This window comes from Loxodonta africana, chromosome 1 (assembly GCF_030014295.1).
Source record: "Loxodonta africana isolate mLoxAfr1 chromosome 1, mLoxAfr1.hap2, whole genome shotgun sequence".
Lineage (NCBI taxonomy): Eukaryota > Metazoa > Chordata > Mammalia > Proboscidea > Elephantidae > Loxodonta > Loxodonta africana.
In genome coordinates, this window is record NC_087342.1 from 29,530,618 (window position 1) to 29,780,451 (window position 249,834).

At 42.4% G+C, this 249,834-nt stretch overlaps 3 protein-coding genes, 1 long non-coding RNA gene and 1 other non-coding gene across 9 annotated transcripts; 3 read left to right on the forward strand and 2 right to left on the reverse strand.

Moving 5' to 3' along the window:
* The first annotated feature begins 3,257 nt into the window (after positions 1 to 3,257).
* Positions 3,258 to 3,360, forward strand: LOC111751463 (U6 spliceosomal RNA). Its single transcript, XR_002786581.1, has one exon. It is a non-coding gene; the product is annotated as a U6 spliceosomal RNA (small nuclear RNA).
* Positions 3,361 to 7,704: 4,344 nt separating this feature from the next.
* On the forward strand, positions 7,705 to 28,576 carry LIPH (lipase H). The gene is made up of 9 exons (XM_010592986.3): positions 7,705 to 8,079; positions 9,247 to 9,355; positions 14,790 to 14,891; positions 17,151 to 17,240; positions 18,588 to 18,755; positions 20,102 to 20,197; positions 21,886 to 21,997; positions 26,577 to 26,750; positions 28,489 to 28,576. The coding sequence occupies exons 1-9, from the start codon at positions 7,792 to 7,794 to the stop codon at positions 28,574 to 28,576; spliced, it is 1,227 nt and encodes a 408-aa protein (XP_010591288.2). The 5' UTR covers positions 7,705 to 7,791.
* Positions 28,577 to 36,011: 7,435 nt separating this feature from the next.
* TMEM41A (transmembrane protein 41A) lies at positions 36,012 to 44,729 on the forward strand. 2 transcript variants are annotated; one of them, XM_064277790.1, is made up of 5 exons: positions 36,012 to 36,225; positions 38,233 to 38,386; positions 41,127 to 41,288; positions 41,691 to 41,829; positions 42,987 to 44,729. In XM_064277790.1, exons 1-5 carry the CDS (start codon positions 36,068 to 36,070, stop codon positions 43,205 to 43,207), a joined length of 834 nt encoding a protein of 277 aa, XP_064133860.1. In that variant the 5' UTR covers positions 36,012 to 36,067; the 3' UTR covers positions 43,208 to 44,729. The 2 variants fall into 2 exon arrangements, with proteins under 2 accessions (XP_064133860.1, XP_064133907.1); XM_064277837.1 differs by having other exon boundaries at positions 36,013 to 36,186.
* Positions 44,730 to 50,048: 5,319 nt separating this feature from the next.
* Positions 50,049 to 157,573, reverse strand: MAP3K13 (mitogen-activated protein kinase kinase kinase 13). 2 transcript variants are annotated; one of them, XM_064277713.1, is made up of 14 exons: positions 157,523 to 157,573; positions 97,825 to 98,447; positions 89,317 to 89,500; positions 82,913 to 83,104; positions 78,908 to 79,066; positions 76,614 to 76,772; positions 75,928 to 76,036; positions 65,810 to 65,919; positions 64,716 to 64,832; positions 63,678 to 63,815; positions 57,630 to 58,401; positions 53,242 to 53,312; positions 51,437 to 51,734; positions 50,049 to 50,545 (listed from the first exon to the last, which is right to left on the reverse strand). In XM_064277713.1, the coding sequence occupies exons 2-14, from the start codon at positions 98,297 to 98,299 to the stop codon at positions 50,444 to 50,446; spliced, it is 2,886 nt and encodes a 961-aa protein (XP_064133783.1). In that variant the 5' UTR covers positions 98,300 to 98,447; positions 157,523 to 157,573; the 3' UTR covers positions 50,049 to 50,443. The 2 variants fall into 2 exon arrangements, with proteins under 2 accessions (XP_064133783.1, XP_023407318.1); XM_023551550.2 differs by having other exon boundaries at positions 50,435 to 51,734.
* Positions 157,574 to 209,851: 52,278 nt separating this feature from the next.
* LOC111751426 (uncharacterized) lies at positions 209,852 to 236,006 on the reverse strand. 3 transcript variants are annotated; one of them, XR_010319719.1, is made up of 4 exons: positions 231,357 to 236,006; positions 226,743 to 226,810; positions 220,274 to 225,431; positions 209,852 to 217,439 (listed from the first exon to the last, which is right to left on the reverse strand). It is a non-coding gene; the product is annotated as an uncharacterized LOC111751426 (long non-coding RNA). The 3 variants fall into 3 exon arrangements; XR_010319722.1 differs by having other exon boundaries at positions 220,205 to 225,431; XR_002786488.2 differs by lacking the exon at positions 209,852 to 217,439 and having other exon boundaries at positions 225,231 to 225,431; positions 231,357 to 231,466; positions 232,173 to 235,996.
* Between the last annotated feature and the right edge of the window lie 13,828 nt (positions 236,007 to 249,834).

Sequence of the window (249,834 nt, forward strand, 5' to 3'; positions counted from 1 at the left end):
ATTACTTTAGAAATACCAACAGAAATGAGAACTTAAAGAACTATATTTATGTGAGTTAAGCCACTTTAAAAAGTTACTATTCACAAATATCTAGTGCTTGCAGGCTCTCCACATTGCCTGAGAATTTGGAGTCCAACAACGATTCAAGTTCCTATTCTGTGTGCTGGACAAAAAAAGCCACAGTACCTGCCCTCGAGGAGCTTTAACTACTTTGTAACATGGTCCAAAATAAGAGAAATATGATGTTTTCCTTTAAAAATTTTATTAATTTGGGGAGGGAGGGAAGGTTAAGAACCTGAGACAATCTTTAACTGAGAACATCAGAATTTGAAGGCATAATCTATTTTTTTTTTCTGTTTATTTGCCCAATCTGTTTTTGTCTGCATATTATTCTCCAGGCCTTATCACCCGCAGACACATTTTCACATTGTTTCAGGCACAGCGCATGTGCCATTTCATATGCCATTTATTTTATCAGCATTCCATCAGACATTCTGTGTAGTGTTCATCTGGATCATTTTGAATGGCTGAATGAATGTGCCAACAGGTTGCTACTTATTTATTCAGGAAATATTTATTGATGCCAACTCCCAGCCGGGCCCTGTTCTTGGCGTCAGGGATACAGCAATAGATAAAGCAGATAAATGGATCGATTATCCCGGAGTTTCTATTCTAGTGGGGAGAAGTTATTTCAGAATAAGGAAAGAAAGCTTGAGTCACATGGTTAAAAAAAAAAAAAAATTAAGTGACATACAAAGAAAAAACAACCAGGCTGAACTCAAAGTTCTTTTGTCTTTCATTTATTGTGCTTTAGGTGAGAGTTCGCAGAGCAAATAAGTTTCTCATTAAACAATTAATATACGAATGGTTTTGTGACATTGGTTGCCAACATCACAATGTGTCAACACTCTCCCCTTCTCAACCTCAGGTTCCCCATTTCCATTTGTCCAGTTTTCCTGTCCCTTCCTGCCCTCTAGTCTTTGCTTTTGGGCTGATGTGCCCATTTAGTCTCATATACACGGTTGAACTACAAACAAAGTTCTTTAGAAAGGAATTCAATTCAAGAAAAAAGTAAAATAACATCTATAAATTCTAAAGGAAAGAATATTGCTTGAAGCCATCTAAGGAGTTTATTTACAGATATGAATTTAGTTCAGAAATATACTGAATATAAATATATTTTTTCTGATAATAGCCATCTCTGTTGTGTGCCATCAAGTCAGTTTTGACTCGTAGCGACTCCATGTGACAGAGCAGAAGTGCCCCATACAGTTTTCTTGGCTTTAATCTTTATGGGAGCAGATCACCAGGCCTTTCTCCTGTGGAGCTGCTGGGTGGGTTAGAACCTTCAACCTTTTGGTTAGCAGCTGAACGCTTAACTGTTGTACCACCAGGGCTTCTTCATGAGCCCCTCTTGAAAAGGTAGCAAGAACCAGTCACCCAGGGGTGAATGCAGAAGCCAGGAAAAGGACTCACAGTGACAAAGAATGTGTACATATAGAACTAAAATCACGCAACCAGAAAAATGTGGCTCTGGAAGATATAACATGTATGCTTTGGCAATGGGGAAGAAAGCGTATCTGTGTGAGCGTGTATATGTTCTGAAGGAGGGGCCAGGGAGGATACGAGAGGCAATACAGGTGCGTTAACTTCCTTATTTTTCTTGGCAGGAAATGGATAGGGCAGATGCAGTAAGTAGATACTTTCTGTGATTCATACATCAATACAAAGCTGCTTAAATATTTGTTTTTAAGCTATAAAGGGAATCGACAGATGAACTGAAAATGAACTTACTTAGTGGGGAGAAGTCTTAAGTGTGCTAATGCCCTCGTCATTTATAACAGGGGTTCCTTAGATGGTCTCAAGTTACTAAAGCAAGGACCCAAGCAGAGTAACCAAAGACAACTGTTCTGACAAAGGTCAGCTATGGGACACGTGGCAGAAGTCAGCAACATGCTCCACGACAGCCTGAAATAATTTCCAGACGCCACAATTCCTCGCCTGGTGTTATACCCTGCCAGATAATTCTGAATAGATACACCTAAGTCTGCAGCAGTTTTTGCTTGTGGGCAGGCTACTTCTGGTCTACAGTCCACACACTTATATTCCATGAAATAGAACTTTAAGCACAAGTATTTCATATAATAGGAGTCCTGGTAACGCAGCGGTTAAGTGCTCAGCTGCTAATCCAAAGGTTAGTGGTTGGAACCCACCAGCTGCTCCCAGGAGAAAGATGTGAAAACCCTATGGGGCAGTTCTGCTCCGTGCTATAGGGTGGTGGTGAGTCAGAATTGACTCGATGGCAGTGGGTTTGGTTTGCTTTTAGGTATTTCATATAAAGTTATAAAGACAAACACCAGAAGAATTCAAAGCAGGCTATAAAATTCTCAATATGAGAAAGAGTATACAAATAGAAGGAAAGAAGGAAGAAAGAAAGGAAGGAAGAAGGAAAGAAAGGAAAGACAGGACAATTTATATAGGAAAAGATAGTAAACCAAGAAAGTGCCAAAACTAGAAAATCTATAGCATTACAGTACTAAGTCCAAGTGTGTCAATTTGAGTCCTCAGAGAAATAGGCACCAAGGTGGGATTGGATGTGCAAGAGATCTATTGGGGAAATGCATGGGAAGGAAAAAGGAGGAGTAGAAGTAGGTGAGAAGAGCCTTTGTACCGTGATGCAGGTCTAACCACCTATAAGAGAGGAAAGGAAAGATTGGGTAGGAAGAGCCTCAGACCTCTCAGCACAATTCTGAGACTATTTCAGCCAGTCTGTCGGAGAGTTCCGAGCAAACTTTGTGCGTTACTGGGACTCCTGCATCCTGGCTCTGGTACTCCTTGTGGGCTCAGTCATTGGTGGGAATGGCCCGCAGAAATCATGCCATCAGCATGAATGCTGTGGGGCAGCTGGAAGCCCTCAGTCAGCTCAGCCCTGCTCCCTGCTGCAGGTTCTCTTGACAGCAGATCTGAGCAGGGCACTTTCATGGCTGTCACACCAACCATATCTGCTATACCAATAAATGTTAATGACATAAACTCATTTATTTAAAAAAAAAAAAAAAAAAAGGACTCAGATTGGGTCATAAGATAAAACCCAGCTTGGTACCAGATCCCTTCCTCTAAAACAAAGGATTCAAAGATTAAAAACAGTATAAAGCCATTTTGGGCAAATGCTAACAAAAAAGAAAGGCAAATTATGGTAATAGTATCACTTGGTAGAGTTCAAGGCAAAAAAGTGCACATTAAAATGAGAAATGGGCTTGCTTTGGCACCACATAGACTAAAATTGGAATGATGCAGGTAAGGTTAGTGTGGCCCCTGTGCAAGGGTGTGGTGCAAACTCATGGAGCATTGGAGATTTTTTTGTTACATATATAATCCACTGCTGGGGAGTTGATTTTGACTCATAGCTACCCTATAGGACAGAGTAGAACTGCCCCATGGGGTTTCCAAGAAGAAGCTGGTAGATTTAAACTGCCAACCTTTAGGTCCGCAGCCAAGCTCTTAACCACTTCACCACCAGGGCTCTGTTACATACATATCTACCACGATAAAAAATAAAAGAAATTGAAAAAGGGTATGACTCCTGAAACATTAAGTGTAGGAAATAAAAGGAAAATTCCATGAAACTAAAGCTCAGTAGTTTGGGGAAGATGAATTTGACTCTCAGTGTGATGTACGTTGCAAAAGGAATCCCCCATTGTTGGCATTTAGATACGCACACTGTTTGCACATGATGTAAGAGAAAAAAGATTCCTTGAACCCCCGTCCAGGCTAATCCCCGTATTGAAGTTCTCGTTTTACACCTTATCTCTTTTACGTGGCACATATTACAAGATCCCTGGGTTCCCCATATGACCTCATTCATAATTAATCTCTGCAGCATTCCTTTCTTGGGCAGGTAAGTGGCAAGTGAACAATGATGTAATCTACCCAGGCCACCAGGTGAGTCAGCAGTCCAACCCTGCTCTACTGATGGCCAAGCCCTACCCCATGATACCTTCTGTTCAATAAAACGATTAATTAAACAGTCAATTACTTGCCCTGGTAGTTGCTCTACAAGCAGCCAGACAAGTTTCATGAGAGACATGAAAGGAACTAACATGTGGAGAAAATGTTTACCTAACACACGGGCCTCACCCCATGGTAAAGAGTAAGAGGAGGCCTGGATGAGTTTGGGGCTTAATAAATAATAACCACCTCTTTTCTAGAGTGAGATCCCTGGTGGCGCAGTGGTTAAAAGCTTCGCGCTAACCAAAAGGTCGGCAATTTGAATCTACCAGCTGCTCCTTGGAAACCCTATAGGAAAGTTCTCCTCTGTCCTATAGGGTCACCATGAGTTGGAATTGACTCGACAGCAATGGGTTTGGCTTTTCTCGAGTGAGAGACTTCAAGGCCTCTTTCAGTTTTGCCCTTCTGTTTGAGTGTCTTCTCCTTCTCCTATTTTGGAACTTCACTCACTCCTGAGTACCAGAACTTTTGCCAGAAGTTTCAGATAAATGCATACATGAATGGATCCAGGTTATTAAGGATGGGCAGGGTCCCCAGGATGAAGGCTACTCTGAGGCCCAGAAAGAAGGAGGATTAATTCCTGGGTTTTTGCATTGAGATCCTCTGAGAATAGGGGCCCAGGGCCAATGGTTCCTAAGTTTCTATTGAAGTCAGAACTGACGTCTCCCAGGGCAGTCTGGGCTTCTCCTGTCTTCTCCTCCCAAAAATTCCCATTGGTAGTGCCTTTCGTTCTCTCCTGGATATCCCAAAGGACCATCTCCAGCTGGGAGCTAGGGATTGTGTTTTGGTCCAGTTGACCTCCTACTGGGCTGTTACTCTCTTGCAGCCAAGCAAGGTGTGTGTGTGGCGGGGGGAGGCGATGGCACTACAGCTTTAAATCATTCCTATAAATCAAAAGTATGCCATCTTCCCAGTGGTTACATTTATTGCTTCTGGATTCCAATGCTGATCAGAGATTTACTTTTAACTTTTATTTGGTCATGGTTCTTGGTCAAGGCTTTATATAACATTGCAAACAATACTGTCTCAAAACCCGAGGACTCGAAAGCCTTTCATTCTCATCCCTCTTTTATCTTGCGACTTGACCTTTAGCTTATTTCCAACTGTCTGTCCCTTTCTAGCAGAAGCCTTGAGCATTGCTACCTACTTTCATTTTCTGATATCAGAACTCACCGCCTCCCTCCCTGTCTATCTATCGCAATAATGGCCCTGCCCCTTTTCTTCTTTTTATTTAAACTTTTTGGGAAATAATTTAAACTTGCAAAAAACCTACAAAAATAAAAATAATACATAGAACATCCACGAACCCTTTACACAGATCCATGAGCTGTTAACAGTCAGCCATGCATGCTTTGTCATTCGCTGCCTTGTCTAGCCATCCATCCATCTACCTGAAGTATTTTTGCCTGAGCCATTTGAGAGTAAGGGCACTCACCACGCCCCTTTACGTATAAATACTTCAGTTGTATTTCCTAAGAATTAGCATTTTCTCTTGCATAACCACGGTACAGTTATCAACCTCAGCTAATTTAACACTGATACAATAAACTTCATCTAATTCAGTGCGCATATCCCAGTTTCGTTAATTGATCTAATAATATGTTTTATAGCTTTTTTTCCCCTCCCATTACCATATCTAGGACCTGTAATGTATTGCATTACATTTATTTGTGTCTCTTTGTTGTTGTTAGTTGCTGTCGAGTCCATTCTCACTCCTAGCCACCCCACAGGACAGAGTAGAACTGCCCCATAGGGTTTCCAAGGAGTGACTGGTGGATTTGAACTGCTGACCTTTTGGTTAGCAGCCCAGCTCTTAACCATTGTATCTCTTTAGTCTTCTTTACTCTAGTACATTTCCACAACATTTGTCTTTTATGACATTGACCTTTTTTTCTTTTTAAGACTACAGGTCCTTTTTTTTCCAATAGAACATTCTTTGTTCTGTGTTTGTCTGACATGTCCTCATAGTCAGCTGCAGGTTCTGCATTCCCCACCAGAATACTACTGAGGGGATGCTGCGTCCTTCTCGGGGCATCACAGCTGGGGGCACTGATGCCTGTTTGCCCCTCAAGGTGCTGCCCATTCTCCGCTGTATGCCTCCCACTTTTCCCTAGTCACTAATAAGCAACCTTTGGGAGACACTTCCAGAGCATACACATGTGATGTGCCTCACCAAAATCCCCTCACCACCTGGATTTAACATACACTGATGATTCTTCTTGCCTAACCAATCTTTATTATGGTTGCAAAATGGTTGCTTCAATACCAGCATTCCCCCCGCTTTCATCAGCTGGCATTATACTGTAAGCAAGACTTCTCTCTTCCCTCTCCATTCATTTATTTGTTGCTTTGTTTGTTTATCTATCTGTTTATTTTGTTATGGAATCATAGATTCCTATTTTTTCCCCAATGGCCTAGAAATCATTCCTGTCCTTAATTACTTTGGCACCCAAATCATCTCAAACTCGGCCAGTGGGAGCTCCTTCAAGCTGTCACCCGTGTCCTTTTGACATCTCTTTAAGCATTTCCTTTACTTTTTGACATCACAAGATGTTTCAGTCTCATCTCATGCTCCACCCCTCCCCCTTTCTTCTAAGGCTGCCCTCGTCGCCTACTCAGCAGGGTGAATGCTTGAAGATGGTGCTTTAAGAGTAAAGAAGGAAAGGGTGCAAGAACGGCCACAGTGGTCAACACTTTCGGCCGGTACAGAAAGGCTCAGGGTAGGGCACATCACATTCTCCATAGCTGTTCCAGGCAGGTGCTCTAGACAGGGAAAGACGCTCTTGAACCATTAGACTCAACCCACTACAGTTATTTATTGTCTTCTAACACGTGCTGGGCACTGTGAGGGATACACAGGATAATAAGACATCATTTCAAGGAGATTATGGGGAAAGCTTGGTGGCTTGAATCCACCCAGTAGCATCACGGAAGAAAAGCTTGACAATCCACTTCTATAAAGATTACAGCCAAGAAAACCCAATCTACTCTGTAACACATGGGGTCTCCATGAGTCAGAATCACTCGACAGCAGTGGGTTTTGTTTTTTTCTTTATGCTCTGGTAGGAGAAACACACATAAACATAATAACCATAATACAACCCGGAAAGCATTTTCAGTGTGTTGTTAATGAGGTACATAAAGGGGCTGTAGGCATTCTGTGGTCAACAGTACTTACAGCTGGGCAGGTTGGAGAAGGCTTCATTGACATAACTTTTGAGTCCGAATTTGTAGGAGGATAGGATAGGATTAGGAAGAACAGTTTCCCTGGTGAGGTAACATGTGTATGAAACCCCAGAGGTCGCACTACTTATGAGCCCTGAATCAGATATGACTTTACAACTTCATGCAAGTGGACAAGTCCCCTGCTTGGTGCTATGTTGTTGTTGTTAGGTGCTGTTGAGTCAGTTCCATGTCATAGCGACCCTATGTACAACAGAACAAAACACTGCCCAGTCCTGCGCCATCCTCACAATTGTTATGCTTGAGCCCATTGTTGCAGCCACCATGTCAATCCATCTCTTTGACGGTTTTCCTCTTTTTCACTGACCCTCTACTTTACCGAGCACAATGTCCTTCTCCAGGGATTGGAGCTAGGTGCTATAAGGAACATCAAAGAAGTTCAGCAAGTGTGGGACAACAATCTTGCCTGATACCCAACTACAGGCAGAACTGTCCTGATGCCATTTGATTTCTATTTCAGACACAGATGAAACATGTCTCGTGTTCACCAAACTGAGCTTTCACAATGCAGTGGTCGGTACAGGACTAAATGTGAAGCTAATGCTCTACACAAGGAGAAATCCAACCTGTGCCCAAGGGGTCAACTCCACAGCACTTGGGAACTTGAACGTGACCAAGAAAACCACCTTCATTATTCATGGATTCAGGCCAACGGGCTCCCCTCCAGTTTGGTTGGAGGACTTAGTAGAAGGTTTGCTCTCTGCAGAAGACATGAACGTGGTTGTTGTTGATTGGAATCGAGGAGCTACCACTGTAATATACTCCCAAGCCTCTGGAAAAACCAGAAACGTAGCAAAAATCTTGAAGGAATTTATTGACCGGATGTTGGTAAGAGAGACATTCACTTAGATGATTCAGGCCAAATTAAAACTGACCCATTACTTGGAGATTTAAAATCAAGAGGCATCTGCAGTGAGCTGAGGGACAATTTTGCAACATTTTCCAACTCTGAATAAGCCCCCAGGGTGGTGGTGGTGGTGGAGGGAAGGACTGGAGGTAAGACCCAGAGGCATGGTTGTACAGTGCACAAGGGAATCCATCTAGGGGAGTGCCATCACCATCATAGGCCTTGTAGATTTGTTCATTTATTATGATAATTTTTCCAGCATACCACAGTACGGTGTCCTGAGGAAGGGGTATCACTTTCTGACTCACATAAAGGTGTCTCATGGTTAGAGAAGGGTTCATATAGGGGTTTCCTGGCTTCCATACCTAGTGCCTCCTCAACTTCTGTTAACTGTTTCTTTTGCTAGAAGTGTCAAAAGTTTCATGACCAGATTGTCCAAAACCAAAATTGTGACATATGGTCTGATGGAAGATCTCTTGTGTGTATAATTTATGCTTTTAGAAGACCTACAAAGACAAACCTTGACTTTTATTTAGTGATGGACCTCATGAATTGTCTAAGAGAGTCCAGAGTGGTGGCCACTGTGGCTATGGGTGGCACGGCTTTTGCATAAGCTTCCCATCTCAGCCAGAGCCCTGGGAAGTTGAATATTAAAATGCCACGTGACAGACTGTCCCAGCAGCCCATGGGCTGTGCGGTCCACCCCAGTCTACCTTCTCACTCTCTCTTCTCTCCCCATGGTGACTTTATTAACTGAGCCAGCATGAGCAAAAGGGAGTTTGTCAAAATGTAGCCCCATCCCCAATTTTGAAGATTTTAAGGATGTTTTGGCTTGGTTTCTAGCAGAAGGATGAATGAAGACATCGTGGCATAAAGGTTGGAGATGGACAGACTGGCTTTGAAGCCTTCTCTGCCCACTCCCCAAGTGCCTGGCCTCGGGCAGATTACTTAAACTCTGAGCCTCAGCGCCTCATTTATGAACCCAGAATATTATTTACTTTGCAGGGGTTTCATGGCATGGAAATAAGAGAATGGATGCAAGGTCCCTAGGAATGTTTCTCCAAAGTCAGCAGCTAGAAAATTTCTCCGAATGTTGTCAATTCCTTGGCCTCTCGCAATCTATAATGACGGATCTCTTGAAATTCCAGGTAGAAGGAGCTTCTCTTGGTGACATTTACATGATTGGAGTAAGTCTAGGAGCCCACATATCTGGATTTGTTGGAGAAATGTTCAATGGGCAGCTGGGGAGAATTACAGGTAAGCCTCCTGTGAATGGACATGAGGTAGCAGCCTGGGCAAGGTGCTCAGCGCTCATTACGCAGGCAATCCAAGTGCTCAGGTCCCAAGCCAGCTCTTCCAGTTTCATAAACTCTCTGAGCGGGTGTCCCCTTAAGCAATGGAAGATCATAATAATATTGACCTTGTATTATTACATAATATGTGCGAAAAAACCCTACAACCAAACCCATTGTTGTGGAGTCAGTTCTGATTCATGGCAATCCCACTGCTCCATAGAGTTTTCTTGGCTGCAGTCTTTCCAGAAGCGGATCGCCAGGTCTTTTCTTCTGTGGTGGTGCTGGGTGAGTTCAAACCACCAACCTTTAGGTTAGTGTCTAGCATAAACCACTTGCACCACCCGGGGACCTGGCACTTTGTAAACTATATTGTTGTTGTTGTGTGCCAATGAGTTGATTCCAGTTCATAGCGACCCTATAGGGCAGCGTAGAACTGCCCCATAGTGTTTCCAAGGAGCGGCTGGTGGATTTGAACTGCAGACATTTTGGTTAGCAGCCTGAGCTCTTAACCACTGTGCCACCAGGGTTTTGTAAATCGTGTTTGTCACAGAAAAGACTGGTGATGACTTTATTTCTCTCATAACCTGGGGAACCAGCTGTTTCCCATGTGGATTTCATCTTCGTGCCCCGGGCAGATACTCTTCATTTCATGCAGGTGAGCTTTAACTACACACCTAGTTCACATCAGTCCCCAGAAGGAGCTGGAGTCTTAGGACGGGAAAGTGAGACAGGGATTTTGATGGCCGGGGCGTACTCTCTGAATATCGTCTTTCAAGCCAGAATGGAATGAAAACACTCAGAAACGCAGCAGGTCAAACTCCAAACAAAGGTTCCCTTGCTGGGTCCCCTTGTCTGGTGTCTTAGTAACTTTCCACAGCTTCCAAAGAAGAATTGAAGGAGCTTTCTCTTTCAGAGACTCGAGGCTTCTCGCATTCATACCTGCTCCATAATCCACCCTCACACCAAGATAGCTACTTCAAATCTTGAAAATCTGGAAGGTAGAAGTGGATGGAAGGAGGGGAGAGGTAAATGATTGAAACCAACTACGTTTGGGAGGTAGACTCCGGAGACGCAAGTCTGAACGTGCTACTTACCTGCACAGGTAGCTCTGGGCAAGCCATTTCTCTCTCTCTCTCATGCATACACACACACACACACCCCATCGACTGGCATCTCCTCTAGCCCTGATTCTCAAGGTCACATTTTTTTTCCTTGATGGTTTTTCTCACTTTTAACCCCAAAGACCAAGGCTGCCCTCATCTTCTTTATCTGCTTTCCTAGGGAAGCAAAGCTCTTTTTAAGTTTAAAATTTCATTATTGTTATTATTATGTTTTAGAAACAAATGCATCCTCACGTTTTTAAAATATTTCCTTTTGGGTACAAAAGGACAAATGGCTCAAATTTGCCTGTGTCCCTTACCTGTTGGGAGTTCACCTTCTGGCAGGTAGGACTTCTCCTAGGGTTATGTTCGAAAGCTGACCAGCTCTCAAGAAAGGAAAAAGCCTTGATTTGGAGCATTTTCCAATTCCCATGGTGTAAATACTCTGGCCACAGCTGATTTCAAGCTGCTAACATGACCTCACTGACCACAAAGTTTGGGAAGAAGCAGGCACAGAGCACACTGGGCTCTAGTGCTGTGCTGGCGGGCTCCAGCCTACCACTGCCTCGTTTTATCTACCCTCTAGCTGCACCCCTAGATGCCCAGCACAACTATGGTCATAACTGCTTTGAATATGAACTGCAGCTTGTCCTGGTTTCTGGCCATGGACATTCCCCAAGCCGGCCTTCCTTCCACTCTGGGTCCACGTAGCTCTGCTCTGTGGCCTGGATTCAGCCGGCGGTGCACGGCCTCAATTTGCTGTCTCCACCGACATCTCTGCGTTCTCATCCTCCCATTCCCAAGGTCAAGCTCAGCTGTCTCCTGGAGCAGCTTCAGGGGATAAAGCCTGTCCCCTCCCCACTCACTTCCTACTTTCTGACCTGGGCCCATTAGAATATGGGGCGGAAATATGGCTAGTTACCCCAGGACACAATTTTCTCCCAACTCCCTAGAACTGAAAGGTTCTGCTAATTAGCTGGTATCATCTGTTAATTAGAGGCCTGGTGGTGGGATGGCTAAGTACTCAGCTGCTAACCAAAAGGTCAGCAGTTCAAATCTACCAGCTGCTCCCTGGAAACCCTGTGTAGGCACTTCTACTGTAGGGTCTCTATGAGTCAGAATCGACTTGGCAGCAGTGGGTTTTTGGTTTTATCTGTTAATTGTCTAGCCCTATTTTTTTTTTTTTTTTAATGGCTGCTTCATCTCTTCCGATTCCCTTTCTTTCTTCTGCCCGTCCTTTTGCTCTTTCTTTTCAGACACCTCTCCTGGTTTTACTTCTTCAACAAAGTATGGCAGAGGGTGAATGGATTTTAAAATATTCCAGTGCTTACATTACTTGATAATATATTATATTTGCTTTTCAAACTTGAGTGTGTGTACAAACCCCCCTGAGGTCCTGGTTACAATGCCAACTTGCTGAATTGGAATCTTTGGGGCTGGGGTCTGGGAATCTATTCATAACCAGAAGATGCAGGTGGTTCGAACACCATACTCTGAGAAATGACCTTAGAGCTATGCTGTCCAATACAGTAGCCACCAGCCACATGTGGCCAGTGCAAATTGAGATGTGTTATAAGTGTGAAGTACATACCAGATTTCAAAGACTAAGTACAAAAAAAAGAGTATACAGTATTTCAATTTTTTTATACTGATTACATGTTGAAAAGATAATATTTGTGATATACTGGGTTAAATAAGCTGCCCCGGTGGCGCAGTAGTTAAGAGCTCAGCTGCTAACCGAAAGATCAGCAGTTTGAATCCACCAGGTGCTCCTTGGAAACCCCACGGGCAGTTCTACACTATTCTGTAGGGGCGCTATGCATTGGAATCGATTTGATGGCAACAGGATTCATTTTGGTTTTTGGGTTAAATAAAATGTATTATTAAAGTGAATTCTTGCTGTTTCTTTATGCTTTCTTTAAGTGGCAGATAGAAAATGTTAAATTACATATGTCACTCACATTATACTTCTGTGGGACAGCACTGCCTTAGAGAATTCACGGTGACCTGGCAATAGGTCAAGAGGACCTGGAAACAGCATGCCAAATGTTGGATGTCTGTCCTGTACAGACGGCCACGGCTTTCACCAAATTCTTAAACTACTTAATGTTGAAAAAACCCAAGGATCACTATCTGGACAGTCTTCCGGTGATCTTAAAGCAAGATTCATTTGTCTACTCTGTTTCTATTCTATAATAATCTTAGAATCTTCTGGATTCGGACTCACAAATTCTGTTATTCTGAAGGTGTTCATTTTACCTCCATTTTACAGAAAAGATTCAGAGAAGTAAAGTAACCTGTCCGGGGTCATAGAGCTGGTTAGTGCTAGATTTGGGGCTCCATGCCACCTGCCATATTTGTCTGATTCCCATGTGCTCTGCCCTTACAGAGTATATAGCTTTTTAGGGCAGCTTAAATCTCATTTTTGGCTGACATCTCAAGCTTATAATTTGCCACGGCTTATCAAATCACTCAGGAGACTGTACGTCCAAATTTGCCTGTGACAGTCCTGATTTGTGCCTTTTGTCCCGGTATGATTATTATAGCACCTTACCATTCTCAAAATTCCCCTGCTCTGGACGTGATATGTAGTGAGCTTGTATATCGTCTACAGACATGGAGGCTGCTGTAAACTGGGGCTCTCAACTTAATTTTCTTAGGCAAGAAGTGGTGCTGTCTTAGGTGAGGAGGGAGGGGCTTACCCAGCAAATTCTTTCCAAGTTTCTCATGTTGTGTTGAGAATATGCCGTGGGCTGGGGTGCCTGCGTGCTGATCTAGCTCCTCCCACATCAGTTTCGGTTGGGAGTAGACAGAAGAGAAAGAAATACTGGGGAATAAAGGAGAAAGGGATAAGGAAAGGAGAGAGATAAACTAATGCCCCAAGGAAGCAAAAGAGTCTTAAACCAACTCATGGCTGGCATTCCCGAAACAGATTGCCAGGTCTTTCTTCTGAGGTGCCTCTGGCTGGACACAAACCTCCAACCTTTCTGTTAGCAGCTGAGCGCATTAACTGTTTGTGCCAGCCAGGAGCTCCTAAGAGAGCTAGAGAGAGGAGACATGGAGAGAATGAGGCCAGGCCCAGGAAAGTTGAGGCAAAAATGCTACATCTTGGATTTTATGCATGACACCAAGGGATGGCAGGTGTCACCTAAAATGATAGCCATAGATTAAAAACGTCAAGCCTCCTTCACTCCAGGTAGGTCTCTACTAATCAGAACATCTTTGAGCCTCTGGCTTTTAATTTTTTATTTTGTGGTTACAACAAAATTTTTATTTTGATCACTTGTTTTTGTAGCTATTTCATAGGGATGGTGAGGAACACCCAGCTAACACCGGCCAAGGGCAAGAAATCAGTTCAGGCATTTATGGGGTGGGATGATTCTGCAGGACTGACATTCACTTTATTTCCCTCCTCAGTACCTGGCCTGGCCAATGAGTCTCTCCCTTTCCAGCCTAGCTTTGCCAAACTCGGTGTGTGAAACCAAGATCTCAACAGCCAGAGCTGGTTGTGTTGTGAGGCTGTGTGACACTGGTCAAGATACTTGATCTCCCTGAACCTCAGCTCATTCCTCTTTCAAATGGGACTAATAATAGCTACCCCGCCTTCCTCACAGGCAATGAGGATCAAATGAGCTAAATGAGTAAAACTGGAAACTTTAAAGCATCGAGTGGACACAAAGGCATTTTATTAATAACAGAAGAAAGGGTTGAGCGAGGTTTCTGGATCATCAAAAACGGGAGAGATAAGTATACCAAACCAAAAACCAAACCCACTGCCATTGAGTTGATTCCGACTCAAAGCGACCCTATAGGACAGAGTAGAACTGCCCCATAGGGTTTCCAAGGAGCGGCTGGTGGATTTGAACTGCCAACCATTCGGTTTGCAGCTGAGCTCCTAACCACTGTGCCACCAGGGCTCCAAAGACAAGTATAGTGTTTGCTTTTTTTCTCTTATGTGCACCATCTAGGCTTTTTCCCCCGAAAAGCCAGTTTATTCTCCCCACCTTCCTGCTCCCCATATTTGTTGGCTCCCTGCTGTTAGCTCTGCACAAGGTCCCAGCCTCCTGATGGGATCTGCATGGAGCTCTCAGGTGCACTGCCAGGGCAACCATCTGCACCGTGGGAAAAGTCTGCAGGGCGGCGGGAAGGTGTCCTGACAAACAGGATGGGAATGTGGGCGCTTGCCCACCGACGGTGCCCTGCAGCCTGTGAGCCACCTCATGGGGAGCGATCAAAAGCCCGGCTGCAGGTGACTCATGGCATGGGGCTGCCAAGCTGACTCTGTTTTCTTTCCAGGTCTTGATCCTGCGGGCCCTTCATTCAACGGGAGACCTCCCCAAGACAGATTAGATCCCAGTGATGCGCAGTTTGTTGATGTCATCCACTCTGACATTGATGGTAACGTTCCTGTCCTGGTGGGTCAGTGAACCCCCAGATTCCCAGACAGTCTCACCCTGGGGCATCGCCACATAGGGGCGGGTCAGGCCTCTCCAGATTCCCTCTCTTCTTGCTGGGCAGGGCTCCAAGCCCACAGAAATGTTGAAGGGACGTTAGTGTAATGCAGGCACCCAGGATCTCTCTCTGGGTCGGAGGTATTTTCCCATCTATTGTCATTTTTAAAGTGATCATCCATCCAATGAAGAGCAGGCCAATGTGGACTCCATGCGCACAGATGTTTTCATATGTGTGATTTCATGTCTGGGGTTGGGTACATGTGGAGTTGGAGTGACATTCAAGGATGGGTCCGAATAACTAGATGTCTGGGAGAAGAGCTGGAGCAGGCCCCGGGGAGGACTGAGGGGACAGAGCAGAGCAGGTATTAAATTGTACATCCTTTTTCTGATACAACCACCTGAAAAATCCTTGACGACCCTACTGTGGGCACTCTGGTGGGTATGCAGCAATAGTTTGTCTTAGAGGAAACTTTTCTTTGTGAAACAGCTGCAGTCTTACAACGGAGATAATAAAGTATTGCATGGCTTAAATGTACCATCACAATCCCATGCTTGATGGGCTGGCCCAGTTCGTTTGTTATTCTTGGTTAGAAAGTGAAATTTGAAAAAAAGAGTATAAACGTTGCAATCAGGCAGTTGTTAGTTGCTGTCGAGCCGGCTCTGGCTCATGGCGACCTGATGTATAACAGAACGAAGCATTGCCTGGTCCTGTGCCACCTCCATGATCTTTGATATGTTTGAGCACATGGTGTTAATCCGTATTTTCAGTGCCTTCCAACCTGAGGGACCAAGCTTCAGCCCTATACTGGACCATGTTCTGTTGTGGTCTGTGAGACGGGGACTCCAGTGCCAGGTCTTGCTCTTTCTAATGGTGTCATGTTAGTTCTTTCACTTGTCTGACCCTCAGTATCTTCATCCATAAGTTACTACACTGAATTTACTAATGGCTACTTTGCAGACGTTGTGAAAATCAGAAGAAAGGTATGTAAAGCAGCTAGGATCATGCCCACAGACGGCTGTAGGTTCTCAATATATAGTAACTATTATTACCATGGAGCCCTGGTGGCACAGTGGTTAAAGAGCTCAGCTGCTAACCAAATTCCAATCCACCAGTGGCTCCTTGGAAACCCTATGGGGCAGTTTTTCTCTGTCCTGTAGGGTTTTATGAGTCAGAATCGACTTGAAGGCGATGGGTTATTATTACCATGATCAATACAGGCACACATACACTTAAATGTGTGTCTATAAATAATTTTTTTTATCAAGCATTTTACTGATTATTTTGGCATTACATCGTCAAAGAAAATAAACCAAAACCAAACCCATTGCCTTGGAGTTGATTCTGATGCAGAGCGACCCCTACAGAACAGAGTAGAACTGCCCCATAGGGTTCCCAAGGAGTGGCTGGTGGATTTGAACTGCAGACCTTTTGGTTAGCAGCCAAACTCTTAACCACTACACCACCAGGGCTCCATTAAAGAAAATAAGGAGTTATTAAATATATCTACACTTTTTTTGAAGGCCCATTTTCTACAAGTGTTTCCAATCATTTCCATCATGGACCCAAATTTTAAAGATTTTGCCTATTAACTAATTTGCATTTAAATAAAAATTCTTTTTTTTCCATGTCTTATTCATGAAAGACTTACACAAATATAATGGGAAGTTTAAGAAGAATTTCAGCCAAATATGAAGAAATATGTCATTTTATCAGCCTTGCAGTGAATGAAAGGCGTCCTGGTGGTGCGGTGGCTAAGTGCTCAGTTGCTAACTGAGAAGGTTGGCAGTTTGAGCCCCCAGCTGCTCCACAGGAGAAAGATGTGGCAGTTTGCTTCCATAAAGATAACAGCCTTAGAAACCCTATGGGACGGTTCTACTCTGTCCTGTAGGGTCGTTACGAGTTGGAACTGACTCGATGGCAATGAGTTTGGTTTGGAGTTTAGCGGTGAATGAGTGACCAAACTTCCTTTTAAGTCTTCGGAAATATTGGAAGTAAATTCCACGATCACCTTCCGGTCTCCTAGTTAGAACTCATTGCTTCATAGCTACTAACTGGCGGTGCAACTTTGGACAAGACATTTAAATAGGTACCATGGGAACAGTAATAATACAATCCCTGTCCGTATCCTGCAGGCAAATGAGTGATGAGTGATGAAAAACACAGAGTGGTGTAGAAGCACGGTGTGTGTTTGTTCTTTTTTAGCACTGGGCTACAGAGAGCCACTAGGGAACATAGACTTCTACCCAAATGGAGGGTTGGATCAGCCTGGTTGCCCCCAAACAATATTTGCAGGTAAGTGCAGATACTTCTTGTAAAATTGTTGTTAGGCGCTATACCATGTTGGTTCTGACTCATAGTGATCCCACCTACAACAGAACGAAACACTGCCTGGTCCTGTGCCATCCTCACAATCGTTGCTACGCTTGAGCGCATGGTTTCAGCCAATGTGTCAATCCATCTTGTTGCCTGTCTTTCACTGTTCTTCTCATCTGGAGTTGTGCCACCTCAGCAAATGAAGGTCCTGAAAACCTGACTCCATCCACGTCATTAAGGTTGACTGTATACTTTGAGGAGGTAGCTCTTCCTCAGTTGTATTCTGAGTGCCTTCCAACCTGAGGAGCTCATCTTCCAGCATTATATCAGACAATTTTTTAGAAGTAGATCACCAGGTCCTTCATCCTAGTCTACCATAGTCTGGAAGTTCTGCCAAAACCTGTCGACCATGGGTGACCTGCTGGTATTCGAAACACCAGTGGCATAGCTTCCAGCATCACAGCAACCTGCAAGCCACCACAGTACGACAAACGGACAGATGAGTGGTCTGTTTTAAAAAAGGGCATATTTAAAAAATCTGATATTATGCTACCTGGTGTAGTCCTTTTTTTTAAATAAAAAACAAAATTTCCTGAGATGATAGAGGTGCTATAATTATAAAATATAAATAAAAATTATAAATCAAGTACATAATTTTTTAAAACCATAACCATATAAACCAAACACTGGATGGTAATAAAAGCTGCCTTGACTGCTAAACCAGCAGACCAGGCCATTATTCAAGCATAGGAATTCCTGCCACAATCTTAATCTGATTTAATCTTTTCTCCTACCACTTGCCAGCATGAATTCTTAAAACCCCGTAAACCAAACCCATTGTCACTGAGTGGATTCTGACTCACAGCGACCCTACAGGACAGAGCAGAACTGCCCCCGTAGGGTTTCTTAGGCTATAATATTTACAGAGAGGAGCCCTGCTTCCGTAAAGATCACAGCCTTGGAAGCCCTATGGGGCAGTGCTACTTTGTCCCATAAGGTCACTACGAGCTGGAATCGACTGGACAGCAATGATTTTTTTAAAAAAAACTTTACATAAGCAGAATGCCACATCCTTCTCCCGTGGAGCAACTGGTGGGTTTGAACTGCCGACCTTTGGGTTAGCTGCCAAGGGCTTAACCACTGCACCACCAGGGCTCCTCATGAATCTTTAGCTATGGAATCAAGAATGCAGAAGCTGTTGGCACTTGAAGCCGCGTCTGACTTCCAGTAAAAAAAAAAAAAGGCATATGATATATTGTGAGTGTGTATAAAACGGGTGACGCAGTGTGGATGCTCTGATGTTCCATCTCTCCTTTTACGTCCCAGGGATACAGTACTTCAAATGTGACCACCAGAGATCCATGTACCTGTACCTTTCTTCTCTGAGCGAAAACTGTACCATCACCACGTACCCCTGTGACTCCTACCGCGATTACAGGGACGGCAAGTGTGCCAGCTGTGGCAGAGCACCAGGGGAGTCCTGTCCCACCGTGGGTAAGCCCAAGCAGCAATGTCTCCTCTCTTCAACCAAGTCCTCATGTGTGATGGGAATGTCAGCACCATTTTACAGTCTAAAAATGGGCCTGGAAATTTTATCTTTTAGGAAATCGATTTATTCAGATTTTTCTGCCCAGTTTGTTCCATAAACTGCTCTGGAGCCTCCCAATAATAAAGTGTTAAAAAGACATCTGTATAGGTGTCCATCCAGAAAGTATGCAGCCTCCATGGACACTCTATGCTAGTACAAAAAGGAAGGCTCCAGAAGTTTCCAAGCTGAGCCAAGGCAGCCTTCTTCCATGGAGGCAGAAACACCCCTCCACGCACACAGCCTCTCTGCTGTGGGTCCAAAGTTAAGCCAGTGACCCTCTTGCCAAATGGGTCTTGCAGAGTGATCCCCTTCAGCAAGGCATGACTACCAACACCCTCCTTCTACGCTCTGGCTCTTGCATGCCTGTATGGGGTGGGAGGTGGGTAACAGATACTGTGGATGCTGCTTGGATGGTGGCTAAGGGTCAGCACGAATATTCTAGATGCTAAAGACTTTGAAAACTAGATGGTCTTGAGAATTTTTCAATTGTTTCCAAAAGGAAAAACTCAAGTTGATATCAGGGCATGCTATGGACAAGTGGTTCTCAACCCTGATTGCACAACAGAACTATCTAGAGAGCTTTAAAAAAATACCAATGCCTGGGCCTCACCCCAGATTATAAAGTCAGAACCTGAAGGTCATTCCCTAGGGGTGGGGACAGAGAAGAGGGAGCAGCCCCACTGGTCTGCATTCAACCTCATTGCCTGCAGGCATGGACCTGAAGGAGGACATTCACCTGTTTGGTGACAGTCACATGGCAAGCCCAGGTTCTGTGTAATTTAGGGACCCACTTGCAGCCTTTCAGGAAAGCATATCACTTTGCAAGAGTGATGCTGTGTTAGGTATAAACCTGATCTGTTCTAATGCACAAGATGAATGTATTGCTGAAAAACATCACTGCTATTTTTAGTCCACACCAATGGGTGCCACTACCCAGTCCCCCACCCCTGCTGCTGAGATCCAGTGCTGGGTAATGTAACGTCAGTAGAAGGGGAAAACGCCATGGCAGGGGCCTTTGGCAAGCATCAGCCCTTAGGGGTAGGGTTAGCCAGCAAGACGTGATGGGTGCTGGGGAGACACCTGCCCTGGTGGCCCTGCAGGTCTCCACCATGGAGGGACAGCAAGGGAGGTCATGGCCAACTGTCTCCTTGGTGGTGGTTGCATTCAAACTCACTGTTCTTGCTACCTCCCCAACTGCGTTTACATTTATAGAACACATGTTAACACTACACTTTCCCAAATTGTTTTATAGGCTATTATGCTGATAATTGGAAAGACTATTTAAGAGAGAAAGACCCTCCGATGACTAAAGCATTCTTTGACACAGCTGAGAAGAAACCATTCTGCAGTGAGTGGTGAACATGGTTGCTTGGATTTGCACAGTGCTTTTACTTTGGAGATGGCTAAGTCTCGGCTTTCTGGCTACTTCTTGGCAAATAAGGGCCATGGTGAAACAGCCAGATGGCCCTTGGTCAAATCCTGATGCTACCACATAATAGCTTGGTCAAGTCATTTGACCTCTCTGAGTCTCAATGTCCTGACTCAAAGTAAGGACAATAATGCTTTATCCTGGATTGTGAGAATTAAAATCTCAATAGATCATACTTGTTAGCTTCCCTGGATGGCCACCATGATCACAAAGTCCTTCCAGCAAATTGCTTGATCCTCAAAAGACCTGAGAGTGGGGCTAGGAAAAACAGATCTATGGGTTGGTTCCAGCTCCAGAGCAACCATGGTGACCTTCTACAGACTTTGAGAGGATGCGTATTCCAAATGGGAGCTAAATGGGGGCAGTAGACAAGTAGGTACCCTGGAAAGCCACAAAGAATTTGCCTGGGCAGATGTACGTGTTGCAATCTGGCCTCTTTTCACTTTTCTTGGGAGCAACCCTTATGGAGGAGGTTGCAGGTTACTGGCTTTCTTTTCTCCTTTGGAGCCATGTGTGACAGCTTAGAATTTTGGCATCTGCCTGGTCTACAAGGGGCAAGCCTCTGAGCAATAATAGACCATGAAATGGCAATGACACCTGGATTGACCTTATTCCTTCATGGGATTGTCATCTCCCTGGGACTCTTTCCCCTTCCCTGAAAGCCTGGCTAGGAGCTAGGGTATATGACTACCATGATGGGATGGCCATCTCCCCCAAACATCCTTGACCTTAGGGAGCAGAGTGGGGAGGAGGAACAGCTCTCTGGATGCATCATGTATTCTCGCTTATTCGACAGGAATTTACTGGGTGCCCCCAAGGTATTAGTGCTGGGATTACAGAGAGGAATTATCACTCCTCCCTCATTATTGTTGTATATTATAGTTTTATCTTTTTTTTTTTTTAACTGCACGAGACATTATTGGCTGTACCCACACATTTACCACTTTTTTTGATGATCATTCTTGCTTTTTGTAAATACAGTAAAGTGTGCTGAGCAGGGATGGGGGAAGTCCAGAGCATGAATGGAACTCCAAGAAGGGAGACCTGACTTAGTGTGAGGGCCGGGGAGCCCTCTTGGCTAAGACCTGAAGGATGAGTTGGCAAAGGGGGCAGAGCAAGAGTGTTCCAGGCAGGGAGAAAGGACCAAGAGCAAGGGAGAGCTTGGCAGTGCAGAAATTCAGATGGCCTAGCATGACTGGGGAGAGATGAGGGAGGACGGGAAGACATTGTAGAGGCTCTTGTTGGCCATGGTGAGCCTCCATGTGGCCACCTAGTTGATTTATTCTAAAATGGGCAGGGATTGAAGTGAACCATCCATATGCAGTAGCAGGCCATGAACCTCAGTTAATAATGTGGAAACACTGATTCGATGATGATTCAGAAACATGGCGACTGGATACCATTGACCTCTGCTGTCGCTCAGGCCACGTTTACCGAAGAGGAGCCAAAGGACTTTGAAAATCCTGCCCTGGATCTCCGAAGAAACTGGAGAGGAATAGAAGAAGCTTGATTGTTAGGGAAGTTGGGTTTTTAGGAATCCTGCTGCCTGCTTCCAGGGAGCAGTTGGGAGTACCTCTCTCTTACCATGTTCTTTCCCTGTTTTGCAGTGTATCATTATTTTGTGGACATTATAACTTGGAACAAAAATGTAAGAAGGGGATCTATCACAATCAAATTAAGAGACAAAGATGGAAAAACGACAGAATCCAGAATCGATCAGTAAGTTGAGCTGGGATAGTCTGCAGCTTGCCATTTCCCTTATGCTCAGCAAAATTAAATCCCAAATATACCAGTTTTTAAACTTATAGATCTGTACTACAAAAGATATGAGTGTATGCATTGCTTAGTTCTTTTCCCTGGCTCTTGATCTCCCAGGCTCTTTAAAAATGGAAGTGGTTCCATGGTTTTCTTTCCTTATCTTCCCCTTCCTCCCTTTCTTCCGTTATTTCAATATTTAATTACAAAAGTTATCCACGCTTGTTGCAAAGAATTTAAACAATAAAGGAGTATGTAACATAAAAGTGCAAGTTCTTTCCTCTCCTCACCAATCCCACCCCCAAGGGCACCCCACCACACACTCATAGGTCAGAGGTTTGAGTCCACCAGAGGCATCGCAGAAGAAAGGTCTGGTGATCTATGTCTGGAAAATCAGCCCCTGAAAACCCCGTGGAGCATAGCGCTGCTCTGACACACGTGGGGTCGCCATGAGTCAGACCCAACTTGACGTCAACTAATAACAACTGTATAAATGACGCAAAATCTTATTTTAGTCAGGTTTGCAAGAGTCACCACCAATGGGAGAAATGAGGAAAAAAGGAAATAGTTGTTCTGTTAAATGATAAAATTATGGGTATTTTTCTCTTTTTTGCAAAGTAAACTTAAAAAGTTAGTATTACCTTTGTAATTTAAGATAAGGGAAATTATATTGGAGCCCGTGGCCTAGTTTATCCAACCTCTCCAGACTATGGGTACAGAAGGGGGTCACATTCAAGGTCATAATCTGCCTGGTGATCCATTTTCCATTTTTTAATTTCATTCTCCCTGTTTCCACGTTTTTTATTAACTATGCTTTTTAAAACCTTTTTTAAAATTGTGATATAACTCACATACTATGAAATTCTACTCTGTCCTACAGGGTTGCTATGAGTTAGAATCAACCTGACAGAAACAGGTTGGTTTTAAACTGTACGATTCAGTGGTTTTTACTATATCCACAAGATTGTACAATCATTATTGTTGCGTGCTGGCAAGTCGATTCCGACTCATAGTGGCCCATAGGACAGAGTAAAACTGCCCCATAGAGTTTCCTAGGCTCTAATCTTTATTGGAGCAGATTGCCAGGCCTTTCTCCCATGGAGCTGCTGGGTGGGTTCGAGCTGCCAACCTTTCGGTTGGCGAGTGCTTAACTACTGCACCACCAGGACTCCTTTTGTGCAATTATTACCACTATCTAATTCCAAAACATTTTTATCACCCCCCAAAAGAAGCCCCACATCCATTAGTAGTAATCTTCCCTCCCTCTACTCCGGGCACTAATTGCTCTCGAGTTGATTCTGACTCATAGTGACCCTACAGGACAGAGTAGAACTGCCCCCATAGGGTTTCCTAGGCTGTAATCTTTAAGAGAGCACACCTCAGGGTCTTTTCTAGTGGGGAGTGGCTGGCGAACTGGAACCCTGGGCCTTTCTGTTAGCTGCCTAGTACTTTAACCATTGCACCACCAGGGCTCCTTATTTCCACTCTAGTCTTTATTATTTCCTTGCTTCTCCTTGCTTTGAGTTTAGCTTATTTTTCTTTTCCTTATTCTTAAGGTAGATGATTAGGTTATTGATTTGAGATCTTTATTTTTTAATATAGGCATTTACAGCTATAGATTTCCCTCTAAGTACTGCTTTATCTGCATCCCATAAATTTTGATATGTTGTTTTTCTCATTTTCATTAATCTCAGAGTATTTTCTAACTTCTTTTGTGAGTTCTTTTTTGACCCATTGATTATTTAGGATTGTGTTGTTTAATTCCCATGTTTGTGAACTTTGCAAACTTACTTCTGTTATTGATTTTTTATTTCATTCCATTGTCATGCATCCTTCAAAAAACACTCTAAGATCTTTTGCTCCTATAGTTTTTATTGCTGTTAAACAGCTGAACAGGAGGCTTCAGGTTGAATGTGTGAACCTCATCACACAGTTCTCTATTTGAAACATCATCAGGGTGATATCCTGTCCTTGTTCTGGAAGATTTTGTAGGAAGTCGAGCTGCTGTGGCCATGTATTAACAATTTTCCCCTTCCTAGAACAGGAGTGGAGCCCTGGTGGTGCAGTGGTTGAGAGCTCGGCTGCTAATCAAAAAGGTCAGCAACAGTTGGAATCCACCAGTTGCTCTTTGGAAACCCTACCGGGAAGTTCTACTCTGTCTTATAGGGTCAAGCGTTTTTGTTTTCTTAATTTTTTAGAACAGGAGTCCTAAGAGGTAGACTTTCTTTTTCCTTTTATGGCTCATTATTGTTTTTGGTAAGGAGCCTTGGTGGCACAGCCGTTAAGCCCTTAGCTGTTAACAGAAAGGTAGGTTGGAACCCACCAGCCCATCCTCGGGAGGAAAATGAGGCAGTCTGCTTCTGTAAAAATTACAGCTTTGGAAACCCTATGGGGCAGTCCTACCTGTCCTATAAGGTTGCTATGAGTCTGGATTCACTCCAAGGATATGGGTTATTGTTTTGGTCTGAGCCTTGATGTTTTCCTAGCCCCATCTCGGCTGTTTGAAATCCCGTAGTGAAACACTTGGGCAAGTGCTTGCCAGGTATGTTGCTCGAGTGCAGTAGTTTGAGATCACATTTCTTACACTTAGGCACATATCTGTACGGTCTTTAACAATTCTAAGAGCCCTGGTGGCGCAGTGGTTAAGAGCTTGGCTGCGAACCTAAAGGTTGGCAGTTGGAATCCACTAGCCACTCCTTGGAAACCCTATGGGGCAGGTCTACTCTGTCCTATAGGGTCTCTACGAGTTGGAATCGACTCCACAGTGACAGGTTTGGGTTTGTTTTATTTTGGTTTGGTTTTAACAATTCTGAGAAGTATTTGGTTTTATAATTTCATTGTTTTACATTTCCATATGTTTTTTCTGGCCATTAGCGATCGGAGCCCCAGCAGGGCACTTCGAAGTGCAGGAAGTGACTGCCTAGCCCCTTGCCTGTAGGGCAGGTGTGCCCTGGGTCTGTGGGCTGCAGCTCCGTGGGGAAGGTCACCAGGAGGCGCTACATCCCCAACTCACTCTTCAGGCCCAAGTCCCCTGCTTGCCAGTCTTGCCATCCGCATGCTGTGCCACCCTGAAACTGGAGGGCCTATGCTGTGGGGACCTGGGAGCCACCTGCAGTCGTGCCCTAGGGTTCCCAGCACATGCCCCTGAAACGTGTAGTTTTTCCTTTTTTTTTTTGATCCTAGGATCAATTTGCACTTTCCCTGCCCCAAGCCCTAGGGATCAGCCGTTCTCCGGGGAGCCATGGTTCCTTTCGAGGAAGGGTATTTAGAAACCAAAACCTGGGTACATTTTAGATTCATTTTCTTGGTTGCATTTCTGCCCTCTCTAGAACTTAGACACGATTCCAGAGGGGCTGGGATGACAGACACCTCCTCATACCTACTCTCACCCCAAACGAAGGATTCATTTCTAGAGCAAGCTGACTGTTCCTGTACCAGGGAGGGTCCTCGGTTTTCCATGGCTTACTCCCCCAAGCAAGCCAAAAAGACACAGACCACCTCACCTTAAGCTCAATTTGGGTTTCCAACTGTAGAAAACTTCTCCACACGCTTGGAAAAAAGTATCAGACCCTGGGATTTAGCTATCTGAAGGTTCAGCATGAGAGGCAGGGTGGAAAAAAACATGTCTAGGCACAACTTCTCCATTCATATCTAGTTTGGCTCAAAAGATAGCAAGTACATTTATCCCTGATCTGCGTTCCGTGTACAGAAAACACACACATGTGTACAGCAACGTGGTTTCATGGAAAGGCCCCAACTTTGAACTTAGATCTGGGTGTGAATTTTTGAGCTTCTATATAAGCTCTGTTACCCAGGTGAGATAATCTCTGTGAGCATTTGTTGCCTTCTCTGTAAAAGAAAAAACCAAACCCATTGCCATCGAGTCGATTCTGACTTATAGCAACCCTATAGGACAGTGCAGAACTGCCCCACAGGATTGCCAAGGAGCAGCTGGTGGATTCGAACTGCCGACGTTTTGGTTAGCAGCCGTAGCTCTTAACTACTGCACCATCAGGGTTCCCTCTCTTTAAAGTGAGGATAACAATACCCACCTGGCAGAATTTTTCAGCAGATTGAAGAGCTGTGTCAAGAGACTGGCATGCAGTGGCAGTCAGTAACGGCATACCTCTCTGAGGCCACAGCATGTCATCATCAGCGAGGAAAGCAGTCCTGTGGAATCCAGAGGTCTTTGCCTATGAAAGTCAGCTGGTGGTGGGTGCGGGTCAAGTGGCTGCCCGATTCCAGTACCAGTTCAGTTGATTCTGACGCATGGAAACCCCATGTGTGTCAGAGTAGAACTGTGCTCCACAGGGTTTTTTCCCCAATGGCCGTTTTTTTTTTAAAGATTGCCAGGCCTTTCTTCCAATATGCCTCTGGGTGAACTCACACCTCCAACCTTTTGGTTAGCAGCCAAGAGCATTAACCCTGTGCGCCACCCAGAGGTTCCCTGGCTACCTGCTTACCGGTGATTTATAGATTGCAAAACTGTTTGCTATCATTATCAGATCTATATCTACTTTAAAATATTGTTTCTTCCTTCCAGTCAACCTGCAACATTTCAGAAATATCACCAAGTGAGTCTGCTTGCAAGATTTAATCAATATCTGGATAAAGTGGCAGCCATTTCCTTGGTGTTTTCTACAGGAAATGTTATAGGCCCGAAGTACAAGCTCAGGATTCTCCGCATGAAGTTAAGGTCTCTCGCCCATCCAGAGCGGTGAGCGGTAGGCAGGGCTTGACAAGCCCTTGTTTTCCAAAGTTGTTGTTGGGTTTTTTCCAATCTGCTTGGTGTGATGTTTTAACAGGACTCCATCAGTCACAAGGAGGGAAGTGAAGGGCTTTCCAAAAATAGGCTTGATAAAAACAAATAGTCCGGTAATCCAAGAAAGTTATACTGGTATATGCTTAGAGGTAAATGGCCTGGAATTCCGAGAAAATAATGTTGTTATATGCTTAGCGTTATACGATTCCTCCCTAACCACTTACGCTGCCGGCAAGTTGAAAATTTCTTGAAAATTTTCCAAGAATAGAAAAGAAAGCCTCAGTTAGTTTGATAAACTGATAAAAGAGAGACTAGTATAAAAACCAAATCAAACCCGTTGCTGTTGAATCAACTCCACCTCATATCGACCCTATAGGACAGAGTAGAACTGCCCAATAGGGTTTCCAAGGAGTGGCTGGTGGATTCGAATTGCTGACCTTTTGATTAGCAGCCAAGGTCTTAACCACTGCACCACCAGGGCTCCTAGTATAAAAAAGGTACAGAAAAATTGGTATGTTTTATTCCATTGATACAGTATAAAAGTACTGTATCAATGTTAAATTTGATAACTGTACTGATAACTTGTTCTTAATAAATACACACTGAAGTATTATGCAGTGAACAACTCCATCCAGTCCTCACTTATCAACATGGTTAGGTTCCAAAGACGAGGTTGTTATTCAAAAATGGGCATTATGCAAAAGTGGAGGTTGACCACATCAGATCACAAAACAGAGGATGACTACATCATTACATAACTGCCAAAATAACTGCCAAACCACTGAGAATCATAGTCCAGCCAAACTGACACATAATCTTAACCATCACAGCTAGCATTGCTCTTGCCTCATACCTTGGTGTTTGTTACTGCCAGACGTACACTGTTAATGCAAAAAGTAGTTGGATAGATTATTTTCTATTGTCATAAATTCGGAATGCCTGATGAGAGACTTGATAAGTAAGGAGCAGGTGTATTCTCAAATGGTTCAAAAAAAATAAACAATATGTGTGTGTGTACAGAAAGAGAGAGATTGAGAAAGAGTGAGGGAGGGAGAAAGGGAGGAAGGAAGAAGAAAGGAAGGAAGGAAGGGAAACAATGATTTTGTTTTTAAAGTACAGAGCTGTGTTCCTATGTATGTTTTGTGACAAATGCCACTCCACCATGCAGTCCTAGCATCCAATCTACAGACAGAGATAGGCAGTGATGTTAGCTGTTAATACTTTACATTTATGAGTTCTTTCTTCTTGGTTCAGGTACCCTAACACATTTGATAATAAGTTTCTTCTAAGAGAATAGTCATTACATCTTAAAAATGTGGGCCTTTCAAAATACTTTTTTCCTGATTATCAAAGGAATACATGTTCATTTTATAAAATCTTGAAAGTACAGAAAGTGTCAAGAAGCAGAAAATGATAACCTATGTTTTTTTTATAGCGTCATTATTCAGAGGTGAACACTTATTTTTGGTTATTTCTTTCTAATTTTCTTTTTTAATTTAGTTGAAGTTGTGTGGTAAATAAAAGTTTCATCTTGCTTTTTTTGTTTTGTTTTGCTTATATCATAAGCATTTTATTGTATTGTTAGAGATATCGCTGAATAATTTCTTTCTTAGGGATACTATAGAAGGTATTTTTCCAGAATGTGGTGTTCTTGTTATTGCGTTGACGAAGATATTTTGTCTTCTTTTCACAGGCCTCAGTTGTGCCGCTACGACCTTGTACTGCTGGAAAACACCGAAACAGTCTTTCAACCTATTCCCTGCCCAAAGCTGCTGATGTAATGTTGCGGGAACACGTGGCACCGGTGACATCAAGAAAGCTACAGCGACAGGCTTTTTAAAAGCTGCATGTCGCCTTTTCCACAGGCACAAAAAATACAGAAAGACCAGGACTTTTTTTCAGCAGTGTCCTATGGATGTCACACTGCAAAACATCAAACACCCTTGTGATTATAAAATCACCCTGGGACGGGAGCACCTAACTAGGGCAGTCAGAAATAGCCAGGCTCCCGATGGCACACTGCTTGGTTTGGCTGTGTCCTGAGGCCTCGTTTGTTCCGACCCGTCGATTCGGCTGCCTGTCACATGGACAGTTATGCCCGATGCTGTGGGTCGGGTGTCTTAAAGGGAAGGACTGGCTGGAGACCGCACTTTGGACTTGACTTCACATTCCTGTGGCATGTTCTTCCAGGTCCCGCGTGTGGAAGGGAATGAAAGTGCTGATCTACCTCACAGGGCTGTCACGTGGGCTTGGGAGGCAAGTCTGCAAAGGGTTCTTTGAAGTCCCCTGGGGGCCACATCTCTGAGATGTTTGATAAATGTGAATATGCTTTTATTTATTTTGACGCAGATTTTCTAATCTGCAGTAAGGGGACTTCTCATCAACACCAGCTTCTCTCTTGGGCTGTTTGCTGGGAGGGCAGGAGGGCCACGTCATTGGCTTCCCTAGAGGAGGTGAGGGTGACGTCAGCAAAAGGGGCAGCTGCTGAGACTGGAGAGTAAGCGGAGGGAGGAAGGAGGGCAGAGAAGCAGGAAAGCAGCCTCAGTTTGGGGACAGGGATGGAGCTGGGGCACCAGAGAGAAGGCAGAGCCTGTTTTTCACTTAGGATGGAGATGGGACCTCTTTACAGGCAATCCTTCTAGGCAATCCTAAAAATACATTTTTTTTTTCCTTATTATCAATGAATCCATGATTATTGAAGGGAATGTGTAATCCGTGATTATGGAAGGAAATTTCGAGAATATATAGATGCAAAATGAAAAAATATCATCTATCATCCGACCTCTTGGAGGTAATTCACATTAACCTTTTGGAAAGATGAGACTAAGCAACTTGTTTTGTTAACATATGAATTCGGAACGGAAACCTTTTTGCTCTTGGTGACTCTGAGGCCTCCATTTCAAGAAATTCTCGGGCTTCCGTCGGAGGAGGTGTGATCTGTGAATCAGGAATGGCAACAGAAGTCAAGCCAAGAAGCCCTGGAGAGCTAAGACCAAGAAGCCAGAACCCAGGGGGGACACCCTGGGGCCAGACGCCCAGTGTGGGCAGAGCCAGAGGGGTGGGCATGACCCAGCCCCAGCTGTGGCCACTGCAGGAAGGGTCCTGGGATTCCTGAGTGCCACAGACCCGGCAACCTCATCCTATCTTCAGGGCCTGCTCTTCACTGCTTTCTGTGAGAACAGCCCTTATTTTAAAGAGATGGACTCTAGCTCACAGGTTGTGTAAGTGTGTAAATACACTCCTGTGTGGCACACCTGCTTACAGACTTACATCTGAAGTCACGGATGTTAGCAGTGAATGGCTAACTCATGAATAAAGCTCAGCGATGCTCCTGCCCACTGGACAGTTTATTATCCTTCCCCTTCTTCCCCGTTTCCTTGGCAACTGGATGGAGAGGGCAGTGTGCTGTATGCCCTGATTTCTTTTTAGAGTTTTTATCGGCCCAGTATTTTGATGAGCATAACAGTTACTTCTTTGCCCTTTTCCCCATGCTTGGTGAGCAGGAGGTTACAACACAATTTAGATTTGGGTCTTTTCAGCGGCTTATGAAAAATGCCAGGAAAAGCATTTTAAACAATTTATAAACTGCTTGGGCCAGGGGGTCTCTCTCTGCCCCTCTTTTAGTGTCTTCTAGCACAGTGCCGGAGTCCCTGGGTGGCACAAACGGATAAGTGCTCAACTACTAGCTGAAAGGTTGGCGGTTTGAACCCACCCAGAGGTGCCTTGGAAGAAAGGACTGGCAATCTGCTTCTGAAAGACCCAGCCTTGAAAAGACCAGTTCTACTCTGCACACACGGGGTCGCCGTGAGTCGGAACTGCCTCAGTGGCAACTAACAACAACACAGTACCTGGCTTACTGTGGGCCTTGGATAAATGTCTGTGGAATGGGTGAATTGACGAGTAAAGGAAGGAAGTCAGTTCACTGGAGTAGAGATGAATCTCGGTGTGTTTCCTGCAGGGCTTCGAACTGGTTCATTTGGCTTGACGCCCTGCCGAGAATTTTCATCTCCACCCCGGATGTCATGAACCAGAATCTACATTTTAACAAGATTCCCAGGTGATTCTTATGTATACACCGATGTTTTAACAAAGGTCCCAGGGTGACTCTTACATATACATCTACGTTTTAACACGATCTCCTGACGGTACACACAGAATCACTCAGGGATCTTGTTAAAAACATAGATTCTGATTCACGATATCTGGGGTGAAAATGAAAATTCTCAGCAGGGTGTCGAGCCAAAGTGAACTGGTTCAGAGCCCTGGTTTCCTGTAACAGTGATGAGGAGTAATGAAGACAGTTACAGGTACAGTCACTCTCTTCTCAAAATCTTTCCCCTAAGGCCCTGGAGTTTTTGACTCTGTCTCTTGTTGTCTTTGTCTCCCCCCCCTTCTCTTCATCAATATGTCAATCTGAATCCCAAGTCCTCTTCACCAGTTATCTCCTGCTCATCCTTTGGATCTCAGCTCAAAATCATCACTTCCTCTGGGAAGCCTTCTTGGATCTCATTTCCCTACACAGTACACCGTACCTTTCCTTCATAGCGCTTGCTAAGTTGTAATTTTTTACATTTATGTGTGTGGTTATTTGATTAATCTGTCTGTCTTCTTCACTAGACTGTCAGCTCTGTGAGGCAGGGGCCATGAGCCTGGCATGGTGTCTGGCATATACTCTGTGCTCCCAAACCCAAACCAAACCCATTGCCATTGAGTTGATCCTGACTCATAGTGACCCTACAGGACAGAGTAGAACTGCCCCATAGAGTTTCCAAGGAGCACCTCGTGGATTTCAACTGCCGACCTTTTGTTAGCAGCTGTAGCTCTTAACCCGTAGGCCACCAGGGTTTCCAGTCTGTGCTCAGGAAATATTTATTAAGTGAGCTCTCCATTATCCTCTGAGCCCTATGGAAGCATGTTCAGTTGTGAGTAACACAGTCCACCCCCGACCCCTGTCACAGCCCATTTCCACGAGGACACCTGCCCTCTCTCTTCCTTGCCTGTCGACTTTTGTTCCTATTGTTCCCGTTAGCTCTGGAGGCCATTTCCCAGGATCCCAGGGAAAAACAGAGGTTGGCTCTTTCTTCACTCCTTAACTGCATCTTCCACATGGTTCCAACACCATTCCTTAGCAAATCCATCTGCCCTGAAGAAGAGGAGATTTTGCCCTCTTACCCATTTCAGCACTACTGCTTAAGCCTCCCGGGACCCTGCCACACTACTGGGTGCCTCTAAGCCATGGTTCAGAGTCCTCCCCTGTCTTCTTTTCCATAACTCCCTTCCACCACTCCCTTTGCCACTGACTGTACCTGCTTCCATTACTGCTTTTATTACACCATATTGTAATAGGTTTGTTTATGTGTCTGTAACGCCCCCAAGACTGTGAGCTCCGGAAGAGCACAAGCTGTTTATTTTTCTGTGCCTCTCAGCACCTAGCATGGTGCTAGGCGCAAAGTAGGTGTTCAATAAATGTCTGGAACAGAATGGAATTAATTCCTCCTTAGGGATTAGGGACTTGAGGGGTTGATTCATCACCACCCTTATTTCCACATCAACACACTTAACGGTGTTGTTTCCAAAATCCTAAAATTAGAACCTCCTACCCTTGGACCCCTGCCCCATGCTCTCATTCCTCCAGAACCTCATCTTCATCAGGGAGGCTGGGTATGCCAGGAATAGAAATCTACTCTACTAACCCAAATTCTATCGGAGAGGTTATTGAGGAGTAGAGTGAGGATTTATGGAAACATGGGAAGAGCTGAATCACCAGCCCTCAGGAAGGGCAGTGACAAGGGCAGCTCTGGAGCCTTCAGCAATAAGAGTTCACGGGCCTTCATTAACCCTAGTGCTCTGCCATGAATCTCTGACTCAGCTCAGCTCCCTCCACGAAACAACACAAAACAAAAAACAACCCAGGTGCCGTTGAGTCGACTCATGGCCGCCCCATGTGGGTCAGAGAAGAACTGCACATTCGGTGTTGCTGGTGGGTTCGAGCCACCAACATTTCAGTTAGCAGCTGAGTGCTTAACTGTTGCGCTACCAGGACTTCTTGTGCTCTATAATTTTCTGCCTTATTTCTTTGCTTGCTTATTATATTTCTTTCCATGCTCTTCCCCCATCAAAGGAAAAGCGAGGTCCTTGAGTCCAGGAGTCTTGCTTTCTTGTCCACTACTCTATTCCATTTGACACAGGCTTGATAACATTACTTTCCCATTCACTTTCTCCTCTCCTACATTCCTTTGCCGGAAACCCTGGTGGCACAGTGGTTAAGAGCTACCGCTGCTAACCAAAAGGTTGGCAGTTCTTATCCAACTGGCGCTCCTTGGAAACCCGATTTGGCAGTTCTGTGTCCTATAGTGTCACTATGAGTTGGAATCGACTTGATGGCAGTAGGTGGTTTCTATTCCTTTGCCATCTCAAAGTTAACATGTACCAAACCAAACAAATCATTTTCTTCACTAAACCTGATCCATTAATTTAACAATTATTAAGTGCCAATTATAAGCCAAGCACAGGGTTTAGGGATGGGCAGACAAAGAGAAAGATGAGACATTGTCTCATTTATGGAAATGTTTGCTGTCTACTGGGGAGATGACTAACGACACTGGGGCACAGCATTTGCAATAAGAGGAATGTGGACATACCTTGGGGAGCACCGGGGTGGAGAAGGCTTCTCAGAAGACGTGATGATTGATCTGGGTGTCGATGGAAGAGTCAGGATTTGGCAGGTACAGAAGATTTGCCAGATGAAGGGGAGAGTTTGTCAGAGGCACAAATTAATATGGTGTCATGGAGGGCTTGAAAGGAGAAATGAGAATGGATGGCTGGGACCATTTCCCCCATTTTTTTAAATGGAAGATTTTTCACATTTATGTGTGTGGTTATTTGATTAATCTGTCTGTCTTCTTCACTAGACTGTCAGCTCTGTGAGGCAGGGGCCGTGAGCCTGGCATGGTGTCTGGCATATACTCTGTGCTCCCAAACCCAAACCAAATTCATTGCCACTGAGTTGATCCTGACTTATAGCGACACTACAGGACAGAGTAGAACTGCCCCGTAGAGTTTCCAAGAAGTGCCTGGTGGATTTGAACTGCCGACCTTTTGTTAGCAGCTGTAGCTCTTAACCCGTAGGCCACCAGGGTTTCCAGTCTGTGCTCAGGAAATGTTTATTAAATGAGCTCTCCATTATCCTCTGAGCCCTATGGAAGCATGTTCAGTTGTGAGTAACACAGTCCACCCCCTACCCCTGTCGCAGCCCATTTCCATGAAGACACCTACCCTCTCTTCCTTGCCTGTGGACTTCTCTCCTAGATACTTTTGTTCCTATGTAGACAAGAAATAGAGAAAACGGTGTAAAATCCACCTCCCCCATACCCATCATCACCCAGCTTCAACAAGTATCAACTCATGGCCAATCTTGTTTTATCTGTACCCCTACTCACTAAACCCCATCCCATTACTAGGAGCAAATCCCAGACATTGAATCATTTCATCCATAAATACTTCAGTATCTTGAAAAGATAAAGTATATCCTTTTTTCTTTACTTCTTTAAAACTGAGTCATCGTATGCTCTAACACTGTCCAGAAACGTGTTCGATTTTTATCTTAGCATCATATCAGGATGTATAGAGTTGACTCTTTCAGGGTACTACCTAATATTCCTCTGGTGAATATACCGTAATTAAACTAGCTAGTTCCTGTTGGCACGTTTAACTGCTCAGCTGCTAAGTGAAAGGTTGGTGGTTCAAATCCACCCAGTGGGTCTGAGGGACAAAGACCTGGCAATCTGCTCCTGCAAAGATTACAGCCTAGGAAACCCTATAGGGCAGTTCTACTCTGTCACATGGGGTCATTATGAGTTGAAATTGACTTGATGGCACCTAACAACAACAGTTCCCCACTGATGGAGATTTAGGTAGTTCCCAGCCTCTTACTATCACAAACAAAGCTGAGAGGATACCCTTGAACATACATCTTTGTCTACCTGTGGGCATATCTGTAGGTTAAATTCTCAGTAACGGCATTGCTGGGACCTTGTACACTTCTAATTCTGACAGGTGTTCCCCATTTGGCCCAATGGTTGCACTGAATGCTATGACAAGAACCCTTCTCTCAAATGTCCAGACTTGCCACACTTTGGAGCCCTCTCTGTCTTTTCCTCCATATAATCAAGCACACGTCCCAACAACTCAGCTCCTCCAACCTGTTGGTGTCCCCTGCCCTTCCTACAGCCTTGGTCCTGACTCAGGTTTGCATTTTCTCTGGCCAGGACAGTTGTAAATAAGCATTCTAATTGCCTGCCAGAGCCAACATCCTAAGAGGGAGCTGAATCATTCTCTTGGTTAAGCACCTCTGCTGATGTCCCACCATCTACAGTATTAAAAATTCCATCTCCTAGCCTTCCTTTCAATGCGTTCCAGCCTGTCCCCAACTTCTCACTATTTCTCATGAGCCTTGGGCTTCACTGAAACTGGACCTGGGCTTACTTGGGCCTCGGGCTCTGGCCTCTTTCCTCTGCTGCGGACATCTCCCTTTCTTTAAGGTCAGCCCAAACCTCACCTCATCTCTGAATCCGCACAGCATCATAAGGGCCTCTAGTTTCGGATCCAGGCTGACTTGGGTTCTAATCCTGGCTCTCCTTTGGGGGATGTCACTTAATCTCTGACAAGCAGATTTTTCATCTGATAAATAAAGACAAAAACACCTACCTTCCAGGATTTATTGGTGTAGGATGAGGGATAACTGGCTTGTATGGCCGCTCAGGGAAAGGTAGTTCTGATTATTCCCTCCTCACTGTGACCGAGCCGGCCCTTGATTGGAACTCTGCTTCTACACTATCTGGACTTGCTTGTCTTCCAGTTGGTCGTGGACAGGGTGTCCGGACAAGGGGACTGCAAGCTCGTTGTGGGGAGGGTTTTCATTCACCCCTGGAGCTCCCCGCGCTGGCGTAGAGTCTGGCCCTAGGGGTGCTCAATGCCTCGTGAATAAATGAAGAGAGAGAAATAAATGTAAAAAAGACACAGGCAGAATAAGACAGACGTGCTGGGAAGACAGGTTTTCGCCTGAGTCCGGACCTGGAGACAGGGAGGGCGGAGCCTGGGGCGGAGGGGCGGAGCCCGGCCCGGGGCGGGGCCTGGGCCCGGAGGCGGGGCTTGGTGCGGGCCCCGCCCCGGTCCGTCGGCGATCTTGCTCCGCCGGCTTAGTCCGCGCTCAGCGTGGGCCGGGCGCCGGCGCAGGCTCCTCGGGTCGCGCGGGCCGCGGTGCAGCAGTGGCGATGCGGCCCCTGCTTGGCCTCCTCCTGGTCTTCGCCGGCTGCACCTCCGCCCTGTACTTGTTGTCGACGCGACTGCCCCGCGGGCCGAGAGTGGGCACGGCGGACGAGACAGGCGGCAGGTTCGTGGCCGGGCGGCGAGGTCTCAGGAAGGGAGCCAGGTCCGGGATGGGCCTGGGGACTGGAGACTCGGGTTCGGGCCGGGATATGGGGTTCGGTTCCGGGACTGGAGGGCCGGGTCTGGTGTCCGGGCCCGTGTCTACCCGGTCTGGGGCGGGTCGGGTGGGTGGGCACCTTAACCGAGCCGGGTTCCCTGTCTTCCCAGCCCTGCCCTGCCCCCCATTTCCAGCCCTGCCCCCAGTCCCAGCTCTGCCTCCCATTTCCACCCCTGCCCCCCATTTCCAGCCCCGACCCCCAGTCCCAGCCCTGCCCCCTATTTCCAACCCCGCCCCCCAGTCCCAGCCCCGACCCCCATTTCCAGCCCTGCCTCCCATTTCCAGCTCTGCCCCCCATTTCCAGCTCTGCCCCCCATTTCCAGCCCTGCCCCCTATTTCCAACCCCGACCCCCATGTCCGGCCGACACTCACCCCGCGTGTACCAGCGCCCGCAGCCCTCCCTCCCACCTCAGTCAGGTCTGCCCTTGGGACTTGAAGGCATTCGTCTTCAGGAGACGTGTTGCCTGGATGACCTTGAATTATTAACGAATTCATGATCAGATCTTTCCTCCTCCTGGCTGTCTTAGCTTCTCGCTTGCCGAGAACCACTGGATGAGGCAGGAGGCAGACGCCTGCGGGGCTGGTTTGTCTGAGTGTTGCAGACAGAGTGCCTGGAAGTGAGCCTGGCACCCAGCATTGTGCCCTTGGGGATGTTACTGAAGTTTGAACATCAGGACAGTGGTTTTTCCTGACTGTATTCTTTTGCCCTAGTCCAGCAGGCTTTGCTCTCGGAGTCAGACGTACTGAGAGAAGAATTCTGATAAGAAGTAGGAGCGTTTAGCTCATAATTGATCACTGATAGATTCAGGCGCTGTTCAGATCGCAGAGGCAAGGTAGCCTTTACACTGTCACCTTTGAACAGGATTTGGAGTGCCCCAAGACCAGAATAAGAATACGATGAAACAACAGGCTGTTTGAAAGGGCTGGTTTAAACCCAGACCTATTACGAAGAAAGTTATGTTTATGGTGTGGGACAGATACGCTCTCCTGGAGAGGCTTTTGTGACTGATAAAACAGTTGTTTTACCTAGTAACTCAGAAGCAGAGTGAAGTCTGAATTGCTCTTGAGCTAAAGCTTTTTTTTTTTTTTTTTTTTTGCAGGGGTCGGGGGGTGGTACCCTAGAAGAAAGGAAATGTAAGACTTTTAGTACTTGCCTGGAAATGAATCCATTTGCTTCTTCAAGATAGATCATAAAGTGTGAGAGCTAAAAGGGAGCCTAGTGATTGTCCAGCACCAGTCCTTCGTTTTGTAGATAAGGAAACCAAGTCCCAGGGTGTCATACCAGGGTTCAAGCTTGCCAACAAACGGGTAAACCCTTTACTCACAGGAGACAGAGTGAGATCAACTTCAGGTGTGGGCACTGGTCTCCCGTGGCCAGTGAGTCTCCCTTGTGGCCTGGGCAGCGCAGGTGTTCCACGCCTGCCCCTCTTACGCCACAGTCGAGAGAGACCCTATTTCTTCCCAGCTGAGAACATATATGGAGGCATGGTTGCCCAAGTGCCTTGTGGTACCTGCAGGTGTGCAGGAGACAGAAAGTTAACTGTGTGCCTAGAACAGGAGAAAGACTTTTTCAGTAAGGAGAAGGGACTGTAAGAGAGGGAGACCCAGTTCCCAGCCTCCTTATCAGAGGATATTCTGGGCCCAAGGCTTCTGATTCAGCAGCCCAGACAGAAAACATGGAGGCAGACTGTCCTCCCAACATACAGACCAGCCCAAGGTCACACAGCTGGATAGTAGCAGAGTTGGGATGCTCGGCCAGGTCTCTTTTTTCCAAACCAGGGCCCTTCTCTCTGCCTCTGTCACCCATCATCTTGGCCTCATATGTGTGTCCCAGCAGATCAGAGGATGGGCAGGTGGCTAAATCTACTTTGGAGAAAAAACAACAGCGAGTGACTTTCTTAGTCACTAGGCTGACACGAACTCCTGTTTCTTTCTGCTTCTCCAAATCCCCAGGTCGCTGTGGTTCCCCTCAGACCTGGCGGAGCTGCGGGAGCTCTCCGAGACCCTTCGAGAGTACCGGAAGGAGCACCAGGCCTACGTGTTTCTGCTCTTCGGCAGCGCCTACCTCTACAAGCAGGCCTTTGCCATCCCTGGCTCCAGCTTCCTGGTCAGTGCCCTGAGCTCCATCTGTGCCTGCTGGGGAACCGCCTTCTGTCCTGTGATCATGCAGACCCGAGGACAGATGACTCTAGTTCCCACTTGTTGACAGTGTCCCCTGGGTCAGGCACTGTCCTTTTTGCTTTCCCTGTGTGGCCTCATTTAATCCTCACAACAGGCTTCTGCTGTGGGCACCATGATCCTCGTGTCAAAGGCAAGGAAACAAGTGGTAAGAGGTTAAGTGACAGTCTAAAGCGACATGGGAAACCCTGGTGGCGCAGTGGTTAAGCTCTCGGCTGCTAACCGAAAGGTCAGCAGTTCAAATCCACCAGGCGCACCCTTTGGGGCAGTTCTGCTCTGACCTGTAGGGTTGCTATGAGGCAGGATCAACTCGACAGCAATGAGTTTTTTGGTTTTAAAGCAACAGGGTGAGAAGGGACTGGCTGGGGTCTGCCTTTCTTCTCCATGTGCTGCTTTTGTCCCTAAGGAGCGATAGCTCTGGAAAACCGTCTCTGACACACACATCTGCACTGGGTTGGGTGAACGCATCCTCCTCAGAGTTCTTATAATGTTCTGCATTTTGGCGTGATTTTTTTTTTTTTAATTGTGGTAAAAATATATATAACAAATATTTGCCAATTCAGTAGTTTTTACACATACAGTTGAGTGACACTGACCACATTGATTACGTTCTGCATCCCTGACCACAGATGGTCCCACCACTGCTAACGGGACTCAGAGCCCCTGAGCGACATCTACCCCATTCCCTCCGTCTCTCTCCTGGTGGCCACTGATAAGCTGTGGTCTCTGTACGTTTGCCTGTTTCACATAAGTGGGGTCATACAGTATTTGGCTTGTTTCACTCAGATGTTTTCAAGGTTCATTCACACTGTAGCACGTATCAGGACTTCATTTTTCCTTATGTTTGAGTCGCATTCCATTGTATGGATATACCACATTTTGTTTACCTGTTCGTCTGTCGATGGATGCTTAGGTTGTTTTTGGCACTGTTTTTAATTGTTCTTTTTTTTTTTTAATCTATTTTCTCCACTAGTCTGTGAGTTCCTTGAGGGCAGGGCCTGTTCCTTAGGCTCAGCCTTTGGATTCTTTTGCCTGGCCCAGGGAAGTGCCGTGGTTAATGTGTGGTTATGAACAAAAGTGGTTCATGGCGACGTTGGGCTGATGAGGCTCAGAAGTCTCTCAGGTACAGAGAGGACAAGAGATTCTGATGTCCCAGGCGACACACACTGGCTCTGGGGGCTGTGGTGTTGGCCCTGGGTGTGCGCTCCGGTGGCCACATACCTCTCATCAGTTGCTGTCTCAGGTTACGTGAAAGATGTGTGCCCGCCTCCCAGCAGCACTCTGAGCTGTTTCATATGTGGCTGGTGGGGGTGAATCCCAGCTGTGTGACCACTGTCAATCCTCGTAACTTCTCCAGCTGTTTCCTCATCTGAAAAATGGAGATGCTGCTGCTTCACTCCCTAGGATTGTGCATGGGAAGGTTAACTGAAAAGGTGGGTGCAGAGGACCGGCACAGGGATAGTGCCCGGCACATGGTGTTGAATGCGTGAACGACCAAGCAGGAAGCCCTTAGCGCTTCCTTCTGTCCTGCTTCTTTCCCTTGCCCTGGCTTCTTGTCTCTACCCTGGGATTAGGCTGGATCCGCTGGTGCATATTCTTTGTTGAAACTGGAAGAAAAACCCAAATGTCCATGCCGAGAGACAGGGAAGCTCGGCGGGGCTGGAGGCTGAGGGCTGACTGCTCGGGGTCGCCCCTGTACCCTGTCTTCCCTCATGAGATGATCCTGCTCCAGGGCAAAGAGCCACTGCTGCACCTGGGGGCTTCACACCCAGACCTTCGGGTGAATTGGGCTCTGCCTTGTGCTGCCTCTCACCTATAAAACGGGGCTGTAGTAGTACCATGCCACAGGGTTGTAGTGAGGACAAAATGAAACAGATAGGCAAGCACTTAGCACATAGTAGGTAGGTGGGCGGTTCGAACCCCCCCTCCCCCCCCCCCCCCCACCCAGAGGCACCTCAGAAGCCAGGACCGGCAGTCTGCTTCTGAAAGGTCACAGCCTGAAAACACTATGGAACAGTTCTACTCCGCACACATGGGGTTGCCATGTGCTGGAATTGACTTGATGGCAACTAACAACAACAATAGATACTCAGCAGATTCCCCTTTTAATTTCTCTCTTGGGTGCCATGTTTGGCAGGATGACATCTACCAGACATACTGCCTTTAGGAAGTATTCATTCACTTTCCCATTTTGTCAATCTAAGAATTGTTTAAGTGTCAGCTAGAGCTCTGGTCAACGTGGAGCTTACCACACAGACGGAATTCCAGCAGAAAGCAAAGGAACAGGACATTTCGTGTTACTTTACGGAGGGAAAGCTCCTGGTTTGTGCTCATCATTTGAAATAGTAAAAATAACTTGTGAGTTTCATTTCTACCTCCCTGGGGCCCCAGTGATTGTTGGACCTACTGTAACCCACGTGGCGGGCTGGGTGCTCTTCACATATTATCCTGTTCGGTTTTCTCCTGCGCGCTGAGGTTTTAATCTTTATCTCTACTTTAAAGGTGAAAGCATCTGAGGCCAGGATGGTAGTTCTCAGCCTTTTCATCACTTGTCATTCACCACTTTACAAAGGAATTGGGTTTTGGCTGGGAAGACCATTCTGGCTTCAGGACTTGGTGGCCGGCGACTGCCAGATGTTCCCATAGCTCACAGTGTGTTCTCTTTGTAGAATGTTTTAGCTGGTGCCTTGTTTGGGCCGTGGCTGGGCCTTCTGCTGTGCTGTGTGTTGACCTCGGTGGGCGCCACGTGTTGTTACCTGCTCTCCGGCATTTTTGGCAAACAGCTGGTGGTCTCCTACTTCCCTGAGAAAGTGGCCCTGCTGCAGAGGAAGGTAAGGGAGGGGGCATGTGCCATGCTGGGCCCCATCGAGCCCCTGGTGGGCCCAAGGGGAGTGAGGAGCAGGACTTCTACAGTGCTCCCCTGTCCTGCCTCCGGAAGTGTCTCTCAGACCAAGAACCTAAGACCCAGGGGTTCTTTAGATGTCTCCAGGAGAGATAGATCCAGGATCAAATCCCCACTCTACCATTACTAGCTCTGTGACTTTGAGCAAGTTCTTGACTTCTCTGAGCCTCGGGTACCCCAGTTTAAAATGGGGAGCCATCTCTACTGTGGAGGGTTGTTGGAAGAGTGCGGACAGACTCTGCAGAATGTCTAGAGTGGCACCTGGCACTGGCAGGTTTTATACCTGGGCCCTCTTTCTGCTTCTTAATGGCCTTGTCCTCTTTGGCTGCAGGTGGAGGAGAACAGAAACAGTTTGTTTTTCTTCTTACTGTTTTTGAGACTTTTCCCCATGACACCGAACTGGTTCTTGAATCTGTCGGCCCCGATTCTGAACATCCCCATTGTACAGTTCTTCTTCTCTGTTCTTCTCGGTAAGCTGCTGCTTGGTGGGTGTGGGTCCTCAGAGTTGTTGTGTGGAGAGACGCTGAGATCCTAAACCTAAGCGAGATCACCCACAGATGACTCTGGTCATACGTATGTTCAGACAGAATGTCTCAGCACCTTAGCTAATGGAGATTGTCAGCTGGTGGCTGACCCAGGTGGCAGTAGGTTTGGGAGGACTCTGGAGACCAGTCTGTCCCAACTCTCCATCTGACAAGCCATGTGACCTTGAATGCTCTGTGATCTTGAGGTTTCATCTGCTGTAGAAATGGATTGGGTTATCAGTAGTCCCAAACCAGTGAGAATCTCTGGGGTGGGGTCTTTTAAAGTATAGGTTCATGGGCTCTCACCCAGACCCAATTCACCAGAATCTCTGGGGCAGAGTCCGAGAACCCGTTTCGAATAATGGGGTTGTCTTGCCCCCAGCCTGCCCAGCCACCAGTTAGACTCGGGATCCAGTGGGTCCGATGACCTCTTAGAGAAGGGAAGGGACAGCAAAGATCGCGAAAAGCAGCCCTGTTAAAAAACGTGTTGCCGTTGAGTCGATTCCGACTCATAGCGACCCTGAAGGACATAGTAGAACTGCCTCACAGGGTTTCCAAGGAGCAGCTGGTGGATTCGAACTGCCGACCTTTTGGTCAGCAGCTGAGCTCTTAGCCACTGCACCACCAGGGCTCCGAGAAAAGCAGCACTTCTTCTAAAAACCTGGTTTGTTTTTATTCCACGCACACTGTAAATTGCATGATGGTGGGGTTTCCCTCTTTACCGTGGCTGCTGGACTCTCAGAACCAAATTTGGGGCCCACCTCTAGCAAATGGTGAACCTTATACATTTTTGCACTAAATGTACTGCACGACTTATTCTTCTGTGCTCATTTTGCCTTTTAAAATTATTTTAAGATTTTTATCTTACTATTTAAAAAGGCTCTCCATTTTTGTAAACCACTTCAAGTCCCTTTTTGTTTTTTGAATAAGTCAGGTTATACAGGAAAGGAGGAAAGGAGGGGAAGGGGTGGAAAGGAAAAGGAAAGGTTTAGAGTCAGGAGTCAGACAAAACCCTGGAGCCCTGTTCTGAACTCCTGGTGACCTTTTTGAAAGGTGATTTTCCCAGTCCCAGTAACAGGCTCTTATCCTTTTTCTCCTTCTAGGGTTGATCCCCTACAACTTCATCTGTGTGCAGACAGGCTCCATCCTGTCAACGCTTACCTCACTGGATGCCCTGTTCTCCTGGGAAACTGTCCTTAAGCTGCTGGCCATTGCCCTGGTGGCCTTAGTTCCTGGGACCCTTATTAAAACATTTAGCCAGAAACACCTGCATTTGAATGAAGCAAGCACTGCTGATTATCTGAATTGTAAAAAAGACACGTGATGTGGATTTTCTGGCCGTCACATCTGTGGACTCTGTTGCTTATTTATGAACTGGGTGTGGTCCTCTAAAGCCCCTCATTGTTTTTTAATTACCCTAAACCCATGATTTGGAAACTGCTCATCAGTGGGCACTGTCTTGTCATAAAAGACACTTATGTTCTAGGAGGTGAATTATATCAGGTTCATTCTCAAACTCACCCTGGTTTAGCAGGGCATTCTGGGAAACCCTGTCTGTATCTTACTGACTTACAGGGGAACTCAGGACAGTCTGTTGTCTTTGCCCCTTTCCAGCCCTGAGCTGATTGTCCCTCTGGAGGGCACCTCTCGAAGCGATAGGCTGTTGGGACAAGGGTTTCCTGGTAAGTCCCTCGTTGATGTCATTAGGGTAGATGACGCGTGAAGCCACGTCACTCCTCTTAGCCTACTGGAGAGTGTTTCTTCTCTCACTTTCTGTTGGTGGCCTACCTCTTCCGTGAGCCAAGGGAACAAGCTGACGAACTGCACCAGACTTCCCAGATGGTTCCAACAATGCGTAATGGTTTCTGTGATGCCGTTTGTCTTCAGACACACTGACCTGACTGTGTGTAGCAAACCTCGTCATGGTTGCATGTCCTGACAATTAAGCTGACTGCAAGCAAGACTACTCAGTATGAAGGGAGCAAACTCTATGTTATGGAGAAACTCTTACCCATCGGATGGGGCAGGGCCCTTTACTAAGCTGAATCCAGTGACCATCAGTACATTTTCTCATCTTTCCTTCCTGTGTGGGCGTCTCTTCAACATTCTCCTGCTAGGATGGATTCAGCACACTAGGATATCAGTCACTGTACCATCTGAATGTTTTTCATTTTGTCATTTGCCGAGAGAACTGAAGCATAATCTTATCTCTTAATTCAGAAAGAAACACTTGGTTTCTGATTTTTGCTTGCGTTGTATCTCAGTTATCTGTAGCCCTCATTGCTTCTGCAGCTGTAGTACTGAGTTGGCACAGATCTGGGTTAATGATTCCAAAGACAGAAGGACCTTAGTGCCAGCCCTGGTGAACTCTGTGATCCTCTAGCCCACAGGAGTAACTCATCATCACCAGACTCTGGCCCGTGGGTATCCTTTGCTGGGTGTTTCCTTGGCTTGGCCGAGACTCTTGCCAAGAGCTTTAATCTAGGCCTCTGGTTCTACACGGATTCTTGGGAATACTCATGTTCGTTAGGAAGAATGGATTCCCAAGCTGTGTTTTTGGGATGTGGTATAATCCTTTCACACCAAGAAGTTCATTTAAAAAATGTTTCTTTAAAAGAAGTCTTGATAGCAAGAGTCGGGTAGGGAGGGGGCAGATTGGACTTGGGACTCGTGGCTCTGTGTTCTGTGGAGGGGAAGGGAAGGAGGAATGGGCTTTTTGTAAGTGCGTGCCCTTTGCCCTCGGTCAGGATCCTGAGATTTTCCTCCGTCCCCCAGTTTTGCAACAATGTGCCTTATCAGTTACGAGTTTATAGGCAATCAGTTTCCCAAATAAATGGATGTAAGTGTTCTGTGTCGTACTTGCTTGCACACATTGCAAATTTTCACCTACCCTCGCCAACAGGAATCAGGATTGGTTGAAAATCAGTGTTGTCTTAGCTTTCCACTCTCAGTCGGCTTCTTACCAGGGTTACTCATTGGAAACCAGGTTTCCATTTTTGTGTTTTTCCTCTATGCTGATGTATAGTAGAGTCACTAATGAGGGAGGGACAGCTACAAGCTAGGCAGCAGGAAAGCCACAGGGAAGAATAGAAGGTCTGTGGAGGTTATGACAGTTACCAAGAAGAGACTGTAATAAAAGCCGGTGATTGTCTCTTCCTTCTGTGGTTGGGTCTGAAGCGAAAGAACCACAGAAACCATCACCTGTCTTTCCTGGCTGCAAGAAACCCAGTTAGGTAAAGTCTTCCTTCCCCTAAAGCTCTGACAAATTCTGAGAGTCCATTACTTGTCACCGCAGCTCCCAGGACACAAACAGTACCTTCAGGAAAAGACACGACCAGGAAAGAATGAAGTAACACCTTTTGTTTAATTCCATGCATTTGTTTGATAGTCGTTCTTGTTCCATTGCCGTACAATTGTGTTCAATACAAAGAGGGAGCCAGCATCTGAAAGCAATGGGGCAGGAGACCACGGGGGACACAGACGGGGGGGTTCATGTTCAGACTTAACCACGGAGAAGAAATGTATTTGCCCCACGTTTGTGGGAAGTCAAGCTTTGCTGTAAAGAGTCAAAGTGGGTCTTTCCACTTGCAGAGCCTGGGAAGCAGTCACTCTGGAGGTGGAGAGCCACCCAGGCAATGTGGTCGATAAGGGATATCTTTCTAATAGCTCTCACATTCTGGCTGGGGTTCCCTCTGGCCTGAATCATTGGGGGACCCTATCTACCTGGTCACGGGACAGCAGCCTGGGGCCAGGAGCCAGCGTTCCGGAGTGCTCCGAAGTGGCTTTAAAGATCAGGCCTGGTATTCTGCCAGAAGCTTCTTTACTGTCTGTTTAGGGCTTGGCTAAAATCAGGCCTCACACCCTGGACACGGAACAACTAACAGTAAGCCTTAACCCAACTCCTCTGGGGTAACCCTGTTTGTAGAGCAGTGATCAGAGCTTCCCTTTTCTGCCACCTGTCCCTGAGAAGGGTCTGGGGTCCCACAGGGGTCCTCCCCTTGGCAGCCTTGTTCATTCCAGCTTGAACAGACCTTTGCAGTATCAGTTGGTAACATGCAAACTAGCGGACTAATGTGATTTTGACATGCCAGGCTACAAGGTTGTTATCACTGGTGATGTGAGTATAACTCAGGCTCTGTTCTATAAAATCAGCCAAGAAGAAAAATCTTGCTGCTCGGAAAGGTATTAAACCACTGGTAGTATTTGGGTTTAGTAGAAAAAGCCAAACAAATATAGCACACCGTACGGAGTAGGGAAGGAATTTCTCAGATTCTAAATATTATGTCCTATTCTGGAGAATTCAGTTCTAGGAAGTTCGAGAGGAATGTTTTAAGAAAAGGGACGAGAATTGAGATGAAAGCGTGGAAAAAGGTGAGAACATCATTTAATCAACACAGAGGCGCCAGGATGGCGGTGCTCCCAGGGGGAGCATATGTGTAAATTAGTCTGGTTGGTACCAGGAAAACCAGAAATCCCCCAGTCTATTTAGGGTAGAGGGGGGAAATTTGGATCTCTGGTGGCGTAGTGGTTAAGAGCCACAGCTGTTAACCAAAAGGTCAGCAGTTCGAGTCCACCAACTGCTCCTTGGAAACCCTATGGGGCAGTTCTACTCTGTCCTTTAGGGTCGCTATGAGTCGGAATCGACTCGATGGCAATGAGTTTAGGGGATGTTTAGTGCCATGAGGTTCTGAAGTGAATGTCCAGTACTTAAATCCTACTAAAAATGTCCTTAATTATAGAAGGATGGCCGTGACACTGAAATTTTTAAAATATCTGACCTTCAAATAGGCCACCCTGAATCGTCTTACAACAGAGCTCGTATCTTCACCTTTCTGAGTAGGCCAAAGCTTGAGTGCCCCATGATCTTGCAATGGGAGTAAATGTTAATGTCCATTATAATTGCAGAGTGGGTGCGGGCTTCTCCATCTCTCTGCTAAGCACTTCTAAGAGGAATTGTCATTCAGTGAGCGTGGTCTAGAAACAGATGACATCAGAACTAAATGCTCCCCTGTGACACAAGCTAAAACTCATTATCTTTGACTACAAGTCAAAGATGCTAATGAGTGTGGACATTTATCAGCGAGGAAGCCTGGAATCCCAGTTCCATGAGGCTCCTTGAAGCACGGCTGTACAAGGGTCAGAACTGAAGAATTAGCTGTTAATTCCCTGAGCTCTTTGTTCAACACTTTTCAGATGACCGTGGAGTTGTTCTCAAAGAAATACACATCGATTCATGATTTCCCTGGTTATCGCAAGGCGGGCAGTGAAGGTTGGGATAGAGGAGATATTTCCCTTTTTAAATGTCACCCCCAAAAGTAAAAACGCCCAATATGGGACTTTATTCAACTCTTGACTCTATAGCGAGTGAAGACTCAACATTATCTACCACCCTAACATGCTCAGAACAGTTAATCCAGGTAAGGTGTATGACACTATCACGACAGAGAGCCAAGGTGGGAGCTGAAAAATCTGATCAGAATTATCAGGTGATCAGGTGAAAGGTGTAATAAATACCCTCATGTGTCTGTCAACACTGAAGATCTGTTGTCAAGGTCTTATGTTGGCCAGAAGGAGGATATAAGTTGTAGCATCTTCATCTCTAGGAGCAGAGGCAGATTAGCCAGTAAGCAAGGTACGCACAGCCTTATGGTAAGCGAGGTATATATGGGTTTAATTGTGTTTACTTATTAATCGGTAGTGCACAATTTCACATGGGCTCCACCACATCAAAGATGTGAAATTGAGCACTATGGAAAGCACAAGGAAGCCCATGCATACCTTGCGTTATTAGGTAATCATCCCTTGTCTAGGAGTAATGAACCAGAGATTCACAGTACAATGTGGTCTGAAGACAGAGGATGGAAAACATGGTCTTTCTGGGTCTTTTCCAGCCTGATGATCCTCCAGGGGACTGGTCTCATTCTAAAATTTCCTCTAGTCTTGTCATGGGATGGCATCACAGCTAGGCATTTTATGTGATACCCTCTTCATCTAGTCTCCTTTCTATGCTTAACTGGGAGGGGGAAAAGGAAAAAAAAAAAATGCCAGTTTTGTGGGACCTGGGAGGAAAGAGATGACAAGCTATGCTGCTAGTGCTTGAAACTAGCTAACCCAGGCAACCCATGCAGAAACTCTGCAGATCGAATGCTTTCAGGGCATTAAATAATTCTCTTTTTGCTTCTAATGTAGTCCCATGATTTTATTTCATAGGAAATGTGAGAAGGTTTACAGCTTTTGGACTATTTGTCCATTCACTCAGTCACCTCCCTCCCAGGCGCTTTCACGATCAAGTCAAAGCCCCAACGTATGCGCTGGGCCCCAGGGCCGAGCCCATACCCTCTGATGACTGTGGTTTGTGCACAGAAAAGTAGGGAATACAACTCAAACAAATACCAGGGAGCTTCCCAATGGCAGTTCCATTTTCCATTCCTTCATATAAAATCAGGTCATTCATGGTTAGCCATAAACACAATCACTGTGCCATGCCCTAAACCACACCTTCTGATCGACAGAAAATGAGAATGGTCATAATTATTATAAAATAAAATAACAATGGTAATAATGCCATAACTTAAGATCTTCCATGTAGTCCAGCTACAGAATTTATATAAAATGGAATAATTTAATGCAAACAATACTGCTCTCTGTATAAGTTAAACATTTTCCTTCATCCTAGCTAAGAGCTATAAATTATAGACACCAAAATACAAAATCAATGTCTCAACATAAAGTGTAAACAAATGGAGGGCTCAAAGAAGCAAAAGAAGACACTTTAAACTCCCTCCTGCCTTTTTCCTTTCTGGCGGATGCAATCCATGAAGCCCAGAGGAGGGACAACATTTTCATCTGCATTGGAAATAGTTCAATACCGGTATGCTCGTCTTTCCTAATGTGAAATGCAATGTGCTGTGTAAGAGCCTAGCCATCTATCTCAGGTCCTGAGCCTAGACACATTGTTTGACATTAACCTACCTGGGAGAGACAAAGGCTGGAGCTGGGCCAACACCTGTTTGTATATAAAATTCTAGATAAAAATTTCCTTTAAAAGCCAAGGCGCCGTGAAGTACCTTGGGATGCTTTTCAGAGCTAATGATTCTGGAGACAGGCAGGACCACGTGCCTTGACAATGTAAAATCTTCCTAATTTCTGCTCCACATCGATGGTTCTTTCCACTAACTTCCAAATCCAATTACTCACAATGGCACTACTGCGCTCTGTAGATTCTAGTGAGCCAAAACGAAGTAAAATACCTTTTAAAAAGAGCATTTGCCAGAATGATGTTGTGGTGGGAGAGAGGTTGCCTTAGGCAAGTTGCTTATTTTGCCTCTATTCTGACCATGGCAGCCAGACTTTACACCTTTCAGGATAGAATGAGTTAACACATAACACCAAGGGGGCTGATCTGCGATTGGACATTGACAGGCTGGCACATGTCCTAGCTGCCCTCAATGTCTGTCCTCCTGTTGGAATCAATGACTGTGGGAGGGAGGCAGCAGCCTGGATCCAGAGAGGGGTGATCCCATCTCCACGCGGCTCAGCGGACACATTCTCAGAACGTACTTTTACACATTATGCGTTTGCTCTTCTAACACTGCTGTAGATTTTCTCTTTTCTCATATCCTCTCTTTTGTCCTAAAGGAAGTGGTCAGCAGGTGGAAAGGAAGTAAGCTACGAGAAAATGGCACTGGAATCTGAAAAGTCATCACACTGGTCAAGGTCATACATCTGTCAAGGTCATGACAATGACAGCATTAAAAAGGGATGTGTTTGCCAAGGGCAAGGTTTACCGCTAACTCTAAGTCTCGCTACCAAATGCTGCTTAAAACTTAAAAAAATGGCAGCTTCCATGTGTATGGTTTCATTTTTCCTCCTAGAGGCCGTGACCTTAAGGACCTTGGGTTCTCAAGAACCTGGTCACCAAACTTTCTAGGTCATTTCCATCATCCATCTGGACAAGCTGGTTGAACTTAATGTGATTTGTTCCCAAGTTACCTGGAATTGCTTTTCTTTTGCAGTTCCCTGTTTTCTAAAATGCTCAATCTGTCTTGCCCTGGCTCTTCCTTGGTCACTCACGGCCGAAAGACCTGGTCCCTGTTCAAGCAGCAATAATACTTCTTGGCCCACAAATTCCCAAGGACGTTGCTCCTAAATTCCATCCATCTTTCTTTTCTTCTTCTTCTTTTTTTTTTTTTTTTTTGCAACAAATTATGGTGTCTCTCTCTATATATCATATATAGTTCACTCTTTACAGTACAAAGTGTTAAAATGTCAAACAAAAATAAATACCCATGTTACAGTAGCTAGAATATTCAACAAAATAGATCCCTGCCGTTCTTGATTGAAATGTTCAGTGAGACTTAATTTCATTTGGATTTTTTTTTTTTCCAGAGATTTGTGAAGTCTCATGTCCCTGTTATTGCAGCTCATTTCTAGGGGTAGGAAAGATGGGGCGACGGTCTCTCCTCCCAACAAAAAAAGCTGGGAGAGAGTGGAAGAGTCTGGGGACGGGTGGACTTGAAAGGCGGTACAGTCTGTGCTCTCCAGCATGGGGGCTCTTTCATTACCACGTAGCAGAGCTGTAGTGTTTGTTGGTCCTGACTGTGGCATCAGAACACTCGCCATCAGAAGAGTCACAGTCCGATTCTTCAAACTGCATAGGATTCTGCAAAGTCAAGGCAAAATCAAACCTGAGTTCCCCTTCAGCCAAAGATGAGACAGGCCCATAAAACAAACAATAACACACTTAGCTCAACTGTGTATACCAGACTAAATGGGCACGCCAGCCCACGAGGAAGGACGAGAATGCAGGAGGGGACAGGAAACCTGGTAATGGGGAACCCAAGGTCAAGAAGGGGAGAGTGTTGACACAGGCTGGCAACCAGTGTCACAAAACAGTATGTGTATTAATTGTTCAATGAGAAACTGATTTGCTTTCTAAACCTTCACCTAAAACACAATTAAAAAAAAAATCAAACCGTATTTCATTTCTACCACCACTCAGTAAACATGTATTAGACACCACTCACAGGACAGGCACTGTGCTGGGTAAGGAGGTACAAAGAAAATGAGACCGGATCCTGTCCTTGTGGGGCTTATGGAGAAAGAAGACCTAAAAGATGATGATGATGGTGACGATGGTGACAATACTGCCCCACCCCCACTCCTTGTACGGTGCTGACTATGTGCCAGGCACTGTTTTGAGTGTTTTGTATCTTCTAACCCATTTAATCTTCACAGGAACCATCTGAGGGGGATGCTGTTATCATACTCATTTTATAGATAAGGAAACTGACCTACAGAGCGGGTATGTGGCTGCCCATGGTCACACACCAAGTGGAAAGGCTGGGATTGTAATCTAGGCAGTCCGATTCCAGGGTATACACTTTCACCCACTCTGCTATTCTACCTCTCAAAAGGTGGTATTGTAGTTGGTTGCCATCAAGTTGGCCCCTGACTCATGGTGACCCCCATGCACAACGGGATTGGACTGTTGTGATCCACAAGGTTGTATTTTGTTTTTGGAAGGGAACAGCCCTGAGAGAAGAAGGCCCACCTCATAGCCACGATCCTCTGCACACAGCTTCCCCAGAGACATCTGTGTCTTCACGTGGCGCACAGCACACTCCTTGTCAGAGAGCCCATCTGAATGCGACGAAATCTCGATGGGGATCTCTGGCGTCTGGGACAGCAGGTCCTCCAGCTTCTCCGCGAGGCGGTCTTCAGGTTTCCCAGCAAGCTCATCAGGGCTATTTGAGTGGTCACTGGTATTTCCCTCCTCTCCGTCAGACACAGAGAAATTCTCAGAGCTGAAAGTTGAATAGGACTGGCAGCTGCTGATACAGCGATGGGGCCTAAAACCACAAAGAACCAGGGGATCTTAATCACAAGAAGGACTCCTTTGCTTATCTGTCAGTTAGAGCCACAGTGGGAAGTCATCTAGTTTTCTCTATTTGTTTTTCCTTCCCCTGAGGGAGAAACGAATCCAGGTAGGAAGAAGCCATCAATTTCAAATCAACAGGGTGGGAAATTTGAAGCCCCCTTTTTATTTGGTTTGTATGTTTATGTGGCTAAACACTCTACTCCAAAGCTGATGGAGCGGTCTACCACTGGTCTTTGAAAAAAAGCAGCAGGTCTAATCACACCGTGTACACGTATGTATGCTGTGGAAATATTCAACTTGACAGTGCACTTCTTATTGAGTCATGGATTCTACAGGTGAAGTGTTTTTGCTGGCGTATGATCTGAGCCTGGCTGATGACTGGACCAGGGAAGATGAAGAGGAGAGGAAGGAGGAGGAGGAGAAGGGAAAGGAGGAGGAGGAGAAGGGAAAGGAAGAGGAAGAGAAGGAGGGAAAAAAAGGACAGGTGACAAGAGGCAATCAGGAGGCCAGATGGAGGAAGCCCAGGTGGGGAAGGGAAATGAAAGCAAGACTCACACAACTTCCTAAGCCTGGTAGTCCAGAGGGAGACACGGAGGACATATTATAATATAGAAAGCAAAACCATGAGGTGAAAATGTAAACTAACTTGCATCACAGCAAAAAAGAAAGGTGGGAAGCCCTAAGGTGAACTGAACTCATGGTGTGTTATAGGAACAGAAGCCAGAAGCAACACAATGCCAGTAGAATGCCTTCAGAAAGCAAAAAGACATGTTTCACTCAAGCTCGATCTCACTGCAGAGGAGAGAACTGTGTTCGAGGAGACAGCAATAGCAATGTGGCACGAATAGATCAGGGAATGAGAGGAGGTTTCAACTCTGAGCACAGCATGGGGACCCAGAATACCATTTACTGAAAAGGCCAGGGATCCTTGGTTGGAGGGAATTCCTGAGGATTCCTAGAGCCACACTCTCCAAGAGCCTATTAACTGAAAAGGCCTCATGGGAGGAAAACTTCTTTGCCACTTCCACACAGGGACAGCTCTTGCTGCAGCAGGGGGCAGAGGTGGGCCTTTAATCCTAGGCAACATTATCGTCCCTGGCTAAGCAGGAAGCTGATGCTAAGGCTGGGCGAAATGAGAACTCATCTAGCCACACGTCACATGATGTATGAAACCAATAAAATGACCCATAAAACAGGATGACCATCTCTCACAGACTGCTGGCTGTATTCTCAGTTGTAACCTCGAATCTGGATTTACACTCTTCATCTTGAAGTTCCTGTGAAATGAATTATGATGAACTAGGATCTGCTATTCCATAAACCAGCTGCCAAAATGTGGCAACGGGGAAACACCAACATGGTGAGTTCAAATTTCCCCGTGAGGTGTCTGTCAGGTGACCTGTGGTGGAACAGGAGGTGTGGCAAACCAGGATTTTCTGACTGCCCTGAAAGCAATGATGTGTGTTTGCTGGTTTTACCTCTGTCTTCTTGGAAACTCAACTTCACTATCTACTTCCCCTTCTTCCTCTTCTGAGGAGTCATCTCCACTCTGAGGAGAACAAGGAGAAAAGAGCTTTATTGTAGCATCTCTCTCTCTCTCACACACACACACACTGTGCAAAAGATTTAATTATCATTAAAATCATGTAGCAGTAGTTTGCTGAATGTCATCTTCAGACATGTATATCCCCACTCATTCATTTAGCAGCTCTTCCTGGGTGCCCATGATGACAGGCCCTGAATTAGAAGCTAGAAGACATACAGAGCTGAGCAAGACTTTATCTTTGCCTTGGGGAGGGGAAGACTCCGTGAATGTGTCCAGAGGTGAGTGATGGAGACAGGAAACAGAGGAGGAGGTCTGGGAGTTTGGGGAGGACTTTTGCAACCACTGTCACTAGGGGTCCCAGGCTCTCTGTCTTTGAGACTCCACCAAGAAGTGATCTTTTAGTTCTTCAAAGCCCAACAATTATTTTATTTCTCCCCCTTTTATGCACCATCATTTTTTCACTAATAATTATAGTTATTAGGAACCCTAGAGGCATAGTGTTAAGAGCTCAGCTGCTAACCAAAAGGTCGCCAGTTCAAATCCACCAGACACTCCTTGGAAACCCTACAGGGCAGTTCTACTCTGTCCTATAGGGTTGCTATCAGTCCAAATGGACTCAACGGCAACAGGTTTGGTTTTACATTATAGTTATTATGCCTGTGTCCTCTCCGCTATTAAAACATACACTAGGTAAGGATCAGAGCATATTTTATTTATATCGTATCCCACGCTCCACCATCAATACAATGTGGCGCAGAGGATAAGCACTCAGCTGCTAACTGAGAGGTCGGCAGCTGGAGCCCACCAGCTGCTCCGAGGGAGAAAGATGTGGCAGTCTGCTTCCGTAAAGATTTACAGCCTTGGAAACCCTATGGGACAGTTCTACTCTGTTCTGTACGGTTGCTGTGAGTTGGAATCAACTCGACAGCAGTGGATTTGGTTTTGGTTAGTCAGTGCTAAGCATATCATTTCTTCATCAGCTGAATGGTAGAGATTTTGTTTGTCTAAGGCTAGTACAGGGGAGCCCTGGTGGTGCAATGGTTGTTTGGCTGCTGTCCGAAAGGTTGCTGTTCAAATCCACCAGCTGCTCTGCAGGAGAAAGATGTGCCAGTCTGCTTCTGTAAAGATTACAGCCTTAGAAACCCTATGGGGCAATTCTACTCTGTTCTATAGGGTTGCTATGAGTTGGAATGGACTCGACAGCAGTGGGTTTGGTTTGGTGACACAGTGGTTAAGTACTCAACTGATAACTGAAAGGTCAGTGGTTTGAACCCACCAGCTGCTATGTGGGAGAAAGATGTGGCAGTCTGCTTCCATAAAGACCACAGCCTATGGGGCCGTTCTACTCTGTCCTCTAGCGTTGCTGTGAATAGGAATTGATTGGGCAACAATGGGTAATGGGTTGGCCTTAAAACTAGGTGCTTAATAAGATTTTATTGAGTTAGATTACTGGCAGGGAAGAGGAAGCTCTGCCTGCAATCTCTGTGGCCCTGTGATTGCTGGGTTCTGTGGTTTATCTTGAACCCTGGGCAAGCGTCCCTTCTGAAAAGATGATCTTCCCTTACAGAGAAGACCCCGCCTCGCATCAAGGGCATAAGAACAGCCACACTTAAGGTCAACTGTCCTCAACCAAAGTGTCATGATGGTTTCTTGTGAGGTGGGTTTGGGCTAATCTGTTCTCTATACTCCCAGTCCTATGAGATGGGCAATCGGTTATGAGCAATTTTACCAAATTACTTGTGAGGTGGGTAATTGGTTATGAGTAATTTCACCAAAGATTGAGGCTAACTTAACTCTTCAAAAATCTATTCTAAACATCATCTCTCCCACCTGTCTGTATTCTGATATGCTTTCTTGAACGGGAAAGACAGGAAGGGAGTCATACTGACTGCTGAGATGGGCACTTTACCACAGGAACACCTGTGGAAGCATCTCAGCGTAGAGAGGATAATCTGCTCTAAGGAAGCGGTTCTAATAAGGCCAAGTGTACAAGCTGTGTATGGACACAGACCCATAGATGGCATCCCAACCGTGGATGCTGTGTTCAAAACTATGTTACTTGGGGGGTGACTGCTAAGGGGTATGGGTTTTCTTTTGGGGGTGATGAAAATGTTCTAACATTGATTGTGGTGATGATTGTACAATTCTGAATACTGTATATTTAAAAAAAAGACACTGAATTGTACACTATAAATGTGTGAATTCCATGGTTTGTAAATTATATCTCGATAAAGCTGTTACAAAAAAGGAAAAAAAATACATGCTACTGTTCATAGGGGTGGGAGAGTAAAGAATGTATTAGCCCAAATCCGTTGTGCCCACCAAAACACAATCTAATCTCTAGGAAGGCTTTGGCAGTAGCAGCACCACCTGGAGGAAGAAATACCGTTCTGAGATACAGGCAGCCTTGGGATATGAACATCCACTTATGGAGAACTGGAACTTGCCCTTTAATGTTATGTGAATTAGCCCTCACTTTGAAACAACCGAACCAACCCCTGCTCACAACAAATTCATCACAATCACTTTCACCTGCTGCAGCCTTTTCTTGCAGTAAACCAAAACGTCTAAACCCATTACCTTCAAATCGGTTCCCATTCATAGCGACCGTACAGTACTGGGAAGAACTGCCCCATAGGGTTTCCGAGGAGCAGCTGGTGGATTCAAACTGCCAACCTTTTGGTTAGCTGCTGAGCTCTTAACCACTAAGCCACCAGGGCTCCTCTTACACTAAGGTAAGGCTAACTAAGAACCGTATGCACCTGTTCCTACGTACCTACAAATCCAACTTAAAGACACAGGAACAGATCTCGTTGGTAACCTGGGGACTGCCTGCATAGCCCTCAGCTTCGACTTCTTTCCTACTAAACATGTAGTTGACCAAAACATATTTACTGGAATTTTAGTCCCTTTTATTCCTTCAGCTAAACTCCTGATGGATGATGATTGGTGGAAAACCACTGAGTGGGTGTTTACCGTGTGCTAAATACTTTTCATTCATAAACTTATTTTTAACTCAGCAATAAGAGAAGGTAGTATTTTTTGGGAGATCGCTATGGGCCAGGCCTTGTTCTAAGTGCTATATATATATATTTATATATATATTTATATATATACATATAGTCTCATTTAATCCTCACAATAGCCAATGAGTCCATTCCAAGAGGCTAAGCAATTTGCCCAAGGTCATACAGGTAGTAAGTGGAAGAGCCTGGCTTTGCTCTCAGGTATGTCTGACTCCCAAGCTTGCACTCTTAACCACTACGGTAGACTGTCGCCCAGCTAACGAATAGCAGAAGACGAGGAAAGAAACAGGTTTCAATGACTGAGAACTGGCTGAGTCTTGATTGTTATTGATGAAGGCACTTTTTTCCAAAGAGTATTCTGAAGAATGTGTCTCACATACTGTGGACATGTCAGGGGGGATCAGTCCCTGGACATCATGCTTGGAAGAGAGTCAGCGAAAGAGAGGAAGACCCTCAACAAGATGGAATGGCACAGTGGCTGCAACCATGGGCTCGAGCATAACAACAATTGTGAGGATGATGCAGGACTAGGCAGTGTTTCGTTCTGTGGTACACAGGATCGCTATAAGTAAGAACCACCTTGATGGTACCTAATAACAACAACATTCTGAAGAAAGCTAGTTCCATGGGGGGATTAATAGATGTTATTTTTAAAAGGTGCTATGGTCAAATAGGAAACGCTGGTGGTGCAGTGGTTAAGAGTTCGACGGCTAACCAAGAGGCCTACAGTTCGAATCCACCAGGCACTCCTTGGAAACCCTATGGGGCAGTTCTACTCTGTTCTATAGCGTCCCTATGAGTTGGAATCGACTTGACAGCAATGGGTTTGGTTTTTGGTTATAATGAGGAAAATGCTGGATTAAAGAAGTTTGCTGCATGGTGTAACATGCCCTACGAATCTCCAAGAAGGGACAGAGAATGCTATGTTCCCCAAACTTGTTTTTACAATAGGACCCTTCTTTCTTGTAACATCCCTCAGGACTAGAATTCTTGGGTAGTGGTTTCCAAACTCTGTTGATTATATATCCCCAGTGTATGGGTTTTTTAATCTATTTATAAATTCTGTACATTTGGTTCAGTCCCCTTGGTTCAATATTTCCCAAAGGAAATGCCCTAGTTTGTTACTTAAGTAGTATGGAAAGAAAGCAATCAAACTTTGACTTGTGTGTGTGTGTTATCGCACCCATTTACACAATGCCTACTTGTCATCTGTGTTTTACCATGCACATGATATGATAGACTCTGACAGTCCTCGAGGGCAGTGACACAGGCTTCTGCTGTCATTGCACTTTACCTTCTGAAGGGGCCTTATTTTTCGAGGTAGCACTGGTGGGCTGATGTGCTGGGGGTTGCCGAGGGACGTCGCAGACCTACAGCCGTTGAATTCCTTTTCTTCCATTTTCTCAGAACCCTGGGTGTTTCCCGAGAAGGGATTGTGTGCTGGTGACTTGGAAAGGTCGGGGCTCCTCCCCGCTGGCTCAGCAGAGGCTGTCTCTAAGTACCCATGTTGCTCCGGCCTGCACTGGAGGCAGGGGTCGTAAGGGTCAGCCTGACAGCAGCCCCAGGGGCCAGCCTGGCCCTCGTCTGGCTCAGGACTTCTCCAGCAATCTGCTGCCATGGCTGTGGAGATGAGGTCCGGGCTGGAGCCCGGCATCTGTCTTTGAGCGTGGCTGCTCAGTGGGCTCCGCAGGGCTGCTGCTGGGCCAAAGTACCTCAGGTTATTGGCGCAGGTGGCAATGTCCTGTCCATGCATGTTGAGTCTGGGCTGGTGGCCCTGAGACATGGTGGGAGAGGGCTGCTGGTCTTGGGGCTGCAGAGGATGATGGTGATGGGACTGAGCTTGGTGTATGTAAGTGGGATGGGGTGAATTTTCCTGGGCTGGCTGGGTTTTCAAGATTGCAGCAAAGTCACTATGGCTGCCTCTGCTGTTCCCCCGGCGGTGGCGTGGTTTGCTTCGATACCGGCTCTTGCTGCTTGAGGTGGACATTTTGGGACTTCCGGACAAAGGGGATGCACTGGGAGCCACCTCCGTACTGGGGATGCCTTCAGATCGCAACAGGTCTGGCCTGGGAGAAGAGAATAGGGCTGGTTTTAAACAGATGAAATCATTCATATTTGGGCACATGGGTCCCAAGCTGTAAAATACACACAGCCTTTGAGTCGGCAGCCACACCAGCAGAGGTTTATCCAATGGAGATAACGGATGTGCACGAAGGTTTACAGGTGGCATGTTACAGTATTGTTAAAATAGCGAAAAGCTGGAAACAGCCTAAATGTCCACTTTTAGAGGGTGCCATGTATTCCTTCTGGAGTTTGTTCTGTGCCTCCCTAGCCTTGGTACTCAATGCCCTTTAAATCCTAAGCCTACCCTATAGGTTTCTCGATCTCTTCCTTATAATCCCAGTTATCAGCTTGGTGCCAATATCCCAAGGAATGGGCAAGGATGTTTGCTGTGATCAGAAGTCTGTCTCAAGTTGGATCTGGACAGATCCCACAAGGGACCATGAAGGAAAGCGGTCTGGTACCCGGGAAGGAAAGCGGTCTGGTACCCGGGAAGGAAATCTTAGCTTAATTAGGCAAGAGGCTAAATCCAGGGAACTTGGTCTAGACGTGGTCTCCTTGAGGGCTGGGACAATGTTGTGTAAATTTTTGTATATGAAGGACATTAGCAAGGAGTCTTGCTCACAGTAGATGCTCAATGGACGTTTAGGAGGAAAAGGGAGGGACAGAGTAGGGGGAGGGACCAGAGAGCCCTGGAGGCTGAACAGAGCCACGGAGAGAAGAGCTAGTGAGGAGCAGAGCTGCCATTATGTTTTGATCCCAATGGGAGGAGGTCCTCTCAGGACCCTGCTTTCAAACGTCCTCAGGGCTGGTCCTGCGGGTCACATGCAGGAGGAAGCCAGAGGCCTGGGGGTTACCTGGCCCACCAAACTGCTGGGCACTGAGGAAAACAGTAAACGGTTTCTCAGCTGATAACACACTCAGGGCAGAGGTACTATGATCACCGGGAGGTACCACCACCTCCTCCCTACCAGGAAGCAGTCTCACTCTTCTCTAGCATCAAAAGAAAAAAAAAAAACCAAACCTGATGTCGTCTAGCCGATTCCGACTCAAAGCAGCCCTACAGGACAGAGCAGAACTGCCCCATATAGGGTTGCCAAGGAGCTGTTGGTGGATTCAAACAGCTGACCTTAACCACTGCCCCACAGGCTGAAGGTGGAGCAGAGCACAGTCTGAAGGTGCAGAGAGATCACTCGGGAGCTTGTTGAAATGAAGATTCTGATTCAGTAGGTCTGGGTGGGGTCTACGACTCTGGATGTCTAACAAGTTCCCAAAACATGCTGAACTGAGGTCCATACTTTGAACAGTCAGGATTTAGAGGAAATTAAAGGAGCCCTGGTGGCGCAGTGGTTAACGTGCTTGGCTGCTAACTGAAAGGTTGGAGGTTCAAACCCACTAGCTACTCCGTGGGAGAAAGATGTGGCAGTCTGCTTCCATAAAGATGTACAGCCTTGGAAACCCTATGGCGCAGTTCTACTCTGTCCTATAGAGTTACTATGAGGTAGAATGGACTCAACAGTAGTGGTTTGATTTGGTGACGCAGTGGTTAAGTGCTTGACTGCTAACCGAAAGATCAGAGGTTCAAACCCACCAGCCACTTCGCAGGAGAAAGATGTGGCAGTCTGCTTCCGTAAAGATTATAGCCTCGGAAATCCTACAGGGCAGTTCTGCTCTGTCCTATGGGGCTGCCATGAGTCGGGAACAGCTCAACGGCAGTGAGCTTAGATGAAATTGAGTAGCATCAGGCAGCAGGAGATGGTCTATATTCTCTTCCAGGGGCAGTACAGCTAAAGGCTTGTCTGACCACGGAAGCCCCGGGTGTTACTGGTTGGTGAGGAGATGGGTAGAGCACTGTGCTGCTTCAGCAGCCCTCTGTCCCAGATGTCAAAGTTGCAGGGCCAGCAGGCCACCTTGTGTGCCAGGAGGGATCTGGGCTGAGGAGAGCCTAGAGCTCTGACTGAGGCACGAGAGCCTCCCAGGCCGGTGAGAGACGTCCACTTACACAGCAGCTAGGTGTGTGGTGGGGCCTAGACTAGGGCTGAGGTGAGGGAGTCCCACGTCAGGTGAAGGCTGCTTTTATTAAGCCTGGCAGTGCAAAAATCACAGAATGATGCTGGTATAGCGCTTTATAGTTACAAAGCACTCAATGGCATGTAAACGCCTTGACGGTATATAAAGACCTTGGCTGCCATGATCACAATACCCATGTTACTGATACCGGCACCGAGGGTCTGACAGGCTGCATGGCTTATGTTTATCACAGGGCTATTGAACAACAGAACTTATCATTTGAACTCAAAGCATAGGGCTCCTTTGACTCCAAAGTATAAGTCCTTTCCCTATTCTAAGCTTCTCCTTTTTGTGAAGTATTTAGATGATCTTAATGGACTCTGGAAACCCTGGTAGCATAGTGGTTAAGAGCTACGGCTGCTAACCAAAAGGTCGGCAGTTTGGATCCTCCAGACGCTCCTTGGAAACCCTATGGGGCAGTTCTACTCTGTCCTGTAGGGTCTCTTTGAGTCGGAATCGACTCCACAGCGATGGGTTTTTTTGTTTGTTTGTTTTAATGGACTCCACTCACTGGTAGCAGGGTTGGTGGGCTTGTAATTGAACTATGGCCCACTCCTTGCCCCTGTCGTGTTCAGCTAGCTTATTAACTAAGCACCCACTGGAAGTGTCAAACTCTTCAGGCCAAAGTAAGTCATATTTTGAACAGATAAATAGGGCTCTTTTCCTTCTCACTGCTCTTAGTTTTACCTGTTGGCAGACTACAAAGAGGACCCAACTCTGTCCTTAATTAGTACACCAAAAGAAAAGAGGTGTTGAGATTTCCCCAAAGGTTTTGCTAGCAGCGATTTGAAAACCATTCTCCAGAACTTGACCAGGAGATGGTCAGGGGTGGTAAATAAAAGCAAAATTGGAATTAATCCGGGTAGTTCTTCATTTGCATGGTAAAACCTGCCAAAGCCAGGACCTGTGTAAGGTGGAAGCCTGTCAGAGAAGGAAAATGCACACATTTTCCACTAATAGAAAGCGATAGAAAAATGGTAATACCGCACCCCGTCAAAGGCGGAAAACTTGTGAGACCTGGAAAAACGAGGCAGTCCAGTCGGGTTCTGGCCCTCACAGGTTTCACTGTAGTTTAGGTTTGTATTATTCGTGCTGTGGTGGAATGACCACCATTCTGACAGCTTTAAAATGCAGTCTTGGTTTGTGTTTTCTCATTAGCTTTATTTTTACTGCATTTAGCTGGGGTCTCACCCAGGTTTAGGGACATTTCTTTCCTTTCTGCTAACTTAGCTAGAAAAGAGTCAATTTTCCATTAGCTGGGAGGAATGAGGCTCTAGGACATAAAAATCGATGGGAAGGGTATTCTAAGATTAAACTAATATAAGGAAAATGTGTTGTAACTAGAAGAAAGGCAGTCTTTTTTTAAATATAAAAAACTCATTTTTTGAGCACCTATGATTTGCCAGGAGACCTGGTGGTATAGCGATTAAGAGTTCAGTTGCTAATCAAAAGGCTGGCAGTTTGAATCTACCAGCTGCTCCTTGGAACCCTATGGGCAGTTCTACTTTGTCCTGTAGGGTCACTATGAGTCGGAACCAACTCAATGGCAACAGTTTTTTTTAATGATTTGCTAGGTGCTTTCATATATGTTACCCACTGCCGTCGAGTCGATTCCAACTCATAGCGACCCTATAGGACAGAGGAGAACTGCCCCATAGAGTTTCCAAGGAGCGCCTGGCGGATTTGAACTGCTGACCGTTTGGTTAGCAGCCGTAGCACTTAGCCACTACGCCATCAGGGTTTCCTTCATATATGTTATCTTATTTAAATTTCATGGAAATCCCATCCAGGGGTGGAATGAGGTGAAATACCTGGCTAGGTATAGATAATTATCTAAGTCCCTGCTTTTTAATTTTTTTAATTATTATTATTTATTTTGGTGAAAATAAACAGTCATACATCATTTCAACAATTTATACATGTACAACTCAGTGACATTGATTACATTCAAGTTGTACAAACGTCCTTGCCGTCTTTCTCAAAATTATTCCACCATCGTTGAGTTAGACTAATTGCTTCCTAAGTTTCTCATCTAACCTTTCGAGTTGCTGTTGTCAACCTGATCTCACATAGATAATTCTTTAAAAGAGCACAATACTTAAGGCGGACATTCTTCTCTAAAGATAAACTATTTTTTGGCTTAAGGAAGACTTCAGGAGAGAGTTTTGGTTCAAAGCCCTTGCTTTTGATTTTGGTGGTGGGTTTGCAGGCATTTATTATGTCATTAAAAATAACTAACTCAAGAAATAAAAGTGGGCGATGTATAGACCAATGTGTCATAAATCAAGAATGATGATTACTCCAATTCTGGGCACTAAAGGTCATAAAAAGAAAAAGAATCACACCATTTTACCCTGGAGGATACTAGGGTTGAAAGAGGTTAAGCGATGTGCCCCAAATGACACAGCTTATAATAGGCAGAGACAGGATTTGAATTCAGGTCTGTCCATCCTGCTGTTTATTTCTCTTCACACTATTTCATATTAAGACAATGAATATTTATGGCTTAGGTAGTAGTAAGGAGCCCTGGTGGTGCAGTGATTAAGAGCTCAGCTGCTAAGCAAAAGGTCAGCAGTTTGAATCCACCAGCCTCTCTCACCTTGAAAACCCTATGGGGCAGTTTTACCCTGTCCTATAAGGTTGCTATGAGTTGGAATTGACTTGATGGCAACAGGTTTGTTTGTTTTTTGGTTAGGTAGTAAAAACTGATTCCTAGAATCCACAACCCTGGTGGCATAGTGATTAAGAGATATGGCTGCTAACCAAAAGGTCGGCAGTTCGAATCCACCAGGAGATCCTTGGAAACCCTATGGAGCAGTTCTTCTCTGTCCTGTGGGGTCGATATGAGTTGGAATCGACTCGATGGCAAGAAGTTAAGAGTCCATGGAGTGGAGCCCTAGTGGGGCAATGGTTAAGTATTTGGCAGCAGTTCAAACCCACCAGCTGCTCTGCAATTCTACCCTGTCCTGTAGGGGTTGCTATGAGTCTGAATTGACTCAAAGGGTTTGTTTTCCGGGTTTGGCTTTGAGTCCATGACACACTCCCTCCCACCTTTGTGGTCTGTTTTATCCAGAGGCAAGCGTGCCAGTGACCAGCTACAGGAGAGCCAGCCTACCCTTGTGTGATAATGCATCATCCCAAGGAGGGTATATCCCCGTCCCTTGGACCTCTACTGCTCCCATCTGAACACTGGTCGGTTCAGGCCTCTCACCGTCTGGTCTGCACCCCTGGCTTGTGAGGCGGGCCTTTCCTTTTCATGAGTCTCTCCATGGCATTGGGGTGGATTATTGGGCGGACAGGGTGCCGTTTGTAGGTCCCAGGATACTTCTTTTCCACTGCTTGCTCACGCCTGCAGAATGAAAGGAACAGTGACCTCAGTCACCGAAGATGGAAAGGACAGCAGGATGTTTTCACAGGTAATTCCACCTGCAGGTTCTGTGTACACGTGAACAGATTCAGGCAATCTGAATACGAGGCTGCCTAATCAGGTTTAAAATTGGGGGGAGAGGTGGGGAGGACACTAAATTCAAACTAACTTGACCTCATTCTGCTCTTCAGCTCACACATGGACTCAGAGGCTGACCTTCCCTTCCTCAACACACCTCACGGGGGTCATGGCACAATGGCAGATGTCCTTCTTATTTTCAGCTGCCTTTTTGGTTGGGACCCCAGGGTTTTCCTACCACCATCAAGAATACCTTCACCCACTTTCAGCAGCCAGCTTACTTCCCCTGGGGGCAACTGGTGCAGTTGGTTCAGTGCTTGACTGCTCACCCAAAGGTTGGTGGTTCAAACCCATCCTGAGATGCCTTGGAAGAAAGACCTGGTGATCTGCTTCCAAAAGGCCACAGCCTTGAAAATCCTGTGGAGTGCAGTTCTACTCTGAACACACCTGGGGTCAACATGACTTGGAATTGAATGGCAACTGGTTTGGTTTTTGTTTTTTTAATCCAAACCAAGCTCTTCTTGAAATGGGGACACCTTCTCTGAACTACCCAGCCAAGTGAAGCTGCAAATACCTGTCAAATGCACGTTTCCCTGTAACCAGCAGCAGCTCTAGGGGCAACTCTGCTCACTGTCAGCCTCATCAGGGACAGGGGCCTGTGAGCAGCCCATCCCTTAAGGAATGTTGGGCGAACGAATAAGATATCTGCCAGTTCTGGGCAGCAGCAGCACCATGGAAGGGTAATTCATTTCTGCTGAATGATGGGCCCAGGTCAATAAGGCAGATGCTGGCCTGGATACATACTTAATAAGCTCCTTCTCCCGCATCTCCAGCTGCAGCATAATGGCACTCAGCTCCATGTATAAATTATTAGCGCGCTCAAGTTTTCGCTCATAGTGCTCACGGATATCCAAAGCATGCCTGTCAAAGAAAATGCAAGATTAGCGCGGTGCGGTAGCAGACCGCCTCGGAGGAGAACCGAGGTCAGCTTTAGTGAAATCAGGAACAACTGGTCTGCCCCCAAAGCATCTGCCTGAGGGTCCTCTAAATCTGGGCTCCTTCATCCTATGCAACATCTTAGACAAAATGGAGCAGGTGATGGTGAAGCCAAGCTCTCCGCTTAGTTTATCCTTAAGGGCCGCATCCAGCCATGCAAAACAGCCAGAAGATCCCCAGAGAAAACCTGAATGTGATTTCTGTGGTCTTTGTCTGTGTCGTGTTGGCAGGAACCGCACTCATCTTTTTAGCCTTGTTGACTAACCTACAAATCACTTTTGGTATCAATATCTTAATAAAAACACAGTACAATAGACTCGTATTTTAATGGGAACATGCAGTTCAAGTGGACACCATGGTCAGTCATTTACACTTACCCACGGCACACACCTTGTCTAACACTGTGGTTATCTGTGCCCATGTTTTATTTGTATCCCTTGATAGATTATAAACATCTGAGGTCATGGACTAAATATTCACATTTCTGGGCTTCCATTGCATCTAGCACAGTAGCTGAATGAACAAACAGAATTTTTCCAGGAGTTTTTCTTAGAGAAATAGAATACAGAAGGATAACAGAGTTGTGGGAGATAGAAAGAAGGGCCAGCTTTAAGGGTGAATTTGGTGGTGCAGTGGTTAAGAGCTATGGCTGCTAACCAAAAGGTCAGCAGTTCAAATCCACTAGCGGCAGCTTGGAAACCCTTTGGGGAAGTTCCACTCTGTCCTATAGGGTTGTTATGAGTCGGAATCGACTCGACAGCAATGGGTTTGGTTTTGGGTTTTAACAATAAAAAATGGAGGAGAAAGGTGTGTAGAAAGTCAAGTGGTGATTCTCATGAAGGTTCCTGATACTCTCTGAAGACCCCGGGGTGAGAAGAGGTGGAGGCGGGAGGTCAACCGACCTGAGCTCTTCTCTGCGCCTTCGGATCAACTCTTCATCTAAGCGGTGTATACAGGTACCTTCACTCTTGATCTTCTCAAAGTGTTTTTTCACTTCTTCTCTCCATTCAGCCTGGGTGAGGACAAATTAGATTTTTTTAATATTCTAGGAATTTCAATCCCTGATATAACTAGAGGATCATCTACAAGATTTTTTCCCCCATATGCTTCTACTGAAGGGCCTTATTCAGAGTAGATTTTCAATAAATATTTGTTGCTTGATCTCTAAGTGTCTCAGGCCAGTGTATCTGCAAACCCTACACCATTTTCTGCATTTCTAGTCCAATATACAACACTGTCTCTTTTCCAATTTCCCTGCAGTGGTGGCCACCAGAAATATCACAGCTGACACACTGGCCACCACCTCCAGAAAACGGAGCTCAAGATGGTGAGTGAGATAGCCTGCTCAGAAAGAGCAGCTCTGGAAACCCCATGGGCAGGTGTTTGTGTCCGTGAGAATGTGATCATCTTTACAACTGGCACCAGAATTCCTCTGAGGCTTTGTTTAGGAAAATACCTTGAGAAAATATTTGGAGTAGAAGACTCCACAGGTATGAACAGCAGGAGATGAACGTAAAAATAATGGGAAATGATACAGGAATTTGGGGGTGAGGGAACCAACAGCAAAAAAAGAAGAAGAAGGAGAGAGCTAGAATATGGTAGAGTATGGGCAATCAATTTGGTAGGTCAACCCAAATTTTAGGACAGGGATCTAAGTTGTCCAGAATTTAAACCTCTTCCAACTTCCTAAACCTTCAGTAAAGTCTCTGACATTCGCCTTGGTGGAAAGGTGCTGAATCTCACATTTGGGTCAATGACAGAACAAAGATAAAGCACAACCACAAGGTGGGGGGAGAAGGGGTAGATTGGAGATGGGAGGCCTTGGGGGAGGGGAGAGATGGGAAGAGACAAAAAATTTTAGGTAGGTAGAGCCAGACCGGCCATGAAATTATAAATTTCCCAGGAATTCCAAAAGTGTTAGGGAGGACACTGGATTTTCCACGAGGGCAAGGAACTTGAAGTTAATTTAATCTAACTTTTAGAGGGCAGGAAACCGCTGCTGGAATATAATTGATAGTAGTTTCTAGAAAAAAATAGCTAAAAGAAGTTTCTTCCTATGGATAGACGACATCTCAAAAACATAATGAGATTAAGATAATATCCAGTGAAGGCTAGATGTGTAACTAAATATTTCTAATTGTATAATCATCCCCAAAACTATGCCATTATGTCTAATCCCCCCAAAAATCAAACCCATTGCCATAAATTGCTCCTGACTCATAGTGACCCTGTAAGACAGGGTAGAACTGCCCCATAGCGTTTCCAAGGAGCAGTGGTGGATTTGAACTCTTGACCTTTTGGTTAGCAGCTGAGCTGTTAACCACTGTGCCACCAGGGCTCCCTATTTAGACTCATGTTGAAGTATATATCTGCATCATGGAAGAAATTATTCTCAAGTAATTGTGACACTATAGAAGGTTTTCGCCAAGTCAGCTACTTTTTTTTTTTATGGTAGCTTCTTCCCCAAATTTCTCCTATTTGGGACTTTCCTTTTGCATTCTAGATTACCTAGGCTCTTTCCCTGAACCCCCTGATCAGAACAAAACAGTAGATTTTCTGATACACTTTTTTTTTTTAATTGTTGTACTTTAGATGAAGGTTGACAGAATAAACTAGCTTCTCATTAAACAATTAGTGCACATATTGTTTTCTGACATTGGTCACCAATCCCATGACATCTTTTCATCTATTTTTATAGAGGGAATTATATCACAATTATTTACAGAATGCTTATCCTGCTCATCTGTTTATAATATGTTAGATCTTCATGTGTATGTTGATCATCAGAGAGAAGGTTCTCTCAGTTGGTTGACTTTCAGGCACCAAGCTTACCCAACAACATCATGAGAAAGATGTACTACGCCCATAGCTTGGTAACAGCCTTTGATAGCCTGGAATCAGTAAATGCACTTTTGGTTGGGCTCCATGTAATGCTGGTTTCTCTATCCTCAGAACAAAATTACAAAGTAGGAAGAGCATTTTAGCTTTAAGAGGCCAAATAATGACAAGCAAGAGTTGTTAGACCAAAAAAGGATAAGGGAGAGGGTCAGGTTGGGGCCTTAAGCTCCTCAAAATATGTCAGTGGATCCTAGTGCAATACTCAGGTTAGCAGAGCAACTTAAGAAAAAATAAAAGGAACACCTCTCTATGGCGGCAAGGAATCGATATCACAGATAAGATATATTTTTATTCTAGAGGAAATAAGCTCCTGAAATCTAGCTAATGGCTAAGGGGAACTATGAGGATCTTCTGAAGATTGAAATCTATAAGAAAGCTGTTGTTGTTAGTTGCCATCAAGGCAGCTTCTACTCATGGTGACCCCATGTACAACAGAACAAAACGTTGCCTGATCCTGAGTCATCTTCACAATCGTTGGTACGCTTGAGTCCAATATTGAGGACACTGTATATTCTATGTGCCTTCCAACCTTGGGGGCTCATCTTCCATCACTATAGAGGATAATATTCTTTTGTGATCCATAAGGTTTCATTGGCTAATTTTCAGAAGTAGATTGTCAAGCTTTTCTCCCTAGTGTCTTAGTCTGGAAGCTCTGCTGAAACCTGTCTATGGTGGGTGACACTGCTGGTATTTGAAATACCGGTGGTACAGTAATCAAAATAGCCTGGGACGGTATTACAATGGACACATAGACCAATGGAATGGAACTGAGAGTCCAGAAATAAACCCAAACATCTCTGGTCAGCTGATTTTTGACAAGGGTGCTAAGTCCATCTGATGGGGAAAGAAGAGTCTCTTCAATAACTTGTGCTCGGAAAACTGGATTTCCATACGCAGAAAAATGAAACAGGATCCATGCCTCACACCATACACAAAAACAAATTCAAATTGGATTAAGGACCTAAATGTGCAAACTAGAGCCATAAAATTCTTACAGGAAAATGCAGGGGCAATGCTGTTGGGTCTAGCCTTTAACAATGGATTATCTAATATAACAAAAGCACAAACAGCAAAAGACAAAATAAACAAATGGAACCTCATAAAAACTAAAAGCTTTTTTTCATCAAAAGACTTTACCAAAAAAGTGAAAAGACAAGCTACTGACTGGGAGAATATCTTTGGAAACCATATATCCAACCAGAATCTAATAACAAAAATATATACAGAAAGACAACAGAATCATAAAATGGGCAAAGTACTTGAATAGACATTTCACCAAAGAGGACATTCAAATGGCCACCAAACACATGAAAAGACACTGACTGGCTATCATAGATGCCTCAAAACCACAGTGAGGTACCAGCTCACTCCCACAAGGATGGCTAAGATAAAAAAACAAAACAGAAAATAACAAATGTTGGCTAGGATGAGGGGAAATTGGAACCTTTATCCATTGCTGGTGGGAATGCAAAATGGTACCACCTTTGTGGAAAACAGAGTAGTGGTTCCTCCAAAAAACTAAAAATAAAACTACTGTATGACCAGCAATTCCACTCCTAGATATATACACAAAAGAATTGAAAGCAGATACTCAGAGACTTGTACACCAATGTTCACCGCAGCACTATTTGCAATAGCCAAAAGGTGGAAACAACCTAAATGCCCATCAATGGATGAATGGATAAACAAAATGGACTACTACTCAGCCAGTAGGAGAAATGAAGTCTTGATACGTGCTACAATAGGGATGGAGCCAGACATTATGCTGAGTGAAATAAGTCAGTCACAAAAGGACAAATATTGTATGACTTCACTTAAATAAAAAGACGAGAAAAGGCAAATGTATAGGGACTGAAGTTTATTAGTGGTCACCAGGAGTTGGAGGGAAGGGAAAGGGGGATTAATGGTGATGGAAAAATCGCACTGATTAAGGGTAGAGTCGCACAGTAAATTGCAATTGCTGTCAATAAGTTGTACAGCTGTAAAAAGTTGAATTGGCAAAAGTTGTGTGATAGATATACTTAGAACAGTAACAGAAAAAAAAAAAAAAAGGAGCTGCTGAGGCTGCTTATGTACCTGAGGTCTTAAAAACTTGCAAGCGGCCATCCAAAGCACAACAATTAGTCTCTATTCACCTGAAGCCACAGGGGAAGGAGGAGAGTCAGGAATAGGAGAAGGAAATGGAATATGTGACTAACTGTCTCAGTGAAAAACTGTCTGCTTTGCCACGAGACCAGAACAACTGTTGTCTTGCCGCCATTGCTGAGCATTTCGATCAAAAGATCCTGTAGAAGAATCCTGATCAAAATAGGAAAAATGCTGAACAAAATTTCAAAATCTCATGGACTCCAGGCTTTCTGGAGCCATAGAGGCTGGATGATCGCCTGAAACTTTAAACCTTAAACATGCCCCAAAGCTTTCTTAAAACCAAACGCTAGTTTAGTTTTCCCTAGTCAAGAATATCTGCCTGGAGCATTATGCCCTTTTAAGAACTATCTATATGGGATCAGAGTAACAACAGCAACTTGAAAGATTAGATAGGAACCTCAGGGGGCAGTGAGTTTATGTTAATGGGAGAGGAACAATTCAGAAAAGGAGGGTGAGGATGGTCGCACAACTCCAAGAATGTAATCAGTGTCACTGAATTGTACATGTAGAAACGGTTGAACTGGTGTATACCAGTGGCATGGCTTCTAGCATCATAGCAACATACAAGCCACAACAGTATGACAAACTAACAGATGGGTGCGGGATAAGAAGGTAAATTCCCCAAAAGACGTTTCCTTCTGTAAAGAGGGAACAAGATGTGCAGGGAAAACACCAAGTGCTGATTCAAACAAAAAAAACCAAACCCGTTGCCGTCGAGTCGATTCCGACTCACAGTGACTCTATAGGGCACGGTAGAACTGCCCCATAGAGTTTCCAAGGAGCACCTGGTAGATTTGAACTGCTCATCTCTTGGTTAGCAGCTGTAGCACTTAACCACTACGCCACCAGGGTTTCCAGATTAGCACTGTGTTTTCCCTAAAGATACTGCGTTCCTCGTAGATGTTAATGGTTGCTATGAGTCTGAATTGACTCGACGGCAATGGGTTTGGGTTTCTTTGGTTTATCACATATACTGAAGCCCTGGTGATGCAGTGGTTAAGCACTCAGGTGCTAATCAAAAGTTCAGCAGTTGGAATCCACCAGCTGCTCCTTGGAAGCCCTATGGGACAGCTCTACTCTAACCTGTAGGGTCGCTATGAGTCGGAATTGACTCGATGGCAATGGGTTTAATGGGTATCACAAATACTTAGAATTTTTACATCATAAGAGTTCCAGTTTGAGCCTAAGCTGCAACTCAGATATGTCTGGATGTATCTGAACAACTGGAGGGTGGACAGGCCTGAAGCCAGTTTGCACAGAGCTGAGGGGCCTCCCGAGAGAACACACAGTGAGGGGAGGAGGAACCTTGTACCAGTCTGACCTACAACAAAGCCTCAGTCATTGGAATGGAGGGGCATTTTGCCTTATTTCACTAAAAACCAACCAAACCAAACCCATTGCTGTCAAGTCGATTCTGACTTGTAGCGACCCTGTAGGACAGAGTAGAGCTGCCCCACAGAGTTTCCAAGGAGGGGCTGGTGGATTCCAACTGCCAATGTATGACTGCTCAGCCTCTGCCTAAGTGCCTACTCACTGATGTGGAGATTGCTCTTAAGGCAGGACAATCTATCCCTATAACAAGCTGATGTGTCTTGGTACCTCCCAACCCCTGAATTTCTGGGTGGTCACAGTGGCACTGTCAAGAACACAAGAAGAAACAAGAATAGCACAAAAAGCAGAGGGAAGTGGAGGAGCTTAGAAGCAGGGTACGTGACCCACCTGGCAGCTGGCATCTCAGATGGGGCTAAAATATTTTCCAAAGACTCATATCAAGTGTAATTGAATACCAGGAGCAATAATTGCCTAGTGGGAGAAATGGGTTATAGTCTAGGAGTGAAGCAAGATGTTTGGAAGAATCTAATCTTGTACTGAAATTGGTTGCTTTGTTCATCTGTTCTACACATGCTGAATCTTTATACATGTGTTGTTGACGGGAAACAGATGAAGCATTTTCTTTCAGAAGAAGTCAGCTGGGTTCTTGGCAGCACCCTTTTTTTAAATTTTTTTTGTTGTACTTTAGTGAAGGTTTACAGAACAAGCTAGTTTCTCATTAAACAGTACACACATTGTTCTATCACATTGATTAACAACCCCACAACATGTCAACACTCTCCCTTCTCAACCTTGGGTTCCCTATTACCAGCTTTCCAGTCCCCTCCTGCCTTTCAGTCCTTGCCTCTGGGCTGGTGTGCCCCTTTAGTTCCGTTTTGTTTTATGGGTCTGTCTATTCTCCGGGTGAAGGGTGAACCTCAGGAGTTACCTCATTACTGAGCTGAAAGGGTGTCTAGGGGCCATACTCTCAGGGTTGCTCCAGTCTCTGTCAGGCCAGCAAGTCTGGTCTTTCTTTTTGAGTTAGAATTTTGTTCTACATTTTTCTCTAGCTCTGTCCGGGACCCTCTATTGTGATCCCTATCAGAGCAGTCAGTGGTGGTAGCCGGGCACCATCTAGTTGTACTGGACACAGTCTGGTGGAGGCCATGGTAGATGAGGCCCATTAGTCCTTTGGATTAATCTTTCCCTTGTGTCTTTAGTTTTCTTCATTCTTCCTTGCTCCCGAAGGGGTGAGACCCGTGGAGTATTCTAGATGGCTGCTCACAGGCTGTTAACACCCCAGACACTACTCACCAAAGCAGAATGTAGAACATATACTTTATAAACTATGTTATGCCAATTGAGCTAGATGTTCCCCAAGACCATGGTCCCCAGACCAGCAATTCAGTCCCTCAGGGAGTTTGGATGTGTCTATGGAGCATCCATGACCTTTTGGCAGCACATTTAACTGACAGTGTTGGGGGAAGGTGGAGACCAGGCTAACAACCATTGATTGACAACTGACTCTGAGAGGATCTTGTCAGCAGGCAGGGGGAGGGAGGCCTCAGGTACTAGACTGCTGCAGACAAAACAACCAGTTCTCCTTCCCTGAGGGAGGACATGGCTGAAAGACAATTAGCAGGAGCTCCCCAGCTGCCATCTTACCCATCTCAGCAGTTTACCGCAAAAGGGCACTGAAGAGGTAACAATCCAAAAGACCCTAACATTTGTAGAAGGTGAATAATAATGTCTTAAAATCGACTGGTTCTTTATAGTTTACAATGCCCTTTCATTTTTACTGTCTCATTTGATCCTCACAGAAACTCTGAGGGGAAGGGAAAATATGATTGCTTTCATTGTTTGGATGAGTAAGCTAAAGTTTAGAAAATGTAGTGAATTACCCAAGCTCACACAGCATTAAGTGACAGAATAACACTTTAGACTCAAGGTCTGTGCTTTTTCTGGTACCTCAGTATCTAGTGCATAAATCCTTTATTCTTACTGGCCAGAGAGAGTTTCGATTTCAGAACCAGAGACAAATCAGCTTGGAAATACCTGAAAAATTCTAGGGACTAGCAAAGACAGCAGATTTAGGACCATTTAAGGAGAAGTGAAAATTTATGTTGGGAGAGAAATGTAGAAGTATTAATGAAGATCAAAAGATCAAAAGGAGCTCTGGTGGCGTAATGATTAATCGCTCAGCTGCTAACCAAAAAGTTGGTGGTTCAAACCCACCCAGGGGCTCTCTGTGGAAGAAAGACCTGGTGATCTGCTCTCGTAAATATTACAGCCAAGAAAACCCTTTGGGGAAGTTCTACTCTGTCACATGGGGTTGCTATGAGCCGGAAATTGACTCTACAGCACCCAACAACGACAAGATGCCAAATGTACAAAGTTTTTATTTCTTTTTGTTTCATTTCTTTCCTATTCTCGCTGCATAAGAACACTTCCTGAGTTCAAATTTAACTCTGCATGTTACAAGTATCTTGATAATAAAAGTGAGTTTATATAAGTGAGGATGCTGGCTGTGGGTGCTTAGTTGCCTTAACACTGCCTTGCACATGGTAAAACCAAAAAAAAAAAAACAAAAAAACCAAACCCATGATACTAGAAGTCAAGGGGAGAGGTGGAATTCACTATACAGAAACTCATTTTAGAAACACAGTAACACAAGCGAGACAAAACTAGATGAGAAATAAAAATTTAGGGAATACTGTAGTTAAAGTCAGAGCCCTGGTGGTGCAGTGGTTAAGAGCTACAGCTGCTAAACAAAAAGCTGGAGTTTGAATCCACCAGCTGCTCCTTGGAAACCCTATGGGGCAGTTCTACTCTGTCCTATAGGGTCGCTATGAGTAAGAATCAACTCAATGGCAACAGGTTTTTTTAATTTTTATTTTTTATAGTTAAATCCTGCAAACATAAAGCTATAATTCAGGATCATCACATTCATTTAAAAAGCCACAGTTTCATCCCATTGTATTCCTTTGGTGTCACCTGCGTCTGGCAAACTAAGGACCTCATGTATACTCAGGTCCCACCACTCCCCAACCTTACTATAGTGATCAGATCACCAGCCCCTGTGATACCTGCAGCACATTTAATAACCATGCATTCTTCCTCTCTCTGGATCCGTGTCCTTACAAAGTGATGCTGCAGAGCCTCCTGTCAAGGGGTGACATCTATTTCTCATCCCTGGAATCTGGGTGGGCCCGTGACTTCTTTTGGCCAATGGGACATTAGCGGGCACGAGGCAAACACAGGCTTGAGAACCACTTGTGCACAGGGGCTTGCTCTCTTGCTGCCTTTATTCCCCCGGGAACACCAGGTGGACAAGCCCAAGCCAGCTGCTGAAGGATGAAAGGCCACACGGAGGAGAACCGAGGTACTCCAGCTAACAGCCAGCTGGCTGCTGGGCTTGTGAATGAGGACACCTGGGACAAGCCAGCCTCCCAGCCAACTTGCAGTGCTGCACACACATGAGTGAGCCTGGTCAAAGCCAGCAAAAGAACCACCTAGCCCAAACTGCCAACCTGCAGAATCATGAGCGATACAAATGCTTATTGTTTTCAGCCGTTACGTTTTGGGATGGTTTGTAAAACCCTGGTGGCATAGTGGTTAAGAGCTATGGCTGCTAATCAAAAGGCTGGCAGTTCGAATCCACCAGGTGTTCCTTGGAAACTCTATGGGGCAGTTCTACCCCATCCTGTAGGGTCGCTATGAGTTGGAATCAACTCGAAGGCAACGGGTTTGGATTTTTTTTTGTTGTTTAATACACCAAAAGCTAACAGATACACGGAATTATATATATATTTTCTTAATAACTGTGTAATTGGTCTTAACCAAATTAAAATACTTGTTTCATTTTTTTACAAATGGACATCCAGTTTTGCCAGCATAATTGGAATTATATTTTATTTTAAGCTACCAGGTGACACACGTAAAGTCAGAGAAAAGGTTCTCTCTGGGTCTAATTCTGTCACAGGCTCTCTCTGCTACTTCACTTCCCTCCTCTGTACTCCAGCTTTTCTAGTTCAAGGAAAGCAATAATTTCTCAGCTAAGCAGAAATTCTAATTCAAATGTCCGTACATTACAGTTTTCACAATTCTTTTCCTCTCTCTCCTCAGTAACTTCATCACTATGAGGATAACGTTCTGATGTGAGTTCTTTCCACACGGGATAATAATGTATGTTAAGTGCTTAATAAACTCCAAAATGTCATATATATCATAATTACTGTTTGACAATGAATACCCATTGCCTTTGAGGCAATTCTGACTCATAGTGACCCTGTAGGTCAGAATAGAACTGCCCCAAAGGGTTTCCAAGGCTGTGATCTTTACGGAAGCAGACTTTCTCCCACAGAGCAGCTGGTGTGTTCCAACTGCCGACCTTTTGGTTAGCAGCTGAGTGCTTAACCACTGCACCATTAGGGCTCCTTCTGACAATGAATAAACCAAAACCAAAGCAAACCCACTGCCGTTAAGTTGATTCCAACTCATAGCAACCCTATAGGACGCTGAGCCACCAGGGCTCCTGACAATGAACAGGGTTATATAATTGTCCTAAAAAACAGAATGGGCCACTTCTAAGAGCTGCTGTTTCTCATTGAGAGTCCCCGGCCTGTCCTTTCAGCACCACCTGGCAGCATGGTTCCCGACCTACCTGAGACTTGAAGTATGTTTCTTGAGGGGTGGCGAGTACGTCGGCAGATGCGATGTCTAAATGCATGAGCGTCTGCCGGAAAGAAGGCCGGTTGCGAGGTTTGCTCTGCCTAAAAGTAAGAGGATTGCATCTCAGAAGTTGCGTCTAGAAGGATGAAGATTTTATACTACCTTATGAAAAACATTTTTGACCCTATTGCTCTCCATACACGGCTACATTTTAGACAGTTTTTGTGTGTGGAAGAGCAGAAGGAAAACGCAACTATGCGATACTTCTAGTGGTGGAACAGAAATCCCTGGGTTCAGCCACACCTTCCATGACAGTCCCTCAGGACTGGTAAGGTAATAATAACTGCCATTTGTTAAGGCTTCATATTCTGAGCTATCATGCCAAAGGCTTTCCTTAAAAATTTTAATCACCACGACATAGCTCGATGAGTAGGTGTCACCCACATTTTATGGATGAGAAAACTAATAACTGGATGACATGCCCAAAACCACACAGAGAGAAAAGGACAGAGCTGGGATTTAAATCCAACTTTCTCCAACTCCAGAGCTCCTAGTGTTTCCATGACCAGGTGACTCACTCCAAACACATGCTGAGATCTTCCTTGCTGTCTTAGAGAAACTTTATATGGTTTTGAGGAAGAAGGAAAAAGGGCACATTGGGGGAAATACATTATTTACCATGTCTGTTTCATAAGAATTTTGAATCCGTCGGGGCAAGTGGAAGGAACTGGAAGGTGTAGGCTGTTGCTTCCAACCCCCCAAATAATGGCTGACGAGTCCACATCTTTGTAGGGGATCTCTCCGGTCAGCAGCTCCCAAAGCACCACTCCAAAAGACCTACACAGCCCCAGGAACACACAGAGAAGATATTTCAGAAAGACTAATTTGTGGACTTATTTGCGCTTTAGTTCTTTTACAATATTTAATCAACTTAATAGAGATACCCAACTAAAAAATGTCTAATACTGCTATAAGACAAACAGAAACAGGCAGGAAAACTCTGAAAAAGAAAATCAGTGATGGGTAACCAGCACTACCAGATATTAACGCATATTCAGGCCTCAGTAATTAACTCTGGTGTAGGAATAGACAGCCAGACTAAGGGAATGGGATAGAAACAGACCAAATAGATACAGGAACTGAATATATGATAGAAGTGACATCTCAAACCAGTGGAAAAAATTGATTATTCAATTAACGCTGTTGAGACGACTGGGTAGTTAACTGGGGAAAAAGAAATTGAATATATATCTCATCTTACATTAAGATAAATTCCAAATGAATCAAAGATTAAACATAAAAAAATAAACCATAAAAATCCTAGAATAAAAAAAGGGAAGTTTTTTTTTCATATACTCTTGGATGGGTAAGGCCTTTCTGACTCCGAAATCTAGAAGTCACAAGGAAAGACCGATATGTTAAACTGCATGAAAAAACAAAACAAAACTTTGGCTGGGAAAAAACCCACCATAAACAAAATAACCGAATGTGAAAAATATTTGTAATTCATATATACAAAAGGCTAATCTCTCTAATATATAAAATATTCTTACAAATAGATAAGACTCAAGGTCAGAAAAATGAGCAGGGATCTGAACGGGGCACAGATAAGAAATTACAAATGGCTCTTAAACATATGAAAAGATGCTCAACATCACTTATAATAAGAGCAGTGCACCCAAGACGCCATTTTTCATCTATCTGATTAGCAAAAATCCAAAAGTTTGTTACCATATTTGTCAGTGAGACTGCGAAAACATTCTTATACATTTCTGGTGGGAACATAAATTGGCATAAGCCCTAAGGAGGACACTTTACCCAGATTAGAAATGCTAATTACAAATGATTCCACCTTTCTGTTTTATCCTATTTACTCTGATGTTAAATACAATTCTGACATATACTATTATTTTGCATGGCAGTCCTTGGATGGTGCAAACAGTTAACATGCTCGGTTGCTAACCAAAAGGTTGGAGGTTTGAGTTTACCAAAGGTCCTTGGAAGAAAGGCCTGGCGATCAACTTCCCAAAGGTCAGCCACTGAAAACCCACGGAGCACAGTTCTACTCTGACGCACACGGGGTTGCCAGGAGTCAGGGCTGACTCAACGTATTACTTTGGTTTTAAGCCTAAAAGTTATTGGTAGCCAATTTTACGGGTTGAAGAAAAACGACTACAAGCAAATACACTGTTAACACTGAGCAAAGCCTTGTAACTTCAGAGCAAAAGCTGATACAGATTTTTTTTAAAAAGTGCCCCCCCAATAAAAAGCTTAAAAATGTGAAAAACATAGCCCATAACCCAAAAAACCAAACCCGTTGCCGTCGAGTTGATTCTGACTCATAGCGACCCTAAAGGACAGAGTAGAACTACCCCCCAGAGTTTCCAAGGAGCACCTGGTGGATTTGAACTGCCGCCCTTTCAGTTAGCAGCCATAGTTCTTAACCACTATGCCACCAGCGTTTCCACACAGCCCACAGAGGCTCTTAAATAAAAGGGCAAACAGCCACATGCCCTTTAAATAGACCTAGAGTACATAACTGTATCACAGCAAAGTGTGTTAACCCAGTGCCGTCAAGTCTATAATGATGGTCTAAGCCATTGAGAATGGGTAAACTAAGTTTAACGCATTTCACTTAAGAGAATGAGAATTACGTAATAAATTTCAAAAATACTTCTATACTGCATGATTATTTGAAGAAAACTTTCAGTTTTAGAGAAAGTTCAGCATATTCTCCGAGGATCCCACAAATGGATGATTTACCGAGTAGATATCCACCCTAACTCCCCTCCCAATCCTTCTTACGATATATCTTCAGACTGGGCAGTACGTCAGATAACACGAGCCTGAAACCAACTGGAAGTGAGCAACACTAAGGAATATTCTGGGGAGTAGAAGTGTTGAAGGAGGAACGTGCCGATAGGGTGGAAACAAGAAAAGGCTTGCGAGTTGGCACAGGTGATGCCACTCACCATATGTCTACTTTTTCAGAGACTGGTTCATTCCTTATGACCTCCGGTGCCATCCATGCCACTGTGCCAGCAAAGGACATCTTGGTACTTTTATCACTGAGTTCCTTAGACGTACCAAAATCTGAAATTTTTACCGCGTCCGTGTGAGTCACTAAAACACTGTAAAAAGAAATGAAGAAGAAAACATCTGGATCATTAGTACTAACGAAAGCCATGCCCCTAAATGGCAACTGAAGATTTTGTTTGCTGCCTCCTATCTTTCAGAGCTCAGCTTGCAGTTCCCAATGCTATACACGAGCTATACACCAGTATATAGAGTGTATACACCAGAACCTGGGGTCTGGCGCGCGCAGGGGTTAAGAGCTTGGCTGCGAACTGAAAGGTCAGTGGTACCAACCCACCAGCTGCTCTGCGGAAGAAAGATGTGGTAGTCTCCTCCCATAAAGATTCCAGCCTTGGAAAACCTATGGGGCAGTTCTACTCTGTCCTATAGGGTTGCTATGAGTTGGAATCAAATCCAGGGTAGTGGAGTTTTTTTGGAGCCCTAGTGGTGCAGTGGTTAAGAGCTCGGCTGTTAACCAAAAGGTCGGCAGTTCAAATCCACCAGCCATTCCTTGGAAACCCTATGGGGCAGTTCTACTCTGTCCTATAGGGTTGCTATGAGTCGGAATTGACTCGACGGCAATGGGTTTTTTTTTTATACTCTAGAAACAGCATCATTGGAGCTTGTGGAGCAGCATAGCGTAGTGTGTTTTCACACCTGCATTTATTCTGCCTCCACCACTGGCTAACTGTGTGACCTTGGCCAGATGACTTAACCCTTCTAAGCCAGCCTTCTCATCTGCAAAATGGAGATAGCACAGGTCACAGAATCTTATCCATAATTTAGAAATGCAAAACAGCTCTGAAAATGGTTTATAAATATGTTTCCATATGTATAAGGCAAACTCACTTTAACCCACTTCCTGTGACTATCAGAGGGTTTGCTACAGGTCTATTCAAGTGGTTCATTACAGGGTGCCAGGCAATGCACGGCACTTGTTACTATATTATCTTTCTGAAATTCTCTGGCTCCCAGAGTTTTGGATAAGGGATTATGGACCTGTAACAACCACCTCATAGAATTTTAACTTGAATTCAGTGAGGTAAAATACATAAGGCACCCATGCTCAATAAATACTGGTCTCCATCCTTGCTGCTCTCAGCACACCCGGTGCCTTCTCACCCTCCCCATTCCGCTAAGAAAACCACTTCTTTTAAAACACTGTTTAATGATGGCCACCTAAAGCCATATCAGGGGCATGACACTAGGGATTTGTTACGTTAAAAAGCTTACAAGTAGACCGGGATTCCACTGATGTTGCTAGGAAAAAGCAGAAATAAATCTAAGCTTAGGTAGGTTCCACACAAGTAACGTTTTATTTTTGCAGTTGTTATCTGAAATGTGCTCTGGCCCACGCTGCTTTTGCTGGCCTTCGAGATGAGTATAATCTGGTGCCAGTCAAATCCAAAGCATAAAGGTCCCCACCCACCAGACCGAATTCACTTGGAATAACCTCTTCGCAGCTTTAGAATGTTAATGAGCTACAGTTCCAGAGATTTAACGATATAGGGACCTATTTTTACCATCATAAGAAAGCCTAATATTCAAACAGTGTCAGAATCGAGGAGGCTAGAAAACAGGATTGGTGCAGGCCCAGGCAGCATTTTGTTGTTTTCTGTGGTACCCAGGGTCGCTGTGACTCGGAACAGACTTGATGGCACCTAGCAGCAACAAAAGAAAACTTCTGAATCTATACCCGCCCTCCTCTTTTTGAACCAGGGGGCTCATATTTACTCCCCAATATCCAGTGGCTCCCCTTTTACTGACCAGCTCAGTGTTTACAATTGCTTTAGAATACCTTCATCCACGGAGCCCTGGTGGTGCAGTGGTTAAGCGCTCGGCTGCTAACCAAGAAATCGGCAGTTCAAATCCACCAGCCACTCCTTGGAAACCCTGTGGGGCAGTTCTAATCTGTCCTATAGGGTCACTGAGTCAGAATCAATTTGACAGCCACAGGTGCCTGCATGCATATCCTGGCCCTGGTTTTGCACCTGATATGTAAAATCTACCTGATTCAGGAGTTGTGATTTAATGGTGTTAGTCTTGGTGAATATGAATAAAGGCTTAAAATATGATGAGGTATCTGAAATACTTGATGGTATCATATAGCAAAAAAGTCAGAAAAGGTGATAGGCCCCTAGAAAAAAAAAACTCTAGAAACTTTCTCTTCCGCCTCTCTTGTGCTACCCTTTATGGACATGTTGGCACAGCAACAGGGAATGACTTGGGAAGAGAGTAGAGAAGATATAATGTTGGAACTCTTGTGAAATCTTCTCTGAGACAAAGTTGGTGTCACATAGCCTGAAGGCAGGTAACAAAATCTCTCATTGTAGCAAGCCAGACTGATCTTTGTCTTCTCAAAGTTACCTTGAAACCCAAGGAAGCCAAGGCTGCTCCTGATCACAGGTGGAAAGGCTTACTGGGTAATCAACATACTACTCTACTCTCTAAATGACGTGTTGTTTTCTATATGCCAAGATTTCCTGGCTCCTTCCTTCTAAAATTAATTCTCCAGGAGAACAAGTTAGTTAGAAAGGAGGCCCACTCAGAGAGGCCTTTGGAAATACTTTATGGAATATGTAACATACATAGTTTACATGTGTGTTGTGGATGGCAACAGCAGCAGGCTGTTTTAAGGATGTGAATAGGAGGGATGAACACTATATAATAAAGTTAATTTGCAAGTCAAGCAGGGAGGAGGCCGTTCAGTAGCTAACCACTGTAATGTACACTATTGAGAAGTACGGGGAGAAACGAGAGAGGCTTTGCGGCTTGTAATTAAGGACTGAGTTCTATTTTCCACGAAGAGTCAGGAGTCAGTGTGAACCCCTTACCTTCACAGGATTAGGCAGGATGCAATGGTCTTTGGCCCAAAAATTCTGGGTTCAAGTCCTAGCTCCATGCCTTTGGGTTCTGAGCCCTAGTTTCTCTTGTGTAAAATAAGAATAACAGTGCTTATCCCACCTATCCCTCAGAGCTTTTGTCAGGCTCCAAGGAGATGTGATAATGGATATAAAAAAATGCCATAAGCTATGAATGCACTAGGCAAATATGGCTCTGAAAAGTGATTAATCCTTCTCGGTTTCTCTAAACAAAATGTAATGAGAAATAACAAAAATAATGTTTTAAAATAGGGGCTACGCTGAAATATACCATTTAATCAATTCCTTTCTTTCCTTTATGCAGTTGGGGAGCTGAATCAATACTCTCCTGAAGTGGCTACTGGCAGCCAAAATATCGTTTTGAAAGTAGAGATTACTGAAAAGAGCTCTGCGTCTCTTAAATGACCAGTTCGTATTTTTCTCCAGGACATGGTGAGCCGTGTCACTGGGTATTTCTTCCTTTGCTTAGACTCTGGAAAGGTCAAGGCCAAATCTGTAGTCCACCTCTCACAACTATGCAGAATTTATGGGGTAATTTTGTGAGTAAGCTGGAGTTCTAATGTCTTCTTTTCCCTTTGCTTCTGTTTCTCACCTATCCATTTTCATTCTATTGTATTGTGTACATTTCTGAAACTCAGTTTTAAAAAAAAAAAGAAACAAATATTTTTTGGAACTAGGTAGGATAATAGCAAATCAAGCCTTCAGGGTGGGGAAGTTCAGCACTAATTAGCCAAGATGATGGAACGTGGATACTTCAGATAATAACGAATTTTGTTTCACAGTTGTACAATTTAAAAGCAACAAAGGACAAGACTAGTGTCAGGTGCCTGGACTGACCTGCCACATGGGTAAGGAAGCTGGTCAACAATAATCCAAAAGACACGCAAGTAGAATTTACCCACTGTGCTGACTGAAACTGAACTGACAGTATGACCACTGAAAATGTCAGTGATGGCTGATAAAATCTGTTATTTCAAAACAAGAAAACCAAATAGCTGAGCTATTAGCCCTGGAACTCACTTCGGTGATTTGAGATCGCGATGGATGATTTTATGGAGGTGCAGATAATTCATTCCACTTGCAATTCCCGTGGACCAGTCAACCAGCAGCCGAGGCGTGATCTTCCTGCCGGCTCGCAAAACCTCGTAGAGCTGTCCGTGGGCACAGTATTCCATAATGATGCAATAGCATGGGGCCTGGGTACAAACACCCCTTCCAAGAAAACACAGACATGTAGGGAAATACATCCATACCTACAGACGTGCCAACATACATGCTTCATTTTAAGGATATTGATTAAATGAATAAAAACCAACTCCCTATCCAAATTAGTTTTTAAATGCACAGAGATCAACTTTCGTAAGTCTTAAATGAGCATTAAAACCCCTCTCACCTATGAATCGGAATCAACTTAATGGCAACGGGTTTGGCTTTTTTTTTAACCGAAAGGTAGGAAGGCCTGGTGGCACAGTAGTTAAAGCGTTCGGCTGCTAACCCAGAGGCTGACAGAATCGACCAGCTGCTCCAGGGGAGAAAGATGTGGCAGTCTGCTTCAATAAAGATTTATAGCATTGGAGACCCATGGGGCAGTTTTACTCTGTCCTGTAGGTGGCTCTGAGTCGGAATCGACTCAACAGTGTGAGTTTGGAGTGGGGAACCTACAGGTTTCTCTATTATGCATATAGGAAACTAGTTTGTTGCTCATTCCAGATACCTCTATGCTGTGCTGTATCTGGTGTGTTTTCTGTGGGACCATCCCATTCAGAGACAAAGAGCACCTCACCGAGGTTTGTGCAAAGCTAAATGTTGTGTTGTTTTAAATCCTTAAGCATAATTTAAAATCTCTTCCTTTTAAACTTGAGTAAAGGGCTTTATATAGGGTGTACAGAAAGAAAGAGAATTCAAATAAAATACTGCTATTTTTATTATTATTTGCAGAATTTTAAATTGCTCATAATAAAAATAACTAACTAGACTTAGGACCAAAAGAGAGCCCATTTTCTATATGATACTGTCTTTGAAAAACATTTCCGTTTAGAATAAAAATAATGTGACACAATGTATTATGCATTTATGCTGCCTGTAGTCCCATAAATCTCTACATCTTCCCTGAAGCCTTTCCTGATTAATCCAGTCCCCAAAATCTCTCTTCTCTAAATTCCCATGATACATAGCAGCCATTAGTTGTATATATGCAATTTTTCTCTCCCCATGTATACTACGTGTTCTCAAAGGGAGACGTCTTCAGGTTTTTTTCTCTCTGCCGCAAGGTCTAGACGTTCACAGGGGGTCCTTGACAAGTAGTTCTTCACTTCACCTTAACTTTCTTGGCTGAAAAAAGCCTCCATTCAAACATGGACAGACCTAAGGGCCAGGAGGAAAGCCACTAACACGAAAGAATATCTTCCATTTGTCATGTATGTTTCTATGCTTATTTAATTGTCTTGTAGGAGCCCTGGTGATGCAGTGGTTAACCGAAAGGTCAGTGGTTCGAACCCACCAGCCCATTCGCGGTAGAAAGATGTGGCAGTCCGTTTCTGTAAAGATTTACAGCCTTGAAAACCCTCTGGGGCAATTCTGCTCTGTCCTATAGGGTCGATAATGAGTTGGAATTGACTCAACAGCAGCGGGTTTGTTTGTTTTGGTTAACTGTCTTATTTAACCCACCCCCAAATACTGTAAGATATATACTACCTTTTCTGTTTTTACAAGTTAATCTCAAAGAAGGGACGTGGCTTGTCCTAAGTCATACAACAGATAGGTGGCAGAGCTGGGATCCAACCTCAGTCTCTAACTTCAAAGCCCTTCTGACTCGCTACTCTAGCTGCCTACCTTCTAGCTTTTTAACTTCTTTATGGATAAGCATATTGGGGACTCTTACATTAATACTGTTACCTTGTAAAAGTGGGAATAACTATATTAATTCTACTTCACAGCTTTGTTCTGAGGATGAGAGAAAAGAAGAATTACCACATGTAATTTGCTGTATCCCATCTCTCCAGGGTTTGTATGCCTCTTTGAAACTTTTCAAATAGGTTGAGAGAGGTCTCTATCTCTTAGGTTGCCGTAAGGGATGAAAGAAATTAGAGGCCACAGCTTGAGGCACTGATCGTGTGAAGATTTTATAACCGTAGCAGGTTATGAAGAAGTATGATTAGTCTTCATTTTCTCTGCCTTGACGTGTCTGTCAAATGTCACAAAGCTATTTCTATGATTTTCCGATCATTTTCTATGCTACCCAGAATTCTCATCTTGATTTTTAATGAAAAAAAATTTTTTTCTCAAGTTTCTGTTATCTGACTTTGAGGAAAGCTCAGTGGAGCACAAGTGTACAGCAAACACAGATAATTTAATTCTCATTACAGAGGAATAGTGAATAAGGCAGGACTAACGTGCTTATGGAAACCCTGGTGGCACAGTGGTTAAGATCTCGGCTGCTAACCAATAGGTCGGCAGTTCGAATCCACCAGCTGCTCCTTGGAAACCCTATCGGGCAGTGCTACTCTGTCCTATAGGGTCACTATGAGTCAGAATCGACTCGAAGGCAATGGGGTAATGTGCTTAAGAAGGAGCTCTGGTGGCACAGTGGTTAAGCGCTCAGCTGCCAACCAAAAGGTCAGCGGTTCAAACCCACCAGCTGTTCCTCAGGAGAAAGATGTGGCAGTCAGCTCCCATAAAGAGACAGAGTCGGAAACCCTATGGGGCAGTTCTACTCTGTCCTGTAGGGTTGCTGAGTCAGAATCGACTGGACAGCAACAGGTTTCGTTTGGTAATATGCGTCAAAAAAAAAAAAAAAAACCAAACCTGTTGCCATCGAGTTGATCCCGACTCACAGCAACCCTGTAGGACAGAGTGGAATTGCCCCATAGGGTTTCCAAGAAGCGGCGGGTGGATTCGAACTGCTGACCTTTTTGGTTAGCAGCTGTCGCCCTTAACCACTGCACCACCAGGGCTCTGGTAATATGCTTAAGAATATAAAAATAAATATTTATTTGAAGGTGCTCAGCATCCTACTTAACTATGCTTTAACTCACCAACAAACAGACTAAAAGGGTCTAACAGCGGTACGTTAATGCACTTTTCATCTCTCTTGACTGACGAAAGAGAAGCAATCATCCCATCAGCCCTGTACTATGACAAGGCTTCTTAGTAGCTATAAATAGCAGCTCTGTAATGACTTCTAATTGCTACCTTTTCTTCCCCTTGACACTGAATTCCATTAGGAACAGTGAGTTTTGCTTTGCTTCAAAGAGTATTAAAAAATTATATATATATATATAGTATTCTTATCCCATGCGTCCCCTTCTGTATATGGTTCTTACAAACTTCAAAAGAAGCTTTAAGCACAGAAATCAGTATTTAGAGAGAAGTATTAAAATCCAGGCATGTCCTTATATCTTCCAGACGGTCCCGAATGTGTTCACTGGCCAAGCAACACACGCACAGATGGCTGAAACACAACACTGTACAAAGCCCCGAGAGCATGGTGTAATGAGCCGGGGACACAGTCTCACTATTGTTTTCCATGTAGGGGTAAAGACTATTCAAGCATCTTCAGTCTAAGGGATGGGGGCCGGGGTGGCAATACTGGGGCCCTGGTGGTGCAGTGCTCTTAAACTCAGGCTGCTAATCAAAAGGTCAGCAGTTCAAATCTACCGGGCGCTCCTTGGAAACCCTATGGGGCAGTTCTACTCTGTCCTATAGGGTCATTATGAGTTGGAATTGACTCTAAGGCAGTGGGTTTGGTGATATTTGTTCAAAATGCTGAAAATTGCACACACAGCTAGGAGGATCATAAGAGTGATGTGGAAAAAGGAAAAAGCAAAAGAGAGGAAGGAAAAATAAAGCTTCTCACAGCCCTACCCTCTCAGGACACATATCCACCTTCAATACTCAGGGCATGCTGCCGGAAAGCCCACAACCTAGTTCACATCAGGAGGCCAGTGAGCTATGTCGGCCTGTAGAATATTTTGTGTCTCAAACCCAGCTTCCCGTTGATCTAAATTTAAAAGCTCTTGGCCCTTCTGGCCAGTTTGGAGGGTATTACAGCTGTCTGAAAGTGATGATCCTCTCAGTCACGAAGAAAGGAAGTGGGTCTTTATTATTCTGTCTGCTTGAAAACAATCCTTCTATTGTCTTTTGTGGGAGGCCCTGGGTGGTGCAACAGTTAAGCGCTCAGCTACTAACTGAAAGGTTGGTGGTTTGCATCCACCCAGATGTACTTCAGGAGAAGGACTTGGCCATCTCCTTCTGAAAGATCACAGCCATTGGAAATCCCATGGAACATAGTTCTACTCTGAAGTACATGGGGTTGCCATGAATTGGAATCAACGTGTTGGTAAATGGTGGTGGTGGTGGTATTGTCCTTTGAAACTTCATCTTTGGGAAGATTATAATCGGTCTGTATAGCATTTCATTTTGGTCTCATATCCTCCTGGCCCTACTAGGGCAACTAGTGATAGGATCACTACAGCAACTGAAGGTCTCATTAATGTCTCTGCACGGATGTCCCTTCCACAAGGAAATGAACCCAGGTTCTTCGGTTAGTCTGAGTATACGAGCTGATGTTAGTCTGTTAGCATACCAGCTGATGTTGGTCTGTTAGCATACCAGCTGATGTTGGTCTGTTAGCATACCAGCTGATGTTGGTCTGTTAGCATACCAGCTGATGTTGGTCTGTTAGCATACCAGCTGATGTTGGTCTGTTAGCATACCAGCTGATGTTGGTCTGTTAGCATACCAGCTGATGTTGGTCTGTTAGCATACCAGCTGATGTTGGTCTGTTAGCATACCAGCTGATGTTGGTCTGTTAGCATACCAGCTGATGTTGGTCTGTTAGCATACCAGCTGATGTTGGTCTGTTAGCATACCAGCTGATGTTGGTCTGTTAGCATACCAGCTGATGTTGGTCTGTTAGCATACCAGCTGATGTTGGTCTGTTAGCATACCAGCTGATGTTGGTCTGTTAGCATACCAGCTGATGTTGGTCTGTTAGCATACCAGCTGATGTTGGTCTGTTAGCATACCAGCTGATGTTGGTCTGTTAGCATACCAGCTGATGTTGGTCTGTTAGCATACCAGCTGATGTTGGTCTGTTAGCATACCAGCTGATGTTGGTCTGTTAGCATACCAGCTGATGTTGGTCTGTTAGTATACCAGTTGAATGCTTCTCTTCTATTCAGACCTCTTTCCCTTTTTGTAAGACGTCTTGTTTGAGAGCCAAAACTCAATCTCAGTACTCATTTAAACTCATCCTACAAAGCTCATACCCAAGATTTCTATTCCCTACTTTGGGGACATGGTTCCTATTAAGAATTATCACATGAATGTTTAGCTTTATAATGAGAGCTTGTTCATTTGTTTGTTTTTAAATGAAGGAAAGACCCCTCTTGTGGGCTGGGATTCCCCAGCTTGAGGAAGGGGATTTGTAAGTTATTCCACTTATCTATAGCCTCATTGGTCATACTATTCTCCAAGAATGAAAAATATATATCTAGTGTGCCAAGAAGCTCCAGTTTCTAAACTTTCACCCCACCTAATGGCTACCTCTCCTGTTCACTTTATCCCGTGTAACCCTCCTCTAAAGCCACACAGTTGCATTAATTTAAGCCTGGGGCAAAATTTAAAGGTTAGCAAGGGAGGGAATGCAGGGAAATTTACAGGAAGAAATTACACATATTCAGAGCTCTGTACTTCTAAGCTTGTGGCTTCCACAAATACACCTATGACTCTTCCCCCTCCTCCTGGGGATTTCAGTCAACAATATGAAAATAATAGCCTAGACTAGAGAGGTATGTTTATACTCTTGAAGACAATCACTTCATGAAGTGAATATAACATATAACTTACTATCATCAATAACTCTACTATCATTAGATTAAGAAAGCTGGGTGGCATCACTTGAAAAGGGATTTAGCAAAACCTGAGGCAGGGAGAAACACCCTGAAGGTACCTGTCATTGTAAGTTAATATTTAATAAGAAATGCTAATAGAAAGTAATAATAAAAAAAAAAAACACCCAACTATTACACAGGGATTAGTTGTCCTCTGATCACTGCAGATATGTTAGCTTTGTTTTCTTAACTGGATTGTAGGGTGTTCAGGTTATCTGGAAGTGACCTCTGTCATCCCACTGATAAATGAGGTAGAATTGGCCGATCTGACTGGTTTGTAGGAAACTGCTTCCTCCCTCCCTCTCCCCATGAGCATCCCTTCCAAGCTCTGGCAAAAAGAACTACTAGATTGTAAGCTCCCTAAGGATGTGAGTCAAATTGAATAGTTTTGTATTCCCTCCCAAAGCACCTAGCGCAGTGCTAAGTCTATAGAGCATTCTTGACATGTGTTTGAAAGCAGGAACTTACATGTGTTTGCTGGGAGTTAGAAAATCTATTTCTAAGGAAAAAAAAAAAAAAGCCTTGACCTACTTGAAGGCGATGATGTTAGGGTGCTTCAATTTCCTCAAATGCTTGATATCCGTCTCATTCTGTTCTCTCACTTTCTTGATGGCCACCTCCTCCGCTCGGAACTTGCCCAAGAAGACAGCTCCTTGGGCTCCACTACCCAGCCACTGCAGCTCAGAGATCTCCTCAAATGGCACTTCCCAAGTATCTAGGCACACAAGCGAGAAAAAAGCTTGAAGACATCTTGGAATCTGCTCAGGACCATTCTACAAGGCTACTTCAAAGGTACCAGCTTTACCATCACCCAGAACGATCACTGCCTTCTGTCTCCCACTTGGTAGCTCACTAGAGGATATAGCATTCCTGTGGGCCTTGGTACTACATTTCTATCAGTTTTCAACAATTGAAATCCAAGCAGATCACAGGTCTTCAATATACTCTCCTCCAAACAAAGCATATCCTGACACACCTCAGCCCTACCTCCTCAGCTCAAGATTGCAATTCACCTCTCTGTTCCTATACAATTACTCCTCTCCATCACCCAGTACAGGTGTTGTTTTATTTCTCTTTGAATTTCTAGTACAGATGTTCAATGAATCCTTACTGAACGAATCTTCAATGACATTCTCCTCAGAACTTAATTATGTGTAATACCTATGTTAGTATTTACCTCTAGTATTTAATATAGTATTACCATAGTAGCATAATGCTTTACATATGTTATGTGTTTAATCCTTACCACAATTCTACAAGTCTGGCCTTATCAAGGTTATTTAAAGATGGGAAAATGAAGGTTATAGGGTGGTTAGCAACATATTTAAGGCCAAATTTTTTTTTGTTTTGTTTTATAGCTGGTAAGTGGCAGAAGTGGGCCCAGAACCCCAGATGTGGCTAACTCTAAGGACAGTACTTTCTCCACTCAACCACACTGACGCTATGAAGTAACTGGGAGGGCCATTACTCATGATAGGTCTTTCCATATAGCTGCAGTCTTTCCAAGTTAAAACATTGTTTCTCTCTCTCTAAGAGTTTGATTTTTTGGTACCAAAAAGTCAACAGGGGCTATTTCTAAGGGTGGTATTATTGGTGATTCATATTATGTTCTTTATCCCTTTCTGTATTAATTTTTTTTTTACCATAAGCCTATATATTACTTTTATAATGGAAAAAATGCATTTGAAATAAAGCATTTCAAAATTTCAATCAATACGTGCTTTAATCTCATGAAACCTACAAAGAAGAATGTAATCCGTTGATCCTTCCTACCAGTGCAATATCACACGTAGAAATGCACATCAAAGAGCTAGAAGCCCCATGGAGTGAGGAGAAGGAGGGTGACAATGTTAAAGGTTACGAGAGATTCTTGTCAGACGACTGATCACTAAAAGGCCACTCTTTGTGCAACACTGAACAAGGTGGTATTGAGTTAGCTTTGAATATATTCTGGTCTTGAAAGCAAATCAGTTCTACTATCTGCTATGTCCACAAAACAGTGTCTAGAAGAAAGCTACATTTCTCTACCTTAAAAGAAAAAGGAATTCTATAGATTCTTTACAAAATGTGGTTTCCCATTCCAATGGTTAAAACATGGACTTTCAAAACATAACTACAGAGAGAAGGAAAAAATTATAGTGAGGGTGATTTATATACAGCACGGACAATTTTCCCATTCTCCTGACATGAGAGCAATGTTAAAGGCTTCTGCTCTGGTGAAATTGAATGGATGCTATTTTAAAGCACATCTCTCTAAAATACAAATAGCTCAGACCTACTAAGTCACCAAAGGAAAAATTGATACCAGGTAACATTTGGGACGAAACCAAATTACAGGCTTGACTACTTTCAGTATCTTTACGGCTTCTATGACTGACAAGTATTAGTGGTTCATGTAGTCTCACGTTCAGCCTCACAGACTTGTTCAGCAAAAAAGAGGAAGACCCTCGACGAGATGGATTGGCACGGTGGCTGTAACACGGGCTCAAGCATAGCAACGACTGTGAGCATGGTGCACTATTGGGCAGTATTTCGTTCCGTTGTGCCTGGGGTGGCTATGAGTTGGAACCGATTCCACAGCACCTAACAACAGACTTACTCATGCAGTAGACACAGTACACAGATATTGATGGTACACTGTAAGAGGATTGGACTCATTAGGGGTCTAGTGAAGAATCTACGTCACTAAAGACAGTGGCATTTTGACCATTCTGGAGACTGAATAAAGTACTATTACTGGAATCTGGGGCAAGAACATAACTGAACAATATTTCTTTAAATAGCTTTAAAAAAGCTCAACTTAATAATTTTTAATATAATAACTACTAAAATTATACCAGTATTTGGGTGTCTTTTTTTTTTTTTTGCTATTTACGCAATCTTTATTTGCTGTTAAATATTATATACATTAGAAAACATTAGAAAAACACATATTTTATTTGTAACCTCACCCCATATTCACTTTTCATCTTGTCCTTGTTCATATGCTTACAGTTATGTAAAAATTGTGATTAGAAGATTTTCTCAACTCTTTTCCCGTATTATATATTCTCCATATGTTTGCAGCTTTCATTACAAATTTGAACAGCTGTCTACCCTCTTACCTTTATTGGACACTTTAAAGTGCTTCTGTCTTTTTGTTTTGCTAATTTAAATTTGACACTTTTTTCTTTACATTATTTCTTCAGGCTCGATCACTAGATTAAAGAGTCTAGTTTCCTGGCTCTTGGTAGACATTCCAAACTGCTGTCTGAGGGATTTTGCTAGTTTTTGCTGACAATAGCAATGTATGAACGTGTCAGTTTCACCACAACATTGCTAGCACTGGGTATTACCAATTATTTTTTGGTTCTAATTTAATTAGGTATAAAATAGTGTTTTACTGGTTTATAAGTTTACCCTACTCTAATTGCCAGTGATATAGACTATTTTCTCCACATTTGTTTAATACATCTGCTTTGAGTGAATTGTTGAGACCCTGTGTCCATTAATCTATCAGGATCTTGTAGTTCTCTTAAATCTGAAGGAGCCCTCTCTATATATTTCTTTGGTACATATGAAGAAAATATTTAAAAAAAAACTTTTTTCTTTTAATTTTATGATTTTTTGAGCAAAAGTATTTTTATATAGTTGCCTGTCATTTCCTTTCTAATTTCTCCCACTGCCTAGTTTATCTTCTAGGAGTTCTCTATAGTTGATCTTTTAAAAGTTCAATCTTTATATCCATCTGAAGTTTATTTTGGTGTATGCTATGAGGATGGATATAATTTTTTTTCCATGCTATTTAGTGATTCTGTAGCAATTTGTTTAACAACCCATTCTTTTCATACAGTTTTATGATGCTTACATTGGGATTTACTATATTTTTAAGTAAATAACGCCTACTATTTAATATTTTTATGAGAAATAAATGAAATATTAAAATAAAAATGATAAGTACATTTAGCACTCAATTACCATGGGTTAAGGATATTATAATAAATAGTGATATTCTAAACCAAATGCTTTGAAGAGTAGCAGAGTAGCAGGGGTGGGGGTTTGGGGACCATGGTTTCAGGGGACATCTAAGTCAATTGGAATAATAAAATCTATTAAGAAAACATTCTCCATCCCACTGTGGAGAGTGGCATCTGGGGTCTTAAATGCTAGCAAGCAGCCATCTAAGATGCACCGATTGGTCTCAACCCACCTGGAGCAAAGGAAAATGAAGCCCAATTATGAGCCTAAGAGACAGAAAGGACCACATAAATCAGAGACTACATCAGCCTGAGACCAGAAGAACTAGATGGCGCCCGGCTACAGCCGATGACTGTCCTGACAGGGAACACAACAGAGAACCCCTGAGGGAGCAGGAGAGCAGTGGGATGCAGACCTCAAATTCTCGTAAAAAGACCAGACTTAATGGTCTGACCAAGACTAGAAGGACCCTGGAGGTCATGGTTCCCAGACCTTCTGTTAGCCCAAGACTGGAACCATTCCCAAAGCCAACTCTTCAGACAGGGATTGGACTGGACTATGGGATAGAAAATGATACTGGTGAGGAGTGAGCTTCTTGGCTCAAGTAAACACATGAGACTATGTGGGCAGTTCCTGTCTGGAGGGGAGATAAGAAGGCAGAGGGGAACTGAGGCTGGCTGAATGGACATGGGGAATACGGGGTAGAAAGAAGGAATGTGCTGTCTCATTGCGGGGAGAGCAACTAGGAGTATATAGCAAGGCGTGCATAAATTTTTGTATGAGAAACTGACCTGATTTGTAAACTTTCACTTAAATCACAATAAAAAATAAATAAATAGTGATAATCTCCTATACCAGCTACTGAGCATGCCTGTGCTATTCAGCTATCAACAGCTAGGTCCTAATTATGCATGGAAAAGTAAAGGAGATAGCACTGGTAATTCAAGATCACAGAGCGTAAAATAAAGTAATACCTCAACCATTTTTCCTTCAATCTTTTATTAGAACGGATTACTGGAAGTAAAATTGATTTATGTGAATTAGTCCTCTTTGAAGGAGAGATTTTGTTTGTCTCCAAACAGAGAAGCCCTGGTGGCGCAGTGGTTAAGTGCTTGGCTGCTAACTGAAAGGTCGGTAGTTTAAATCCACCAGCTCCTCCATGAGAGAAAGATGTGGCATTCTGCTTCCAGCCTTGGAAACCCTATGGCACAGTTCTACTCTGTCCTATAGGGTCTCTGTGAGTCGGAATCAAATCGACAGCAATGGGTTTTTGGTTTGGTCCCCTTTGTCTTCCCAATGCCCCTATCAGTATCTAGTAGGGAGCCAAGGAGCAGGAAGAGGGCAGAGAAGAGAAAGGTAACAATAAGAATGTGCAAAATGGGGGCCTAGATAACTGACAAGCAAGATAGCTAACCTCATAATCTAGGGAACTGGTTGTGCTCTCTCCAGGGTCAGTCCCAGACTTTCACTGCTTTTACATCTGTTCCATTTGTTCTCCTCTCCAGCTTTTATCTTTCCTCTGATTCATCACCATGACTACTATCTTAATTCCAACGTCCACCATGATCCCTAGGACAGAGAAAAAGCCACACGCCCACCGACTTTAAGGCAGCAGTTCTTTGTTTATTCAGACACGACTATGACAATACTTGCTTTAAGACTGGAAGTCATTTGGCAAAAAATGATTTCAACAACACGTACTACCTTACTCGGGGTTCCTTACCTAGCATACTACAGGGAAGATGAGGGCATCACTACATTTTCTAAAAATCTGGTTAATTTCCTCCTAAGTGCCAAATGTAGGCACCCAGCTGCTCTATGTGCTGTCCCTTGGTTGACTGCAACCCAGGGTTAAAGGTTGGCTCCCTGATCCCAGAGCCTACAAGGCAAATACGACACTTAGTTTTTGGCCCAAAGCAGGATATCCTGTCATCTGCTGAAGAGTCAGGCAGCTGCTGAACCCTTGTAAGAATCTGATGCTGCCCAGGTCTGTTTCTTATTTATTCCTGAAATAAGCCCTTCTGGAAGTCACATAATCAGTTGGATGGCAAATGAAATACAAGTTTGTAAAACAATAAGAAAATACAAAAGGCTCCTTTTAACAGACACACGGGATGTTTATCTGTTGTGCCTCTGTATGGGTTTGACCCTGAATTTGGATCCTGAGACCTACAAATTACCTCTCAAATAACTAAAGGGTGAGAGATTTCATCTTACAAGTGAAGATCCTAAAAGCCAAAGGTAGTTTATTATATACGCAGATATTAATAGGTTTTGTGTCTAAGCAGAGAAAAGGGATTTAAAATAAATAAATAAATTGAGCAGTTATCTCCCTCTTGGAAACCTTGGTGGTGTAGTGGTTAAGAGCTACGGCTGCTAACCAAAAGGCTGGCAGTTTGAATCCACCAAGCGCTCCTTAAAAACCCTATGGGGCAGTTCTACTCTGTCCTGTAGAGCTGCTGTGAGTCAGAATTGACTCGATGGCAATGGGTTTGGGTTTTTTTTTTTTTTGCATTTCTGTATTTCTCCTACTCATCTGTCAGTCTGCTGTACTGTAGTGGCTTGCGTGTTGCTGTGATGCTGGAAGCTATGCCACCGGTATTTCAAATACCAGCAGGGTCACCCATGGTAGACAGGTTTCAGTGGAACTTCCAGACTAAGACAGACTAGGAAGAAGGACCTGGTGATCTACTTCTAAAAAAAAAATGGTAAGTGAAAACCTTATAAACAGCAGTGAAACATCATCTGGTACAATGCTGGAAGATGAGCCCCTTGGGTTGGAAGGTGCTCAGAATACGCTATCTCTGTATTGTGAGATGACACGTGATTTTTATTTTCCTCTTTGTGCTTATCTTTATTTCCAATTTTTTTTAATAATAATATTTGTTTAACACAGGAATCACTGCCCTTTATGTAATAAGGTGTAACTCTTTAATTTCCTCAAAACCTTGAGGTCACAGAGGGGAAAAAGGGGGTGAAATAGGCAAAGCATGGGTGTACGTGTGAAGGAGAGCAAGGTGGACAGATACACACACTCTAGGGACATAGGAAGAATTCCTGTAGGGGGCAGGGGTGGATGTTATGATTGACAAGTCCTGAAAAGTATACTTGCAATTGATAGATCTACCAATAGACCCGATATACTTATGAGGAAGGGGGAATCGCAGGGAGAGGACGGTATGTTAGTTCACAGGAAAATATTTCAGAAATAGATAAATTGATTGCATGAGAAAAATGGTCAAAGGTTACTGACATCACCTGATGATTGTGCAAAAGCTGTCAATAGTCTTGACTAAACAGGATGAACAGACTTCTAAGGGAGGGTCACAGAGTCCAAAATTCACTTATATACAAAAGAGAATCTCACTTCTGGTCCATATTTTTTTTTTCCAGGATTTCTTGCTGAGTACACTTAAAAATGAAATCATTTACATAAAGACTACAAAAATATGTATTAAAAACAATGAACACTTTGAACTCAACCATTCCACTTCTAGGAATCTATCCCAAGGAGTAATCAGAGATGTATGTAGAAGTAAATTAACAGACAGGTGTTCACTGCAGTGTGGTTTATAATCACGAAAAACTGCAAACAAATTAGGGGGACTGCTTAAATAAATAATGGCATGCTCACACAATTAAACATTACACAGCCATTAAAGAGGACCCTGAAGAAGTAAATTTAATCACACGGGAAATGTTCACAATATGGAGTGAAAAAATGTTGCAAAACAGTACGATTCCATTTTTTAAAAAAGCGTACACACAACACAGAAATACTATATAGCAGAACATTGCTGGTGGTTATCCTCAAGAGACTGGGGTTATAATTATTTTAAAATTTTTTAACTTACCTGCATTTTCCAAATTTTCTACATATATTACATTTGTTATAGGAAAAAAGAAAAATCCTTTTAAAGAAACGAAGTTAAATTATAAAGAACTCTAAGGTCATACGTTCTCTTTATGTCAAAAGTGTAACACTTGAATTAGAATAAATGAATATACATGTTATACAGTGATGGGAATTAAAAACTTACTTTCTAAAAAGCTGTAGGATTAATAAAATAAAATAAAAAGCTGTGGGATCTAGAAATAATAACCTAATAAAGCACTTCTCAAGTTTGGTTAGGTAGTTTGTTCCTTCCTCAAAATGAGAGCTTTTCATGTCTTGACTGTGAGAAAATAATTCCTTTTCCTTTTGACCTAAGGCCTGTGAGCTTCAGAGGCAGTGCCACGTGGCTTCTGTCTGGCTTTGAATTAGTCTGGTGATCATAAGACTTTCTCATTACATAACTTATCAGTAAAAAAAAAAAAATTGAACATGTACCCATGTCCTAATTTATTTATAAATTATATATATCTGTACAACTATTTTAAAATATCAAGTATACCTGAAAATAGATATTTAAAATGTGAGATGAAATAAACAGGAGCTCTAATATTTTCTTCCTGTATCCCGGTGGATCGTCTTGTGTGTGTCCTACTTTGGGTACCGCTGAATTGGACAACTGCAAAAGGTGGGCTTCAACCAAAAAAGATCCACCTGATGTGACTCTGTTTCATTTCAGAAGGTCTCTGCTCTGCTCTGGTCTGCTCTGCTCTGCTCTGGTCTGCTCTGCTCTGCTCTGCTCTGTGCTCTGCTCTGCTCTGCTCTGCTCTGCTCTGCTCTGCTCTGCTCTGCTCTGCTCTGCTCTGCTCTGCTCTGCTCTGCTCTGCTCTATAGGGTCGCTATGAGTTGGAATCGACTTGATGGCAACGGGTTACAGGAAACTGAGATGGGGTATTTATCTGGCACTAGTTCTTTATGGAGCCCTGGTGGTGCAGTAGTTAAGACCTCGGCTGCTAACCAAAATGTTGGCAGTTTGAATCCACCAGCTGCTCCTTGGAAACCCTATGGGGCAGTTCTACTCTGTCCTATAGGGTCACTATGAGTGGGAATCGACTCGATGGCAAGGGGTTTGGTTTTGTTTTTGGTAGTCCTTTAGTTTACCCATGGGTCAAAGTTACCCAGTTTATGGTGGTGGTGGTGGTGGTAAGGTATCCCCAGGAAACATCTTCCAGGTCCACACTCTAGCTTACCTTGCTGCTGCAGTTTGTAGTCAGTGGAATATGCCTTCCCAATGATATTCCACACAGGCCTTAAGCATCCAAATAGTCCTTCAAGAAACCCGCCACTACTGCTGCCCGACCTGCTGAACTGAATTTTGATGTCTTCAGTCCCACTCGTGTTCTCCCCATCCATGGCGTTGCTGTTCCCCTGAGATACGGCCATCTCCGACTCATCTTGCTCCCTTAGCTGAAGGACGCTGTTCTCAAACTGGTCCCTGGAATCCTCACTGACGCTGGTCAACACCGTTGTGGCAATGGGGCTGCTCACATTCTCAATCAGCTCTGTTCGAGCCACCCCCTTTTCCTGCAGGTCCTGCAGGCGGTTGGGTGAAGGGTGGTTCCCCACAGGGGTGAGTTCATCTTGTAGTCCACTGAAGGTTTTGTTTTCACTCAAGGCTAAGTGTGGAGGGGAAGAGCAGCTCAGGTGCTCCTGAGGGTTGGCCATCGTGCCATGAGTGTGCCCAATGTCCTGAGGTGACACTCAGAGGATTATCAGAACAGAATTCAGGTGCGAGAGAGGGCTCCCAAACCTGGGGAGAACAGGAGAACATGAGGTGATCTTTCTTCAGTCATCCACACCACTGCACTGCTGTCTATAATGATAAAAACATGGAAACCATGGAAGATTGGTTAAATTGTGGTATATTGCCACATGAAAAAATACTGTGCAAAAATGAAAAATCATGTTGTAGAAGAGAATTTACTAACATGAGAAAACATTCATGACATATTAGTATAAAAACACAGTCTAGAACAATATATACAATAAAACCAAAACCAAACCCACTACCGCCAAGTCAATTTCAACTAATAGCGACCCTATAGGACAGAGTAGAACTGCACCATAGGGTTTCCAAGAAGTGGCTGGTGGGTTGGAACTACTGACCTTTTGGTTAGCCACCGAGCTCTTAACCATTGCACCTCCAGGGCTCCATATATACAATATAAACTTAAATTAATTAAAAAAGTATATGCAAAAACATATACAAGAAAAAAGACTGGAAGGATACATCCAAAGAACAAACTATAGTTAATTCTAGGTGGTTAGGTTTGAGGTGGTTAGATCTGGGAGGGGTTCAGAGCCTCAGAAACCCTATGGGGCAGGTCTACTTTGTCCTATAGGATTGCTGTGAGTCGGAATCAACTCGATGGCAATGGGTTTTGGTATACTGTACATTTTCAAGGTATTCTAAGCAGTTTGCATTAATATGTATTATTTTATAATCAGTAAAACATTGTTTTCTTTCCCACAAGGAAAATTAAATTGTTGTGATACACATGTTTTCATTAGAAACCACATCCTGTGTTGTTCTAAGTTGCTGCTTGTCTTTTCACTTTGCTTTAGTGTCTTCTTCACTGGAGCTTTGCTTCCCTTTCTAAGGTATTTGTTCAGTTATGTAGATACATGTCTTGTGTGTGTGGCAAGGCAATTTCCTGAGATGTAACATTCGCACTGACTGTATTGCACCAAATGAATGGCAACACACCTAAGCCCAAGCTCTTTAAACTTGTCTTCTGCTTCTGATCTGTCCATTAAAGCCAATTTCTCAGGACCACCTAACCTCTGCAAATAAAGACATGAGAGTGTTCTAGGTTGGCTAGATCATGTAAAATCAATCATAAATGTATTCAAGGTGTGTTTCTTCTCAGAAATTCGTTTTCTTTGCAAATGCTGCTACAAGAGTTCTTCTTTCCTTCCCTCTGTATTAAGCACCAGAAACCCTGGTGGCGCAGTGGTTAAGAGTTCGGCTGCTAACCAAAAGGTCAGCAGTTCAAATCCACCAGGTGCTTCTTGGAAACTCTACGGGGCAGTTCTACTCCATCCTATAGGGTTGCTATGAGTCAGAACTGAGTTGACGGCAACAGGTTTGTTTTTTTGTTTTGGTATTAGGCATCTAGAATGTGCTAGAAACCAGGGTATAAAGATGACCTCACTCCGCAGAGAGAGCAAAAGACATCCCAATAAAGGTCGAGAGTACAGTGCTTATAATGAGTCAAGCAGGTGCTCCTGGAGCACAGAAGAGGGAGGGACAGTTTCAGGGACAGCCTCCTGAACGGGGTATCTTTTAATCATTTGAAGGAAGTATAGGAGTCCATCAGGCAGATAGGAAGGCGGCGAGTGAAAGAAGGGGGGAGAGGGTATTACAAGCATGGGGGAAATCACGAACAAAGGCCTGGAGGGATGAAAGACTACGGAATCGATGAGAACTGGGACGTGGTCAGAATGTAGGATATGTGTGTATACACAGAAAAAGACAAGGATAGAGACACAGGCAGCAGCGACATTGTAAGGAGCTTTGTGTGCTCTGCAAAGAGGCCTGGATTTTATCCTGATGGTGATGAGGAGCCATAGTACCGTACATCAGGGGTCATAGATTTAAAAAAAAAAAGAAGACAGTCCCTGTTTTATTAGTTTCCTATCTTCATTACTGAGACCCAAGTTTTAAGCCTATTATTTTTTCATTGTTATAGCCTGTGAATAGCTTGTGTGTACGAACCAATGAAAACACCCCATCTTGAGAACTTCCGTTCATTCAGACATTTATTGAGCTCTTACTACATGCTATGCAATGTGCTCAGCATTACTGAATGATACAGAGTTCCTATCCTTTAGGAACTTACAGTCTAGAGAGAAAAATAGATACTAACAGCTACATGGTTAAAGTTATAACACAGGTACATACAAGGTGTTAATGGGAGCTGAGGAAAATAAGCAAAACCGTCGAATATGGCCAGAGATGTCATAGAGGAAGTTTCGTTAGAGTTGAGTTAGGGGTCACTAGGAAAGAGAGACTAGGGTTTCCAGACGGTATTGGGGAGATGCAGGAGATAACTCTAAGAAAAGGGGGGCAAAAGTCAGGTCAAATTAGGGTGAACCTGCACGGCAAGCTAAAGCTTTTGGATTTTAGCCTCAAGATGATAGAGGGCCACTGAGCAATTTTAAGCAAGGGAGTGATTTGGCCAGGTTTGTAATTTAAAAATCACGTTGTGTGCAGAAGCAGACGTTGGATTGAAGGTGGAAAGATACAGTTGGGAGGGAGAGTTCAAGTAAGAAATTGTGGGGGCCTGAACCGAGACAGTTGTTGTTGTTACTTGCCGTGGAGTCAATTTTCACTCATGGCGACCTCATGTGTGCAGAGTAGAACTGCTCCATAGGGTTTTCAAAGCTGTGGCCTTTTGGAAGCAGATTGTCAGGACTGTCTTCTGAGGCACCTCTGGGTGGATTCGAACCACCAACCTTTTGGCTAATGGGCAAGCACTTATCTGTTTGCACCACCCAGATATGGACTCCCAACCAAGGCAGTAACAGTGGCAATAGAGAAGGGATGAATTGAAGAGACATTATTGGTAAGATCTAGTGATTGATTAGACATGGGGATGGGTGAGGAAAAGGGAGAGGAGAGGAAGACTTCCAGAAAACTTACCTGGGACGATGGATAGATGGGCTATATCATTAACTGAGATACTGGATGGAAAGAGGAAAATTAGCTCAGTTACTGGCACGGAACATCAGGCCTACTGTGTGTATCATCGGAAACCCTGGTGGCATAGTGGTTAAGTGCTACAGCTGCTAACCAAAAGGGTGGCAGTTCAAATCCACCAGGCACTCCTTAGAAACTCTATGGGGCAGTTCTACTCTGCCCTATAGGATTGTTATGAGTTGGGATCAGCTCAACGGAAATGGGCTTGGGATTTTTTGGTGTGTGTCATGCTCTGAGCCAGGCTTTATTAATGTTATCTGATTTTAAAAAGACACTTTGTAGAGAGGGATTTGATGAGAGGTAAAGATGGGGGCTCATTCAGTTTAGAGGCAGAAGTCTCAAAACAACACAAAGGTAGACCCAGGTTAAATTTTAAAATATTAATTAAATATATGCTAGGAGCTATGCCAGGTGCCAGGCTAGGTTTTGTGGATAAATACCACTGGTGTTACCATTACTACTTTTAATGATAAGTAAGATAAAGTGCTTTACAACTTACGAAGCTCTGTTTACATATACAGTGATGTGCTGGTAAACCAGCTCTCCAGGGGGACAAAAGAAAAAAAAAAAGACAATTCAATTTGTAGTGTTTGCCAATTTCCCTGGTGTAAATACTCCTACTCTGACAGATTTCAAGCTAATAACAATTTAACAACCTGCTTGCAAAATTTCTAAATATTTGACATTGGCTCTGGCAAGTTGGGATAAACAAGCTCCAGCATACCACGACATATCTCATTTAACGCTTACTATAATCCTTGTAATAGTGTTGCTCCCATTTTACAGAGAAGTAAAAAAACAAAAAAATGAAGGTCATATTTGAGTAGAGCAGGAATCTAGCTCAAAATTCAGATTCCTAAACTCTCCTGCTTTTTAACAACACAATGGTAAACTTACCATAACTCCTCACTTCCTTAGAGTATTTTACAGGCTAAAAAGTGCTTTTATCTATAATCATTTGATCTAAACATTTGAGCCCCTAAGAAGCCAGACAGGGACAGATTACCCAATAAGCAAGGTAGGCGTGTGCTTAGGGCATCAACAAAACAGGGGCACCAGCTGTCCGAAGCAAAGACCCATATAGATGCCAAGCAGACAGGGCACAAGGAAAAGAGAGCATCACAGTGGAAGGGAACTGGCAGGGCAGTAAATGAAACTGATACCAGCTCAGTGCGTGTGAATGTGATGGCTGGAAATAAAGTTCACACGGAGTCATGAAGACGCCCATGCTCAAGGTTGTTTAAACTAGGAGGCCCTACCACTTCGACACCTTTGTTGACATATGACTCCTATGGGCCCCTCCCATATAATTGAAACTCCTTATCTTGGCAGGTCTTTTGAGAGGATACCATTTCTTTCTAACAAATAAGAGGTGGGGGTGGGCTGTTGAGTCTAACTCTTGCTATATTCACCTGCTAAAAATTTTATGATCCAGTTCATCTCACTCCACTAAAATGGTACACACCACTTGCATTTGAGCGCTGATATTATTTAAAAAAAAAAAAAAAGATATTATAGTTGCATTTAAAAAGAAGCTATACCATGGATAGCTAAGACACACACATGCGCGTGCACACACACACGTGTATATATATAACTCACATATCCTGTCTTAATGCATGTTGGTAAGCAGAGGAGGGGGCACCACAGATGACCAGTGTTTAGGGCCCTCATTTGCCTTAATCCGGCCCTGAAGCCAGAGCATGGAAGGATTATCCCTATTTTTCCCAGAAGGAAACGAAGGTCGGAGAGAGGTTAAGTAACTTGCCAAAGGTCGCAGAGCCAGGACTGGACAACAGGGTATTTTTTCTACGCCCAGAACGCTTTCCTGCATCATGTGGCCTTTCTAAGACACAGTTCCTCTCCTTTTGAAGCTTACAAGACTTCAGGAGTTCACGATTACATCTTGAGGGAATTATAGCACCCCCCACGCCCCCACAATGCACCCTCTCCTCTTACACAGCGCTGTGTGAGAAGGAAATAACAATGAGGGCAGGGTTGGTTAACACAGAGTGAACCAAAGAGGCAGGACGTGAGCTGGACCTTGAAGGGAGGACAGGCTTGAGCCTGACAGAGGAAAAGACGTCAGGGAGAAACAAGGGCATTGACAGAGACAGGACAGCAAGAACAACCAGGGCATGTATGAAAGGCTTGGTAGCCCAGAAATAATGAGAGAACTGGCTAAGGTTGGGGAGCCGTACACAACAAAGGAAGCCCCTGTCTCTGACCAAGGGCCCTGAAAGCTTGTAGAATAATGTGGATGAGTCTTCCATTTAAACATATCAGAGGGATGACTTTAGGTGGATGAGTGTAGGTACGAGGGATTTAAAATTCTAGGTCGTGGACAAATCCAAGGGCTGGGAAGGTGTGCCTGTGAACCTAAGGAAGGATAAAAAAAGCTGGAGCCCTTTGTGAAAGCAATAGCTCAGCGGTGAGTTGACCCCCACACCACCCCGTTCTCCCATCCCTGTCCCTTTGCGTCCATCTCTAAGCCCAGGCATTTCTCACCCCCTCGTCTTGCTTTCTTGCCGACTTCCTCTCCCAACCTTGAACTGTCTTTTGCCCTTGACCTCTCCGACCTCGCTCTGCCTGATCTCTTTGAAGACTGCTGACTTGGTTCCATCTGACCTGGCTACTTGGCAGTCACTTTCCATCTTCCTTTGCTGCTGGGACTCCTGGTTATCCTATCCAGCACGGGGCATACATTACGCTATTGGCTCGTATCAAACTCAAAACGAAATCAAACTCAAGGATAACGCAAATACCCAAAGGCACGTGCAAAGTTCAGCCAAGCACTATTTGCGAAATTTGTTAAAAAAAAAAAATCAAACTACAGGACTTTACATTAACACCTGGCAAAACGTTCATTTTGTCAGTTGCTGTCCTGAGTTTCTGCCTGATGACATCATGTCGGAACGAGCTCAAACACAAAAATCTCAAAACACACGTTTTCCAGTCTCTTTCCATCTCCAAAAGGTGGTTGCTGTCGCTGTGGAGTCAGCCTCTGACTCATGGTGATCCCACGCACAACGGAACAAAACGCTGCCCGGCCCTGTGCCATCTCCGTGATTGGTTCCCTACAGGACCGTTGTAATCCATAGGGTTTTCACTGGCTGATTTTTGGAAGGAGATCACCAGGCCTTTCTTCCTGGTCCATCTTAGTCTGGAGGCTCCACCGAAATCTGCTCAGCATCACAGCAACACACAAGCCTCCAGTGACAGATGGGTGATGGCTGCGTATGAGGTGCATTGGCAGTGGGACCCAGGTCTCCCACGTGGAAGGCAAGTGGTCTACCACCGAGCCATCGATGACTGACTCCAAAAGGCTAAGGGTTGGATAAACAACATGTAGTTGATCTGTTCCCAGCTGGCACGGGCAACGAGTCTTTGCAGCGAAGGGAACTTTAGTAGAGTCATCTCATTCAATTTGATATTTAAGAGATCAAGGAATAACAGGACCTTCAAGGAATACAATTCAACCCACTTGTTTTATACATGAGGAGATCGAATCCCTGAGCGATTACCAACTTGCTCAATAAAACAATAGTTAACGCAAAGCTGGGATGAGTCTCACTTTCTCATCTTACTCTTTCCACTAGTCCAGTTTTTATTCAGGCAAGGAGAAACTAAGAGCAACGGTATCATGACGACTGAAGGCAAAAACGATATAATAATTCAGAGTGTTATTGTAGATGCACCCAAGCACCCACCTAGAGTGTGACCCTGCATGAATCCACGGGGTAGTGGGAGGCTGTCCAGCGATGGGTGTGGCTATGGGAGTGGGACAAGGTGGCCGTCAAGGTGTGTGTAAAGTTGTGCAGTCAAATAGGCCTCTCTCATGCTCACCAAGAATATAAAGTCCAATTTTAGCCAACAAAGGCAGAGAGCTTGAGAGGCACAAGAACAAAGGGAGAGAAAAATCATCACCATGGCTATATTCAAATAGGATCAGAGCTGTCGCTACATTTAAGAAGCAAGTAGGAGGATGGAATACCTAGATTGTACCTGTGTTTGTATGCACGCCCACAGGCCACCCCTGCATAGTGACGATGCTGCTAAGTGGAAATGGAGGGAACGCAGCGGTCCTGCTCCCTCTGCCTCTGTCTTCTGCCTTCTCAGTTCCTCTCCCTGTCCAGATTGGCTCAGGTACCCCCATGGGAACGGGCTGTGTTTTTTTTAATTCATGAAAAATCAAAGCTGATTGTTTGTTAGAAGGGAACAGAAAGGAACTGAGGCAAGATTTGGAAAATTGAGAGTCTGATGGAAAAAGATAAGAAAGGGCAGAGGAATAAAGGGCAAAGTAAAAAGCAAAGGCGAAATGTCACCCGTGTCAGTAAGTAATGGTATGAGAAAGTGGGAGGCTGTAGGTATCAAATGCCACTGTTCCTGATCGGCCACTTCCTTTCTGACGCCACATGCTCCTGCAGCATGCCTCCCTCTGCCACTAACCGCTGTGGCTAGGTCAGCTCTCACAAGGTTTTGGGTAGACCTCCAGGCTGCAAGGTCTACCCAAAACCTCAGATGCCAGCCACCAGCTTGGGAGTCCCCATGACACATTCACTTCTGACCTGCTAGATACAAATTCGGCGGTTCCCTCTACCGCCTTGGAAATCCTGGTAGTGTAGTGGCTAAGTGCTACAGCTGCTAACCAAAGGGTCGGCAGTTCGAATCCGCCAGACGCTCCTTGGAAACTCTATGGGGCAGTTCTATGCTGTCCTATAGTGTCGCTATGAGCCGGAATCGACTTGACGGCACTAGGTTTCGTTTTTTTGTTGTTGTTGTTTTCTCTACCACCTCGGAATACTGGCTGTCAGCTCCAGGGTCCCCAGCCCCCTCACTTCTGACCTGCTGGCTCCCATCCCTCCCTTGGGTTTGATAATTCACTGGAACTACTCAAAGACATCACAGAAAGTGCTATATTTACGATTATTGTTTTATTCTAGCAAAAAGAATACAAGTGAAGAGACACATAGGCCGAGGTCTGGGAGGGTTTTCATTGAGGAGCTTCCATATCCCAAAAAGGGACGTGCTATCCTGCCACATGCACTGATGTCTATCACCAACCAGGAAGCCCTTGGAGCTTCTGTGTCCAGAGTTTTATTGGAAGTCTCATTGCATAATTAAAACTCAGGCCCCTCTTCCCGGAGGGTGGTTCATATCACAAGGTGATCAGGAGATCGCAATCACAGGGGTGGGTCTTTCGGTCTTTCTGGTTGGGCCAGCCCCCACTCAAAAATCATAACCTGTTAGGTTAGGTGCATTCTGGAGCCTGCATCAAAGACACTTAGGATTACTGGGAAATTTCAAGGTTTTAGAGGTTATCTCTCAGGAATCAAGGACAAAGGCCAAATTCTTTGGGTAATGTGATTTTGAAAGTAAGCCCCACAGAAGGTCTGTAGGTGGGTGCTGCTGCCGCTCGCCCTCCCATGAGCCCTGAATCTGCCAGGAGCACAAGGCAACGTTCCCATTTCTGCCCTTGAGGTAAACCTCACCTGCCCTGTGAATTTCTAAGGCTCAGGAAGAGAAAGTGCTTTGTGCAAAATCAGTAGGTAAAAGCTGGAGACAGCAGCAGCTGCCTGTTTACCAGGACACTGTCAATTTCTGGAAATTACATTGGCTTTGTGCCAAGACCCCAGAAAAACAAATGGAAGAGGCAGTGTGGCCAAATGGCCCTAGAATTATGTTTATTTTTAACGGATAATTTTTATAATGCTCAGATTTTGAATTGTATATCATAAACATGAGTAAATCAAAGATTGTGGAAAATGTGGTCCCTCAAATAAAATTTTCAGTGTAAGTAAAACTGAATAAAAATTTTAATTTAAGCATCATCACAATGAGATTTATTTATCATTTATCTATTTACTGATTGATTCATGGGTACTGAGCTCTTCCCAGCCTGTCTTCCTGTCCTCTCTTTCCTTGACACTATCTTGCCTATTTCTTAAAATGAACACGACATTGCCAACGGGAACTTTTAGTGATTTCTCTAAAATTCATATAGTAATCTCTAGAACCTAAGAGATTTCTTCTATTACGGTTATCATTCCCATTTTAAAACTGTGAATGGTCTACTGAAACTCCTGTTTGGAAGGACAAATAATGACCTCACATCAACCAATCCACCGACTTACCTCATTCCAGCTTTATAATATTTCATTCAACAACCATGTATTCAAAAACACTTATCTGGTGTCTACCTATATATATATATACATATATATATATTTTTTTTTTACTAGGAAAGCTTAATAATACTAGAGTATACTGGAGCTGAAGGTCGCTAGGTGGCACAAATGGTTTGCATTGGACTATTAACCTAAATGTTTATGGCTTGAATCCTCCCAGTGGTACTGCAGAAGGAATGTCTAGGGATCTGGTTCCATGAAGATTACAGCCAAGAAAACCCTATGGAGCAGTTGTACTGTGTAAAACATGGGGTTGCCGTGAGTCAGAATCGACTTGATGATAATGAGTATACCGGAAAAAAATAAAAAAGGCAATGCTCCACAGTGACAGCATGGATTACCTTCAGAACACTAGTACCTATAAATATAACCATTATTGAAGTTAAAATAACCTAGAATGTAGGTTTCAAAGTGAATAAAGATGTTTCATTTTCAAAGTTGTAGACTATAAACTTGCCAGGAAATAGAAATTTGTAAGGTTTCAAAAATAGGTCAATATACATAGAAATCGAGGCAAGTTGAGCTTGTAACAGTCCTTTGAAATTATAAATCAAAGCACAGAGGCTCAATAAACAGAGACATACCAGGTCAAAAGGGTAAAAGTGAGACAGAAAATAAGAGAGAAAACCCCCAAATGTATGTAACTTCTTTTTCATCTTTTATTTCCTTTGTCTTTAGCTTAACTGCAGCAGTTAACTTTTACATTCCAGTTTGTATTTAAATTGCCCCAGAAAGGGAGGGGCTCCATGCAGCTTTAACATTTCAGGGAACATTAACTCTATGTAGTTCTAACATTTGGAAGGAAAAAAAATCAATCCTCATTGTTTTTAACGTTTCAGCCGTGAACCAAAAGGTCAGCAGTTCGAATCCACCACCTGCTCCTTGGAAACCCTATGGGGCAGTTCCTCTCTGTCCTATAGGGTTGCTATGAGTCAGAATTGACTCGACAGCAATGAGTTTTGGTTTTGTTAAGTTAGGAGGTGATTTTACTGATTCAAGAAAATATCTCTAGGAAAATATCGTTTATGCTTTAAGCAAAAGAGCAATGAGAACACAGGAGGACCATTTCAGAATGGTGTTCCCAAGACACATTATGGAATTTTCTTCCCAGAGATCTGCATGTTTCCGCATCACGTTAGGTGCACATGAAGAAGCTCTGCCTTTCAGGGACCACCTAACTCTACCCTTGCGTCTCCCACCTTCCGGCAGACGCCCTGGCATGGCTGCTCCGTCCTCCAGGAGCTTGCCCTCACTTTGCTCCGGAAGGGCTGGCTCTATCCCCAGGGCAAAGTCTACAAAGTCTTCTGTGGTTCTAGGACTAGAGAACTCTGTACACTAGCAACTACCCACAAACTCAGAAAAATCATAAAACATAATCCTTAAGGGATAAACTTAGCATTGTAACAAATTGTGAGCTCTACATTCAGACTGTCTGGGTTCAAATACCGAATCTGTCCACAGGCAAGTTACTTATCTTTGTGTGCTTCAGTCTCCGTAACCCAAAACTGGGATAATAATGAGTACCTACCTACCTTACGAGGTTGTAATGGGACTAAATGAGGTAATACTTTCAGAGTGCTTAATACATTACCTGGCACAGAGTAAGCACTCAATGAAAGATAGCTATTTATATTTTCAATTAATAAATTTTTTATTCTAAGACAAGAGAGTACATTCCTTATTAGTAACACTATTTGTATAACTAAAGGAATAAGATCAACTGAAAACATAAAACAAAAACTTGCTGCCCTTGAGTTGATTCCGACTACTGCCCCATAGGGTTTCCAAGGAGCAGCTGGTGGATTCGAACTGCAGACCTCTTGGTTAGCAGCTGAATATAACCATGGAAAAACCAAAAACCGAACCCGTTGCCATCGAGTCAATTTTGATGCATAGCCACCCTATAGGACAGAGTAGAACTGCCCGGTAGAGTTTCCAAGGAGTGTCTGGTGGATTCGAATTGCCAACTTTTTAGTTAGCAGCCATAGCTCTTAACCACCACACCACCAGGGTTTCCAGCCTTTTTTCCATGGTTATATTCAAGGGATGGTTATTTCCATCCTTTTTAAAACAATAGCAAAGAATGGTTATTTCCATTATTTTTATAACAAAAAGGCCATTCCCAAGTGGTAAATAGAATGGCTTTGCCCAGGAACAAGCAATGGCCCAACATGCAGATTTGATATCACTATTCACTGGCTTCAGGCTCTGGGGCTATTCTGACCACTCTTGCAGGCCCTGTGCCTTGTCTAGTTTGCAAAAAACAAAATAAAATAAAATCCCACACTGACCTATTTATTACAGATAGTGAGAGGTTAATACCCCCCTAACTGGGAGACCGTATGAGTAATCTGATGTTGAGAACAAAAACATCTTTAATAATTACTTCTAAAAAATGTCACAATGTTAACATAGAACTGCCTCTGTTTACTACGACATATGTATCTTCCTTTGTAGACCAGGTATGTTTTTAAAGAAAAAATAAGCCGAATCTCATTAGAGATTCCACCACCTGTCTGTCAGTTTGTGGTGCTGTGGTGGCTTGCGTGTTGCTATGATGCTGAGAGCTATCCCACTGGTATTTCAAATACCAGCAGGGTCCTCCAGGGTAGACAGATTTCAGTGGAGCTTTCAGACTAAGACAGATTAGGAGGAAGGACCTGGTGATCTACTTCCAAAAATCAGCCAATGAAAACCCTATGGATCACAACAGAATATTGTCCGATACAGTTCTGGAAGATGAGTCCCCTAGTTTGGAAGCAACAATGGACCCAAGCATGCCTGAGGTCATGAGGATGATGCAGGACTGGGCAGGGTTATGTTGTACATGGGGTCACCATGAGTCAGAGCCGATTTGATGGCAGCTAACAACTCACAACAAACTAGAGATGAATGCATATTCCAAATGCACTAGGGAATAAACCGAAGGAAACGTTTTGTGCTGTGTACATAATCATTCTTCTGAATTTAGGTTTCCTTAAGTCTATGTGAACACTGCCTATAGGATGAACAAGCGGCAGAGGCAGGCAGTATCACAGAAGTTGTGGTAGGACCTTATCTTATTAGCCCAGGCTCTGGCAGGATACTTAAACGGGGCAAAGGAGGGGAGTGTAAAAAACAGAGGTGTGGGGGTGGAGGGTAGGAGCAACAGGGTTGGTGCTGCGCCTTACAGCTAGCAATAGCCAGGGGCTGTTAGCAGGGCAGGAGAAAGAATGATTACCCAAACCTGGAGGGCGTAGCTATGGAAGAAGATCATCCAAACAAGAGCTGTGGCCTTTGTAGAGGGATGCAACCAGAGTCCAGCAACCCGACAGGGAGAGAGCCAGGGGAATTAATATTAAACCCCAACCTCACCTCCCTTCTGCTCTCTGAGCTACTGCAGGTGCTTACCGTTGGTTGAACCTCATAAAAAATCAGAGGGCAAGGGAGCCCGGTGATGTAGCCCCTACAAGTCAACCTCCAGAGGCTCAGAACAGGGTGCTTTGAGAAGGGCAGAAAGTGATCTGATCCCAAGCACCGCACCAGTAGAGATCCTGCGGCCAAAGGTAGGTGTACTGGCCAAAGGTGGAAATGTAACCCTGGAAGAGCTGAGTCACTGCTCCTCAGACATTTACCTCTGGCTTCTGGATCTTTAGCTTCATAAGAAATCTAACTCTGGCATCAGTCAGGGGCCCTATGTTGTTGTTAGGGGCTGTTGAGTCAATTCTGACTCATAGTGACACCATGTACCACAGAACAAAACAGTGCCCGGTCCAGTGCCATTCTCACAATTGTTGCTATGCTTGAGCCCGTTGTTGCAGCCACTGTGACAATCCTCTCATTGAGGGTCTTCCTCTTTCTCGCTGCCCCTCTACTTTACCAAGCATGATGTCCTTCTCCAGGGCCTGGCACCTCCTGATAACATGTCCAAAATACATGAGCCAAAGTCTCGCCATCCTTGCTTCTGAGAAGCATTCTGGCTGTACTTCTTCCAAGACAGATTTGTTCATTGCCTAGAGTAACTGGGTATCCATTGGACTAATTTTCTCCCTGGGCTAAAGTACTCTAATGTATAAAATACAAGTTATTATATTTAGGCCATTCATGAGTTTCAATACCAGGTAGTATGTTCCAAAATTGCATTTCATCAATAAATACTAAATGATATCCATGTTGTGATTAAATACATATGGTGGAGGCAACTTGCCATACGTGTTCTGAAAAATGGGTACAATAAACTCCCTCATAGGATTTCGGTGAGGATTAGATAAGATAATGACATGAAAATGCTTTGCAAGCTATGAAGCAGGATCCTGAAGCTGGGTGTTACTATTAAAATATATATGCCAGCCACGGGGTAGATACTGGGCTGCTTAGTAAGAATGGGTTGGCTCCGCTGTCAGGGGCTACTGTTCGTAACCTTAAGCAACGAGAGGGTAGAGAAAAAATATATATATTTTTTTCTTCTTTTCTTTCTTTTTATTAACTTTTATTGAGCTTCAAGTGAACGTTTACAAATCAAGTCAGACTGTCACATATAAGTTTATATACATCTTACTCCGTACTCCCACTTGCTCTCTCCCTAATGAGTCAGCCCTTCCAGTCTCTCCTTTCATGACAATTTTGCCAGCTTCCAACTCTCTCTATCCTCCCATCCACCCTCCAGACAGGAGATGCCAACACAGTCTCAAGTGTCCACCTGATATAATTAGGTCACTCTTCATCAGCATCTCTCTCCTACCCACTGTCCAGTCCCTTTCATGTCTGATGAGTTGTCTTCGGGGATGGTTCCTGTCCTGTATCAACAGAAGGTTTGGGGACCATGACCGCTGGGATTCCTCTAGTCTCAGTCAGACCATTAAGTATGGTCTTTTTATGAGAATTTGGGGTCTGCATCCCACTGATCTCCTGCTCCATCAGGGGTTCTCTATTGTGCTCCCTGTCAGGGCAGTCATCGGTTGTGGCCGGGCACCAACTAGTTCTTCTGGTCTCAGGATGATGTAGGTCTCTGGTTCATGTGGCCCCTTCTGTCTCTAAGGGCTCTTAGTTGATGTGTGACCTTAGTGTTCTTCATTCTCCTTTGCTCCAGGTGGGTTGAGACCAATTGATGCATCTTAGATGGCTGCTTGTTAGCATTTAAGACCCCAGATGCCACGTTTCAAAGTGGGATGCAGAATGTTTTCATAATAGAATTACTTTGCCAATTGACTTAGAAGTCCCCTTAAGCCATGGTCCCCAAACCCCCCGCCCTTGCTCCGCTGACCTTTGAAGCATTCAGTTTATCCCGGAAACTTCTTTGCTTTTGGTCCAGTCCAATTGAGCTGATCTTCCATGTATTGAGTATTGTCCTTCCCTTCACCTGAAGCAGTTCTTATCTACTAATTAATCAGTAAAAAAAAAACCCTTTCCCTCCCTCCCTCCCTCCCCTCCTTGTAACCACAAAAGTATGTGTTCTTCTCAGTTTATACTATTTCTCAAGATCTTATAATAGTGGTCTTATACAATATTTGTCCTTTTGCCTCTGACTAATTTTGCTCAGCATAATGCCTTCCAGGTTCCTCCATGTTATGAAATGTTTCACAGATTCCTCACTGTTCTTTATCGATGCGTAGTATTCCATTGTGTGAATATACCACAATTTATTTACCCATTCATCCGCTGATGGACACCTTGGTTGCTTCCAGCTTTTTGCTATTGTAAACAGAGCTGCAATAAACATGGGTGTGCATATATCTGTTTGTGTGAAGGCTCTTATGAGAAAATATTTTTGAATGAAATCATATTGTGAAAGCTCTCTTTCCCCATGAAATTCACAGCCAGCATTTAGACTGTTAAGCTGGACAGTGAAATATGCTGAAGCAGAAATGTGTTAGGTGCTGTTGAGTTGTTTTCCGCTCAGAGTGACCCCGTGTGATAGGGTAGAGCTGGCCCATTAGGTTTTCTGGGCTGTTGGCACAGTGGTTAAGAGCTCAGCCAACCGAAAGTTTGGCGGTTCAAACCCACCAGCTGCACCATGGGAGAAAAATGTGGCAATCTGCTTCCATAAAGATTATAGCCTTGGAAACTCTATGGGGCAGTTCTACTCTGTCCTATAGAGTCGCTATGAGTCAGAATCGACTAGACAGCAACAGATTTGGTTTGGGTTTTAATCTTTACATGAGCAGATCGCCAGGTCTTCCTGCCGTGGAAGCACGGGTGGGTTCAAACTGCCAACCTTTTGGTTAGCATCTGAGCACTCAACCAATTGTGCCACGAGGCTTCCTATATAAGTCACTGCCAGTTTGGCATAACAGAGCTATTGAAGAGTATCAGTAACAGACTTCCAGTAATATATCTAGAATTTCTCTCAAAGCTTCGGGATGAACACACTGTTCCCAGGCAGGTCCTCTATGTACACGGTAGGTTCTTCAGGGGTCCTTCTACCATCATTGCATCTTTTTTTTTAGGTCTTCCTTAGGGTGGGTGGAATTATAGATTGTTAGAATTGGAGGGACCAGTGAGTGGGCTATGACTTCTATTTTCCAAGAGAAGTAACTCTAGCTTGTAGTTTCACCACGAGTCATACTTTGGACATACTGTCAGGAGAGATCAGTCCCTGGAGAAGGACATCATGGTTGGTAAAGTACAGCGCCAACGAAAAAGAGAAAGACCCTCAACAAGATGGATTGACACAGTGGCTGCAACAATGGGCTAAAGCCTAACAACGATTGTGGGCATGGCGCAGGATCAGGCAGTGTTTCGTTCTGTTGAGTCGGAACCGACTCGATGGCACCTAACAACAACAACAACAACAGTGCCCGAGTACCCAAGCAAAGATGTCACTTTAAGGACTACAGTGTGCCTGACCCAAGCCATAGTATCTTCAGTCACCTCCTATGCATGTGAAAGCTGGGCAATGAATAAGGAAGACTGAAGAAGTTTTGATGCTGTTGAGTTATGGTGCTGACAAAGAATACTGAATATACTATGAACTGCCAGAAGAATAAACAAGTCTGTTTTGGAAGAAGTACATCCAGAAGGTTCCTTAGAAGCACGGATGGTGAGACTTTGCCTTACATACTTTGGACTTGTTATCAGGAGGGACCAGTCCCTGGAGACGGACATCATGCTTGGTAAAGTAGAGGGTCAGCGAAAGAGAGGAAGACCCTCAACGAGATGGACTGATACAGTGGCTGCAACAATGGGCTCAAGCATAACAATGATTGTGAGGATGGCGCAGGACTGGGCAGTGTTTTATACATAGGGTTACTATGGTTTGGAACCGACTTGATGGCACCTAACAACAACAAGTACCTAAGTATTATTTATCTCCTTACCTTGTTCCTCTTCCTTTCCTTTCTATCTTGTCCTAGCACCTAGTACAGAACCTGATATAATATCCATTTCCTTTTTTGGATGAAAGAACTACGCACACACACGTATACTCTGAGAAACAACATATTCATAGCAATAGTGAACATTTACTGAGATTACATAGCACTCACTGTTCTAAACACTTTTCCTGTGTTAACTTCTCTAATCTTCACATCAACACTTTGCCCTTCGAGAAAGGTAGGATTATTATCCTTGATAAAAACTAATGGAAATAAAGGGCATCTGGATTGGCAAGAAAGAAGTCAAATTATCTCTATTTGCAGATGATTATGATCTTATACACAGAAAACCCTAAGGAATCCTCCAGAAAACCACTGAAACTAATGAAAGAGTTTGGCAGAGTCTCAGGTTACAAGATAAACATACAAAAATCACTTGGATTCCTCTACATCAACAAAAAGAACATCAAAGAGGAAATCACCAGATCAATACCATTCACAGTAGCCCCCAAGAAGATAAAAAAAAAAAAATACTTAGGAATAAATCTTACCGAAGATATAAAAGACCTATACAAAGAAAACTACAAAGCACTAGTGCAAGAAACTAAAAAGGACTTACATAAGTGGAAAAACAAACCTTGCTCATGGATAGGAAGACTTAACATAGTAAAAATGTCTATTCTACCAAAAGCCATCTATACATACAATGCACTTCCGATCCAAATTCCAACGACATTTTTTAATGTGATGGAGAAACAAATCACCAACTTCATATGGAAGGGAAAGAAGCCTTGTATAAGTAAAGCATTACTGAAAAAGAAGAAGAAAGTGGGAGGCCTCACCCTACCTGGTTTTAGAACATATTATACAGCCACGGTAGTCAAAACAGCCTGGTACTGGTACAACAACAGGCACATAGACCAATGGAACAGAATTGAGAACCCAGATATAAATCCATCCACATATGAGCAGCTGATATTTGACAAAGGCCCAGTGTCAGTTAACTGGGGAAAAGATAGTCTTTTTAACAAATGGTGCTGGCATAACTGGATATCCATTTGCAAAAAAATGAAACAGAGACCATACCTCACACCCTGCACAAAAACTAACTCCAAGTGGATCAAAGACCTAAACATAAAAACTAAAACAATAAAGACCATGGAAGAAAAAATAGGGACAACGTTAGGAGCCCTAATACAAGGCATAAACAGAATACAAAACATTACTAAAAATGACAAAGAGAAACCCGATAACTGGGAGCTCCTAAAAATCAAACACCTATGCTCATCTAAAGACTGCACCAAAAGAATAAAAAGACCACCTACAGATTGGGAAAAAATTTTCAGCTATGACATCTCCGACCAGCACCTGATCTCTAAAATCTATATGATTCTGTTAAAACTCAACCACAAAAAGACAAACAACCCAATTAAAAATTGGGCAAAGGATATGAACACGCACTTCCCTAAAGAAGATATTCAGGCAGCTAACAGATACATGAGAAAATGCTCTTGATCATTAGCCATTAGAGAAATGCAAATTAAAACTACGATGAGATTCCATCTCACTCCAACAAGGATGGCATTAATCCAAAAAACACAAAATAATAAGTGTTGGAGAGGCTGCAGAGAGATTGGAACTCTTATACACTGCTGGTGGGAATGTCAAATGGTACAACCACTTTGGGAATCTATCTGGCGTTTCCTTAAAAAGTTAGAAATAGAACTACCATACAACCCAGAAATCCCACTCCTCGGAATATACCCTAGAGAAATAAGAGCCTTTACACGAACAGATATATACACACCCATGTTTATTGCAGCTCTGTTTACAATACCAAAAAGCTGGAAGCAACCAAGGTGTCCATCAACGGATGGATGGATAAATAAATTATGGTATATTCACACAATGGAATACTACGCATCAATAAAGAACAGTGAGGAATCTGTGAAACATTTCATAACATGGAGGAACCTGGAAGGCATTATGCTGAGCAAAATTAGTCAGAGGCAAAAGGACAAATATTGTATAAGACCACTATTATAAGATCTTGAGAAATAGTATAAACTGAGAAGAACACATTCTTTTGTGGTTACGAGAGGGGGGACGGAGGGAGGGAGGGAGGGAGGGTGGGAGAGGGTTATTTACTGATTAGAGAGTAGATAAGAACTACTTTAAGAACTACTTTAGGTGAAGGGAAGGACAATACTCAATACAGGGAAGGTCAGCTCAACTGAACTGGACCAAAAGCAAAGAAGTTTCCGGGATAAACTGAATGCTTTGAAGGTCAGCGGAGCAAGGGTGGGGGTTTGGGGACTATGGCTTCAGGGGACATCTAAGTCCATTGGCAAAATAAATTCTATTAAGAAAACATTCTGCATCCCACTTTGAAGTGTGGCGTCTGGGGTCTTAAATGCTAACAAGCGGCCATCTAAGATGCATCAATTGGTCTCAACCCACCTGGATCAAAGGAGAATGAAGAACACCAAGGTCACAAGATAATTATGAGCCCAAGAGACAGTAAGGACCACATGAACTACAGACTTACATCATCCTGAGACCAGAAGAACTAGATAGTGCCCGGCTACAACTGATGACTGCCCTGACAGGGAGCACAACAGAGAACTCCTGAGGGACCAGGAGAACAGTGGGATGTAAACCCCAAATTCTCATAAAAAGACCGGACTTAATGGTCTGACTGAGACTAGAAGAATCCCAGCAGTCATGGTCCCCAAACCTTCTGTTGGCCCAGGATAGGAACCATTCCCGAAGACAACTCATCAGACATGGAAGGGACGGGACAATGGGTTGGAGAGAGATGCTGATGAAGAGTGAGCTACTTGTATCCGGTGGACACTTGAGACTGTGTTGGCGTCTCCTGTCTGGAGGGGAGATGGGAGGGTAGAGAGGGTTAGAAACTGGCAAAATGGCCACGAAAGGAGAGACTGGAAGGAGGGAGCGGGCTAACTCATTAGGGGGAGAGTAAATGGGAGTATGTAGTAAGGTGTATATAAGTTTATATGGGAGAGACTGACTTCATCTGTAAACTTTCACTTAAAGCACAATAAAAATTAAAAAAAAAAAAACTAATGGAAAAACGGGGCTCAGGGAGTTTAAATAACTCACCGACAGCTCCTAAGTGGTGAAGACAACATCTGAACACAGTTCCACTCCATCCAGTTCCAGGGCCCATGCCCAAGCCCTCAGCCACAACACTATACCGGCAACCTCACTGTGGGACTTTTATTTTACTAAAAAGGACCTAAATGGGGAAAATAGGGAACAGACTCGCATCTTACCTGGAGCTTAGGTTCTAAATTCAGGGTGAAAGGTAAAAGTTCATAGCAGCAAATAAGGATATGTGGAAAATTGTAAAATATCCCCACTTTCTGTAGGGGTTGCTCTACGCTTTGAACATCACACCTCTGTGAGTGCATTGTCCAGTACGGTAGCTTCTAGTCACAAACGGCTATTTACATTTAAATTAAATTTAAAAAAAATCCAGCTCCACAGCTGCACTAGTGACATTTCAAGTGCTCAAAAGTCACATGTGGCTAGTGGCATCCATACTGGACAGCTGGAAACAGGACAATTCCTTGTCACCCGAAGTCGTACTGGACAGCGCTGCTTTATGTGCTGCATCCGTAGTAACAGATTTGCTTGTGTGAGCAGTAATCAAGATTGTGGCTTCCCTTCACCAACAGGGATTTGGTAAGTATATAGAATTCCACTGGGGCCCTGGGGGCATAGTGATTAAGAGCTCAGCTGCTAACCAAAATGTCAGTAGTTCGAATCCACCAGCTTCCTTGGAAAACTTATGGGGCAGTTCTACTCTGTCCTATAGGATTGCTATGAGTCAGAGTCAACTGGACGGCAACGGGTTTAGTTTGGTTTGGTTTTTTAGTCTTGGAGCCCTGGTGACGCAGTGGTTAAGAGCTCAGCTGCTAACCAAAAGGTCTGCAGTTCGAATCCACCAGCTGCTCCTTGAAAACCCTGTGGGGCAGTTCTACTCTGTCCTATACAGTCACTATGAGTCAGAATTGACTTGATGGCAATGGTCCTATAGAATTCCACTACCTCTTTTAAAACAACAGATCTGCAATCAAAGTGTAGTAATACCTATGAATAAAATGCTGAAGTACAGCTCATTCTAATTATGGTTGATCCAGATCAAATTAAGGCAGAACTGTTTTTTAGGATTTTTGGAGGGACCATAGCCAGCTGTCTAAAATCACCAGAAGAAGCAAAGAAATAATTTAAGTATTTAAGAAGATTGAGAAATCAGTTATGGAGAATTTTTAAATTGAAATGTGATTACCACTACTCTCCTGTCATTCACTGACATTCCTAAACCTACGACAAGTGTAGGTGAGGAGGGGGCAGGAAATCAGGGGAGGGCTAATGGAGGGAAGGGTAAGACCAGAGGTGTCTACCAAATCACCAATACTTTTTGTCACTTCTCAGAGAAGACTGCATTATAAAAAAAATTATAGATTAAAAAAAAAACCCTGACCGTTGAGTCAATTCTGACTCACAGTGACCCTATAGGACAGGGTAGAACTGTTCCAGAGGATTTCCAAGGCTGTAAATCTTCATGGAAGCAGGCTGCCACATCTTTCTCCCGCAGAGTGGCTGGTGGGTTCGAACTGCTGACCTTTCAGTTAGCAGCCGAGTGCTTAACCATTGAGGCACCAGGGCTCCAGGACAAAAACCCCAGGGAGCAGGAAACTCTAGACTCTGGATCCAATGTCAAATTTTAATAGAGAAGTAATTAAAACCATGTTGATGAGAGGTTCTATTGCTTTAGACTTCTACAATTCTCCTTACTTCACATTGTTTTTGCTCATGGAAGCAATCCTCAGTTTTAATTTTTTAAGGTAACACTTCAATCAAGATGATACTCTGAAAAATGCATGCTAGAACATCTTGAGCTTTACCAAGAATAGAAATTTGAAATTGGCCAAGATCAATCATTTTTACCTGTCTCGTGTCGCTGTTCTGGAATGTGAATTTGACTTTGTGCTAGAGAGTAATCCATACCCATTACTGAATTATTCATTGGAGTAGTTTCCATTTCTACTCCCAGGATACAGCTGAAACGTGCAGACTACAAAAGGATCCTTGGTAAGCCCCATCTGTCCAAGATGAGGATGACAAACAGAAAAAAAATCAATAAATATTAAATAATATACAAGACACATTTCTAATGGAAAGAAAAATACAGAATAATGAGCTTTTTGTGATAGGAAATGGTATGTAGTCCCTCAAAACAGAGATTTAATATTATAGTTAAAGGGTGAAATTTAAAGACATATTTAGCTGCCTCCCAATTCGAACTTGCCTCAGGTGAGTTTTCCACGTAGGTGTTTCTAAAAAGTTGTATGTAAACCATGTTTTTTAAAAAATTAACATTTTAAAATCACCAATAGAAGTTACCCTTTGAGGTAATGCTGGGAAATCTACTTGAAAAGTGGAGAATCCTTTTGTAGTGCTAATGACTTTTAGTTTCGCCCTTGTTTTGTTAATTTGAATTTTCTTCTTCCTTAATGTCTAGTATCAACCCGTTGTCTGGTGTCAACCCATTAGGCAACCCATTTGCTGTCACCTCTCATAAAAACCAAAACCCCATTGCCATCGAGTTGATTCTGATTCACAGTGACCCTATAGGACAAAGTAGAGCTGCTCCATAGGGTTTCCAAGGAGGGCATGGTGGATTGGAACTGCCCACATTTTGGTTAGCAGCTGAGCTCTTAGCCACTACACCACCAGGGTTCCGTCACCTCTCATAAAAAAAAAAAAAAAAAAAAAAAATTTTTTTTTTTTTTTTAGCTCTCAGTAAATCTGCCTGAGTGGTTAGTATGTTTCTTATAATCTATCAAGGGCTTGGAAACCAGATAACCAAGCTTATTAGAACTGTGTGCAAAATACTAATAATTAGGTTTTGTACAAAGGCTTAAGGAGTCCCTGGGTGGTGCAAATGATAAAGTGTTTGATTTAAAACAAAACACTTTGGTGAAGGGTAAGACAGTACACAATACTTGGGAAGCCAGCCCCACTTGTGTAAGGCAAGGTCATGAAAACTCCACAGACACGTCCAAACTCCCTGAGGGATCGAATTACCAAGCTGAGGGCTGTGGGGACCATGGTCTTGGAGAACATCTAGCTCAACTGGCATAACAAAGTTTATAAAGTAAATGTTCTACATTCTACTTTGGTGAGTAGCATCTGGGGTTTTAAAAGCCTATGAGTGGCCATCTAAGATTCTCCACTGGTCTCACCCCTTTGGGAGCAAGGGAGAATGAAGAAAACTAAAGACACAATGGAAAGATTAGTCCAGAGGACTAATGGATCACAACTACTACAGCCTCCACCAGACTGAGTCCAGTACAGCTAGACGGTGCCCGGCCACCACCACTGACTGCTCCGACAGGGATCACAATAGAGGGTCCTGGACAGAGCTGGAGGAAAATGTAGAACAAAATTCTAACTTACAAAAAAAGACCAGACTTACTGGCCTGACAGAGACTGGAGAAACACTGAGAGCATGGCTCCTGGCACCCTTTCAGCTCAGTAATGAAGTCATTCCTGAGGTTCACCCTTCATCCAAAGATTAGACAGGCCCATGAAAACAGACCAAGACTAAAGGACACCAGCCCAGTCGATTCCAACTCATAATGATCCTATAGGACAGAGTAGAACTGTCCCATAGGGTTTCCAAGGAACGGCTGGTAGATTCAAACCACCAACCTTTTGGTAGCAGCTGAGCTCTCAACCACTGCGCCACCAGGGCTCCCTCTTACTGTAAACAAGACCCTGAAATCTTCAGATGGTTTCTCTCTGTCGTCTTGTCATTTCTCATTCCAGATAAGCTTAATGTCAACTGCAAGTTCGAAGGATTTCATTCTCTACTTTCTGATTTCTTCTAAAATAGTTAAATAAGATTTCTAGTTAAATGTGGCAGATTGGACACAAGCATTGATCTCGGGACTAAAGGGGATAAAAAAAAAGATATAACATTCAACAACACAGATGAATCTTTAAAGCAGCATTATGCTAAAAGAAGCCGAACACAAAAGGCTACATCGCATATTATTCCATTTATAGGACAGTCTAGAAAAGGCACGATTACGGGACAGAAAACAGACCAGTGTTTGCCAGGGGCAGTGTATGGGGGAGAGGCGACCTACGTGAGCCTTTCTTCCTGCTAACTCCAGTGATGAGATGTACAAAAGGCATTCTGAAGGTAAAATGTCCAAGACGTGAAAATGTCAGAATCTCCAGAAGGCATGAACAGGCTTCCAAGGATGCTGACAATTTTCCTGGCACTTTTACTTTGACAAAGACAAGATCCATTTAGTTGTCTAATTGTGGCAAGCTTTGTTAAAATAAAATGCAGTCACATTGCTTTACAGATATAACTTTCTATTTACTGCGTGCATCAAAATTAATTTTGCATTTAGAATCATTCAACACCCTTTGAGATAAAGAGGTACCTCTGGGTGATTCTAAATGAGTGTCAACAACCATGGGTCTAGGAAAGAAACTGAGATAAGCGTTTGGCACAATCAAGGTTACGTCCTCTTAGGATCAGGAAGACACGGAGCGTAAGGGAAGGGATTTCCTAGAGTTTCCCACCCTGGAATTAGTTGGGCTAAAGGATAGAGGTAAAAATCCAGGGTCTGGTGGCAAGAAATGGTTAAGGAAGGAGCCATTAGTTAGATTCTAAGGGTTCACAAACAAGAACGTAATCAGCTCATAAACTCTTCCCTCACTCTCCAAGACAAATCAAAAAAGGGTGTCTTTTCCTACTTCCCTCAAGAAACTTTTGAGTATCACGTGTCTACCGCATACAATCTTCATGGTTTCTGCTGTCCTCTTAGGGTTTTCTTTCCTTTCCAAACACGCTTTTAATGTTGCATTTTACCTTTGCTTCACTGGGTAATAATTTCGTGGGAATACACTTTATATCTCTTCTAGGATGATCCCAGCCCACCTTATAATTCCCTATATATTCCTTTATAATCCATTTGAGGGCTTTTACCTGGTACCCCTTTCTTACTTCCCCAGCCTAAAAACGAGTAGGTTCAATAGCTAGGATTTAGTTTGAATATGTGAGTTTGAATTAGTGAGAATGGGTATTACAATGGGGGCTGCTCTTCAACTTCATGAGACCAACTTAGATGAGCTCCAGATTTTAAAATATGAAAATAACTCATTATTAAATACTTATGGGGAAAAGAATCATATAATATGTGGCCTTTCGTGTCTGGTTTCTTTCACTCAGCATAATATTTTCGAGGTTCATCCATGTTGTAGCATGTATCAGTACTTCATTCCTTTTTATTGCCAAATAATAGTTCACTGTATGGATATTCCACAGTTCACTTACCCATTTCTCAGTTGATGGACATATGGGTTGTTCCCACTTTTTTGGCTACTGTGAATAATGCTGCTGTGAACACGGGTGTACAAGGTTTTGTGCGGACATTTGGTTTCATTTCTCTTGGGCACATACCTAGGAGTAGAATTTCTGAGTGATATGGTAATTCTATGTCTAACTTTTTGAGGAATCACCAGCAATGTATGAGGATTCCAATTACCCCATATCCTTGTCAACCCTTGCTATTTTCTGTTTTTAAATTGTGATTATTGTTGTTGTTATTATCATCATCATCATCCATCCTAGTAGGTATGAAGTGCTATCTTATTTTTGCTTTGTTTTGATTTGCATTTCTCTAGCAACTAATAGGAGCCCTGGTGGCACAGTAGTTTGGCAGCTAACCAAAAGGTCGGCAGTTCAAATCCACCAGCTGCTCCTTGGAAACACTATGGGGAAGTACTACTCTGTCCTACAGTGTTGCTATGAGTCAGAATCAATGGCAATGGCTTTTTTTTTTTTTAGCAACTAACAAGCAACAACAATGACTAATGATGGAGTCTGATTATTTTTTAAACCCAATACATCCACTTCTCACTTATCAACATGGTTAGGTTCCAAAAACCAGGTCATCATGTGAAAATCAGCGTTATGCAGGAATGGGGGATGACCACATCAGATCACAAAGTGGACAATGACTACATCATTACATAACTGCCAAATCAAGTCATTACATAACTGCCAAATCAAGTCATTACATAACTGCCAAATCACGTCATTACATAACTGCCAAACCACGTCATTATATAACTGCCAAATCACGTCGTTACATAACTGCCAAATCACATCGTTACATAACTGCCAAATCACATCATTACATAACTGCCAAAGCACTGAGAATCATGGCCCAGCCAAGGTGATGCACAGCCTTAACCATCACAACCAGCGTTACTCTCGCCTCACCCCTTGGCGTTTGGTACTGCCAGACGTATGTCGTTAATGTGCAAAATAATTGGATAGATTTTTTACTACTGTCGTAAATGTGAAATGATGGATAATGAATAGTGGGAATTAAGTGTAGCTACAGATTCTGGCTTATTCTCTCTTTCCCTTTTTCTCCTTACTCAGTACTTATGCAGAATCAAGAGAAAAGACTCAAATTTTATTATTATCACCGGGATTTAGTTTGAGAGTTAAAATGGTAGAATACAAACGTATTTAGCATACTCTTAAATGTGCCTGTTATGTTGCTGGCTTCATTTCAAGCTTTTTCTTGGCATGGCAGTATAATTAAATTAAGGAAGGTGCTATGAAAGGAGAAGTTGAGAACTAAATCGCTGGTTAGGAATGGCTACGTTCAGAGTCAAGTGGTATTCTGGACTTCCTGTTTTTCTGACTTCCAACTATTTTAGGTAATTTTTCCTGGCTACTGTGGCGCTCTCCAGTCTTCAAAAAAAAATTTCCGCTACTGGACTCTCACTGTTTCTCACCCAGGTTACTACCTCACAGAGCTCTAGGCGGCCTCATACCCACCAATCACCCTACATTTATTATTACTCTCTGGTAGGCACAGCGGTTAAGAGCTCAGCTGCTAACCAAAAGGTTGGCAGTTCAAATCCACCAGCTGCTCCTTGGAAACCCTATGGGGCAGTTCTACTCTGTCCTACAGGGTGGCTATGAGTCAGAATCAATTCAATGGCTGTGGGTCTCTATGAGTCGGAATCAATTCAATGGCCGTGGGTCTTGCACAAATGACTTCTCAAAGTCAAAACTATTTCCAACAAGGTAAATTGACGTCAATTGGCCGTTTCATTTTAGGGAATTACAGCCCAGTGCTTTAAACACACAAGATAATACCGTAAAGGAGTTAGAATAGGTCGTCCAGCTTACTCACTTAGTAGACATCCATTGAGCATGTACCAGACACTGTGTTATGATGCCAGAGATCATGGAGTAGACAGATCAAACAGTCTTGCCCTCAAGGAGTGTACAACAATGTTAGATAGGCACATAAACAAATAACTATAAAAACCCATTGTCGTCAAGTTGATTCTGACTCATAGTGACCCTATAGTACAGAGTGGAACTGCCCCATAGAGTTTCCAAGCAGCACCTGGTGGGTTAGAGCCTTTTGGTTAGCAGCTGTAGCTCTTAACCACTACACCACCAGGGTTTCCAAGTAACTATAAGTAAGACTGAATTAAATGAGCCTTCAAGAGCAGTATGAGCCCACAGCATAGCAGAGGAAGCAGCAACTAACGCTTGATTGAAAAAATCAGATGAGAACTTCATACAGGAAGAGACATTTGAGCAGCAAAGCTGGACCCTGAAGAAGCAGTAAGAGTTGCACCAGTGGAGAAGGGGTGGGGCAGGAGGGAGAGAGAAGGTGAACGTGCTATATCCTGGCAAATGGAATTTCATGAGGAAAACAAGAGAGGCCAAGAAGATACACGGCATTTTCCAGGAAGAGCAAAGAGCCTGGAGTAGCTGGAACCCAAGTTACAGGGAGAGCAGTGATTGGCACTGCTATAACCATACGGTGGTGCCACATCATGGGAGGTTCTGCATACTGGGCTACGAGTCTCTTTTCTCTGACCAGAAGAATTCGACCTCATAGAAACCTTACTCATTCTTATGCAATGATCAGAAAGCTTTTATTCAGGATCACAGGATTGGAATGAAGAAAATATATACTGTTTCTGAAATCGTGCTGTAACATCAAATCACATACACACACACACACATATATATATACTGTGGACCCCTGGTGAGTAGTGGTTAAGAGATCAGGCTGCTAACCAAAAAGTTGGCAATTCGAATCCACCAGCTCCTCCTTGGAAACCCTATGGGGCAGTTCTACTCTGTCTTATAAGATCGCTATGAGTTGGAATCGGCTGGATTGCACACAACCACTATACATATATACTGTATATATTTTATATATATATATATATACACACACATACACCAGAAACCCTGGTGGTGCAGTGGTAAGTGCTGGCTGCTAACTGAAAGGTGGGTGGTTTGAACCCACAGCTGCTCTGTGGCAGAAAGGTGAGGCAGTCTGATAAGTGAATGGAACAATAGCATTGTTTTGGGACATAAAATCGAGGCAGAGTCCCCCTTAAATCATTCACTGGCACAAACACACACTTCAGAGCCACTTATAGAAACCTAACAGTAGCCAGGAGGACTAAGCATTTTGTCAAACAAAAAGACACAGGCCACAGGAAGTGTTCAATGTACCAAGGTGTATTGCTAGTGAGAACACCATTTCGGGGCTTATGACAATTTTATTCATTGCCAATAAGACAGGTTACATAATTCTCAAAGCCAGTGCAAAATGGAAATGAAGGGCCCCTTGTTCAAAACGTATCAAGAATTTCAAGACGGAGACAGCAGAGCACTAAATCAAGTGCAAGACCCTGCACTGCTGCACAGGTTGCGTACCTGCAAGCTGGGCTCTGATGGCTAACCCTGTTTTATTTTTATCTTTTAGATATTTTATCTTTGGTGGCAACATACACAGCCAAACATATATCCATTCACGATTTCTACGTGAACAATTCAACGACATTGGTTACATATGCTACATTGTGTCACCACTCTCACTATCTCTACCCATATGTTTCATCACGTTAATTCAGGCTCTCTGCCCCTTATGGTTCTCATCTGTGCTTTAGATTAACTGTTGCCAGTTTAAACTCATGGAGATATAGATAATACTTCATAAGAGCACTATGCTCGAGGCAAACACTTTTTATGAATTGGGCTAAACTTCCATTTAACGATAGCTCATGGGATAGTTTCGCCAACCCTAACTTTTCGTGATAATCTGATTAATTTCCATAGCCTGATAATGTGTAAGGCAGTTCTCAACATTCAAGGGTGAACTTTTGCCACCAGTTATACCCCAGAGTTGACCCCAACCCCACCAGTGAGCTTTCCTTCTCGCCTTTATAGCAGTGGTAACTCAAGACAGCCCACCGTGGAGAAGTGCTAACTCCTTTCACCTGTTCTCATAACGCCATTCTTCTGCTCACTGAGATCTCAGGCCCATCCTCCTTAATCTTTTGCTTTTAAATCGTCAACCCTTCATAAAATTCATGATAATAAGAGTTAAGGTGATAAGCTTTCAACCGTATCCAGTATTTAATCTTAAACAGATACATTATTTGGGCTACTGTTTACGCATGGAGCCCTGGTGGTGCAGTGGTTAAGAGCTCGGCTGCTAACCAAAATGTCGGTGGTTCGAATCCACCAGCTGCTCCTTGGAAACTGTATGAAGCAGTTCTACTCTGTCTCTATGAGGCAGAATTGACTTGACGGCAACGGGTTTGGTTTTTGGTTTTATTTATGCACAGTGTCAGTAAGTATGGCTGTGCTGTCGCTAATGTTGATGATGATGGCGATGAGGGATACCGCTTGCTGAGCGCCTAGGCATTGGGCTGCGTATTTACAGTCCCGAAAACTCATCGTTCATTATTACATAGTTTCCTTGATCTTGGTATTTTAGTCCTGTTCCTCAGTATATTGACACCTTCCTCAAAGGAAAAGCAAAGGAAGGAGGAGAAGAGAAAACACAGGTCATACAATTTTTAATAGATTTGGTGAGAATAAAAAAAAAAAAAGAATGTTACTCTTATGGATTGGGTTGTGTCCCCCACAAAAAGATATATTGAAATCTACCAGCCGCTCCTTGGAAACCATTTGGGGCAGTTCCACTTTGCCCTATAGGGTCACTATGAGTCAGAATCGACTTGATGGCAATGGGGTTTGTTTGTTTGTTTGTTTAACCCCTGGTACCTGTTTGGAAATAAGGTCTTTGAAGATGTTCTCAGTTAGCATGAGGTCAGCCTGGAGCAGGGTGGGTCCTAATCCAATACAAGTGGTCTCTTTATAAAAGAGGAAGAGAGTCAGAGAGACACACAGAGGGAGCATGGCCTGTGAAGATGCAGCTACAAGCCAAGGGATGCCTGGGGCTACCAAAAGCTGGGACAGACTAGAAAGGACCTTCCCCCAGAGCCTTCGGAGGGAGCGTGGCCTGGCCTGCACACTGATTTGGACTTCCAACCTCCAGAACTGTGAGACATTTCTGTTGTTTAGAGCCATCTACTTTGTGGTATTTTGTTTTAGCAGTCCTAGGGGACTAATGGAAACCCTGGTGGCGTAGTAGTTAAGAGCTATGGCTGCTAACCAAAAGCTCGGCAGTTCAAATTCACCAGGTGCTCCTTGGAAACCCTGTGGGGTAGTTCTACTCGGTCCTACAGGGTCGACTCAACAGCAACAGATTTTTTTTTTTAATTTTTATTGTGCTTTAAGTGAAATTGTACAAGTCAAGTCAGTCTCTCATACAAAAATTTATATACACCTTGCTGTATACTCCTAGTTGCTCTCCCCGCAATGAGACAGCACCCTCCTTCCCTCCACTCTCTATTTTCATGACCATTTGGCCAGTTTCTGACCCCCTCTGCCCACTCATCTTCCATCCAGACAGGAGCTGCCCACATAGTCTCATGTGTCTACTTGATCCAAAAAGCTCACTCCTCGCCAGCATCATTTTCTGTCCCATAGTCCAGTCCAATCCCTGTCTGAAGAGTTGGCTTTGGGAATGGTTCCTGTCTTGGGCTAACAGAAGGCCTGGGGACCATGACCACCGGGGTCCTTCTAGTCTCAGTCAGACCATTAAATCTGGTTTTTTTACGAGAATTTGAGGTCTGCATCCCACTGCTCTCCTGTTCCCTCAGGGGTTCTCTGCTGTGTTCCCAACAGCAACAGATTTTTTTTCAGGGGACTAATGCACTGACTAAAAAAAAATAAACACACTTGCTTAATTACAGCTCCTACATTTCTATGCATTTCATTTATTCTCCCTGGCCTTCAATGGATAAACTGGTCACTAGGCTTAAGTGTATCAATAAGTTGGCCATTTTAGGTTATAAAATCATAGAGTGAAGACACTACGCTTTTTTGAATTGCATTAATACAATACACCATTGCCGGCGAGTCAATTCCGACTCATAGTGAACTCTACAGGACAGAGTAGAGCTGCCTGACAGGGTTTCCAAAGAACAGCTGGTGGATGCGAACTGCCGACCTTTTGGTACAACATAAAAAAAAAGAGGCTTAATTGTCAAAGAAAGAAAGTAAAACAGAGGACTTAACACAGCTGTAAATTCTACTCAAGCAATTCATAAGTATGTCTATTATGCTGCACCTTATACTTCATGTTATATTTAAAAGCCTTCCTAATTATTAGTGTACCATCACTACTAATGAACTTAAGGCTAGACCACCATGTGGCCTTGGATCAATCAAGGACGTGTGCTTGGCTCAGAGTGCGCTCTAAATGGAGCTAATCTATTTAGACTTTACCAATTTCAGGACAGCGCATATCTAAGGTCAGATACCCTCAATAGATTTGAACTGCATTACTGATTAGATTACTCCTATCTGCTGTAGCTAGAAAGGAATTATTTCAGTCTACTGACAATTTCCAAACCATTGTATGTGTAGCCGAACTTCAGTGCACAGCCTTTCTTTATTTCCATTTTGCCTTTTCATTTTTGATTTGGGGAGGCTATATAGTCTGCTATCCTCTGGCTGTAAGAAAGAGATTTTTCTTTGGACTCACGGAAGACATATCTAGTACCTCAGGACTTTTTCCCTCCTGAGCCACAGCTTAGCAGCATTAGCAGAAGCAGTTCAGCCAGGGGGGAAGTGAACAGCAGCTGAGTCAGTCTAATAATTTACACTGGGGAAAGCCCTTGGAATTCAGAGGCGCTGCCCAGCTGGAGAGACAAATCTCATCTCTGCTAATGGTGTTCCTCCCTCTCTCTATCAGGGCTGGCCTTTTTACACATGCGCACATAATTACATATGCACACTTAGAGTCCATCAAAGCCAAACAGCTCAGCACCCAGGATTAAATTACACAGTAAGACTTCCGGGCGTCATCTGGTCTCTACATCCTGCCTCGTAAATGCCGTCCATGATTCACGTTGTAGAGCTGTAACAGAGCTTAAGAGTTCAAAAACGTATACAACTAAATACTAAAATCCAAAGGGGACAACATTATGGTTTTATTATGAGATGGACAATAATACGCTTGACTTCTTAAATAGATTTAAATAAGCAAATACATACCAGGAGACAGATAGGCACACAGATTTTGTTCCAAAAAAGACTTGAAGCTGCTAACAAAAATGCACACAGCACAACAGGGAAGAGGTGAAGGGAAATAAGAATAAAACATTAGAAAACAAAAAGCCCATGTAAAAACCATAGACACAGATAATTTGTATGCTGATAACGATGATGCATAGATTTGGCCCAGAGCTTTCCATGGGTCAAGACAAAAAGAAAGGCACAATTTTATATATGCAGGTAACATAAAAACAAAACATACTAACTTCCCAGGAGAAGCAGCGTTTACTTGTACTGAGGGCTGACAGGGCTTTCTTGTGTTGATCCACATGAAGCAAGGACCAATAAACAATGTCCTCACAGCATATACAGTTACATCCTTCCTTGGGCAGTTTTTGGAGTATCCCTCCATACAAGCCAAGATTGCCAAGTATTCCAGAAAAGCAGTACTTACAGTAAGAAATTCCAAACCAGGAATCTCTCACTCTTTCAAAGTGTGATTGAATCCAGAAGGGCATGGACTACACCTTCTTCAGGAAATCCATTTTGACTGCTATTTATCATACACAAACTTGCCAAAAAAAAAAAAAAAAGAATCACTAAGAATTACAGGTTATATTCTCCGGCAAGGACCTGGAATGCAAATATTCTGGACTTTCATTTAAGGGTAGATCCATAAACTTGAACAATCAGCCAAGAAGAAGAAAGAGCTTCTATGAAAATTCAGGAGTCTGACCACAATGTGTGTCTCCAAATCTCACCGCCATGCAGAGTGGGGCCAAGAAAGAAGCCTGACCACATGGCTGTTTATTTGTTATCACAACTCATTATGCTCTTCACATTCTGAGGAAACTTTATTTATTTTCAACGCTTTTAATAAGTATTTCTGTACATAGCACTTTGCAAATAGCATCGATTATTTTAAAGAGAGGAAAGCAATTTAACACTTAATATCTGTGCTGATTTACTGAAGTAGACCAGGAATGGTGAGGCAGGGAGCCACCATCTGGGGCCGTAAATTATCATTCTGTCCCATGGTAATGGGTGAGGGCTGAGCCATGAAGCTCCCCTAAGGGAACCCATCCATCAATGCAGCCATCCACAGCAGGGACTGCAGGAAAGGGTAGCCTCCAAGTACAGACAAGTGACTCTACTATGGCAGAAGGATACAGTGCTGACAGATCTTACAAAGCAGCTCTCAGACACCACCCCCAATACCAAATCCCTGGAAATTATAGGGAAAAGTCTCACACTGTCAATACTGGTAATTAGAGAGGACTTCAGGATTCAGAAAAAATAAAAAAAATAAAGGTCGGGGCCAAAAAAAAAAAAAGCATCAAATGAGCGAGAACAAACAATAGGTTTAGGCGGCTTCATCTATTTTTAATCAACTTGCAAATATCTCTTGAAAAGAAAATGTTGGCATTATTTACCATAAAATGAAAACTGTGAATGAGAAGTTAACCTAGCAAGAAGCTACAAGGTTTCTCATGCATGTGCTTGCATAAATTTGCAGAACCCCTGTTGTTGTGAGCTGTCTTCCCATCCATTGTGACTACCACCGGCAACCCCACGTGTGCAGAGTAGAACTGTTCCAAAGGGTTTTCAAGGCTGTGACCTTTCAGATGTAGATCACCAGACCTGTCTTCCGGGTGCCTCTGGGTGGGTTTGAACCACCAACCTTTCAGCTAGTAGCCAGGCTCTTAACCATTTGTGCCACCCAGGGACCCTAACGAGGTGCCCCAGTGGCTGACTATTCTCTTCTGTCTCTTACAGTAAGCTAAAGGTTCCACTGCTTTGGACTATTTTCCCAAAATAATTTTAAAGATGGCATAATCAGGGAGGGAAAAAAAAAAGGCAGAAGACAGGAACAATTCTAATATGAAGGAAAACAGTAAAGAAAATTGAGTTTATTAAAATAATCAGAAAATTACAAGTAGGAAAAAAACCTCAAAAACCTGCGTAAGGTATTTTTTGAGGTCTCAAAACCTTTTTTTTTTTTTTGGTTTTTTCAAAACCTTAAAGGGCACCTGAGATCTTTCTTAGAAAGACAATACAAGTTGGAAGTGCTAGAACTGGTTTTTTGGCATGCTGCTTCAATTAAGCTAAGGTCTACCATGCCTTCTAAGATGTTCAGGAGCTTGACAGACATCCTCACTTAAGTTCTCACCACGGCCATCTAAGAAAGGTAATCCTCAGATTTGCCAGCCAAAGACAGCTCCTGAAAACCTCCCGTTTCTGTGAAGAACCCCAAAACAAAACCAAACCCATTGCCATCGAGTCGATTCCAATTCACAGCGACACTATAGGACAGAGTAGAACTGCCCCATAGGGTTTCCAAGGAGCAGCTGTTGGATTCCAACTGCTGGTCTTTTAGTTGACAGCTGAGCTCTTAACCACTGTGCTCCCCTGTGAGGAAGGTGGTCGCTTATCAGATATTTTCTATTCAGCTTATTCATTTGACTCCACAAATGCTTTGTTAATCACCTACTCTGTCAGTTCTTCAGTAAGGATGATGCAAAGATGAACAAGATGGTAGATCCCTGCCCTGGAAGATTTTACAGTTTATTGGAGGAGAAATATATGAGTCAATAATTACTACGTAGTCTGAGAAGCTCTCTAAGGGAGACAGGGATAAGTGTTTGAAGAACAAAGAAGGGGAAATTCTTTTCTGGGATGAACAAGGAAGCGGTATAAAGAATATCAAGGAGCCCTGGTGGCACGGTGGTTAAGCACTCGGCTGCTAACTGAAAGGTCAGCGGTTGGAAGGCACTAGCTGCTCTGCAGGAGGAAGACGTGGCAGTCTGCTTCTCATAGTGTCCTATAGGGTCGCTATGTGCTGGAAGCGATTTGATGGCAAAGGGTTTGGTTTTTTGTTTTTTTTTTTTTTGTTTAGTAAAGAGTATCAGTCAGCGGATTGGCATGCATGAAGGTACGAGGTATGAAAATCACATGGCTATTTGAGGAAAGGAGGAAACTTGAGTTGGGTTGGTGGGAGGTGATGAGGAATGCATAAGATAAGGCTGGGAGGCAGATTAGAGGAATTTTTCCTATGGGTGGAGAACCACGGACAGGTGGAGGGAGGTGTCATAATTAGATCTGAAAGATGATTCTATTTAAGAGTAGGAGATGCATGGAGGAAGGATGGAGGGCGGAAAACAGGTAATATAGAGACAGTGGAATGAATGTGTGGGTATTTAGAAGACAGAATTGATAGGACACAGGGACTGGCTGGATGTTGAGAAACTGAATGAACAGACAGACAATGTCCAGACCATATATAAACTCCGACGCACTATCTGCAGCATCCAGCCCAGGAAGACAAACCACTGCCTTCAGCATCTATGTCAGGATGTCAAATCACTATCTGCAGCTCCCAGCTCAGGAAGCCAAACAACTATCCCTGTAACAATGGGCCCAAAATGGCCAGGACTTGATTAATAACTGGCAGCTTCCTTAATTTTTGTCTCAGATTTCATAAACCAGAGACCCCATCAGCCTAAGACCAGAAGAATTAGATGGTACCCGGCTACCACCAATGACCGTCCTCACAGGGGACAAAACAGAGAGTATCTGATGGAGCAGGAGAAAAGTGAGGTGCAGAACTCAAATTCTAGGAAAAAGACCAGACTTAATGGTCTGACTTAGACTAGAGGAACCCCAGAAGACATGGTCCCCGGACTCTCTGTTAACCCAGAACTAAAACCATTCCCGAAGCCAACTCTTCAGACAAAGACTAGGCTGGACTATAAGACATAAGGAAACCCTGGTGGCATAGTGATTGAGAGCTACAGCTGCTAACCAAAAGCCTGGCAGTTGGATTCCACCATGAGCTCCTTGGAAACCCTGTGGGGCAGTTCTACTCCCTGCTATTTGGCCGCTATGAGTGGGAACTGACTCGACGGCAACAGGGTTTTTTTTATAAGACATAAAATGATACTCGTGAAGAGTGAGCTTTTTAGTTCAAGTAGATACATGAGATTAAATGGGCAGCTCCTGTCTGGAGACAAGATGAGAAGGCAGAAAGGGATAGGAGCTGGTGGAATGGACACAGGTAATGTGGGTTGGAAAGGGGGAGTGTGCTGCCACATTATAGGGATAGTAACTAGGGTTACATAACAATATGTGTATAAATTTTTGTATAAGAAACTAACTTGAGCTGTTAACTTTCACCTAAAGCATAATAAAAAATTTTTGTGCCAGATCCCAACTTAGGACTGACCAGAAAAAGCCAAATATGCTCCCCTAACCAATCACATAAAATGCACCGCTTCCAGTTAGCCCACCTCCAGCTTCCTCATGCCAGCTGCCTCCAATCAGGGCATACCTGAAGGCTTCCCTTTTCCCACTATAAAGCTTTCTATCTCTGCCCGCCTTTGAGTCTCTGCCAAATGGAAGTGAAGGTGGCTGACTCCCTTCCTGTCGCCAGCTCTGAACAGACTGCCCTTGTTTACTCTTATTTGGATTTTTGCTTGTTTGTTTGTTTCCATGACGTGATGGTAAGAGAGGGCATTCCAGCGTGGAGGACTGGATGAGACCAAGAGGTGTAAAATACAGACCAGAGGCCAGTTTGGAAACGGCAGTGAGGTGCTCATACTTTCATAGGATCTGCCGGGGAAACAAGGAATAAGGAAATAGCTCAACTGAAACTGGGACAAAGGATGACAATTATCATTGGGGAGACAAGTACCAGGGAAAATTTCACACAATTACCATACTCAGGTCAGAAGGATTGCAAACTCTCTGGGTTCACTTTATCCTCAGCTGAGCATTGAGTATTATGCTTTCTCAAGAGTAATTTCATCATTTTCCTTTGTCTCTTTCAATGATCTTCCTGAATCTACCACCAAGCCCCAACCCACCCCATACACACTACTACACAGTCAAGTAATCTCTTATCCTTTCCTCCCACCACGCATATGTCAGTTTGTCATCCTGTGTTAACTTGCATGTTGCTATGCAGCTGGAAGCTATGCCACCTGGTATTTCAAATGCCAGTAGGGTCATCCACAGTGGACAAGTTTCAGCAGAGCTTCCAGGCTAAGGCAGACAAGGTAGAAAGGCCTGGCGATCTACTTCCGAAAAGTAGCCAATGAAAACTCTATAGGTCACAACAGAAAACTGTCTGATATAGTGCTGGAAGATGAGCCCCCTTGGCTGGAAGGCACTCAAAATACACAGTGGCTACAACAATGAACGTGAGCATACCAACAATTGTGAAGCATACGGGATTGGGCAACATTTTGTTCTATTGTACATGAGATCACCATGAGTCAGAGATGACTCAACAGCACCTAACAACAACAACAACAACAATCTTTCCTCAAACCAACAGTGTTCCTTTCTTGAAAACCGTGTCTTCCGTGAGCTATTTCTTGGATCTCCTCGATAAACCAGTGTCAGTTAAAGGATGCAACAGTGAACCCAGACAACAAACTACCTTATCAAAGTCCAAATCCACATTTCCATTAGCTTCTTATACCTTTATTGTTTCTTGCTTTATCTATTTATATTTAAGTAACATTATGATTTAATGGAGAAAAGATTGAGGTTGTCAAGGTTTTCATTTTACTCGGATCCACAAACAAAACCCATGGAAGCAGCAGTCAAGAAATCAAGTGACGTATTATATCGGGCAAATCTGCTGCAAAAGACCTCTTGAAAGTCAAAAAGCAAAGATGTCACCTTGAAGACCAAGGTGCGCCCAACCCATTTTGATATGGACAGATTTTCTGTGCTGTTTCTTTTTTTTTGGAGTGGGGGAGTAAGAATTTCTATTTAAAAGAGAAGACAACCAACATTAGCTCAATAGTTGTTTACGGAGAACCTACCATCTGTCACTTGCAGTGGGAAACAAAGACATAGTACCTGCTTACATGGGACTTCTACCCCACTGAGAATCATGGTGGAAGAGGCAGGGGTGACCACTGACCTCTCCATTAGTTCCAGATGAGCCCACCCAACTGCCTTCTTGCCTCCTCCACTTGGATATATGATAGATAAAACAAAACACTTGCTTTTCCTACCACACCTTCGATCCCTTCCCAGTCTTCCCCATTGTATTAGCTTCCCATTGCTGTGGTAGCAAATCACCACAAACCCAGTGGCTTAAAACAACACAAATGTATTATCTTCTAGAAATCAGACATCCAACATGGAACTCACTGGGCTAGAATCAAGGTACTGCCAGGACTGCATTTCTCTCTGGACTCTAGGGAAGAATCATTTCCTTGCTTGTTCAGGTGTTGTCAGAATTCAGTTCCAAGTGGTTGTGGGACTGAGGTCTCTGTTTTCTTGTTGGCTGTCAGCTGGGGACTTTATTTAAACCTTAAGTCTTCTGAATACAACACTTGGCTACCTCTGAGTTCTAATGGCCATCAACAGTTAGGACTGCCTAATGTGGGCACCAAGGAGCCCTGGTGGCACAGTGGTTAAGGGTTTAGCTGCTAACCAAAAGGTCGGCAGTTCAAATCCACCAACTGCTCCTTGGAAACCCTATGGGGGCAGTTCTACTCCATCCTATAGGGTAGCTTTGAGTCAGAATCAACTAAATGGCAATGGGCCTGTTTTGGGTTTTGAATGTGGGTGTTGAGGAGCCTTGGTGGCAAAATGATTAAGTGCTCGGCTGCTAACCAAAAGGTTGGTGGTTTGAACTCACTCAGCAGCCCCACAGGAAGAATACCTGGCAATCTGCTGTGTAAAGAAAACCCTATGGGGGGAGTTCTACTCTGTCACATGGGGTTGCTATGAGTCGAAATCAACTTGACAGCACCTATCAACAACAATGTGGGCACCATTATTCCAAGGGTCTTTCAGGACAGCTACTATTTCCAGGAATATTGGCGTATATTTGCACTGACCTTCAGAGCTTAGGTCTCCAGAGAAAGTGACTCTGATTCCCCATTATCTGTGATAGAAAGAAGGATTACACAAGTATAAGGAAGTCAGTATTGCAATTCGACAAAGCTCTCCTGAGTGCCTGCTGCATGCCAAGCTCTGGGCTTGTTAGAAACCATGTGGGATATGAAGGTGAAAACATGACATCCTGTTTGTCTTCTGGGAAACCTGACATATTCCATAATTTAATTACCAAAAAAGAAGACATGGTCCCTGCTTTTCAAAGCTCAAGTCTAGTAGGGAAGAGAGCCACTAAGACAGGCAGTTCTAAATCAAGGCAGATCATGTAAGTGCTTAGAATAAAGGCACAAAGTGGATTAGGACAATAGGGAATAGATCCATCTTTCTGGTTTGGGGGAACAAAAGTCTGGTCATTTGTCTCCACAGAAACATGAGCCCAAAAGTTTGAAATCTTGGGGGGAAATGTCTTTCTTGCTGGTGCATCTGATCAGCCTTAAATGAATATTTTTGCTTCTGCAAGTAAAAAGGCATTAAGGCTAGCTTACTGGGTCACAGGCCTGAAGCTGCTGCCAGGTCCTCTTTCTACGGTTCTTGGCTGTTTCTTAGAACGGACAGCACTGCTTATCAGCTCCTTACACTGCACCATTTCCAACACCCCTTCTGCCCAGCCTGTCCATATCCCTCAAACCCTCCCAGGCTCTATCAGCTTCTCCCATCCTAAGCAACCAGTACTTCATTCTTCCTTTGCCACCATCCTCATACTCAAGGCAAGAGGTGACCCTAAAGCGTCTGGTAACTAATTTCACAGGACAGAAAGGTTGCAGGCTCCCTCTCGGTGCAGCTCTTCCAGAAGGCAGGCAGAGGCCAGGCGGCCTTTCAGAGTCCCCCAGCATATGGGCAGGCTCTTCTCCAGTCTCCTCCACATGGCCACTGACAGGCCTGGGACTGGAGCCCAACAGGAATATTTAAAAAATCCTGGCTCAATCCACTCCACAGCCTCATGCCAGGCAGAGAAATGTGGTTTTGCATCTTTTTTGACCGTATGACTTCTTAGATACATTACACGGGTCAGACTGATGACTTCTTTTCCCCACCCCCTAAAAAAGAACACAAACTAAAAATAAAAGTCCTGTTTAAAGCGGTGAGTTTCTGCTAAAGCTTTAAGATCTTTGTACATAATCAGAGCAAAAGAGTTAGACTTTCTCCATGAAATCAAAATCATTTTATCTATAAAAACAAAAACTAACCCATTGCTGTTGAGTCAATTCCAACTCACAGCGACCCTAAGGACAGAGTAGAACTGCCCCATAGGGTTTCCAAGGAGCAGCTGGTAGATTCAAACTGCTGACCTTTTGGTTAGCAGCTGAGCTCTTAACCACTGTACCACCAGGGCTCCAGGTTTATCTGTAGTGCAACATAAATATTTACTATGGTAAAATACACTGTATACTAAAGTATTTACACACTTCACAATAGCATTTAATTCCAGTCAACATTTATGACTTCCGTAATTTTGCAGTTTGCTGGTTTGGAAAAAAAGAGAGCAGGAGTCAGGAGTCCCAGCTGTGCCATAAATAAGTTGTTTGATCTTGCTCAAGTTACGTAACCTCTCTGGGCCTGGATTTAATTGTCTGTAAACCGAAGGAGTTGGACTAGAAGGATAACCAGGGTCCCTTTCAGTAACTAAAAAACGTTCTGTGAGTGTAAGGAATCAGAACATCCAACAATGATTGGAATAACCCACTGCCGTCAAGTGGACCTGACTCATAGTGGCCCTGTAGGGCAGAGTAGAACTGCCCCCATAGGGTTTCCAAGGAGCGGCTGGTGGATTTGAACTGTTGACCTTTTGGTGAGCAGCCAAGCGCTTAACCACTGTGCCACCAGGGCTCCAACAACGGGGAACAGATTATCTCCAAACTGATGAATTTCTTTCACTGGCTGTCTGCTCAGTGTGGGGCATAGCTTTTGCTTTGGTAAAGAGGGTCAAACCAAGTGACCTCTCCTGTTCTTTCAATTTTAAGATTCTGTCATTTTACGGATTAGTTCTGGAGACCGTAAAACAACTAGAGAATGAAAGTAATTTCACAGTAAAAGGGTGGGGGGATACCCAGTCTTCCGGTTCCAGTAAATGTTCGCTGTTATGTTAGCAGAGCAATGACAGGGATTGCAAGTCACTGTGAAGCTCATGGGGACTGTTTGCCTTGGGTCAGGTTGCTGGGCCGTGTAAATAACTCTGCAAACACAACACCCAGCCATGAAAAGGTCTAAATGCCTTCAGCCACCCCAGACTGAGCACGTAGGGTTTCATCACACAAAGACTTGGGACTGCCAGCCGGGAACAGTAAGGCAAGAGGACCACAATCAGCTCTTGTTTGTTGGGGGGCACACAGACGTTCCCTACAGTGAATGTGCGCCACTGGCTTGAACAGGGAAGTTACATCAACAGAGTGGCAAATAATAACAAAAATCACTTATGTATCTCTTATACTTACAACAATCAACTAGCTTACACTTGTAGACTGAGTTGAGTTTCCAAAGTAATTGCATATACTCCTAACAGCCTGGTAACAGTCATGCGAGGTAGGCAGAGCAGGTTGTTATTATTCCGGAGCTTCTTCTGAGGAAAATTATGGTTTAGGGAGGTTTAGTAACACTCGCTTCCCTTAACAACGGGAAACTGATCAAATTCTTATTACATCACTCTCAACTGCTTTACATGTCTTTGTCACCAGGGGTCCGGCACAATAAAGATCAATCTGTTCATGATTTCAGTGGATGTGTATATACTCAGGGAAGGGCAGAGAAATAAAATATTGTCATAGAATTTCAGGAAATACATTTTAAAAACGACAATCCTGAATTGTAATTTTTTTTTTTTAAGCTGAGTTAAAAATAGGTGTTGAATTAGGAATGCCTGTGGCATCTGGGAAATTATGAAAAGGAACCAAAATACCTATGACAAACCCAATGTAGGTTGTAATCTAGCAATACGATTCTGGAAGCATGTGATGGTAAAGCTTAGCATGCTGGGAAGACAGAACGAAAAGTCAGTACATTGGAAAGAGCGGAAAGTAGGGATATTGGGGAAAAAAAGAAGAGTGAAAAGTGAAGTATTTGAAATAGGTGACAAACGTATGAAGTAACAAAGATCTTTCTACAGAAATTACCCTGAAGAAACTAAATTTAGATTGATAAAGAATTAAGCAAAGGAGCTAAGTGCTAAATATAGCCCATATTCAAACAAAGAAAGATTCTGGTGTAAGGTAAGAACGCAAAAGCTTTAAGCCTTAGAAGGAAAAGATGCTAATATCCGTTAAGGTGCCTAGTGCACTTTTGTGTTTTATATACCTTATCTTATTCAATCTTTATGCTTTCATGGAAATCAACATTTCATCATTTTGTAGATGAGAAAACTGAGACTCAGTTTAAATAAGTTGTCCAAGGTTACACTTGTTAGGTCTATCTGATTTCAATGCCTGGGTCCTTCTATCACGTTCCCTCTCCTGAGAAAAGGTGATATTTAAATTTGGTAGTTCTATTTAGTTTTTTTTTTTTTAGTTACTGGAAATATGAGAAATTAAGAAATAATTTTTTATTTTCTAATCATCTATAGGCTGAAAATTCCATGAGATATTGTAGTTTAAATTATCTATCCTGGTGATACTCGAGTCGGAAGATACGTGGAGTCAGAAGAATTGGGTTTGAATCCTGGTTTCCTTATTTAACCTGCCATATGATCTGGGATAAGCCAATATGCTATTCTTTCATTCTCTCTCTATATTTATGAAATATATTTGACAGATGTTATGATAGGCATCCCGGGGATGGAAAGATGTGCAAGACACAATTCCCTATCTTTGGAGTTTGTTTTCATTAAGTCAATTTAGTTACATCAAAAGTATCTTCTTCATTCTTAATCAGCATCATTCTTTTAGGGTTTCTACTCCAAGCAAGCAGGTACCTAAGGACAACTGCCCACAGGGACATGAGGTAAATGAATAGTTAGAAATAAGAGGCCACTGTCCCTTATGGATCAGGGGACTTCTGGGAATAATTTTTCCAAAACTGTGTGGCCGGCTAATCCTACCTTGTATTACATTACTGTTTTCCTTTGTGACTGCCTGTTCTGGACTGAATTGTGTCCCCCCAAAAATATCCCTACAACTGTGGGTGGAATCCTATTTGGAAATAGGGTCTTCTTTGTTATGTTAATGAGGCCATATCAGTGTAGGGTGTGTCTTAAACATAATTGCTTTTGAGATATAAAAAGAGCAGATTAGGCACAGAGAAAAGCAAACCAAAAGGAGGGAAAGATAGATGCCAGGTGGAGATCACCGAGGAACCCAGAAATGCCTGGGCTAGAGAATCTGAAAAAAGAGTTTTCTCTCAGAAACGAAAGAGAGAGAGGCTTCCCTTAGAGCCAGTGTCCTGAAACTGGACTTCTAGCCTCCTAAACTGTGAGGAAAAAAGCTTCTGCTCTATAAAGCCACTCGCTTGTGGTATTTCTGGTACAGCAGCACTAAGACACTGCCCAAAATGTAAACCCATCTGGTTTATAATCTCAAACAGACACTTCTCTGTGGGTCCTCTTCCCTGATCCCACTTCCTCTCCCTCCAAAACATTCCCATTGTACCCTCCTGTTCCATTTGCGACACCTTGGCTGAATGCTCCCTCAGCCTCCTTGAATGAATGATCATACTTGACTGCTTCCTCTTTTTCTTCCCACCTACAATCACCACATCCCATTTATCACGAAAATCCTATGAACATCCTCTCATCAGGAAAAATTTGGAAAGACATTGAAATGAGCGAAAAAGATTACCGGCCATTCAATCAAGAGCACCACTCCAAGTTTATCCTAACCCTTTGTAATTTTGAGATATTTGTTGATGTTGGTTTTGTAGAGTTGGCTTCAACCCATGGTGACCCCATGGACAATATAAACAAAATGCTGCCTAATCCCACACCATCCCCATGATGATAGGTGTGCTTGAGTCCATTGTGGCCTTCCAACCTAGGGGCTCATCTTCCAGCACTGTATCAGACATTATTCTCTTGTAATCCATAGGGTTTTCATTGGAAAATTTTTGGAAGTAGATTGCCAGGCCTTTCTTCCTAATTTGTCTTAGTGTGGAAGTTCCACTGAAGCTTATCTACCATGGGTAACCCTCCTGATATTTGAAAACACTGGTGTCTTAGTTATCTACTGCTGTTATAACAGAAATACCACAAGTGGATGGCTTTAACAAACAGAAATTTATTCTCTCACGGGCTAGGAGGCTAGAAGTCTGAATTCAGGGCACCAGCTCCAGGAGAAGGCTTTCTTTCTCTGTCACCTCTGGCAGAAGGTCCTTGTCATCAACCGTCCCCTGGTCTAGGAGCTTCTCAGCTCAGGGACCCCAGGTGCAAAGGACATGCTCCCCTCCTGGTTCTTCATTCTTGGTGGCATGAGGTCCCCCTGTCTCTCTGCTAGCTTCTCTCTTTTAAATCTCAAAAGAGATTGTCTCAAGATACAACCTAATCTTCTAGATTGAGTCCTGCCTCATTAACATAACTGCCTCTAATCCTGCCTCACTAACATCATAGAGGTAGGATTCACAACACAGGAAAATCGTATCAGATGACAAAACAGACAATCACACAACACTGAGAATCATGGCCTAGCCAAGTTGACACACATTTTTGGGGGACACAATTCAGTCCACAACCACTGGTAACATAGCTTTCAGCATCATAGCAACACAAGGGCACCACAATATGATAAACTGACAGAGGGGTGGTGGTTGAGATATTTATAATTCTGTAAATTGTAGCAAACTGATTCTTGTCCATAGAAATGCAAATGAATTGTGTCTGGTAGGATGCATTGATTATTCCCTGGTGGATATTGATCGGTTTTGCACCTAATTGTAAATTGGTTTTAGTATCCCTAATTGCCTATTGGAGCCCCAGTGGTGCAGTGGACAAGACCTTGGCTGCTAACCAAAAGGTCAGCAGTTCCAATTCAACATCCCCACCTTGGAAACCCTATGGGGCAGTTCTACTTTGCCCTACAGGGTCGCTATGAGTGGGAATCGGTTTTTGGTTTTGGATTTGCCTATATATCTGTGTGTTCTTTGAGTTTTCCTTTTATCATCTTACTGTTTCTCTCATTAATTAATGAGTTAATAATATCTTTGACACATGCTTATTTTATGTGTGTGAATTGTTATTTTAGCCTTTAAAAAATATCCTTTAACATTCTGAATGTCTCCTGAATTTACGTATTTCTCTTTATCCCAACAACCGTTTCTACATAGGCCACCATCACCTTTGCCTGGACTGTTGTAACATCCCCTAACGGTACCCTTGTGTCTAGTCTCTCCACCCTACTCCATTCTCTTCTCCATAACCAGAGTGTTTTTCCCAGCACGCAACTCTGAACATAAAGCTCAACTTCTTAAAATCCCCCACTCTTAGAATAAAGCCCACCTTCTTTTTTTTTTCCTTGGTATGATTTGCTTCTCTAGCCTCATGTTTGATACCGGTTGCCGTTGGGTAGATTCCGACTCATAGTGACCTTAAAGGACAGGGCAGAACTGCCCCAAGGCTGTAAATCTTTACAGAAGCAGATTGCCACATCTTTCTCCTGAGGAGCTGCTGGTGGGTTCCAACCACCGACCCTTCTGGTTTGCAGCCGAACGCTTTAACCACTACTCCACCAGGGCTCCTGTGAAATGGCTATACACATGAAAGGTTTAGCTATTGTTCAGCATTTTTTTTTTTTTAATCTCCTATTGAATTCCTCTTATATTCACCCAAGCAATATCATGAGTTTTCGGATAAATGTTGAAAATAGTAACTTTGTAATAAGGCATAGACACAGTGCACTATAGGTCCATGGTCCTGTCTTTAAATCCTAAAATAGTTTCCTTTTTTTTTTCTGGTATTAACTGAGATTTCTTTAGGTCCTGTGCTTGCGATTTATTCTTAATAAACAGAATCCTGTCATTGGCCTTGAAGCTGCAAATCCTCCTAACTGGTAGCCACTGGCAGGAACCTGGAACAGATTATGGAGGGTGGGGGGTGCACCTGTGGTGGGGGTACTGTTGATGCTGGGGTCAAAAAGGAAAAAGGTCTGCATGTAAAGTGATGTAGGAGGGTTAGATAAAGCTGAAGGCTGAAAACATTCGCGAGAGTAAAATCCTACTCAGTATCTAGTAACAATGAAATGTTCTCACAAGGTTACCTATAAGAAGCTCCTTGTTACACATTTTTTAAGAAAAATGTCTTCTCTATGAAATCTTACTCGATCCCCAGGTACAGAAGCAGAGTGATGACATGAAAAAGAGTTTGAACCCTGGAGCCAGACTGTCTGAAAATGAGTGCTGATTCCACCTTGAGGAATTTACCCTTTGTACCTCAGTTTCACCTGGAGATTAGGGATGATAATAGCACCAAGTCATAGAATTGTTGTGGGGTTTAAATATATAAACATTATGACAGTGACTGGTAGATATTAAGCACAATACAAAACAAAAACCAAACATACAAAAAACTTGTTGCCATCAAGTCAATTCTGACTCATGGCGACCCTATAGAGCAGAGGGGAACTGCCCCATGGGCTTCCAAGGAGCAGCTGGGAGATTCGAACTGTCGACCTTTCAGTTAACAGATGAGCTTTTAACCACTGAGCCACCAGGGCTCCACGCAGAATATAGATGTTAGCTGTTATTCTTGCTCCTTCCTCACATCCACGTTCTATTGCAATGGTCCTCTTGTGTGGGCTGTGGGTCCCTGGAGATCCCTGAGACATTTTAGGGGGGTCTGTGAGATCAGAACTATTCTATAATAAGACGTTATTTGCCTTTTCACTCTCATTCTCTCACAAGTACACAGTGGAGCTTTCCAAAGGCTGCTTTCTCTCACGTGGTACATACAACAGATTGGATACAGAAGCAGACATGAGAATCCAGCGATCTTCTATCAAGTCAGACATGAAAGTGGTTTGCAAAATTTCTTTTAACTGCACCACCCTTCTCACAAAAATTTTTGGAGGTTTTGGAAACTACAGTTATTTTTCTTAAAAAAAAGATGTTATTTCTGTTAATGTTTAATGCCTTTGTTATTGTTAAAATTAATTAGTTAATTAATATTTTTAAATTTTCTCAGTTTTCATTCCTAACATGGTAAATATAGAAGATATAACTCACATAAACAAAAGCTCTTTGGGATCCGCAATAATTATTTTTGGTCTGGAGACCAAAAAGTTTGAAAACCCTTGTCCTATTATAATTGCTTATGTGTTCATCTCTCTCTGAGTGAACTGTGAGTTCTTGAGGGCAGGAATCCTATTTAACTCTTCTCTCTCTTTCTTCCTTCCTTCCTTCCTTAAATTGCCCACAGGATATACACTGGCAGCCTTTTACATGGTAGATAATTAATGAAGTCTGAGGAAGGATGAAGGAAGGAAACGAACATATATTAGCAACATCATTTATTCAGGGTTTTCTATATGTCAATGCCTAAACACGGACTTGAACCCTGAACCCTCGGATTAAAAGCCTAATGCTCTATAGAAACCCTGGTGGCACAGTGGTTAAGAGCTACCGCTGCTAACCAAAAGGTCAGCAGTTCGAATCTACCAGGCACTCCTTGGAAACTCTATGGGGCAGTTCAACCCTGTCCTATTACTATGAGTCGGAATCGACCTGATGGCAATGGATTTGGTTTGGGTATATGTCAGGGTCCCTAGGTGGCACAAATGGTTTGCGCTTGACTCCTAACCTTAAGGTTGGTGGTTCAAATCCACCCACCAGCGCTGTGAAAGAAAGAGCTGGAGATCTGCTTCTGCAAAGATTACAACCAAGAAAACCCTATGGAACAGTTCTACTCCATAACACATGGATTCGCCATGAGTTGGAATGTACTCCACAGTAATTTTTTTTAACTCCATGCCATGCATTGTGCTCAGTCTTTACATAATTTATCTCATTTAACCCTCTCTAAAGGCCAGATTTTGTGCAGTTAGGTTAGTTAGCCAGGTTGTAGTACTGGTTAGAGAAGATCAAGGAAAACGAGGAAACTATCAATGTGATGGACTGACACAAAGGTCACAACAATGAACTCAGCACACAGTCATGAAGATGGCACAGGACCCAGCAACATTTCGTTCTGTTAGACGTAAAGACACCTAGAGTCGGCACTACCTCAAGAGCAACCAACAACAAAAGTCATGGCTGGTTGGTTGATGGAGACCAATATCGGCAGGTCAACTAAGAAACAGAAATAGAAGGAAAAATTGTTTTTCCTTTGTTATTTAAGCATACTCTATAAAATAATCTACTGTTAAAGTATCTAAAAGTTTCTTTCATAAACTATTTTGTAAATTATATACGAAAATAAGAGATCCTGAGGAGTCTGCTTGGTTAAAAAAAAAATCAAAGAAAAATTTTTACTTTTTCAGTTTCCTGTGATGAAAAATAACAGGAATTAACCATGAAGGGTAGGTCCAGAACAAGGCCCCCAGAGCTTAGTTTCCTGGTCTTTGGCAGCTCCTTGGCTGCCACCACTTAGGAATATACCAGAGGAGGCTTCTCCTTAGAAGAAGACAGAAGCCTTGAGGCTATATTTTCCTTACTGTGAGCCTTCAAGTCCAGCTCACGGCCTGCTCAAATGCATTAACTATTCTTCAGCTTAGAGGAACTTCTGGGTACAAATAATATGCATTTCAGGTCACGTTACTCATGAGCTTGGCAAAGCTTTAAAGTATTACAGTTTGGTGTGTACTAGATACTCCCTTGGAGTCACTTCCTTTTCGTTGTGGTAGGGTGCCTTTTACCCTATTGTAATAAGAAGTGTCTCTTGATCACCCCTCTTTACTTTCCAGATGTGGTTCAAAGCTTTTAAGAACCCATGTGGCTGTTCTTTGTTTTTAAAATCATCCCATGGCATTTTAAATACTTAGCAAGAAAGAGACAAAGGCTATTTATAAAACAATCTGTGGTGAAAGCTGTTTGACTCTCACAAAATACTCAAGAGCCAGTATTATAGGTATGAGATTTAGTTAAAAGAAAGGCTTATCCATGTAGCTAACCTTTTGCTCAGAGGACAGCAGGTGATAGATACAGAGTGCTGCCTCGATGTGTTACGGTGGAAGTCCTCAGTGGTGAAAAGAAATCATTACAGAACATAGAAAGGATTATATGATTGTTTTTCTTTCTCCAAGAAACCTCATTACTTGGATCTCCTGGTCTCTGAGAATACTTAACAGGTAGATTAGGGCCGAGCTTCGATGTTAATACAAGCAGCATGAAGAAAATGCTCAGTTATTCTTGGTTAGACAAACAGATGGGAAGGACTTCTGCCCAGATATGGCCTGAAAAAGGAGGCGGAAGAGAAGAGGGGGGTGGAGAACCTGGCAAAGCAGTAAAATGTCGTTTCAGATTGGCTCTTGAGCCCTGGCAGCTGCAGCGTCAGGTGGGGATTTCCCAGGAGTTTCTAAACAGTGCAAAGATTTCGAGTGCATCCGTAATTCAGGCCCAGAAGCAGTGAGTAAAGATAAATATCTCAAGGTATGTGGCACCAGGTCCTTTTTAGTGTGCAGAGGTGTTTGAATTTGCTGTGTGAGGGGAAATGGACTCAATGGCAGCGTGTTTGGGTTTTTTGGTTTGGTTAGTAAAATGCTTAATCTCACTTTAATCAAGGGATTCCATTCCCTGGAAAAAGCAGTTGTGGCTTTGTTGTTGGTGAGCTTTATCTCACTGGTCTCCATGACCCACAGTTATCCACATCTGCAGATAGCCTGATGAGTTCAGTTAAAGGCAGGGGGCTGCTGCCAAAGATGCAGGCACAGTGCCCCAGGGGTAGTAAGCCTCTGTGGGCTGATTTGAAAATTGAGCCCTCTTTTTAATAGTAACAAGTGTGACAGCTCCCTTCAGGACTCTAAAGGAACCTATTTCTGCCTGGGTCGCGGATCCAGTCCCTTCGGTTTAAGGTGGAAAGCGCTGTCCTGGCTGCCACCTGCCCCATCGGCTCAGCCAGGGTGTCCCTGGGCTCTGTCCTCATCTTCTCTCTCATCTTTCTCCAGTCCTTCCTCTTGGGCTATTCCTCAGCCCAAGACCCTCAATCAGCTCATTCCTTCATTTCTCTCGCCTTTTTGGAATCCAGAATTGCACTAAAAAGTCTTCTAGGACCTGTTCAATTCCAATATTACTCCCAGCTCAGGAATGCACAGTACAAATTAGTTCCTTAAAGGTCCTCGCCATCTGCCAGTGGGAAGCCCTACGTTGTTTTTCCTTAAAATTTTTAAACAATGAAAATGGCACAGTTAAAATTATACATTCTCCTAGGGTTGTCCCCTGTAATTCACAACTGCTTTTTGCAAGGTGTTTCTACCACACTGCTGCATATATTATTGTTATTCCATGGAACCAGTACATGAAAGTATTAAAGCTGTCAGGACTAGACAGTGGAGCTCCCTGCTTAACTCTTAGACAAATGAAAAAGGATATAGAAAAATTCCAGACTGATGAAATGAACACAACAGTAAAAAGGGAATTTTCTGATTTTTTTTTTTTTTTTACTCTTTTGTCTTTGACAAAACCTGCAAATTCAAAACATCGATCCACCCCAGACACCCTATTAACTCAGAATGAAGCCACTCCCAAAGTTCACCCTTCAGCCAGAGATTAGACAGGCCTATAAAACAAACAATATGCGTGAGGAAGGTGCTTCTTAGTTCAATCACATATACGAGACCGAAAGGACAACTCCTGCCCAAAAACAAAGACAAGAAGGCAGGAATGGGCAGGAAAACTGGAAGAATGAGCATGGGGAACCCAGGATGGAAAGGGAAAGGGGGAGAGTGCTGACACATTGTGGGGATTGCAACCAATGTCACAAAACAATTTGTGTATAAATTTTTGAATGAGAAACTAACTTGAACTGTAAACTTTCACCTAAAGCACAATAAAATTTTTTAAAACATCAATCCATCAACCAACTTGGATTGGGAGAATTCTGAAAAGAAGAATTTCCAAAGCTAGAGATTATCATACACAATAATGAAATCTTGTTTTTTTCAAAGACTGGCTATACAGTAAAAGCTGCGAAAGCCGGAACCTGTGTCAGAGGAGGAAAGCTCAAATATTTTCCACTAATAGCAAGCGATAGAAAAGTGATAAGCTGAATCATGCCGAAGGCAGAAAACCAGCAAGACCAGGAAAAGCAGGGCAATCCCATTGAGTTCCAGCTCTCATGGGTTTCATGGTTTGCCACTTATGAATTTAGTGAGTCTTCATTTTCTCATTCACTATAGCCTTTCATCACACTTCAGACTGAGTTAGAAGATAACAGAAGATAGAAACAGAGATAGAAAGAGCCAATATGATGAATTTTGTTCTTAAGAACTCTAATAAAGGTCAGATCCAGGAAAGGGCTAAACACAACCAAACAGGCTATTGGATTATGGGTAGCCACACCCCCTATTATCCCAGTCCTCCAGATCACTAGGTTAATGGAAGCTCCTCTCCTGACAAGGGGGCCAAACAAATGAGACTGATGATGGGCATGCCTAGAGGTGGCAAGGTCAGATCTGATCAGGACTGTACTTCCTGCTAATGAGGAAATCCCTGGGCAAATGTGCAAGTGATTTAACACAGATGTCTCCATCTGAAACACTTCTAATACCTCCTCCTCTCCCTCAGCTGTAGCAGCATACCTCTTCCTCTTCCTCAGCTGTAGCAGCATCCGTGGGGGTCAGACATCTATAAAAATACAGTAAAACCTGCGGAAGCTGGAACTTGTATAGGGAGGAAACCTGTCAGAGGAGGAGAACTCAGATATTTTCCACTAAAATGAGCGATAGAAAAGTGATAAGACTGCACCCTGTCAAAGGCGAGAAACTTGTAAGACCTGGAAAAACAAGGCAGTCCTGTTAAGTTCCACCTCTCATAGGTTTCACTGTACAGTGAAAAAATGGAATAAAGGTAGATTTTAACCAAATTGCCTTAGAAATTGTCACATGCCTATGTGATGTTGGTAATTAACAACCAGATTCCAAGAATTCTACAATGTTAGAGCTAAAAAGGTATTTGAGATCACTACGTACAATTTCTTCATCTCGTATGTTAAAACCAAAGCTGAGGAAAAATTTTTAAAAAGCTGAGTGAGTATTTGCTTTACCAAAGATGATCTGAGACTGCTACAGAGACCCTAATATCTTAGTCCCATTCTTCTTCCATTGTATCACTGAGCCATACAGCAAGAAAAGAGAAAATGTGTTAATTTTATCCATTTAATATAAATAATCTCCTACATAGAGAAGGAAGGCAGGTAAAGGAAGGTGCAAACAGTTAAGTGCTCCACTACTAGCAGAAAGATTGGCAGTTCGAACCCATCCAGAGGCAACTCATAAGGCAAGCCTGGGGATCTGCTTCCAAAAGGTCACAGCTTTGAAAAACCGATGGAGCAGTCCTACCTGGCACGTATGCGGTCACCATGAGTTGGAACTGACTCAGCAGCAACTACTAACGCCGCCACCCCAAGGGTCTAATTCACCCTCTGTTCAAGGTGGTGCATGTGAAACTCCTGCTAAAGTGTAAACAGCACAAGAAATGTTAAGTGTCTCTGGTATTGCCTACAGTGGTGGTTCTCTGCCCCAATTCATCTGAGAAATAGAGCACAAGCCCACCCTTACCTCCGGCTTACTATGCAGTGATTGTCAGTGGTGATATCACAGAAGGACCTCTCACACACACACACACACACACACGGAGTAGCTAGCCTAACAGGGCACAGGCAAAGTTTGAAAAGGTTCCCTAAGCATTACACCTGCCCTGGAATGGAAAAATCTATAATCCAAAAAAAGAAAAAAAAAAAAATGACACTGTTACTGAAACAAACGCTTATGGAACGTCTATGTGCCAAGCATTGGGTATAAAGTGGTGAACAAAACACATAAAAAGTCAATACTAAAAATACCTTGAGTTTTAGGATTTAGATTAAGCTCTTTTTATACCCAAGGTGCCTGACTTGGTCAACCACAGGCTCCTCAGTTTGATGGTTCCTCTATCTTCTTGAGGGATCTATATCTACACATCAACCATAGACTAAAAAGTTTTGGACTTTAACCCACCCTCAATATTCCCCATCCTCCTCCTACTTTTATGTTTTCCTCTTAACACTTCCACCGTTGAAATATACTACATAATTTACTTACTTATCGTCTCTACCCATTAGAAGAAAACAAGCCTTAAGAGGGCAAGGATTTTTGTGTTTTATTCTCTGCTGTGTATCCACTACCTAGAACACATGGTAAATGCTCAATAAATATCTGATTAAATGAATGAAAACACCACTACATTTGCCAGTTCTACTTGGTACATCATGGTCTCCCCACCATCCCCTTCAGTCATTCTCCCACGCCCAGTATATTGGCCCTCCGTCCTCTTAGGCCCTTTCCTGCTGGCTAAGTATAGGCAGAGCAGGCAGCCTGGGCTCCATGGTTAGCTATCACATGAAAATCCTCATTTACTCTCACCCTGTCATCTTCCACCACAGCTGCTGTGCCAACCCTTAATCCTGTATTACCCTCACCTTCCAATTTACCTTACTCTTTGTCCAGACCTGAGCCTTCCTAGATCTTAAATTCATGCTGGACTTGGCCAATAACAAATCATGGTAGTACTCAGTGCTCAAAATCCATGGTAGACAGAGGAAAGGGAATGGGATTAAGAATTAGAACTGGGTTTGAAAACTAGGTGTGATGTGCATTGTCTGGTGTGTCTTTGGTTGAGTCAGCAATCTTTCTGAGCTTGTTCTCTCATAAGTAAGGTGGGGATAGCAGTACCTACTTCATATCATGAGGATTATATTTTAAATGAAATAATGTATGTGAAAGCTCCTAGCAGGTCTACAGGCATATAAAACCAAAACCTAGTCCATTGCAGTTGAGTCGATTCTGACTCATGGAAACCCTATAGGACAGAGTAGAACTGCCCCACAGGGTTTCTAAGGAGTGGCTAATGGATTCGAACTGCCGACCTTTTGGTTAGCAGCCGAGCTCTTAACCACTTCACCACCAGGGCTCCATAGGCATACAGAAAGCTGTTTAATAAATGTTAGTTCCTCATCTTTAACATATTTTACTGACCTCCAATAACATCTCACTTTTTGCAGGTGACTATTTAACCAAGAAAATCCTTGCTTCCTGGTATGAATCTTAATTTCCCTCTCTTTCCTCCTTTCCCCGTCAGAATTCTCTCTCTTCACTCATCCTGAGGTATAAGTGGTGTTCCTTTTCTAAGACTAACCCATCCGTGCCAATAATTTTCAACATTGATTAGAATCATTTAGAAAGATTTTTTTAAAAATGCAGATGTCTGGACCCTACCACAGATGGATTAAGTATCTCTGGGGGGGAGGAAGGGAGGGAGGGATATGGTATCAGTGTTTCTTTTTTTTAATTGCCCAGGTAGGGTTCCAAGAAATTCACTGAGGGGAAGAATAGCCTTTTTAACAAATAGTGCTAGAACAACAGGATATCCACATTCCAAAAGGATGAAGTTAGATTTCTTCCTTATACCATACACAATAAGTAACTCAAATGGATCATAGACCTAAATGGAAGAGCCAAACTTCAGAACTCTTACGGTAAATCACAGCAGTCAATCTTCCTGACCTTGGATGAGGCAGTGGTTTATTAGATATGACCCCAAAAGCACAATCAGTTAAAAGAAAAAATAGATACATTGAGCTTCATTAAAATTAAAAACTTTTGCAAAAGATATCAAGAAAATGAAAAGATAACACACACAATGGGAGAATATGTTTACAAATCATATACCTGCTAAAGAACTTATATCCAGAATATATAAAGAATATTTATATCTCAACAATGAAAAGATAAATAACCTAATTTTAAAATGGGCAAAGGATCTGAATAGGCCAAAGAAGAGATACATATGGCCAATAAACACACAAAAAGATGCTCAACATCATTAGCCATTAAAAAACCAAAACCAAACCCAGTGCTGTCAAGTCGATCCTAACTCATAGCGATCCTATAGGACAGAGTAGAACTGCACCATAGAGTTTCCAAGGAGCACCTGGCAGATTCGAACTGCCAGCCCTTTGGTTTTCAGCCGTAGCACTTAACCACTACGCCGCCAGGGTTTCCAGTTAGGGAAATGTAAACCAAAACCACAATGAGATACCACTTCTCACTCACTAGGGTGATTCTAATGAAAAAGACGGAATAACAAGTGTTGGTGAGGATGTGGAGAAACTGGAACGCTGGCACACTATTAGTAGGAATGTCAAATGATGCAGCCACTTTGGAAAATAGTCAGGCATTTCCTCAGAACATTAAACATACAGTTACTGTATGGCTTAGCAATTCTACTCCTAGGCATATACCCAAGAGAAATGAAAACACACATCCACATAAAATTTTGCATATGAATATTCATAGCAGCATTATTCATAATAGCCAAAAGGTGGAAACAGCCCAAATGTTCATCAACTAATGAGTGGACATAATAGAATACTATTCAGCAATAAAAAGGAATCAGCTACTCAGTCATGCTACAATATAGATGAAACTCGAAAGCATTATGTTAAGTCACAAAAGACCATATATTGTTTAATTTCATTTATTTGAAATGTCCAGAATGGGCAAATCTATAGAGAGAGAAAATAGATGAATGGTTGCCTAGGGCTAATGGTAGGAGCCCTGGTGGCGCAGTGGTTAAGGGTTCGGCTACTAACCAAAAGGTTGGCAGATCGAATCCACCAGCCACTCCTTGGACACCCTATGGGGCAGTTGTACCCTGTCCTGTAGGGTTACTATGAGTCAGAATCAACTCGAGGGCATCCATCGGGTTTGGTTTTGGGGTTACATATAGAGAAAGTAGATTAATGGTTGCCTAGGACTAGTGGTGAGGGGTGGGCGCAGGGTGGGTGGTGAAGAATGAAGAGTGACTACTTATGGGCTTGGGGCTTCTTTGTGGGGTGAGGAGAATGTTCTAATAGTGATTATGATGATGGTCGCAGAACTCTGTGACTATTCTACAAACACTGAATAGTAAAAAAAAAAAAAAAAAAAAGACAAGAAAAAGTTCCCCTGAAAATTCTAATGTTAAAGTCTATTTTCAAGGAACAATTTCTGAACCATGACACTATGTGCTTGGTAATTTGCCTTCTAGATGACTTTGGGGAGGGGAGGAAGACTGCATCGTCTAAACCTTCATCTTCTCTATATCCTTACAGCATAATAACCAACACCCAAGAGTGTGGTATCTTTTGAATGACTTTTTTTTTTTTTTTAATTATCAAAGGGCTCTGAGAAAATGTTCTTCCTTTTAATCAAAATTGCAAGAGTCAGGCTGCCACCTGGCAGAATTGGTCATCTTGGCTATCTTGATTCATTTGAGTCCCCCAAGCAATTAGCTCAGCTGAAGCAGGCGGTCAGAGGGCAGGCAGACAGCAAACTAAACTGACCGGTTCTGCCGTCCACAGTCTGGTTGTTCCCTCAGATACCAGTGGATGTGGCCTCCGGCCCTTAGAAACCATTCTTTGGACAGTTCCCCCGGACACGGCTCCGGTTTGACTGACTTTGTTTACTAAATAAATTAATTCCTACTTCTGGAGTAGCTTCAATTTTTAAACAGAAAGCCATCTATTGACTGTCACTGATACACAGGATTTTATTGTTTGATATTAAACAATTAAGAGTTTTGTGTTTGTTTTTTTCCTACGAGTACCCTATATATGAAAATAAGTATAACCTAGAATACAGCCACTGGGAGAGAGTGGGAGATTCTAGAGTCACTCTGTGCCATAAAGGGATAGTTTTACCTTAATAATCCAAAGTGCAGCTTCGTCACAAAATGTACATAAAAGAGAGTCTGATGAACATCTCCTAAGGCGAGCTAAATTACATAAACCCATTTCTTTAAAAGATCCTAACAATTTAGACTTTAGATACAGAAAAAAAATGAAACCTGCTGCCGTCAAGTTGATTCCAACTCATAGTGACCCTATAGGACAGAGTAGAACTTCCCCATAGCGTTTCCAAGGAGAGCCTGCTGGATTTGAACTGCCAACCTTTTGGTTAGCAGCCTTAGCTCTTAACCACTATGCCACCAGGGTGGCCAGTCTTTTATATATATATAATTTTTATTGTGCTTTAAGTGAAAGTTTACAAATCAAGTCAGTCTCTCACACAAAAACCCATATACACCTTGCTACACTCTCCCAATTACTCTCCCCCCAATAAGACAGCCCGCTCTCTCCCTCCACTCTCTCTTTTCTTGTCCTTTTCACCAGCTTCTAACCCCCTCCACCCTCTCATCTCCCCTCCAGGCAGGAAATACCAACATAGTCTCAAGTGTCCACCTGATCCAAGAAGCTCACTCCTCACCAACATCCCTCTCCAACCCTTCGTCCAGTCCAATCCGGTGTCCAGTATTTTGAAAGTAGGCTTCAATAATTTAAAATGACTTTGAAATGGCTACTTTCAACAAAGTTTCTGAAGGTGCACAAAAAAAAAGAAAAATGCTAAAATAAGTGGAGATGTTTATATTATGCACGGTTTGGGGTATAAAATGTCATTTCATTTGTTTAACCTAAACCAGTTGCTGCTGAGTTGATTCCGACTCAGGGTGACCCTACAGGACAGAGTGGAACTGCCCCATAGGGTTCTAAGGCTGTACATCTTAAAGGCAGCAGACTGTCACACATCTTTCTCCCTTGGAGTGGCTGGTGTGTTCGAACAGCTGACCTTTCAGTTAGCAGTCAAGCTCTTAACCACCATACCACCAGGGCTCCTTTTATTCCACCTAGCAAATAAAAAACAGCGAAATATGAAACCACAGCCACCTAAATGTAGGACAAAGATCTGATTTAGAACCAGGCAGAGGTTTCCCTTCTCCTACAACTCTAGCGAGTTCAATGGCACTTAAATAAATAAATAAGAAGAGCTGAGTGAAGGCATTGCCAGATTGAGAGACAAAAGAAAATGCCAAATCCCCAGGCATGAAAACTTTGAAATTAAATATGAGTTGAAAGATTCACTAAGAAGAATAATCCAAAAGATAGCATTAGAGCCATACTTCAGAAGCCTTGCTTTATGAGATAACATTAGGATGTGAAAATCTCAAAACCAAATATTGATTATTCAAGCTAAACATGACAACTTGGGATGATAAGCAGTCACAGGCATTTTGGGTTCCCTCTCACTGGAAGGAGCAGTCAGATGCATGCAGTGGACTAGCATATAAATGGCTCAAAGCGAGACAGTTGGAAAATGTTACTAGATTATTTGGGTTGAGGATCTGCCCCAGAGGCAGACATGTCACAGTGTCACATTCCTCTTCTTTACTATCACTACCAACTTGCGCCAGAACAAACCAGAGTCTTGGAAAACAGATTTAATCACAGATACTGACTTACTGCTAAAACTTGGAGCAAACTATCAAACCAATTTAAGACGTGGACCGCATCAGATCTTAACCGTGTTTCCCAAACCCAATGGAATAAACTATCTTCAGTGGGAAGTTTACCTTATGAACATATTTGTGTGCATTTCTATGCAAGATAATTATGGAACGCAGTAAGAAACCACTTCTTAGTTTTTGCTAGGGGACATTTTTTAAAAATTAGAATTTTAAGGATAACTTCCCCCTTGCCTCTAGTACAGGCTTTGAGGTTTTTTCCAGACAGTGTAAATAAGGTGTATACCGTGACATAGAGGAGTTATAGATATGCATAAATACCCCACTATAGCTCCCATAATAAAAGCTTGAGAAAAAAATGATTGAACAAGTACTCATCTTCCCCAGATTGCCATCTGAGGTTATCCACTGCTGGACAATCAGGAAACAAAGGCAAGGTGAAGGGCGAGAAACAACAGAAAGGACAGCAGAAAGCAAGACAAGTGCCCAGCGGGCTGGAACCTGCTGTTTCTAGCGGGCCCGGTTCTCCCCGGCACCGTGCTGGTGACCTGGGCTTTTCCTCTCATACCACCCTCATCCCCTCTCAGAGAAACGCACCTCCCTTTAAGGAGAGCCGAGCCAGCATCTGGAGGTAATGTGCAGAGCCGTAAACGAAAAATGTCCACGTCTAGCAGGCAGACAAGCAAAGGAAAACCAGCTGTCAGTTTCAGAGGCTCCTAGCTGTAACGGGGTTTCGGGTTTCTCTCTGCCCCCGTCTCTGTCTGTCTGGCTCCCTCTGTCTCCCTCAATATTATCCGTTTGCTAATCACCTCCAATCACAAATACGTTCTCCATCTGCCCCTGCGAGATAAATGCGAAGGAAACAGAAAAACAGAGTGCAGTACTCACCACGATGAAGGATTCCTACACATGCCGTCCCATTTTCTTGCTTTAAAAAGATGGACGGTTAATTAAAAAAAAAAAAAAAAAAAAAAAACGGCCTTGCAGAATTAGAAAAATCAAGGGCGGTGGATTCCACCCACACAATCCCCCCAGCGCACTGCAAAGGGGCCCAGAGGCTTGCTGACGTCACAGACTCATGAATGGATGTAAATCGGGCTGGTTCAGGATTCCGCACAGACTTGGCTGTGGGTGGGCCGTGAAAAAGAAAGGGAGGCTCCAGGGGAGGCCCGGCCAATGGGCTTCAGGCAGTTATGGCCTGCCTTCCTGTAGAGGGAATCTGGTCACAGAGTACACACAGCCCGCCAATCAGTCGCCTGCCACTGCCTTACGACAGACAGGCAGCTCGAGGAGTGTGTGCGTGTGTGTCTCTGTGTGCGCGCGCGCGTCTGTGTGTCTGTGTGTACGCGCGCGCACGCGCCTCATGCCTTGACAGTCATGAGAACAATATTATTGGAGGGAATCAAAATAGAATTTCGGTAGAATCAATGCCACCAAAAAGTGCAGACAGAAGAAAATTCCATAATCTTTTATTCTCTAGAGTTATTCTCTTTAATCTATTTCTTGCTGTTCAGCAATGTGGCCCATGTGATTAAAAAAAAAAAAAAAACCCAAGGAAAATAGTTTATAAAACTGGGGCCCAGTGGAATGCATGCCCTGTGCACCAAGACTTGTAAAAGCAAAATAGTAGGGAAGGGGTGGATGGGTAGGTTAATGACTAAAGAAACACAAACATACAAATATAAGGCGATATTACACAAGTGTAATTGTTTTGTATAACAATAACATCTTGTTGACCTTTGTGATAAAGCAAAGAGGGCGTGGAAGGGTAATTCGCTGCTACAGTTGAATAAGGTAGAACATTTCCTTGTTGGTTTATTCAACTTCTGATATTCAATTAAGGCAAAGCTCCAAAAGGGATCTTAATGAATCTTAGAGAAAACTTGCCTTTCAGTAAGAAGTCTTATCATTAAGAGTAAAAATAACTACATTAAATTCACCCAACGGGCTGGTGACACTTATCTGTTGTTGTTGTTGGCTGCTATGGTGTCACCCCCACACCCCCTCCTGGTGGCCACACGCACAGCGGAACAAAAACCCTTCCCCGTCCTATGCCATCCCCACGACGTTTCTTTACTCTTTATTTTAAAAAGTTGCAACGTTACACGAAAGTAGAGATTAATTTGTTGTCCTTCTACCCCATCACTTTGCTTTGAAATTACCGATATCATGACTTTTTTGAACTTGGGAAATGTCCTCAAATCCTTGAAACTGGCACACGCATTCATGGTTAATACGAAACCTCAGTTCTGAGGTGTCCAGTGACCAAGGACATTCTGAACAGAGATCTGCTCTCTTTCTCAGTCAGGTTCTTTTGTACAGCTGAGAGAAGGAAGGTGGTAGCCTGTTTCTGTGGTTGTGGGGGATCCAAACCCCAGACTAATGAGTACCACACAGTGCTCAGCTCATCTGGAACAAGAGACCTTTCCAGGACTACTTTATACATGTTATCAGAAGGGATCAGTCCCTGGAGAAGCACATCATGCTTGGTGGGGTGGAGGGTCAACGAAGAAGAGGAAGACCCTCAATGAGATGGACTGATACAGTGGCTACAGCAATGGGCTCAAGCATAACAAAGACTGTGAGATGGCGCAGGACCGGGCGGTCTTTCTATTGTATGTAGGGTTGCTATGAGTCCGAGCTGACTCGATGGGACCTAACAACAACAACTTTATACACAGCAAAGATGTTAACTGTACTTTTCTATATACTCAAGCCATAGAATAAGATGATTGGCAAACAACGTATTCAACAAATTTCTCTAAAGGAGCTTACTGTGGAATATTACTACGTGAAAGATAGATCCAAAGTTTAGCTGTGTAAGATGGGAGTGGTCAAGGCCAATGCAGCACTGGTACGTTCCCAATAGGCCCGAGTTGTACCACACAGGCCTATAACAACATGTATGTGTACCAAGGATACACCAAAAGAATCAGATTTATAGAAAACATTTTTCTTCCAAAATAATTGTAGTTGTTGCTAGCTGTCGTGAAGTCAGCCTTGCCTCCTGGTGACCCTATGCACAGTGGGATTGGACACAGACTAATTTAAAAAAAAGGGGGCAACCTCTTTACGGAAAATGTCAATGAGATTGGCGAAATCTGTTACAGAAGCTAACAAGTTTGCTGTGAGGTTTGACAGCAATGTCATTACTATCAAGGATGGGGTTAGTCTCTGAAGCAATTCAGCAAAACAGGATCTGTAAATGCCTCTAACAACACCTCCTAAGACTGCTGGCTCAATATTTATTATCTGGCAAATAAAAACTAGCTGGCTCTATCGACTTGTCACTTTAGTAAGTAGCACCCTGTACCACAGGAGCCCTAGTGGTGCAGTGCTTAAGAGCTCGGCTGCCAACCAAAAGGTCAGGGCAGTTTGAATCCACCAGTCGCCTCTTGGAAACCCTATGGGGCAGTTCTACTCTGTCCTATAAGGTCACCTGAGTTGGAATTGACTCAGTGGCTCAGGGTTTGGTTTTGGTTTTTTGTACCCTGTACTACAGAAATATAAACTGGACAACAAAAAATTTCTCCATGTCAAATATCATGGGAAATCGCTGGAAAGATAAATGGTTTCCCCAGATTGTAGAAGCTGTAGAGGTCAGTCTCAGAGAAAGCTACCATTTGTGGGGCGGAAGAGGGGGAGGGAGAGATAGAGATACATGGAAAAGACATGGAGCCACACTGCCCAAGAGAGCTTCCTGCGATGATGAAAATGTTCTAGAATTGGCACTGACACAATGGCCACGTGTGCTTACTGAGCATTTGAAATGTAATGAGTGTGGCTGAGGAACTGAATTTTAAATTTTACTTAATTTTAATTAATTTAAATTTAAAAAGAAATAGTCATATGCGGCTACCATATGGGACAGTGAAGCTCTAAAAAAATCCAGCCAAGCCCCATCATCACAAGTAATTTTTACTTCAGCGTGTGAGCATGCTAAGCTCAGAGGACGACAAAGCCATTATCAAGGCGCGTAATCTCTTTTCAGGACCAAAAGAACCTCTTCAGATTTCAGTAATGACTAGAAGACAACTCTGGTCTCATTACCCAAGAAGAAATTCAAGATTCATTACTGGATAAAAATCTAAGAACAGGAGTTAAGGTACTATCATTCAGCTCTAAAAAATGAGGTATTCTAGTTTGGGGTGATGGTGTTTTGTTTTGTTTTTTAAAGAAAAAATGTAGGTTTTTTAAACAAGCAAATGACTCATTGCGGCCAGAATCTAACGGAAATCCAAAGTATCATGACCCAGTGGCAATCTCTGTTAGAAATATCCGGCAAAAGAAAGAAACGGTACACACCGCCTAAATATCATTAGACTCCTAGGCCCCAGCAGAATCGCTACCATCAAGTTAAACTTTTATGTTGTGACTGTGCTGTTACCAAGAATTATTATTATAAGGAACAGTCATATTGCTTCTGCGATGTTCATTACCGTGCTCAATGTCCCCCGTGTGAGGAGTTCACGAGAGGACTTCAGTTTAGAACTTAATACCAGGGAAAGCTTTTCTGTTCTTGGTGAATATTAGGCATCCACCTCTCAGACGATAACAACGTAATCTATCACATTTCCATTTTTTTCTTCTTCTTTTTTTTTTTTTTTTTTTTGCTCCTGCTCCTGGGAAGCTCAGAGGCAACTTTTGTGTTCAATAATATATACTGTAGCTTTTGCAGTTGGCATATGTGCTTTCCCTTCTTCTTTGACTTTTTGATTTCCCTTTTTGTTAACCAGCCATGCTCTTAACCACTGCACCACCAGGGCTCCTTGTCAAGCTTACTCTATAGGTGTTTCCTTCATGTTAAGCCCTTCAAATTCTTTTTGAAAAGACAGGCTATAAATACAAATTCATACTCTATTAACTATTAACTTTTAAAGATGTGAAAATCACCTCACGTCGGTAAATTCTAAAATCATCTTTATGATAAAAGAAAACCCTAAATGTGCGCATAAGTATGGCAGACTTTGAAGAAGTTAACTGGACTTGAACACTTCCCTATTTTGTATTAAAGGAAAATAAAACATCTAATCAGGCGGAGAAAAGAAATTGCTTTGAGATTTTATATGCTATTTAGAATAAATCTTCACAACTTAATGAACTTCTAATGTATCATCCCTGTTGAAAGGATGACTACAAATGAAGGATGTAAGAATTCTTCTCTGATCGAGGTTGCAAATGCACCGAAACAAATCAAAAGTAAATGGACTTCTCAGTTAATAAAATGTTTAACAGCCCCCAAAGACATCATTCCATCACACGCAAATTATGGCAAAAAAACAAACCCACTGCTGTCGAGGGACTAAAAATTATATCTTGAGTTTATAAGGGCACTCTACACATTGAAAGAGCAAAAGAAAGCTTTACACATTTCTTTCCTCATCCATGGAGCCCTGGTGGCACAGTGGTTAAGAGCTCGACTGCCAAACAAAAGGTTGGCAGTTCTACTTTGTCCCATAGGGTTGCCATCAGTTGGAATCAACTCGACAGCAATGGGTTTGGTTTTTTTGTTTGGCTTGCTTTTTCTCATCCACATAAAATCTGTACTACTTTCAGAGAGCTCATGAAAAGAAATGTAGCCATCTAGCATCAATGAGTCTCAACCCACCTGGATCAAAGGAGAATGAAGAACACCAAGGACACAAGGTAATTATGAGCCCAAGAGACAGAAAGGGCCACATGAACCAGAGCCTATATCATCCTGAGACCAGAAGAACTAGATGGTGCCCCACTGTAACCGATGACTGCCCTGACAGGGAACACAACAGAGAACCCCTGAGGGAGGAGGGGAGCAGTGGGATGCAGACCCCAAATTCTCATAAGACCAGACTTAATGGTCTGACTGAGACTGGAAGGACCCCGGTGGTCATGGCCCCCAGACCTTCAGTTGGCTCAGGACAGGAACCATTCCCGAAGCCAACTCTTCAGATATAGATTGGACTGGACAATGGGTTGGAGAGGGATGCTGGTGAGGAGTGAGCTTCTTGGATCAGGTGGACACTTAAGACTATCTTGGCATCTCCTGCCTGGAGGGGAGATGAGAGGGTAAAGGGGGTTAGAAGCTGGTGAAATGGACACAAAAAGAGAGAGTAGAGGGAGGGAGTGGGCTGTCTCATTAAGGGGAGAGTAATTGGGAGTATGTAGCAAGGTGCATATAAGTTTTTGTGTGAGAGACTGACTTGATTTGTAAAGTTTCACTTATAGCACAATAAAAATTATAAAAAAAAAAAAAAAGAAAGAAATGTAGCCATCTAACTTCTCACCTTCTGATCCTGTTTTAATTTCCCCCTTCTTCAGGTAGATAAAACTTGGCATTTCCATTTTAACCTCATAGTGCAGGTAACATGAATGGAGACCAAAATATGAGAGGAGTGGACATCTGCCACTTTTCTTCTAGTCTGTCCTGCATCTTCTCCATCCACAGAAACTGTTTCTCCCTCACACTCGGACCAAGTGCTTCAGGTGGAGCTGACCCCACCTGAAACTAGAACGCCATGAAAGGACACGTGACCCAAGGCCGGCTAATTCACCTCCTTGGTCAAAACAATTAGTGAAAGGATAGACACATGACCCAAGCCAGCCAGTAAGAGTTATCTAAGTCATCCCCAGAATGTTTGCTGCAACTCTTTTATGGGGAAAAGGTACATTTGTTTCACCAGGCTGGCTATAAGTATAAGGCACTTAAGCAGACAGCTGTCATCTTTGTTCACATATAGAGGGCAGGTGAAAGCAGACCTGAGAGACAGAGAAAAGATGACAGATTCCTGTCAGTGACTGAGTGCCTACCTTCAGTCATGCCCGAAGCCTCCAGATTACATAAACCAATACATCCCTTCCTCCTCCTCCTCCTTTTTTAGGGGCTTAAACCAATTTAATATAGGTTTCTGTTACTTGCAGCCAAAAGAGTCCTTATTAATACGTTATTCGTTGAATTCACTTCAGTTTTGCTCAAGACTCACCCAAATTAATATCAGACTCTGTACTATGACAGTTTCTTTTCTGACACTAATCATTTCCATATTTTGGTAGATTAACTTTTAAATTCTGCATTCTTTCACTCTGTGTTTGCCCTTATTATTGTCTTTGTCATCCTCAAATGTACAACATTCTTAAGACCCAGCATTTCCTCTCAGTAGTAAACTCTTTGGCATTTTAAAGCAAGTGACTTTCAAAGAAGTATTCTCAATTAACCCAGACTTTAAAATGCATTCACTCAGAAACCCTGGGCAAGTTTCTTGGGTGCCATGTGCATCACAGTAAAATGGAAGTAACTGTAGATTTAGCAGAGTACCTCAACATGGTGAACAGTCAGTGCCAGCCACATACCCAACAACCTCATGGTCAAAGTCATAACTAAACTTACCTTGTGTGTCTCAACACTTCGTGGATTTCCTCACTGGTTATCCTGTTCTGAGGCAGACTTTATAACTCTGGATCCCTCAGATTGCTTATTATTTCTCTCTATTCAGAGATTATAAAAACCTGCTTTTCCTATGATCTTCCCTTTCCCTGACTTTCATCTTAAAGTCAATTCTCAATTATTGTTGTCTGAATGTCTGCTTTATGGCCTTCCTGTGATTGATCTGCGTATGCTGAAAAATTGAAGCCCAAGCAAAATGTAAACAGCATGCATCTGCCCAAGAACTTTTTGTCCCAAGTGAAAAAATTACTTTATCATTTACTAAGTTGAATTATCTGTGCCATTACTCTCTTCCATTCATGAAGATAAGCATTATTGAGTATAATAATAATATAGCTACAAACGGTCAGTTTGTACTACACGTCAAGCATTGTGCTAAGAGCCCCACATTATTATCTCATTTAAACCCTACAGCGATATGAGGTAGGGGTTTCAGTCTGTTTTAAAATGAGGAATGTGAGGCATTAAAAAAAAAAAAAAAAAAAAAGCCCTGTTGCCGTCAAGTTGATTCTGACTTATACCGCCCAAATAGGACAGAGTAGAACTGTCCCATAGGGTTTGCCAAGGAGTAGCCCGTGGATTCGCTCTACCAACCTTTTGGTTAGCAGCTGAGCTCTTAACCATTGTGCCACCAGGGCTCCATGTGAGGCATAAAACCAAAAAAAAACCCAAACCTGTTGCTGTCGAGTTGATTCTGACTCATAGAGACCCTACAGGACAGAGTAGACTGCCTCATAGGGTTTCCAAGGAGCGGCTGGTGAATTCAAACTACTGACCTTTTGGTTAGCAGCTGAGCTCTTAACCACTGTGCCACCAGGTCTCCATGTGAGGCGCCAAAAGGCTAAGTAACTTGCCAAATCACAAGGCCAGTTTTTAACAAAAGCGGCAGACTCCAGAACCTATGCTGTTATTATGCCAGACTATAAAACAAAAGATAATTGAACCAAGGATCTCACACTAGAAAGATCCAAGCAATTAGATATGTTTTAAGAGAAATTTGTATAATCATCATCCATTTAAACAGTTATCCTACAGTAATTATTGAAGAAGTATTTGCTATCATATATGGCCCTTTGTAAGGGCGTGATCCACAGGCCTCTGAATAACCAATAGGGGTACCCAGCATCCCAATCTGTGATAGTGGTAAGGACCATAATAGGGCAAATGAAAACCAGTCTATTAGAACCTATTTCATGAAGAGAACTGTTCAGGATCACCCACGTAGACGATGTACATGCTTAGACCTACAGCAAAAAAAAAAAAAAAAAAAAAAAAGGAAGCACCCAAAATATTCATTTATCACAGAATCAGATATTTGACATATTTGTTTTAAAGAATCAAAGTTGCCATTGTGGGAAAAATAAAAATTTTATTGGACCTCATTATGTACTATACAGTTAGCATGTTTTGATGATTTTAACTTAATATTTGGGCAAGAGATAATTTTTTCCTCGTGTTTGGAATCATAAAGGAACCCTGGTGGTGCAATAGTGAAGCACTTGGCTGTAAACCAAAAAAGGTCAGTGGTTCGAACCCACCAGCCACTCCACGGGAGAAAGATGTGGCAGTCTGCTTCTGTAGATGACAGCCTTGGAAACCCTACAGGGCAGTTCTGTTCTGCCCTATAGGATCATTATGAGTCTCAATTGGCTTGACGGTAATGGGTTCGAGTGTTTTTTTTGGAATCATAAAAGTCTGAATCCAGTCTTGGATTTTAAAACATAGTAATTTCATAGATTGATAGAACAAAGATCATTTTCTCCTAAGCAGAAGATATTCCAGCTGTACAGTCTGTAAGGGCAAGCTGACAACTAGAGGTAGGACACCAGGAAGATGGCTGTCCTGGTGAATCTCTTCAAAAGAACTGTTGTCATATCCTTCTTCTACAGAGTTTCTTAAAATGTTAAACATATACCTACCTACCATGTGACCTAACCATTCCACTCCTAAGTATTTATCCAAGGGAAATGAAAGCACTTGTCCATACAAAGACTTGTACCTGAATCTTCATAGCAGCCTTATTTGCAGTAGCTCCTATATGAAAACAACCCAAATGCCCCTCAATAGGTGAATAAGCAAACTGTGGTATATCTATACAATGGGATACTAAAGAAAGAAAACACCAAACCAAGCCCATTGCCCTTGAGTGGATTCCAACTCATAGCTACCCTACAGGACAGAGTAGAACTGCCCCATAGGGTTTCCAAGGAGTGCCTGGTGGACTCGAACTGCTGGCCCTTTGGTTAGCAGCCGTAGCACTTAACCACTACACCATCAAGAAATGTACAGTGGTTCACACGACACAGATGAATCTCAAAGTAATTACGCTGCATAAAAACAAAAACCAAAACCAAAACCCACTGCTGTCAAGTCCATTTCGACTCACAGCGATCCCATAGGGTTTTCAAGGCTGTAATCTACATGTAGAAATGGCGTGAAAGAAACCATGTTCAAAGACTGCACACTGCATGATTCTATTTATATAAAATTCTAGGAAATGCAAACTAATGTGACGGAAAGCAGATCAATGGTTGCCAGTTAAGGGGGGGGAGGGGTAGTAGAGAGAGACTACAAAGGGGCCTGAGGAAGCTGTCTTTTTTTATTTATTTATTTTTTTGATTGGTTTATTTATTTGTTTTTTTTTTTTTTGTGAAAATATACACAGCAAAACCCACTCCCTTCCATTTCTAGACATAATGATAACTGACTTTGGTTACATTCCTCACATTGTGTAGATATTCTTGTTACTTCTGTTCTAGCAGTTTCACTTTCATTTACTCAATCTCACCTTCCCCAACCTTTTCACCTTTGTTTTAAAATAGCTGTTGATTCTTTGGTCTTATATAGATAATTTTGTTTGTTTGTTTGTTTTTAAAAGAAACACAATAGTCAAGGGTAACAATCTTTACTCTTTGGGCTAAACTGCTACTTAGTTTAAAGGTGGTTTCAGGGGATAGTTTCAATTCAAGAGTTCGAAGAGCAACTTAGGGCCATAGTCTTAGGGACTCCTCCAGCCTCAATAGGTCCGTCTGGTAAATCCGGATTCTTTAAGACTTTGAAGCTCTGTTCTACATTTTTCTCCCTCTTTACCGGGATTCATCTATTGCGTCTCTGATCAGAATGTTTGGTAATGGTAGCTGGGCACCATCTAGTTCTTCTGGTCTCAAGGTGGAGGTGGCAGTGGCTCATATAGACAATCAGTCCTGTAGTTCACTTTCTTCTCTGATTCTTGGGTTTCCTTCTTTGTCCTTTGTGCCAGACAGCCGCTCGTAATCTTTTAAGATCCCAGACACTACTCACCATACTGGGAGGTGGAACATAAACTTCAAGAACCATATTATGCCAATTGACTGGATTGTCCCATGAGCACAGTCCTAAACCCCCAAACCAAGAGAACTAATCCCATGGGGTGATTGGTTATGTCTTATTAGTATCAACATCTGTAGCCCCCTCTCTGCTTTTTTTTTTTTTTTTTTTTGGTTGTCATTATTGTTGCAAAACCATACACACCTAGCATTTGCCCATCCATCCTTTTTCCCTGTGTATAGCTTACTGACATTGGCGTCAGTTACATCAGTCATACTGTGCAAACTTCATTCATATTCGGTGGCACCTTTCCCATTTCTGTAAACAAAAAGTGACTACTGCCTAGGGGGTATGTCTCCCTTCCTCTCCACCTCTACCAAGGAAGCTTTTGAGGGTGTTAGGTATGTTCATTCTCTTGACTATGCTGACGGGTTCATGGGTACAGTATACTTACATCAAAACTTACCAAATGGTACATTTTAAGTATGTGCTATTTCTTGCATGTCAGTTTTACTTGAATAAAGCTGTTAAATAAAAGTTTAAAAGCACACACATACACAGCCAAAAACTGATTCTGCCGTACATCCACCTGTATAGCCATAGGAATTTCTCAATAAATTAAAATTTCATGTATTTCAAAATTACCACATGATGGTTTTTTGACATTTTTAAGGTAAAGAGTTTGCATTACAAATTCTAATTTTCAGTGTGAGAACAATAAATAAAACAAATGTGTTGTATTCACAGCCCTAAACATTAGGGTAAAATTTATGCTTTTCCATTTTAAGGTGAACAAATTTTTGACAGGTTCAAAAGGATGACGGAAAATGCAATCTTGAATTAACTCACATGATACGTAAAGGAATTTTTAAGAAATTATTTTTCAAACTGTGGTTGCAACCAATGAGTGCACCATGAAATCAACTTAGAGGGTCATTACTAGCATTTTAAAGATGAAATAAAATGGAACAGAGTTAAAAATAGTGTCCATCTCATGTGGTGATATTAAGTATTATTGTTTCAGGAAACTTGTGTTTGTTATGTGTATGTATCATTACTTACTGTGGGTTGAGGTACACAAAAGTTTTAAAAATCGCTGTTCTTTGATACAGGCATTTAATACGCATCTATCTCTCGTCATTTTTTATGTCCCATATTACGTACCACGCCTCTTGTGCTAGGCTATCTTTTTTATCTAATGTACTATTTTGGAGTTCCAATATCTAAATTTCAGAAATAATTATCTGGAACGAATCTGGTCCTAGACAGTCTTTGTAAACAGTCTTCCACAGCAATTTAGAGCTTACAAAGTACTTTAAAGTAGGGTAAGTGATGGGTACATGGGCATATACTTTTGTCAAAACTTACCAAATGATACATTTTAGGTATGTGCTATTTCTTGCAGGTCAGTTTTACTTGAATAAAGCTGTTAAAAAAAAAAAAAGTTTAAAAGCACACACATACACAGACGAAAAATGATTATGTGTGAGAAAATTAAGGTCCAGGAAGATTGGTTTATCTATGTAGTTCTACCTAAACTCTGCTAAGCTACTGAAAACTGACTATACTTTTCAATTCTATTACCCACCCACCCTTAAAGGCCTGTCTTCGATCAACCAATGGCTAAAACTTAAAGGTGAAAAAAAAGAGTGGCAATGCAAAGATAAAAAAGCCAGTCCCTGGTATGGAGGAGCTTTGGTGAGGTAACAACAGGGAACAGTGTCAGTGCTAAATTAGTGGGATAGTCAGGTATGTTTTACTTGATGTTGGACAGCAATGCTAGAAGGAAATTAACTGACATTTAGGGGCAAGAATATTCTTCCTTGCACGGGACTGCCCTGCACATAGCAAGACGTTTAGCACCCTGCATGCTTGTAACAGCCTCAGTCTTTGTCCCAGCCCAAAGTGTTCCCCACACATTCGTCCCCCTTGGCACTAGAGGATTGAAGCTACCCTGGTTTGAGACCTATGGATTAGGCTTTAGAGTGGTGCTCTCTGCTGCCCTCTGTTGACATAGGGAAGTAAGAGCAGGCCTTTAGCAGATAAAAAAAAAAAAAAAAATTTTTTTTTTTTTTTTTTTAGCAGATAAAGCGTGTCAAATCCCTGAGGGAAAAATTTAAATCCCTTGGAGAAAAATATACCAAGGACACTCTTGGATACAGGCAGTACTAGCTGTTTGCTTGTCTTTGTCAAATCGGTATGTTTGTAAAGGGAATAAAGGCTTGTCCTGACACAAACACCCCCTGTCTTTATGCTACAGTTTGCTCCATCATCCCCAGTTTACACTGCCACGCTCTTACCCGGGGCTTGAATTAAGCCTTTCTTCCCCTCTTTCTGATGGAATGACCGTGGCAGGCTGGCGTGGTTATGGTCAGTGACGACAAGGAAGTAGACTGGAACTGGACCTTGAAGGGGAAGGATGAGGGGACATGATATAAGAGAACAGGGACAATTCTTCCAAGGTAGTCCATGTCAAATGTAGAACTGGCAAGACACGTACTAGTACTTTTCATGCCAATATAAGATGACTGTACCAGTACAGCAGACGAAGAACTGGAGGTCAGAGTGGGTAAGATCATCACTCAGGAGCCCATGGTCTCAGTTTTCATAAAAGGAGCCTCAGGTGGTGGTGGTTGTTGGCTGCCATGGAGTCGATTCTGACTCATGGAGACACCATGTGGTGTCTACCAAGTAGAGCTGCCCCTAGGGTTTTCTTGGCTGTAGCCTTTACAGAAGCAGATTGCCAGGTCTTTCTGCCACCGAGTCGCTGGGTGGCCAGCTGAGCGCTAACCATTGTGACATTTTACCTAAAGATAATTAATCTGCCCCAAATCTACTACCTATGTATAACATATATTTTAAAATTTTACTACTTCATAGGTTCATATCTAGTCTTTTCAATTAAGTGGAGAATTAAAGCTTTACAGGTCACATTCACTAAACAAGCAATAACCAGGTAGAGCAGAGCACTGGGGGAGGGGTTGGGCTTGGCATTTAATCAAAAGCCCTAAAAAATCAATATATAAATCAAATATGTACATTTTATTGTATACCTTCTATGGTCAAAATACCTGGACAGGTGTGGGGCGTACATATAGAGATACATCACAGGTTCCGATCTCAGCCTATTTCATTACACAAGACAGAAACGCAATAAATAGTAACATAACAAATACAGTGGCTCAAAATAATAATAGAGGGCGTATGTGGTAGAGACTGTCCCCCATATCCAATCTCCTCTCCTTCCTTTTAGCAAAAAAAAAAAAAAAAAAATTCTTGTCCCCCTCTTCCACTCTTAAAGTTTTAGTTTTAGGTGAGTACCAGGCCATTCTGCTAAAATATTCTTCCTTACATAGTAAGAAGTTTAGCACCCTCCATGCCTGCAACAACCCCAGTCTTTGTCACAGCCAAATGAGTCCCCCACACATTTGTCCCCCTAGGCACGAGGGGATTGAGGCTGACCCGGTTTGAGACCTATGGATTAGGTTTTAGAGTGGTGCTTCCTGTTGTTGTCTCTACTTTTCTGGCTAAAGAGTGACCACTTCACTAAGCTCTAGTCAACAGGATGTGAGTGGAAGTGATGTTTGCAACTTCCAGGTCTTCTTAGAGATGAAGCTATTTGCCATGGACTCTTCCCATGCCTTTCCGTGCTGGAATAAAGATGTGGAGCTGAGTCAGCTTCTTCCACGCAGACGATGACAACACCCTACGCAATGGCAGAGCAACAAAACAGAAGTAGCTTTGGTCTTTGAATGTCCTAGTGGATCAGAGCTGTCTATGTCTCCTGGAACACCTGCCTACTTTAGGATAGTTTAATAAAGAGAAAAAAATCCTTCCTTTTTGAGACACCAAATTTTTTTTTTTAGTATTCTATCTCTATCTTTTTTTATTATTGTAATTTAGATGAACATTTAGAGAACAAACTAGTTTCTCATCAAACAGTTAGCACCCACATTGTTCTATGACATTGGTTAACAGCCCCAAAACATGTCAGCACTCTCCCTTCTCATCCCTGGGTTCCCTACTACCAGCTTTCCTGTTCCCTCCTGCCTTCCAGTCTCTGTCCCAGAGGTGGTGTGCCCCTTTACTGTTGTTTTGTTCCACAGGCCTGTTCAATCTTTGGCTGAAGGGTAAACCTCAGAAGTGACCTCGTTACTGAGCTGAAAGGGTGTCTGGGGGCCATACTCTCAGGGTTTCTCCAGTCTCTGTCAGGCCAGTAAGTCTGGTCTTTCTTTTTAAGTTAGAATTTTGTTCTACATTTTTCTCCAGCTCTGTCCAGGACCCTCTACTGTGATCCCTGTCAGAGCAGTCAGTGGTGGTAGCTGGGCACCATCTAGTTGTACTGGACTCAGTCTGGTGGAGGCCATGGCAGATGTGTCCACTAGTCCTTTGGACTAATCTTTCCGTTGCGTCTTTAGTTTTCTTCATTCTTCCTTGCTCCTGAAGGGGTGAGACCAGTGGAGTATCCTACATGGCTGCTCATAGGCTTTTAAGACCCCAGACACTACTCACCAAAATAGAATGTAGAACACCTTCTTTATAAACTACATTATGCCAATTGAGTGGGATGTTCCCCAAGACCATGGTCCCCACAGCCCTCAGCCCAGCAATTCGGTCCCTCAGGGAGTTTAGATGTGTCTGTCTTTGGAGCTACCATGACCTTCCCTTGGACAGGTTATGCTCACTTCCCCAGTATTATGTACAGGACACCAAATATTTTTGAGACTCTCTGTTACTGCTGCTTAGTTTATATTTCAACTAACATATCCTGTTACCATGTGGTACATAGTTATTTCCCAAATGAGATAAATACGCAATGATTGTTCTAGACATTCTCAGAGGAGATACTGACTCAGAGGATCAAGGACCTGGGAGAAATTTGAAAACTCAATCTACTCTGTCCTCTTCTTCTTCACCTACGAAGAAACTGAGGCTCAGACATTTGCCCACAGTTTTGGAACACAGGAACGGATCCCAGGTCTCCTGAGAGTTCTTTGCATTACATTGTCCTGCCTAGCTGTGGAATAACAGTGACCATTAACGCTGCCACTTTCTCTCCTCGGCTCAGTCAGTTAAGCTCCCTCAGTACTCATGGACACACAGGACATTATCCTCAGTTCTAAAGGAAAGCCAGTAAGAACAAAAGATGGCATGTTGTGTCTCAAAGGTATCTGTAATCTAACAGAAGAGAGAATACCAACATAACTGTGTGGCACTATACCTGCTAAAACAAACACACAGGAAATACAGACCCCAGCAATTACAGTCACAGGTCTAACAAGACATAAGTGGAAATGATCATAAAATGATTATGAAGCCATTCAACTCCTGATAACAAAAGTACTTTGGAAATACAGAAGATAATGATTCAAGAATACTTGGCTCAATTCACAAGTGCTCTCTTGAAGACTAATTAAACATGCTGAGTCTGTGAATATCTTTTCAATTATCATAAAAATCTCTTCTTTTTCTTTAGTCTGGGAAGTTTTAATACTTTAATCTTTTTCAAACCACTTCCAAAGGCTTCAACCAGGGTATTTCTTCTGTGTTATGTAGCCAACAATAGCCGTTCTCCACCAGAGACCTCTCTCCTTTGACGCAGTATCCTTATGGAGGAGGAAGAGTTAATATGTACTTCATTGCATACACTCAGCACATGAAGACAGGGACAGTTTTAGGGAGGCACAAAAGGAGAGAATGAGAGTGGATGGTCACTATCAGGTAGCTAACTTCATTTATTCATTTGATAAAATCTAAGCCTGACGCTGAGCTAGGATCTGATGATAAAGACGTGGTCCCTGCCTTCCGTAGCTTACAGCCCAGTGCTGGAAACGTTTCTTTCTTAATACATCTTCGCTTATAGGGTTTGAGAAGAATGGAATTAAGGGTGAAGGAATGCTTTACCCAAAATACATGATCTTTCAAGTCAGGAAAACCACCCCAGACCACCTTCACTTTGCCCCTTGCATTCCAACCTGTTCTTTCTCATCATGAGGCCGTCTTAAGCAAGGGTAGAAAAAGAAGCCATTTCTTGCAGTTCCATATTTTTTCTACAGCCTCTGTTGCTTTTTTTTTTTCTGTTGCTCCAGATTCTGTACAATCTGGCCTCTCTGGCACCAAAATCATTCTTCACTTTCAACTGGCCACAGTGGCAGGTGTCCCTCCTCTGGCCTCAACCCACAACCACTAGACCCATCTTACAGCCACCTCTCCCAGGCCACAGAACCCAGTATTGACCTGAGCCTATGATTTAAAAACAACGTTGACAAATACTCTTAAGAGATGCAGTTGTTTATACACCTGTCCTGAATTTTAAAATTAGCAGACTGAAACCCTATGGAAGACCATCCGCATTGACAGCAGTGGCCTAAAAAGGCCATATTTTCTTAGCATGTATTCTTAGTCTATACAATTCTGTATTCAGTGATCAGCATTCAAGGGAAAGAGGCTGATGTCTTGAAGCAGCCTTTGCTGTAAAATAACTGTAAAAAGAGGTCAGGGGAAAAATAAGATCCCATAAATATGGTAAAACATACTATACTATCATTGGTAGATACTGCAACATTTGAAAAATGGAATGCCTTTTCCCGAAAAGAGTATGTGTTGGGGCTTACTTAGCTGGGCTATGAAATGCTCACATATTACCTGTTGAATTTACATTTCTTGAGTCGCCGCATGACAAAGCCTTTCACATTTAGGTCAAGTTCCTTTATATTGTCCCCCATAAATGCCTGATTGCATTCTGAACTGAAAGCATGCCTTCTGCTGCTGCTACCTACTATAAACGTGAAAAACGTACTTGAAAAACTTAAAAGAAAATTCAATACACTCATATTAAAAACCCACTGCCTTCAAGTTGATTCCAACTCCTAGTGACCCTATGGTACAGAGTAGAACTGCCCCACAGGATTTTCAAGGAGTGACTGGTGGATTCAAACTGTCAACCTTTTGGTGAGCAGCTGAGCTCTTAACAACTGTGCCACTAGGGCTCCAATACTAATATTACTGAAGAATAATTTACAAGTCAGTCAAGAGAACTGATAAAAATGTCATTATGCTTTACTTTTTTTAAAATTGTACTTTAGATGAAGGTTTACAGAGCAAACTAGTTTCTCGTTTAAACTATTCACATACACACTGTTTTGTGACATTACTTGCCAACTCACCACATGTCATCATTCTCCCCTTCTTGATGTTGGGTTCCCCATTCCCAGCTTTCTTGTCCCCTCCTGCCTTCTTGTCCTTGCCCCTGGGCTGGTGTACTCCTTTAGTCTCATTTTGTTTTACAGGCCTGTCTAATCTTTGGCTGAAGGTTGAACCTCAGGAGTGACTTCGTTACTGAGCTATAAGAGTGTTCAGGGGCCATACTCTTGGGGTTTCTCCAGTCTCTGTCAGACCAGTAAGTCTGGTCTTTTTTTTTTTTTTTTTGTGAGTTAGAATTTTGTTCTTTTTCTCCGGCTCTATCTAAAACCCTCTGTTGCAATCCCTGTCAGAGCAGTCGATGGTGGTAGCCGGGCACCATTTAGTTGTGCTGGACTCAGTCTGGTGGAGGCTGTGGTAGTTGTGGTCCATTAGTCCTTTGGACTAATCTTTCCTTTGTGTTTTTGGTTTTCTTCATTCACCCTTGCTCCAGATGGGGTGAGACCAGTGGAGGACCTTAGATGACTGCTCACAAGCTTTTAAGATCCCACATGCTACTCACCAAAGTAGAACGTAGAACATTTTCTTTATAAACTTATAAACTATGTTATGCCAATTCAGCTAGATGTTCCCAAGACCATGGTCCTCACAGCCCTCAGTCCAGTAATTTGGTCCCTCAGGGAGTTTGGATGTGTCTATGGAGCTTCCATGACCTTGCCTTGGACAGCTGTGCTGGCTTCCCCAGTATCGTGTACTGACACACCCTTCACCAAAGTTAACACTTATCTATTGTCTATTTAGTGTTTTTCCATCCCCACCCTTCCCCTCCCTTGTAACCATCAAAGATTGTTTCTTTTTGTGTGTAAATCTTTTCATGAGTTTTTATAGTAGTGGTTTCATACAATATTTGTCCTTTTGTGATTGACTTTTCACTCAGCATAATGCCCTCCAGATCATCCGTGTTGTGAGATGCTTCACAGATCCATCATTTTTCTTTATCGTTGCGTGATACTCCATTGTGTGTATGTACCACAGTTTGTTTATCCATTTATCTGTTGACGGGCACTTAGGTTGTTTCCATCTTTTTGCTACTGTGAACAATGCTGCAATGAACACAGGTGTGCATATGTCTATTCATGTGATGGCTCTTATTTCTCCAGCATATATTCCTAGGAGTGGGATTGTTGGATCATATAGTATTTCTATTTCTAGCTTTTTAAGGAATCGCCATATTGTTTTCCAAAAGGGTTGTACCATGTTGCATTCCCACCAGCAGTCCATAAGAGTTCCACTCTCCTTGAAGAATATCTAACATTTGTTATTTTCTTTTTTTTCATTCGTGCCAGTAATGTCCGGGTAAGGCTGTATCTCACTGTGGTTTTGATTTGCATTTCTCTAACGGCTAGTGGGAACTTGAGTGGTGCAGTGGTAAGGAGCTCTGCTGCTAACAAAAAGGTCAAATCCACCAGCTTCTCCTTGGAAACCCTATGGGGCAGTTCTACTCTGTCCTAGAGTGTTGCTCAGTCGAATTTGACTTGATGGCAACTTTTTTTTTTTTTAATGGCTAGTAATTGCGAGCATTTCCTCATGCATCTGTTAGCCACTTGAATGTCTTCTTTAGTGAAGAGTTTGTTCACATCTTTTGCCCACTTTTTAATTGGATTATTTGTCATTTTGTTGTAGATGTGTTGAATTTTCCTGTAGATTTTAGAGATTAGACCTTTGTCCAATTTGGCATAGCTAAAAATTTTTTCCCAGTCTGTAAGTTCTCTTTTTATTCTTTTGGTGAAGTGTTTTGATAAGCGTAAGTGTTTAATTTTTAGAAAGTCCTAGTCATCTAGCTTATCTTCTGGAGTTTGTCTGTTAGTTACGGTTTGTATTAGGGCCTCTAGTATTGACTCTATTTTTCTTCTATGACCTTTATAATTTTTGGTTTCATGTTTCATTCTTTTTGCAGATGGACATCCAGTTTTGCCAACACCATTTGTTAAAAAGACTGTCTTTTCCCCATCTGATGGACTTTGGGCATTTGTTGAAGATCAGGTGACAGTAGATGGTTGGATTTACATCTGGGTTCTCAATTCTGTCCCATTGGTCAATGTGTTTGTCATTGTATCAGTACCAGGCTGTTTTGACTAACATAGCTGCATAGTAGGTTTTGAAGTCAGGTAGTGCAAGTCCTCCTACTTTAGTCTTCTTCAGTAGTGGTTTACTTATCCAGGGCCTCATCCGTTTCCATGTAAAGTTAACGATTTGTTTTTCCATCTCTTTCAAGAATGCTGCTGGTATTTGGATCAGAATTGCATTGAATATGTATATTGCTTTGGGTAAAATTGGCATTTTCACAATGTTCAGTCTACCCATCCATGAGCACAGTATGTTTTTCCATTTATGGAGGTCTCTTGGTTTCTTGCTATAGAGTTTTGTAGTTTTCTTTTTACAGGTCTTTTACATCCCTGGCTAGATTTAGTCTTAAGTATTTTATTTTTTTTAGGGGCTATTATAAATGGTATTATTTTCCTGATTTCCTTTTCATAGTTCTATTTATTAGTGTATAGGAATCCAACTGATTTTTGTATGCTTATCTTGTATCATGCTACTCTACTGAATCTGTTAGTACCAGTAAGTTTTCTCTTGGAGTCTTTTGGATTTTCTATGTATAATATCATATCATCCATGAATAGGGGCAGTTTTACTTCTTCCTTATCAATTTGGATGCCCTTTATTTCTTTTTCTTGCCTTATTGCTCTAGCTAGGACTTCCAGCACAATGTTAAACAGGAGTAGTGATAAAGGGCATCCTTATCTTGTTCCTGTTCTCAGAGGGAATGCTTTCAGCCACTCTCCATTAAGAATGATGTTGGCTGTTGGTTTTATATAGATGCCTTTTTATGTTGAGGAATTTCCCTTCTGTATCTATTTTATTGAGTGTTTTTATCAGGACTTTGTTGAATGCCTTTTCTGCGTCAATTGAGATGATCATATGATTCTTTTCTTTCCTTTTATTTATGTAGTGGATTATGCTGATTGGTTTTCTAATGTTGGACCATTCTTGCACACCTGGTATGAATCCCACTTGGTTGTGGTGTACTCTTTTTTTGATATGATACTGAGTTCTATTAGCTAGAATTTTATTTAGAATTTTTGCATCTATATTCATGAGAGATGTTGGTCTGTAATTTTCTTCTTCTTTTTTTTTTTTTTTGGTGTCTTTGCCTGGTTTAGTATTAGAGTTATGCTGGCTTCATAGAATGAACTCAGAAGTATTCCTTCCTTTTCTATGTTCTGAAATAGTTTGAGTAGTACTGGTGTAAGCTCTTCACTGAATGTTCGGTAGAATTCTCCAGTGAAGCCATCTGGGCCAGGGCTTTTTATTGCTGGAAGTTTTTTAAATTATCTTTTCAATCTCTTCTCTTGTTACAGGTCTGTTCAGATTTTCACCTTCAATTTGTGTTAGTTCAGGTAGGTAGTGTGTTTCTAGAAATACATTCATTTCCTCTAGGTTTTCAAATTTGTTCGAGTATAGTTTTTCATAGTACTCTGTTATGATCCTTTTTATTTCAGTTGGGTCTGTTGTAATGTCCGCCATTTCATTTCTTATTTGGGTTATTTGAGTCCTCTCCTGTTTTTCTTTTGTGAGTTTGGTCAATGGCTTGTTGATTTAGGTGATCCTTTCAAAGAACCAACTTTTGGCTTTGTTGATTCTTTCTATTATTTTTTTATTCTCTATTTCATTTATTTCTGCTCTGATCTTTATTATTTCCTTTCTTCTGGCGGCTGTGGGCTTTTTTTTTTGCTGTTCTCTTTCTATTTGTTCGAGTTGAGTAGCTAATGTTTTGATTTTGTCCCTTTCTTCTTTTTTGATGAGTGCACCTATTGCTATAAATTGACCTCTGAGCACTGCCTTTGCTATGTCCCAAAGGTTCTGGTATGATGTATTTCCATTCTCATCTGATTCTAGGAATTTTTTAATTCCATCTTTGATTTCTTCTATTACCCTGTGGTTTTTAAGCAAGGTATTATTCAGTTAGCATGTATTTGATTTTTTTCTCTTGCTTTTCCTGTTATTAATTTCCACTTTGATGATGTTGTGATCAGAGAAGATACTTTGTATTATCTCATTGTTTTGGATTTTGTTGAGTACTGCTTTGTGGCCTAAGATGTGGTCTATTCTGGAGAATGTTCCATGTGCATTGAAAAAGAATGTGTACTTTGCTGCTTTTGGGTGGAGTGTTCTATATATGTCTATGAGGTCAAATTGGCCGATTGTGGCCTTTAGGTCTTCTGTATCTTTGTTGAGTTTCTTTCTAGATGTTCTGCCCTTTACCAAGAGTTGTATGTTGAAGTCTCCTACTATTATTGTGGAACTATTGATTTTTCATTTCAGTGCTGTTTGAGTTTGTTTTATGTATTTTGGAGCCCTGTTTTTAGGTACATAGATATTTATTATTGTTATGTCTTCATGGTGGATTATCCCTTGAATCATTATATAATGCCCTTCTTTGTCTTTTATGGTGGCTTTCATTTTAAAGTCTCTTTTATCTGAGATTAGTATTGTCACTCCTGCTCTTTTTTGGTAGCTGCTTGATATATTTTTTCTATCCTTTGATTTTTGAATAAATTTATGTCTTTTTTTCTAAGGTGTGTCTTTTGTAGATAGCACATTGGTGGGTACTTTCTTTTTTTCTAATCCATTCTGTCTCTCTCTGTCTCCTTATGGGTGCATTTAAGCCACTTATGTTCAGTGTGATTACTGATAGGTGTGAGTTTATTGCTGTCATTTTGTAATGCTGATGTTTTCTTTGTTCCTCTTACTCTTCTGCACTGAATTCCTTTTGTTTGTGGATTTTTTTTTTTCATTTCTTTTGTTTTCGTAGATTTTCTGTTTACTGAGACTTTGTGTTTTTCTTCTTTATTTTGATGAGTAGGTTTATTAACTTTCTTTGTGGTTTTCTTGAAATTTACCCCTAAATTTAAAGTTTAAATCAGTCTTTTATCACTTGATAATGCCTGGACTTCCTTTCCACTTGAAAGTTCTATACCTAAACCATTTATTCCCTCTTTTCTTGTCTGACATTGTTGTCTTTTACAGATTGACATCTCTGGTTTCCTGTTGTGAATTTTTCAGTTTTATTTTATCCTTGAGAGTTCATTATGTAGGTTGGTATCTGGTTGATGCTGTCTTATGTGCTAGGTTCAGGGTGTTGTCCGATGTTGTTAGTTCTCTAACTGAAGAACTCTCTTTAATAATTCTTGTAAGCTTGGTTTGCTTTTTACATATTATCTTAATTTCTATTTATCTGGAAATGTCCTAATTTCTCTATCATATTTGAGTGAGAGTTTTGCAGGATACATTATTCTTGGTTGGCAGTTTTTTTTCTTTCAAGATTTTATGTATGTCAGCCCATAGCCTTCTTGCTTGCATGGTTTTCTGCCAGATAATCAGAACTCAGACTTATTGTTTCCCCTTTGTATGTGACTTTTAATTTTTCTTGAGTTGCTCTTAGGATTCTTTACCTTTGGTTTTAGCAAGTGTGATTATGATATGTCTTGGTGTTTTTCTTTTCAGGTCTAGCCTATGTCGGGTTCTTTGGGCTTCTTGGGTGGTTGGCTTTTTGTCTTTCATGATATTAGGGCAGTTTTCTGTCAGCAAATCTTCAATGAGCATCTCTGTTTTCCATTTCCTCCCCCTGTTCTGGAACTCCAATCACATGCAAATTTTTGCCTTTGACTGTTCTCAGGGTTCCATCATTTTTCTTCATTCTTTTCTCTGATTTTTCCTCAAAGTGGTATCCAAGAATTTGTCTTCAATTTCACTGATCTTGTCTTGCATTGTTTCAAATTTGCTCCTAAAACCTTCTATTGCACTGTCCATTTCTGAAATCTTTTTGTTTATCTTTTGGATTTCTAATTGTTATTTTTGTATGACTTCTAGTTGTTTATTTTGACATTTTGTTCCTGTATTATTTTCCTGAATTCTTCCATTGTTTTGTCTGTCTTTTCCATAATTTTGTCTATTTTTTCCCTATTTTTGTCTGCATTTTCCTTCATCTGCTGAAGAACCCCCAATATTAAAGTTTTGAATTCCCTATCAGGTAGTTCCAGTGACTTTTCTTCCAGCAGAAGGTCATCTAGTGTTTTATTTTTGGTCGTTTTCTGGAGCCATCTTCTCTCTCTCTCTCTCTCTTTTTTTAAATATATTTTGATATTATCTACTGTCCTTGGGACATTTAGATATTCTTTTCTTCATTTATTGATTGTAGATTTCATTGTTTCATCCTGCTTGTTTTATTTGGTTATGTCTGGGCAGGTGGGCTGGGTGTGTTTTGTGGTTTGCTCACTTATGGACATGATACTTCTCACCACCTTGTCCAGGTGGCCAGAGCCAGTCACTCAGCTATGGTGCAGCAGGGTGAGTCCAGTGGGGGTGGAGATGCAGGGATGGGTAGATTGTGGCATGAACTGGGGTTGGGGGTTGAGGTCAGTGCAGGGCGGGATCCAGCGTACCACATCAGTACTGTCCAGTGGTTTGGCACTCAGTGCATGGTGCAGATATGCAGGAAGGAAAGGAGAGGATGTGCTGTAAAGAACTAAGTGGGTAGGTGAAAGAAGAGAGAGAAAAAAAGCAAAAAGTTTAAAAAAATGAAGTGAAAAAAAGGAAATAAAATGGCGGTGTGGTAGGATTTGGCAAGTGGGAGTGGAACAGACCCTGTGAGAAAGAGAGAGAAGAAACCAACAATCACACAAACAAATGAATAAAAAATAACAAAAACAAAAAAATATGGTAGTTGGGGAGCTGGCCATTGGTGGCTGGGCAGAATTCGGGTGGTGGCGAGCTGATATCTCTGTCACCAGGTGGCACGACACAGCCCATCAGGAAGGGGCAGAAGTAGCACAGGGCCTGGGTGGCAGAAAGAAGGAAAAGGAGAAAAAGTAAAAAAATATGATGCTGAGGGAGCTGGCTTGTAGGGGTGGCACAGACCTGGGAAGGCCATGTGCCAGAGGCTCTCCAGCTGAGTGGTACTTCCCAGTCCACCAAGAAATTGGGGATGGCACATAGGGCTGGGTGGATGGGAGAAAGGAAAGGAAGGAAGGGAGAGAGAGAAGAAACAATAACAGTAAACAGACAAACAATAAATAACATAAAATGGCGCTGAGGGAACTGGTTGGTGATGGCAGCGCAGACTCGGGGAGGCCACACACAGTGACTCTACAACCGAGCTGTGCAGCACAGCCCCTCCAGAAGGTCTGGGGGCAGTGAACAGGGTTGGGTGGGTGGGAAAAAGGAAAGGAAGGAAAGGAGAGAGAAGAAAAAAAGAACAAAGCAAACAAACCAGAAAATCACAGCCTGTCAAGAAGGGGAGGGGATGGCACACAGGGCTAGCTGAGTGGGAGAAAGTAAAGGAAGGAAGGGAGAGACAGAGAAAAGCAACAAAAAAAGCTTTAAAAAAAAAGTATCAAAAAACAAACAGAAATACAAACCAAAAAATGTGAACAAAAAATGGCACTGAAGGGGCTGGCCGGTGGGGATGGGGCAGGCCCCAGTGGCAGTGAGCTACTATCTCTCTGGCTGAGCAACCTTGGCCTGTTGGCAAGTAGCGGAGGCTGCATAGAGGGAAGGGGGGGTGGGAAAGTGTGTATCCCTGGTTACTGGGTACTCTGTCTCCTGCTGGGAGCTCCACAGAGTTGCCTTCTCACGCTCCCTGTCCGCGCTCTTTGGTGACTGTAGTCCAAGATGATGAATTCGGCCATGTTAGCTGGTAGGGGACCTCCACTCCACAGCTCTCTTCCTTCTCTGTTCTGACAGTTTCTTATTCCATTTGGTGCTTGGTCAAGTTCTTTATTCCTTCATTTGGTGGTTAGGGTTCCAGGATTGATGTTTGTATATGTTTTACTCAGTTTTTCAGGTCTTTGTTGCAGAGGGATGGCATGGTGCTTCTGTCCATAGTGCCATGTTGGCCAGGAACCCCTACTCCTACCTGTTATGCTTTACTTTTAATTGAATAATTAATTATCTCAGAACCCTGAATGATAAAAAGGTTCTGTTGGATAAAGAAACAGAGTAAACTGCCCAGAGCAATATTAATAGCTCTGTCAAGCTACAGCCTTTTATATGACATACAAAAAAGTCTTCCTTTGTGTTGAGAAAAACCCAATTCAGAGCTATCAGCAAAATTAAGTACAAAAAATACACTTTTACTAATTTGAACAACTCTGAGCTCAAAAATCATCAAGGTAGATAAATATACCAATAAGGCAGGGAGAGGGAAGAAAAGGTTCACAAACAGGTAATTCACAACAAAGATGCAAATGCCCCCTCAAATATATACACACAGGCAGTTCGAATCCACCAGGTGCTCCTTGGAAACTCTATGGGGCAGTTCTACTCTGTCCTATAGGGTCACTACAAGTCGGAATCAACTCGACAGCACTGGGTTTCTTATATAATACATGGAGGTGTGTGTATGTGTATAAAGTAATATATATATTAAGTGTATATTTAAAAAAAAACAAAACTCACTGCTGTCGGGTCAATTCCAACTCATAGCAACCCTATAGTACACAATAGAACTGCCCAATACGGTTTCCAAGAAGCACCTGGTGGATTTGAACTGCTGACCGTTTGGTTCACAGCTGTAGCACATAACCACTACACCACCAGGGTTTCCAAGTGTATATTAAGCATTATATATTTATTAAGTGCTCATTACAAGGTCTGACACAAAAGAAGTGTTCAGTAAATGTTAGTAGCTGCTGAGTCAGATGAGGTATATGTTCAGCTTTAGTAGATATTGCCAAATAGTTTTCCAAAGTGGTCGACACTGACTCTTTTTACAAATTGTGTTTTTTTCCCTGTTTTTTTAAATTAAAAGAAATACTAAAAATCGTCCCCCTCAAAGATAACCATTGTTAATATTTTTATACATTACCATCCAGTCTTTTTTCTTCTCATTGCATGTTTATGAATTAGTGAGGATCATGGTTTTTATGCAGTTTTATATTCTGCTTTTTAAACTTAACATTTTAAAACATAAGCATTTCCCCATGCTTAAATAAACTTAACGTGCCTATGTTTGTGCTAGTGTAATAATTGAGAAACTTACTTTGTATTTTTTTTACAAATTTGAAAAAAATATTGGGCTTCCCCTTGGACCATGTAGGCTCTGTGAGGATAGGATGGTGGTGTCTGTCTCACTAGTACTGCATTAGCGTCTGCATGATGCCTGGGGAGAGGAGACACTCAATGACTATTCGTTAAACTAATTGCTTTCTTGTTTTTCTTTGGCAATTACTTTTGCTGCTTTTATTTTGTTATTTCCCTCTGGTTTTTAGAATATTAGTTTTAGTCATATGCCTGCTGCCATTATCAGTTTTTTAGCTTTTAAAAAAATCTTTGGTTAGGTGATATAGATGCTGCCTTTTTTCTTTTTTGAAGACGTTAATTAATACAATGCACTTTTCCCTTAGCAGTGCTTTTGAAGCTTTGCCTAAGGTATTAAATTTAATCTGTGGCCTATAACATTTCTCAAGGTTATAGTATTTATGACATTTTTAATATATTTGATGTGAATATATATATACATTCCTTTTAATGATATTACAATGTGATTTCAATTTTATGTTTTTTTTTCTTATGTATACTAATAACTTGTTAATCTCTGGTGCTAAAGACTTTTTTTGGAAAATTATTTGAGATAAAGGCATATATTTATGCATAATTTTATTTAATTGTTCCCTTGAATATATGGTATGGATTGTATGTTACAAGTATTTGATTTCAATTGAGTATTTATTTAAAATGTTTTTATTGTGGTAAAATAATATAAAACATTAAGTTTACCATTTTAACCATTTTTAAGTGTACAATTCATTGACATTAATTAATTCATAATGTTGTGCAACCATTACCACTATTTCCAAAAAATGTTCATCACCTTAAACAAACTCCATATCCAAAAAAAAAAAATTTTTTTTTTTTTTTTATGGAGCAGTAATTCCCCACCTCCCCCTTCCTCTAGCCCTTAGTGAGTATTTCTTTCGATTTTACAATTTGTTTGACTTTCTGTATTTGGTCATGAAATTATTCTCCATTATTGTTTTCCTTTGTGGAAACCCCCCTTTTTTTTTTTTTTGGTAGTGTAGTGGTTAAGAGCTGCACCTGCTAACAAAAAGGTCAGCAGTTTGAATCCACCAGGCGCTCCCTGGAAACTGTATGGGGCAGTTCTACTCTGTCCTATACGGTTGCTATAAGTCAGAATCAACTCGATGGGAACAGGTTTGGTTTTGTGTGTGCATGTGTGTGTGTGTGTGTGTGTGTGTTAGCCATTTTGGACATAAATTGTCTTAAAAATTCCTGTAATTTATTTCCGAGAAATTTTACTTTATCATAGTGGCTCTGCCACTTTTCAGCTGTGTGACCACGGACAAAACACTATCTCTAAGCATTATCTCTAAAACAGAGATGATGATGATGGTGGTGGTGATAATTCTAATATGTACCTATGCAGCTACTGTAAAGGTTAAATGAGGTAAGACATGTGAGCTCAAAGTACAATGCCTACTTCATGGCATGTGGTCATTAACTGTTTGCCAATATCTTAATACAACCATCCAGTCAGTCATTTAATCCAAGTGATTCCAGCTAAAATATCATTTAAGTTTATGCCCTACTCTTGATTCCCATGGTATTTGTCTTAGATGAGTTCTTTCCATCGTTCACTTGGACTGTAACACCAGCTTTCAAACTTATCCGCCTCCTTCTCTTTTCCCTCCAATTCATAGAGGAGTGTTCTTTCCAAGATACAGTTGGATTATCTCACTCCCCTGATGAACATCCTCCAATGGCTCCACATTGCATAGAGAGAGGAGTGTTTCCCAAACTTCATTCATTCCTGTATCTCTTCCCAAGTGCTGCAAATGTTGTTTCCTCTGTATGGACTGGCCTTCCTGGTGAATTTACAATTCTCTCTCGTAGCTTCCATCAGCTTTTAGCTACAGTAAGGATGACATCTAGCATGAGCTGCAGATAGATTATTCTAGACCTTTATATTATCATTTTAAAAATCATTGAATGTCGTATAATTTACATACGCAAAACAAGCACATCTCATTTTACATATGCAAATTACACATACATAAATCAGACAAGTGTTCAGTTCAATGAGTGTTGACAATTCAATATATCCATGTAAACGCCACCGAAAACAAGATCTAGAACACCTCTATCACCTCAGAAGTTCCCTGGTATCCTTTTTGAGTCAATCCAACACCCCTTTCCTCCAAAAAAGCAACCACTTTCACATGTCTATGACTATAGGTGGTTTTTGCTTGTTTTCAGACTTCATATATATGGACTCACATATTTGCAATCTGTATACTTTTTCATCTGGGTTATTTCACTAAACAAAATGTTTTTTATATTCATCAGTATTGTTGCATGTCAGTAATTTGTTCATCTTTATTTTTGAGTAGTATTCCATTGTATAGATATTGTTGTGTGCTGTCTAGTTGATTCTGACTCAGAGCCACCCTACGTGACAGAGTGGTACTGCCCCATGGGGTAGCCTAGGCTGCAATCTTTACTAAAGGAGCTCTGGTGGCACAGCGGTTAAACGCTCAGCTGCTAACTGAAAGGTCAGCTATTTGAACCCACCAGCCACTCCGCAGCAAAAACGTGTGGCAGTCTGCTTCCATAAAGACTTACAGCCTTGGAAACCTATGGGGGCAGTTCTACTCTGTCCTGTGGGGCCACTATGAGTCAGAATCGACTCCACAGCAGTGAGTTTGGTTTGTTTTGGTTGTCATCCCGCCTCTACTTATTTACTCATTTTTCTTTGATGAGATGCATCATAAACTACTGTGAAGGGTATGTTTACTTTACATTGTATTTATTGAGCAGCAGAAGAAAGGGTAGTTCAATACTTCCCAGGTGTTCCATGATTGTCTTTGATGTCTGTGCAACACCCTGAGTAAATTGCCCCAGCAAAGTTTGTATTGCACATGGATTTTAAAATGGATTTTACCAGGACTCATCACACCTTTTTGCTATGGAAACTCCTGGGATACATCTCACAACATGGCATTCAAGATTGATCCCTTAAATGGTAGAAAAATGCTCAAAGTCATGTATTTTATTATCTAGTTATCATTTCATTTGTTGTTCTTGTGAGGAATGCAGAGAGATTATCATCCCATTTTCCAGCTGCCACAGCTGCCACATGGAGAGATAGACAACATATGAGAAAGTACTTAGGACAGAGGCTGGTGTGTCTGTGTACGTATGTCTACACATGCATATGAACACATGCACACACACATACATATAGGAGCCCTGGTGGTGCAATGGTTAAGAGCTTGGCTGCTAACTGAAAGACTGGTGGTTTGAACCCACCAGCTGCTCCGTAGAAGAAAAGGCCGGGCGATCTGCTCCTGTGAAGATTACCAAAACCCATTGCCAATAAGTCAATTCAAACTCAGAGAGACCCTATAGGACAGAGCAGAACTGCCCCATAGGATTTCCAATAAACAAACATATGCGTGTGTGTGTATGTGTGTGTGTGTGTGTGTGTGTATTTCCAGTTGGGAAAGGGCAATACTTTTTTTCAAACTTTAAATGAGTATACATAGTCATTGTTAGGAGCCCTGGTGGCGCAGTGGTGAAAAGCTCAGCTGCTAACCAAAAGTTTGAACCCACCAGCCACTCCTTGGAAACCCTACGGGGCAGTTCCTACAGGGGTCGCTATGAGTCAGAATCGACTCGATGGCAATGGGTTTTGGTAGTCACTACTAAAAGGCAAATTAATGGCAGATATAAAATGAAAGCTTCTTAACCTCTTAACTTCTAGCCACATGTAGTCTTTCTAGTCAGCCCCACTCAGATGGCACAGACAAAGTTTCCATAGCTGGTTACTGGCTATCCACACCCAGGAAAAACTAATATTCATTATATTAGTTCACTTTTAAAAATACACCCAGAGATATTATTTATGCAGACATTCCTTAAACCTCCCTCACTCACTCACTCCTTCCCTCCCTCCCTTCCTTCCTTCCTTCCTTCCTTCCTTTCTTCAAATATTCCTTCTGGCATTCTACACCATTTTGATTTTTTCCTGGGATATCTTTCCCTGACAGGTGAACCTTGGGCCAAATTCTGGCTCAGGTGAAGTTTGGCTTTGGCCTCCTTTTACTGGTTCTTTCTGGCTTCTCTCCTACTTCTTACGTGACAACTCTTATGCCACGAAACTTCAGAAATCTATTAGGACAGGGAACGTCTGAGCAACTATGAGTCAGAGACCAGGCATGCCATGGAAATCAAGAATGCATAAAGACCTTCAGTCCAAAGGTCTGAAAACGATTAAAAGCTAGAAGAACTGAAGGAGTTGAGCAATTACAGAGAAGCAACAGGTTAGCAACGTGGAGACTGATAGGTAGTGAAGGAGCAGGCACAAAGGAGGCAGAACAAATATACAGAACTAGCAGCAGGGAAAATGCAACATGCTTTGCACCCTCAGCCTCTCTTTATTCCTCTTGCTATGGTAAATTCCAATCCAATGTGACACTTGCCTAATATCCCACCAGTAGTAATACCTGCAACAGTTGGCTGGTGGACCAGTGAATAAGGGTGAGGAGTAATCACAGTTCTTTTGGCACAAGAGTTTTCTGTATTCTGGTTGTCGAAAGGAAATGGATTCAAAGACATTAATTCACAAAGATGGAGAAACTGATCACTAACTTATTATAGCCCTCAAAAAAGTAATGTTTTGAGGAGAGAACTAAAGCAACATTTCTCCAACTGTATTCTATGACATACTCACTCTTGCATTTTAGTTTGATGTTCCGGATGAAAAAAGGATCCTATAGTCAAACACTGGGATATGCTTCATGACTCTCTAACCAGAAACGTGAACATATGAAAGGCCTTGAGTAGTCTTGCAGTAAGTACATGAGCTAGTTTAATTTTATTCAATGCAGAATTCCTCAGATTTACTTAACCATAAAAGCCTTTTAACAAAACTTGTGTTTATATACTGCCAACCGAACTTCGGAAAATATTGATCCAAAGGAATTAATATCTGTGATGCACTCAATTCCAAACCAACCAACCAGTTGCCTCTGAATCAATTCTTGCTCATGGCAGCCTCATGTGTTGCAGAGATCACATGAACTCTACTTCATAAGGTTTTCAAGGCTATGACCTTTTGAAAGCATATCACCAGGCCTTTCTGTACATATGACCCTGTTTGGAAAGAGAGGTTTTCTCGTGTTACATTAATAAGGTCATCCTGGAGTAGGGTGTGTCCTAAACCTAATCTCTGTGAGTGGAGTCTTATAAAAACAGAGATACACACACAGGGAGAAGACAGATGCCATGTGAAGGTATATCTGCAAGGAGCCAAGGAACACCAAAAAATGCCCAGGGTTATAAAAGCTTACTGTCACCATCAAATTGATTTCGACTCATAGTGACCCTATAGGACAGAATAGAACTGCCCCATAGTGCCCTGGAGGCGCAATGGTGGAGCGCTGGTGCTGCAGTGGTTAAGAGCTCAGCTGCTATCCAAGAGGACAGCAGTAGAATCCACCAACTTCTCCTTGGAAACGCTATGGGGCAGTTCTACTCTGTCCGATAGGGTCTCTATGAGTCAGAATTGACTCAATGGCAACAGAGATACAAGCTTAAAGAGACGAGGATCTTCCCCTAGAGTCAACAGAGAAAGACAGCCTAGCCCTACAGATGTCCTGAATTCAGACTTCTAGCCTCCAGAACTGTGAGGAAATGAATTACTGTTCTTAAAGCCACTCAGTTGCCCTATTTTTTGTTACAGTGGCACCAGGAAACTAAGACAATAGCTAATGGTAGTATGTCAGGAAGTGTGGCAGGCCGGTAAAGGAGATAATTCTGAGCAGATTTTATTTCTGGTGCCTCTTTAGTCATCTTATGTTAATGATCATATATGCCATCTATTGGTAAGATCAGGCCTATTCCATTTTTCTTTTAAGGTATTAGTTGGTACCTGCTATATGCTAGGTTGTTGCTACTCAAAATGTGGCTTTGCAACATCTGTGGCTAACCACATCAGAAACTCTTAGGAGTGCTAACTAAAAATGTAGGTCCCTGGGTACGACACCTTGGAACCTGTATTTTGAAAAAGCTCCCTCACTGAGTCTTGAATATCATGTAAACGGAATCATGTAATGTGTACTCTTCTGTGTCTGGCTTCTTTCGTTTGACAAAATGACTCTGAAATTCTTCTATGTTGTTGCATGTATTGGGAGTTCATTCTGCATTATTACTGAGTACTATTCCATTGTGTGAATATACCACAATTTGTTTATCTATTCTGTTGATCAACACTTAGGTTGTTTCCAGTTTGAAGCTTTTACGAATAAGAAGACGGTAAACACTTGTGTCTTTGTGTGAACATATCTTCATTTCTCTTGAGTGGAACTGCTAAGTTGTATGGTAAGTGTATGTTTAACTTTGTAAGAAATGCCTTGCTTTCCAAAGTGGCCCTACCATTTCACACTGCAATCAGCAACATATGAGAGTTCTTATTGTTCCATATCCTTGTCAACACTTGGTGTTGTCAGTCTTTTTAGCCATTCTAGTAAATGTCGTACCTCATGTGGTTTTAATTTGGATTTCCCTGGTGACTAGAGAGATTAACCATCTTTTTATGTGCTTATTAGTCATTCCTATCTCCTCTTTTTGACAGCACTGGGTTTTCTGGGTATCTCCTCTTGTAAAGTATCAATTCAAAATTTTTACCCATTTATGAAGTTGAATTGTTTATTATTGAGCTGTAAAAATTCTTTACTCTGTCAGGAGAATACATAGGGTAAATGTTTTCTCTTGGTCTGTGGCTTGCCTTTCATTTTCTTATCAACATCTTTCAAAGAGCAGAAATTTTTAATTTTGATCAAATCTAACTTATCATTTTTTTCTTTTATGGTTTCTGCTCTTTGCATTCTAGGACATCATTCTTATCTCTGAGTTTACAAAAATATGAACCTATGTTTTCTTCTAGAAGCTTTACAGTTTTAGCTTTAACAGGTCTATGATCTAATCCAGATTAATTTTTATACACGGAGTGAAAAAGCAATTGAGTTTCAGCAACATTTACTTAAAAGACTTTTCTTTCCCCCATTGAATTGCCTTTGTGCCCTTGTCAAAAGTCAATTAATTGACCATACATTTTTTAAAAATAATTTCTATTGTGCTTTAAGTGAAACATACAAATCAAGTCAGTCTCTCACACAAAAACCCATATACACCTTGCTACACACTTCCAATAACTCTCCCCCTAATGAGACAGCCTGCTCTCTGCCTCCACTCTCTCTTTTCGTGTCCTTTTCACCAGCTTCTAACCCCCTCCACCCTCTCATCTCCCCTCCAGGCAGGAGATGCCAACATAGTCTCAAGTGTCCACCTGATCCAGGAAGCTCACTCCTCACCACCATCCCTCTCCAACCCATTGTCCAGTCCAATCCATGTCTGAAGAGTTGGCTTCGGGAATGGTTCCTGTCCTGGGGCAACACAAGGTCTGGGGGCCATGACCACCGGGGTCCTTCCAGTCTCTGTCAGACCATTAAGTCTGGTCTTATGAGAATTTGGAGTCTGCATCCCACTGCTCTCCTGCTCCCTCTGGGGTTCTCTGTTGTATTCCCTGTCAGGGCAGTCATCGGTTGTGGCCGGGCACCATCTAGTTCTTCTGGTCTCAGGATGATGTAGTCGCTGGTTCATGTGGCCCTTTCTGTCTCTTGGGCTCGTAATCGCCTTGGGTCCTTGGTGTTCCTCATTCTCCTTTGATCCAGATGGGTTGAGACCAATTGATGCATCTTAGATGGCTGCTTGCTAGCGTTTAAGACCCCAGACGCCACTCTTCAAAGTGGGATGCGGAATGTTTTCTTAATAGATTTTATTATGCCAATTGACTTAGATGTCCGCTGAAACCATGGTCCCCAGACCCCTGCCCCTGCTACGCTGGCCTTTGAAGCATTCAGTTTATTCAGGAAACTTCTTTGCTTTTGGTTTAGTCCAATTGTGCTGACCTCCCTTGTACTGTGTGCTGTCTTTCCCTTCACCTAAAGTAGTTCTTACCTACTATCTAATTAGTGAATACCCCTCTCACACCATCCCTCCCCCGCCCCGTAACCACAAAAGAATGTTTTCTTCTCAGTTTAAACTATTTCTCAAGTTCTTATAATAGTGGTCTTAGACAATATTTGTCCTTTTGCAACTGACTACTTTCACTCAGCATAATGCCTTCCAGGTTCCTCCATGTTGTGAAATGTTTCACAGATTCCTCACTGTTCTTTATCGATGCGTAGTATTCCATTGTGTGAATATACCATAATTTATTTATCCATTCATCCATTGATGGGCACCTTGGTTGCTTCCATGTTTTTGCTATTGTAAACAGTGCTGCAGTAAACATGGTTGTGCATATATCTGTTCATGTAAAGGCTCTTATTTCTCTAGCATATATTCCAAGGAGTGGGATTGCTGGATCGTATGGTAGTTCTGTTTCTAGCTTTTTAAGGAAGCACCAAATCGATTTCCAAAGTGGTTGTACCATTTGACATTCCCACTAGCAGTGTAGAAGTGTTCCAATCTCTCCACAGCCTCTCCAACATTTATTCTTTTGTGTTTTTTGGATTAATGCCAGTCTTGTTGGAGTGAGATGAAATCTCATTGTAGTTTTGATCTGCATTTCTCTAATGGCTAATGATCGTGAACATTTCCTCATATATCTGTTAGCTACCTGTGACCATACATTTTTGTGGGTCTGTTTCTGGACTCTGATTTGTTCTACTAATGTATTTATCTATCCTTACTCTAATTTGACACTGTCTATGTTACCGTAGCTTTATGGTAAGCTTGAAATCAAGGGGTGTACATCCTCCAATTTTGATCTTCTTTTTCAAGATTGTATTGGCTATTCTAGGACCTGTGCTTTTACATAGAAAGTTTTCAATCAACTCGTCAACTTCTATAAACAGCTTGTAGAGATCTTATTGGGATTGCTTTGAATCTATGGATCAGTTTGAGAAGATTTGATATCTTAACAATATTGAGAGTCCCAATCCATGGACATGGCATGTGTTGCCATTCAGTTTCTCTTCTCTGTATTTTGTAGTTTTCGTTACAGAGGTCTTACGTGTCTTATGTCAAATTTATTCCTAAGTATTATAAATGAAATTCATAATTCATTTTCTAATTGTTTGCTGCTAGTATATAGAAATGCACTGACTTTTGTAGATTGATCTTGTACCTATGACCTTGCTAAATTTATTTATTAGTTCTCATAGTTGTTTTATAGATTCATTAGGGCTTTATACATCAACAACTATTTAGCTGCAAATAAAGACAGTTTTACTTTTCCCTCCTGAATTTGAATGTCTTTTCTCTTGCCTTATTGCACTGACTTGGGGGACTTCCAGTAACAAAGCTGAAGATTAAAAGTGGTAAAAATGGAAATCCTTGTATTATTCCTGAAATTATTTAATATTCACCCTTAAATGGTGTTAGCTGTAGGTTTTTCATAGAAGCTATTTATCAGAATGGGGAGGTTCCCTTCTCTTCCTAGTTTGCAAAGAGATTTTTATCACGATGGATGTTGAATTTTGTGAAATGCTTTTTCTCATTCTATTGAGATGGTTTTTTTTTTCTTATTTATTCTGTTAATATGATGGATTGCACTGATTTTCAAATGTTAAATCAATCTTGCATTCCTTGGGTAAACTTGTTTATGATCTATCTTTTTTATAGGTTGTAGAGCTTGCTTTGCAAATATCTTGTTAAGAAGTTTTAAATCCATGTTTACGAGACATAGGGACATATAGTTTTCTTTTCTTGCAATACTTTTTATCAGATTATGGAAGCAGGTTTATGCTTGACTAATAAAAAGAGTTGGGAAATGTTCTGTGCTGTTTGCTGAAAGAATTTGAGTAGAATTGGCATTATTTTTTCCTTAAATGTTTGATAGAATTTTCCAGTAATTATTCGGGTCTGCAGTTTTCCTTGTGGGAAAGTTTTTTTTTTTAATCTTAGCTTTGACAATTGAATACTTCTGTGTAACCACCACTCAAAAAAGAATATAGAACATTTTCATTACCCCACAAAATTCTCTTGTGTTCCTTTCCAATGGACTCACTTTCCCTTCCCCAGAGCAACCATTTCTAATTTCTCTCATTGTAGATTAGTTTTACCTGTTTTTTGACTTCGTATACATACATACACACAAACACACACACACACAGAGTATATATTCTGAGTTTGGTGTCTTTTATACTTCATACAGTGTTTTTCAAGATTTATCCATGATGTTGTATGTATTGGTAGCTCTTTTTTTTTACTGCTGACTTGTATTCCATTGGGTGAATATGCCACAATTTGTTTATCCACTCTCCTGTTGATAGACATTTGTGGTGTTTCCTGTATAGAGCTATTACGAATAATGCTATGAACGTTTTTGCACACATTTTTTTGTGGAGTCTTTTTTTGTTTCTCTTGGGAAATACTTAGGAGTAGAGCTGATGAATCATGGGATTTACTTCTATAAGAAACTGCCAAATACTGTTTCAAAGTGGTTGTAACGTTTTACGCCTCCACCAGCAACGTATGAGAGTTCCGGATACTCCAACTGCTTGCCAGTATCTGGTGTGGCCAACCTTTTCCACTGTAGCCACTTTGGTGAGTGTGAAATGGTATCTCATTGTGGTGTTACTCTTAATTTGCATTACCCTTGGCTAATGACGTCGAGGAGTCCCTGGGCAGCACAGACTGTTAAGTGCTTGGTTACTAACCGAAAGGCTGGTGGTTTGAATCCACCTGGGGCACCTCAGAAGAAAGGTCTGGAGATCTACTTCTGAAAGATCACCACCATTAAAGGCACTATGGGGCTCAGTCCTACTCTGAAACACATGGGATCTCATGAGTCAGAATCAACTTGACAGCAACTGGTGATATTTTTAATGATGTTGACTAACTTTTCAGGTACTTGTTGTTGTCAGGTGCCATCGAGTTGGTTCTGACTCATAGCAACACAGCGTACAACAGAACAAAACACTGCCTGGTCCTGTGCCATTCTCATAATTGTTGTTATCCTTGAGCCCATTGTTGCAGCCACTGTGTCAATTTATCTCGTTGAGGGTCTTCTTCTTTTCCGCTGACCCTCTACTTTACTAAGCATGACGCCCTTCTCCAGGGACTGATCCCTCCTGATAACATGTCCAAAGTACGTAAGATGAAGCTTTGCCATCCTGGCTTTTAAGGAGCATTCTGCCTGTACTTCTTCTGAGACAGATTTGTTGGTTCTTTTGGCCATCCACATATCTTCATTTGTCTTTTGCTAATTAAAAAATTAGGTTAGTTGTGTTTTGATTTTTAGTTCTTCATATATTCTGGATACAAGTTTTCTGTCCAGTATATGGGCAGTGAATTTTTTTTTTTTTTCCAGTCTGTGGCTTCTCTATCAGATTTTTTTAATGGTGTCTTTGGATGAACAGAACATTTTAACTTAAGTGACATGTACTTAATCATTGTTTCATTTTTATGGTTAGTGCTTTTGGTGTCCTGCTCAAGAAATCTTTGAATACCCAAAAATTGCAAAGATATTCTCCTCTGTTTTTTTTCTGTAAGCTTTCTAGCTCTGAGTTCCATGAGGTCTATGATCCATGTGTGTTCAATTTTGTGTGTGGAGTGAGAAAGGGGTGAAGGTTCATTTTTTTCCGTAAGAAAAATTCATGTGCTTCAGCAACATGTTAAAAAGCCTATCCTTTTCCCACTGAATTGACTTGAAACCTTGATAATAAATCAATTGACATAGGTCTATTTCTGGATGCACTATTCTGTCCTTTGATATACCTGTCTATACTTACAACAATACCACACACTGTCTTGATTACTGTAACTTTCTCATTAAGTCTTGAAATCAGGTATCATAAATCATCCAATTTGTTCTTTTTCAAGATTATTTTAGCTATTCTATATCCTTTATATTTCCACATAAACTTTGAATTAGCCTGTTAATTTCTTCAAAAATCAAAATTCAAGAATTTTGATAGGGATTGCATTGGACCCATAGGTTAATTTAGGGGAAAATGGCATCTTAACAATTTTTAGTTTTCCAGTCCATGACCCTGGTATATTATACCATTTATTTTGGTCTTCTTTAATTTCTCTCAGCAATGTTTTATAGTTTTCATTATAGAGATCTTGTGATCTATTTAAGTACTTATCTTTATGTATTTGATATTTTGATTAATGTTTTAATTTATTTTCTAATTGCTTTAGTTGTTCCAATTATTTCTAAAACAGTTTAAAAATGTTTGACCATGTAACCTGCGACCTTGCTAAACTCATTCATTAGTTCAAGTACCTTTTATTTTATAGAGTCATAGGATTTTCTATGTACACAATCATTCATGTATGAATAACGACAGTTTTACTTCTTTTCTGAGCTTTATATCTTTTATTTCTTTTTATTATCTTATCATACTGGTCCCATACTAAGCACTTACTTTATAACAAACAACCCAATGCTACTTCCATTTTACAGATAAGAAAATAAGGCTCAGAAAGGTTGTGTAACTTGAGCAATCAAGATTTCACAACTATTAACAGATCTAGAATCCCAAACCCAGGTGGGCTTACTTTAGAACCTGTACCTATAACCACTAGCTTATAAATTTAGAAAATTCAGAGGCACAAGTACAAAAAATGTTATCAAATTATTCATAGAAAAAAAATCCCATTAATGGCAAAGGATACAAACAATTGAAAGAAAAAAGGCAAATTTCTCTTAAACATGAAAAGATGCTCAACCCTACTCATAGTGAGAGACATATAAATTAAAACTGTGCTGAAAGCATTTTTTTAATCTATTAGACTGGCAAAAATCCAAATGTCTGATAACACTCTCAGTTGGCAAGGACAGAGGAAACACCGCTCTTATACACTGCAGGTACAGTACAAGTCAGTACAATTCCTATGGAAGGCAATGAGATAATATCTATGATACATTTTGACCTAGCATTTCTACTTTGGGGAATTAACCATACAAATATACTGTAAGCATGTGTGAAATGACCTATGTAAACTTCAGCATACTTTATAATAGCAAGATGCTGGAAACAACCCAAATACCCATCGGTAGGAGACTATTTAAATAAATTACAGTACATCCATACGGCGAAATACTACACATCTACTTACAAATGAGGACGCTCTCTATGTACTAATACAGCAAGAGATTCAATATATATTATGACACATAACTAAAAAAATAAAATTAAGAATAATATGTGTAAAAACAGAGGAAATAAGAACCTATTTATACTTTTATGTTTCTTGACATGTACATCAAGAAACTCTGGAAGGGTACAAGAGAAAATAATAACAGTGATTCGGGGGCACTGAATGGGAACCGAATGATAGGGGCCTGGACAGGGAGGAAAGAGTTTTCACTTTTTAAGTGTTTGGTCTTTAAACCATATGAATAAATCACTTATTCAAAAAATTAAACATGCTTAAAAATAAATTTTAATGGTACCAATTGACATTAACTTATTCATACAACAAATATTTACCAAGTGCCTACTATATGTCAAGTAGACGGTATTCTGGGCACTGAGCAGGACAAAGTTCTTGCCCTTATAGAACTTACACTCTAGTGGGAAAGACCAAATAAAAATACACACACATACACAGGCATACACATGCACACACAGGTATATAATTTATTTTTCTTAAATAAACTAAGTTATTCCAAATGCACTTACTGTTTCAAAAAAGTAAACCAGGGTAAAGGGAAAAAGAGTCAAGGTAGAAGTGGGGTAGTGGCGATATTTTAGGTAGGGTAATCTAGGAAGGCTTCTCTAAGGAGGTGGCATTTGAGTAGACACCTGAATGGAGTGAGGGAGGAAAAAATGTGGGGAAGAGCTTTCCAGGCAGCAAAGGCCCTGAGGCAAGAACAAGCTTGATGTGTTCCACAATCAGCAAAACCATCTGGAAGCTGGAGCAACGTGAGCGAGGAGAACAATGGTAGGCAATGATGAGAACAGACGGTCAGAAGCCAGATGGTACGGGCTTTGTAGACCATGGGCAAGGGTTTGGATGTTACAGGCAGCAACTGGAAGCATTAAAAAAAATCCCCAGAGGGGCTCAGTTAAGATCCAGCCAGTATACACCTGTATAGCCTTCCAGGATGTCAAAAGTTTGAGATACATCAGATCGGTTAGCAAATAGCTGCTTCTCTGGTAAAAAACATCACCGACCATGCTGGCTCCTTTCCCAGGACCACTCCTCACCTCCCTACTTCCACCCCATGAACCAACAAACAACTAACCAAGCGACCTGGCCCAGCAGAGGCTACTGAGGTGGGGCAGCTAGTTAGCTCAGAAGCCTAACATCATTGAGATTTAGCAACCTAAGGAGCGAGTAAGGGTTTTCCCTCATTACAGTCCTAGAGCCTGTGTAGGACTGTGTCCTGGGCTTCAATCCCACCAAGAGTCAGTGGGGCCCAATGACAGAGCCTGGGCTCCTGCTGGGCACCCACCCACAGCAGGAATAAAAGGTAGGCTAGAGAAACAGACCGAGTGTCCCAGAGGCCTGAGATGAATACAGAGGAAAGGGGAAACCCAGTGAACTTCTACGTACACAATCTCTCTCCTCAGCAACTCCCTGAGTGATCTGAAAGGCTACTGGCTAACGGCCAGCCTTTATAACTTTCATATATTAACCACATCAAACTTTGTTTCTATATTCAAACTCCATAAAATGATCAGGGATGGGGAGGCTTTTTAAAAAACATATTGTGGCAAAAGGGTAATAGAAAATACCAACCATTCCAACACCAAAGGCGGCCTTAACATTCTCACAAGCTGCACTCAACAAAGGCAAGACGCTTGTGTAACAGTGAGCAGATCCTGGAATCCTTGTCTCACCACAGGGCTGCAACAGCCCAAACTCGGCAACTCTGATTCCATCTATGAAACTTACTTCACACAGCGTGGTGCTAGGAACTTAGTCAGGGACATTAGTACGGATGACGAAAGTCTTAAAAACAGATCCCTCCAGAAATGCGTGACATTTCTGAGGCTGCTTGCCACTTCCATCCATTTTGCCAAGTTCCTCCTCTTTGAAAATACATTCTGCTGCTCGAAAATCTAGGATTCCAACCTCTTATTGCATCGCCTGATGTTCTCCTCCGTTCTCGTTCATTTGATTTCTTTCAGCATCAAAACCTCCAGCTTAACTGCCTGAGAGACTACTAAATCTTTGCTAGGATACATTTGTGACAAGGACCTAAAGCGAAGCAGCAGCAGCTGACAAGCACATCTGCGAGAGATCTCAGCACCACTCAGGAACAACCAACGTCTGGGCACCAGGCGTACGCTCGCCCACTTTTCTTTCCTGACTGTGAGCACCTACGCGCAACCACACGAGACACTGATAACCATTTCATGCGAGCAGAATTTGTTTTAGCAAAACATTTGCTGAAAAATTGCCTGGCTTTCCCTTTCGTTCTTTTTACTGCTGATGAAATGCTTTGGTGCTTTTTCACGTAGGTCTGACTTGCGAAAGTTAGAGCCAGGTAGGACCGGGATATAATTTTAGGCGGAAATTATTCTTATAATCCTTTTTATATTAAAAGGCCACAGAATTAAAAAAAAAAAAAAAAAAAAACTACTTACACCACAGCAAACTGAAGTCAGGACAGGTGGCATGAAACTGCCAGCAGCCTCTGTTTCCTCACAGACTAAGCTTTGTCCCCTCCTCGCTGTTTCTGGATCAGGTTCACGCTGACACACATCCACAGTGCTTTGGAAGCTGGCATCCAACCGAGCGAGGTGGGAGGGTTTGTTAACTTAACTCCTGCTTGATAACTGCGTATCAGCAACTCCTCAAAGGTCAAGTTCAACGTGTTTAAAGAGACAAGTGCAAAGAAGATTATAGGGAAAGCCTGAAAAACCTCATCATCTCTGATGGTTGGGAATTTGGTTTCAGAGGGGATTTCTTTCCCATATATTCCTGGAAGTGGGATGTCAGGGGTGGGGGGAGGGCAGACAGCAATAGCAGAGTCCTCCAAACATCAAAAATCTAGCTTTCTTCCTTTCATAAAAGTTTTCCTTCCTCCTCAGAATCTATACATTGTGCAATCATGGCAGAAAGAGACAGAAAGTTGCTTTTCTGCTGGCGTCTCCTATCACTTCCACTCTTCACAGAAGCAGTTCACCAGGCCTTTCTTCCATGGAGCACCTAGGTGGGTTCGAACTGCCAACCTTTAGGTTAGCAGCCAATCGCAAACTACTTGCACCACCCAGGCTTCTCCTCTGTTGTAGGAAGTATCCTTTTTAGCCTAACAGCATCTACTTAGCTTCCATGATTTCATCCAAGTTATTAGTAAATAAACATTGAAAAGTCAAAATCAAGAACAGAGTTCTGAAACCTGTTAGTAGGGGCTTTTCTTCGGCTTAACCCTGATCCTGACTTAATATTCCCTGGGTATGTGTGTCTGATCAGCTAGCTATAAAACCTCCTCCTCTTATACCACTTACATTTTATGGGCTTCTCAAACGTATCAGGACAATAAAATACCTTAATAGAGAGAGCTATGTCTATAGCACACCAGTTCACTCGAACCCCACTGGAAATGGAAACAGAGTGAGTTTAATGTCAGCAGGTTGTTGGTAACTGGGTACTAGCTCTTAGTAATTATCGCTTTTCCTTTTAAGAGTTTACAAACTATCAGTTAATTATTCTTTCTAGGATTCTGCTTGAGATTAAAAGGAAGTTTCCCCCCCTGTAAGTAGCGACGCTGGTCTCTGTCTCAGAAGAGGGAGATGTGGGGAGAGCATTACAAAAGAAGACCTAGTGGAAGGAACAGGCACCACGTGATGAAATCAGATTGATTAGGGCAGTGATTTTTTGCTGGAGTGTAGTGTCAAACTGGCATTGAATCATATGATGTAGTCTTGAAAAGTGGACTAGGATTTAAGCTTAAAATATCAGAAAACAGGAAGATTAAAAGATTTTTATAGCAAGGAAATAAAATAATAAAAGGAGTAAACAACCTCACTGAAAAATGGGCAAAGCATATGAACAGACAGTTCACAGGATAAGAGATATAATAGCTCTTAAATACATGAAAAGACACTCAACCTCCCTCATTACAGGAGAAACGCAGATGAAAAGTACCACAACATCATTTTAACCTGTATGTCAGCCTATGAAATTGGCAAGGTTGAAAGAGTCTCAGGAAACACGATTTTGGTGAGGTTGTGAGGAAATAACAGGGGGATAAATTGGTAGAACACCTGAAGACCAAACAGGCAATCAAAACTATAAATGCATATGCCTTCTTGCTCAGTAATAACAGAAAACATATTCACACACGTGAGCTGGTACAGGTACATGGATATTCACTGCAGCACTGCTTGCAAAAGGAAAAGATGGCAATCAGGAGGGAACTGGTAAGTTAAATTACGGGACGGTCATCCAATGGAATACTGAAATAAAATAGGTAAGGCAACTATGTATTGTCGATAAAAAATGATCAAGCAGAAAAAAACAAGGTACAGGGCAGTACATTTAGAATGTAACTATTTGTGGGGGCTTTGTTGTTAGATTTTTGTTTGTTTTTTAAATGCGTGTGCATGCAAGCAGAGAATGTCTCTGGAAGAATACCTAAGAAACCAGGAGCAGTGGGTTGCCTTTAGGGAAAGGGACTGGATAGCTGGGCTTTGGGGGTAGGAAGGAGACATTTTTTTTTTGCCCTTTTTGATTTTTTATCAAGGCTTGTATTACCTATTTAGAAATAAAAGAGATATGCTAAACACAATGTGGTACCCTGGATTAGATCCTGGAATAGAAAAATGGCAGTGGAAAAGCTGGTGAAAACCAAATAAAGTCTGGAGTTTAGTGACTAGCCATGAGCTAATATTGACCCCTTCGTTTTGACAAATGAGCTGCGGTTACATAACATGCTAAATTTAGGAGAGACTGGGTAAAGGTTACACAGGAACTTTCTGTACTACCTTTGCAAACCTTCCTGTAAATTTAGGATTATCGCAAAAATAAAAAATTTATTAAAACAGTAAATAAATAGACATTTTAAAAGCTACTAAGGTGGCTATGGAAACCCTGGTGGTGTAGTGGTTAAGAGCTATAGCCGCTAACCAAAAGGTTGGCAGTTCGAAGCCACCAGGCACTCCTTGGAAACCCTATGGGGCAGTTCTACTCTGTCCTATAGGGTCACTTTGAGTCGGAATCAATTTGATGGCAAAGGCAACGGGTAGGGCAGCTATGGAGAAGATGGCTTGGAGAGGGAGAGATTAGAACCCAAGAGGCCAAATGGGAAACTGGTAGTAATTTTGGCATGAGGTGATGAAAAGACAACAACTAACACAGATCTAAGACACATTTCAAAAGAAAAAAAATTTTTTGCACTATCAAAGACAGGCAAGAATGATACCAGCACTGAAAAGTGGATATTAGAGGAGGAAGCTTGTTTGAAAAGGAATGAGTTTCACTTAATTAATTCATTTGAAAAATATTTATCTGTACCTACTATTCCAGGCACTAGAGATGTCCTAGTGGATTTGTCCAAAAGTCTCTGGATATACAGGACAAGAACTCAGGTGAAAGGACAGGACTCGGGTAGCTGAGGAAGGTGATACTAAGGAAGGAAGGAGAGGCCTGCCGAATCTTGGAATAATTAGGGGAAGAATGCAGTGGCAAAGATGACAGGGAGGGACAGCCAACAGTAATGAACAGAACAGCATGGTGTAATTTTCTAGAAACCAGGATATAAGAAGAAGAGTACCATCAGATGTACTGTCCAAGAACACAAGGATCTACAAAAGGGCACAAACAGCCAGTTAAGAGAGAGAGAGATTGCTGATGTCAAAAAGCAGTCACTGAGCTGGTGGGAATGTCAAATGGTACAATCACTTTGGAAATCGATTTGGCGCTTCCTTATAAAGCTAGAAATAGAACTACCATACAATCCAGGAATCCCACTCCTTGGAATATATCCTAGAGAAATAAGAGCCTTTACATGAACAGATATATGCACAACCATGTTTACTGCAGCACTGTTTACAATAGCAAAAACATGGAAGCAACCAAGGTGCCCATCAACAGATGAATGGATAAATAAATTATGGTATATTCACACAATGGAATACTACGCATCGATAAAGAACAGTGAGGAATCTGTGAAACATTTCACAACATGGAGGAACCTGGAAGGCATTATGCTGAGTGAAAGTAGTCAGTTGCAAAAGGACAAATATTGTCTAAGACCACTATTATAAGAACTTGAGAAATAGTTTAAACTGAGAAGAAAACATTCTTTTGTGGTTACGGGGCGGGGGAGGGATGGTGTGAGAGGGGTATTCACTAATTAGATAGTAGGTAAGAACTACTTTAGGTGAAGGGAAAGACAGCACACAGTACAAGGGAGGTCAGCACAATTGGACTAAACCAAAAGCAAAGAAGTTTCCTGAATAAACTGAATGCTTCAAAGGCCAGCGTAGCAGGGGCAGGGGTCTGGGGACCATGGTTTCAGCGGACATCTAAGTCAATTGGCATAATAAAATCTATTAAGAAAACATTCCGCATCCCACTTTGAAGAGTGGCGTCTGGGGTCTTAAACGCTAGCAAGCAGCCATCTAAGATGCATCAATTGGTCTCAACCCATCTGGATCAAAGGAGAATGAGGAACACCAAGGACACAAGGCGATTACGAGCCCAAGAGACAGAAAGGGCCACATGAACCAGCGACTACATCATCCTGAGACCAGAAGAACTAGATGGTGCCCGGCCACAATCGATGACTGCCCTGACAGGGAATACAACAGAGAACCCCAGAGGGAGCAGGAGAGCAGTGGGATGCAGACTCCAAATTCTCATAAGACCAGACTTAATGGTCTGACTGAGACTGGAAGGACCCCGGTGGTCATGGCCCCCAGACCTTGTGTTGCCCCAGGACAGGAACCATTCCCGAAGCCAACTCTTCAGACATGGATTGGACTGGACAATGGGTTGGAGAGGGATGGTGGTGAGGAGTGAGCTTCTTGGATCAGGTGGACACTTGAGACTATGTTGGCATCTCCTGCCTGGAGGGGAGATGAGAGGGTGGAGGGGGTTAGAAGCTGGTGAAAAGGACACGAAAAGAGAGAGTAGAGGTAGAGAGCAGGCTGTCTTATTAGGGGGAGAGTTATTGGGAGTGCGTAGCAAGGTGTATATGGGTTTTTGTGTGAGAGACTGACTTGATTTGTAAACTTTCACTTAAAGCACAATAAAAATTATTTAAAAAAAAAAAAAAAAAGGAGTCACTGAAAAGACCTCTCTCACTTTCAGTAAAGCCTACGTGGAGCCTGCAATACAGAAGCCAAAATTTTCTTAAAAGAAAGCTCTTCTGATTTAAAGGCCTTTGGGAAATGGGATTCCATGTATTACCATGCTTCTCAAACTGGGGTACTTGGAAGTCATAGGATGGATCTTTTTGTAGCATCGGCTTTGTTTGGAGGAAAATATACTGGAGCAGAGAGAAGAACGTAAAATGTGCATGAGTTTTAAGACAAACACTGAGATTTCAATCACAGAATTTCTTTACTGGTGGCCATCTCAGGTTTACCTCCTAACTTCCGGGGCTACAAATTCACCTTCCACTTTCTTAGGGAGATGCTTGGCTGAAAGTTGAGAAGCACTGGCAAAATGGCCAGCTTTGTTGAAATGTCTGCATGCTATGAAAACTCAAGAAACTTATAATTTAAAAAATAAGTTTATGAACTATGGACTCACATGACAAATTACAACAAAAAAAGAACAACAAATTTTGAATTTATCAAATTTATTTACCACTACTTTGCTACTGAGTCCTATTTATGTAACCATACATCATTGATCCTACTACGTTTGTAGCTAGAACTTAGCTACACACTTAGAAGAAAGCCACAGACAACGTAGACTACACTCAGATGCTTGACCTATGCTGTCTGATGGTGATGAATATACACTGACCACCACTCAATACTATATACATACACATGTAATACGATATATTCATACATACACACATACCCTCTTCCACTGCTGTCCAGTCCATTCCAACTCATAGCCGCCTTTTACCTTGATTTACTTTTTAAAAATAGTGTGTGCATTTGGAATAATTTATTTAAAAAAAATTATATATGTGTGTATGTGTACTTTTACTTGGTCTGGTGAGCTTGAATCACTGGCCTTTCAGTTAGCAGCTAAGCGCTTTAACCACTGAGCCACCGGGGCTCCTTCACACACAGATATATGTGTATACACACACACACATGCATATATATATATATATACACATACCTGTGTGTGTATATATCTACACATACATACCTATATAGGGTTGCTATCAATCAAAATTGACTCGACAGCAATAGGTTTTTTTAAATACATACATACATAGAGCCTTGGTGGTGCAGTAGCTAAATGTTACGGTCGCTAACCAAAAGGTCAGCAGTTCAAATCCACCAGCCGCTCCTTGGAAACCCTATGGGGCAGTTCTACTTTGTCCTACAGGGTCATTATCGTTTGGAATCAACTCAAAGGCAACTGGTTATATATACATGTCAAGGATTTCATTTTACTTAGATCCATAATCAACAGCCATGGAAGCAGCAGTCAAGAAATCAAAAGACACATTCCATTGGGCAAATCTGCCGCCAAGGACCTCTTTAAAGTGTTGAAGAGCAAAGATGTCACCTTGAAGACTAAGGTGCGCCTGACCCAAGCCGTGGTATTTTCAATCGCATCATATGCATGTGAAAGCTGGACAATGAATAAGGAAGACTGAAGAAGAGTTGACGCCTTTGAATTTGGTGTTGGCAAAGAATATTGAATATACCACGGACTGCCAAAAGAACCAACAAATCTGTCTTAGAAGAAGTACAACCAGAATGCTCCTTAGAGGCAAGGATGGCGAGACTGCGTCTTATATACTTTGGACATGTTGTCAGGGGGGATCAGTCCCTGGAGAAGGACATCATGCTTGGTAGAGTACAGGGTCAGTGGAAAAGAGGAAGACCCTCAACAAGGTGGATTGACACAGTGGCTGCAACAATGAGCTCAAGCATAGCGATTGTAAGGATGGCTCAGGACTGGGCAGTGTTTTGCTCTGTTGTGCATAGGGTCGCTATGAGTCGGAATCGACTGAACAGCATCCAACAACAACAACATATGCATATATACACCCACGTTTGTGTGTATATTGTAGACATAGATGCTAAAACAAGCGTTGGTGACTAAGCATCAAACTCTAATTTCTATAAAAACAATCGAAACCCTGACTTACATGTTGTGCACAGCATGCCAGTAAAAGGGAAATGTAGTTTTCACCTGTAATTCTCTGCCAAGTAAAGTAAAATGCTACTTTAGCATCAGATCTTCGTGAACCAGGCTAAGCGTAAGCCCGAGAGCTTTGCTCTGAGATTTTCCATCTGACTTTAAACTGTCTCAATATATGAACCACGAGGCACACTGGCACTAAGGAAAGATATCTTTTAAACCTTCTGAGTAAGAGGCTGTAAAAGCCGTACAGAATAAGTGAGGTGCCAGACCTTCTTGAAAATGTCATGGGGGAGCCATGTAGGGTTAGTGAGCTTTCTAAAATCAGTTGGCTAGCCTGATGTCATTCGAATGGAGAAATTAATACCATCATTCATTACCCTAATATATTTCTGATACTTAGGGACTTTTACTGTTTAAAAGAAAACCGGTTTTAAGAATAGCCAAAATAAGCCAGCTTCTTTTCCATAGGTTTGGGTTTCTAAACTAAAAGTTATTTATATAGCAAATAGCTTCCATGACTCCATCTTGTACACATTGTCTGAAGGTACCTCTTTAGACTAAGAAACAAAAAGCTAATGCAATACAAAACCTGGTGACAGAATTACAGCTCTCATAACTAATTCCTTCAGCCTTGGCTGTTGGCTTTCACAATTAATAACAACTCTGGGGCACATTGCCACTTCTTAACACCATCTACCATCTACAGCTCTCTGCTGTCAAATTTCCAGGGAATTTTGACATAATTATCATATTTTGAGAAAGCAAATTTGAACTGGTATCTTAGGGAATAATAAATTATTTTATTTTATGATTTGGCCTTCATAATCATGAGATTATGAGTCCTCAATGATTTCATCTTTGTTTTAAAAACACATTCAGGGAATACGAATTGATACAAGCACTTTGAATGTCAGTTAAATGGAATCATTAATACCACCATGCAATCTGGCATTGCCTAGAAAAGTTGAAGAAACATGGATCTACAACCAGCAACTCAACTCCTGGGCACGCACCCTGGCAGAGCTGCCCAACTGGTGAGCCAAAGCTAGTGTGGAATGAATGGGTTACAGATGTGCCCAGATATGGTTCCCCTCAGCCCTCCAGCCAAGCAGCAGCCCCAGGCCAGAGGCACAGCTTCAGTACTGTAACACAGTATCTTGTACAAACATTATCTCTCATTTTCTATGTGTACCCATGACATGAGAAAGGTTGGAAACATTGTTAGAGAAGTACTTGCATTTGTGTACCAGACATGTTCGTGGAAGCAATGTTTGTAGTAACCAAAAACAGGAACGTCCCAAATGTCTATTGATAATTCATCTATCAATAAGTTCTGGAATATGCATTCAATGGAATATTACACAGCGGTGAAAACTAATGAGCAATAGCTATATGCATTGGCATGGCTAAATCTAGAGCTATAAAAAGATAAACAAACCAAACCTGTTGCCATGGAGTCAATTCTGACTCATAATGACTCTATGGGACAGAGTAGAACTGCCCCATACCCTTTCCAAGGAGCACCTGGTGGATTCGAACTGGCAACCATTTGGTCATCAGCCATAGCTCTTAACCACTATGCCACCAGGGTCTCTGAAATCTAGAGCTGTCACGTTGAGTAAAAAAGCAAATCCCAGAAAAATATACATGACGTGATTCCATTTTTATGAAGTCCAAAAGCATGCAAAACTAATCAACATATCATTTAAGAGATAGGCAGAATCGTGGCAAAGCCATTGAGAAAAGCGAGAGAGTTATTAACACGAAGTTCAGAACTTTGGTTATCTCTGAGGGAACAGAAAGTGTGAGCTCAGGGAAGAGCAACAGGAGACATGAGAGGTAACGGTGGCATTGCTTCGCTTCCACTGGGCTCTAGGTGCACACTCTCCATACAGTTATTCTGAGTCTTCTGTAAACCTTACAGATACTTTATAAATATTTTGTATCTACCCGATATGTAAGAACCATCTTTTTTCAATGCTCTGTTCTGTCCAAAGGCAGGGAGTGAATACATCTACCATCCCTGTGACAGCATGAAGGACATTGAGGGACACGGACTAGGAGGGGCTAGCACCAAATTATACAGAACGCTGCAGGGCTGTCCTGAATCTTTCACAAAGGCCCTATAGACTCACATAAAACTCCAACAGATTGGAAAGCTACAAAAATAAGCAAGAGTGACACTAAATTCAATACGCTATCATTTAATGAGGCACCATATGTACACATTTTAACATCCAATGAAATATGAATTTAAACAACGGGGACTGAATAAATTGGCTGCCTGGGGATGAAGAAGTCCCTGCTATGTTCTAACCAGTCAACATCTCATTCTGTATTTAGACCACACAGAAGATATTAACAGAATTACAATACTTGAATTCATCGTGTATTGCTAGCAATGTTTGCCTGGTCAAATGCCTGTTTGTCAATGTCATTTAAGGACAGGTTTATAAAGCTTCAAGAGCAAGATCAAAGTCTGTTTCTACTGAGACAACGACCAAGGAAAACACAATAGAAACATTTTCACAAGTCCTGCCCGCCCTCTGTTCCTTGTATCCTATGGTGGGGTATTCTAGACAGTGGGATATTCTGCCAATGTAGAAGCGCTATAAGAGACCACAAAGGTAGAAATTTCACTTCCAAATTAAGTGAATTTATTATTTTTTATTTGAAATATATACAAAAAATCCATTTTGAACTCTCCCATTTAACTTAAAAAAAAGAAAAAAAGCCAGTTAAAAGCAGTTAGGTTAATGTTTATACAAAGGCCATATTTTTTTCCTTTAATGTTTTAATCGGTGAGTGACCTCGCTGGAATTCCCCTGTCAGCTCTGGAGTATCTACCTGGAAGTTTCCAACAGAAACTACTTTCACATGATACAAGAGAAAGGTATGCCAAGTGTTATCTGCCTCTGTACCTTGGACTTGGATGTTATGTTACAGATGCACCAATAAACTTTACATAGAAAGAAAGGCTTTTTTTTCCCCCTTCTTTTTAGGCCATTTAAGAAAAAATCAAATTTAAAATATATTTGACATCATATACTTACGGGGCCAATTATACACAGAAGAGATTCACATAATCACTGAATTTGAGAAATTTACCCTGGATACAGCTTCACGCACTGAATATATCATGCTGAAGTGAGAAGCTGTTCCATCTTTAATTCCTGTTACATTAGTATAAAAACAAAACCACACCCATTGTAGACTGCCACATCTTTCTCCCGTGGAGCAGCTGGTGGGTTCCGATGGGCGACTTTTCAGTTGGCGGCTGAGTGCTTTAACCACTGTACCACCAGGGCTCCTTAACTCTGTTTAAATTGTTTAAACCAAAAGCCAAACCTGTTGCCATTGAGTTGATTCCAACTCATAGCAACCCTATAGGACAGAGTAGAACTGGCCCATAGAATTTCCAAGGTGGGCTTGAACTGCTGACCTTTTGGTTAGCAGCTGTAGCTTGCTATAACTCCTAACCACTGAGCCACTAGGGCTCCTTACATTAGTATAACCAAAAACCAAACCCAGTGCCATCGAGTCAACTCTGACTCCTAGCGACCACATGGGACAGAGTAGAACTGCCCCACAGAGTTTCCAAGGAGGGCCTGGTGGATTCGAACTGCTGACCTTTTGGTTAGCAGCTGTAACACTTAACCACTATGCTACCGGGGTTTCCTACATTAGTATGCCTACCTAAAAATCTAGACGGTATAAAGCACTTATGGTTTTGCTTTATATTAGAATTTCTAAAATATCCATTTTGAGCAATAAGTTATTTCAGATTTACTATGAAAAAGTTTATGGGAATCCCATCCTTTCCAGTGTGAGGCAGTTAAGAAACTAACCCGAAACCACTGACAATCAATACAGAGTCGGGAGCCACAGTGGGCCTGATTTGGAGTGGAGACAAAACATCTCCCCATTGAGGCCCCGCCTCCAGTTTCATTCCAGTTTCACTTCCCCCTCACCTCAGAAGGCGAAAGTACAATCAGTACTGCCCTGGGACTCCAGCCCAGTCACCTATCTTACTCTCAGAAGCTGTTTTCAGGGCAGAAGGAAAAAAATAACATTTCGCAATCTGAGTTATAAAACATCTAGAAAGAGAATGCAGTGGTGGTTCAGAGTTGAGAAGAAAGGTACAGGAGACGGAGTGGGAAAGAAGAGGGCATCAGGGAAAATGCAGTAGACAAAGCACTGCTTTTTACTGTTTTTCTAGAATATCTCAATATACTGCTTTATAATGGTGGCTGGAATCATCTCCATTATTACAGGTCTTTTAAATAAAAATTTTAAACCATTAGCATGATATCACAATAATTGCAGGATGGAATTCAAGGCCTGGCTGTTGTCTTTTGTGTTCAAGCTCACAAAGTTTCCTATCCCCACTGCTTCCAATGTAGGAAAGAGTAGCGAATGCAATACTAAAAGTAGAGGGTCCTGGAGAGAAAGGAAGACCCTCAACGAGACGGACTGCCACAATGGCTGCGAGGATGGGCTCAGGCACAGCAATGATTGCGAGGACGGCGCAGGACTGGGCAGTGGTTTATTCTGTCGTACGTAGGGTTGCTGTGAGTCAGAACTGACTCCAGGACACCTAATGACAACAACGATACCATGGAATAAAAATGTGGTGGGTGGGGGCAAAGAGGGAGAAAGAACCGTACCTTCCTGTCCCCATCAAGTCAGCAAAAAGAAGGGAAAAAAAAGCTTTTGATAATATTACTTTGGAAATATTAATATTTATTATTTTTTTTTAATGTAAATCGTTCATCATCATCTCCTGACCTTTCCTTCCATAATACTCTGCTTAAACGCTTCGCTATATACAGAGAGGCCTTAAAGGGTATGAATAAAAACTTTGGCGGCAGTTAACCCTCTGGAGGGGGGATTTCAAGAACTTTTCTTCTTTTATGTTTTTTTTTTTAATGTATTTTGGCTCAAATATATTTATAACTAAGAAAGTCAATGAAAGTTATTTTCACTTTAGAAAATAAAAATATGAACTATTCATGCAAAAATGTTATTTATTTTTATTGTTTTCATGGCAATATACACAACCAAACATACATCCCTTCACAATTTCCACACACAGAATTCAATGACATTGGTAACACATCCTACATTGTGCCAGCCGTCTCGCTTTCTCTACCCGTATTGTTTCATCACCATTCATTTGGACTCTCTGCCCCCTGCAGTTCTCATCTGCGCTTCAGTCAATGCAAATATTTTTATGTGAAGTTACCTATCAAAGAGTAAACTCTCAAATGCAAAACCAAGAAGGATTTTGGCTTCTAAGATACAATTTCAGGTTCACAAGTAAGGGAAAATATATTCAGTGTCTTTTGTTGTTGTTTTTCAGAGCTTTCTCTTGTTGACCTCTTATATCTTAATGACTCCCAAATTGATGTCTTCTGCTCAGACAGACCTCTCTCTTTTCTGTGGTTAGTTTTTAAATCTCTTAAACCAAAACTCTAATAGGAGCTGACATGTGTTAAACCTGAAACTGTTCCAAATACTTACGTTAATTAATTCAATTCTCCCAACAACCTGTGAGGTACCTCTAGATTGGAAACCCTGGTGGTGCAGTGGTTAAGTGCTATGGCTGCTAACCAAAAGGTCAGTAGTTTAAATCCACCAGCCTCTCCTTGGAAACTCTATGGGGCAGTTCTACTCTGTCCTATAGGGTCGCTATGAGTCAGAATTGACTTGACGGCAACATGTTTGGGTTTTTTGGTTTTATTATCCCCATTTTTACATATTAGGAAGCAAGGGCTGATATTCTATTTGCAACTGGACATAGTAGCAAAACGTGTTAGTGTTATAGTTAAATAATTTCCTTTCATTTTTTGTTTGTTTTCTTTAGAGGGCATTCCCAAAGGTACTATATTTGGGGGGAAAGGGATATGTGATTTTGTTATTTTCATTAGGTGTTGCCACGTTTATTTTCAGGGTTTTTCTAATGCTCCGATTCTCAATGTGTGGTCTCTGGACCAGCAGCATCAGCATCACCTGGGAACTTGTTAGAAATGCAAATTATGGGCCCCTAGACCTATTGAATCAGAAACTCTAGGGTAGGACCCAGCAATCTGTGTTTTTGTTTAAAACACAGACACACACATTGTGTTATTATTAAATTATTCCTCCAGGGTGATTCTGATGCACATTAAAGTTTGAGAACTATTGTTCTAATGTGTAACACATCTATTAGTTATTAAAAAGGTCCTATTTGGTCACATATTTATGTGCCAGTTGCTGTCGAGCCAATTGTGACTCATGGTGACCTTGCGTGTGTCACAGCAGAACTGTGCTCTGTAGGGTTTTCAGTGTCTCATTTTTCAGAAGTGGACTATCCAGTCTTTCTTCTGAGGTGCCCTAAGTCTCCAATTTTTCTGTTAGCAGCCGAGTGCATTAACCTTTTGCACCACTCAGGGACTCCATATTTCACACACCAAGGTATAATTACACTTTTTTTTTTTAAACTAATTTTGTTGGAAAGAGACATTCCATAGACATTTATTAGGCACCTAGCAACAACAACAACAAAAAAGACAGACCCACTGGGTCAATTCCAACTCATAGCAACCCTACAGGACACAGTAGAACTGCCCCATAGGGTTTACCAAGGAGCACCTGGTGGATTCGAACTGCTGACCTTTTGGTTAGCAGCGGTAGCTCTTAACCACTACACCACCAGGGTTCCCAAGCATCTTGTATATGGTGGAGAATGAGTGCTTGAAGAGCTAACAGCTGGTAAGAGAGGCAGAACTTAATCATCGCAATGCCTCCGGGTACACGCTGTGAAGGAGCTGTACCCACAATGCCAAGGGGGCAATCAGCAGTAGGTTGAGGACCGTGCCTTAGCCTCTGCTTGCCCTCCGGCACCTGCTGTATCCTTCTGAGAGACACTGCTTTGTGCCAAAACATCTTGCTGCCCTGACCCGGGGATCCATGCCCCAAACATGGTCTTTGCAATAACAGCACTCCCTCTCATGGTGATTAAGCAACTCAGTTACAATAATTTCTCCTTGGTTAGAGTCCAGAGGCCATGAGAGACAAGTAGAGGAGGTAGTCAGTCCCTGGAGCTGTCTAAGATTCCAAAGAGTTTTCCAGTCCTAGTCCACAGGTAACTTTACAGTAATTTGCCTTTTTCCCACAACTACCTCATGACTTGTCATGGCTGTATCAGATATTTTGAAAATCCTCTCTAACCCGTGAAGTTCCCATTTTCCTCTCTAATTCTTCAGACTTGATCATTATTCTGAATTTGGCGTTTAAAATCCAGAAGAATATCCACCAGTTTTCATTTTATAAAAATGCTTCTGAAACTTTTTTTGTTCAACATTGTTTTTGAGATTGATTGACCCGTGTTGATAGAAGCAGCTCTATAATTTACTGTTGAATTTTATTCCGATAAATAGTCCACCAAAACTCATTCGCCCGTTCTCCTCTTGATGGACAGATTGTTTCTTTCTTTCTTTCTTTCTTTTTTTTGTCTTTCAAAACATTCTGTAGATTCCTTAAGCAAATATGAAGGACCACCACATTAAGAACAAAAACACGGCTGAGCTTCTCTCTCTCTTTCAATCAAAAGTGTAGAAACTCTTTCAAAATATCTGAATGAGAAGGGAAGGAGGGTCCAGACAATAACTAGAGGGTCTCCCTGCCGGTTGGAGCCCTGAGAACTCTGAGACATCAGAAAAGATTTCCAAAACCTCGATAGCCCAAGGACCTCCCTGGGCTGCCAAGAAAATAATCAGTAAAGACAACTCTGGTGCTGGCAGTAAACACCTGGGACTGCAGGAATGACATTTTCAAACCAAGAAGGGATGAGATAAAGGGTGCTACAACTTGGAGTAGGGATGTCCCTAAGAAACTGATTAAAAAATATGAGAATATCAAGGCACCAGGAGTATTAAGGTACCATTGGTTTCAGCCGTTTAGAGACATACAATTCTGAGAAATACAAAATAGTTTAATCTGAAGTGTATTCTGATTTAACTAAGCTGACGCCTTTGAATCATGATGTTGGCGAAGAATATTGAACATACGATGGACTGCCAGAAGAACGAACAAATCTGTCTTGGAAGAAGTACAGCCAGAAAGCTCTTAAGAAGCAAGATCGGCAAGACTTCATTCATGTATTTTGGACATGTTATCAGGAAGGATCAGTCCCTGGAGGAGGACATCATGCTTGGTAAAGTAGAGGGTCAGTGAAAAAGAGGAAGACCCTCAATGAGAGAGACTGACACAGTGGCTGGAACAATGGGCTCAAGCATAACGACTGTGAGGAAGGTGCAAGACTGGGTAACATTTTGTTCCGTTGTACACGCAGTCACTATGAGTTGGAATCAATTGGATGGCACCTAACAACAACAACAACAAAAAAGTTGTCTTAAGTTCTACCAAAAGAGTCTGGCTTCTTCTGACAAGTGGGATATGGCCTTCCTGCACAAAAAGCAAAGAGCAGCAAGAAGCACAAAGGAACACAGTAATGAAGAGAAATGGCAGTGCTAGCAGTGGTGACATGTGCTGGCCCCTTCTTTCCATTAATAGAGATATTTAGGTAGTTGAAAAGTTAAGCCATATATATACATGCTTTTCATTTTGGATCATTTCTACTGATTTATCACCTTCAAGTTCACTTATTCCTTTCTCATCTGTGTCTAGTCTGTCAATAAGCCTTTCTAATATATGTATTTTTTATTTCTAGCATTTTCATTTGACTCTTTATAGTTTACATTTCTCTGCTAAAGCTCCCCATCTGTTTACACATATGGTCCACCTTTAACATATTAATCATAATTAAGGTCCCGATCTGATAGTTCCATTATCTGAGTCACCTCTTGGTCTGCTTCTGTTGATTGCTTTATCTCTTGAAAATGGGTTGTTGGGTGGGGGGGTTGTTGTTTTGCTTGCTTTTTTATATTTTGTAATGTTTTATTGAACTCCAGGTGTTGTACATAGAATAACAGTAGAAACTGAGAAGGATATTTACTCCTGGAAATGAGCATGCCCGCTTTTCTGTCAGTTTACCAAGTCCACTGAAATTCCAAAAACAGATGATCTAGTCAGTTTAGCTGGGTTTGTTTTGTTGTTGCTGTGTACCTTCCTCCAGCAGTGGACAGCTGCTACCTTGTCCTTAGTGTGAAGCCTGGAGTGCGGAAGGTTTTTCTCACTAGTCCTGCTCCACCTTCAGTTTTCAGCAGGTCCAGCATGCCTGTGCCACAGAGGGGCTTCTCTCTCCACATTCTTGCCCCTCCCTCCGTGGCAGACTGCTGTTGTTAGTGCTAACTGTTCTTGGTTCTCCTAGATCAGAGTCTTAGTTTTAGGCAGGCCCTGTGCACCCATGCCTGGCATGTGGGGCTTTCTGTTCCTCACGTGACCCCATGGAAGCCAAACTGTGCCTTACATTTGTGGGGGGACACTGAGAAAAGCCTTCTAGCACCCCAGGCCCCACACTAAGTAGAAGGCAGCGGCAGTCACTGCTGCCCCTTCCCCAGGGATGACTGCTTTTGCTTCTACTCCATCCCTAGAAGCAAATGGATTTTTGCTTAGATCCTGGGGGAATGGATGGATTCTTTCTTTCCCAGCGGCTTAAGGTTTTTGCTTCGTATGAGAGAAAGTTTGGTAAAAGTGGGCAGGATTTTGTGACTGCGTCACTGAAGGAACCAAACCTGTTGCCACGGAATTGATTCTGACTCACAGCGACTCTACAGACATGGTAGAACTGCCCCATAGAGTTTCCAAGGAGTGCCTGGTGGATTCAAACTGCTGACCTTTTGGTTAGCAGTCGTAGCACTTAATCAAGGAAGGCTCTCTCCAATTTCTTGTCCTTCCCAATCTTTTTCTGAACACTGGTAAAGCTATGTAGGAAAGAACTTGCAAGTGAGCATAGACTCCCTTTGTGTCTGGGTCTCCCAGTTACTCTAAGAATTCAGTAAAAGGTTAGCTGCTTTCTTCTTATCCACTTTTATGGTGGCTGTCACTTCCTCTCATGCTCTGCCAAAGGTGGAACAGTCTCTGAGTCCTATTGTTCCTCAGAAGGGCCTGTCTTTTTAGGAAATTCAGTTCACTTGGTCGTCTTATGACCTCAATTCTCTGATAGGCTCAAGAAATATTATGATTTTGCAGATTACCAGGCTTTTTCCTCATTGTTACGGTGGGCATTACATTCTCTTGTGACTTTCCACATCCTAAATGGAAGAAAACTCTCTTCCCATAATATGCACATTTTTTTATATTCAAGACATTTTAATTTTCATATAACTGAAAATAGTTTTTGATCTAAAATCACCATAGCGCAGTGGCATCTGACCTCTCCTAACTTCACAAGTGGGAAGGAAAATCAAGATCAACAGCCCAAGGCTGATTCCTATGAGGCAGAGGTCAGACACACCTCCTCCCTCTGCCATCTTTACCAATTCTGACACCAACCGTCCCTCCCACAGCACTCTCTACTTCTCTGCTGGGTTTGGTAATTCATTGCAATGGCCACACAGAACTCACAGACCATACTCAAAGTTATGCGGTTTATTGGGAAGTAACATTATAATTCAGGTTCAGGAACACTCAGGATAGTTTTTAGATCAGGACAGCCTCTTTTTAGCCGTGCCTGCAGGCAGGTCTCTTTCTGGCCCTAAGCCCCTTGACCCCTCAGCCTGGCCTCTGCCCTGCTCAGGCAAGGGTTACAAAGCTCTTTTAGCTCTCCTGATAACTGCCCAGAGGCACCCAACTCCACCAGTAAGCCTCAGCCTGTGGGCCCTCTGTGGGTCTGCAAACCTAGCTCCACAGAGGCACCCTACTCTGGTAGCAAGCCTCCCGCCTGAAGGCACTCAGCTTTCTTGCTCCATGGTCCAGGAAGCCCACTGCACTGTCTCCTGGTTCAGCTGCTGTTTCTCTGCCACCACTTTGTGCCATTTTCCGTGGTTCGGCACTCACTCTCACTCTCTTGGTTCCAGGAGCTCCTCAGTGCAGGGATCCTGGGTCCAAAGGATGTACTCCACTCCTGGCTCTTCTTTCTTAGTGGTGGTGAGATCCCCTCTTTCTGCCTTTGGGGTGGATCATTTTAAGCCTAGCAGAATGGTAAAACTGACCAATTCTCTTGGTGGGCCACAATTACCTTATCTGCATGGGCCCACCCAGTCACTTGGGTGGGAGTTATAAGACCATGGAGAGAAAGGCATATAAAAGCGATTCATCGCACCTCAATCACATCACATTTGACCTATTTATTAATGGCTCTTAATTTTCTCTTTTTTGGCACAAATTACATGTTATATAAGAAAATGCTATTACATTATGATGTTCCAAGCTTATCGTTAAACATTTCTAAACGAGTGGATTTCATAAATCACCTGTACCTTGGTTTTGCTTCACTTTTTATTCTATACATGAATCTGCAATACACATTAAGACAAAAAAGCCAGTTGCCGTCAAGTGTGTGCAAAGTAGAGCCGCTCCATAGGGTTTTCCACCCTGTGACTTTCACAAGATCGTAGGCCTTTCTCCTGAGGCTCCTATAGGTGGGTTCAAACTGCCAACTCTCCTTTAGTAGCTGAGTGCTTCGTTACCATCTGCAACACCCAGGGGCTCCTGCAACACATATACTAGCGTTTTTTTCTTGATTTTGGATCCGTGTCTATTTCTGTTCCTGAGTTAGGTTTTTATTTTTCATTTTCTAAAAAAAAATCTTTAAATGCTTCTTTTAAAAAATAATCCTCATAATACTCATGAATCTGAGTTTTCAATTTTGCTCCTTATATATTTTTGTTTATTTCTGTACTAATACCACATGCTTATAAGAACAGCTGCATTGCAGCACAATAAAAATCTGGAAGCCAGTCTTTTCTTTTCTCGTGCTTTCTTTAGCAATTTTTCTATTACTATGTGCTCCTTTATTTTTCCCAAATAAAATCAGCTACCATTTTATACACACTTATTTTTAAATGCTATGGAAAATTCAGAAAAAGATATCACCACTACGTTGACTATGTTTGCCCTATCCATTCAAGAGCAATTTACTGAATTCTAACTGATCTAAAGCTTTAGTATTAATCACATATTGACAGCATGTCTGAAAATAGTGGTCAATAAATATCAACTGAATGAATGAGAATAAATGTATACTGACATTCTGAGAAACTCCCAGTTCTCATGGGGTTTTTCACATCTCAGAACTATTTTGATTTTTTTGATAACTGGAATTTTTATTTTATATTCAGCGATGTGAAGATAATTGATCCCATCCATGATTAACTCATTAAATTTCTTCAACAAATACTTATTTAGTATATATATATATATATTTTTATGAATCAGGCCCTGTTCTAGGCACTGCTAGAAACTGTTGCTCTACAGCAGTGAACAAAAAACAAACAAACCACCCTGCTCTCATCAGCTTACATTCCAGTGCTGCAAGAAAGAAATCAACAGGATAAACAAGTAAAATATATAGAGGGTCGCATAGTGGCAAATGCCAAGGAAAAAAAAAAGGCAGGAAAAGAGAAAAGGACGTGTGTTGGGGGTGGATTCTGAACAGTGTGGCTAATGGAGACCTCACTGAGGAAGTGACGTCTGAGCCAAGAGCAGGAGGAGATAAGGGAATGCCTCCGTGGAATCCAGAAGAGGGTACCAGCAAAGGGCCTAGGAACAGCGAGAAAAGGCCAGTGCAGTTGAAGTGAGTAAATCTGGAAAAAGAAGTCAATGACTAGGTCAAAGAGGTGAAGGGTTTTTATTAATCAGATGGCAGGTCACTAATATTACCTTTATTGTTATTTTTCTTAGTGAGATTAGAGAGTTTTGAGCAGAGTGACTTGATCTGACGTCTCTTCTAACAGGGTCACCTTGTCTGCTGCATTAACAGAATGAAAGGGGAGAGGGTGGGAGCAGAAGCAGAAAGGCAGGTTAGGGTGCACGTGCAGGGGAAGCAGAGGAAGTGGTCAGATTCTGGTTATGCTTCTAGCACAGACTTGGCAGAACTTCCTAACGGCTCAGAGTGCAGGGTGTGAGAGAAAAGAGGGGAGTCAAGGATAACTCTAAAGCTGAGAAACAGGAACGATGGAATTGCCCATAACTATGAAGGGAATGAAGGGAAAACGAACGAGAGGCAAGTTGGATGGGAAGGAAGATTAGGAGTTAAGGTTGAACATGTTAAGTCTGAGATGCATATTAGACGTCCAAATGGAGATATTTTGGTCATTGTATACAAAAGTCTGGAGTTCAGGGGAGACGTCCAGGCTGAAGATAAAAACATGGGCATGAACATCATAACCAAACCAGCTGCCCTGGAGTCGATTCCACCCACATCATACAGATGGTGTTTAGCCATGAGAATAGATGAGATCACCAAAAGAAATGTGCATAGCTAGAAAGGAGGAAAGGTCCAATGGATAAGGTCTAAACAAGGGGGCCCTCCAGTGTTTAGAGGTCAAGAAAGTGAGAAGACACCAACAAAGAAGACTGGAAGGGACACTCAGCAGAGGAGGAGGAAAGCCAGGATGGTGTGATATACTGGAGGCCAAGTAAAGAAAGTGTTTCCAGGAACAGACAGTGATTAGCAGGGTCAATGCCACACAATTCATTTAATGACTACACGCTCAATTTAGTACAAATGTATCATTTTTGGAATATTTTTAATATTCATTAAGGTCATTGGACAGTAATTTCCTCATCAATCAGGATTTGTTTACTCATTTTTATAGTATATCAAACACTGTTATAGAATGTATTATGTATACCTAATGTTTAGGTACATATATATGCGCATACATATATATATATTTTTTTAATTTCTTATTTTGCAATCTAGAACAGCATTTCCTAAAACATTATTCCAAAGGGGTTATTGACAGCAAAAAGGGGTTCTGGTCACACGTAAGTTTGGAAAATGCTAATATGCATTATACATTTCCAAAAGGGGATGCAACATTTTCCAAACTTGTCACTACTGAACCCTTTTGGCTTGCAGTCTCTTTAAGCTGTGTCAGGCATTCTGAGGTCACAGTTTGGGTAAATAACTGATTTAAAAGCCTGAACATATTTTTCCGTCCTCACTGTAGGGCAAAATTTGTGTCAGTGAAGATGTCGGGGGATTTTTTTTTTTTTTTGCCACTTCAACACTTGTATTGGAAACAAGATCTTTCTGCTTCGACATCACTTATTACAGAAGATATGATGACCTCTGTAGTATTTCTGCACTGATGGTTCTGTTTGTTCTCGAGTTATCTCCTGCTTCTCAGCAAAGGCCAAAATGAAGAGATGCATGATTTCTTAAAATGCAAGGTTACATTAAATAAATAAAATCTATAAAGCAAATTCAATTAATACACATAAAATTAGTTAGGATAATGTATACTTACAGATAAGCACAGCCAAATAGGGTCATTTAATCAGCAACAAGTTTTACATAATTCTTTCAGTAAAATTACCTTCCCTTTACAAAGTTTGTCCTTTGATGTCCTTTTCAATAGTTCTGTTGTGTTCTTAATGTGTATCCTCATATCTTTTCCTGGAAATACGTAGAATGAATGTAATGATTTAAAAAAAAAAAAATGCATGCTTCCATCATTTCCCTAAAAGTCCACTGTTGGTTTAGTGTCCTTCTTTCAACCCTGAAAAATGGGGTGGGGTATAAGATTTGACTTCAAAAGTACTGTTTATCTCCATATCAAAGACAGGAGAAGAGCAAAAAAAGAAGAAAAAGTCAAGTAAGTGTTAGCATATTTTGCCAGTGGAACACCACTTAGCTAAGTATTCTCATCCTTTGCCTGGAAGAACCAGCTGTGTTACTGGAGTAGTGTAGAATTCACCGAAAGTCCAGCAGGTCACCCTCACATCCTCTGCTCTGTATCTGGCCTGCAGGTATTCCAAGTCTCTGACTCAGCTTTAAATGACCAAAAACCGGACAAAACAGAATGAGGGAAGTAGATGCACCGTGAACAAAAAGATACGTGCTGTATGATTTCCCCTCTAACTTCACACACATAGGAGAGCGCTCCGGTGTTGGTTACCATATTGCTCAAAGATGTTTTGAAGTCTAATTCACTTAAGTAATTCCCCATCCTCCATCTCAATTCAGTTAATTGTATAAACGCTTACTGCTAAGTCACCAACTGTTGACCTCAAAAAGGGAGCCACAAACACTGGACTCTGAGGCTATCTCATGATCAGAAACCAGGGCAACTAATGTGCTGGTTGGGGACCTTTACCGGTGGACGTTCACAAATATTCAATGACTGAGTTTGAATTGACCTTGGAAATGTCCTGGACGCAACCAGAGGTTAGTAGGCGTGACTGCTCTCTCCCAGACACAGCAGAGACTTCATAACGGGGAAACCATGTATGTTTTATAGGAAACCAAGTCTTCTCTAGAAGAGTAATCTCATGATTTCTTCCTAAATTAGAAAGCAAGTCTTCTCTAGAAGAGTAATCTCATGATTTCTTCAAGTTAAATCAAATAGATTGTCCAGACTCAAATGTTTGTAACTTGTGCCACATGACAAAGTTCCTGATTCCGGTCCAGTCACCATTTCTGAGCAAGCTAATGCTAGTATATGCGCTGCTGAAGCACCAACTTCGCTCTTCAAGGAGTCAAATTCACACCCTGCCTTTGGCCACTATGCAGGACCTTTTATGCATTAACTTTATGCATTTTAAAATTACCATCACGTTCTCTGTTTTGTTCTCTTTATAGATCTTTGTCCCATTTACTACATACATTTTTAGAAGCCACCTCAAATATTTTTTTAGAACGAGGCAGGGCATAAATTTAATTAACTCAGCTTTTTAAGCCCCATAATTTGGGTTACAGGATTCATTGTCCCAAATATGCACCTCTGTGAGTACAGGTTAAATCCATTCATTTCATAAATATTTTCTCAGTACCTCCCACATGTAAGGCACATTCTGGGTACCAAACACAGACAGCATGTCACCCAGAGAGTAAAAAAACTTGTTGCCGTCAAGTTGACTCCGACTCATAGCAACCCTATAGAACAGAGTAGAACTGCCCCACAGAGTTTTCAAGGAGCGCCTAGTGGATGCGAACTGCTGACCTGTTGGTTAGCAGCTGTAGCTCTTAACCATTACGCCACCAGGGTTTCCAGTCAGAGATCAGTGGCATGGAAAAAGAAAAAAGAAAGGGAACAGTGATGTCACGGGGTGACCGTGAGGTTATAGTTTTAAATAGGGTGAAGAAAGAAGGCTTCCCTGAGGTGACATCTCATGGCCTGAGGGAACTGAGGGATATGAGGGATTGATCCAGATGGATAGCTAAGTCAAGAACAAGCCAAGCACTAGGATCATCGAGTACAAAGGTCCCAAGGCAAAAGAAAGCTTGGCATCTCTGAGGTCAGCTAGGAGACCAGGGTGGCTTGGATAGGCTGTTAAATGGTGACAGAGGTAAAGGGAGAGAGGCGCAGATCATATTAGGCCCTGGAGACCATAACAAGGTCATTGGCTTATACCTGGAGCGAGACAGGAAGCAACTGGAGGGTTCTGAAGAGAAGTTAAACAACCTGGAAGAATTTACAGCACCTGACATAACTTAGGGAACGGAGTGGTGGCTGTCCAAAAGTATTTACTGAATCCCTGCTATCTGCTAGGCATATCCCTGAAGACTGTGGATACTAAACCCGTTGCCTTCGATTTCGACTTATAGTGACCCTAAAGGACAGAGGAGAATTGTCCCGTAGGGTTTCCAAGAGACAGTTGGTGGATTTGAACTGCCAAGCTTTTGGTTAGCAGCTGAGCTCTTAGCCACTGAGCCACCAGGGCTCCCCACTGAAGATAGAGTGGTTAATAAAACAAACACCAGTTCCTGCCCTCACGAAGCTTTAGTCTTGTGGGTAAGATTATTAACAAGCGATTATGCAAATAATTACGCATATGCTAGGTGTGAGAAAAACCGGGTGGTTTGTGAAAAAATAATGGGGGAGGAAGTCTAATCTAGTGTGGGGTGTAAGGGAAGGCTTCTCTGAAGACACATGTAAAATAAGGCCTGTACAGCAGAAGTGCAGGCAAACACGATGGAAGCACAAATAAAGATGATGGGAAGGAGAACAGAAAGAGATGGATACTTTGAAAGACATTTAAAAAAAAAAGAATTGCCATCAAGTCGATTTTGACTCATAGCGACCCTATAGGACAAAGTAGAACTGCCCCATAGTGTTTCTAAGGAGCAGCTGGTGGATTTGAACTGCCGGCCTTTTGGTAAGCAGCCTGGCTCTTGACTACTGAGCAACCAGGGCTCCTTGAAAGATACTTAGGAGGTTGAAAAGGCAGAATTTTATGACAGGCTAGGTATGAGGGCTGAGGAAAGAATGATCAAGGATGGCTAAGGTTGTCTAATTACTTTTCTTGACCTTTGTCATGGGTAGATGCTCCTTTCTACACGGAGAGGTAGCAAATGCCAAATGTAATTTTTTTGCGAGAGAGAACACAAAGTTGGCCATAGAAGTAATGAGGCTTTACGCCACAGCTGCCAACTGTCATACAAATAAGCACCTCAACTTGTACAATCTATGCAACTCATTCTGTCTCCACTAAGGCATGAAGTCTGGCCATTAGTGTTCAGGGGAAATGAAGCAGTTAGATTCTACATTTTAAATCTTCTGATGGGTATTCGTGGTGCTAGGACTGTATACATTTATATAAGTTGTAAGCAGGGAAAATCAGCATTTTCCGCAACCTTCCATCAAAGCCACATGAGTAATCCCAGTACCCTAAATCCAGCAGTTCGGTGCACTAAAGCACCTGCAGTTAGTTCCTCATCAATGAATCGGAATGCACACTCCTTGGAGGAAGAAACCGTTCCCCGTCATTCACGGAGAGTGTGAAAGTCATCTATTCCTGACCATGCTATCACCAAAGGGCGAGATATCTTTTTTTAGGGTTTTCCCGAAATTGAATAAATTAATTCAATGCCAGTTGAACAAGTTAATGGCAGTGACTTGTTTGTCTTAAATCACTCATCTAAAGATAAATTTAGGTATTCAGGGGGAAAAAAAAAATTGACATTTTCTCTTCTAAAGATCATCAAATCCCCAGTCATACTAACGATACTCTCTATAGCTTCTCTCCACTGAGTTCTCAAACAATGCTAAACCAAGTGGGAGATTTTCATGTTCCATTAGGCCAGGGAGAAAAAATTTTTAAATTTTCAAAGAAAAACATTTAACATGATCTGTCTACTAGTGTGAGGTTGAATTGTTAAAGGCCATAGAAGTCTAGGTGTCAGAGAAGACAGTACGAAAATATTAAATAAAATACCCATTTAAGGCCGACAGACCTTCTCTGTGCTATGAAATAAAAAATACCTCATCAGTCAGACAAAAAAGTCAAATTGATATTGTTAATGCCTTTGTCACAAGCAGTAGTATGATGTGAGAAGAAACCCCGAATCTAAGGGCCCAAAGGTGTAGAAAGGCCTTAGGACTAAAGGGACACTCCTAGGACAGTGGTTGTAGCTGGCAGGAAAAAAAGGCATTTTATTCAATGACCAAGGACACAAATACAAACACACACACACAGATGTAACTAAAACAATATTTACTCTCGCCGTGTGGGATGCATTGGAAAATTTTCTGTTTGTTTTTTCATTAAAAAAAAAAAAAAAACTGCTGGTTGTGACTTAGTAAACAGGTTTTACAAACCAGGAATGTGTTCCACTCTGTAACTGCTCCAGAGGCTTATAATTTAAGGGAAATTTACAACCACACTCCTTCTTAGAATTAATCCCTTAATAGCATTCTATTTAAACCAGAGGAAAAAAGTTGAACTTAGCCTTCATGCCATTTTCCAGCATGGACACAGTGCAGGCTTTCAGTGCGCTTATGTTACCTACCTTTCCAGGCCTACAGGCTGAGAGAAATGACCTGCCACCATAGAATGGGGCCCTATCTACGTCGCTATTTCACATTTTAGATAAAGTCCTCTTTATGTACAGTGTCTCATTTTATCTCACAACAACCCTGTAAGGCAGGCAGGGAGAAGATCATCAGACTCACTTTACAGATGACGAATCTAAGGTCTAAGGCAGGGTAAGTGACTGTCCCAGTCACCACATACCTAGTAAAGGGCAGAGACAAAATAAGAACTGAGAAATTTTAGGTTGAGGGCTTTTTCTCTAAACCACACAGCCTCTGAGTATAACCTAAACTTAGTAATTTTTACTTCTTTATTCTCATTTTCTCATTGTTGACTCAAGTTATTTATCTTGGGATACAACAAAAGACCTGATTCTAAACTTCTCATGCTGGGTTTATACTTTTCTACCGGTGAAAACGTATGGCCACGGACCGTGCATTTTTTGCAAAGCACCATTTCTTTGGCTCTGGTCTAAAGGGACAAGAGCATTATGACCTGAAATGGAAGAGAAGTCAGACGAGAGGATATAAAATGGACTGTATTAATGGATTGGAGTCCCCTTAAGCTTTTACTTTTGTGGGAGGGTTCAATGGAGAGCTTTAATGCAGGTGACACTTGAAGCTTTTGAAGAGGCTCTGAGTCTTGACGGGGTTATTCAGACTCGCATCTTGAATGCCTAATGATGGTAAGCCATGGTCTTCAAAAACTTGGTACTCGATGCTTTAAAACAAAACACACAAACACAAAAAATTCTACTAGCAAGTCTAATAAGTTAAAAAAAAAAAATAGGGCTTTGAAAAGCTATAACTTTTTGGTCAGCAATTAACCAAATCACGAGATACCATGCTGAAAGAATAAAAAAGACAAGGAAGAAAGGAAGGAAGGAAAGACTTTAAAAAGGTAATAGTATACAGAATGGCTAAATATGTTCACTGGCTTATCTCTTTGATGAATATTTGTCACTGCGAGTTGCAATGGAATTTAAAGTTCTTATAAAACTGCCTTGGGCTGTAGTCTGATAAACTGATTTTTTAGATGGTTTTAAAAGGCTTTTGATTTCTGAAAGCATGGCCAAAATGTTTGTTGGAAGATATAGCATAATATGAAATTGATTTTGTCGGGTAGGGAAAGAAACGGAACTAGGAATATTACGATTTGAAAATATTTAAATGGAGAGAAAAAGTAACAAAGCCTTCAAACAGAAAAACTCAGACTACTCTGCAAGTTTCTAAATGAAAAACATACACCAAAATATTGTAAACGTGGACGACATGTAACAGAACAATGGTTACAGCCATCTGAAATGCCAGCTCTGGATATGACTGCCAGTGGCCCGAGGTCCCTCAGAGATACCAGCATCCCTGCCAGGCATCTCCCTTCTCTTTTTTTGAGAGAATTTTTAATCTCATTCATTACTTTTATACTTATTCTAATTTGTTTCACTTTTTTCTCTATTGATCTTTTTTCAAGAAAACTTTAAGCTAAAAATTAATAACAATAACAGCAGCTAATATTTCCTGAGCCGTACTCTGTGCTAGACGCTGCTCTAAGTGCTTTTTGTACATGTGATTTTCCAAACCAGTGGTATTCACTTAATTCTCACCACAACCTGATGAATTAGACACTATTATCCCCAGTTTACAGATGGAGAAACCAAGGCGTAGAGAAGTTAAGAAGCTCAGGTAGTTACCTAGCTGGTACACAGGGAAGCCAGGATTCAAACTCAGGCCCTCTGGCACCAAGCTACTACTCTACAAGACTGCTTTCAGTACGATTAGAAACTGACTAATTGGAATTTCCCAAAAGTGGGGATGCAGAATCAGTTTCGGCAGCCACTACTCAGAGGCGACATCCTGCAGGAACTGCAGAGGATTTGAAAATCAAGCGCACCTCTAAGATGTTTCTTCTTGTTAGCTGCTATCGAGTCTACTCCAACTCACAGCACCCCATGCACGACAGAACCGAACACGGCTCAGCCCCGTGCCGCCCCATGATCTGCTGCAGGTCAGACCGACAGCCACAGGATCTTACCGGCTAACTGTCAGAAATAGATTGCCAGGCCTTTCCGTCTAGTCAGTCAGTCTAGGAGCTAACCGTGTCTGAAATAAAAGTAAGCAGAGTGAATGAGGACCTGGGAAAAGCACAGGGATTTTGTGTCTTATAATGTGAGTGTTCAGATGATTTTTAAATGTATTTCCTGGTTATGGGTAAATTGAATTTGGTGGATAAGTGGCCACTGGATAAAGTAGCTACTAAAAACCAAAACCAAACGCATTGCTGTTGAGTCACTTCTGCCTCCTAGCAACCCTGTGGGACAGAGCAGGATGGCCCCGTAAGGTATTAAGGAGAGGCTGGTGGATCTAACTGCTGAACCTTTCGGTTAGCAGCCAATCTTTTAACCACTGTGCCACCAAGGCTCCAGTTAGCTACTAGTATTTAAGAACAGGGATAACAGAATGTATACCCATACTATAACAAATCATTTTATAGCCCTATAAAAAAATATTAGGATTTCAAAGGACCTTCAAAATAATCAAAAAAAAATTTTTTTTTTAATTTTTTTTCAAAATAATCTAGCACAATTTCCCATACAAATGAGAAACAACCTATACAACATTCCTGATGTTCAAACTCTGTTTAAACCAAAACCAAACCCATTGCCATCAAGTCGATTCCAACTCATAGCAACCCTATAGGACAGGGTAAAACTGCCCTGTAGGGTTTCCGAGGCTGTAATCTTTACAAAAGCAGATTGCCACATCTTTCTCCTGAGGAGCAGTTGGTGGGTTCAAACCACTGACCCTTCCGTTAGCAGCCGAGTGCTTAACTACTGCACCACCAAGGCTCCTTAACTCTGTTTAAACTCTATTTAAACCAAACCCATTGCCATTGAGTTGATGCCAACTCACAGAGACCCTATAGGACAAAGCAGAACTGTCCCACAGGGTTTCCAAGGGGCAGGTGGTGGATTTGAACTGCTGACCTTTTGGTTAACGGCCGACCCCTTAACCACTGCACCACCAGGGCTCCACAAACTCTGTTTAAGTAACCCTAATTACGAAGCATATACCACCACTTGACACAATCTGCTCCATAGCTGACTAGTTCTATACCTTTTCCCCTTGCACTAACTGGATACTTTCCTTTTGGTTTTCCAGATTTTATATGTTACATATATATTACATAATACATACCAAAAACCAAAAACCTGTGGCTGTTGAGTCGATTCCAACTCATAGTGACCCTGTAGGATAGTACTCTGGGTTTCTAAGAAGCGGCTGATGGATTCGAACTGCTGACCTTTTGGTTAGCAGCCATAGCTGTTAACCACTGCGCCAACAGGGCTCCATATAATACATACCCATAAAAACCCATTGCCGTCGAGTTGATTCCAACTTACAGCGACCCTATAAGACAGAGTAGAACTGCCCCATAGAGTTTGCAAGGAGCACCTGGCGTGTATTATATATATTCATACACCCCTAGGCTCAATTCAATGTTATCCATTCTCTTAGCAAGGATAGAGGAGCCCTGGTGGCACAGGAAAACCCTGGTGGCATAGTGGTTAAAAGCTACAGCTGCTAACCAAAAGGTTGGCAGTTCAAATCCACCAGGCGCTCCTTGGAAACTCTATGGGCCAGTCCTACTCTGTCCTGTAAGGTCACTCTGAGTGAGAATCAACTTGATGGCAATGGATTTGGTTTGGGTTTTTTTTTTGGGTAGCACAGTGGATAAAGTGCTTGGAGGCTAACCAAAAGGTTGGTGTGGTTCAAATCCACCAGCCACTCTGGGAGGAAGTGTGGTAGTGTGCTTCTGTAAAGATTTACAGCCGTGGGAGCCCTAGGGTGCAGTTCTCCTCTGTTCTAAAGGGTCGCTACGAGTCAGAATCGACTCGACAGCAGTGGATTTTCCCAAGAATAAGGAACCATACTCTAGGCATCCTGCCCAGTGATTGCCCCTTCCTGGCTGTTAGTGATTAATCCCCAGGACCTCAAGAAGCAAGGCATCACTTAACAGAAATGACCACATACAAGATACTCTGACATAAAACACCTGACATACTGCAACATGCCCTATTCCTTTAGTCATGGCCCAGCACCTAGATCGGCGGCCTTCATTATGACCTTAACAAGATACACAATGAGTGGTATCAAATAGGTATGCAACTTACACAGACTATTCTCAGGCAAGTTTCAAATAAAATCCCTCTGCTGATACAATGAAGATTATTTTAACTTTATATTACATAATTCATTTTACCCAGCTATTACTATTAAAAATTTCCCACAATGAAAGTCGGAGAGTCAAAGAAGTCTCCAGAAATTTTTGCTGTGCCCCACGGCAGATAATCAGCCAACTCAAAGTAATATTCCCAGTACAGAATGAGATTACCCATGTGTAACTCAAAGTGATCCTTTTGGTTTATTGGTTTTTCTAACAGAGAGAACAAGGCAGTCTTTGAAATGCCCTAAGCCAGTTCTCAACATCAAGAACAAAGTGAAATAATCATTTGATGTCTTGTTTAAAGAGTAGAGAGCCCCTAAACAGCAGGTCAAATAAAACAAAGTCCATCCCAGTGCAGTAATACTGAGAAACTCAGAAGAGCCAGGCCGATGTAACATAAACCCAGGCCGCAAAGGCAAAAACACCCACACCGCACAGTCCTGCTGGCAACACGCTATATTACACACTGTACAGGAAACAGAATTCACTAAGCACATACTCTGTTCACAAAAACAAACAAAAAAAACTGAAACTACTGCTGTCAAGTTGATTCTGACTCATAGTGACCCTATAGGATGGGGTAGAACTGCCCCACAGGGTTTCCAAGCTGTAATCTTTATGGAAGCAGACTGCCACACCTTTCTCCCATGCAGCAGCTGGTGTTTTTGAACTGCTAACCTTTCAGTTAGCAGCCAAGCACTTAACCACTGGGTCACCAGGGCTCCTTCGTTTATTCACGTATCCATATTAATTCTAACAATCTACCATAATATCAAGGTTAAAAACCTATTATAGTATCACCAAACCTTCCATGCAGCTCTGAAGAAAATTTACCTTGCTTGTGTAACCCCACTCCTAAATAATTCAAATAATTGTAAGGACAAAAAGTCTTAAGGAACGGTAGTCTCTCTCTCTCCAGTTGCCACTGAGTTGATTCCGACTCATGGTGATTCCACGTATGTCAGAGTAGAATTGCACTCCATGCAGTTTTCAATGGCTGATTTTTCAGAAGCAGCATACCAGGCCTTTCTTCTGAGGTGCCTCTGGGTGGACTCCAACCTCCAACCTTTCGGTTGGTAGCCAAGCTCATTAACCATTTGCACACCACCCAGGGATTCCAGGAATGGTAGTAGGCTCGCATAATTATTAAATTATCCTAAAGCATTGCCATTTGTTTGTTTCTTAGTATTACAAAAATAAAATTCAATCCACCAGAAAAAGTATACAGAGAAAATGTGAGTCTCCTTCCTACTCTAGACTCGTAGTCTCATTCTTCGGGTGTTTCTCAGTCAATAATTCCTTATATAACCTGTTTTTTTTTTTTTATAGTAAAAAATTCAATCCACCAGAAAAAGTACACAGAGAAAATGTGAGTCTCCTTCCTACTCTATACTCTAGACTCGTAGTCTCATTCTTCGGGGATTTCTCAGTCAATAATTCCTTATATAACCAAAAAAACCAAACCTGTTGCCATCAAGTCGATTCCAACTCATAGCGACCCTACCAAACCCACTGCCGTCCAGTCGATTCCGACTCATAGCGACCCTATAGGACAGGGTAGAATTGCCCCACAGAGTTTCCAAGGAGCACCTAGCGGATTTGAACTGCCGACCTTTACATTAGCAGCCACAGCACTTAACCACTACGCCACCAGGGTTTCCTACGACCCTACAGGACAGGGCAAAACTGCCCCGTAGAGTTTCCAGACTCCCACATCTTTCTCCCATACAGCAGCTGGTGGTTGTGAACCACCGACCTTTCAGTTAACAGCCAAGCCCTTAGTCACTGGGTCACCAGGGCTCTTTAGTTTATTCACATATCTATATTAATTCTAACAATCTACCATAATGTCAAGGTTAAAAACCTGTTATAATATCACCAAACCTCCCATGCAACTCTGAAAAAATTTAACTTGCTTGTGTGTAACCCCACTCCTAAATAATTCAAAAAGTCTTAAGGATACCAAACTTGTTGCCGTCGAGTCGAACCTGACTCACAGTGATCCCGTAAGACAGAGTAGAGCTGCCCTATAGGGTTTCCGAGGAGTAGCTGGTGGATTCAAACTGCCGATATTTTGTCAAACTGCTGATATTTTGGTTAGCACCCGAGCTTTTAACCATTGTGCCACAATGACGCCTGTTTCTCTTAATAGGTTTGAAGAAATTTTGCATGCATGTATATAAATTTAGGCTTTAAAAACACAAATGGGAACATACTATACATAGAGTTCTATATTGCTTTTCTCAGTCAGCAATGTATCTTAGAGATTTTTCTATCCCAGCAACAATGGATCTGCTTTGTTCTAACAACTGCAAAATACCTTGTATGAAGGTACCATAATTTAATTAACCAGACTCCTGTTAAAGGATGTTTAGGTTATTTCTGGTTTTTTGTTATTTCAAACGATATGGTGATAAATACCTTTGTATGCAAATTTTTGTGCACATACACAAATATATCTGAAGGATGAATGCCTGGAAGTACCTCCTGCTTTTAGAGTTGAGCAAATTCTAAACAAGGAGCCAACGTATCTACAAAGGAGACCAGGAAACATTGTAAGTTTAGTGTTTAGTGATTAAAAGGCACCAAACATTAACACAAAGTTAGAAGTAAAGGTTTTGAAAATTAAGGGACGGAGAAGACATTTAAATTAGGAAAGGTAAAACGGAAAAAAGAGAAACTTTAACCCCTGGGACAGAAAGACAAAAGCTTTGGAGAATAAATCACCTTTTTTTTAAAAAAAAAAAAAAAAAGGCTGTATAAGGCAGGATAAAGAAAGAAGGAAAAAAAAAGACATTTGTTGGCCTCTTTTCTTTCTTAAACCTAAGGATAAAATGAAATTGATCAGAAAAATTGGGACATATAAAATTACAGAACCAAATTTGGTTACAAGATGATTTAAGTGGCTATCTGAGGCTTTATTCCTACAAGGTACCCATAAGTTGTTTTATTTCCACTGTGATCTACAGTATTGAAAAGACTGCCCCCAAAAAGAAGGCAGAGCAGTAAGCTTCTAGGAACAACGGACCTAGTCAATCTCACTCATTTCTAATCAATTTGACAGGGAAACATTAACACCTGCTTCATATATACAAAGCAAACCTCTCTTTGGGAGGTCCTGATTAAAACATAATTTAAAGATATTAGGCCTATATTTTTCAGTTATAATCTTAAATTTCCTAGGCCAGCCCAGGGCTGTTGTACTTCTCACCTAACATAAAACAGTCAAGAACTTACCTCTCCCAAAGGGCTATGAGTGCCACAATACAAACTGATTCATATTTTTGTCCTTTAATGGTCCGCAGGTTTCTTTAAATGAAGTCCATGTTAGAGTCCACAGATACCAGTGCTCTGCAAAACTGAAAACCTCAAAAACGTCAACGTATTTGCCTACATTATCGCTTAGATACCACTTCATCGTGAAGTAACAGTTATGGATATCTAGATGTGCAAAACTTAATGGATATGACATTGAACAGCAAACTGAAGCAGCAAAACTAGGCTTTATTTTTAAGACATCAGTCCATTGCTGTCGAGTCGACTCTGACTCACAGCAACCCTACAGGACAGAGTAGAGCTGCCCCACAGGAATTTCAAGGAACAGCCGGTAGATTCAAACTGCCAACCTTTTGGTTAGCGGCTGAGCTCTTAACCACTGCATCACCAGGGCTCCCAAGACATTTTAACATGAGCATAAATTCAGAGGATCTCAAAACTTTTCTTTGTACAATATTTATATGTATCCGAAAGGTGGCACCATACTGGTGGTGTTAGTTGCCATCAAGTTGATTCCGACTCATAGCAACCCTGTGTGTGTCAGAATAGAACTGGGCTCCATTGGGTTTTTAAGGGCTGTGACCTTTTGGAAGCAGATCACCAGGCCTATCTTCTGAGGCACCTCTGGGTGGGTTTGAACCACTGACCTTTTAGCCAACAGTCCAGTGAGTAACCATATGCACCATACAGGGACTCCAGCACCACAGTAAGGGCACACAAAGAAGGAGTAAATTTGGACATTACTTCCAACTTGTCAGCACTTTCCAGAAGTGAAGAAGCAAGTTTTAAAGGTGAAAAAACCCACTGCCATTGAGTCGATTCCAACTCATAGCGACCTTTTTTTTTATATTTAAATGACATGCACTAGTATACTACATGTCATTTAAATAAAAACTTGTCTACTTTGGGGGAAAGTTTCAACCTATGTTAAGAACATCTAAGATTTTAAACCTAAAAATGCTTACTAGTTTCTTCTTTGTGAAAAATATGCCATAAATTCAGATTTTCTGCCCCATTACATCTGATCTAATGATAAGATTTTGGACCCTCTCAATAGCTACTACAGTGAAACCTGTGAGAGCTGGAACTTGATGGAACTGCCTTGTTTTTCCGTCCAAGTTTTCTGCCTTTGGCAGGTTGCGGTCTTATCACTTTTCTATTGCTCTCTATTAGTGGAAAATATTTGCGTTTTTCCTTCTCTGACAGGTTTCCACCTTACACAGGTTCTGGCTTTCGCAGGTTTTAGTCTATCTCTTTAGACAGCATGAAGCCCATACACACAGTCACCTCGCTGGAACTGCGTCCAGTTACTGAGCATGCCCAGATCCCACTGCACAGCCTGATTTGTTGCCTGCACTTTTATCCACTTGATGAACACAAGCAATCTGGTTACAGTACTTGTTTTTTAGGTCTACACCCACGTCCATCACTTAAATACTCATTAACAACCTGGGATATGCAGACCATACAATCTTGCTTTTTTAAAGGGAAGAGAACTTGAAGATGAAGATCAAAGAACACAGCCTTCAGTATGGATTATGCCTCAACTTAAAGAAAACAAATATCCTCACAACTGGACCAATAAGCCACATCATGATAAATGGAGAAAAGATTGAAGTTGTCAAGAATTTCATTTTACTTGGATCCATGATTAATGCCCTTGGAAACAGTAGTTAAGAAATCAAATGACATACCACATTGAGCAAATCTGCTGCCAAATACCTCTTTACAGTGTTCAAAAGCAAATACACCACCTTAAGGACTAAAGTGCACCTGACCCAAGCCATGGTATTTTCAATCTCCTCACATGCATGCAAAAGCTGGACAATAAATAAGGAAGACCGAAGAAGAACTGATGCCTTTGAATTTGGTGTTGGCAAAGAATACTGAATAATCCAGAAGAATGAACAAATCTGTCTTGGAAGTACAGCCAGAAATGCTCCTTAGAAACGAGGATGGTGAGACTTCATCTCACATACTGATAAGGAGAACCAGTTCCTGGAGAAAGACATAATTTTGGTAAAGTAGAGGGTCAGAGAAAAGAAAGGAAGATTCTTAACAAGATAGCTTGACACAGGGCTGCAACAATGAGCTCAAGCTCAGAAAACAACTGTGAGGATGGCGCAGGACTGGACAGTGTTTCCTTCTGTTGTACACAGGGTCTCTATGAGTCAGAACCGACTGGACGGCACCTAACAACCACAACAAATAAACACTGTACAATGGAAAAACAATTTAATTCTCGAAGATTTATTCTGAGACCCCCTACAACTATTTGGCAGGAGTTAACCTTATGTGTACACCAAAACCCGCTGCTGTTGAGCAGATTCCGATTCATAGTGACCCTATCAACACACACCAGATGAAACCTCTGATAGAATTTTTATTAATTACTATTTTCATTTTTGTTATGAAACAATTCTCATTTACATCTGAAATGTAAGAAGTATCCCAATCTAGGAAAGAAAACAGTAAGAAAGAGCAAAGTGGGTTTCTGTTGCTGAAAAGAAAGCACTCAGAATGCTAATGAGAAACTCAGTGCCACAGCTACAGCTTATGTGATGGCCAGCTGGTCCCCAGTATTACTCACCTCTAAGTTCTTCCAAGAAAAGTAAAGGAACATGAAAGAAGCCAAATTAATTGTCTTAGCTTCTCCACACACAGCAGAAAAAGTATTAAGACACATTTCTAAATTGCAGTAACCACAAAAAAACAATAGTGTCCTGGGTCTCTACTGCACTGGCACCTCAGAAACCACTGGCTAGAAAGCTAAAGTAGTCATCTCCCCGCGGAGGGGTACTGGGCCTTGGGAGAACTGCCCCGCTGAGCCAGAATCAGGTCAGTTTGTTCATTCACTCACTCATTCATTCATTCGTCGGCATCTAAAGACAGAATTCCTCACAGTGGCAAGGTTGCACTGCCCTATGGACAGAGAGGAACAGACGTAATCCCAGAGCCCTTCTTAGGAGAGCGGGGGTGACAGTGAGGGTCGGTGGATCAGCTCATCTCCAGTCCCCGTTTCTCCGCCCCCGAGCGCCTATGCTTGAGAGCCCATGACCCCCAGTCCCGACTCCTTGAAGATTCAGCTTGTCCTTATTTCTCCGACGACCTCGGCTCTATAACCCCGTCCCCAAGAGTTCCTCGTATCCCTATGCCCTCAGAGGGTCCCATGCCAAGGAATCTTTCCTGCAGCCACCACAGAACGTGACAGCCACCTCTCCCCGCCCGAGCTTGGGACCCCGAGCGACCCAGGCCACTAATTCCAGCTACCGCCCCTGTCCAGGTCTGAGCCCGCAGGTTACCTGCCCTGGATCCAAAGCTCCAAGCGGACCTCTGAAGCCTCGCCCCGCCCATCGCGACGCCCTCCACGGCCAAGTACCGCCCCATGACGTAACTTCCTGTACGTCTTGTCCTGTCGGAATTCCTCCCCACTGTCCGTTAGGTAACGTCACTTCCGGTATGTGCCTGTGTTCCCCAAGGGTCCGGTCGTGCTCCGGAAGCTGTCTGTCAGGCTCTTTTCCGCCCGGTTCCCGGGACTTCGGCTATGTGATCCAGCTCGGAGACGGGCAAACTTCTCTGCCAGTTTCTACAGCCTTCTCTTGGCCACTTCCTCTGCACCTTCTGTACCTTCAACTCATCACTGTTCCCTGAAGTTGCCCGGGCTCTCGGAGAAATCACCAATTTTCCTGATTTCTTTGCCCAGTCGAGTGCTTTTGAGTGCAGGCTCAGGTCGCGCTGCCTGGATTCGAATGCTGCCTCTCTCAAAATGATGTTAATCTAGGCGAGTTACTGTAACCTCTCTGCGCCCCAGCTTCCTCACGTGTGAAATGGAGTAATAATAGTATCCAGATCATAAGGCTCTTTTGTGTATTGTTTGAGATGATACATGGGAAAGCGCTGGCACTTTGAAAGCGCTCAATGAGTCCTAACTATTACTTTTGCTCCATATGCGCTCTTCTTGTTCGCTGTTGGAACATTTAAGTGATCAGAAAGGCTGTAACCAGTTTTCCTGTTACCCTCTGTTTCCCCAAGGGAGTCCTGGTGGCGCAGTGGATAAAAGACGGTTCTACTCTGTCCTATCCTATAAAAAAAATAGGGTCACTATAAGTCAAAATCAACTCAATGGCAATGGGTTTGGGTTTTTTTTGTTGTTGTTTGTTTATGGACCATGTTGTTGTTAACTGCCCTTGTGTCAGCCCTCACGGCGACGACGTGTTACCGAGTAGAACTGCACCATAGGGTTTTCTTGGGAGCCCTGGTGTCACAACGGTTAGGCGATTGGCTTCTAACCGAAAGCATCGTGGTTCGTACCCACCCAGCCAATCCTCCGGAGAGACACCCTATGGAGCAGTTCTATTCTGTCACATGGGGTCACTATGAGTCAGACTAGACTTGATGGCATCCAACAACAAAATGTTTACAGCAGCAGATTGTCAGGACTTCTCTTGCGCAGAGCCTCTGGGTGGGTTTGAATTGCCAACCTTTAGGTTACCAGCCAATTGCAAACTACTTGCACCACCCAGGCTCCTCTGCCATCGAGTCGAGTCTGAGTAGAACTGCCCCATAAGGTTTCCAAGGAGCAGCTGGTGGATTCGAATTACTAACTTTTTGGTTAGCAGCCGTAGCTCTTAACCACTGTGCCACCAGGGCTCCCTCTATGTACCATAAAAAAAAAAAAGTACCATATAGGTATTAAATAATCTGCTTAAAACTACACAGTTAGCCAATAGCGGTCAGTTCTAGAAATCTCAGCTTCCTAATTCATTTATTTGTTCATTCAGTCCAGATAGTAGACCAAGCATTAGGGAAACAAAAATGAGGAGGACAATCCCTGGCCTTCGAGGAGCTTCTGATCTAGTGAAGGAAACACCTGTTAATGGAGAAATAATGTAAATATTATCATAGGCCTATCTACTTTCTTCATTCAATCACTTCAGCTTTTCCTTCTTTGCTACCAATACATCATAACTTGATAAAAAGAAATACAAAATATGATGGTGTTTTAATGTATCTTAAATCATTTTAACCACACTTTAAAAAGTTTCAAGCAGTCACAATTTACACAGGTCTGCTTGTTTGGGTTCAGCGCCTAACTGTGCTGTTATCTAGCCATAAGGCCTTAGACAAATCACTCTCCCTCTCTGGCCCTCAGTTTCCTCTTTAAGGTCCTCCCTAGAGCAAACCTTGTACAGTAAAACCTGCAAAAGCTGGAAGCACTGATAGAAAGCGATAGAAAAGTGGTAAGACTAGGCCCTGTCAAAGGTGGAAAACTTGTGAGACCTGGTCCCAGCTTTCACAAGTTTCACTGTATCAATCTGTCTAGTAGAAAATTTGCATGAAACTTATTAGTGTGACCACTAGATGGCTGGTGTAAAGGGACTGGCTAGGTAGGGGAAAAAAAAAAAAAAACTCATTGCTGTCAAGTTGATTCCAACTCATAGTAACCCTATAGGATAGAGTAGAAACTGCCCCACAGGGCTTCTAAGGGGCGGCTGGTAGATTCAAAACTGCTGACCTTTCGGTTACCAGCCAAGCTCTTAATCACTGCACCACCAGGGTTCCAGGGGTTAAAAACCAAAAACCTGTTGCCGTCAGGTGGATTCTGATTCATAGCAACACTTTAGGCCACAGTAGAACTGCCCCGTAGGGTTTCCAAGGCTGTAATCCTTGCAGAAGCAGACTGCCACACCTTTCTCCATTGGAGGCTGGTGGGTTCAAACAACTGACCAGTTAACAGCCGAATGCTTAACCACTGTGCCACCAGGGGTTCTTGTTAGGCTCTTTTTTTTCCCCGTTTGTGTTTATCTGACCAAACTAGGACTTCAAACCAGTTCTTTCTGGTTCAGTCATAGCCAAGGAAGCAAAACTGAAACAGATCTGAATTTTTTAACTTTGAGTGAACCACCTGAGATTGAGAAGGGGAGAGTGTTGACGTATCGTGGGGTTGGCAGCCAATGTCACAAAACAATTTGTATATTAACTGTTCATTGAGAAACTAATTTGCTCTGTAAACTTTGATCTAAAGCACAATTAAAAAAATAAAATTTGGGTTAACCAGAATGGGAAAAATTACAGGTCAAAGCCCTGATAAAAACCTAATCTCCCTTTAAGAAAACAAGGGTAGCATATGTGCTGTGTAGCAACCGAATCTCTTGCCGGTAGGATTTTGAGCAGAGTGGGAAACAGCGGTGCCTCCCTCAGAGATGGCACTGCTTTGAATGTGTGTCACTCTCCATGGTCCTGCCAATAATCCAGTCTCATGCATCATGCTCCTGAAAGTTGTCATTACACCTCTTCCGAGTCTCCCATTCCAGGGCTTCAACTATAATTTTTGCCTTTCTGGCTATCATTCTGGATTACCCCAATTGTAAAAATTCTGGTCCATTCCAATTTTGCTTGGTCAGCAATGACTGAACCAATCTGAAGCCCTGGACCAAACACATCACTATACTACCAATGTGAACTACCACTTATATACTGGTGACAATCAAGTATCCCAAGACTCTAAGAGTTGAAGGGTCTGGAAATTTTGTTGAGTGACTAAGGGAATGAATGGATTCCAGGATTAGTTCTGGGTCTTCCTATCCCCTAGTACCACTGCTCCCCCCCCCCCCCCGCTTTCCAATTGAAACACCTTCTATTTTTAAAGCTACGGTGGTGGGAAGAGAAAGAAAGGACAAAGTAGTTGGATTGGAGTTGGATTGAGAGAAAAATGGAGAAAAATAAAGGTATTGCACTATGTCTCAAAGCAATCATCAGTGCATTGAAGTATTTATGGATGAAATAATACAATGTCTGGGACTTATTGTTAAATAATCTGGGAAGGTTCATATGATAATGATTGGTCACACATTGTTATTGTTGAAGGTGGGTGGTGGGTATATTGAGGCTTATTATATTCTTCTCTATATATTTTGTGTATGCCTGAAAATTTCCATAATCGAAGTTAAAAATAAGAAAGGCAATAAGTGCATTTCCCATCCTCTAGAAAAAAAAAACTGAGCTTAAACTATCCTATTGAACTTTATTAGGATGCTTTTGGCTGAATGGTACAGAAAACTTATTATAGGTGGGGTTCTCCAGAAGTAGACACTGATGCAGAGATGGGAGAGAAAGATTTTTATTAGAAATGGAGAGGAAGCAGGCTGCACAGAGAAAAAGGTTGACCTGCTATTCAGGTCCGAGGACTGCTTGACCAACCCCAGAGGGAGCTTTGGAGTGAGTACTGCCCACCAGAGTGTCCTGTGTCAGGCTGAAACGGCCTGCTATTTACACTGGATGCATTCGGCTCCAGGAAGACTATGCTCTCAAGCAAGGTACCTCTCTGCAACAGAGGCTGACCCTGAAGAACCTGACAGCTGGAGGTGCCAGCTAACCACACTCTCTGTAGCTGGGCAGCAAGTGTTTCTATCTTCCACAGAACACAATGCAAAGCAGGTTAAACAACAAGGGGATGCGCTGATTTCTATAACTGGAATGCTATGACAGGCATTAAGGTTGGTTGCTCCAGCAACTCAGCACGTAGGACCTATGTTTCTTTCCTCCTTTGTTCTGCCTTTGGTAGCATCTCCTTCAGCTTATGGCCAGCTGCTGTCAGGGTGACCAAAGGCTGTACCAGTCCCAGCCTTCACACGTGCACACTACACCCTCCAAGGTGAGTGGACCCACATCCAGTAATTCCAAGATGAATTCCAAGTAATTCATCTGGCTAGAAAAGAGAAAAGTGCACTACATTAATCTTGGGGCCAGACCCTCTACTTTCTACAGTTTTTACCTTTTCAACCTTAGTGTAGAGCTTTACATTTGTCAGCATTAGATTTCCTCCGGCTAAAAGCTCCTGAGTGGCTCAAATAGTTTGTGTTAGATTACTAACCTAAAGGTTGGTGGTTTGAACCCACCCAGCACCATCATGGAAGACAAGCCTGGCGATCTGCTTCCATAAAGATTACAGCCAAGAAAACCCCATGGAGCAGTTCTACTCTGTAACACATGGTTGCCATGAGTTGTAACTGGCTCGACAGCAAAGGGTTTTTAATTACCACTGTTGTTGTTGTTAGGTGCCGTCAAGTCAGTTCTGACTTATAGCAACTCTATGTACAACAGAACAAAAGCACTGTCCAGTCCTGCACCAACCTTACAATTGTTGCTATGTTTGAGCCTCTTGTTGCAGCCTCTGTGTCAGTCCATCCCACGGAGGGTCTTCCTCTTTTTCGCTGATCCTGTACGTCACTAGGCATGACGTCCCTCTCCAGGGACTGATCCCTCCTGATGACATGTCCAAAGTACATGAGATAGTCTCACTATCCTCACATCCAAGGAGCACTCTGGCTGTACTTCTCCCAAGACAGATTTGTTTGTTCTTCTGGCAGTCTATGGTATATTCAATATTCTTCGCCAACACCATAATTCAAGGGCATCGATTCTTCAGTCTTCCTTATTCAACGTCCAGCTTTTTCATGCATATGAGGTGATTGAAAATACAATAGCTTGGTTCAGGCACACCTTAGTCCTCAAGGTGACATCTTTGCTTTTGAACACTTTAAGGAGGCAACTCTTCCTTAGCCATATTTTGGGTGCCTTCCAACCTGAGTGGCTCATCTTCCAGCACTGTACCAGACAGTGTTCTACTGCTATCCATAAGGTTTTCACTGGCCAGTTTTTTCAGAAGTAGATCGCCTGGTCCTTCTTCCAAGTCTGTCCTAGTGTGGAAGTTCCACTGAAACCTGTCCACCATGGGTGACCCTGCTAGTATTTGAAATACCAACGGCATAGCTTTCAGCATCACAGCAACACACAAGCCACCACTGTATGACAAACTGACAGACAAGGGGTCGTTTATTATTACTAGGCAGGTCCAACCCTGTGATTTTGAATTGATTTGTCATCCAGCCTATCAGATCTCCCTCCACAAATTTGTCTTCCAGGTCTTTAAGTTGCCAATGAAATGGCTGAATACGCTGCAGAAACAAACTACTCTCAAATTAGCTTATACATTGTTCTGGGTTCATTTAGAATGGTCAGGTCATGCCTGCCTTTCATGAAAAGGTTTTAAAGAAATTGCTGTGCATGTGAAACTTATACAAGCAGTATACTTTCTAGAGTCAAATATTCATATAGATACTGCTAGATATCAGTGTTAGAGGCTGTAAAAATAGCGTGGAGGCAGATTCTGACCTCTAATTTCACAAAAGGGAGGGAGACACAAGATCAACAGCCTAAGGCTGACTGCAGCGAGGCAGAGGTCAGACATGCCTCCTCTGTCTGCTGTCTTTACCAATTCTGACACCAACTGTCCCTTCCACGGCACTGTCTACTTCTGTGCTGGGTATGATAATTCATTGCAAAAGCCACACAGAACACATAGACAATACTCATGATTATGGGGGTTATTAGGGAAGTAACAGGTCACAATTTAGGCTGAGAAACACTCAGGATACAGTTCTTTCATCAGGACAGCCTTTTCCCAACTGTGCTGGCAGGCAAGCCTCTCCCTGGCCGTTGGCCGCTGCCCAAAGGCACTCAGGTTTCTCTCTCCATGGGCCCGGAAGACCACCACACCGGCTACTGCTGCTGGGTCTCTGCTGGAAGGCCTCTGTCTCCACTTCTTGTTTCTTCAGTGTTCTCGCTCGCTCTGTCTCCTGGTTCCAGGAGATTCTCAGCACAGAAATCCTGGGTCCAAAGGACAAGCTGGCTCCTGGATGTTCTTCACTGGCAGAGCTGGAATCATCTCTTTCCCGCCTGGGGGGCTGGCTCATTTCAAGCCCAGCAGGATGGCAAAACTGACCAATCTGTTTGGTGGGCCGTAATTACCCTATCACAGAGTCCCACCAATTACTTTGGTGAGGGCTACAAGACCATGGCAAAAAAAGCCACACAAAAAACGTTATATCACACTGCAGAGGCTATGATCCCAACTTTCAGACAGACACCAAACACCAGATGCCACAGGGTACGACTCATTGTGACCTCATGTGTGTCAGAGTAGAACTGTTCCATGTGATCTCCAATGTCTGATTTTTCAGAACACAGCTCACCAGGTCTTTCTCTTCAGGGGCCTGTGGGTAGACTCTAAACACCAACCTTTCAGTTAGCAGCTGAGCCCATTAACCATTCACACCACTCCTTTAGACAGAAAGACTTGTCTATTTTGTGTCATGTAGTCGCGAACTAACCCTAGAATCTTGTATTAGTTAGGATAGGTGAGGTTATACCGCAGTAAACAATCCCCAAACTTCAGTGTCTTAAAACAACTTGGATTGGGGGTGGAGCAAAGATAGTGGAATAGACGTTTCCGACGAGCCCTCTTTACAACAAACACCCGAAAAAACAAGTGAAACGAGTATATTTATGACAAGCTAGGAGCCCTGAGCATCAAAGGCAAGCTTAGACAATGAACAGAGGGGCAGGGGGAGGAAGAGACAGTTCAGAAGTGGAGAGGAGTTACTGGACCTGAATCATGAGAAGCCCCCAGGCACCATTCCTCGGGTGGCGGTGGGGGTGGGCTGGCACTAGCTTTCGGCCGGCCGCAGTTTCCTCAGGGAGAAGCAGCCAGCCACACAGCCTACCCACACCTCCGGAACCTGAGAAGAACAGTGCTCCCGGCAAAAGCTAAGTACTTACGTATATTTTAACGTGCCCCCGCCCTCCACCCACAAACTGGCTTCAGCGGCTGAATCCCTGGCCCTGAGATAGGCCCTGTTGAGTGCCTAGGGCCATTCTCCCGGCCTTGGAGAAGGAAAAAATTTGCATTTGGGGGAAAAGATAATTTGCCAGCTCCACTAACCAGGAGATCTCAGGACATAAGCAGCTCCTGTCTAGGCATAAATGGTCACTGGACTTTGAGCATCTTTCCCCTCTGTGTGCACCTGTGTGGGCCTATTTCAGGAGAATAGGCCCTTGTTGGCAGACTCCAACTATTTCAGCTGTGCGATGGAGAGGAGGGTGTTTGATGTTTGACATTGCTTTGCTTATGAAACAGGGTCCTCACCTACCCACATCAGGGGCCTAAGGACTTGTAGCTCCATTCAGGTCACCTAGCCACCTGCGACAGGGGTCCAGAGATAACTGGTACCTCCCAATCCTTACAACTAAAAGCATTGGGTGCCCATGGTCCACCCGCAGAACTCACCCACCTGTGTGCTCTAGGGAACAGGGACATGCTTTCCTCAGAGACACATGGGGGATGATTTTCAGCCCCCTGCCTTGTTCAGAGCGTGACCCCTGCTGCAACCAGATACTGGTACCTACACCAATCACCCCTGCCCCTCCAAGACCGTAGGACAGAGCCTGTACCACGTACTTGATGATCGGCTACCTAGACACCTGAGCTGAATTCATACAAGAAAACTGAATGGACTCCTAGGCTGATATACATGATAACAGCTCTAGCCATCTGGGGACAGGACGTCAGAGCTCCAAAGACAAAAATAATCAAGCTAGCTCACTCAAGCAACCCATTTCGGCATATCAAAACAAAATGAAGCGAGAAGCTATGACACAGTAAGCAAAAATAAACTAATACAATAACTTACAGATGGCTCAGAGAAAACAGTGAATATCAAGTCACATAAAGAAACAGACCATGATCACCTCAACAAGCTCTCAAAACAAAGAATCCAGGGATCTTCTAGATGAAAGTGCATTCCTGGAATTACCAGAGGTAGAATACAAAAGTTTAATACACAAAACCCTTCAAAACGTCAGGAAGGAAATGAGGCAATACACAGAACAAGCCAAGGAACACACAGATAAAGCAACTGAAGAAATTAGAAAGATTATTCAGGAACATAAGAAAAATTTAATAAGCTGGAAAAATCCATAGACAATCAGAAATTCAGAAGATTAACAATAAAATTACTGAAGTAGACAACTCAATAGAAAGTCAGAGGCACAGAATTGAGCAAGTAGAAGCCAGAATTTCTGAACTTGAAGATAAATCACTTGGCACTAATATATTTGAAGAAAAATCAGATAAAAGGATTTAAAAATATGAAGAAACCTTAAGGATCATGTGGGACTCTATCAAGAGAAATAACCTACGAGTGATTGGAGTACCAGAACAGGGAGGGATAACAGAAAATACAGTGAGAATTGTTGGAAGATTTGTTGGCAGAAAACTTCCCTGATATTGTGAAAGATGAGAAGATATCTATCCAAGGTGCTCATTGAACTCCACATAAGGTAGATGTTAAAATAAAGTCACCAAGACATATTATAATCAAGCTTGCCAAAACCAAAAATAAAGAGAGAATTTTAAGAGCAGCTAGGGATAAACAAAAAGTCACTTACAAAGGAAAGCCAGAAAGAATAAGCTCGGACTACTCGGCAGAAACTATGCAGGCAAGAGGACAATGGGATGACTTATTTAAAAAACTGAAGGAAAAAAATTGCCAGCCAAGAATCATATATCCAGCAAAACTGTCTCTTAAATATGAAGGTGAAATTAGGACATTTCCAGATAAACACAAGTTGAGGGAATTTGTAAAAACCAAGCCAAAACTACAAGAAATACTAAAGGGAGTTCTTTGGTTAGAAAATCAATAATATCAGGTATCAATCCAAGACTAGAACACTGGGCAGAGCAATCAGGAGTCAGCCCAGACAGGGAAATCAAAACAAAACAAAACAAAACAAAAAAGCAAGATTAAAAAAACAAAAGAACAAAAAAGATCAAAACAGGGTAACAGCGATGTTATTATATGAAAGAAGACAACATTAAAACGATAAAGAGGGACTAAGAAATGTAATCACAGACATTCCATACGGGGAGGAAGATACAGCAATACAAAGAAATAAAAGTTAGGTTTAAATTTAGAAAAGTAGGATTAAATAGTAAGGTAACCACAAAGAAGACAAACTATCCTACTCATCAAAATAAAATACGAGAAAAAAACAGAGACTCAGCAGAAACAAAATCAACAACAATGAATATGAGGAAAGGATAATGTATAAAGATAATCTACTCAGCACATAAAATTAAGTGGGAAAAAAACTGTCAACAAGACACAAAAAAAGACATCAAAATGATAGCACTAAATTCATGCTTATCCATAATTACACTGAATGTAAATGGACTAAATGTACCAATAAAGAGACAGAGAGTGGCAGAATGGATTGAAAAACATGATCCGTCCATATGCTGCCTACAAGAGACACAGCTTAGACCTAGAGACACAAACAAACCAAAACTCAAAGGATGGAAAAAAACATATCAAGCAAAGAACAATCAAAAAAGGGCAGAAGAGGCAATATTAATTTCTGACAAAATAGACTTTAAAGATACATCCATCAGAAAGCATAAGGAAGGGCACTATATAATGATTAAAGGGACACTATACCAAGAAGATATAACCATATTAAATATTTATGCACCCAATGACAGGGCTGGAAGATACATAAAACAAACTCTATCAGCAATGAAAAGTGAGATAGACAGCTCCACGATAATAGTAGGAGACTTCAACACACCACTTCGGTGAAGGATGGGACATCCAGAAAGAAGCTCAATAAAGACACAGAAGATCTAAATGCCACAATCAACCAACTTGACCTCATAGACATATACAGAACACTCCACCCCACAGCAACCAACTATACTTTCTTTTCTAGTGCACGTGGAACATTCTCTAGAATAGACCACATATTAGGTCATAAAGCAAGCCTTAGCAGAATCCAAAACATTGAAATATTACAAAGCATCTTCTCTGACCATAAGGCCATAAAAGTGGAAATCAATAACAGGAAAGTCAGGGAAAAGAAATCAAACACTTGGAAACTAAGCAATACCCTGCTCAAAAGAGACTGGGTTATAGAAGACATTAAGGATGGAATAAAGAAATTCAGAGAATCCAATGAGAATTAATACACTTCCTATCAGACCCTTTGGGACACAGCGAAAGCAGGGCTCAGAGGTCAATTTATATCAATAAATGCACACATCCAAAAAGAAGAAAAGGCCAAAATCAAAGAATTATCCCTACGACTTAAACAAATAGAAAGAGAGCAACAAAAGAAACCCTCAGGCACCAGAAGAAAACAAATGATAAAAATTAGAGCAGAACTAAATGAAATAGAAAACAGAAAAACAATTGAAAGAATTAACAAGACCAAAAGCTGGTTCTTTGAAAAAATCAACAAAATTGATAAACCATTGGCTAAACTGACAAAAGAAAAACAGGAGAGGAAGCAAATAACCCAAATAAGAAATGAGATGGATGATATTACAACAGACCCAACTGAAATTAAAAGAATCATATCAGATCACTATGAAAAATTGTACTCTAACAAATTTGAAAACCTAGAAGAAATGAATGAATTCCTAGAAACACACTCCCTACCTAAACTAACACAGAGGTAGAACAACTAAATAGACCCATAACAAATGAAGAGATTGAAAAAGTAATAAAAAAGACTCCCAACAACAAAAAAAAAAGCCCTGGCCCGGACGGCTTCACTGCAGAGTCCTACCAAACTTTCAAAGAAGAGTTAACACCACTGCTACTAAAGGTATTTCAGACCATAGAAAAAGATGGAGTATTCCCAAACTCATTCTATGAAGCCAGCATATCCCTGATACCAAAACCAGGTTAACACACCAAAAAAAAAAAAAAGAAAGAAAGAAAATCACAGACCTATATCCCTCATGAACTTATATGCAAAAATCCTCAACAAAATTCTAGCCAATAGAATTCATCAACATATAAAAAAAATAATTCACCATGACCAAGTGGGATTCATACCAGGCATGCAGGGATGGTTCAACATTAGAAAAACAATTAATGTAATCTATCACGTGAATAAAACAAAAGATAAGAATTAAATGGTTTTATCAATTGATGCATAAAAGGCATTTGACAAAGTTCAACACTTATTCATGATAAAAACTCTCAGCAAAATAGGAATTGAAGGAAAATTCCTCAACATAACAAAGAGCATTTATACAAAGCCAACAGCCAACATCATCCTAAATGGAGAGAGCCTGAAAGCATTCCCCTTGAGAATGGGAACCAGACAAGGATGTCCTTTGTCACCGCTCTTATCCAACAATTGTGCTGGAGGTCCTAGCAAGAGCAATTAGGCTAGACAAAGAAATAAAGGGCATCCAGATTGGCAAGGAAGAAGTAAAAGTATGTCTATTTGCAGATGACATAATCTTATACACAGGAAACCCTAAGGAATCCTCCAGAAAACTACTGAAACTAATAGAAGAGTTCAGCAGAGTATTGAGATACCAGATTAATAAAAAAAAAAAAAAACCATACAAAAATCAGTTGGATTCCTCTACACCAACGAAAAGAACATTGAAGAGGAAACCACCAAATCAATACCATTTACAGTAGCCCCCAAAAAGATAAAATACTTAGGAATAAATCTTACCAAAGATGTAAAAGACTTGTACAAAGAAAACTACAATACACTTCTAGCAAGAAACCAAAAGAGACCTACATAAGTGGAAAAACATACCTTGCTCATGGATAGGAAGACTTAACAGTATAAAAATGTCCATTCTACCAAAAGCGATCTATACATTTAATGCAATTCCAATCCAAATTACAAGGACATTCTTTAATGAGACGGAGAAACAAATCACCAACTTCATATGGAAGGGAAAGAGGCCCCCGATAAGTAAAGCTTTACTGAAAAAGAAGAACAAAATGGGAGGCCTTACTCTACCTGATCTTAGAACCTATTATACTGCCACACAGCCTGGTACTGGTACAACAACAGATACATAGACCAGTGGAACAGAATTGAGAATCCAGACATAAATCCATCCACATATGAGCACCTGATATTTGACAAAGGCCCCAAAACAGTTAAATGGGGAAAAGACAGTCTTCAACAAATGGTGCTGGCATAACTGGATATCCATCTGCAAAACAATGAAACAGGACCCATACCTCACTCCATGCACAAAAATGAGCCCAAAATGGATCAAAGACCTAAATATAAAATCTAAAATGGTAAAGATCATGAAAGAAAAAATAGGGACAACGTTAGGAGCCCTAATACATGGCATAAACAGTATACAAAACATTACTAACAATCCAGAAGAAAAACTAGATAACTGGGAGCACCTAAAAATCAAACACCTATGCTCATCCAAAGACTTCACCAAAAGAGTAAAAAGATTGCCTACAGACTGGGAAAAAGTTTTTAGCTATGACATTTCCAATCAGCGTCTGATCTCTAAAATCTACACGATACCGCAAAAACTCAACTGCAAAAAGACAAATAACCCAATTAAAAAACGGGCAAAAGATATGAACAGACACTTCACTAAAGAAGGCATTCAGGTAGCTAACAGAAATATAAGGAAATGCTCACGATCATTAGCCATTAGAGAAATGCAGATCAAAACTACAATGAGATTTCATCTCACTCCAACAAGGCTGGCATTAATCCAAAAAACACGAAAGAATAAATGTTGGAGAGGCTGTAGAGAGATTGGAACACTTCTACACTGCTAGTGGGAATGTCAAATGGTACAACCACTTTGGAAATCCATTTGGCGCTTCCTTTAAAAGCTAGAAATAGAACCACCATACAATACAGTAATCCCATTCCTTGGAATATATCCTAGAGAAATAAGAGCCTTTACACGAACAGGTAGATGCACACTCATGTTCATTGCAGCACTGTTTACAATAGCAAAAACATGGAAGCAACCAAGGTGCCCATCAACAGATGAATGGATAAATAAATTATGGTATGTTCACACAATGGAATACTACGCATCGATAAAGAACAGTAATGAATCTGTGAAACATTTCCTAACATGGAGGAATCTGGAAGGCATTATGCTGAGTGAAATTAGTCAGTTGCAAAAGGACAAATATTGTATAAGACCACTATTATAAGAGCTCAAGAAATAGCTTAGACAGAGAAGAAAGTATTCTTTGATGGTTAGTAGAGGGGGGAGGGAGGAAGGGTGGGAGAAGGGTACTCACTAATTAAATAGTATGTAAGAGCTATTTTAGGTGAAGAGAAAGATAGCACACAATACAGGCGAGGTCAGCACAACTGGACTAATTGAAAAGCAAAGAAGTTTCCGGAATATACTGAATGCTTTGAAGTCCAGCATAGCAGGGGCAGGGGTTTGGGGACCATGGTTTCAGGGGACATCTAAGTCAACTGGCATAATAAAATCTATTAAGAAAACATTCTGCATTCCACCTTGGAGAGAGGTGTCTGGGGTATTAAACGCTTGCAAGCAGCCGTCTAAGATGCATCAATTGGTCTCAATCCACCTCAATCAAAGGAGAATGAAGAATACCAAGGACACAAGCTGATTACGAATCCAAGAGACAGGAAAAAAAGGGCCACATAAACCAGAGACTACATCAGCCTGAGACCAGAAGAGCTAGATGGCGCCCGGGTACAACCTATGACTGCCCTGACAGGAAACACAACAGAGAATCCCTGAGGGAGCAGGAGAGCAGTGGGATGCGGACCCCAAATCCTCATAAAAAGACCAGACTTAATGGTCTGACTGAGACTAGAAGGACCCTGGTGGTCATGGCCCTCAGACCTTCTGTTGGCCCAGGATAGGAACGATTCCCAAAGCCAACTCTTCAGACAGGGATTGGATTTGACAGTGGGTTGGAAAGGGATGCTGGTGAGG

Bases quoted from the DNA above. Each gene is read 5' to 3' on its own strand.
- LIPH (XM_010592986.3), top strand. From the start codon at position 7,792: ATGCTCTACACAAGGAGAAATCCAACCTGTGCCCAAGGGGTCAACTCC. The intron at 9,356-14,789 runs GTAAGCCTCCTG...TTTTCTTTCCAG, and splicing joins GCAGCTGGGGAGAATTACAG to GTCTTGATCCTGCGGGCCCT. The intron at 20,198-21,885 runs GTGAGTGGTGAA...CCTGTTTTGCAG, and splicing joins TGAGAAGAAACCATTCTGCA to TGTATCATTATTTTGTGGAC.
- TMEM41A (XM_064277790.1), top strand. From the start codon at position 36,068: ATGCGGCCCCTGCTTGGCCTCCTCCTGGTCTTCGCCGGCTGCACCTCC. The intron at 36,226-38,232 runs GTCCGGGATGGG...CCAAATCCCCAG, and splicing joins GGTCTCAGGAAGGGAGCCAG to GTCGCTGTGGTTCCCCTCAG. The intron at 38,387-41,126 runs GTCAGTGCCCTG...TTCTCTTTGTAG, and splicing joins TCCCTGGCTCCAGCTTCCTG to AATGTTTTAGCTGGTGCCTT.
- MAP3K13 (XM_023551550.2), bottom strand. From the start codon at position 98,299: ATGGCCAACCCTCAGGAGCACCTGAGCTGCTCTTCCCCTCCACACTTA. The intron at 64,833-65,809 runs GTCGGTTGACCT...TTTCTTTGACAG, and splicing joins AGGCGCAGAGAAGAGCTCAG to GCATGCTTTGGATATCCGTG. The intron at 58,402-63,677 runs GTGAGAGGCCTG...CTCTTCTCCCAG, and splicing joins CCAGGGGTGCAGACCAGACG to GCCAGACCTGTTGCGATCTG.